Source organism: Carcharodon carcharias, chromosome 4, assembly GCF_017639515.1.
Source record: "Carcharodon carcharias isolate sCarCar2 chromosome 4, sCarCar2.pri, whole genome shotgun sequence".
In the NCBI taxonomy this organism is placed as follows: domain Eukaryota; kingdom Metazoa; phylum Chordata; class Chondrichthyes; order Lamniformes; family Lamnidae; genus Carcharodon; species Carcharodon carcharias.
The window spans coordinates 3,518,926-3,807,283 of NC_054470.1; the positions used below are offsets into that span (position 1 = coordinate 3,518,926).

The following is a 288,358-nucleotide window of genomic DNA, read 5'->3' on the forward strand; positions in this document are numbered from 1 at the left end:
GCTGAAGTCCTGAGGTGAGGCAAGAATGACTGCCCTTGATACGAGGCCGCATTTGACCGAATGTGGCATCAAGGAACCCGAGCAAAACTGGAGTCAATGGGGAAACTCTCCACTGGTTGGAGTCATACCTAGTACAAAGAAAGATGGTTATGGTTGTTGGAGGTCAGTCATGTCAGCTCCAGGACATCATTGCAGGAGTTCCCCAGGGTAGTGTCATTGGCCTAACCATCTTAAGCTGCTTCACCAATGACCCTCCTTCCAACATAAGGTCAGAAGTGGGGATGTTTGCTGATGATTGCACAATGCTCAGCACCATTTGTGACTCCTCAGATACTGAAGCAATCCATGTCCAAATGCAGCAAGACTTGGACAATATCCAGGCTTGGACTCAAAGTGGCAAGTAACATTCATGCCACACAAGTGCTAGACAATGCCCATCTCCAACAATAGAGAATCTAATCATCACCTCTTTACGTTCAATGGCATTACCATCATTGAATCCCCCACCATTGGCCAGAAACTGAACTGCACTAGCCATTTAAGTACTGTGGCTGCAAGAGCAGGTCAGAGGCTAGGAATCCTGCAGCACATAACTTAACTCCTGCCTCTCCAAAGCCTGTCCACCATCTACTAGGCACAAGTCAGGAGTGTGATGGAATACTCTCCAATAGCCTGGATGAGTACAGCTCCCACAACACCCAGGAAGCTTTATACAATCCAGGGCAAAGCAGCCTGCTTGATTGGCACCACATCCACAAACATTCAATCCCTCCACCACCCATGCACAATGGCAGCTGTGTGTACCATCTACAAGATGCAATGCAGGAACTCACCAAGGCTCCTTAGACAGCACACTCCAAACCCACGGCCACTACCATCTAGAATAACAAGGGCAGCAGAAACATGTGAACATCACCACCTGGAAGTTCCTCTCCAAGTCACTCAACATCCTGACTTGGAAATATATTGCCGTTCCTTCACTGTTGCTGGACCAAAATCCTGGAACTCCCTCCCTAACAGCAGTGTGGGTGTACCTACACAACATGGACTGCAGTGGTTCACAGAGACAGCTCACCACCACCTTCTCGAGGGTAATTAGGGATGGGCAATAAATGCTAGCTTACCTAGTGACGCTCATATCCGATGAATGAATAAAAAAAAAGAGCCTTGGCAAGTTGCTGCAGTGCATTATTAGATAGTACGCCCTGCAGATACATTGTCAGCAGTGAAGGGAGTGAATGCTTATGGTGGTGGATGGGGTGCCAATCAGGCAGGCTGCTTTGTCCTGGATGGTGTCAAGCTTCTTGAGTGTTGCTGGAGCTGCACTCATAAGGGCAAATGTAGAATATTTCATCACATTCCTGATTTAAGCCTTTTAGATGAGGAAAGACTTTGGGAAGTCAGGAATTGAATTTCTTACCATAGGATACCCAGCCTCTTACCTGCACTTGTGGCCACAGTATTTATGTGGTTGGTACAGTTGCATTCCTGTTCAAAGGTGACCCCTAGAATGTTGATGGAGGAGGATTCAATTATGGTAATGCTGTTATATGTCAAGGTTAGGCCGTCTCTTGCCAGTGATGGTTATTTGTGCCACACAAGTGCCAGGCAAAGTTACTTGCCATTTATCAGCCCAAAGTCTTGCCGCATGTAGATGCAGACCGCTTTATTATCTGAGGAGTTGCATATGGAACTGAACACTGTGGAATCATCAATTAATATCCCCACTTCTAACCTTCTGTTGAAGGAAAAATCATTGATGTAGCAGCTGAGAAACTCCTGCAGTGATGTCCTATGGTTGAAGTGACTGGCCTCCAACAACCACCCATCGTCCTTTATGCTAGATATTACCGCAGCCAGTGGAGAGATTTCACCCGATTTTCACTGACTTCAATTTTGCTCCATGATGCCACACTTGATCAAATGCTGCTTTGTACAGGGCCTTGGTGAGACCACACCTGGAATATTGTGTGTGGTTTTAGTCTCCTTATCTGAGGAAGGATGTACTTGCTATAGAGGGAGTGCAGCGAAGGTTTACCCGACTGATTCCTGGGATGGCGGGACTGACATATAAGGAGAGATTGAGGCGATTAGGATTATATTCATTGGAGTTCAGAAGAATGAGGGGGGATCGCATAGAAACCTATAAAATTCTAACAGGACTAGACAGGGTAGATACAGGAAAGATGTTCCCGATGGTGGGAGAGTCCAGAACCAAGGGTCACAGTCTGAGGATATGGGGTAGACCATTTAGGACTGAGATGAGGAGAAATTTCTTCACCCAGAGAGTGGTGAGCCTGTGGAATTCATTACCATAGAAAGTAGTTGAGATCAAAACATTGTATGTTTTTAAGAAGGAGTTAGATATAGCTCGTGGGGCGAAAGAGATCAAAGGGTATGGGGGAGAAAGCAGGAGCAGGCTATTGAGTTGAATGATCAGCCATGATCATAATGAATGGCGGAGCAGGCTCGAAGGGCCGAATGGCCTACTCCTGTTCCTAGTTTCTATGTTGATGTTAATTACTCTCAGTTCACCTCTTGAATTTAGGTCTTTTGTCTATGTTTGCACCAAGGCCGTAATGAGGTCTGGAGGTGATTGGTTGGCCCTTGTGGAACCCAAGCTGAGTTTTGAATAGCAGGTTATTGGTTAGTGCTGCTGGATAGCACTGTTGACACCTACCATCACTTTGCTGTTGGTTGAGCATAGGTAGATGGGGAGCCGGTGGGTGGGGTTGGGGATAATAGGCTGGACTGGATTTGTCCTGCTTCTTATGAACATATTTGGACAATTTTCTCCATTGTTGCACAGGTATGAGTGTTGTGGCTGTACTGGAACAATTTTGTTAGGGGTATGGCTAATGCTGGTGCACAAATCATTAGCAATACAGCCAGAATGTTGCTGGGCCCGTAGCATTTGCTATATCCAGTGAGCTTAGCATTTTCTTGATATCTTTTTTGAGTGAATTGAATTGGTTGAAGACTGGCTTCTGTGACGGTGTGGATCTCAGAAGGCGGCTAAAATGGATTATGCATTTCTGGCTGAAGGCTGTTGCATCTTATCTTTTGCACTCATGCTTGGCTCTGCCACAATTGAGATGGAGCTGTTCACACAGCCTTTTTCTTCTGTTAGTTGTTTAATTATAAACCATCATTCATGATCTGTTAGTTGTGTAATCACTTGGCTGTCTATAGCATGTGGATTCAGCTATTTAGCATGCATGTAGTCCTGTATTGTTTGTTCACCAGGCTGGCACCTCACTTTTAGGTGTATTTGGTGCAGCTCTAGGCAAACTCTCCTATACTCCTCATTGAATCGGGTACAATTCTAATGCTGAAGGTGGCACAGAGTGCCTCATGTATGCCCAGCTTTGAGCTGCTAGATAAGTTCTGATTCTACCCGATTTAGCACAGTTGTGGTGTCACTCAGCATGGAGTGTGTTTCAGAGCGAAGACTGGACTTTATCGCCACAAGGACTGTTCAGTGGTTGCGCCTACCAATAGTGCCATGCATAAATGTATCTGTGACAGATTGGTGAGGACAAGGTCAAATACATTTTTCCCTCATGTTGGTTCTCTCGACATCTGATGCAGGGCAAGTCTACCAGCTATGTCCTTCAAGACTCAATCAGCTCAGTCAGCATTGGTGCTACTGAGCCACTCAGTGATGGTCACTGAAGTCCCCCACCTGGAGTACGTTCCGTGCCTTTGCTACCCTCAGTGTTTCTCCCAAGAGGTGTTCAACATGGAGGGGTGTTGATTCATCAGCTGAGGGAAGGTGGTAGGCAGTAATCAAAGAGAAGTTTAAGTTTCCTTTACTATGTTTCACCTGATGGCAAGACACTTCATGGGATCTGGAGTTAATTTTGAGGATTTACAGTGTCATTCTTTTCTATTTCCCACTGTACTGCTACCTGTAGTGGGTCTTTCCTGCCCTCGAGAATAACTAGAAATAGTGATGTAGGAAGCTGAGACATTGCCTGAAAAGTATGATTCTGTGAGTACAATTGTATCAAACTGTTCATAGTCTTCTTAACACTTGGTACAAGTTCCCAGATAGCAAGGAGGAGTTTACAGGATTAAATGGGCTGGATGTGCCTTTGTCCTGTTCGGTGCATAGCTTGATGCCAGGTGGTTTTTATTCTTACTGTGGTTTTGCATAGCAGGTTGATACAACTGAGTGGTTTGCTTTGCTATTTCAAAGGATCCATTGTTGTGAGTCTGTAGACAAATATTGTCTGTATAAGGTAAGGTTGGCAGATTTCCTTTCCTAAATGACATTAGTTAAGCCGATGGGCTTTTATAACAAGCCGGTAGTTTCATGGTCAGCACTTTATTAACTGATTTTAAATTCCCTAGCTGCCATAGTAGGATTTTAATTCATGTCTTTGGATCAGTAGTTCAACACTCCAGATTGCTAACTCAGTAACATAGGCTCAGATCTTCCAATCAGCACTGCTGCTGTGCACATCGCCACTGCCCGCAAAGATCACTGTGCCCTGACATTTTTGCATGCTTCCAGGCAAATCCTGGCTGCAGCAGCGATGGATCATTAGGAACTAATAAGCGTGTTTTTTATTGAAAGAAGCCTGGTTAAAGTCTCCTTTATTCTGGGTAACAGTAGTAAATAATTGGCCATTTTGGTGAGTGAATTGAACATTTAAACTAATGTTGCGAACTGTGGAATACTTGGGCTAGATCAACTGTGTGCTCCTCCCATCCTGGTCACAACATAGTTTGGGGGCTTTTGTGGAATTTGCAAAGTGGACAGTGGGTGATTGGATACAGAATAATAATAATTGAAAAAAAGGATAAAAGGACGGAGACCATGTATACATTAGTAAACCAAAATGGTTATGGAAGTTGCTAAAACTTTTCTAAAGATGCCAGATTTATTCCTGACTGGATTACAGAAAGTAACCAAGACTAAGCTAATGGAATTGGTGGATAAATTGGAGTTAGATTTAACCGTAGAGGTGAGGAAAGCGGACATAGTTGCGGTAATAGCGCAGCATTTGAAATTGGAAGGGATACAAGGGAGACCACGTTCTCTAGGGGGCGAGTCAATTGAGTTAGCTAGGATTCAGTTGCAAATGAAGCAGCTTGAACATGAAAAGAACTGAAGACTTGAATTGGAGGTAAAAGAAAAAGAGAAATGAAAAACTTTGAATTAGGAAAAAAGAGAATTGGAAATGTGGAAACTTGACCTCCAGAGAGAGAAGTTAGCAAGGGAGAAAAGAGAGAAGCAACGTGAAAGGGAATACCAGCTTAAAAGAGTGGAATTTAAAAAAGATGCCTCAGATGCTGAGGAAGGTACTGATGACGAAAGAACCACCTCCAACCCAAAGCCCAATGTGGAGATGTTTAAATTTGTACAAGCACTCCCAAAGTTTGGGGAAAAGATGGAGAGGCATTCTTTATTTTGTTTGAGAAGGCAGCTGAGCAAATGGAGAGGCCAAAGAAATCGGGACATGGCTCCTATAGAGTTGGTGGGTAGAGCACATGAGGTTTATGCTTCACTTTCAGAAGAGCTTTCTGTGGATTATGATGCAGTAAAAAAGGTGATTCTTACGGCATATGAGTTGATCCCTGAGGCATAAAGGCAGAAATTTCGTTACATAACAAAACAGCCTGGGCAGTCCTAAATTGAATATGAGGGTAAAGCAATTTTGACCATTGGATATGGGCATTAAAGATAGAGACAACATATGAGGCTCTGAGGGAAGTAATTCTCCTGGAAGAATTTAAAAATTCACTCCCCACAGTAGCTGGAAGCCAAGTTGAGGGTTGCAACAGCTAGACAGGCAGCAGAAATGGCTGATGATTATGAAGTGGTTCATAAATCCAAATCTTTTTTCTGTCACCCCCACAAACCTGGAAAGGATAGAAAGTGGGAAGGTGAAAGGAAGGCAAGCAGCCAGGGGAGAGAAGGGACAGCTGGTAATTCCTCAGAAACCTCTCCTCAGACCAGAAAGGAAGGTGCTGAGGGTGGAAGTGATATTCGAAGGCCTAAGTGTTACCATTGTAACTAGGTGGGACACAGTCGTGCAGATTGCTGGAAGTTGAGCGGGAAGTCCATGGGACTTAATAGGGTACATAAGGGCCATTCAGGAAAAGGAGCCTGGACTAAAAACACAACAGAGCAAGTTGTAGCGTTAACTGCAGCTATGAAACAGAGCGTGAATGCTGCTGTGAGTTTAGTAGAGGTGCATGAGATACATGAAAGTTATAAAGAATTTTTGTCGAGGGGAAAAATAACCCCTTATCCCTCAAATGAGACAGCTAAATCTATAATTATTTTAAGAGATACAACAGCCACTCAAAACACTTTTGCTTGGGAAAGGCATAAATTTTCCCCCAGAAAGCACATTAAAATCCAAAGTTTTAATAAATGATATTGGGGAGGAGAACATACCTGTACCTTTGTACTGGGTACACTTGGAGTGTGACCTAATGTCTGGGCCATTGTCAGTAGGGGTTGTTCAGAAATTACCCGTAGATCGAGTTTACTTATTCCTGGGAAATGACTTAGGCCGAGTGAAGGTAGTAGCTTCTCCCATAATAACAGAAAGCCCAAGTAAGGTTAAAGAGATGGAGCAGTTACACAAAAAGGTTCCAGGAATTTTTCCTTCATGACCCAAGCAATAGCTAAGCAAAGTCCATCGTTGGAAGTCACAGTAATACCACAGGCAGATATTTGGCTAGCTGAAACTTTGTTTAAAGAGATAATTCAAAAGAGATGTTTAATAAATCTTCTCTTGTTGAGGCTCAACAAGCCAATTCAAAGTTAAGTAAGAAGGCAAAATCATCCCAAACTGAAGCTGAGGAAGTTCCAGAATGTTATGTTAAAAATGGGATGCTAATGAGGTAGTGGAGACCTCCTCACTGAAGTGCAGATGAAGAGTGGACAGTTGTTCTTCAGATAGTGGTACCACCCAACTATCATAAAGAGATATGAAGGATAGCACAAGGAATTCCAATGGCCAGTCATGTAGGGATGTAGAAAAGTCAAGTGCAGATAAACCAACCTTTTTACTGGCCGAGTCTTCACAAGGATGTGGTGGAGTTTTGTAAAACGTGCCCTACGTGCCACAAGGTGGGAAAATCACAAAATGCCATCAAACCTTTAATTCCCATGCCAGTTTTTGAGGAGCCTTTTAGGAGGGTTTATTGACAGTGTGGGCCCGTGACCAAAAACAAAAGCAGGACACCAGTATATCCTTACTGTTATGGATATGACAACTCGGTTTCCAGAGACCATCCCTTTAAGAACAATTACAGCTAAAGCAGTGGTAGAGAAGTTACCCAATTTTTTTTACTTGTTATGGATTACCGATAGAAATCCAGTCGGATCAAGGTTCCAATTTTATGTCTAAACTTTTACGAGGCATAATGAGTAGTTTGGGCATAAAACAGTTAAAGTGCACAGCTTATCATCCACAGACACAGCGAGTTTTAGAGGTACTATCCAATTCTCAAAACAATGATTAAAGCAAAAACAGAATTACCTGGAAAAACTCAGCAGGAGCAGCATCGGCGGAGAAGAAAAGAGTTGACGTTTCGAGTCCTCATGACCCTTCGACAGAACTTGAGTGAGTCCAAGAAAGAGTTGAAATATAAGCTGGTTTAAGGTGTGTGGGTGGGGGGGGTGGAGAGAGAGAGAGAGAGAGAGAGAGAGAAGTGGAGGGGGTTGGTGTGGTTGTAGGGACAAACAAGCAGTGAGAGAAGCAGATCATCAAAAGATGTCAACAACAATAGAACAAAAAAACACATAGGTGTTAAAGTTAAAGTTGGTGATATTATCTAAACGAATATGCTAATTAAGAATGGATGGTAGGGCACTCAAGGTATAGCTCTAGTGGGGGTGGGGGGAGCATAAAAGATTTAAAGATATTTAAAAATAATGGAAATAGGTGGGAAAAGAAAAATCTATATAATTTATTGGAAAAAAACAAAAGGAAGGGGGAAACAGAAAGGGGGTGGGGATGGAGGAGGGAGCTCAAGACCTAAAGTTGTTGAATTCAATATTCAGTCCGGAAGGCTGTAAAGTGCCTAGTCGGAAGATGAGGTATGGTTCCTCCAGTTTGCGTTGGGCTTCACTGGAACAATGCAGCAAGCCAAGGACAGACATGTGGGCAAGAGAGCAGGGTGGAGTGTTAAAATGGCAAGTGACAGGGAGGTTTGGGTCATTTTTGCGGACAGACCGCAGGTGTTCTGCAAAGCGGTCGCCCAGTTTACGTTTGGTCTCTCCAATGTAGAGGAGACCACATTGGGAGCAACGAATGCAGTAGACTAAGTTGGGGGAAATGCAAGTGAAATGCTGCTTCACTTGAAAGGAGTGTTTGGGCTCTTGGACGGTGAGGAGAGAGGAAGTGAAGGGGCAGGTATTGCATCTTTTGCGTGGGCATGGGGTGGTGCCATAGGAGGGGGTTGAGGAGTAGGGGGTGATGGAGGAGTGGACCAGGGTGTCCCGGAGGGAACGATCACTACGGAATGCCGACAGGGGGGGTGAAGAGAAGATGTGTTTGGTGGTGGCATCATGCTGGAGTTGGCGGAAATGGCGGAGGATGATCCTTTGAATGCGGAGGCTGGTGGGGTGATAAGTGAGGACAAGGGGGACCCTATCATGTTTCTGGGAGGGAGGAGAAGGCGTGAGGGCGGATGCACGGGAGATGGGCCGGACACGGTTGAGGGCCCTGTCAAAGACCGTGGGTGGAAAACCTCGGTTAAGGAAGAAGGAGGACATGTCAGAGGAACTGTTTTTGAAGGTAGCATCATCAGAACAGATGCGACGGAGGCGAAGAAACTGAGAGAATGGGATGGAGTACTTACAGGAAGCGGGGTGTGAGCTGTAGTCGAGGTAGCTGTGGGAGTCGGTGGGTTTGTAATGGATATTGGTGGACAGTCTATCACCAGAGATTGAGACAGAGAAGTCAAGGAAGGGAAGGGAAGTGTCAGAGATGGACCACGTGAAAATGATGGAGGGGTGGAGATTGGAAGCAAAATTAATAAATTTTTCCAAAAAAGAAAGCACGGTCCATATAAGGTAATTAGGAGGGTTAGTAAAGTAAATTATTTGATAGGTACTCCAGATTGTAGGAAAAAGAATTGCCTGTGTCATATCAATATTTTGAAACATCACCATTGTAGGGAGGAGGATAAGAAGGAGCAGGTATGTCAAGTAGCAAGCATAGTGAAGGATGGAAGAGACAGTGACAGTAAGGCAGAAGGTGATTTACTCCCAGATTGAACCTCCTACTATCCAGTTAGCTAACACTGAGATATTAGATTAGACACCATATTTTCATACCTAGAGGCAGGACAATCAGAGGATCTAGTGAGTTTACTTACAGAATTTAAAGGGATCTGTAGGGACAAACCAGGATGTACAACCTTAGCCATACATGATGTGGATGTAGCAGAATCCCCTCCTTAAAACAGCATCCTTATCACTTAGGGTCAGAGAATCAGGCTCAAGTAAAATCAGAGATCCAGTGCATATTAGAAAATCACCTCATTGAAACCAGCCAAAGCAACTGGAGTTTTCCTGTTGCGTTAGTACTTAAACCAGATGCTTTGACTAAATTCTGTATGGACTACAGAGAGGTCAATGCAGTAACGAAAGCAGATCCCTACCCAATTCCTCGCTTGGAAGACTGTATTGACAGAGTTGGCAGTGCTATGCTTCTACCAAAATAGATCTGTTAAAGGGATATTGGCAGTTTCCTTTAACACCACGAGCTAAAGAAATATCAGCCTTTGTCACACCAGATGGTGTTATCCAATTCTGAGTGATTCCATTCGGTCTAAAAACACTCCAACAATTTTTCAGAGGCAAATGAACCAAGTGGTGGCCAGTGTTCCTAACTGCATGGTTTATTTTGATGATGTACTGATATAGTGTGTCCCTGGCCAGAAGCCAGGAAGGAAAAAAAAATATATATATCTATATCATCCTGGCTACTTTATAAGCTTATTACTTTTATTTTAAACGGACAAATAGCTGGACTGATGAAAACATTCCAGCCAAGCCAACACAAAGAATTCAGATGATAAGTCTGCTCTAGCCCGCTATGGACAATGCTGCTTATGGCCCCACCGTTAACTGCTCCAAAACACAATTGGCTTCAACTAGGCTGAATTGCTGGACCCGAAACCACCTTGCCACATAACCGAGACTTGTGCTGTTTGAATTTCTTTAATTATACAGCTCTTGCATTTTATCTGCAGTTCGTGTTTGACCTCAGAAGAAAAGCAGGACTCCAGGCAAGCAGCCTGCCTCTGTCTACCATTTTACCATCAGTTTGTTATGGGGTTATTAATAGGAGGTTGGATAACTTCAAAACTGAAGGGTTTGGGAAAATATGCCACCGCTTGAAAAGGGGTAAAGCAAAGATCAAAACACCTTCTGTTTATGGATGGGTAGTGAGGGGGGAAATCAGGGCTGTTTAAATTAATCCCCCCTCCAGTCCGTAACAACTGATACTTGGAAATCCCACCTGAAACAGCTAGAAGCCCTGTTTAAAAGACTACAGTCAGCTGATTTGGTAATAAACCCTGCCAAAAATGATTTGCGAATGCACAAGTAATGCATCTAGGGCATATTGTAGGGCAAGGACTAGTGTTGCCAAGAACAGTGAAAGTACAGGCATTGTTGGAGTTCACTGCCCATAAAACTAAGTGGGAGACCATGAGGTTTTTGGGGATGTGTGGGTTTTACTGAAAATTTGTACCACATTTCATTACCATAGCTGCTCCCCTGATGGCCTTATTTCAAAAGAAAGCCAAGGTAATGTGGACAGGTGGGTGCCAAATATCTTTTGAAAGGCTGAAAGCAATTTTGATCAATGAACCAGTGTTGACTGCTGCAAAGTTCACTAAACCCTTCAAAGTAACAATTAATGCTGGTGATCTGGAGGTAGGTTCAGTCCTGTTACGAGATGATGAATTGGGCATAGAAAGGCCTGTGGGATACTTTTCCAAAAAGCTGAATCAACACCAAAAAAGATGTTCTCCAGTGAAGAAGGAAACCCTGGGCTTGCTATTAGCTCTTCAACATTTTGGCGTGTATGTCTGCCATGGATACAGGGAGACACTTGTATATACTGATCATAACTCCTTAGCCTTTGTGGACAAATTAAAAAATCAGAATGCCAGACTATTTTCATGGCATTTATAGTTACAGCCGTATCACTTAAAGATTGTCCACATTGCAGGAAAAATTGTAATTGCTGATGTTTTGTCTAAAATTTAACTTGCCTTAAATTTACTAAAGGCAAAATTATACAGAGAGTAACTGTATTAGTTTTGTATAAAAAGTGAATGAATGAGTATGGGGATGTTTTAATATTTTTGTTTATGTTTTATTACACTTTGTAATGAAATACATATAAATATGGCGTTTCATTTCTCCAAGGAGGGAAGTGTCCTGAACACTTTAATCACAAAAAATGGTTCATCTCCAAGAACTAAAGACATTCTGGAATAATTTGTGTTTTAAAAGATGCTGTTCCTTATAGGGTTAATACAGGACTCAGATTGCTATTTCTGAAAAAAGCATCCTTTTACAAGGGTAATTAAACAGTTGGAAATAAAGGCTGAAAACCTTGTGACCCTAGTGGACCCTACAAAGAGGAGGGGTCACATGGTTTTTATGGCTCTGAAAAACAAGCCATGCCCGGAAGACCGTGTTTTAAAAAGTGGGTTTTGGTTTTGCTTTGAGAAGAGAAGGATCAATTGCTTGAGAAAGAAGACAGCAGCCTTTTTGTAGTCCAGAGCCAGTCCACAGCCGGAAGTGAATGTAAGCTGCTCTACATGCTGGAATAGAATACTCTCAAGTATTCCTTGAGTCCACCTAAAAAGTAGTGCCAAAGTCATTGATTGTTTAGCAGATCTTTGCTGAAAGACCAACTGTATAACACAGATGCCATTTCAAGAACTCCACCGTTTATCCTTTGCCTTTGAACCACTAACTTTTAACTTTTGGCTGAATTCCTCATTTTCTATTTTTATTTCATTGGTGTGTGTGTGTGTTTGTTGGTCAAAAGAGTAATTAGTATATTTTCCATACTGTGTGTTGATAAGCTTTGCCTTTCTATTTAACATTGGTTTCATTAAAAACTAATAAGTTTGTTGTTTATTGAAAGAAGCCTAGTTAAAGTCTCTTTTATTCTGGATAACAGTAGTGGAGGTAAATAATTGACCATTTTGGTGAGTGAATTGAACATTTAAACTAACGTTGCGACCTGTGGAGTAGTGGGGCTAGATCAACTGCACACTCCTCCCAAGCCGGTCGTAACAATATTTCAATGTTAGGAGTATAGTGAAGAAGGCAGGTGAACTGAGGGGGCAGATATACTTGGAAGTGTTATATTGCTATTTCTGAAACATGAATTAGAGAAGGGCAGGAATTGCAGCTCAACATTTATGGTTACAAGGCGTTCAGGTGATATAGAGGGAGAAAACAAAGAAGGTTAATAAAATTGGTTAAAGAAACAATTACAACTTTGAGGAGAGATAATATGTGAGCAAGTTCATCACAACAGGCCAAATGGGTTGAACTAAAGAACAAAAAGGGGCAATCACAGTACTGGGAGTGTACTACAGGCCCCCAAACAGTCATATTAGGTCATTGGAAGAGCAAATATGTAGGCAAATTTCTGCATGTGAAACCAATAGGGGCAGTAGAAGTAGTGGATTTCAATTACAGTGCCCTAATATTAGCTGGGATAGAATCAGTGTAAAAGGTACAGAGACCACAGAATTCTAAAAATTCATTGTCATCGTCATCTAAGTGCCACGCTGAGTGGTGTGGATGACCATGGTCTTCCAAACTTTCCGATCATAGCAACAGTGGATGACCTCGTTGTTGTAGTTCTGGTTAAGCCAATCTTTAATGTTATCTAGCTGCTTCCTTTGCTGTCAGCCTCTTGCTCTTCTTCTGTTAGTCCTTCTGCTGTTTTAGAAATAATAATATCACATTTCCAAGTATATCTGCCCCTCAGGTTCACCTGCGTTCTTCACTATGCTCCTTGCCTTGAAGTGTGTACTGTTAGCCATTGCCATATTCTTTTGTCTATTTTTTGAGCCTTTGTTTTCTCTGCCCTCCACATTCATTTACTAATTTTCTGCCTTCATTTACATCTTTGTTTCTCTCCCTTCTGAATCTGTGTTCACGTTTTCATTCCTCTGCCAAGCTAATTTACACCCTCCCCAAAATTCAATACCAACATAATTGATCTGCTTCACCCCCACTTTCCCATTCGCTCCTTATGTGCCATGCTTCCTTGAGGGAGGGACCAAAAATTTATTTATCCCAGCCTTAAATATACTCAATTATGAAGCATCCATAACCCTCTGGGGTCGAGCAGTCCAACTTTTCTGCATAGATAATTTGTCTGAAGTACTCTCTTTGTCTTCTGATATTATTTATTATTTTGATATTGTTTTTACAGCATCATTCAGTACTTTTTCATTAGTTCTTTTCTCCACTCAGCTTACCCTTAGGATCTTTCTTAAGCACATTTCAAAGCTGGTGGTTTTCTTTTCTTCCTCTTTCCCAATGCTCCAAGCTTCACATTCATAATTCATTACTGAACAGATATAATATTTAAGTACGCAGATTCTCGTTTCACGACTCAAGCTTAAAATGTCTTGAAAAGTGTCTTGAGAAATGCATTCAGGGGAATTTTTTTTAGCTAGCATGTAGCAAGCCCAACAACACAAGGGACAGTTTTGATCTTAATTTTAGGGAATGAAAGTGGAAGGAGCATCAGTAAGACAGCACTTTGGTTGTATTCATAATTCAGTTAGATGAATTAATTATGGAAAAGGATAAACATAAACTAGAAGGAAAAGTTCTCAATTGGAGAAAGGCAAATTTTACTAAGCAGAGATGTGATTCAGCAAAAGTGGACTGGAAACAGCTACTTGAGGAACAGAGGCTATTCCAAACGAAGGTCTTGCAATGATTAGATAAGAGTGGAACCAGGTTTGTCACTCCCGGCCAGCTGGATGACAGTGGAGAGGCATTGGAGGAGGATGGCGTGGTGAACTGCGTCAAAGGCTGCAGACAGGTAGCGAAGTATGAAGAGGAAAAGTTTACCTTCATCACAGTCACATAGAAGGTCACATGACTTTGATAAGAGGTGTTGTGATACTATGGCGGGGTGAAAACCTGATCAGTGGGATGCAAACATGAACTTCCAGGTGAGAATTCCAGGTAGAGAAAAGGATAGGACTCCCAGATGCAGAATCCCTTGGCTTTAAAAGAACACACATGGTAAGAAAAGGCAAAAAAATGGAAGCTCATATCAGATACCAAGAGCTCAATACTGCATAAAGCCAACAGGAGTATAGAAAGTACCAGAGTGAATTTGAAAAGGAAATTAGGAAAGCAAAGAGAAGGGCATGGGAAAATACTGGCAAGTAAAGTCAAGGAAACCAAAAGATGTTTTATAAATTCAAAATGAGAAGAGAATAAATAAGAGTAGGCCCTATTAGATTAATCAAATGTAACTTGTGCATGGAGGCAGAACATGTGGGCATGGTCCTTATTTAATACTTTGTGTTTGTCTCTTCAATGGATTGTAGTTCAGGAGGAGTTTTAAATATTGGATTGCATAAGCATAGTGAGAGAGGAAATGTTACACGGTTTGACATTTTTGGAAGTAGGTAAGTTGCCAGGCCTGGCTGAAATGTATCCCAGGCTATTGAGGGAAGCAAAGGAGCAAATAGCGGAGGTGCTGACCATAATTTATCAGTTGTCTCTGGATACAAATATAATGCAACAGGACTGGAGGACCTCTAATGTTGTACCCTTGTTTAAGGGAAAAATGGATAGACTGAGTAATTGCAGACCACCCAGCCAAAACTCAGTGGTCAGCAAATTATTGGAAAAACTTCTGAGGGAGAGTATTAATTGTTTAGAAAAACACAGATTAATCAAGAACAATGAGTATGGGTTTGTTCAGGAAGGTTGACCTTGATCAACATAGTTGAATTTTTTTGAGGTGATAACAAGGAGGGTGGATGAGAGTAGTGCGTTTGATGTAGCCTACATGGGTTTTAGCAAGGTTTTTGACAAGGTCCTACATGACATGCTGGTTAGAATAGCAAAATCCCATCAGATCCAAGAGAAAATAACAAGTTGGATCCAAAATTAGCTTAGTGGCAGGAAGCATAGGGTAATGCCTGAAAGGTTTTCTTGTGACTGAAAGTTATTTACAGTGAAGTTTAGCAGTGCACAATACTAGGTGCCTTGCTTTTCATGGTTTATATCAATAAATTTTGACTTAAATGTAGGGGGCATGATTAAAAGGTTTGCAGTAGATCCAAAGAATTGGTCATATGTTTGGTGATGAAAAAGAAAGTTGTAGGCTGCAGAAAGATATCTGGTCACGTGGGCAGAAAAGTGGCAAGTGGAATTCAATTCATATAAGTGTGAGGAAATGCAATTGGGAGGGCAAACAAGGCAAGGGAATACACAAATAGTAGGAGACTTGGAGTTGGAGACTTACCTGGGAGTCTGAGAGGCAGCGGACTTGCGTAGAACCAGTCTGGAGCGGGAGGATATAAATTGAGGCCGAGGCTTGAGGCCTACACCTACCTGGGAGTCCGAGAGACACACCAGTCAGCTGCTTGGATCGACATGCAATGAGTTTGAAGGAAGAGTGAAAAAAACAAGGTGACATCACAGCAAAGTCATAAGTTGATTGGTTGGTAAGTATCTGCTGTAAGGGTGTGTGTGCAAATCGCTAGATTAATTCACTACTTTTAGGAAAGGCGTGTAAATAGCTGGATTATAGAAAAACATTAAAGTTTTACATAACCCTTAAGTACCTACCTTATAGATACAGGAGAAGGAACTGATTGGTTAGTAAAGTTGAGTAATTCTACTTTCTATTTTCTAGCGTCTGGTTTATAGTAAATAGTCCAAACACAAGCTTAAGGTAAGGCAGAGAAGCTCAGACATGTGGAATGTGCATCCTGTGGCATGTGAGGAGTCATGGATGTTTTGCATGGCCTAGACGAACAGGTGTGCAGAATGTGACACCAGCTACAGAAATATGAGCTCTGGGTTTCAGAACACGAGCAATAGCTGGAGTCACTGTGTTACATCCGCAAAGCTGAGAACTACATGGATAGCATGTTTAAGGAAGTGATCACACCACAGCTTGGGAGCATGCAGAGGGAATGGGTGACCACCAGACAATCTAGGAGTACAGTGTAGGAGACCCTATCTCGCTCAATAACTGGTTTTCTATTTTGGTGATGACAATGCACTCAGAAGAGTGCAGCAAAAACCAAGTTTGAGCGCCACGGGTTGTTCAGTTGCATAAGTGGGGTGGAAGAAGTGTGAGAGAGAAAAAGTGGTTGGAGATTCAATTCTTAGAGGAACAGATAAGCATTTCTGTAGCCATACATGTGACTCCAGGATGGCATCCCTGGTGCCAGGGTCAAGGATATCACTGAGTGGCTGCAGGACATTCTTTTGGGGCAGGGTGAACAGCCAGAGGTCATGGTCCACATTGGTGCCAACAACATAGTTAAAAAAATGGATGAGGTCCGGAGAGCAGATTTTAGGAAGCTAGGAGAGATTTAAAAGCAGGGCATCTAAGGCAGTATCACATGCTAGTGAGTATAGAAATAGCAGGATTGAGCGAATGAACACGAGGCTGGAGAAATGGTGTTGGAGGGAGGCTTCAGATTTCTGGGGCATAGGGACCTATACAAGGATTACACTTTAACAGGACCAGGACTAATTTCTCCACAGAGAGATTTGCTGGTGCTGTCGGGCCGATTCAAATTAGCTTGTCAGGAGAATGGGAACCTGAGAGGGAATTCAGATAGGGAAAAAAACTGATAAGGGGAAGTAGAAAGTAGTAAAAAAAAGTGGAAGGCAGCAGAAACAAATGCCAGCATCAAATAGAGTCAAAATACGGAATAATGTTAAAAAGGCACTCTATCTGAATGCAGGCAGCATTTTCAACAAGGAAGGTGAATTGATGGCAGAAATAGAAGTAAACAGGTATGATCTAATTACCATTATGGAGACGTGGCTGTGGAGTGACCAAGGCTGAGAACTATTCAAGGATATTTGACGTTTAGGAAGGACAGACAAAAAGGAAAAGGAGCTGGGGTAGTGCTGATAATGAGATGAGACCAGTATGTTAGTGATAAAGGATCTTAGATTGGAAGAACAAGATATGGAATCTGTTTGGATGGAGCTAAGAACAGCAAGGGGCAGCAAACATTGGTAGAGTTGTTTACAGGCCACCAAACAGTAGTGGTAATGTATGACATGATATAAATCAGGAAATTAGAGGTGCATGTAACAATGGTAAGTCAGCAATCGTGGGTGACTTCAATCTACTTATAGACGGGGTAAATCTAATAAGCATTAATACTGTGGAGGACAAATTCCTGGAATGTATACGAGTTGGTTTTGTCAAGCCGTATGTTGAGGGATGAATGAGGGAACAGGCTATTTTAGATCCAGTATTATGCAATGAGAAGGGACTAATTAATAATTTTGTAAAAGAACCTTTGGGGAAGAGTGACCATAATATGAAAGATTTCAAACTTCTATGTAGCTCAATCTGAAACTAGGGTCTTAAATCTAAACAAAGGAAACTATGAAGGTATGAGGGCAAGTTGGCTGTGGAAGATTGGGAAAATACATGACAAAGTATGATGGTAGACAGGCAATGTCTAGTATTTAAAGAATTAATACATGGTTTACAACAAATATACATTCCTTTAAGGCACAAAAACTTAATAGAAAGAATGGGTCAACTGTGGCTAACAAAGAAGCTAAAGATTATATTAGATCAAAGGAAGAGGCTTTTAAAGTTGCCAAAAATAGTAGTATGCCTGAGGATCAGGTGCATTTAGGAATTCTCTTCTGAGATGGGAGGAGTGCTGCACGGTTCGTTCTTGCCGAAAGGTCACTCGTTCCCAGGCAAGGCAGAAGCAGGGGTCAAGCTGAAATATAGTGAGTGAGAGCCTGGGGCAGCCCCAGGACTCCTCTTCACCAAGGACGTCCAATCCCTCTACACTTCCATCCCCCACCAGGATGGTCTGAGAGCTCTCAGCTTCTTCCTCGAACAGAGGCCCGAACAATCCCCATCCACCACTACTCTTCTCTGTCTGGCTGAACTTGTTCTCACACTGAACAATTTCTCCTTTAACTCCTCTCACTTCCTCCAAATAAAAGGTGTGGCTATGGGTACCCGCATGGGCCCCAGCTATGCCTGTCTCTTTCTGGGGTATGTGGAACATTCCTTGTTCCAGAATTACCTGGAAAAACTCAGCAGGTAATTCTGTTTTTGTTTTGGATTTCCAGCATCCTCAGTTTTTTAGTTTTTATTTCTTGTTCCAGTCCGACTCTGGCCCCCTCCCACAACTCTTTCTCCGGTACATCGATGATTACTTCGATGCTGCTTCATGTCGGGACCTGGAAAAATTTATTAATTTTGCTTCCAATCTCCACCCATCCATCATTTTCACATGGTCTATCTCTGACACTTCCCTTCCCTTCCTTGACCTCTCTGTCTCAATTTCTGGTGATAGACTGTCCACCAATATCCATTACAAGCCTAATGACTCCCACAGCTACCTAGACTACAGCTCCTCACACCCCGCTTCCTGTAAGGACTCCATCCCATTCTCTCAGTTCCTTCGCCTCCGTCGCATCTATTCTGATAATGCTACCTTCAAAAACAGTTCCTCTGACATGTCCTCCTTCTTCCTTAACCGAGGTTTTCCACCCACGGTCGTTGACAGGGCCCTCAACTGTGTCTGGCCCATCTCCCGCACATCCGCCCTCATGCCTTCTCCTCCCTCCCAGAAACATGATAGAGTCCCCCTTGTCCTCACTTATCACCCCACCAGCCTCTACATTCAAAGGATCATCCTCTGCCATTTCCGCCAATTCCAGCATGATGCCACCACCAAACACATCTTCCCTTGACCCCCACTGGCGGCATTCCGTAGGGATCATTCCCTCCGTGACACCCTGGTCCACTCCTCCATCACCCCCTACTCCTCAACCCCCACCTACGGCACCTCCCCATGCATACGCAAAATATGCAACACCTGCCCCTTCACTTCCTCTCTCCTCACCGTCCAAGGGCCCAAACACGCCTTTCAAGTGAAGCAGCATTTCACTTGCATTTCCCCCAACTTAGTCTACTGCATTCGTTGCTTCCAATGTGGTCTCCTCTACATTGGAGAGACCAAACGCAGACTGGGTGACTGCTTTGCAGAACACCATCGGTCTGTCCGCAAAAATGACCCAGACCTCCCTGTCGCTTGCCATTTTAACACCCCACCCTGCTCTCTTGCCGACATGTCTGTCCTTGGCTTGCTGCATTGTTCCAGTGAAGCCCAACGCAAACTGGAGGAACAGCACCTCATCTTCCGACTAGGCACTTTACAGCCTTCCGGACTGAATATTGAATTCAACAACTTTAGGTCTTGAGCTCCCTCCTCCGTCCCCACCCCCTTTCCGTTTCTTCCCCCTTCCTTTTGCTTTTTCCAATAATTTATATAGATTTTTCTTTTCCCACCTATTTCCATTATTTTTAAATCTATACCTTTTATGCCCTGTTAGTCTTATTTCACCCCACCCCCCACTAGCGCTGTCTGTACCTTGCGTGTCCTGCCATCCGTTCTTAATTAGCACATTCTTTTAGATAATATCACCACCTTCAACACCTCTTTGTTCTCTTGTCTGTGACATCTTTTGGTTATCTGCTCCTATCACTGCTCGCTTGTCCCTACAATCGCTCCCCACTCCCCCCCAACTTCCCCCCCCCCCCCCCCCCCCCCCCCACCTTAAACCAGCTTATATTTCACCCCTCTCCTATTTTTACTTAGTTCTGTCGAAGGGTCATGAGGACTCGAAACGTCAACTTTGTTCTTCTCCGCCGATGCTGCCAGACCTGCTGAGTTTTTCCAGGTAATTCTGTTTTTGTTTTGGTTTTGGATTTCCAGCCTCCGCAGTTTTTTTGTTTTTAATCACAGTTTTTTTTTTTCATCACCGTCGTTTCTAATCCCTGCTGCTCTGAGTGGCAGGAGTCTGGGGGGGGGGGGGACGGGCAGTTAAAGGGGCGGTAACATCTGTGCAGCATCTGTCCAGCCAGGGTTGGCAACCCCCCAGCCATCACAGGCCTTTTGTTCATCCCCAAACCCCTGTCACTTCACTTCAAAAACCCAACACATTCCCACCCTGACAGGCGGTCAACCTGAGAGACTTTAACTCACTCTCCACAGACGCTGCTTGTCCTCCTCCTCCTCCTCCCCGCCCCCCCCCCCCCCCCCCCCACTTCCCTGTATTTCTTACCCATTATCTTTCCTCAAACAGAAGTGAAGCTCGAAGGGAGGGGTTGAGAAAACAGCCAAGCTCGAGCCGGCAGCCAGTAAACTTCCTTCGATCACGTGAGTGGGCGGGGCGAGCTCGCGCAGGTCGGTGGGAGGGAGGGAGCGAGGGAGCGAGCGAGCGGGCGGGCGGGCCGCGGCCGTGCGACAGGTGAGCGGACGGAGACCCCCTGCACCTCCCCCACCCCGGCCTCCCTTCTCTTGGAACAAGACAAACGGGTTTATGTATTCGCGGCTGGTGCCGCGCCGGCCTGTCCGTCTTCAGTCGGTGATGCCGACGGTCGTCTCTCTGCACTCCGCCGAGGCACAGGCGAGTGGTGCGGCCTCCGGTGGTGGCGAGTCTTCTCCAGCCGCTTCTGGGGTTGGCTTTACCGGGTTTCTCACCTGCAAGGCTTTGACCCCTAACCTCTGACCTCCCCCTTACCCCTTAAGGGTAAAATGTTGGGGTGGGGTTGGGTTGGGGTGGGGTGGGGGGGGGGGGAGTGGCGGGAAGAATGGAGGTTGGAGAGGCAGGGTTTTTGTACTCTTGCACCTGGATATTGCAAGTGTGTTGGATATTGCATGATATTGTACGTGGGACGCCATGAAATGTGACACCTTTTCACATGACTGGCAATACCCAAAATCTCATACAGGTGGCTTTTGAATGCAGTAGTAACCTTTCTACTGGCTTCAGATTAGGTTTGACCTGTTCTAAGTGATCATCATTCGGGTTTGAAGTGATCTCATTTCAGTATAAATAGTTGAGAACATATATATATATATATTTGTTTCACCACATCAGAGCAGTTTCTGATGTGATGCCACAGTTAAGATATAATTGCATAACTAAGGTCAAAGTCCTTTAAGAGAAATCCCCCAACAGGGGGTGGGGGGGGGGGGTGCAGGTAGGTTCCTCACCAGATGTGTAAATTTCTTCTTTTGACGTTTCAAGTCTCCAGCTCCTATTACGTACGCAGCATCATGACTTCATCGTATTGACCAATGTGAATGGTGCAAAATACCAAACTAAGAATTCCAGATAGTAGGTGTTCTTGGAGTGCCAATACAAATTGGCGTCTTGTCCTTGCTTTTCTAATTAAGTGCATTGCTCTTGTTTCCTATGTACCCAAAGGTATTCTGGAGTTATTTCAAATATGTCAGTGGTTTAAGTAGCAGCTCCAAAATCATTAAGGTTTTGCTGCTGTGGTTTATGACTTTATCTGAACCATTTGAAGTGAAAGATTTGCGATTGGCCTCTGGTATCGCATTCTCTTTTGTGTTTTGCCAAATAACTTAGTGGTCCTTCCTTGCATGTGATAATTTGGCTCAGTATGCATGTCTTTTTATGGTTTATTAATGCCACCTGAAGTTGTTACCATGTGTAGCTCTGTGCAAATTAATTCCTGTCTGCTTGTAGAATATTGTAATAGGGTTTTTTAAAATTTATAGATAGTTCCAGCCTCTTTGGCAACGTCTCTTTCAAGATTCAAATCCCCTTGTTCTAAATCCTTCCATGGCCTCATCCTTCCCAATCTCTATAACTTCCTTCAGTTCTACAACCCTTCCAGAGTGCCACAATCCTCCAATGCATCATCCACTTCCTTCAACCCGCTATTGGCAGCTATGTCTTCAGCCATGTAGGCCCTGCGCTATGGAATTCTCCCTCCTAAATCTCCACCCTCTCCCTTGTTATCCATTCCTTAAAATCTACCCTGGATTAAGCACTTTGTCACTTGTCCTAAGAGCAGTAGATCTTTGCAGCTCTCATCATAGAACTGCCTGGGAAAGGAGTAAGTTTCTAACCCACTCAATGGCCTAAAGTGTTAATTGCTTAATTATCTTTAAAGGACGTAATTTGCAATCATAGAGTGCTTGTCAGAATTGGCCCACTTTGTTCCCAGAAGCATATTGTGACACCTTGTGAATATTGTTCTATTCTGTCCGGACTGGGGAAAGGTGTATAACGAGCTTTCCCAAGGGTTGGTGTTAGGACAACTGATTTTCTTGATATATGTTCATGACCTAGACTTGGATGTACAGGGCACAATTTCAAAATTTGTGGCTTACACAGAACATGGAATTATTGTGAGTAGGATAGTGATACACTTCAAAAGGACATAGTCTGGCAGGTGGAATGGTGAGCAAGTGGCAGATAAGATTTAATGCAGAGAAATGTGAAGCGATTCACTTTTGTAGGAAGAACAAGGAGAAGTAATATAAGGTAAGGGTTACAATTCCAAAGGGGTTGCAGGAGCAGAGGGACCTGGAGATATTTGTGTACAAATCATTGAAGCTGGCACGGCAGCATGAGAAAGCAGATAGTAAAGCATTTAGGATCCTTTATAATAAGGGCACAGAGTAAAAAAAACAAGGATGTTATGATGAATCTTTATAAAACACAGGTTCAGCCTCAGCTGGAATATTGTGTCCAGTTCTGGGCACCACACTTGAGGAAGGAAATGAAGGCATTAGAGAGGGTGCAGAAAAAATCATGAGTGTGGCTCTGAGGATGAGGAACTTCAATTGCATGGATAGATTACAAAAGCTGGGGCTGTTCTCCTTGAAGAGGAGAAGATTAGGAGATTTAACAAAGGTGTTTGAAATGAAATGGAATCCATGACTGTTCCTCTTGGCAGAGGATTGAGAACCAGGGTGTACTGATTCTAATTTGATTGGTAAAGGAAGCAATGCAACATGAGGGAAAACTGTTTTAGGCAGTGAGTGGTTAGGATCTAGAATGCCCATGACTGTGGTGGTAGAAACAATTGTGGCTTCATAAGGGAATTGGATAATTATCTGAAATAGAAAAATTGCAGGGCTACAGGTAAGAGACAGAAGAGTGGGAATTGTTGAGTTGCACTTGCAGGGAATCAGTGTGGACATGATGGGCTGAATGGCCTCCCTTCTAGGCTGTAACTGTTTCATGAATTCATCTAGTTTGGCAGGCCGTTGGTTAGACTTTTGAAAGCCCTTTCGGTTACGGTGCAGAGACTAGGCTCTAAACTGTGCTAAGGATATTTATTGAAAGTTGTTTGAAACCAAAGGGCAAAATGCTTCACATTTAGACATTTCTAAGCAGCAAAATGAGCAAGTGGATGTGTCTACAGTTTCAAAGGTAGGTTTTAAGGAGGCTTGTCTCCATAAGTGGAGAGACTAATATAAGTTAGCAGAGACCCATAGAAATATAGAAAATAGGAGCAGGAGTAGGCCATTCGGCCCTTTGAGTCTGCTCCATCATTCATAATGATCGTGGCTGATCATTCAACTCAATAGCCTGCTCCCACTTTTTCCCCATATCCTTTGATCCCTTTCGCCCCAAGAGCTGTATTTAACTCCTTTTTGAAAACATACAATGTTTTGGCCTCAACTACTTTCTGTGGCAGCGAATTCCACAGGCTCACCACTCTCTGGGTGAAGAAATTTCTCATCTCAGGCCTAAATGGCCCACCTTGTATTCTCAGCTGTGACCCCTAGTTCTGGACTCCCCCACCATCTGGAACGTCCTTCCTGTATCTAACCTGTCTAGTCTTGTTAGAATTTTATAGGTTTCTATGAGATCCCCCTCATTCTTCTGAATTCCAGTGAATATAAACCTAACCGATTCAATCTCTCCTCCTATGTCAGTCCTACCATCCCAAGAATCAGTCTGGTAAACCATAAAACATTTGCAGTGAATTAATATCTTTATTGCAACAGCACTATTTAAATACAGGATTTCTAGTGATTCTTTCACCTAAGGCTTCAACAAAACCAAAACCTTTACTCGGGATGGGGGGGAAGCTACATAAAGCTGTCCATGTGTAAAAACAGATCTGAGAATAGAAATTCAAATTTTGTCATGAGTCTGGCCTTGAATTGTTTATAGTCATAGAATTTGAAAATCCAATTGGAAACCGTTTACTCGTGAGTTGAAAGGGCAGGTTGACATCTCATGGGCTCAATATTATTCTGGGAATGAACATTCTATTTCTGTGAAATCTGCCTGTTATAACTTCAGCATTTGTCATGAAAGAAAACAGCTTCCTAACTGGCAATCTTGTGCCATGACAAAGTCCTTGTTTAGGATTCAAGTTTTGTAGCAACGTTATAACTGCTCCTTTCTTGAGCCTAGGTTTGTGTGGTGGCATGCCCTTTGGAGTAGACTGTATAGAAACTGGAGGTTTAGACTTTTATCATGTTCTTCCTCTATAGAATCAACGCTGATGTATTCTTTTGAATCACCTGACAGCTTTTCTAAAACTTTACATTCAAATCCAGTGAATCTTCACTTTTAGCGCCCAATAGCTTTCAAATAAATAATAACTTCAAATAGTTGTTCCTGCCATTTTGCCACACTTAATGAGTTCCATCATCTCATTCACCCCTCTCATGCCATCGCCATCCCATGTTATTCCAACCTTCCCATGCCATCCCCATCCCATTCCTTCCATCTTTCCCTTGCCTTCCCCATCCTTTCCGTCAATCCCAAAACAATCTCTCCAGCCAGGGTAACTTTGCAGTTGGGCCACCACCAAACATTGGCAGTCGCATTTGTGGTGCATGTTCCAGTACTCCACATGCCTGTGTGTGCACGAGGCAATGCCCACAAATAACCCCAACAACCCCTTGAACTGACAAATCAAAATAGTCTGGATAGACAAAAGTTGATATTATACATTTGCTATGGTGTTATCCACAATCAATTGATAGAATGATATTGAAAATGGCAACTGATTTGGGAGAGAGACTTTAGAAACTTACTCCAAAGTCATCAAATGGTCAGAGCTTGCAGTCACATTGTGATGGTTGACGTAGCAAAATTGAATGGGAAATAGTGACAAAAAAGCATGACCAAAAATTGTGACAACTGGTAGCATGGAGAAGTGTGTACCCTACACCTTTTTAAAAAAAATAATAATACTGATTGATTTACTGTGCTATTATGCAAGCCAGAGAATATGGTCACTCTGTTACCTGTTCTGATTGTATTTTTTTCTTTGCTCTTGTTCTTTGTTTTCTGTGTCTCAGTCTCTTTCTCCTCTCTCTTCAATTTTGTTTATCTCTTTCCTCCTTTTTTTTCATTTGGATGGTATCCATAGTCTGGCGGAAAAAATAGTCATCAACTGTTGAAGGCTTCATTTGGCGGTAAGGTTTGTAGGGAAAATGTTTGGCTTAGGAGCAAGGAGTCGGCCGTATGGGCCCTTGAACCTGTTCTGCCATTTAATAAGATTGATGGCAGATCCTCAAGCTGATTATACTTTCCTGCACTATCCCCATAATCCTTTGATTCCCTTAAGAGTTCAAAAATCTATTGATCTCTAACTTGAATATACTGAACAATTGAGCATCCAAAGCCCTCAGGTAGAGAATTTCAAAGATTCACCACCCCTGAGTGAAGAAATTTCTCTTCATTTGAATCCAAACTAGCCATCACTTTTTATCCTGAAACTATGCAAAGTATTACTGAAAAAGAGATGTATACTGTTGAAGCGTTTCATATTGCACTTATTAGCACAGATGCAAGAATGCCAAATTTCAAAGGGAGAAACAATTTAGACTGCATGAGAAAAGGGTGATATGTTGGCAAGACAATTCTCATTGTCAAGGCGTTGTGATGGAGAATGTGCCATGGCAGCCACTTGACCAGAGTTGACTTGCCAAATGAGCAGCACTTTTCTTAAGCAGTAGAAATTGTTGCTTCCTTTGAAATTTGACATTCTTGCGTTTGTCCTGATGAATGCAATATCAAAAGCTGTGACAGCATATGTCTCTATTCAGTAATAATCAAGTTCTGTACTAACTAGCGACTCTGGAAAGTCCTCCTTACTAACATCTGAGGGCTTGTGCCAAAATTGGGAGAGCTGTCCCACAGAACAGTCAAGCAATAGCTTGACTTAGTCATACCTTGCAACCAATGTCTCAGGCACCACCATCCCTGGCAGGACAGACCCACCAGAGGTGATAGCACATTAGTATGTGATAGGGAGGGAGTTACCCTGGAAGTCCTCAACATTGACTCCGGACCTCATGAAGTCTCACGGCATCAGGTCAAACGTGGGCAAGGGAACCTGTTTGTTGCCACCTCCTGCCTTCCCTCAGTTGATGAATCAGTACTCTTCCATATTGAACACCTCTTGGAAGAAGCACTGAGGGTAGCAAGGGCACATAATATACTCTGGGTGGGGGATTACAATGTCCAACAGGAAGAGTTACTTGGTAGTACCATTACTGACTAAGCTGGTGGAGTCCTGAAGGGCATATCTGCCTGTTTAGGCCTGTGGTAGGGGATGACGGAACGACCTAGTTGAAAAAAACCCACTAGACTGAGAACTCCCTTCCTAATAGCACTGTGAGTGTACCTGCACCAGATGGACTGCTGCGATTCAAGAAGGCAGGTCACCACCACCTTTTAAGGGCAATTAGGGATGGGAACAAATGCTGGCCTTGCTAGTGACACCCACATCCCATGAAAGAATAAAAAAAAAATGCCCTCTAGTTTTAGATTCTCCAGCCAGGGAAAACTGTGTCTGAGCATTTAAGGTAAGTTTTGCTTTGTGTACTGCTGAATATATTTAATGTGCTACTGGTGATTTATTTTTAATGTAAGAAATGTGAAATTAGGAAACATTGTTTATGCTAAAAATGATGAAACATGTTGGTCCAAAATTGTGAATTATCAATTAAATTTAAGTTTGAACAGTAAAACTCAGCCCAATTGCGCAGGTAGGATTCGTAGTTTTTAAATCGGTTGTGTTATTTCATATTGTGTAGAATTAAAGATACTTTTTTCTTGAGAAAATTTCAACATCATTCTTGTTTCCTTAGACCTAATATGTCAAGGCCTACAAGTGTATCCCCACGACCTGGGAGTGCCCAGTCAAGCCAAGCTGCATCTAAAGCCAAAGGATTTAAGGATATCCGGATTGATGAAGAAGTTAAAATTGCAGTGAACATTGCCCTAGAGAGGTTCCGTTACAGTGATCAAAAAGGTGGATGCAGTAACAGTGTATTTATTGCTGAAATTCTTTTTTTAACTTTCACTTGGACAAGTGTGGATTAATGAAGCAAAGACAGCATGGATTTGTTAAATGCAAATTGTGTTTAACTAACTTGATTGTGTTTTTTGATGAGGTAACAGAGAGGGTTGATGAGGGTAATGTGGTTATTGTGTTGTACATGGACTACCAAAAGGCATTTGATAAAGTGTCACATAATTTGCCAGCAAAGTTGAAGCCCATGGAATAAAAGGGACAGTGGCAGCATGGATACAAAGATGGGCTGAGTGATAGGAAACATAGGAGTGGTACATTACTTTTCAGACTGGAGTAAGTATACACTGAGGTTCCCTAGGTATCGGTAGTAGGGCCACTGCATTTCTTGATCTATATTAATGATCTAGACCTGGGTGTTTAAAGTTTCCAGATGGCACAAAACTTGGAAGTATTGTGAACTATGAGAAAGATTAGCAACTTCAAGAGGACATAGGCTGATGGAATAGGCATACGTGTAGCAGTGATAAAAACAAAAAAACTGCGGATGCTGGAAATCCAAAACAAAAACAGAATTACCTGGAAAAACTCAGCAGGTCTGGCAGCATCGGCGGAGAAGAAAAGAGTTGACGTTTCGAGTCCTCATGACCCTTCGACAGAACTTGAGTTCGAGTCCAAGAAAGAGTTGAAATATAAGCTGGTTTAAGGTGTGTGTGTGGGGGGGCGGAGAGAGAGAGAGGTGGAGGGGGTTGGTGTGGTTGTAGGGACAAACAAGCAGTGATAGAAGCAGATCATCAAAAGATGTCAACAACAATGGTACAGAAGAATGTGTTCTTCTGTACCATTGTTGTTGACATCTTTTGATGATCTGCTTCTATCACTGCTTGTTTGTCCCTACAACCACACCAACCCCCTCCACCTCTCTCTCTCTCCGCCCCCCACACACACACCTTAAACCAGCTTATATTTCAACTCTTTCTTGGACTCGAACTCAAGTTCTGTCGAAGGGTCATGAGGACTCGAAACGTCAACTCTTTTCTTCTCCGCCGATGCTGCCAGACCTGCTGAGTTTTTCCAGGTAATTCTGTTTTTGTTTTTGTTATACATGTAGCAGTGTTCTGAGGAAAGGATGGGGGAATGGGACTAGCTGAGTTCTTGCACAGAGCTGGCATGGAAATGACAGACATAATGACTGCCTTCTCCACTATAATTTCTGTACCATTGTTGTTGACATCTTTTGATGATCTGCTTCTATCACTGCTTGTTTGTCCCTACAACCACACCAACCCCCTCCACCTCTCTCTCTCTCCGCCCCCCCACACACACACCTTAAACCAGCTTATATTTCAACTCTTTCTTGGACTCGAACTCAAGTTCTGTCGAAGGGTCATGAGGACTCGAAACGTCAACTCTTTTCTTCTCCGCCGATGCTGCCAGACCTGCTGAGTTTTTCCAGGTAATTCTGTTTTTGTTTTTGTTATACATGTAGCAGTGTTCTGAGGAAAGGATGGGGGAATGGGACTAGCTGAGTTCTTGCACAGAGCTGGCATGGAAATGACAGACATAATGACTGCCTTCTCCACTATAATTTCTGTACCATTGTTGTTGACATCTTTTGATGATCTGCTTCTATCACTGCTTGTTTGTCCCTACAACCACACCAACCCCCTCCACCTCTCTCTCTCTCCGCCCCCCACACACACACCTTAAACCAGCTTATATTTCAACTCTTTCTTGGACTCGAACTCAAGTTCTGTCGAAGGGTCATGAGGACTCGAAACGTCAACTCTTTTCTTCTCCGCCGATGCTGCCAGACCTGCTGAGTTTTTCCAGGTAATTCTGTTTTTGTTTTTGTTATACATGTAGCAGTGTTCTGAGGAAAGGATGGGGGAATGGGACTAGCTGAGTTCTTGCACAGAGCTGGCATGGAAATGACAGACATAATGACTGCCTTCTCCACTATAACCATTCTTAAATTCTGATTTTCTTTGGTGTTAATATTTGTATAATGAAACTTGATAGGTTTGAAATAGCTGTTCAATAATGTTTTTAATTTCTTATTGTCTGATTAAAACAAAAGCAAATCATTTGTAAGCTAAGTCCTATATTTAAGTTACTGTCAAGTATTTTGCTTAAACCATGTGCGTCACAAAATAAATTTCCTTATTGCTTTCTGGGAACTATTATTAAAGGAAGGAGCTTGAATTTATTTAGTCCCTTAACACGACCTCAGGGCATCCCAAGTTTTTATTCATTCATGGGATGTGGGTGTTGCTGGCTAGGCTGGCACTTATTGCCCATCCGTAATTGCCCTTGAGAAAGTGGTGGTGAGTTGCCGCCTTGAACTCCTGCAGTCCATTTCGTGTAGATGTACCTACAGTGCTGTTTGGAGGGGAGTTCCAAGATTTTGACCCAGTGACAGTGAAGGAATGGCATTATGTTCCCAAGTCAAGATGGTGCTTTATAATCAATGGATTCATGATGCAGTTAGTGTTATTACATGGCAGCTAGTTTGTGCACTGCTAGGTCCCACAAACAATGTTAATGAATAACCATCTAATTTGTTCTTGTGTTGATTTGAGAGAGGAATGTTCGTCAGTGTACCAGGAAATTCCTTGCCTTTTGAATATTGCTGTAGGATCTCTTGTGTCTATCTTTGGTTCAGTTGCAGCACCCTTGCCTCTGAGTCTGAAAATTGTGGGTTCAAGTCCCACTCGAGACTAAAACACATAATGTAGACTAACATTTCAGTACAATACTGACAGAGTAATGCACTGTTGAAGGTGCTGTCTTTTGGATGAGGTGCTAAACAAGACCCTTTTCGCCCTGTCAAGTGGACTATTCAAAGCACAATGGAATTTTCCCTGATGACCAATATTTGTCTCAATCAACATCATTAGTGACCAGATAATCTGTTTTACTGATGTTTGTGGGGCCTTGCTGTGGGAAAATTCAAAATGGAGGACAGAGTTCATGGCCTTAAGTTGTTGAACTCAATGTTGAAGCCAGAAGGCTGTGAAGTGCCTAATCGGAAAATGAGGCGCTGTTCCTCCTGCTTGCGTTGGGATTCACTGGAACATTATAGCAGGCCAAGGACAGAAATGTGAGCATGAGAACAAGATGGCAAATTGAAATGGCTAGCAACCAGAAAGTTAGGGTCACACTTGCAGACTGAGTGAAGGTGTTCCTCAAAGCAGCCACCCAGTCTGCATTTGGGCTCCCCCAATGTAGAGAAGACCACACTGTGCGTAAAGTATGTAAGCATTGAGAGTTTCTTACACTGCAGTGATGACTACACTTTAGAAGTACTTTATTGGCTGTATAGCATTTTGGCAGTTAACAAACATGTAAATTTCAAGACATTTGATATTCAAAAGGGTTAATTTGTACCATTTCGTTTCAGTGATGTGTGACATTAGCAAAACATTATTAAAAAAGGTGTTATAATTATTAGCTTGCTCCACTCTGAGCTGGCAGTCAGTTCCTCAGTTTAAAATCTCACCTAAGGTATAAAACCACCTTCAATCCTGCACTGAAACATTCCTTCCATGCTACACTGAAGCATCAGCCTTAAATTATGTGTTCAAACCTTTTGGGCTTAAACACACACATTTGAGTTAGATGAGTGTTGCCAGCTGAGCCAAGCTTACATGTAAGCACGCAACCTTTTGGCCTGTGCTGCTTTTCTGAAAGAACTATCCACTTAGATCTATTCCTTATCTTTTTCCTTTTAAGATGTTTACAAAATATCAACTTTAGATTGGAAGTTATTATGAATTCTGCTTTCAGCACTAGTTTTATTTAAAAAAAAAACCAACCTGCCCTGCCACCTTTGCAAATACATATTTACTAAATTTTTCTTCCAGTACTGATACTGGTAGAACATTCCATGTCCTAAATCGTGCAAAAGAAATTCTTCTCACCATTTCTCCTTGTGATTACCTTAAACTTATGAATTCCAATTAATTGATCAGTTTTTGCAATAGACCATGCTCCCTATTTTTGAAATAAAACAGAAAATGCTAGAAACACTCAAGTCTGGCAGCATCAGAGAGAAAAACAGTTAATATTTCAGGTCATGATCTTTCATCAGAAACTCCCCACTTTTGTTCCGTCAACTTGTCACATGCCTTACCTTTTAAATATCAGCACTAGTTGTTCTTGATTAATCCATATTGTGAGTATCAATTTTAACCTGTATTATGCCTTTGGAAGCTTGCTTATTACTGATAGTAGGGGAGGTGATGGCATAGTGGTATTGTCATTGGACTAATATTCCAGAGACTCAGCGTAATGTTCTGGGGGCCTGGGTTTGAATCCCACCACAGCAGATGGTGAAATTTGAATCCAGTAAAAACCTGGAATTAGAAGCCTAATGATGACCACCAAACCAATGCTGATTGTCATTAAAAACCCACCTGGTTCACTAATGTCGTTCAGGAAATCTGCTGTCCTTACCTGGTCTGGCCTACACGTGACTCCAGAGCCACAGCCTCTGAACAAGGCCAATTAAGGGTGGGCAATACATGCTAGCCTAGCCAGTGACGTACACATCCAATGAATGAAATGACCAGTCTATAGCTACACATGACTTTGCTGGAGCGTACATTGCTCTGACACAATTTCAATATCTAGAGATGTTTGAAAGATCGTGGTCAGATGCACTGCCTTGGTTTCCCACTGTATTTTTTTGTTATTTATAATTATCTTTTCTAATTGCTACACATTCTCATCTTTTTATTCCTACCAGTCTGTGAAACCTGAGGGAGTTTTCGAAGTTTTTATTTTTAGTCTCTTGTCAAGTTTATATTTGACATTTGTACATGACTTATAGTACATTTGTACTATATCTTGCATACATTGGTTTGCCAGAAAATGTTGCTTTGTTTTTCTGATGCAGCAAGTTTTGATTGCAGCCGGGTCACTGGACAGGAGAACCACAAGTCTACAGGAAGAAATAGAAAATCGCTATGAATCCGTCTGGGGCATCTCATCTGCATGCATTATTGGAAGTGGAGGATGGGGGCCTGATACAGGGCAGTGTTGATATGCAACAGGTACAGGTTGGCAGCCAAAGTTCTTGACTGGAGAATGGTGCACAACAAAAGAACCTAAAAGTGAATACTAGAAAGGTGAAAAATCTTTGGAATGAGTGTAGAAAGGGAAATTGATGCTTGGGCAGTAATCTTATTTAATGGTTAAGATATCCTCAAGGTCTGGAAGGCCAAAGTTCTAGCAGTTCATCATCTGAATCTCAAGATAAGATTACCAACTTGGAATTGTTTTTAAGTTTTGCTTTACTTCCATTTCTTTTGTTGACAGCAGGTGTCCTGTTTGTGGAGGCTATTTCTCTTGTATAGTAAACTTTCTTTTTAGGGAAGGTCCTTTGCTACTTAAAAGCCAGGATGAATTAATGAAAAAGACTGAGGAAGGATTGTTTCACCATTAATTGAAAGTTTGGAGTTTTAATAATACGCAGTAGTGTCTCTTGCTGTGATTGTGTACTAAAAGAATTTCAAATTGTGAAAGGTAGATAAAATATTACATAACTGACCATTGCACCAGCTACAACTGATCAGTTTTTTTTCTTCTAGAAATGGAATTTCCATCTTCCTTGACAAGTACAGAAAGAGCATTTATCCATCGCCTTGCCCAGTCTCTTGGCCTGATCTCTAAAAGCAAAGGGTGAGTTGCAAAGAATTGGTACATGTTTGATGCTTACATGCTATCGTATATCTCTAGTAGTTTTACAGAATACTTGTACAGGGTAAATGATGCAGTCTTGAAACCTGAGCAGAGCACAGTTGAGGTGCTTTTATGTTTAAATGTTTTAATATTTTTGCATTCAAATTTACGCATTTAATCATTTTCAATCTTTTCCACTATTTTAGACCAAAAATGGAAAATACATGTGAAAATAGATCAATTACTGTTATTTAAAAAAATACTGTTTGATGTATAAAAGGAATGGAAATATTGTTGCAATTTAATAGCTCCAACAGGCTGAATAAATCCTCCAAAATTAACTCAAACAAAATGGCCAATTTCCAACTTGTAAATCAAACATCTGTCAGTAAAAAAAAATGGATTAGTTACTCCCCACTGAAGAGCTCACTACCATACTCCAGCATTCCACAACAAAACTGCAATTTTTGTGGGAGTTAGTCACCTTTGTCTCTGTGTGTAGGAAATAACTCTTCAGTTAAAGCAACCTTGGTGAAGATAGCAATGTTAGCCTGCCTTGGATTGTGACCTTTTCCAAGGCTTTCATTATGATTGATCATTCCATTCTCCTCTGCAATTTCTCTATTCACATTAATATACCACTGCCATATGGTTCTGTTCTACTTGCCACTATATATCATTAGTATTCTGCAGAGTTCTCCTGCCTGCCAGTCATTTTGGGTTTGCTGAGGCCTCCACCCTTGAGTGTCACTACTATTTTTTAGTTTGCCCCTTGTCAGTGTTATCTTTAAGCATGGAATCAGCTTCCATACTGGTCACATTTCACATTTCAACTGTACTTTGCTGTCATCCCTTCGATCTATCCAGCTGCTTGTCTGATATCAAGTTGTGGATGGATCAGAGGTTTCCTATCTCATTGGCTAGAACAAAGAGCAGGACATTTCTACAAGTATTACAGTACTGTGGTTTAGCTGCACAAAATGATTTGTTTCATGTTATGAGCAATTTTTACTTTTGGTTTAACATTTTTCCATTAATGACTATTTTAGTTCACATTTCATGAGAGCCATACTACAGTGAAAAAACTGCTTTTCATGCATCAAAGTTCCCTTTTCTTAGTGCTTTGCCTTTTAAAATTGTTTGAGAAATAGTCATTGATCCTTTCATTTCAGTAAAGGGGCACACAGGTTTCTTACAATAAAGAAGAAAGATGGCTCCGAGATGGCTCAGGCTGTCATGACCTGCACACTAACTCACAGTATGAAGCATGCCATACGCAATCTAATTCAGAGGTTTCCTGTGACTAATAAAGAGCGCACAGATCTTTTACCCAAAACTGAACGAGGGAATGCATTAACTGTTGAAGCAGGTATGTGTTACTATTCATTTTGGAGGGAGGAAATAAACATGTTTGGCAGCTTTATCTCAGGATTTTTAAAAATATTAAAACTAAAGTTAGGTTGGTCACGTTTTGCAGTGTCCAAAACTAGCAGGTGGAGATGGGGCTTACTTAGAGGGTTAGCATTCTGATGTTTATGTTGTTGAAAATTCATCAATGGCTATAACTTTTAATTACTTAGATTTTCTAATTGCCATTATTTAAAATAAATGGGTTACTGCTGTTACAAATATTCCTGATTGGAAATTAGGAAAACCCATTTCTATTTTAAAAAAAAAAGAATTTGGAATTTTGTTTATATTTTAGAAATTTACTGACAATCCATTCTCCGCTGCATTTAACTGTATTCAGGCAAGTTGCATTTTAAAAAAAAAGTGGAATGGACTTTGGAAGGGAGTGAAAATGTATTTTGTCAACTAGCATTTAAATAGGCATTTTGTAGATTGAAATTTAATAAACTATTAATGAAAGCTCTTTAAAATGGTAACAGTTCTATTATTATTGAAATCTAGCAACTAATACTAATCATTGGAAATGTAGCTCACCAAAGCCTGAAGAGAAGCTTGTGTGTAAGGCTCTAATAATTAGTAATTTCTACATTATTGGTCCAGGAATTAGAAATATATGCAAAAGCATAACTGTTTAGATGCTGAGCACCTGAAATAAAAAGTTAAAATGCTGCAAATATTCAGCTTGTCTGGCAGCATCTGTGGAGAAAGGAACAGGCCTAAGGTATTGACCTGAAATGTTAACACTTTCTCCCTCCAGATCTACTGAGTATTTCTATCATTTTCTGTTTTTATTACTTAATATGTATTTATCATTCTTTCAGGTTCATTTTGCACAAGTCTGTTATTTTGTGATGTGCTATTTTTGGTTTCTCATCTTGATTTTCAATCTGTGCTTTAGTTGGTTCCATATTTTTGCCTTCCTAGAAAACAACCGAGAGATGAATAAGACCAGTGGTAGACTCAACAATGGCATTCCTCAAGTTCCACCAAAGCGTGGAGATTCTGAGTTAGATGCCTTTCGACAGTCCCTGCCTGTTTTTGAAAAGCGAGATGAAATAGTGAAAATCATAAAAGAGAACAGAGTGATTTTAATAGTTGGAGAAACAGGATCTGGAAAAACTACACAGGTGTGTCCCTTAAATTAGTTAGTTCTTGTTTTTATGTTGGCTTGTTATTATCAGAATGCCTTCAAAGCAATTCACATAGAGAGTGCAATGACTATTATATAGAGAAAACATAAATCCGCCAATACTTGGTTTTATATACTAGCTTTATAAGTTGGGAAATTTTGTAGGTACTTGGGAATTTTTCAGGAGAAGGTTGTGCATTTTATGGCTTTAGGCTACTTGTGTTTATTTTTTGATGAAGTACAAATCCCCATTTTATGTTCACTGCTTCTTTGCAAATTGATAACTGGCTGACTTAAGCTACTGTGCTTTGGCTTTTCTAAAACTGTGCTTCAGTTCTCTAGATTTTGTACAGTGGCATTGTGCACTCTATTTTTGGCACACCAAAATTTCAGCTGTGTGGATTTCTTAATGGTTTATAAACTAAGCATTGCAGTTGTATCATTAATGGTTAATTTGAAAGAAATTGACCTTTGAAGTTCTTTTTGTGCATAAATGTGTCATCTTTGTATTTTAACAGAAGCATAGGAACATAGTAGCGCATTCAGCCCATTGAGCTTATACCACCATTCAATATGATCATGGCTGATCATCCACTTCAATACCTTCTCACACTATGCCCACGGCGTTTTACATCATTTGGTATTTAGAAATCTGTGAACCTTTGCTTTAAAGGTATTCGATGACTGAGCTTCCACTACCCTCTGGGGTAGAGAATTCCAAAGATTCACAACCCTCTGAGTAAAAAAAAAGTCTCCTCATCCTAAGTAACTTCACCCTTATTTTGAGTTATTGTGTCCTCTGGTTCTGGACTCCCCAACCAGGGGAAACATCTTACCTGCATCTACCTTATCAATCCCTTTTTAAGTTTCAGTGAGACCACCTTTCATTCTTTGAAACTGTAGAGAATACAGGCCCAGTTTCCCCCAATCTCTCTTCACAGGACAGTCCCACCAGCCCAGGAACAAGTCTGGTGAACCTTTATTGCACTCCCTCCATGGCAATAATACCCTTCCTAAGGGATGGGGACTAAAATTGCACACTACTCCAGGTGCGGCTGACCAATTCTATACAATTGAAGCAAGACTGTGCTACTCCTGTACTCAAATCCCCTTGCCATGAAAGCTAACATACCATTATCTTTCCTGTAGCTTTCAGTGACTACTTGATGAGGACACCTAGGTCTCTTTGTACATCTATGCTTTCTAGTCTCTGACCATTTAAGAAATACTCTGCACATCTGTTCCTCCTACCAAAGAGAAAGAAACAGTTAACGTTTCGCGTCCATATGACACTTCTTCAGAGTGGAAGCATTGAATGAGCACTTTGCATCTGTCTTTACAAAGGAAGAAGATGCTATCCAGGCTGAGGTGAGAGAGGGGGTAACTAGATGGATTTACAATTGAGAAAGACAAGGTGTTAGAAAAGCTATCTTTACTTAAACTAGGTGAGGTACCAGGACTGATGAAATTTATCCAAGGCTACTGAAGGAAGTGAGACTGAAAATTGCACAGGCACTAGTGATAATCTTCCAGTCTCCCTTCAACACAGGGGAGGTGCCAGAGGACTGGACAATTGTGAATGTTACACCCTTGTTCAAAAAGGATAAAGCTACCAACTACAGACCAGTCAATTTGACCTCAGTGGCAGGGAAATGTCTGGAAACCGTAGTTTGGGGTAAAATCAAGTTACTTAGACAAGTGCATGATAATTAAGGAAAGCCAGCATGGATTCATTAAGGGGAAACCTTGTTTAACTAACTTGCTGGAGCTTTTTGAATAGTTAACAGAGAAGGCTGATAAGGGAGATGCTGTTGATGTGGTGTATATGGATTTTCAAAAGGCATTTGATACAGTGCCACACAACAGACTTGAGAGCAAAATTCTAGGTCATTGAATAAAAGGGAAAGTGGGCACTTGGATAAGAAATTGGCTGAGTGACAGGAAACCGAGAATAGTGATAAATGGTTGTTTTTCAGATAGGAGGAAGGTTTATAGTGGAGTTCCCCGGGGTCAGTGTTTGGATCCTTGCTCTTCCTGATTATAATTAATGACCTAGACTGGTCTGCAGGGCATGATTTCAAAATTTGCAGAGGGGATACAGACTGGAAATGTTGTCAACTTTGATGAGGATAGTCTTGAACTTCAAAAGGACGTAGGCATGTTGGTGGATTGGGCAGACAAGTGGCAGATGAAATTCAGTGCAGACAAGTGAGATGATCCATTTTGGCAGGAAGAATATGGTGAGACAGCGTAAAATAAAGGGAGAGACTCTAAAAGAGGTGTAGGAACAGAGACCTTGGTGTACATGTACATAGGTCATTGAAGATGGCAGGGCATATTGAGAGAGCAGCTAATAAGCATATAGTATCTTGGGCTTTATTAATAGGGACATTGAATACAAGAGTAAGGAGGTCGTGTTGAACTTGTATAAGACATTAGTTAGGCTTCATCTGGAGTACTGCATCCAGTTCTGGGCGTTATGCTTGGGAAAGGATGTGAACTCATTGGGGAGAGCACAGAGGAGTTTCATAAGAATGATTCCCGGGATGAAGAACTGTAATTATGAGGATAGGTTGGAGAAGTTGGGACTCTTTTCCTTGGAGAAAAGGAGGCTGAGAGGGGACTTTATAGAGCTATTCAAGATCCTGAGGAGTATAGACAGGATAAGTAATGAAAAACTCTTCCCACTCGAGAGCATCAAGAACTAGAGGGCACAAATTCAAAATAATTTGCAAAAGGAGTAAATGTGATGAGAAGAAAAATGTTTTCACCCAGAGGGTGGTTGGAGTCTGGAATGAACTTCCTGAAAAGGTGGTGGAGGCATGTTCAATCGAGGTATTCAAAAGGGAAGTGGATTGCTATCTGAAAAGAGACAATGTGCAAGGTTACGGGGATAAGGCAGGGGAGTGGGACTAGGTGGAATGCTCTTTCAGAGAGCCAGTGCAGACTCGATGGACCGAAAGGCCTCCTGCACTGTAAGGATTCTGTGACTCGACCCTTCGAGCCTGCTTCGCTATTCAATTAGATCATGGCTGATCTGATTTTAATCTCAATTCCACACTCCTATCCACCCCCAAAAACCTTTCACCTCATGTTTATTGAGAATGTATTTACCTCTGCCTTAAAAATAATCAAAGATTCTGCCTCCACTGCCTTTTGAGCAAGAGAGTTCCAAAGACTCACTACCTTCTGAGAGAGAAATTTTCTCCTCTTCTCTCAAATGGGCGACCCATTATTTTTAAACAGTGACCTCCTAGCTCAAGATTCTCCCACAGGAGGAAACATCCTTTCTACATCCATCCTGTCAAGTCCCTTCAGGATCTTTTGTTTCAATCAAGTTGCCTCTTATTCTTTTAAACTCCAGCAGATACGAGGCTAATGTGTCCAATCTTTCCTCAAGACAAACTGCCCATTCCAGGTATTATTCTAGTAAACCTTCTCTGAACTGCTTCCAATGAGTTTACATTCTTGAATAAGAAGACCAAAGCTCTCTCCCATAAAAATGGAACATAACCTCCCTACTATTACATTCATTTCCCCTCGCAATAAATGATAACATTTGTTAGAATCATATCTCTCAAGACTGAAGTTTTCTTTTTCAAAATGGAAGGATTTGGGCATGTGGATGCTAACCTGGGATTTTTTAAAAAAATGTCATAAGTTCACTTTGGAACTGTCAACAAGCAGGCCTCTTCCAAGAAGTCACCTGACCTATATGGTACTTGAGAAGGAGCTATTTGTTTGTTTTGAACTGCAAAGCACTTTAATTAGTGAAAAGCTGGAAGTCAAAAAGGCAGTCACATGGCAGAGGCAAACCTTAAGTTTGAGCCTGTGGTTTTGCTTTCAGTCTTGAGGAAGGAAGACTATCCTAGCCCTCTCCCCCTCTCTACCTTGCCTAAAATTGTGTGTGGCTATGAACTTGTAGCCAGACAGCCCTCATCTGGGTGTTTACCAGTCTGCATTTGGACCTGCAAAGCAGAGACCAGTTGGTGAGAATTTCCACGCATCCACCAGGACCAGCGGCCACAAGAGGGAACTCCGACGACAGCGTTGAGACCTTGTGGATTTTATCTTTTATTTTATAATGCCATTCTCCAAAGCCCATCTCTACAGAGAGAGACTTTATTTGTTTGTCATTTGTTTGTCTGTGTCTTTAGGAAGTAAAAGATAGTTATACTTTCTGATTACAACTGTGTGTTAACCGGTACTTGCAACTTGTTAAAAGAAGTTTTGTTTTAAAATAAATTAATCGTTGAGTGTTATGAAAGAAGCATGGTCAGAGTCTCTTTTCTCCTGGGTACTATAAGTATACAATTGGCCATTTCGGTGTGAAAATTAAACATGTAAATTAATGGTACAGCCAGCAGAGTAGTGGGGCTTGATAATTTGTGCACTAATCCCATCCTGATTGTAACATAAATTGGGGCCTTTTGTGGGATTTGAAACGCGGACAGCAGGTGATTGTTCGTGCAATAATAATTGGTAAGGGCTAAAAGGATGGAGACCAGGTTTCTTATACATTGGTAAACTGAAATGGCGTTGGAAGTGGCTAAGACTTTTCTACAGATGGCAGATGTAACACTGACTGGTTTACAAAAAGTAACCACTGAGACTCAGCTAACGGAATTGGCAGATAGGTTGGAGATAGTATTACCTGTAGGGGTGAGGAAAGCAGACGTGGTTGAGATGATACTGTAGTATTTGAAATTGGAAAGGATACCAGAGAGGCCACGTTCTCCACGGGGCGAGTCAATTGAATTAGCTAAGATCCAGTTGCAAATTAAAAAACTTGAATTGGAGACAAAACAAAAAGAAATAGAATTGGAATTGAAAAGGCTAGATGCAAAAGAAAAGGAAGGAGAGTAATTCAAAAGGAGCAAGCAGAAAGGCAGGAGAGAGAAAGGTAAGATTCCCTTACTGATTAAAAATCTGTGTATCTCAGCCTTGAGTATACTTAACAACCCAGCCTCTACAGCCCTCTATGGTAAAGAATTCCACAGATTGACTACCCTCTGAGAGATGAAATTCTTCCTCATCTGTCTTAAATGGGCAACCCCTTACTCTGAGATTATGCCTTCTGGTCCTAAACTCTCCCACAAGGGGAAACAACCTCTCAATATCTACCCTGTCAAGCCCCCTAAGAGTCATCTAAACTTGAATGAGTATGGGCCCAACCTACTCAACCTCTCCTCAAAAGAAAACCCCTCCATACCTGGGAAAAACCTAGTGAACCTTCTCTGGACTACCTCCAATGTCAGTATACCTTACTTTGGATAAGGGGACCAAAATTGTTCATAGTATTCTAGATGTGGTCTAACAAGTGCCTTGTATAGTTTTAGCAAGACTCCCCTATTTTTATACTCCATTTCCTTTGAAATAAACGCCAGTATTCCAAATGCCTTCCCCATTACCTGTTGAACCTGTTAGCTTTTTGTGGTTCATGCACAAGAATTCCCAAATCCCTCTGTGCTGCAGCCTTTTGCAGTTTTTCTCTATTTAAATAATATTCAGCTTCTCTATTCTTCCTGCCTAAGTACATAACCTCACATTTTCTGATATTGTATTCCATCTCCCAAGTTTTTACCCACTCACTTAACCTGTCTATGTCCCTCTGTAGACTGTCATCCTCACCATTTGCCTTCCCACCTATTTTTGTCATCCGCAAACTTGCTAGTACATTCACTTCCCTCATCTAAGTCATTAATATATATTGTAAATAATTGAGGCCCCAGCACTGATCCCTGTAGCACTCCACTAGTTACAGGTTACCATCCTGAAAATGCCCCCCTTATCCCGACTTTGACTTCTGTTGGTTAGCCAATCCTCAATCCATGTTAATATACTACGCCCAACACCATGAGCTTTTATCTTATTAACTTCTGTGGTTAAAACCCATGTTGAATACCAGAGGGTTGCAACAGCCAGATAGGGAGCAGTGATAGCTGATGACTGAGCTAGTCCATAAATCCAAATCCTTTTTCCGTCACCCCCCCAGAAACCTGAGAAGGATAGAAGGTGGGAAGGTGAAAGAAAGTTAAGTAGCCAGTGAAGAGAAGGGACAGCTGGGAGTATCCTGGAAACTCCTCCTCAGGCCAGAAAGGAAGATGCTGAAGGTGAAGTGATATTCAAAGGTGGGACATGTTCATGCAGATTGCTAGAAGCTGAGTGGGAAATCCATGGGTACATGAGGGTGATTCAGGAAAAGGAACCCTGAAGTACAACAGATCAAGTTGTAGCATTCACTGCAGCTACATATCCGAGTGTGAACACTGCTGAGAGATCTGGAGAGGTGAATGACATACATGAGAGCTATAAAGAATTTTTGTCGAGGGGAAAAGTATCACCTATAATCATACTAAGAGAAATGGGAGCCACCCAAACATTTTTGCTGGGGAAAGGCATAACTTTTTCACCAGAGAACGTATTACCAGCCAAGGTTTTAGTCAGTGGTATTGACGGGGAGTATATACCTGTACCTTTATACTAGGTGACCCGGAGTGTGCGTTGTGTCTGGAAGAGTGACGGTAGGGGTTGTTCAGAAGTTACCTGTAGATGGAGTTGATTTGCTCCTGGGAAATTATCTAGCTGGAGTAAAGGTGGTAGCTTCTCCCATAATTAAGGAAAACCCAAATGAGGTTAAAGAGATGGGAAGTTACTGGGAAAGGTTCCAGGAATTTTTCCTTCGTGTGTGATGACCCGAGCAATGGCTAAGCTAAGTCTATCATCGTAGGTCAAAGTGATACCACAGACAGATATTTGGCTGGCTGAAGACTTAGATAATCTGAAAGAGATGTTTAACAAATCATCTTTAGTTGAGGCTCAACAAGTTGGTCCACAGTTAAGTAAGATAGCACAATCAGCCCAAGCTGAAGCTAAGGAAGTTCGAGGATGTCATTGTATTAAAAATGGAATTCTACTGAGGAAGTGTCCACTTCCTCGGAGACCTGCAGATGAGGAATGGACGGTTGTTTGTCAGGCACTGGTACTGCCCCAATATCGCAAAAAGATATTATAGATAGCATGAAATTCCTATGGCAGGACATGTACGGACATGGAAAACTCAGGTGTGGATAAACCAGTAGTTTTACTGTCCAGGTCTTCGTGAGGATGTAGTGCAGTTTTGTAAAATGTGACATACCTGCCAGATGGTAGGAAAGCCACAACATGTACTCAAACCGGCACCCTTAATTCCCATACCAATTTTTGAGGAACCATTCAGTAGAGTGTTAATGCACTATATGGGACCATTACCAAAAATGAAAGCAGGATACCAGTATCCTTACTATTATGGATATAACAACTTGATTTCCAAATGTCATTCCTTTAAGGACAATGACGGCTGTAGAGAAATAAACCCAATTTTTTACTTGATCGACATTACCAGTAGAGATCCAGTCGGATCAAGGTTCCAATTTTGTGAAAACCTTTCAGAACTTAGAGTAGTTTGGGTATAAAACAGTTAAAGTCCACAGCATATCATCCACAAACACAGGGATCTTTAGAGAGGCACCATCAAACTCTCAAAACAATGATTAAAGCATGTTGTCATAGATATCCCCATGATTGTGACAAAGGACTGGATTTACTTTTATTTGCTAGCTGAGATTCACCAAATTAATCTACTGATTTTAGTCCTTTTGAATTAATTTATGGACATGAGATAAAAGGTCCTATGAAATTAATCAAAGAAAAGTTTTAGGACAGAGGGATGAATCCCCTTTATTAGATTGTGTCCGTCTTCCAGGAACCGCTCATGGGAGCTTGCAAAATGGCTCAAGAACTCCTTAAAGTTTCTCACAATGATGAAAAAATGGGTAGATAAGCAAGCTATGACCCAAACATTACAACCAAAGGATGAAATGTTAGTGTCATTGCCATTACAGGGGGAACCTCTGAAAGCATGGTTCAGTGTCCCATGCAAAGTAATTAAGAGGGTTAGTAAAGTAAATTGTTTGAAAAGTACTCCAGATTGTAGGAAAAAGAATCAACTGTGCCCTATCAACATGTTAAAACGATACCATCGTAGGGAAGAAGATAGGAAAGAGCAGGTATGTCAGGTTGCATTTCTATTGACCTATCCCTTAATCTAAATTGCCAGTTCACTTTTGCTAGCTCTGCTTTCATGCCCTTAAAATTGCATTTAGTTAAGTTTAAAGCACTAGTCTTAGACCCACACTTCTCTCCCTCAAACTGAATGTAATATTCAATCACTGTTGCCGAGGGTCACCTTCCCTATGAGGTCATTAGTTAATCCTGCCTCCTCGGTCAATACATGGTCTAGTATAACCTGCTCTTTGGTTGGTGCCAGAGCATGCTGTTCTCAGAAACTATCCCGAAAACATTCTATGAACTCCTCATCCAGGTTACCTTTTGCCCATCTGATTTTTCCAGTCTATATGTAGATTAAAATCCTCCATGATACCCTTCTGACATGCTCCCATTATTTCTTCTTTGATACCCTGCCCTACTGTGTGGTTATTGTCGGGTGACCTGTACACCACTCCCGCGGATGACTTCTTGCCTTTATCAATCCTCATCTCTACCCAAATCTCTTCTATATCCTGGTTTCTTGAACTGAGGTCATCCATCTCTATTGTGCTAACTCCATCTTTAATTAACAGAGCCATCCTTCCACTTTTTCCTAGCTTCTTGTCCTTCCTAAATGTCACATACCCTTCAATATTCAGGTCCTAATCTATGTTGTCCTGCAGCCATGTCTCTGCATCTACAATGTATTTACCTAATTTGTACTATCAGTTCATCTGTTTTATTTCGCGTGCTATGTGCATTCAGATACAGTGCCTTAAGTTTCATCCCTTTTATTATTTAAGTAACCTCTAGCATTATCTGCTGATTTATTCCTACATTGGTACTCTCTGTCCCTTCCTATTATCATTTTACACATTGATACCTTCCTCTCTTCCCTGGTCTGTACTCTACCCCATCTTCCCAAATTTGATTTGTTGCCACCACAATTTAGTTTAAAATCCTCTCTACTTCCCTAGTTATGCGGCTCGCAAGGGCACTGGTCCCAGCATGGTATAGCCCCTGCTTTCTCCAGTACTGGTGCCAGTGCCCCACAAACCGGAACCCACTTCTTCCGTCTATACGCCACCTATTCATCTCTCTAATCTTATTTGCCCCATGTCAATTTGCACATGCGTCAGGTAATAATCCAGAGATTAAGACTGGGGTTCTGCTTCTTAATTTGGAGCCTAGCCCCTCATACTGACTATGCACTGCTTCTTTCCTTGTCCCACCTATGTTGCTGGTACATACATGGACCACAACAGCTGGATTCCCGCCCCCCCCCCCCCCCTTCTAGGTTCCTCTCCAGCCCTGAGCAAATGTACAGAACCCTAGCACCAGGTAGACAAAGCAGCCTTCTGGACCCTTGCTCTTTTCTGCAGAGAACAGTGTCAACCTCCCTTACTATATTGGCCCCTACCAGCACCAGATTTCTATTTGATCTCACCACCTGAATGGCTTCCTGTACTATGGTGCCATGTTCAGCCTGTTCAACCACCTTGCAGACCTCGCTTTCGTCCACACATTTTGCGAGCACTTCAAACCTGTTTGACAATTGTAAAGCCTGAGGTTCCTCCTCTACTGTCTGCTCAGTCCCATTATCTGCCTCACTCACAGTCACAGCCTCCTGTCCCTCACTGCTGACCAAAACAGACGACCCTTTTCTAAGGGGTGTGACTGTCTTCTGGAACAAGGCGTCCAGGTATTTCTCCCCCTCCCTTATGTTGCCCAGTGTCTGCAGTTCGGCTTCCAGATTAGTAATCCTGATCCGGAATTCCTCTAGCTGCTTACACTTTCTGCAAATGTGTTTGTCCTGGATAGCCTTGGCATCCAAAAGCGTCCACATTCCACAGCTGCAACAGAACACCTGTCCTGCCATTGTTAATTATGTTTTTTAGTCAACTTAAGTTAGTTACCTCCTTAATTAACTTAGATTAATTCCTATGTATGCTACACCTCTTTTTTTTCTCCCCATGCACCAAATCCCATGTGAGCCTAATTCCCTCCTCGCTCAGACTCTGTCTCACTCAGACATAGCCTCCAGTTTCCTTGTGTGCCCCTTTCTGAGCATGGATAAAGAATTGGTTAGCTAACAGGGAGCAGAGATAAATGGGCCTTTTTCAAGCTCCAGATTAAGAAGCAGAATCCCAAAGGTAATAATCTAAGAGTAAATCAGCAGATAATGCCAGAGGTTGGCAAGCTGTAACTAGCGGAATGCCACAGGGATCAGTGCTTAGACCTCAACTATTTGGATGAAGGGACTGATGCGTGGTAGCTAAATTTGCCAATGATAGCATTGAAAGGGAAATATCATATTTTCCCCTAATATTACTGTGGGAAACTGAAGCAGGTTTATTGGGGGGGGGGGGGGTGTGTGTGGGGGGTTGTGTGTGTGTGTGTGTGTGTGTGTGTGTGTGTGTGTGTGTGTGTGTGTGTGTGTGTGTGTGTGTGTGTGTGTGTGTGCAGTTTAATTAAATTGCAGACATTCCGACTATAATGTTTGAATCATCAAAAGGGGTTAGGTGTACAACAGGCATTTGAAATGGAGGTGGGTAAGCTAGGATGAAGTCACAGCTGATAAGGTGTGAATGGAATTTACATCAAAAGGGGTTAGGTGTACAACAGGCATTTGAAATGGAGGTGGGTAAGCTAGGATGAAGTCACAGCTGATAAGGTGTGAATGGAATTTATATTTTGAGATAACGTGAGCGATTGTTTCATTTTCAAAGGGACATGATAAGATGTTTACAACTGGCAAGATAAATAAGGCAAAGCTATTCAGTTTATTTTTCCCAGAATCGCTGGCCATAATGACAACAAGAAAGATGTTTATTTTCTGGGAAAATTAACTTCCAAAGCAAAGGTGAAACAATAGGATTTACATATCGAAAGGGAGAAAATATATTTAAAATAGGTGGAATGTTGTATGAGGTGTGGCCGTGTGAGAGCTTAAACGGTGCACTTTGTGAAACAAACTTGTGGGAAAAAGCCTCTGGTCACCCTGGAGAAGTTTGCTGTTCCAGTAAGCAAGGTTGTGTTAAAAGCCTTTGGAGATCTGTTGTTGAGGGAGAGAAAAGCTGTGTAATACATCCCTTCTAGCAACAGTGGGTGCTTGTGGTAATATTGATGGATGTTTTATAGATTAAGAATCTGTTTGGATTATTGTCTGAAAGGAGCGTGTAGTTGGGAATCTAGTTAAGTAGGAATCATGAGAACTATTATAAAACTAAATGTAACTGTAGCCTTGTGTGTTTAAGCTTTCTTTTCTTCTAATAAATGTTTTAACTTAATCTTTAAAATCTCTAAAAGATGGTAGTGGACTAATTACTTCTGACTTCAGTGCACAAACCTTCTCGTAATAAATACAAATTGCAAAATTGTTGTGATAGGATGGCCAAGTTTCCCTTTGGGCTTTGGTCAGCCTGACAAATACCACTTGCCGTATCATAACACCACGATAGGTAGAAAGTGTCAAAAAGAGGTGGAGAGTCTGCAAAGGGATATAGACAGGGTTAGTGAGTGGGCAAAAATTTAGCAGATGGAGCAAAATGTGGGAAAATGTGAACTTGTCCACTTTGACAGGAGGAATAGAAAAGCAGCCTACTATTTAATTAATGGGAGATTGCAGAACTTGCTGCTACAGAGGGACCTGGGTGTCCTGGTACATGAATCAGAAAATGTTAGTCAGCAGGTTCAACAAGTGTTCTGGAAGGCAAATTGGAATGTTGCCATTTATTGCAAGGGGAATGGAATTTAAAAGTAGGGAAGTTTTACTGTACTGTAGGGGCTTGGTGAGATTACATCGGAATACTGTGTACAGTTTTGATCTCCTCATTTGAAAAAAGATATAATTGCATTAGAATCAGTACAGAGAAGGTTTACCCAACTCATTCCTGGAATGAAGGCTGACTTATCTTATGAAGAAAGGTTGAAGGGATTGGGCCTAAACTCATTGGCGTTTAGAAGAATAAGAGGTTATCTTATTGAAACATTCAAGATCCTGAGGGGATTTGATAGGGTAAATACTGGGAGGACGTTTCCACTTTTGGAAGAGATGAGAACTAGGGGACACAGTTTAAGAATAAGAGGTCTACCATTTAAGACGGAGATGAGAATTTTTTTCTGAGGAATTCTCTTCCCCAGAAAGCAAATATATTGCCGTTCCTTCATTGTCGCTTGGTCAAATTCCTGGCACTCCCTTCCAAACAGCACTATGGGTGTACCTATACCACATGGACTGCAGCAGTTCAAGAAGGCAGATCGCTACCACCTTCTCAAGGGCAAGTAGCGATGGGCAATAAAAAGCCCACATCCTGTGAATGAATTTTTAAAAAAAAAACTGGGTTACTGAATTTATTCAAGGCAGAGTTATGCAGATTTTTGATAGATAAAGGAGTCAGGTGATGTGGCGGGCAGACAGCAAAGTGGAGTTTAGACCACAACCAGATCAGCCATAATCTTATTGAATGGTGGAGCAGGCTTGAAGGGCTGAAGGTCTGCTCCTGCTCCTAAGTCATATGTTCCTATTCACTCTTTCCAAAAAAATATAAATGTTACTCCTTGAGAGCTTTTTAAAACTTGCCTTTGCCTAAGATTCTGAAAACGGAATAAATAAGAAAATGTTCAAGTGATAGTGTTTTTAAATGTGCTGATTTCAGTAGATGAGATTATAGATGAGATTCTGCCAATAATTCATTTACTATTGTAAATCATTAACCTTTTAGTCACTTCTGTTGCACTTGCTTTCATGATTTTAAGACAAAAGTTTTGATAGTTGCTGTTAGGTAATGTGTTTGTTTTGCTTTTATCTGTTTGTTTTAATGTTGGTTTGATCTTTACCTTTTTGGAAAGTATGGTAGTAAATTGCTTATTGAAGAGCATGTGATCACACAATACAAAGCTGAGGGCGCAGTATTCTTGAAATTTCCAAGTACTTTTGCCGCAGTGCTGTTAATTTATTTTGATTCTGTCTATTATTACCCTTCATTGCACTATTTTTCAGATCCCCCAGTTCCTTCTGGATGACTGTTACAAGAATGGAATACCCTGCCGTATATTCTGTACTCAGCCCAGGCGACTTGCGGCTATTGCTGTGGCAGAAAGGGTTGCTGCAGAGAGGGGTGAAAAGATTGGGCAGACTATTGGTTATCAGATTCGACTGGAGAGCAGGTATAATGGAAGAAGCTGGTAAACAACAAGTCCTCTTGATGTTTATGTTTTCTAATGCAAAACTATTTTTGTTACAGGGTTTCACCAAAAACATTGCTGACATTTTGTACAAATGGAGTACTTCTTCGAACACTAATGGCAGGAGATGGCACCTTAGCAGCTGTCACACATGTGATAGTGGTAAGTTTTTCAGAACCGTTCATGTATTCTTTTTCTTAGTTTGGGCAGGAATTTGCCGTCACAGCGACGTGTGGTTTCAGGAACTCCAAAGCAGATGCCAGGCCTGCAAGCAGGACGCCAGCAGAGATCATCCTGCGCCCCTGGAAATTTCTGATGAATTTTTGATAGTGGTTTAAAGGATTAGTTATTTTTATGACAGTACCACTATATTTGCTGTGAGTGCCCTACTTCAGATAAATAGCACCAGTATAACTGCCAGTGGATGGCTTGCGTGGTTTGTAAAGTACATTAGCTCTCTCTATTGTTAGAGTACTGCAGTTGCAGTTGATTAAATAGTAGTAAGTTTGACCTAAGGAAGCTATCCTGAGCCACCTCAGCAAGTTTGGATTTAGCTATATTTTCAATTCATTTATTGCTCCCTTTTCCTATTGTTGTATCTGCAGCGTTTCTACTTTGAAACCTCCAGGGATGCCTGTTTTCTGGTACTTTGTGCTGCAGACAGCAGCAAGTGTTTTTTTTTTTTAGTGAGAACATTTCAAAGCTGGAGTTTAAATTTGTGATCCTTTGATTGATGATCCAGCACTGAATCATCACAATTTTTACTTTTTATTCGTTCATGGGATGTGGGCATCGCTGGCTAGACCCACATTTATTGCCCATTCCTAACTGCCCCTGGTCAGAGGGCATTGAAGAGTCAACCACATTGCTGTGGGCCTGGAATCATGTGTAGGCCAGACCAGGTAAGGACAGCTGATTTCCTTTCCTAAGGGACATTAGTGTACTAGATGGGTTTTTACAACAATCGGCAATGGTTTCATGGCCGTCATCAGACCTTTATAATTCCAGATTTTTTTTTTAATCGAATTTAATTTCACCACCTGCCATGGTGGTGAACCTGGGTCCCCAGAGCATTACCCTGGGTCTCTGGAATAATAGTGACAATGCCACTATGCCACGCCTCCCCTTTTTTTGTATATATGTGTCAGTACAGTACTGAACACACTAGGCAACAGAATTTGAAATGGCAATAGCCAATAATTTTTGGTAGGTGTATACTGCAGAGTCTTGGTTTATTCTGGCCTGTTGAGATGACTTCTTCTGTAATTAAATGCTTACTGCACAAGAAGTTGGTGGGAGAAGAAAGAACAATGAAAAAAGGAATACATGCCAATCTGGTAAATACTGTCCAGCATAACAGCCCAGAAAAGATGGCAATTATAAAATATCCCTGAATTTTCTCCCTGTGAAGATGAGGTGTGGTGTAAATGCAGGGGAATTTGAGCAGATAATTTGAGCTTCAGGCTCACGCAACATTTTATCACCTATAGTGGGGAAATATCCTATGCACACACAAGTGTAATTCAGGGCAGTAGTGAATTTTTGAATTTACTGAAGGTGTGAGTTTTTTGTTTAATGAGAACCTTGGACACGCCCCCAGAAAGGCATAAGTTTTGACACTTCATTTTTTGGTATTTTGCAGGCCCATATAATGTTATCTTTCAAGGCAAAAATAATTTCTCCTGGAGGGTTTAATAAACATGAAGAAAACCCTGTTGTATGGACTTCAATGTAAATTTATAGGATGAAGTCAAAATAAATGGATTAATATTTATATTAAACCAATAGATAACATTTGTCTACTATTATTGCCAACAGTAATCTTTGGCCTGTTATGCTATTTTGAGCGTGTCAACAAGAACCAATCTTTTCTGAAAACAAAAATAATCTTACATTGCGATCATTCATGATGTAAAATGCATAGAAACGCACTTTCCAGGAACAGGCATGAGGAACTGAATTGTGTGGTCTGAATGTCTCCAGTCCAGCGGAGCTATTATAGTCTAATTATTATTAATCCCTGATATTTCCTGTGCACGTTAACTACTTCAATATAAGTGGTATGGACTATTTTCTCCAGTTTCTTTATAGCAACTAAGGGATCTCAACCATTTGTTTATAAACTTAAAATAGCTAAATTATAGACCCTAAATGAACATTCACATACAAACAGGCCAACAGTTTGCATCATGCATCACATTATTAATTCCTAAATGTGAAAATTTCAGTATAATTTGTTTAAATGAAGATAATCATGGTTTTTCTGATACTGTTTCCAAACCAAGACAGGACAGTAGACTTTTGGGGTTTAAGGACATTAAATGATAAATGGGTAGTGTGGGAAGGGGAGTTGGCATAGAAAATTAGCCATGACCTTGTTAAATAGCATAGCCTTTTTTTTTATTCATTCATGGGATGTGGGCTTTGATGGCTAGGCCACCATTTATTGCCCATTCCTACTTGCTTTTGAGAAGGTGGTGGGTGTGCTGCTTTCTTGAACCTTTGCAGTCTATGAGGCGTAGGTACACCCACAGTGCTGTTAGGGAGGCAGTTCCAGGATTTTGACCCAGAGACAGTGAAGGAACGGCGATATATTTCCAAATCAGGATGGTGAGTGACTTGGAGGGGAACTTCCAGGTGGTGGTGTTCCCATCTATCTGCTGCCCTTGTCCTTCTAGATGGTAGTGATCATGGATTTGGAAGGTGCTGTCCAAGGAGCTTTGGTGAATCCCAGCAGTGCATCTTGTAGCTGGTACACACTGCTGCTACTCTGTGTTGGCGGTGGAGGGAGTGAATGTTTGTGGATGTGGTGCCAATCAAGCGGGCTGCTTTGTCCTGGATGGCGTCAAGCTTGAGTGTTGTGGGAACTGTACTAATCCAGGCAAGTGGGTAGCATTCCATCACACTCCTGACTTGTGCCTTGTAGATGGTGGACTTTGGGGAGTCAGGAGCTGAGTTACTTGGATTCCTAGCATCTGACCTGCTCTTGTAGTATTTATATGGCTAGACCAGTTCAGTTTCTGGTTAGTGGTAACCCCCAGGATGTTGATAGTGGGGGATTCGGTGATGGTAATGCCATTGAGCATCAAGGCGATGGTTGGATTTTCTCTTGTTGGAAATGGTCATTGCCTGACACTTGTGTGGGGTAAGTGTCACTTGCTACTTGTCAGCCTAAGCCTAGATATTGTCCAGGTCATGCTGCATTTGGACATGGACTACTTCGGTATCTGAGCAGTTGCAAATGGTGCTGAACTCCTGCTATTTCTTGCATACTTAAATTTGTCCAGTGGCAGGTATGATCAATAAAGTCAGATAATCCAGAAAATATTCTCCTTATCTCAAAAAAGTAGCTGCAACTAACCTTAAACAAGATAAGGGTAAGAAAGTGGATATTGTCAGAGGTTTGAAGCAGCTCTGTAGCCCAGACTGGAAGTAACTACATAGTGTTGCTAAACATCCTGAGAAAATATACATTCATTAAAAACAGAAGATGGGCATGCCCTAGAAGGTTTATTTGTGGAAATTAAAATAATTTAATAAAATAATTTAATAGCAATATTTTTAGCAGCTTATTTCTTCAATCTAAATTAGGGATAAATGCTAAATAAAAGCAATTGTCGAAACAATTCTCAGAACCAATACCTCATCTTGAAACTTTGCTACTCTAAGTTTGTACACGATCAACAGTGAGGTGAAAATTGTTTTTATCCGTTTTCCTTCCAGCTGATCTCATAACTTCTCAGAGCCTTCCAACTGATGTAGTTGGTTCATGTCGACTTTCTCCAATTGCAATGGGAGAAAATTTTTTCTTGTTAAATACTGGCACAATGGGTTGAAAATAAATGATAAATGAAAGCTATGGCTTACTGGCATGCTTAGATAATAAATGAAAGCTATGGTTTAGTTATTCAGGAACTTAACAGCTTAGCAAAATGCTTCTGTTTCCTTGAAACTCAGGTCGGACTTGTGGAGCAAGACTTGAAAACATTCCTAATAAGTACCACTGAACGTTAGAGCACTAATGTGCTGACCTTGATTGAATTCATCCCACAAATGCATTGGCAATTTACCGCATAAAGTGAATTAATTACATTGGTGATAAATGTATAGGGGTGGGTGGTGAGAAGGGCAGTACGGGTATATGCTATGCAGCTACTAACCAGCTAACTGAAAAGAGTACATGTTATGCAGATTAAAAATGGATATTGCATTATTCCTGTTTCACTAAGTGCACGATTAATGTTTAAAAATAGATGCACATTCTTTCATTTCCCTTTTTTGTGTGACAGGATGAAGTGCATGAGCGAGATCGGTTTAGTGATTTCTTACTAACTAAACTGAGGGATCTGATGCAAAAACATCCATCTCTAAGACTTATACTTTCTAGTGCAGCTCTGGATGTTAATCTCTTCATCAGATACTTTACTGGCTGTCCTGTAATTTACAGTAAGTAAAAGCTGGTGCATAACATTTTATGTTACTTAGTATTCTGAAATAAATTTGTGCTATTTGTTTGGCCGAGGCCTCAAAATGCTTTTGGCTTTTTTTTTTAAGTCTCAAATAGTTCAGTTAAACAATATTTGATGTTGCCACAAAATTAGACTTCTTTAAACTAAAGATAGTTTGTCAAATATTAACCTTTGCTCCTTCAGGTATGTGGTGAGGGAATCAACAGGGGGTAAAACCCTACTTGCTCTTGTTCTCACCAATCTACCTGTTGCAGATGCATCTGCCCATTACTGTATTGGTAGGAGTGTTCAGTGCACCGTCTTTGTGGGATGAAGTTTAGTGTTCACACTGAGGGTACTCTCCATGACAGATATTCAAAACAGAACTAGCAGCTCAAAACTCGGCAACCACAAGGCGGTGTAGGCTATCAAGCAGCAGCAGCAGACTTATATTCCATCACAATCTATAAACCTTGTAGCTTGGCATGTTCCTCATTCCACTTTTACCATCAAGCCTGGGAGCAACCTCAAATCAATGAGGAGTGTGTACAGTACCAGGCATAGTTAAAATTGAGGTGCCAACCTGGTGAAGATGCACCATGCTTGCATGTTAAATAGTGGAAACAGTGGGCTATAGACAGAGCTAAGCAATTTCACAACCAATGGTTCAGATCAAAGCTCTTCAGTTTCACCACACCTAGTTGTCACACTTGGAAGCAACAATGTACTCAGGCTGGGGGAAATCTCCGTGTCCATCACCAAGAGTGGCTCTGTTGCACTGCTGCTGACTGAGCAAGCTATGTCCTGAAGAACATAGTTACCAGATTGGGCTTGGGACCAGCACTTGGGAAGGAACTACTTGACCTCGTCCTTGCTCCTCTACCTGTCCAAGGCAATCTTGGTAGAAGTGACCACTGCATAGTCTATGGAGTTGACTTTCTGTCTTCACTGAGGATGCCCTTCATTGTATTATGTGGCACTACGCATGTGTTAAATGATTCAGATCGAGCAACAGAAGCAGAACTGTATTCCACTACAGTCTATAACCTCATGGCCTGCATATCCATTACTCCATCGTTACCATCGAGCCAGGTGACCAATCCTGGTTCACTGATTGTGGAACAGCAAGCTCGAAGCAGGATCAGAAAATAAAGATGAGGGCTTGGAATTTGTTAGCCCCCTGTAGATTGGCTGGGAGAAGAGAGGATTGGTAAAATGGCGAGGCAAGGCCGGAATGACAGTGGCTTGGCTGCTAACCAATCGGAGGCAATTGACCAACTAATCCAGCTATTAACGGCCGTTTTATTTGGCATTTTATCAGAAGGGACCCCTGCTCCATGGGAGGGCCACCAGCTAGACTGAGGTGACTTGCTGCAGTGGTGGGGGGGGGGGGTGGCTTTTTTCCCAGAGGCTCCACGTCCTGTGGAGGGACCCACTGATGGCAGTGACCACCCCTGTGTATCCATTGCTGCTGCTGGAGGGTTCACCACTTCAATTGCCAGGACCTACCGACCTGGCCCTGGTACATTTATAAAAAAAACTCTGACTTGCCCTTCAAGGGTGCCTCAACAAGAACAGGCCCTCTTATTCTGCCTGCAGCCTCAGCAACGACCACCTCTAACAATGGCACTGCAGAGCTGCCTGCCCTCTGTTTGGAAGACTCAGGCCCTTATCCTTAATTGGATGGTGGTGGCCTCTTATTTGGCTGTTGCTGGTAAAATCCCCTTCACTGTCCTGCCATTGGCCTGCTTGGCCTCAGGAGCTGCCATTGGCCTGCTTGGCCTCAGGAGCTGCCATTGGCCTGCTTGGCCTCAGGAGCTGCACTTGGACCCAGTGGCTGTTTCCATGGCATGGCAGTAAAATTCCAACTGAAGTGTCAACTTTTGCCGAAGTTTCTTGCAACTTTGGAGTTAGCCACCTGCTCTGTTGTTGGGAGAATAGTGAATGGTATAAAAGGGACTTGGAAGTGACAATAATTTTGAAATGTGTAATAGAATTAACAAATATTTGTTAAACTTGTGACCATAGTATACAATTTTCAATTTTATGAGATGAAGAGTGCAACGAGGCAGATTCAAGTTCAGATTTTAATCATTGGCTTTCTTTCAAGTTCAAGGGCGACCATTTGAAGTAAAAGAACTTTTCTTAGAAGACATCTTGCGTACGACTGGGTATACAAACAAAGAAATGTTGAAATATAAAAAGGAGAAACAGCGAGGTAAGTTCAAATGCATGTATATCAACATTACTACCTGACTGCTTGATTCCAACAAAAAGAACTGATATTGAACCAGCAGGTTTGAGCAACAGTCCCTGTTCTGGTAAGATTTTAACCTGATTGTATAATGTAATGTGACCTAGTAATACCTTGTTAACATTAAACACACTCATAATTAATTGTTAACTGCTGAGAATGCCAGGGAGCACAGATTTAAGGTGATTGGTAAAACAGGAGGAAAACTTTTTCACCCAGAGTGTAGTGGGCATCTGGAATTCACTGCCTAAATTGGTGGTTGAGGCTGAAATGCTCAACTCATTTAAAAGGTACCTGGATCAGAACCTGAAGCGCTGTAACCTGCAAGGCTATGGACCAGGTGCTGGAAAGTGGGATTAAAAATAAGCGGCTAGTTTCTTTTTTTCTCTTTCTTTTGGCGGGTGCAGGCACGATGGTCTGAAAGGCCTCTTACTGTGCCGTTTGTATGGTTCAATGGTTATAATAATTACATTTTATCTTCTCAGAGGAAAAACAACAAACAAACTTAAGTGAATGGTATAAAGCAAAGGAGACAAGTAATGCCAGCAGATCGGAGTATCAAAGACAAAGATTTATCCCAAGCCTGACAGCAGAAAATGATTTGCTCGATGATGGTGGAGACAGTGTATTCAGTCAATTGGTAATTTGTCAAAATTTTAAATGAGTGCCTTATGATTTTTCTTCCTATTTTCCTGCTGTTCTGTCCAAGTTGACCATTTTACGTTATTGGTTCCAAGGGCATACAGTTCAATCTATGGTCCAATTTTTATAGAGTTGCAGTCATAAAACAATGTATGCTCCTGTAGTAGGGGATGGCCAGCATATTTTTTTTCTTCCAAAGCTGCCATGGTTGAAACCAAACATCCAACACCTTGAATAGAGATTGTAATTTGCTCAGGCCTTCTAGTTGAGCATCCACTGCTTTTGCATCATAACAGTTGGTATGTACTTGGTCAGTTCTATTTTGACCATTTTAATCAAAACGGAAAGGATAAGTAAAACACACACAAAAAGGATGGAAATTGCTTTCTTTTCTCGTGGAATTTCCTTGTCAAGTTCACTATTAAAGAACTGAAAAGTAGTGCTGAAGGAAAAGGCAAATGATGCCGTAGCAAAACCATTTGTGTCAGAAATAGCTTTTATGCTATATAACCAAAACTATAAAAAGATCATTTTCATTTAAATTAGAACTTACTTGCTTTCACTTTGCTGGGATTCATCCTCTTCTATTTTTCTCTATTTCCCTTTACCCATTCTCTTTTTGCCTTTTACTGTTTTGTATCCAATTTTTCCTTTCTGTGCATAACATTTAGTTTTCTGCAACAATGGCTGGATTTAACAGGCTGCCGTGACCCTGGCTCCCCCAACTAAAATGTTGGGAGTGGAGCCCACCCATGCTCTGGATGGCCATCCTGCAGCTCCTAAGATTATAGATTTATGTAAGGCTGATTCCATAGCGATTAGGTAAGATTGATTTCAATGAGCTGAGACCGAGACTGCCTCTGTGGAGAAAAAAACAGAGTTAACGTTTCAAGTCTGTATGACTCTTCTTCAGAGCTTCCTCCAAATAAATCGTGTGACTATGTGTACCTGCATGTGTACCACTTATGCCTGTCTCTTTATGGGGTATGTGGAACATTCCTTGTTCCAGTCTTAATCAGGCCCCCTCCCATAACTCTTTTCTTTGTACATCGATGACTTGTTTCGGTGCTGCTTCATGCTCTCGTCTGGACCTGGAAAAATTTTATCAATTTTGTTTCCCATTTCCACCCCTCCATTATCTTCACATGGTCCATCTCCAACACTTCCCTTCCCTTCCCTTCCTTGACCTCTCTCTCTCTCAATTTCTGGTGATAGACTGTCCACCAATATTCATTACAAGCCCATCGACTCCCACAGCTACCTCGATTACAGCCCCTCACACCCTGCTTCCTGTAAGGACTCCACCCCATTCTCTCAGTTCCTTCGCCTCTGTTCAGATGATGCCACTTTCCAAAATGGCATTTCTGACATGTCTTCCTTGTTCCTTAGCCAAGGTTCCCTACCCCCTGTGGTTGGCAGGGCTCTCAACCGTGCCGACCCATCTCCCACGCTTTTATCCCATTTTTCAATATTCATTTTTATTTTTAAATTTTTTTTATCCACTTATTTTTATATTTATTTTCATTTTTATTCATTGTTTTATCCCCACCTTTTATCCTATTTTTGATCTTTTTCTCCCCACCATCGTCCCCTCCCCCATCCCACCCCCACAAGGGCCATCTGTCACTTGTTAATGTTGTTCTTTCCAGAGTGCTTACCTTTGTCCTGCTGTTATCACATCCTGCATTCTTACCTTAATGCCACCATCGGCATCTCCTTTAGCCAGTACCACTACCATTAATGCCCCCTTTGTCCTTTTGTTCATGACATCTTTGTCAATCTCTCCTTTGTCCCCAACTATCGCTGGTCTTCTATCCAGCTTCACTTGCTCCACTCCTCCTTAAACAGTATAAATTTCATCACAGTTTTACTTCTCTTTAGCTCTGAAGAAGAGTCATATGGACCCGAAATGTTAACTTTTTTTTCACTCCACAGATACTGTTAGATCTGATAATTTGTACTTGTAATGAGTTATGTTGCGCACCTATGACAAACTGATGATGCTGTTCAGACTTGATAATGAAGTGACTTTCTAAAAGGATAAAGATTGCCTATTATTTGAATTATTGCCCGAGATGTACAGTTGTGCTTCTCTTGTCTCAGTTTTCTTCCCCTTTTCTATTCTTCACAGAATGAAAAAGATTTTAATTCTCTTGAGCCTTGGCTTATAAAGGAAATGGATGCCTGCCTCTCAGATATTTGGCTGCACAAAGATGTTGATGCTTTTGCCCAACTCTTTCATCTTATTTTAAGTGAAAATGTCAGTGGTGAGTTTTCTTACAGGGTTAGTTTTCTGAGTCTATGCCAGTCGCAAGCTACCTCACCAATCTCCAATGTAGATTAGAAAATTGTGGGCAGTGCGCCCGTGAGCCTCCAATCCACATAGGTGATGGTGTAGTACCAAACCGTGGCCATTTGCTAAAACTTAGGCTCAGGTCTTAAACTATTACTCTTTAAGTTATATATTTTTTTACATTTCATTGATTTTTTTTTATTGCTGAGTTTTTGCTATGATTTATTTGTAAGATATGTTGTCATGTTTTCTATTTCATGTACTATTTTTCTAAAAGCACAAACTTAGCTCAGCTTTGTCTAAGGAATCACTAAAGAACAATCGGCGCAGAAAAATTTTCATATATATGTTTAAAATGGATGTAATAATGCATCAGGGTAACGTACAGAACATTTAGATGCACATTCCATCTGTACATAAAATTAAAGTGAAATAGATGTCCAGTTAAAATTTTAATTGAATTTTTTTATTAGCTTGATGAACAATTTCGATCTGGGTTTCTCTCTATCCACCCTGCCAAATCTCTTTATCATTTTATACATGACAATTAGATCTTATGAACTCAAAGGAATATGCGAACTGTTTTCATAATTAAACCCTTTAAGACCCAGTATCACTCTGGTGAACCTGTGCTGTACCTCTGTGAAGGCCAGTATACCTTTCCTGAGGTTCAGTGTCCAAAACAGAGAGAAATACGAATTTTTCCAGTGTCACCAACGTTAATTTTGTCCATCGTAGATTTCAGTTAATGAAGAAAATATAGCAGGTAAAATATTTTCTAAAGAATTTTGATTTCATTGGAGGAGCTTTCCTTAATTGGTAGACTTTTGTGACTGTTCTTTCAGGATTGATGTTATCATAAGTTCTTAGTTTGTCACAGTTTTCTAGCCACTTGCCTTTTATTTATACATGGCCTACATCTTAAGTTTTCATTTGCTGATGTTTCATTTTGATCCAAAACAAAAACAAAAATACCTGGAAAAACTCAGCAGGTCTGGCAACATCTGCAGAGAGGAACACAGTTAACGTTTCGAGTCCGAATGACCCTTCAACAGAACTAAGTAAAAATAGAAGAGAGGTGAAATATAAGCTGGTTTAAGGGGTGGGGGTGGGACAAGTAGAGCTGGATAGAGGGCCAGTGATAGGTGGAGATAAGCAAAAGATGTCACAGACAAAAGGACAAAGAGGTGTTGAAGGTGGTGATATTATCTAAAGGAATGTGCTAATTAAGGGTAGAAAGCAGGACAAGCAAGGTACAGATAGCCCTAATGGGGGTGGGGTGGGGTGAAGGAATCGAAAAAGGCTAAAAATTTGATCCAATGGATTTAATGTGACAGATGTATGATGGTGAAAAGGTGAATTTAAGAACCAAATGTGATTCAGGAAGTGTGTGCATATACAAGAATTTCAATAGTATGAGTAGATACACAATCCTGTCTTCACACTGAGAGCATCCTCTATTACCTTCTGGGGCAGTACCACCATAGTAAATGGGGTACATTTGGGACAGATCATGGAGCTCAAAATTAGGCATCCATTAGCCACTGAGGACCATCTGCAGTAGCAGAATTGTATTCCGCTACAACCTGTAACCTCATGGGCCAGTCTATATCTCACTCTACCGTAACTGTCAAGCCGGGGGTCAACTCTGGTTCAATGAGTTGTACAGGAGAGCATGCTGGGACCAGCACCAGGATTACCTAATATGAGGTGACAACCTGGTGATGCTGCATCACAGCTCTAAATACATGCTGAACAGTTGAAGCAGCATGTTGCAGACAGAGCTAAGCGATCCCACAACCAGTGGATCAGCTCAAAGCTCAGTGGTTAACATTGATGGATAATTGAATAACTAACTGGAGAAGGAGGCTCCAAAAATATCCTCATTCTCAGTGATGGTGAAGCGCAGCACGTCAGTATAAAAAACCATAAAACTATAAGACGTAGGAGCAGAAGCAGGCCATTCAGCACATCGCGTCTGCTCCGCCATTTGGTGAGATCATGGCTGATCTTATAATCCTCAACTCCGTTTTCCTGCCTTTTCCCCTTAACCCTTGATTCCCTTACTGATTAAAAATCTGTCCATCTCTGCCTTGAATATAATTAATGACCCAGCCTCTACAGCCCTCTGCAGTAAAGAATTCCTCAGATTGACTATCCTCTGAGAGAAGAAATTCTGCCTCATCTCTGTGTTAAGTAGGCACCCCCTTACTCTGAGATTATGCCCTCTGGTCCTAGACTCTCCCACAAGGGGAAACAACCTCTCAGCATCTACCCTGTCAAGCCTCCTAAGCACCTTCTATGTTTCAATAAGGTTGCCTCTCATTCTTCTAAACTCCAATGAGTATAGGCCAAGCCTACTCAACCTCTCCTCATAAGAAAATCCCTCCATACCTGAGATCAGGTTTCTGAATCTTCTCTGGAGTGTCTCCAATGCCAGTATATCTTTCCTTAGATAAGGGGACCAAAATCGTCTAACTACTGCCTTGTATCGTTTTTCAAGACTTCTCTTTTTATACTCCATTCCCTTTGAAATAAAGGCCAAAAATCCATTTGCCTTTCCTATTATTTTGAACTTGTATGCAAGCTTTTTGTGATTCATGCACGGCGACTCCCAAATCCCTCTGTGTTGCAGTTCTCTGCAGTCTTTCTCCATTTAAAAAATAATATTCAGCTCCTCTATTCTCCCTGTCAAAGTGCATAACCTCACATTTTCAGACATTATATTCCATCTCCCAAGCTTTTGCCCACTCACTTAACCTGTCTATATCCCTCTGTAGACTGTCATCCTCACCACTTGCCTTCCCCTCTATTTTTGTGTCAACCACAAACTTGGTGATAGAACATTCACTTCCCTCATATAAGTCAATATATATTGTAAATAATTGAAGCCCCAGTAATGTTCCCTATGGCAATCCACTTGTATGCCACAGTTTGCCATCTTGAAAATGCCCCCCTTATCCCAACTCAGTCTTCTATTAGTTAGCCAATCCTCTATCCATGCTAATATACTACCCCTAACACCATGGGCTCTTATCTTATTAAGTAGCCTTATGTGCAGTACATTATCAAATGCCTTTTGGAAAGCCAAATATATTACATCTACTGGTTCCCCTTTATCCATCCTGCTCAGATGAGCCTGAAGCACTGGCAACCATCTTCATCCAAAAGTGCCGAATGTCTGATCCATCTTTAGGCCCCCTCCTGAAGTCCCCGGCATCACAGACGCCAGTCTTCAGCCAATTTATTTCACTCCATGTGATACCAAAAATAAGCTGAAGGCGCTGGATACTGCAACGGCTATGGGTTCTGACAGCAACTGGCTGTAGACCTGAAAACCTGTCTCCCATAACTGGCTGCACTCCTAAGCAAGCAGTTCAGTTCAGCTACAACAGACTACAGCAGTTCAGCTACGACACCTGATGATGTGGAAAATCATCCAGCCTATGTCCTGTCTGCAAAAAGCAGGAGAATACCAATCCAGCCAATTATTGCCCCATCAGCCCACTCTCTCTGCTATCAAGTGGCACTTACTAAGCAATAACCTGCTTGAGATGCTCATTTTGGGTTCTGCCAGGGCCTCTCAGTTCCTGACCTCAGTATGGCATTGGTCCAAACTAAAGAGTGAACTCCAAAGGTGAGGTGAGCGCAACTGCCTTTTGACACCAAGGCAGTATTTGACTGAGTGTAGCATCAAGGAGCTCTAGCAAAATTGAAGTCTGTGGGAATCGGGGGAAAACTCTTCTAGCGTTGGAGTTATAATTATTGGAAGCCACATTAATGCAATATTTCGTCAGGATTGTGCCTTAGGCACAACCATCTTCAACTGGTTCATCAATGACCTTCGCTCCATAATATGGTCAAAAGTGAGAATGTTCGCTGATGACTGGCAGATTGTCATAGAGTCATTGAGAACTAGGGAGTTGAATGCATGACTTAAAGATTAGTGGGGAAAAATGGGTTTCAATTCATGGGGCACTGGCACTAGTACTGAGGAAAGAGGAAGCTGTTTGGTTGGGATGGGCTTCACTTGAACTGTGGTGGGTATTAGTGACCTGGCGAATTGCATGCCTAGGGCAGTAGATAGGACTATAAACTAAATAGTTAGGGGAAGGGTATAAGTAAGAAAAAATTTCAAAAGTTAGCGAACAGACCAGGCAATAATACAAGATAGAATGTGGGCAATGTGGTTGCAAAGCGACCAAGGCTGAGAGTATTGGTAGAAAGGAAAAGGAGATAGGGTAGCTCTGTTAATATACAATCAATACAATATTGTAAAATGATATTGGCTCAGAAGATTAAGATATGGAATCTGTATGAGTGCACGTAAGAAAGAGGAAGTCAGTCAAATTCCTAACAACAGCTACATTGTAGGATAAAGTATGAAGTGAGAAATGATGGGGATTCTAATGAAAGCTACAGCGATAATTGTACGCAACTTCAATCTTCATCGAGATTGGATAAATCAAATTGGCATAGGTAGCTTTGAGCACAAGTTCATAGTGCATTTGAGACAGTTTCCTAGAACATGTGGAGCCAACCAGTGAACAGGCTATTTTTGATCTGGTAATGTGACTAGATTAATTAATGATCATAGTAAAGAATCCTCTATGGAAGAATGATCTTAACATGATAGAATCTAACATCCTGTTTGAGGATGAGAAACTTGAGTTTGAAATTAGCGCCTTAATCTTGAGTAAGGCAGTTACTAAAGATATGAAGCAAGAGTTGGCTAAAGTGGACTGGGAAAATAGATTAAAAGGTAAGACATTTAAAGAGGTATTTCATAATTCTCAATAGATATATTCCATTGAGAAAGGATGACACAGTGAGGATGATGCAGCATGCATAGCTAACTAAGAAAGTTAAGGGTGGTATCAAATTGAAAGCAAAGGCATACATTGCTGTGAAATTTAGTGGTAGGCTAGAAGATTAGAAAAATTTTAGAAACCAGCAAAGGATGACTTCAAACAAAAGGGAGAAAATAGATTATGATAGCAAACTAGCAAGAAATATAAAAACAGACAATAAAAGCTTCTACACGTATATAAACAGAAAGAGAATAGCTAAAGTACAAATAATATAAGTCTCATCCTTAGAGGATGAGACTGGGGAATTAATCTTAGGAAATGAGGAAATGGCAAAGACTTTGCACAAATATTTTGTATCTGCCTTCACTATAGAAGACACAAAATGAATCCCAATGAAAGTAGAAAATCGGGGGGTGGGGCGAAGGATGAGGAACTTGAAGCAATCGTTATCACCAGAGAAAATATACCAGGCAAACCAATGGGATTAAAGACAAGTCCCCGGATCTGATGGTTTGCATCCGAGGATCTTAAAAGAAGTGGATGGGTTAGTTGTAATCTTCCAAAATTCTCTAAAATCTAGAGAAGTCCCAGTGGGTTATAAAACCACGTGTCATTGGCTCTACGCAAAAAAAAGTGGGAGACAAAGCAGGAAGCTATGGGCCAGTTAGCCTGTCATTGGAAAAATGCTGGAATCCATCATGATTAATGAAGTAGTAGCAGGACGTTTAGAAAATCATAATAAATGAAGTAGAGTCAATGTGGGAGAGCAAGTTGAGGAGGACGCAGAAAATCTGCATAGAGATAGACTAAGTGAGTAGGCTAAAATTTGGCAGATGGAGTATAATATGGGAAAATGTGAGCTTATCCACTTTGGTAGGAAAAGTATAAAAGCAAAATATCATTTAAATGGACAGAGACTGCAGAATATTGCGGTGCTGAGGGATCTGGGTTACCCTGAACATGAAACATAAAAAGTTAGTATCCAGGTATAGCAAGTAATTAGAAGAGCAAATGGAATGTTTGGCCTTTATTGCCAGGGTATTGGAGTACAAAAGTAGGGAAGACTGATGTTACGATCACAGCTGATGTCAAGCTGGACAAGTTAGATCCCATCGTTAAACCTGGCTTGATAGATCCTAACTCTTTATTTTATGAATGTGGAGGTGAGTTACTGAACAAGTTCGCAGGATGCTGATGAACTTTTAATACAAAGAATAAAATATTTATCAAAACAAGAAAAGTGAACTATTTTACATCAGTCAAAAAGGTTGGAAAGATCTCAATACCGCCACAAGACGATGATTCAAGTTCCTGCTACTCCTTTACTCCAGCAATATCTTTACAGTCGCAAGCCAGGGAAGAGTTATCACTAGCTTGACAAAGGCTTCTCGCTTGGGACTGGCACAGTTGCAAACGGTTTTCTTCCGGTGACTTCCTGTGCATTCACATGATGCTTCTCACCGAACTCGTACCTCTCCACAAGACACCTAAAAACCGCACTCTCAACTCACTGTGCCTTAACTGCAGAGCAAACAAATGAGCTCCCTAAACTCAGTCTTCCAGTAAACTGATCACTTTACTGAGTGTCATAACTGGTTATTCAATTAACTACTGTCCCAATAGCCTTGCAGTTTTTCTTCTCTGAGAGCTTCAGATCCCTCTCTCTCATACATACACACTGATCTCTCCCGCTCAACTCCTGTCTATTTTTTTTCCACTGGACCAGTGTTGCTGGGCTGTGTGTGTGTGTGTGTGTGTGTCTGTGTGTGTGTGTAAAACTGCAACCATTTTGTACCTTAACACACACATATATATATTCATTTTAAGTTGAAGTTGAATTGATAATACTCAGTACAGCTATACAGGATATTGGTGAGACCACACCAGAGTACTGAGTACGATTTTGGTTTCCCTACTTAAGGAGGGTTATACGTACTTTGGAAGTGGTTCAAAGATGTTTTGCCACGTTGATGAGTGGGATGAAGGCGTTGTCTTACTAAGTAAGTTTGAGAAGGTTGAGCCTCTACTCATTGGAGTTTAGAAGAATAGGAGGTGATCTTATGGAAGGTGATCTTATTGAAATATATATGATTCTGGAGGGGCTTAGTAGGGTTGATTCTGGGAGGATATTCCCCTCATGGATGGAATCTAGAACTAGGCATAGTTTCAGAAGAGGTCATTCATTTAAGACTGAGATAAGAAAGAATTTATCCTCTGAGGATCATGAATCTTTGGAATTCTTTATCCCAGAGAACTGTGGAGGCTAAACCATTGAACATATTCAAGGATGAAATAGACAGATACTTGCACAACAGGGGAGTCAAGGGTTATGGAGAACAGGCAGGAAAGTGGGGTTGAAGTCAAGATTAGATCAACCATAATCTTATTGAATGGTGGACCAGATTCGAGGGGCCATGTGGCTTATTGCTCCTCCTATTTTTTGTTTTTATTGCAAAGTGTTCAGTACCATTCGGAACTTCTCATATTGAAGCAGTCCATGCGTTCTTGCAACAAGACTTGGACAACATTCAGGCTTAGGCTGATAAGTGATGAGTAACGTTCGTGCCACACAAGTGCCAGGTAATGGTCACCTTCAACAAGAGAGAAACTAATCCACAGGCCCCAGGACATCACTACAGGAGTTACACAGTGTAATCTTCAGCTTCAGCTGCTTCATCAGTCACCTTCCCTCCATCATAAGGTCAGAAGTGGGATGAGCAACATCAGTGAACAATGTTCAGCACCATTCATGAATCCTTAGATACTGGTGCAGTCTATGTCCAAATGCAGCTACATCTGGACAACATTCAAACTTGCACTGATAAGTTTATGCAGAAGTGTTACTACTACTGGCACCTCCCCTTAGCCATCAACACATTAATTTTTTTTAAAACAAAGTCATGTCAAATGGAAGGCTGATGCAATGGAGAACCTCCTGCCCACAAGGATGCAAAATATGACCTTTTGTAACCACTCATCACCCCAAGTACAGAGGAGCAGAGGAAAAGAAACAGATCTACAGTGGTCAACTGACTTCTTGAACCACTGCAGTCCATGTTATGTAGGTACACCCACAGTGCTGTTAGCAGGAGTTTCAAGATTTTGACCCACCAACAGTGAAGAAAAAGCAACATAGTTTTAAATCAGCTTGCTGAAAGACTTGGAGGGGAACTTGCAGGTGGTTGTGTTCCTATGTGTCTCCTGCCCTTATTCTTGGTGGTAGACATCGCGAGTTTGTAAGGTGCTGTCAAAAGAGTTTAAGTTACTCCACGGCACATTGTAGATGGTACACATGGTAGCCACTGTGCACCAGTGGTGAAGGGGGTGAATGTTTAAGGTGGTGGATGAGATGCCAATGAACATTGAGTGGAGGATCACCATCACTGAATCCCATCTCATCAACACGCTGGGACTCATTATTGACCATAAACTTAACTGGACCAGGCTTATAAAAAGTGTGGCTACAAGAGCTATCAGAGGCTGGGAATTCTGCAGTGAGTGAATCATGTCTTGATTCTCAAAGTGTACCACCATTTACAAGGCACAAGTCAGGATTGTGATGAATACTATCTACTTGTCTGGATTGGTGTAGGCCCAACAAACTCAAGAAGCTTGATACCATCCAGGACAAAGCAGCTAACTTCATTGGCATCTCATCCACCACCTTAAACATTCACCCCCTTCACCACTGGTGCACAGTGGCTACCGTGTGTACCATCTACAAGGTGCAGTGGAGTAACTTAAACTCTTTTGACAGCACCTTACAAACTCGCAATGTCTACCACCAAGAAGAATAAGGGCAGGAGACACACAGGAACACAACCACCTGCAAGTTCCCCTCCAAGTCTTTCAGCAAGCTGATTTAAAACTATGTTGCCTTTTCTTCACTGTTGGTGGGTCAAAATCTTGAAACTCCTGCTAACAGCACTGTGGGTGTACCTACATAACATGGACTGCAGTGGTTCAAGAAGTCAGTTGACCACTGTAGATCTGTTTCTTTTCCTCTGCTCCTCTGTACTTGGGGTGATGAGTGGTTACAAAAGGTCATATTTTGCATCCTTGTGGGCAGGAGGTTCTCCATTGCATCAGCCTTCCATTTGACATGACTTTGTTTTAAAAAAAATTAATGTGTTGATGGCTAAGGGGAGGTGCCAGTAGTAGTAATACTTCTGCATAAACTTATCAGTGCAAGTTTGAATGTTGTCCAGATGTAGCTGCATTTGGACATAGACTGCACCAGTATCTAAGGATTCATGAATGGTGCTGAACATTGTTCACTGATGTTGCTCATCCCACTTCTGACCTTATGATGGAGGGAAGGTGACTGATGAAGCAGCTGAAGCTGAAGATTACACTGTGTAACTCCTGTAGTGATGTCCTGGGACCTGTGGATAGCTTTGCCCCTGATTCCCATTGACTTCAGTTTTGCTGGAACTCCTTGATGCCACACTCGGTCAAATGCGGCCTTGATGTCAAGGGCAGTCATACTTACCTCTGGTGTTAAGCTCTTTTGTCCATGTCTGGTCCAAGGCTGTAATGAGATCAGGAGCTGAGTGGCCTTGTGCTTAATGCATTTTATTAGAGCACAAAGATATATTTCATGGCTGGCATTTGGATTGTTTGTTCTATAATCCATTATATATCAATCACTCTCTAAACAAGTTACTATTTTTAGTTGACTACAGGCATAGTGAAACCAGTGCTACTCCATTAATGATAGCTGCAGGCCGGGGCTTTCTCAGTCAAGTGGAACAGCTACTCAGCATGGGAGCAAATGTCAGTGTTAAGGCTTCTAATGGCTGGTAAGGAAATTAGTTTCTTCCTTTACAATTGTATATTTGATTAAAAATGTGTGACTTATTCAATTAAATTAAGCAAACATTGTTTTTGTTAATAGATTAATTTGATTGTTCCTGAATTAGAGATGATTTGAATATGGATTCTGTTTGCGCACACTTTTTCTAGACTGGTGGAGATAATTATACTGTGGTTAGCATTTTAATAAACTGAAAGCTGACAGCTAAGCAGAAAACAAATGCTTCTGGTTATAATCGGGAGATTGCACGATTAAGTATTGGGCACATAGAAAACTCTACCAGCCTAATGTGACAGGTTTATCAGTTGGTTGAAAGATCATTTGGTTGGGGAGACCAAACCTACACTGGGTGACTGCTTTGCAGAACACCTTCATTCAGTCCACAAGATGATCCCAAGTTCCTGATTGCTTGTCATTTTAATTCTCCACCTTGTTCCCACTGATTGCTTGTCATTTTAATTCTCCACCTTGCTCCCACTCTGACCTTTCTGTCCATAGCTTGCTACAGTGTTCCAGTGAAGCCTAATGCAAGCTCGTGGAACAGCACCTTATCTTTCGATGTGGCACTCTGCAGCCTTCTGGACTCAACATTGAGTTCAGCAACTTTAGGTCATTACCTCTGCCTTCATCTTGTTCTGTGTTTTTTTTTTTCTCTTTTTCTGTTTTGCTGGCTCAGTCTTTGTCCTGTTTCCTTCTTTATCCCTTCATGTTGCATTCAGATGTGTTTTATTAGGAATTCATACCCTATTTGGCTACAATCTTTGTTTCATTACTAGGTCCATTACCACTCTGGCTGAAATCATGAAATCTTGCCCAATTACAGATCTCCTTTGTTCTTCCTACCACCACCCCCCACCTCCAACCAGCAACCCACCTGCTGCCCCTATCTGCTGGCTTAAGAGTTCTTACATTTCTTTCTATCTTCAGTTCTGATGAAAGATCATTGACCTGAAACGTTAACTCTGTTTCTGCCCACAGATGTCGCCTGACCTGATTTTTTTCCAGCTTTTTTTTTTGTCCTTATTTTAGGTTCCAGCATCAGAGGCATTTTACTTTCCTTTTAAATGTTTTACTCATCTCAGGAACGAGATGAGAGCGGACCTTGAAGCTGTCTCTATGGTGTGCTATCGCACTTCAGAATTATAATTTTTTTTTCATTATTTCCAGGATAGCTTTGGACTGGGCTAAACGATTTGGTCAAACTGACATTGTAGATCTTCTAGAATCTTTCAAGTAGGTACATAAATGATATTTAGCATTATTTGCCGCATAATACTGAATCTATTAATCACACATTAAAAGTAGGAGAAATCAATTCAATAAAAAAAAGTGTTGCATTAAAGTAACCCATTTTCAGTCTTAGAGGATGTGCACATGCAAAAAGGTAATAACTTATTGTGCTGGAATGAAACAGCTCTGTTTCCTATACTGAAGGTTAATAATACGTCTGCCTTGATTCTTGGGGTCGTGATTTGTACCATGCAAGCGCCCAATCAGATCGAGGTGGATCACACAAAATTCAGGTTCCCATCTCATCTAAGTTATTGTGGCACTAGTTGATGTGCCTGCAACACTGACCTTTGCTTGTTAATGCTGCCGGTGAGCTTCACACACAGTAGGAAGCCCTGGCAGTGTTATTTGCTGATACTGTAGTACAGGCCTGCTTTTCCTAAAGGCAGGCTGCCTTTTAGAGGGAAGCTACACAAAATGATTGCTGCAATGGAAATTCTACCAGAGCGGACAAAGGGACTCACTGTGACATATGTGACGCTGAAAGCCTTAGTGGTGCAGTTGGGCATGAGGAGAGACATCATGATCCTATGGGGACCTAGGAGGCCCTCAATGGCTATTCTTAGCAGGGAGTGGGAGCAGGTGGCCGGGAAGGTCGCCTCCTGGACAGGAGGATCTAGCAGTAGGGCAACAAGAGGTCTAATGACCTCATGCCAATATCATATTAGGTCCAATTCTGTGCTGGTTCATTATCCATTACTCAGTCAATAGCTTAGTATTTAAATAAAGCTCATGTATTTTTAATGTATTTCTGACGTTGTGTGAAATCATAATTGTACTGGAGTTCAAACTACAGATGGTGAAACTGTTCTTAAGTAGCTTAATATTTATGCAAATTGCTAATATTGAATAGTGCTAACATTTCTCTTTTTGTGCACAAGTTCTTCAATGGAATTAGGAAATTTGGATGAATGTGTCCTGGTGCAATCAAACGGTGGAGAGCTAAGTCAAGAAGATAAAGAAATTTTAAGCGTCTACCACCACAGCTTTGACGATGAAAAAGTTGACCTGGATCTAATTATGCATCTTCTTTATAACATCTTTCAGAGTTCTGATGAGGGTAAGACATTTGTTTGAGCATTGCTTAGAGTCCTTTTCAAACTGACTATGTTCACCATGCTGAAGTTCTGTTCACATTTAATTTCAGATACTACATGCATTACATCTCATTTTCTATGTTCATTTGGGATGGAGAAAATTTAGAAATATCTGAACATCGCATAGAATTTATAGCTCAGAAACAGACCATTTGGCCCAACAGGCAAATTTTGATTTTTATGCTCCAGACAAGCCTTCTCTATCTCTCTTTTAACTCATTTGGCATAGCCTTATATTAATTTCTCTGTAATGTGTTTACCTGGATTTCCCTTAAATGCATCAATGCTATTTACGCCAATGACATAGTGTGGTAACAATTACTAAATTCTAACTACTTTCTGTGTAAAGAAATTCCTCAATTTTTTGTTGTATTTATTAGTGACTATCTTGTATTTATAGCCCCTTGTTTTGGAATATATCTGATATCTATTTGCCTATTCTGTTCACATTTAAGTATAAAATTTGCTCAGAATCACATGTTGTCTTTTAAAAGGTATGCAGAGTTTTGAGTTAGCATTAAAATGTTCCACATCTCCGATCCATCTCACAGCATTTACTACTTCAGAGGGTGGGAAGGTGAACCATTCCTAGGCCTTTGGTAATCCAGGCCATGAGGTGGTTTATTAAACTGTTGCAAGTTGACGTGGCCTCATTTTATTAAAAAAAATGCAAGGTATACACTTTTATGATCTGCTTAATCTCCCTTTTTCTATAAAACCCGCTTCCCTCAATTATTCAGGTAAAATGAAGAGATCATAGACTTCTTTTAAATAAAAATCATGTTTTGGATATGTAGGTTGGAAATGCATTAAACTATAGTAAATGTATAAGAGCACAGAGAAATTTTTCCAGTGAGACTTCATTCTCAAAAGTTTGCAGGCTGTAGTTGAGTGGTCTTCAGGTGTGGCTGGATGAACAAGCTCCATCAGAATACAAGAAACAGGAGCAGGAATCGACCAGAAGCCTCTTGTGCCTGCTCTACCACAAAATATGATCATAGCTCATCTTTTGCCTGAACTCCACTCTGCTGCTTGCATCTAATTTCTCTTGATTTCCTGAGAAACCAAAAGTCTATATCAACCTTGAATGTACTCAATGATGGTGCATCGATATTCCAAGGATTCATAGCCTTCAGTGAAGAAATTTCTCCTCATCTATCCTAAATAATCATCCCCTTATCCTGAGATTGTGCACCCATGTTCTAGATTCCTCAGCCAGAGGAAAACAGCCTTTTGGGCCTTCTCTATCAATTCCTTTCAGGATCTTGTATGTTTCAAGAACACAAGAATTGGAGCAGGAGTAAACCATAATGGCCTGTCAAGCCTGCTCTGCCATTCGATATGATCATAGCTGTCATTGGGCTTCAACTCCATTTTCCCACCTATTCCCCATATCCCTTTATTCTCTGAGATTAAAAATATGTCTACCCCAGTTTTAAATGTATTCAATGACAGAGCATCCAAAGCCCCCTTGGGTGGAAAATTCCAAAGATTCACAGCCTTTTGAGTGAAGTAATTTCTCCTCATCTCAGTCTTAAATGATTGGCCTCCTATCCTGATACAGTGTCCCTATGTTTTAGAATCCTCCACCAGCAGAAACAATCTGTGTTTACCCTAACAAGCCCCTTCAGAATTTTGTAGGTTTCAATGAGATTGCCTCTCATTCTTCTAAACTCCAGAGAATATAAGCCCAATCTACTTAGCCTCTTATCATAAGACAACCCCTCATCTGAGGGATCAATTTAGTGAACTTTTGTTGTATTGCCTGCAATGCAAGTATATCCTTGTTAAATGTGGAGACCAAAACGGCACGCAGTATTCTAGATGTGGTCTCACCAAAACCCTTAGTTCTTTTATTCTAATCTCCTTGCAATAAAGGCCAACATGCCATTTCCCTTCCTAATTGCCTGCTGCACCTGCATGCTAACTTTGTGTTCCTTATATGAACACATCCAAGTCTCTTTGAATGTCAGCACTTGCAAGTTTCTCACCTTTTAAAACATATTCTGCTTTTCTTACGAACAAAGTGAATAACCTCAGATTTCCTACATCATACTCCATCTGCCATCTTCTTGGCACTTCACCTGTCTATATCTCTTTGCAGCCTCTGTGTCCTCCCTACGGCTTACTTTCCACATAACTTGGTATCATCAGCAAACCTTGATATATTACTCTCAGAATCTTCATCTAAGTCATTAATATACATTGTAAATAGCTGAGGCCCCAGCGCTGATCCTTGCGGCACTCCTCCATTCCCTGCCTACCAACATGAAAAAGCCCTATTTATGCCCACGTTCTGCTTTCTATCCATTAACCAATCCCCTTCCATGCTAATATATTACCCCCAGCTCTATGAGCCCCTATCTTGCCAATTAACCTTTTGTGTGGCACCTTACCGATTTTGGGAATACAGGTATACTACATCTGGTTCCCTTTGTCTACTGTATTAGTTACATCCTCAAAAACTAGTAAATTTATCAAACAGGGTTCCCCTTTAGTAAAACCATGTTGACTTGTTCTAATCATGCCATGCTTTTCCAAGTGCATTCTTAAGACTTCCTTAATAGTTTCCAGCATTTTCCCAACAACTGATGTTCGTTCGGCTAACTGGCCTGCAGTTATTGTTTTCTCTCTCCCTCCTCTCTTGAACAGCAGTGTAACATTTGCCAACTTCCAATCTGATGGGACTGTATCCGAATCTAAGGAACTTTGGAAAATCATAGTCAGCACATCCACTATCTCTGTAGCAATTTCTTCTAGAACACAAGGGTGTAAGTCATCAGGTCCCAGGGTTTTGTCGGATTTTAATCCCTTAAGTTTATCCAATACGTTTTCTCTGCTGATAGTAATTATCTAATTCCCTCACTTTTTAGCACCTGGTGGTATGATCCCAGCTGATGTTATTACTGGGCAAGTCAGATCCCAGAAGTGAACCTGGCTTGACGGACTATAATATTTATTTATTTTTTAAAACAGTGGAGGGTACTTACTGAAACAGACTTACAGAAGCCTGCTGTTGACTTTTTAACAAAAAGATAAAACATTTATTAAACAAGAAACATTGACCATATTACGCTAGACAACAAAAAGGTTGGAAAGATTTCAGCACAGACACCAAGGAGGAAATTATTCAAACTTGCACTATTCCTTTTATCTCAGCAATACCCTTACAGACCCAACACTCCAGTGAAGAGGTACCACTATTTCCACACCAAGATTAGAACTGGCTCAGTTGCAAAGAGATTTCTTTTCCAGTAGACTTCTGAACATTCACTAGAAATCCTTCCACAATTGGTATTTCTGTTGATATCCAGAAAACTCTCATTCACTATTACTTTAACTTCAGAGCAATAGGTATGAGTTCCTTAAACTCGTTTCCTCAGCAGTCTGATGGCATTTTCAGCTGAAGAGAGCCTTAGACCTTTTTCATCTTCACTCAGTGATATGCACATTTCAATTGAACTAAAATCTGCCTTCCTGTCTCTGTGGATCTCTCTCTGGTCCCCTATTGCTAGGCAACAGCACAGTTTTTCCCCCCACTTTTTTGTTTGTTTTAACTTCCCTAACTTAGTAATCCCTTGAAACCCATCTCTTCACTTTAAGAGTTGTAAAACCTGATTAAGGATGCATGTACGCAAACAGGACCTGGAAATTTCCTTCTTCATCAAAAAAGCCCGGTAAAATGAAACCAAACCCAGGTTTCACATTTCTTAACATACACAAATAAAGTATAAATTAAACTTAAAGCTATCTTGTTCCTAACACCCATAATTACAAATATAACTTGCTTAAAACTATATCTAGTTCCTAACGCTAGGTTATCATCTATTTCTGGTATGAAACTTGTTTTGTCTTCTGTGAAGGCAGACACAAAATGTTTGTTCGATGCCTCTGCCATTTCCTCATTCCTGATAAGTTCTCCTGTCACTACTTCTAAGAGACCAATGTTTAATTCAGTTACTCTTTTTTTAATATACTTACAATCTGTTTTTTTAATATACTTACAATCTTTTTATAAGTATATATGAGCTGTTATATTTCTGGCTGGTTTGCTCTCAAATTCTCTTCTTTCCCCTTTTTAGCAACCTTTTGTTGTCCTCTGTATTCTAAAACACTCCCAATCCTCAGACTTGCTACTGTTTTTTTTACAACATTGTAAGCTGCTTTTAATCTAATACTACCCTTTAAGCCCTGTGTAAAGCACGGATTGGTCTGCCTTGCTGAATTTTGTTTTTCAATGGAATGTATGTTTGCTGAACATTTTAAATTGTTTCTTTAAATGTTTCCCACTGTTCATTTACCCTCCTTACCTTTAAGTCTATTTGCACAATTAACCTTAGGCAGTTCTCCCCTCATACCCCTGTAATTAGCTTTGTTTAACTTTAACATTCTTGTTTGTGATTGGAGTATGTCACTTTCAAACTTAACATGGAATTCAATGGTATTATGATCACTATTTCCCAGCGTATCTTTTACTATGACATTATTAATCAACTCTGATTCATTACACTACTAGACCTAAGATAGCTTTATCCTTAGATGTTCCCTAATGTATTGCTCCAGAAAACCACCATGAAAACATTCTATGAACTCATCTTCGAGACAACTCTTGCCAATTTGAATGTCCCAGTCTATATGAAGATTAAAGTCCCCCTCAATTATTACATTTCCTTTTTACAAGCACCATTTTTTTTGTTTAATGCTGTGCCCAATGATATAGCCACTGTTAGGGGGCCTATAAACTACTCCCACCAGTGTTTTCTGACTCTTGATATTCCTAATTTCCACCAGTACTGATTCTACTACATGCTCTTCTGAGGCTAGATCCTTTCTCATTAACATCCTATGTCATCCTTTACTATCGGACGTTTGAAGGCATATTTCAGAATACACACAATAGATACATTCCAATGAGAGAGAATTTCCAAGGGGAGGAGAACTGTCCATCCATGGTTAACTGAAAAAGTTAAAGTATTATACTCAAAGAAAAAGCATATAATTGCGCAAGGCTGGGTAGTACGTCAGAAGATCCAGCAAGGAAGAACTAAAAGAATAAGGAGGGAGAATTAGAGTATGAGAGAAAGCAAGCTAGAAATGTAAAGACAGATAGTAAGAGTTTCGATTTTTAAAAAAGAATTAACAAAGTGAGCATTGGTCTTATAGAAATTGAGTCTGGGGAATTAATAATGGAAAATAATGAGATGGCAGTTGAATTTAACAGATGTTTTACATCAGTCTTAACTATAGAGGATACAAGTAACTTCCCAGAAATAGCTGTAAATCAGGAAATGGAAGGGAGTGGATAACATGAGAAAATTGTAATCATCAGGGAAGTAGTAATTAGCATATTGTTGGAGCTGTGGGCTGCTAATCCCCTGGGTCCTAATGAATTTCATCCTAGGGTCTTAAAAGAAGTGGCTAGTGAGATATTCGATGCATTGGTTTTAATTATCCGAAATTCCCTAGATTTGGGAAAAGTTCCATTAGATTGGAAAACAGCGAATGTACCTCCTTTATTCAAAAGGGAAGGAGACAGAAAACAGGAAACTACAGGCCAGTTAGCTTAACATCTGTCATAGGGAAAATGTTAGAAACTATTATTAAAGATGCTCTAGCAGAGCATTTAGATAAATTGACAGTCATCAGGCAGAGTCAACGTGGTTTTGCGGGAGGGAAATCAAGTTTAAACAATTTATTGACGTTCTTTGAAGAAGCAACGTGCTGTGCATAAAGGGAAACCGACAAATGTACTGTACTTAGATTTCCAGATGGCATTTGATAAGGTGCCACACCAAAGGCTATTGCAGGAAAATAAAAGCTCATGGTATAGGGGGTAACATACTGCCATGGATAGAAGATTGGCTAGCTAACAGGAAACAGTTGGCATAAATGGGTCATTTTCTGGTTGGCTGGATGTGTGCCACAGGGGTCAGTGTTGGGACCTCGACATTTTACAATTTATATCAGTGACTTGGATGAAGGGACCAAAGGAATGTTTGCTGAATTTTCTGATCTCACAAGGATACGTAGGAAAATAAATAGTGAAGAGGACATAAGGAAGCTACAAACGGCTATGAATAGGTTAAGTGAATGGGCAAAGACCTAGCAAATGGAGTATAACATTGGAAAATGTGAAATTGTCCATTTTGGCAGGAAGAATAAAAAAGAAGCATGTTATCTGAATGGTGAGAGATTGCAGAGCTCTTGGATGCAGAGGGATCTGAGTGTCCTATTGGATGAATCACAAAAGGTTAGTATGCAGGTACAGCAAGTAATTAGGAAAGCTAATAGAATGTTATCATTTATTGCAAGGTGAATTGAATACAAGAATGGAGGTTATGCTTCAGTTATACAGGGCATGGGTAAGACCACTTCTAGAGTACTGTGTACAGTATTGGTGGTCTTATTTAAGGAAGGATGTAAATGCATTAGAAGCAGTTCAGGGAAGGTTTACTAGACTAATGTCTGGAATGGGCGGGTTGTCTTATGAGGAAAGGCTGGACAGGCTAAGCTTGTATCTGCTGGAGTTTAGAAGAGTAAGGGGCGACTTGGTGAAACATATAAGATCTGAGGGGTCTTGATAGGTTGGTTGTGGAAAGAATGTTTCCTGTTATGGGGGAATCTAGAACCAGGGATCACTGTTTAAAAATATGGGCTCGCCCATTTAATACTGAGATGAGAATCTTTTTCGCTTCCTCAAAAGGTGGTGGAAGCAGATCCTTTGAATATTTTCAAGGGCTAGATAGATCCTTGATGAGCAAGGGAGTGAAGGGTTATTGGTGTAGGCAGGAATGTGGAGTTGATGTTACAATCCGATCAGCCGTGATCTTATTGAAGGGCAGAGCAGGCTTAAGGGGCCAAGTGGCCTACTCCTCTTAATTCATATGTTCATACCAGGGCTATCCCTCCTTTGCCATTCTGTCTGTCTTTCTGAAATATTGTTTACCCTGGAATATTTATTTCCCAACCTTGTAACCATATCTCTGTATTGGTGGTTAGATCCAAATCATTTACCTCTATTTGTGCCACTAGTTCATTTGCCTTATTGCAGATGCATCGTGCATTCAGATAAAAAAACTCTTTAATTTAATTTTTTTCTACTTCTATTTTCTGCAATGACCTTATTTGCTGATGTACAATTTTTATTGAACCTCTGTCCCTTCCCTGCCCCACTCTGCTTGTCTTTACCCAAGTTGCTATACTGTTCTGATGCCTCAAAGTTTCTCTTGGATTTCTATATCACGCTTCACCCAAACCCTCCCCCACCCCCTCTGTTATTGTCATGCCCTGTGCACAGTCCAGCTATACATTGGTCAGTACACTGGTCCTAGTGCTGTTCAAGTGGAGCCCTTCCTAATGTAATAGCTCACTCTTCCCTGAGTACTGGTGCCAGTGCCCCATGAATTGAAACCCCTTCTTCCCACACCACTCTTTGAGCCACATGTTTAATTTTCTAATCTGCTGGACCACATGCCAGTTGGCACATGGCTCAGGTAACAATCCAGAGAAGGTTACCTTTGATGGTCAGTGTTTTAGTTTGGACCATAGCTCCTCATATTCTCTTGGGCAGAACCAGGAATGGTGTGCTGCTATGTCGTTGATTCCCACATGCATCATGACAACTGGATTCTCCCTCTCCCATTCCAAGCTCCTCTCCAGTCACGAGGAAATGTTCTTGACCCCTGGTACTGGACAGGCAACCTACGGAGCTTCCGGTCATGGCTGCAGAGAACAGTACCTATCCCCCTAACTATACTGTCTCTTATCACTACCATATTCCTCTTCACTCTCTTCGCCCCCGCCGCCCCCCCCCCCACTTGAACAGCATCCTTCACCATGGTGCCATGGCCTGTCCTCTCATCCACCTTGCAGTCATTCTCCTCATCCACAGAGGTAGCAAGGACCTCATACCTGTTGGACAAAGTCAGGAACTGAGGCTCCTCCATCACTCCAGCAGTGGCATAGTGGTATTGTCACTGACTAGTATTCCAGAGACCCCGGGTAATGCTCTGGGGAACCTGGGTTTGAATCCCACCATGGCAGATGGTGAAATTTGAATTCAGTAAGAATCTGGAATTAAGCCTGATGATGACCATGAAACCACTGCTGATTGTTGTAAAAATCTGCCATCTTTACCTGGTCTACATGTTGACTCTAGTCCTACAACAAGGGCAATTAGGGATAAGCAATAAATGTTGGCCGAGCCAGCCACACCCACATCCCATTCCATAACTTCCTGACTTGCAATCATACCTTGCTGTCCCTAACCATTGACTAACTCTATAAAGTTCTGACTAACCAAAGGGGTGTGACAGTTTCAAGGTAACTCTTCCCCTCCATAACTCAGACTCAGCAACTGTAAACTGAAGTTGCCTAAGGAAATATCTTCTGCAGATATGGTTTTCCAGAGTTGTCGTGCATTCCACAGAATCCCACATGCTGCAGTCACAGCATACCACCAGCCCTGCCCTTTCTATCTTCAACTGTATTTATTTAATTAGTCAATTAGTTAATAATATACACTGATAAAATAATAGAAAGTTTCACTCACCTAGCTTGGAGACAAAGGAAGAAATCTCACCAACTACTGAAGACTTGAAAAAAAAGAATGAAAAGGAGAGCTTCATTGTCCCTCAGCAACAATGTCCAACTACACGCTCTGTCTGTCACACTCCAGTGTAGCCTCTGTGCATCCCTATACTGTTTCAATGAGATCATCTCTCATTCTTGTAAACTTCAGAGAGAATGGGAACAATGTACACAACCTCTCGTCATAGGACTACCCTCTCATCCCGGAAACCAATCTAGTGAACCTTTGCTGTACCATCTTTAGGGCAAGTATATCCTATGGCGAACAAAACTGCACACAGTATTCCAGGTGTGGTCTTACCAAGCCCTGTACAGTCAGAGCCTAGGAATCCTGTGATGAGTAATTCACCTTCTGATTCCCCAAAGCCTGCTCTCTATCTACAAGCCACAAGCCAGGTGTGATGGAGCACTCCTACTTGCCTGGATGAGTGCAGCCCCCACAACACTCAAGAAGCTTGACACCAACCAGGACAAAGCAGCCCACTTGATTGGCACCACATCCACAAACATTCACCCACTCCACCACCAACTCGCAGTAGCAGCAGTGTGTATCATCTACAAAGATGCACTGCAGGAATTCACCAAGCCTCGCTCGACAGCACCTTCCAAACCCACGACCACTCCATCTAGAAGGACGACGGCAGCAGATGGATGGGAACACCACTACCTGCAAATTCCCCTCCAAGCCACTCATCATCATGACTTGGAAATACATCGCTGCTCCTTCACTGTTGCTGGGTCAAAATCCTAGAACTCCCTAACAGCAGTGGATGTACCCTGCACCACATGGCCTGCAGCAGTTCAAGAAGGCAGCTCACCACTAGCTTCTCAGAGGCAAATAGGGATGGGCAAAAAATGCTGGCCCAGCCAGTGAAGCCCACATCCCCTGAATGAATAAAAAAAGACTTTCTAATCTTCTTGCAATAAAGGCTGACATGCCATTTAAATTCCCAATTGCTTTCTATACCTGCAGACTAACATTTTTACTTGCATGAGTATATGCAAGACTTTATATATCAGTATTCAAAAATTTCATGACTTAAAATAAAAGTTCTGCTTTTCTACTCTTCCTGCCACAGTGAATCACCTCACTCTTTCCCAAATTATACTCTGTCTGCCACCTTATTGCCCACACATTGAACCTGCTGATATCTCTTTGCAGGCTCTTTGTGTTCTTGCAGCTTACATTCCCACTTACCCTTGTACCTTCAGCAAACTTGCCATTAATATAGATTGTAAATAAACGAGGCCTCAGCACTGATTCTTGCGATGCTCCACTAGCTACAACCTGCCAATTGAAGAATGCTCAATTATCCCCATTCTTTGCTTCCGATCCATTAATCAACCTCCCCCTATCCGTTCTAATATATTACTCCCTATTCTATGTGCCCTTGTCTTGTGTACCTTTGACCTGTGTATTGATTTTAAGGCGTGAGATGTGACTGCTAATGATTTGTCGTGGCATATTTGGGAGGTACCATGGTGGAAATGGAGGCAAGACCTATCAAGGAGACAGTGGCCGAATAAAAAGAAAAACCGATACATTTTGATCTATACTTGATCCTGAACAGACTGAACCCACTGTCGTGCCCCAGTTTATGATGAACCTTCAATCAATACTTTTAAAAATGGACACACACAGACTTAAAATTGCCACTGCAAATCATGTGACCTTTTGTCATTTTGAGTTTCAGACAGCCCTAAGTCTTAAGCAAATGCTTAATTAAATGTGGACATTCACAGCTGTTAGGGGAATTCACACATCCCTTTGTTTAAGGGTTGATCTACACAAAAGGACTATAGAATTCCAACTGACCTGACTCTGTTTCACCTTGGACAAAAGGGACATCATAACTGTGTGTAAGGCGGATGTGAATGGATTCTGTCACCCTTCAATTGTATTTGAATAGTTTCCCTCATTGAAACTAAACTGGGTGAATCCTAAGATATCAAATGACAACACAGGATGATTGGAAAAAGGACTGAACTTGTGGAAAACATATGATGAGGAAACCATTTCATAGTCTGCTTTTGAATCAGCAAGAAGTTGCTTGCAGACAGAGTTCCACCAAAAACCATTGAATTAGCTGCAAGTCATCAAGTATCCAAGGTAATTAACAGTAATACATTGAAAGTGGAAGACCCCATGCAAGTGAAGGATTCCCCAACATGTTCTGGTTAAAGTTCACCAGAGAACCAACCTCCTAGAAATTCAGCTATCAGAAACCTCTCAGCCAGCTGAAAATCTTTTGCTTTACAGGATGTTCACTTCAACTTGAGCATCAACTTTATCTAAAGAAACTACAGGTCTGCCACGAAAGAGGCTGAAATAATTATAAACCGTAACAGTATATTACCTTCATCTGTATTTAACCTTGGTGTCTGTGAACTTTTGTGTGAGACGAGTAAGTGTGTGATAATAAGTAACCTTCTTTATTTTTAAACTCGCAAAAAGCTTGCTGCTGATGTACTTAATTAGGTGGTGGGGGGGACAGGGTAAGAAAACACACACCTCTCACATACAAACATACTGATCACAGGCAAGTAAAGGAAACACAAATCTGCTCTTGACAAAACTGGGAGCTGCAATCTGGAATAAAATTCATTGCAAATAAGCCAAATTTGACTTTCAAAAGGAAATTGGAGGTAGAAGGGGAAAGTGACATTGCCAAAATTGTGAAAGCAGAATGGATTACAGCAGTAAGCTTTGTGAATACTAACAATAGAAAGTAAGATGGGTGCTTTCAATGTAAAAGCAATTATGCAAGAGGAGGACTTGGCAAAATTTTGAGTTCTTAAATATAGAACAGCTAAAAGCCATAGCTGAGTAGGCAGAATTGAATATATGTAATAACGCACAGAAGCCTGCGGTACTAGAGATGCTAGCTAAGCATCTTGGCCTCACCACAGATTTGGAACAAATAGAAGATACAGAACCTGAAACAGGCCAGGCCATCTTAGCCAAAATTTTCCTAGGAGACTGGAGGCTGGAGTTAGATTTTCAGGTAAGAAAAGAGGAATGAGAAGACCAGAAAGGAAAGGAGGAGAGCAAACTCCGCTAAAAGAGAGGAAATTCCAAGAGAGAAAGAAAGACCGTGCTTTCCAGCTAGAATAACCTGAGAGAATTAAATGTGCAGAAAGATTGGGAACCGAGACAGATTGAAGCAGCTAGGGAGAACTTGACTTTACCTAGTGGTAATTTAAATACCCTTAACACAGAGAAAAGATTTGATTTTCTAAAGTATTCCAGATTCATTGCCAAATTTAAAAAGGAGGATGTGGAAACTTTCTTCACAGCCTTTAAGAAACTGACAGCTCAATTACAATGGCCAACAGAGCTTTGGACATCCCTACTACAAGGTCAGCTCATAGGAAAGGCTGGTGAGATTTATTCTATGCTGTCTGCTGAAAGCTGTGCCAGTTATAAACAGACAAAGGCTACTATTCTCAGTGACTCTGAACCCATACCAAGGCATACCACCAATAATTCCAGAATTCCTGTAAAAAGCCCACACAGACTTTGTTGGAATTTGAGCAAACTAAACAGTTAGCATTTGACAGGTGGGTCCAAGCCCTACAAATTGACTGCACCTACAAAGGGTTAAGAGAAATATTATTGCTGGAGGAGTTCAAAAACTGCCTCTCATACAGCCTTAAAACTCTCATACAGGAACAAAGTGTTTCAAATGCTAGTGACGGAGCCATCATGTCTGATAACTATGACTTATCCCATAAACCTTTAAATATAAACAAATCTGGATCTAGTAACTCCTAGCACCTAATGAGACAAGAAGGAGGTAGATGAAACAGAAATAGACTCCAGAGGAAAGGACAGTAGAGAAGGCAGGCCAGATTAGTCCCCAACCTTTAAAAAGAAAGAACTTGGAAAGTAAACTTGCCAGAACCTGCCTGGTTGCTTCCATTGCAGAAACCCTGGACACATCAAAGAAAACTGTTGGTTCACCTAAAGGCCAATGGGGGAGCTGCAGTTGGAACCATGTCCATAGCCTGGAAGTTACCGAGCCCAGACTTAAATGGAGCAGTCTAGGACAGAATACTTGCTAAGGCTTCTTGCACAAAGGGACAGTGGCTCCTTTTGTATCACAAGCTCCAAGAAGAGAAATAACCATTTTTTAGAGATGCAGAATGTTTTCAAACACCGCTTGCAGTGAAGGTTGCTGAGATGCTGCCCAAAAGCAGGACAAAGACTACAATGTGAGGAAAAGGGCTTATTGGCACATGTTTAAAGGCACCCCTAGTTAAAATTCACCTGCAGTGGATCACTGGTGTAGTGATGGCCAGGATTGTTATGATCTTGCCCATACAGGGAATGAATGTATTGGCGGTGTACCATGTACTGTGCCCAGTGGGTTAAAAGTAGTCCATGGAGGGAGGGGAACCAGAAAAATTATGCTAAATTGCAGAGCTGAGGAAGTCCCTAACATCCTACAGGGGGTGACAGAGCCAATAAGGATTAGGGAAATTGTAAGAAAGCCAGAGGACTTTCCAGAGGCCAGGAGAGGGCCTACCAATGTAAAAGGGGTGAGAATGGAACCATATAAGTTCAAGACGCCAAAACCAGGCTAGTAGAGTTTAAAGAGGCCAAGGTAAAGCCCATAGAAATTTAAAAGAATGAAGGTGCTGAACCAGAAGTCTGGTTGGCGGGCAACTTCTTCCCAGATTTAAATAGGGACAGACGAAGTTCCCAAACTGGCAGGCAGTGAGGGTGACGCCTCATTCAGATGAAGTGCCACAGGGCAGTGTAGCAGAAGCTGGTGGGAAATAGTGTCCCAAAGGACTTGGGGCAGATTGGGGCAAACCCAACCCCCAAGTAACAAAAAAAGACAAGTCAATGCACCATAAGGTGAACTGCACTTGTAAAAGCCACAAGTACAAGTGCAGCTAACATAAAATAAAAGCAAAATACCTTGGATGCTGGAAATCTGAAACAAAAGCAATATGCTGGAAAAACTCAGCAGATCTAGCAGCATCTGTTGGGAGAGAAACAGAGTTAACGTTTTGAGTCTGTATGCTCTGAAGAAAGGTCATAAGGGTCAGAAACTCTGTTTCTCTCCCAACAGATGCTGTTAGACCTGGTGAGCTTTTCCAGCATTTTCTGTCTTTGTTGCAGCTGATGTAAAATTGTCTGTTAAAACCATCGGGTTCAAAAACTTAAATCCAACTTAGCAGTTCAACTCCCAAGCTTACTAAGGATAAGGTGCAGGGGGAGAGCCCAGGCACCTCGTGTGTTTAAAACCAATACACTCCACTATTCATCTTAGAAATATGAGTAGACCAAAACCTGAATCATCACAATTGTGCTCTGGAAGCAGCCATGAAAAGGTTGAGGTTTGCAGACACCACAATAAAACAGGGATATTTGCATGCAAGACACTTTGAAATGGACCACAGGTCTGTGAAATCTGACTCTTCCCCCCCCGCCAAGAAATCAGCATGGAGCTTGAACTCCCAGCAACTGCTAAATCATTGAGAATCATATACCAGTTGATGTTAAAGTACTCAAAACCTCGCATACAGACATTAATGAACATTCACCAGACAACAAGTAGCTGGAGATTTATAAGGAAAACAGGGATACAACAAACAGAACTGTAGCAGTGCTAGGTTCCTATATGAATGTCCAAATCTGTGACGATTAATGTGTGTGTTCCCTTATGCTTCACAGAGAAGCCATGTTTAAAAAAAGTTAGCCAAGATTCAATTTTTTGGGGAATAAAGTGGAAACTTGATGACTTTCTTCCCATGAGGTAGAGGCGTGTTATGTCCCAGTATATTATGAACTTCCAGTCAATGCTTTTAAAACTGGGCGCATACTATTAAAATTGCCACTGAAAATCATGTGACCTTTGGCGTTTTGAGTTTCAGACAGCCTGATGCCTCAAGCGAATGCCTAATTAAATATGGACATTCATAGCCACCAGGGGAATTCACATATCCCTTTGTTTAAGATGGATCAACATAAAAGGACAGTAGAATTCCAGCCAACCTGACTCTGTTTCACCTTGGGTAAAAGGGGATATCATAACTCAGTGTGTAAGATGGATATGAATGGATTCTATCAACCTTCCATTGTATTATGATTGTTTCCCTCACCCAAATTAAAATGGATGAATTTAAAGATGTCAGATGACAACACAGGATGATTGGAATCAACATACACACCACCCTTTTATTTGGAAAAAGGGCTTTGAACTTGTGGAAGTCACATGATGTGAGAACAAATTTTGCAGGCTGCTTTTAAATCATTCCAGACAAAGAGTTCACCAAAAGCCATTCAATTAGCTGCAAGTCACCAAGCAGCCAGCAGCCATACATTGAAAGTGGGAGACCCCATGCACGAGAAGGACTCTCCAACATGTTCTGGTTGAAGTTCACTTCAGAACCAACCCCCTAGAAATTTGACTACCAGAAATCTCTCAGCCTGCTGAGAACCCTTCGCTTTACAAGAACTTCAACTTAAGCATCAACTTCATCTAAGAAACTACAGGCCTGCCATGAAAGAGACTGAGATAATTATAGGCTGTAACAGTGTATTATCTTCACACCTGTGTGTGAGATGAGTGAGTGAAATGTTGCATTAATTCAGGTAATTCTGTGATATTCGCCCGTGTCTTCCACGAAATGTCAATCACTGTGGGATTGCCATCCCAACCATACTTTTTGCGTTCACACTGCTTTGCATTTCTGGCTGGGTCTTCTGAGCCTGGCTTCTTCATAAGTATGGAGTGTGCAGTCCATTGGAGAACTCCATCGAAGCAGAGTAGCATCAGCGAATGAGTGGACATGCCCCCTTTTTTATGGCACTAACTGCTGTAAAAATGTCCAGTGTGAATGTTAGTGAATGAATGAGTTGATCCATGAGTGAATGGGTAGGGTGTGTAGGTGCGTGTGGTAAGTGGGTAGGGTGGGTAAAAGTAGCTGAGTGAAGAGTAGATGGCTAAGATGGCAGGTGGACCAGGGATGGTGGTGTCAGGAAGGGTAGTCGAGTTGACGGTGTTCAGGTTGTGTTGGGAAGGTTAATCAGATCAGAGGAATAGTCAGCTTGAGGGTTAGTGTGGTCGGAAGGGGTAGTCAGTTCAGGGGTTGGTTGGTTGGGCTGGGTGCTGGGTGGTAGTCTGGGTGTAGTTGGGCTGAGTCAGGGAGGGGTGGTTGAAGGGGGAGTCGGGGGGGTTACTTCTGTAGTTACTAAGGAGTTAGTCTAGGTTTTTCTGTCTAGCATTTCCTAGGTAATTATTCAGCTAAGTACCGCGGAACAGTGCGAAGCCTCAGACTCTAACTCAGAGCCGGAGACTTTTGTGGAACGTCCCGGGAGCAGGGAATTGCCCATGGAAATGCCTTCTGGAAATCAAAATACACTACATCTACCAGTTCTCCTTTATCAACTCTGCTTGTTATATCCTCAAAGAACTCCAACAAATTTGTCAAACATGATATCTTTCACAAAACTATGTTGACTTTGTTTGATTGCGTTAAGCTTTTCTAATTGTCCTGTTATTTCTTCCTTAATAATGGACTCTTAACATTTTCCCAATGATAGATGTTAGGCTCACTGTCCTATAGCTTCCTGCTTTTTGTCTCCCTCCCTTCTTGAACAGGGGCATCACGTTAGTGGCTTTCCAATTCGCTGGGACCCTCCCGGATTCTAGTGAGTTCTGGAATATTTCGACCAATGCCTCCACTGTCTCTGCAGCCACTTCCTTTAAAACCCTTGGATGTAGGCCATCAGGTCCTGGCGACTTGTCTGCATCTAGTCCATTAGTTTGTCAAATACTTTGTTCCTCATGATAGAGACTGTTCCAAGATTTTTCCTTTCATTAGTTCCTTTCTTAAATGATATCTTTGGAATGTTTAAAGTGTCCTCCACAGTGAAGACCGATGCAAAATATTGGTTTAAATTATCTGTCATTTCCCTGTTCCCATTATCAGCTCTCCAGTCGCATCCTCCAAGTGGAGCAAATATGTCCACAATTTGTGGAGGTGTGTAAAAACAATAACAGTAGGGTAATTATATTAGGTGATTCTAACTTTCTCAACATTAATTGGGATAGACATAGTGTTAAGGGCTTGAATAGAGTGGATTTCTTGAAATGTGTACAGGAGAACTTTTTAGGTCAATATGTAGAGGGTCCAACAAGGGACGGCACAGTGCTGGACCTAATTCTGGGGAATGAAGCCGGACAGGTGGCTGAGGTGGTGGTGGGGGAGCATTTTATTGACAGTGACCACAACATGGTACAATTTAATCTTGTTATGGACATAGATAGACAAGTTGTAAAAAAACTGTTTTGGATTGGGGGAGAGCGGATTTTAGTAAAATAAGGCAGGATCTGGCCAAGGTAGACTGGGAACAGCTACTTGTGGGAAAATCTACTGAGGAGCGGTGGGGGGGTGGGGGGGGGGGGAGGTGGTTCTAAAAGGAAATGGGGAGGGTACAGGCTCAACATGCCCCTGTAGGGTGATAGGAAGGTGTGACAAGCCTAGAGAACCATGGATGACCAGAGATATTCAGGATACGATGAGAAGGAAAAGAGGCTTTTAGAAGCTACAAAGGAAGCAAATCAGTGGAGTACAGAAAGTGCAGGGTGAAGCTTAAGGAAGCAATTGGGAGAGCAAAGAGGGGATATGAGAAAGCTCTGGCTGGTAAACGTAGGGAAAATCCCAAGATATTCTATAAGTATGTCAATGGGAAGAGGATAACCAGGAAAAGAGTAGGGCCCATTAGGGAACAAGGGGGCAATCTATGGGTGGAGCCAAAGGACATCAGTAGAGTGTTGAACGAATACTTCACGTCCATCTTTACCCAAGAGAATGAGGATGAAGGTATGGAACTCGGGGAGAGAGTCTGCGAGGTTCTTGAGCAAATTGATTTAGGGAGTGACAAGGTATTGGAGGTGTTGGCAGGTTAGAAGTGGACAAATCTCCAGGTCCGGATGATTTGTGTCCCAGACTGCTGAGGGAGGCAAGGGAGGAGATCGCAGGGCCTCTGACCCAAATTTTTAATTCCTCTCTGGCCACGGGGGAGGTGCCAGAGGACTGGAGAACAGCTAATGTGGTTCCGCTATTTAAGAAGGATTGTAGAGATAAGCCAGGGAACTACAGGCCAGTGAGTCTCAAGTCAGTGGTAGGGAAGCTATTGGAGAAAATTCTGAAGGAGAGAATCTATCTCCACTTGGAGAGGCAAGGTTTGATCAGGGATAGTCAGCATCGCTTTGTCAGAGGGAGTTCATGCCTAACAAATTTGATTGAATTTTTTGAGGAGCTGACCAGTTGTGTAGATGAGGGTAGTGCAGTTGATGTAGTTTATATGGATTTCAGCAAAGCCTTTGACAAGGTCCCACATGGGAGACTTATAAAGAAGACAAATGCACATGGGATACAGGGTAATTTGATAAGGTGGATTCAAAATTGGCTTAGTTGTGAGAGACAGAGGGTGATGACAGAAGGATGCTTTAGTGACTGGAAGCCAGTGTCCAGTGGCGTACCACAGGTAGTGCTCGGTCCCTTATTTTTGATTATTTATATAAATGACATAGATGACTATGTGGGGGGTAGGATTAGTAAGTTTGCGGATGACACAAAGATTGGCCAGGTGGTTAACAGTGAGGTTGGGTGTCTTGGGCTACAGGAAGATATAGACGGAATGGTCAAATGGGCAGACAAGTGGCAGATGGAAATTAACCTTGAAAAGTGTGAGGTGATATATTTTGGAAAGAGTAATTTGACAAGGAAGTATTCAATGAACGGCATGACACTAGGAAGTTCTGAAGAACAAAGGGACCTTGGCGTGTGTGTCCATAGATCTCTGAAGGCGGAAGGGCACGTTAGTGGGGTGGTAAAAAAGGCATATGGGACACTTGCCTTTGTCAATCGAGGCATAGATTACAAAAGTAGGGAGGTCATGCTGGAGTTGCATAGAACCTTGGTGAGGCCACAGCTGGAGTACTGTGTGCAGTTTTGGTCGCCACATTATAGGAAGGATGTGATTGCACTGGAGGGGGTGCAGAGGAGATTCACTAGGATGTTGCCTGGGGTGAAACATTTAAGTTATGAAGAGAGGTTGGATAGACTTGGATTGTTTTCGTTGGAGCAGAGAAGACTGAGGGGCGATCTGATCGAGGTGTGCAAGATTATGAGGGGCAAGGACAGGGTGGATAGTGGATAGTTCCCCTTAGTTGAAGGGTCAGTCACGAGGGGACATAAGTTCAAGGTGAGGGGCAGGATGTTTAGGGGGGATGTGAGGAAAACCTTTTTTACCCAGAGGGTGGTGACGGTCTGGAATGCACTGCCTGGGAGGGTGATGGAGGTGGATTGCCTCAGATCCTTTAAAAAGTACCTGGATGAGCACTTAGCATATCATAAACATTAAAGGCTATGGACCAAGTACTGGTAAATGGGATTAGGTAGGGAGGTCAGGTGTTTCTCATGGACTTGATGGGCCGAAGTGTCTCTTCTGCACTGTGATTGTGTGAAGTGTCCCACGCTCTCGCTCTCTTTTTATATGCCCAACGAAGCTCTTGCTGTTTGTTTTTATATTTCTTGCCAATTTACTTTCGTAATTAATTTTCTCCGTCTTTATTAGCTTCTTAGTCACTTGCTGCTGGTTCGTAAAAAAAATAAAAATTCCCAATCCTCTGGCTTATTGCTAGTTTTCGCTGCTTTGTATGCCTTAGTTTTTGATTGGATGCTCTCTTTGACCACCTTTTGTTAACCACGGGTGGTTCCTCCTTCTCATTGTGTCCTTTTTGACTGGGATAAATTTTTGCTGAGCATTATGAAATATCTGATCAACTGTCTGCCACTGCTCATCCACTGACCTTCCCTTTAGTCTATTTTCCCAGCCCACTTTTTTATACCTCTGTAATTGCCCTTGTTTAAGTTGAGGACACTTGTTTGAGACCCGAATTGCTCGCCCTCAAACTGAATTTGAAATTCTACCATGTGATCACTACTCCCTTGAGGATCCTTACCTATGAGATTTCTTATTAATCCTACCTCATTACACATCACTAGGTCTAAAATAGCCTACTCCCAGGTAGGTTCTGCAATGTATTGCTCTAAGAAACAATCGCTGATGCACTCCACAAATTTGCCTTCCATGTTACCCCTGCCAATCTGATTTGTCCAGTCAATATGCAGATTAAAATTACCCATGACAATTGTAGCACCCTCTTACACATCTCCATTATTTCCCGATTAATAAGCTGTCCGACAGTGAGGCAGCTCTTTGGGGGCCTGTGGACGACTACTACCTACGACTTCTTCCTCTTGCTATTTCATATTTCCATCCAAAATGATTCCACATCACGATCTATTGCACCTACATCACTACTCACCACCGCACTGATAATTTCCTTTATTAACAAAGCTACCCCACCTCCTTTTCCTTTTTGCCTATTTTTCTGGAACATGGAATACCCTTGAACATTGTGTTCCCAGTCTCAGTTACCCTGCATCCACGTCTCTGTATTAGCTCTCAGGTCATAGCTATTTATATTTATTTGTGCCGTCAATTCATCCATCTTGTTACAAATCCACACAATTTCACACAGTTTCATGAACTTAATTTCCATGTATCATGCAATAGGATTTAGTAGTACAATAGTACATCATTCTATATCTTAAAAAATATCCATTGCTTAAAAAAATACTTTTAATGTCTTTATGTTTATATTTCCAGGTGCTGTTTTAATTTTTTTACCAGGATATGATGAAATTGTAGGGCTCAGAGATCGCATACTCTATGATGACAAAAGATTTGCAGATAATTCTCACAAGTAAGTTTTCAAAACTGATATCACGTAAAACTTCTAGAATCGGAAATTAAATGAATGTTGATATAATTTATAAGAATTGATTTCCTTATATTCCAAATAGTTTATTTACATAGACTGTATGTTGGAATGTGTTGTCTTTCACATACAGTAGGTACGAATCAATCAGTGCTAGATCATAGAACCTTAGAAGTTTATGGCATAGAAGGAGGCCATTTGACCCAACAGGATGAATTTTCTGTGTTAGTTTGCCATCCCAATGTTTTCCTCATTTCTAGGTCAGGATCTGTAAGTGGGTGCGGTAGGACGTTGGTCGTGATCTTCCTGGAGGAGCCAGTTGAGAAGCTTCTCTGGGAGCCTGTCCAATTAACGACAGTGGGTGGCAGACTAGAGAACCGGGAGGTCCAGTCAGAGGGCCTGTAGTGATGTTCAGCTGGTAGCCCCTTCGTACAGCTGGCAGTTTTGAGGTACCCTCTGCAGAATAATAAAATGGTAAAACATAATTTTGGCTACAGCTGCAAAGGTATAATTGAGGAGGGCAGAATCCCTCCACCTGATGACTAGGGCCACAACTCTGGCCCTCTGATATCTACAGCATTGGAAGGTAGGATTTTGAAGGAGATACCCACAGTCTTGTGGCCTGTTACTGGAAGGCTGCCACCATCCAGCAGCTGGGCTTTAGTCTCAGTGGTGGGATTGGGGGGTCATTTGCTATTGAGAAGATCCCAACGTGTCACTGATTTCTTCCCAAGTGGGCATTTAATTACCTGTAGCTTTCAGGAGAGTAGCCGGTGCTGGTCAGACCTTGCCTTCAGCAAGATCACTCAGAGGTGGATTGCGTTGGGGTCCACACCAATGTGAGATTGTCTAATTTTGGTTCCAGTTCTGCCACTAAACCCATCTCCAAGGGCCAGAAACATTCAGCCCTTTGTGCCTGCGCTAGGCGAAAAAGAGCAATCCCACTTTTGCTACTTGGTCCATAGCCTTCTATGGTAATATAAGTACTATTTAAGTTTGTTGAAGGTTTCTGCCTCTACAAGCTTTTCTGGCAGTGAGTTCCAGACCCCACCACACTCTAAATGAAATATTTTCTCCTCAACATTTCTAATCCTTCTACCAATTACTTTAAATCTATGTTCCCAGGTTATCGACCTTTGTTCCAATGGAAATAGGCCCTTCCTATCCAATTGATCTTGATAATTTTATACACTTCAGTTAAGTTTCCCCTCAACCTCCTCCATTCCAATGAAAATAACCCTAGTCTATCCTACCTTTCCTCCTAGCTAAAAAATTTCCAGTCCTAGCAACATTCTTGTAAATCTCCTAAGTACTCCCTCTAGCGCAATCCAATCTTGTCATAATGTGGCGACCAGAACTGTATGCATTCTGCTAGCTGTGGCCTAACTAATGTTCTTACATAGCCTCCCTGTTTCTACATTCTGTGCCTTGGCTAATAAAGGAATTTGCCACCTTAACCATCTTATCTCCCTGTCCTGCTACCTTCAGTGGTCCATGAACGTGCACTCCAAGGCCCTTCTACTCCTCTCACTTCTCAGCATCTGACCATTTTTGGTGTATTCTCTCCCCAAATGCATTACTGTACCTCACTGCTCTGGATTGAATTCCATTTACCAATTTTCTGATCAGATTATTGGTATATTTGAAGTCTACAGCTTTCTTCCTCACTGTTGATCTCGCAGCCAATTTTTGTATCATCTGCAAACTTACTAATCATGCCCCTTATACTTAAGTTTAGCCATAAGACATAAGACATAAGAGCAGAAATTAGACCATTCAGCCCATCGAGTCTGCTCCACCATTCAATCATGGCTGATAAGTTTCTCAACCCCATTTTCCTGCCTTCTCCCTGTAACCTTTGATCCCCTTACCAATCAAGAACCTATCTATCTGTCTTAAATACACTCAATGACCTGGCCTCCACAGCCTTCTGTGGCAAAGAATTCCATAGATTCACCACTCTCTGGCTAAAGAAGTTTCTCCTCACCTCTGTTCTAAAAGGTCTTCCCTTTACTCTGAGGCTGTGCCTAGTCTCTCCTACTAATGGAAACATCTTCCCCAAGTCCACTCTATCCAGGCCTTTCAGTATTCTGTAAGCTTCAATCAGATCCCCCCTCATCCTTCTAAACTCCATCGAGTATAGACCCAGAGTCCTCAAATGTTCCTCATATGTTAAGCCTTTCATTCCTGGGATCATTCTCGTGAACCTCCTCTGGACCCTCTCGGGGGCCAGCACATCCTTCCTGAGATACAGGGCCCAAAATTGCTCACAATATTCCAAATGTGGTCTTACCAGAGCTTTATAAAGCCTCAGCAGCACATCCCTGCTTTTATATTCTAGTCCTCTCGAAATAAATGCCAACATTGCATTTGCCTTCCTAACTACCGACTCAACCTGCAAGTTAACCTTAAGAGAATCCTGGACTAGGACTCCCAAGTCCCTTTGCACTCCAGATTTCTGAATTCTCTCCCCATTTAGAAAATAGTCTATGCCTCTATTCTTCCTACCAAAGTGCATGACCTCACACTTCCCCACATTGTATTCCATCTGCCACCTCTTTGCCCATTCTCCTAACCTGTCTATATCCTTCTGCAGCCTCCCCGCCTCCTCAATACTACCTGTCCCTCCACCTATCTTTGTATCATCTGCAAACTTAGCCAGGATGCCCTCAGTTCCTTCATCTAGATCATTAAGGTATAAAGTGAAAAGTTGTGATCCCAACACTGACCCCTGCGGAACTCCACTAGTCACCGGCCACCATCCTGAGAAGGACCCCCTTATCCCCACTCTCTGCCTCCTGCCAGACAGCCAATCTTCTATCCATGCTAGTACCTTGCCTCTAACACCATGGACTCTTATCTTACTGAGCAGCCTCCTGTGTGGCACCTTGTCAAATGCCTTCTGGAAGTCCAAGTAGCTAACATCCATTGGCTCTCCTTTGTCTAACCTACTCGTTACCTCCTCAAACAATTCTAACAGATTTGTCAGGCATGACCTCTCCTTGATGAAGCCTTTTGCCCAATTTTACCATGCACTTTTAAGTATTCTGAAATCTCATCCTTAATAATGGACTCTAAAATCTTACCAACGACTGAGGTCAGGCTAATCGGCCTGTAATTTCCTGTCTTTTGCCTCACTCTCTTCTTAAACGGTGGGTTACATTAGCGATTTTCCAGTCCTCTGGGACCCTCCCTGACTCCAGTGATTCCTGAAAGATTGCCACTAACGCCTCCACTATCTCTTCAGCTATCTCCTTCAGAACTCTGGGTTGTAATCCATCTGGTCCAGGTGATTTATCCACCTTCAGACCTTTCAGTTTTCTAAGCACCTTCTCCTTGGTAATGGCCACCATAGTCATCTCTGCTCCCTGACTCTCTTGAACTTTAGGGATGTCACTCGTGTCTTCCACCATGAAGACTGATGCAAAGTACCTATTCAGTTCCTCCGCCGTTTCTTTGTTCCCCACTACTTCTTGTCCAGTGTCATTTAAATCATTGATATGTACCATGAAAGGCAAGCAACCAAGTACTGAATCCTGCATAACCCCACTGGAAACAGCTTTCCGGTCACAAAAATGCCACTGAGCCAATTTTGAATCCAACTTGTCATGTCCCCTTGGATGACATGAGCTTCTACTTCTCTGACCAGCCTGCGGTGTATGACCTAGTCAAAAGCCTGCTAAAGTCCATGTACACTACATCAAATGTGCCACACTGATCAAACCTGAAAAAAATTCAATCAAGTTAGCCTGACATGACCTTTCCTTCACAAACCCATGCTGACTGCGCTTGATTAATCTGTGCCTTTTCAAATTATGATTAATAGCCCCAGAATTTTTAAAAATAATTTGTTCACCAATGAAGTTATGCAAAATGGCCTGTAATTATTTGAGCTATCCCTTTCTCCCTTTTTAAACAAATGTACAACATTGGCAGTCCACTGATCCTCAAGTACTGCCGGTAGTCAGAGAGGATTGGAAAATGATGGTCAGAGCATCTGCTATTTCCACCCTTGCTGCTGCTTAACATTTTATCTGGGCCTGGTGAGTTATCTACTTGCGAATTTGCTAAACCCCATGTTGTTTTCTCTCTCCATCCTTTTTGCATTTCACACTTCTCTTTAACTACAATGTCTAAATTGTTCCTCTGTTTTGTGATGACAGATTCATTAAGAACTATGCCCGCATCTTTCATCTCCACACAATTTTTTAACCAAAACTATATATTTATGAAAAATACGTTTTCGCATATTCAAAGGAAATAAATTTGCAAGAAAATATTTTCTTCAATTATTTATTTTTCTCAACATGAAGAGCTGAATTTTCCCAGGATTGCACTAAGCGCAGTGGCAGGCGGGTAAAATGGGGTCCTGCCCGTCGATGAAAATGACAGGTTTTCACACCATATCTTCCAGAGCCCGCCTCGGTATATATTCACTCCCGCGAAACACGCCATTTCCATGGTGGACGGGCTCTCATTCGCCTGCTCACCATCACCCCGCTGTTGCATCACACCTGCACCATCTTTAAAATGCAGCTGTCAGCAAAGTGCTCATCGCCACCAGCTCACCACTGCTGCCTGGGAGACATGGCCAGCAAAAGCAAAAAGACTGCAGACCCCGCTGCAACTACGGGTCCCTCAAGCGATTGCTGGATGCCATGGAGGCCCGCCAAGTTGTCCTCTACCCCTCCCCTGGCCACAGGATGGATAGCAATGTCACCAACCCGGCTTGGGAGCCAGTGGCAGTGGTAGTCAGTGCCAGCGCCCTTCAGAAGAGGACAGTCACCCAGTGCCACAAAAGGATGAATGATCTCTTCTGTTCCACCAGGGTAAGTCAGTCTTTTCATCACTCCCAACTCTCTGACACTCAGCCCCATCACACACCCACAGGGCCTTCACTCGCTGCTGGCGCAAGGGACATCACCATTCACTCTTTCATATACACCATCATTGTCCTTATCCCGTCCATGGGACCACTCACCACCCACACAAGCCAGGCGTACATATCATCTGGCCCGGCAGGCGTCCTGATACACTCTCCCCATCTCTATCCATGCAGGACGGACAAACTGGCTCACAACAGGAGGGAAAGGTTGCAGATGGGTGGAGGGATGCAGGAATTCAAAGTTCTCTCAGAATTTGAAAACACCGCCATCCAGCTGGCCGGCAAGCATCTGGACTGGTCCAGTGCTGACAGTGAGGTCGGCGCTGCTCTACCAAGTGAGGACCCAGCAGGGCAACATCCATCAGACAACCATACAGTGAATGATGTGTCCTCTTTCACAGGCCACTGCCAGGCATTAATTATCTCCCCTTGCTTTTGGAGGCACATCTGGGAAGCAGCAGACGGAGTCCATGACCCAGAGCCTCCAAGCAAGCTCCGAAGGAACCTCTGAAGAGGAATCTGAAGGCACCCTCCCTGAAGAACTATCACAGCGCTCACCCACACCCTCCACCAGTGCACACACTTGGTGGGACCTATCTTTAGAGTAGCCTTGGGACCACAATCTTGTGAGCACATTGCACTTTCTGATCCACAGCAGGCAGAGACAGTGTCCCTGGTAGTCGGAGGACTGCTGGAGGCCAGAACGTGCTGAGTCCGAGTCAGATGACGAGCCTCTGGACTCGGCCATGGCACAGCTGCTGGATCTGCAAATGCAAGCCGGGAACATCAGGAAGGGATGGCTACTGCCTCCTCAGATTGCAAGGCACGATGGAGGAGTCTGTCTGTCTTCAGGCTGAGGTGATAGCGCCTTCTTTGCAATGCACTGAGGTCAGCACTGGCAGGATGGTGGCTGCCATGGAGACCTTGGCCCAGGACGTCATTCCTGCACTGCTGCGCAGGCTTAATTCCATCATTGATGCCATAGTTGGCCTCCAACAATGTGTACCTGAGAGGGGTGCTAGGCAGCTCGATTTCACTCCAGCTACCGCTTCCTCTCTCAGAGTCAGCCAGGGGCCCTTGGGAGCCCATAGAGAGGAGGATCAGCAGCTGCAAGCTCCGGGGCCATCCACCCAGGTGACCTTGGGAGTGACCGACCCACCTGATTTCCCCCCCACCTTCCTGTGACCTCTGCAGATCCAGCTTTACAGTCCGAGGAGGATACCACTGCCACACAACAGGACCCCAAAAGCTGGCCGGGGCCCTCCAAGCCTTGGTCCTCCAGAGGACGCCCGCCAAAGTCATCACAGACAGGGCGTCACAGTCAGCAAGCTGCCTCCACCTCCGCTGTGGATGTCCAGGAAGCACCAAGACAGTAGTGGCAGAGTTAGGACAGTTCAGGGGAATTACTCTTTCAGAGTCAACCAAATAAACTAAATTAACTAAATGAAGGAAAGAATAAACACGGCGCCTAAATTAGGGTAACTGTAAAACCAAAGACAGACTTTAAAGGAAACTTACAAACATCAAATCAAAATGTGATTAAGAGGGTCAATAAAGCACCCCAGTCCTCGCAGTGCCCACCGGTCACGGAAGGCCTTGACGGTCCCGACAGACACCGCGTGCTCCTTCTCCAGGGACACCCAGCTGCGAACATAGCTGCAGAAGAGGGGCAAACAGTTGGGTGGGACAACCCCCTCGATCGCCCGCTAATGGCTAACTTGGCCAAGCCCAGGAGCAGGTTCATGAGGAGGCCCTCCTCCTTCCCGGCCCCCCTCCGCACCGGGTGCCTGTAGATCAGGAGTGTGGGACTGAAGTGCAAACAAAACTTTAATAAAAGGTTTTTTAAATAACTGAAAAGGGAGTGCAGCCTACAACATCCTACGTAAAGTTAAGGAGAATTAGTTGCATAGCTTGAGCACAGATGTTAGTCACTTGTACATAATGTTTACTTCTGTCAATAAACTCCCAAGAATGTCTCCCTGCCTGTGGCTCCTTATTCTGATGAGCAGTGTTCTTGTCACTCAGATGTGAAACTTTTCTGCGCAAGATTAAAGGGAGGTGTCTCAGTCCAGGGCCTCTTCCCTGTGCTCTGTTGCAGATTTCAGACCACAGTGATGGTCTAGCCTCACACTCACTGGAAATATTACTGATGCCTGAACCTCGACAGTGCTGGCCTTGCTGCCAGAATGTAGTGGGCAGGCGCCACAGAGTTCTCTCATACTCTGTGTCCTCTTAGCACCTTTAAGGTGGGGCTGGCCCCCGTCACACCAGCACCCGCGACCAGTGATGCTGTGCACCAGCTCCCAAAGGGCTGAGGTGCTGAAGGCGGACACAGCATTAGATGCATCTAAAGTTTCATGGCTGCATCTCTGATATGGCCCTGATCATGGAGTGCAAGCGAGCTGCACTCGGCCAGACAGGAGTCAGACATTCTCAGAAGCTATGTGAAGATCAACGGAGTCTTATCACTGCATGTTGTTGTCATTCTCCTGCGTTTGGGCGAATATTAGGGCCTCCCCTGCATCTCCATAACAGGCGCATTCCCTCAGAGGGTGTTGGCGCCGAGATAAGGCAGACTGGAGTCAAACGTTCACAACTGCGAAGTGAGAATCTACGGGTACACCTCACTGCATGCCGTCAGCATCCTCCACAAATCTGGCAGCTATGAGGGCCTCCCGAGTGTGCTGCCTTGTCTAGCCAGTGCGAGAGCCTCATCCCTGTTGTCGCCATCACTGAGGACCCCCTCACCCTCATCTCCATCAGTGTCATTCTCATCGGAGGAGACATTGCAGCTCCTCCATCTCCTCAGCCAACTCCTCGCCCCGTTGCAGCACCAGGTTGTAAAGGGCACAGCAGACGACGACGATGTGTGACACCCTCTGCAGGCTCCACCAGACTGGTCCAGGCACCGGAACCGCATCTTCAGCATCCCGATGGTCTGCTCCACCAAGTTGGGAGCTGCAGCATGAGCCTCATTATACCGTCGCTCTGCTGCAGTCTGAGGCCGCCACATGGGTGTCATCACCCACAGCCTCCCTTGTCCCCAAGGAGTCAACCCTGCAGCCTCTGTGGACCCTGGAAGACTGCAGGGATCTGCGAGCGACTCAAGATGTAGGCATCATGCACACTCCCTGGAAGCAGTGCGCACACCTGCAGGATGCGTTTCTGGTGGTCACACATCTGCCTGCACATTCAATAAGTGGCAGCCCTTGCGGATGATGAAGTCCACTGAGTGTAGCAATGGAGACCTGAGTGCCACGTGAGTACAGTCAATCACACTCTGCACCTGTGGGAATCCCGAGATCAGGGCGAATCCAATGGCCCTTGTATCCTGGGGCGAAATGCACAAAGTTGTGTGTCATGGAGAAGATGGCATCCGTGACCTCATGGATGCATTTGTGGGTGGCGAATTGTAAAATCCCACAGGGGTCACCTGTGGAGCCCTGAAAGGAGCCACTAGCCTAGGAATTGAGCACCACAGTCACTTTCACAGCCACACTGGTTCTCAGTCATCTGCAGGAATGGCAGGCAGCGTCTTAGACCCTGGATGTCGCTAGGCGCTGACCAGCCACAGCTCGCTGTCACTCTTGGGCAGCGTATGCTGGAGCCCTTGCTGCCCCTTCTTCATGAGGTTGCTGTTCCTGCCTTTTGTGCAGCTAGGAGCCTCAGTCACTCTCTCCTCCATCTTCTACGGTCTCTGTAGGCCATCAGGCACACAGCTAGGTCACCAGGATCCATGATCCTGACGTGGTCCTCCTGCAGCATGAAAGAGAGAGGGAGACGTGGTTATCATGGTTGCACTTAGCACCTTCCCTGGCCCTGTGTGACCACCCTTAATGCTTCCTGGAGGGTGCTGGTCACCCCTCGGATGGCCAGAGATGAGTGCGCTGCATGGCTGCCCTGTCAGCATGTGACATGGGGGACACTGGTCCAAACCAGGATGCTGAGATTGCAAAGGACTGTGAGCGCCTCCAGCAGTGACTCCTACATGGCCAGCATTGGTGAGGAGATTGTACAATGTGTACAATCCAACTGCTTTGCGGCCCAATAAATTGGTGGTGGACTTGAAGTCTGTGCCTGGGGTGTGGGAGGGTTGGGGGCTAAGGTTTGGAGCACTTGGTTGCCCTTTGGTGCTCCTGCAATGCTTGCATGGGTGGGCAGGCTAGGAGCCTGACCCCAATCATATCACTGTGGCTGGGCTTGTGCCTGATCTGTCTTAGTTGCAGAGGCATGGCCAATTTATACAGTTATCCTAAATGCGTGGCCATTTCCCTTGCTTACCCTGCCCCCCACCTTGATTGCCTGTGTGCAGGGTGCAGTGCCAGGGCAGCACTTGACCACCTCCCCCTTCACCTTTGCAGTCACTTCCGAGGCTGGCCAGCACATCAGTCAGCCCCCAACCCTCAGCAGTCACCTCCATGGCTGGCCAGCACTTACCCCCAGACACCCCCCCCACCTCTCAGCATTCGCCTCCGAGGCTGGCCAGCACTTGCCACCGGACAACCCCCCGCCCCCCCCTCCGTAGCTGCCTGCGGAGCTGGGCATCAGTTTCCCCCACCCCCCAGCACCCGAGGCCTGTGAACAATGGGCGAGCTGTGGAGAACACTGCTGCTCATTCACCTCACTTCCCCCAGAGTGAAGGCCGCCAAGTGCATGCCACCTACGTGCTGTTGTGAAACACATCAGTGTGCTTTCCCGCCAACGTGGATGGACGATACGGCAGGGTTCCAAGAGTCTGGTGGGATGGCCTGTGTGCTAATGTATTACAATTAACTCCCCGCCGACCGATTGGTATGAACTGCAGCGCACTGTCGGTGGGCTGAGCAGTGGATCGCGACCTACTTTCATGCTGTCGTGAAATGGGTCCCGCTGTGTTTTCCATGCACGCCACCCATCACACCCACCACCAGCGGGCTCGCAAAATTCCAACCGAAGTTTTTGTATTGCTGAATCAGAAAAACAACAATTAGATTCTTACCTTAACGCAATTTACCATTTACTAGAGCTACAGTTGCTGGGTATCAGTCATAATTTCTGTTCCCAGTAAATGGGGCTCTGATGTTACCTAGGCAGACAGTTAATAGACAGCATTGCCTCTATGATCCTGTGTTAAGAGACGCTTCTCCTCTGTCTCCATTTTGACTTCTCCAACTAGAAAGCCCCTTTTATATCCTGGATTCTTGGGATTTGGGGGCCCTCGCATCTGATCCCAGGTTACTTAATTCAGTTAACTGCTGGGCACTTGTAAGTTGTTACCTTGGTTGCTCCCTCTTACATATATTGTAAGTCAAAGTCTTGTTTCCAACGCTGCAGACTTGGGTGTGATAATACAGATTTACTCTGAATCTTATCCTGGTTTGGTGACCTTTTGACAAATAAAACAATTTTCTTTGCTCCCTGCAGGAACCCTGGCTGATTCTCCTGGGCTAGGGAAAAGTACTGAACCTAATTGTAATGTTTCTACTGCCACCCTCAATGAGATCAGCTAACTCAACTTGGGTGGGATTCCCTGCACCTTCCTGCCACTGGGATCTTCCAGCCCCGCTGCAAGTCAGTGGACTTCTGGCTGGGGCGCCGCCACGCCCATGGTGGGTCCCACCCACAACAGGGCAGGAAAATCCCGGCGCTTATGTCAGAATGGCTAAGTATTGCAGGAAGTAATACATTTTACCCACTGAACTACCAAAGGAGGTGTCATCAAAACTGTGTTGAATAAATGTAACTTCATTCTTGACCCTTCACGAGGTTCAGTATGAAAGAATTACATGGGAGAACACTCTGGCTTTGTGATTTAACTTTACAGTATGTTTATTGGTATTGAATGTTTGGTTGATATTTTCAAAATATTGCCAACAATGGAATATAGGATCTATTTGAGCTCCTAAATATAAATTTAAACATTATAAACCAAACAACTAAATTGAGAATCATCTTAAAACTAATCATAAGCTTACTTTTGGAATTGTTCACAAAATGTATTGCATATGTAACGACAGCATCTCCATGTTTATAATGTTGTTTTTGAATATACAGAAAATAATCAGACACATTCAGCTGCTTTGGCAAGATTGAAGCCAGATATATGTCTAGAAGGATAACAGTGGAGAACATAGTAGAATTAGTCACATACAGCATCTGTGGTGTGTAGACAAATAATCTCTTAAATACAAGTGAAGCTGATATAATGAATTATTTTCACAGATGTGCAATCATAATATATACCTTTATAGAATTATTGTTTTTTAACTCATTCATGGGATGTGGGCTTCGCTGGCTGGGCTAGTATTTATTGCCCATCTCTAATTGCCCTTGAGAAGGTAGTTGTGAGCTGCTGCCTTGAACTGCTTCAGTCCATGTGGGGTAAGTACACCCACAGTGCTGTTAGGAAGCGAGTTCCAGGATTTTGACCCTGCGACAGTGAAGGAATGGCGATGTATTTCCAAGTCAGGATGGTGAGTGACTTGGAGGGCAACTTCCAGGTGGCAGTGTTCCCATCTATCTGCTGCCTTTGTACTTCTAGATGGTATTGGTCGTGAGTTTGGAAGGTGCTGTTGGAGGAGCCTTGGTGAGCCAGTGCATCTTGTAGATGGTGCACAATTCCGCTACTGTGCATCGTTGGTGGAGGGAGTGAATGTTTGTGGATGTGGTGCTAATCAAGTGGGTTGCTTTGTCCTGGACGGTGTTAGGCTTCTTGAGTATTGTGGGAGCTGCACTCATCCAGGCAAGTGGAGAGTATTCCATCACACTCCTGGCTTGTGCCTTGTAGATGGTGCACAGGCTTTGAGGAGTCAGGAGATGGGTTACTCATAGCGCGATTCCTAGCCTCTAACCTGCTTTTGTAGCCACATTATTTATATGGTTAGTCCAGTTCAGTTTCTGGTCAATGGTAAGCCCCAGGATGTTGATGGTGGGGGATTCAGTGATAGTAATGTCATTGAACACCAGGGGGCAATGGTTGGATTCTCTCTTGTTGGAGATGGTCAATGCCTGACACTTGTGTGGTGCAAATGTTACTTGCCACTTGTCAGCCCAAGCCTGGATATTGTCCATGTCTTGCTGCATTTGAACATGGACTGTATCAGGATCTGTGGAGTCACGAATGGCGCTGAATGTCGTACAATCATCAATTAGTATGCTCTCTTGGTATATTGAAAAAAATGTTTAAATTTATTTCATGCAAGCGAATATCTAAACAATACAATACTTTTTTCTGTCTCAGGTTACAAGTTTTTATGCTTCATTCAAACATGCAGACATCTGACCAAAAGAAAGTGTTAAAAAACCTACCTGGTGGAATTCGTAAAATTGTGAGTTTAAAATAAAACCCCAGAATTAAGCTTTATTCTTTCATTCACTTAAAGCACAATTGATCCTTCTGTCTTATTTCAGATTCTTTCCACAAATATTGCAGAGACAAGTATCACTGTCAATGATGTGGTATTTGTCATTGATTCTGGGAAAGTGAAAGAGGTAATTTTAATTGACGAACATCAAAATATATCTATAATACTATGAAATTAGGAACATTTAATTATTTCAATTATGTTTTTGTTTCAGAAATCGTTTGATGCGCTGAATTCTGTCACAATGTTAAAAATGGTATGGATTTCTAAAGCGAGTGCTGTCCAGAGGAAGGGAAGGTATTATGGCTACTTTTACCATTTTAAACATAGTTGTAAGAATGTAAGGAGTTAATTGCCTTAGCCAAGCTATCCATCTATGACATTGACATCTATCTGCTAATCAGGTAAGTCTTAGCCTCAAAAAATAAGATGAATCTAAACCAATTGCTGCCCTATAAATATCCCCCAATCATCATAAAAGTCATGAAATGAGTGACATCAAGCAAAATGTATTCACCCATAATGTATTAATGCTTAGTTTGGGTTCCACATGTAACACTCATCTCTCAATGTCAATGTAGCCTTGATCCTGATGTGGATGAAAGAGCTGAGAGTAAAAACACAAAGTGCTGGAAAAACTCAGCAGGTCTGACAGCACCTGTGAAGAGACAAAAAAGTTAACTTTTCGAGTCCAATATGACACTACTTCGAAACCCAAAGGAGAGTCTTATTGGACTCAAAACGCTCACTCTGTTTTTCTCCATAGATGCTGCCAGACCTACTGAGTTTTTCCAACACTTTGTTTTTATTTCTGATCTCCAGCATCTGCAGTATTTTGCTTTTATTTTCTTCTTAGGCAATTGCTTGGGGTCAGAGATGACTTGCTTCCACACTAAAAATGACTTCTCAGGTGACTGAAGAGTCCAAAGCGTGACCTACAGTCTCTCTCACAGGTGGGGCCATTGGTGGTAGGGAGAACAGGTAGGTGAGGTGTCTGGGTTGGCCACGCACTCCTTTCGCTGTCGACGCTTGGCTTCAGCCAGCCATTGTGAAGAGACTCGAGGTGTTCAGCTCCTTCCTGGATGCTTCTCCTCCGCTTCGGGCGGGCTTGGGCCAGGGATTCCCAGATGTCAGTGGGGATGTTGCACTTTTTCAAGGAGGCTTTGACGGTGTCCTTGAAGTGTTTCCTCTGCCCTCCTGGGGCCCGCTTGCCATGTTGAAGCTGCGGGTAGAGCACTTGTTTCAGAAGCCTCGTGTCAGGTATGCATGAACACTGACATTGGTGTGCTTATCCTGCCAGTGGATTTGCACGATCTTGTGGAGGCAGTGCTGGTGGTACCTCTACAGAGATTTGAGGTGTTTGCTGTACACAGTCCACGTCTCTGAGCCACATAGGAAGGCAGGTATCACTACTGCTCTTTAGACTATGTGCTTGATGCCGGGTTTGAGGCCTTGGCCTTCAAACACTCTTTTCTTCAGGCGACCAAAGACAGAGCTGGTACACCTGAAGTCGGTGTTGAACCTCGTCGTCAGTGGTCCCGGTCCTTGTTGACAGTGGGCTCCCAAGGTATGCAAAGTGGTCCACGTTGTCCAAGGCCTCGTCGTGGATTTTGATAATCTGGGGACAGTGCTTTATGGAGGGAGAGGGGGCAGATTGGTAGAGGACCTTTGTCTTATGGATGTTTAGTTTAAGGCCCATGCTCTCGTACCCCTTGGTGAAGGTGTTGATGATGGCTTGGCGGTCGGTCTCCGAGTGTGCGCATACACAAGCATCGCCTGCATACTGTATTTCGATGATGGTGGATCTTGGACCTGGCCCTCAGGTGATAGAGTTTGAACAGATTCCTGCTTGTTCTATAGTTTAGCTCCACTCCAGCAGGGAGCTTGCAGAGGGTGAGATGAAGCATTGCGGCAAGGAAGATCGAGAAGAGCATTGGTGCAATGACACAGCCTTGCTTGACCCCGGTCCGAACGTGCGTTGGATGTGTGGTGAATCTATTGGTCAGGATCACAGCTTGTACGTCATCGTGGAGCAGGCACCCCTTGTGGGATAAACGAGCGCCTCATGACCCTTCGGCTCACCCTAGCCCAGAACCAATGCACTACAGTCCTCAGCGCATATGCCCCAACACTGGACGTTTCAGATGAGTGCAGGGAAGAATTTTACTCCAACCTCGAACAATCCCTGGCCTGAGTCCCAGCAGATGATAAACTGATCCTCCTTGGCGACTTCAACGCCAGGTTTGGGAAGGACACAGACCTCTGGGGAGATGTAATCGGCAGAGAGGGGGGTGGGGAAATCGAACACCAATGGTATCATGCTGCTGACAAAATGCTAGAACACGGCCTTGTCATAACCGACACCTTGTGCCGTCAGAGAGACAAATACAAGGCCTCGTGGCAATACCCACGCTCCAAGCACTGGCACCTGCTCGACTATGTCATTGTCCGAGCGAGGGACCGCAAGGATACCTGTATCACCCGTGCCATGATAGGAGCCAACGACTTCTGGATAGACCACTGCCTAATTCACTCTGTCATCAACATCAATGTAACCCCAAAGCAGCGACAACAACAGAAACAATGCCGCAGGAAAATCAACACTGAGGCACTCTAGGACCCTGATAAGAGAGCCTTATTCAGCCAGTGCCTCACTGCCAACCTTGTGACTCCCAGTGTCCCAGAAACAGAGTGTCCAAAGCGTTTGGTCTGCTCTCAAGGTTTCCATAATCAGCACCTGCGTAGAGACGCTTGGTCACTCGGCCAGGAAACACCAAGACTGGTTTGATGAGAACGATCAGGAGATCCAAGAGCTGATAAGTCTCAAGCGCAAGGCATTTCTGAACCTGAAACAGCAACCCAACTCGAGAGCAAGTAAGCAGCTCTACAGGCGGCTGAAGGCTGAGGTACAGCAAAAAACCCACGACCTAAAGATCAGGTGGGTGGAGAAAGCGCAGGAGATCCAACAGTTAGCGGACAACCATGACATGTGAGATTTCTTTAGCGCAGTCAAGACCAACCATGGCCCAAGATCAAAGCCCCCTCTCCACTCCTGGCCAAGAACGGAGAGGTGCTTATCAAGGACTGAGAGGCAGTCAGTGCCTGCAGGAAGGAGCACTTCGAAGATGATCTTAATAGAGACTCTGTCTTCAACGCGAGTGCCCTTGACTCCGTGCCACAACATGCTATCTGCCACCGTCTCAACACAACCCCAACTAGGCACAAGGTAGAAAAGGGCCATTCGACAGCTAAAGAACAACAGGGCACAGGAACAGATGGAATTTAGTTGAGACACTAAAGCATGGCGGGGAAGCACTATTGGCACAAATACCTGGCCTCATCTCCCTTATCTGGATGGAGGGGAACATGCCAGGAGACCTCAGCGACACCGTAATCATGACCATCTTCAAGAAAGGTGGGAAGTCTGACTGTAGTAACTATAGAGGAATCTCCCTCCTATCGACCACAGGGAAGATCATCGCAAGAATCCTCCTCAGTCACCTTCTCCCTGTGGCTGAAGAGCTCCTCCCAAAGTTGCAATGCTGATTCTGCCCACTAACGGGCACAATGGACATGATCTTCACCACCCGGCAGCTGCAAGAGAAATGCAGGGAACTTACAGCACCAACCCATGTACGTGGCCTTCTTAGACCTCAAAAGCCTATGACACTGTCAACCGCGAAAGATTATGGAGCATCCTCCTCCATTTCGGTTGCCCCCAAAAGTTTGCTTTTATTTTAATGCTGACACAAAGGATATTTGTTGCGGTTATCGTCGGTACAAGTGTTCTTTGCTGCGCTGAGGCCGGTTCTCCAGTCTTTAGCTCCTTCATCAATGCCCATTCCTTCATCAAAAGGTTAGGATTGGGGATATTTATTGATAATTCCACAGTGTTGAGATCTATTCACAACTCCTCCAATAATGAAGCAGAAAATTCTGGAAACGCTTAACAGATTAGGCAGCATCTGTGGAGAGAGACACTGAGCCATAGATGCTGTTGCAGATGTGTCCTGATGAAAAGCCATTAGCCTGAAACACTAACTGTTTCTTTCTCCACAGATGCTGAATATTTCCAGCAATTTCTGTGTTAGTTACCAGAGATGCTACCTGACAGGCTGTGCATTTCCACCATTTTTCTATTCGTACTTCAGATTTCCAATATCCGCAGTATTTTTCTTTTCCTTTGACAATAGGATGTATGGATGAGATGAACATTAGTTTCTGATCACGAAGGGGCTACTGTTGCTCTCAAGGTGGTATTGTCAAATATTGGCCAATAATGCCATGTCCCTAGACGCAATATGCTGATACTGCTTAAGGAAGTGATTAGCATTCGGAGAATATCAAAGCAAGACTTCAACTTATAGCACTGCCCTGAAGAATATCAGTTAAACATTGCTTTTCCTTTGAACAACCAGGTGTTGACTGATTTGAATGATTTCCAAAAAACTTGCTGGATGTCTTTTATAAGTTGAGGTTTTGTGGAGTATTAAATTGTTCAAAACAAAAACAAGGATAGTTTGGCTCTTCTCGCTTGTTTAACCACACTGCGTTCCTATTTGTTTATAACAGGGCAGGTCGCTGCCGACCAGGAATTTGTTTTCACCTGTTTAGTAGGTTACGATTCCAAAACCTGTTAGAATTCCAGACTCCAGAGTTGCTACGGATGCCACTGCAGGTGTGTGGTTGCTTTATTGTTCATGTAATTTTTTTTCTAATGTATAACTGTAAATGTCCTTTTTTGTTGTACCCGAAGAGTTAAATGGAGTGAATTTTGAGTTAAGTCACCAGCATTACTTACAAATGTTTTTTTGCCAGAAAAAATGGGCACTGAAAATTGTTCTTTTTCTCATGCAATTACTGTGTATTATATTGGATGAGCCTGTGAAAGTATTGGAGCATTATTCTCACTCTGTTGAATTAACTATCTGTAAACAGACATCATAAAACTGACCATTCCAAACTTTGGTTAAATTTATGCATTTGCATGTTTGTATATCCTTAGGAACTTTGCCTACATACCAAACTGCTCGCTCCAATCAATTGTCCAATTGCAGACTTCCTTGCAAAAGCACCAGAGCCTCCCCCTTCACTTATTGTTAGAAATGCTGTTCAGATGCTCAAGGTATGAGACATTTATCATCTTATGAATGAGGAATAAATTTTAAAATAAAGGAATATCAGGAACACATTTGTTGTACACCATTTACTTTCTAGACTATAGATGCCATGGACAGCTGGGAAGATCTAACAGAACTCGGTTACCACTTAGCAGATCTTCCTGTGGAGCCTCATCTGGGCAAGATGGTTCTTTGTGCTGTAGTTTTGAAGTGCCTTGACCCTATTCTCACTATTGCCTGCACGCTGGCCTATCGAGATCCATTTGTTCTACCAGCACAACCTTCACAAAAGCGTGCTTCCATGTTGTGTAGAAAGCGCTTTGCTGCAGGAACATTCAGTGATCACATGGCTCTTTTAAGAGCTTTCCAGGTGAGCTTTTGGAATCTTTATGGCCCCTGAATATCTTGCGTTCACAATCAGGAGTTCAGAACCTCATTGTAATGCTAATTGTTTTTTAAATATGAAATTAATATTTATTTACGTCAATCCCTTCTGAAATTCCTGCCTTACATATCTGAGGAAATGTACACCTAACAGGTGTACTACTTTGTTAATTAAATGTAACTAGCATGCTTATTATGAACTGTACGCTGACAACAGAGGAAATAGCTGTATCTCCATGTGTTTGGTGTCATATTGTGAAAATTTGGCATTCCTAGATTAATTTTACAAAAGTTAATTGTTATCATAATTCAATTTACATTTACCTGTTTTGCCTTGATGTTCAAGTGTTGGGTGCACTTTTAATTTCCTATCAGAAATTTGTGTTTGAATGTCAGTGTTGTAAGTTAACAGTTTTCATATCAGGAGCAGGATTTTCCCCTTTGAGTTGGGAAGCGAGAGTTAGTTCACTCGCTGGGTTCTCGACTTCCAAAAGTCAGCCCATTCATTTGGACTTCCCATCTTCCAGAGTTGGGAGCAGGCTGGAATAGTGGCTACTGCCTCCCAGTGCAGGCCCGAGGCAGGAAGATGCTGAAGCTGGCAGATTAGATGGTCCACCTCCATTCAGTGGGACATCGGCCCAGTTTTCTGCATGATTATTTCACCTCCCAGCCCCCACACCCGTACATCCTCCATGCCTCAGTCCCCATCCACACCCTGCATGCATCCTCCATATCCATTCAGCCATTATCTTGTGGTAACCTTTATCTTGTGCGAAGGTTTCACATCTGAGTGACACGAACACTGCTCGTCACAACAAGGAGCCATAGGCAAGGAGACATTCTTGGGAGTTTATTTACTATAATGAACATTAAATACAAGTGATTAACACCCATGTCCAAGCTGTGCAGCTACATCTTTTTAACCTTCCTAACCCTGCTGCTACACCTTGGTGCCCCCCTGACATCCACAGCTGAAGTGGTTGCAGCCCTGTCTGTGATGACCTTGGTGGACATCCTCTGGAGGACCTCTGCCTGCTTTCGGGGTCCTGCTGTATGGCAGTGGCACCCTCCTCGATCTGTGGAGCTGGAGCTGCTGGGGTCATAGGAAGACATGATTCGGATGGGCCAGATGCTCTGAGTCACCTGGATATATGGCCCCGGGGTCTGCATCTACAGATCCTCCACCCAATGGGTGCCCGAGGAACCCTAGCTGACTCCTTGAGGAGAAGGGGAAGCTGGAGTGAGATGGAGCTTCCCCGAACCCCTCTTGTGTTGATACTGCTGGAGACCAACTATGGCGTCAGCAGTGGCGTTGAAGCCACAAAGCAGTGGAGGACTGATATCCTGGACCAAGGTCTCCAAGGCAGCCGCGATCCTACCAGTGTTGACCTCAGCGCGTTGGCATGCTGGCGCTATCACCTCAGCCTGAAGGCGAACGGGATCCTCCATCGTACGTTGCAATCTGAGGAGTGCAGTGGACGTCCCTTCCTGACATTCACGAGCTTGCCTTTGCAACTCCAGCAACTGAGGTATGACCGAATCCAGAGGCTCCTCATATGACTTGGACTCGGCAGATTTCTGGCCTCCAGTAGCCCTTTGAGTGCTGGACAACAGGGAAGTCCCTGCCAACGCCTGCTGTGGATCAGACAGTGCGACGTGCTCACCGGATTGTGACCCCAAGGCTACTGTAGAACTAGGTCCCACCAAGTTGTGTGTCTTTGCATTGGTGGAAAGTGTGGGTGAGCGCAGTGATGGGTTTCAATTAGGGTGTCATCAGATCCTTCTTCTGCAGTATCTTCAGGGCTTGAGTGGAGGACTTGAATTATGGATCACTCGGCTGCTTCACAGATGTGCCTGTGAAAGCATGGAGAGAAAAATTATTGCACAGTGGGGGGCTGTGGAACACAGAATTTGGCCACAGCATGGTTGTCTGATGGATGTTGCACTGCTGGACCCTCGGTTCCTTGAGCACTGTTGACCTCTGTCAGCACAGGAACGGCCCAGATTGTTGCCGGCCAGCTGAATGACTCTATTTTCAAAATCTGAGAGGACCTTGATGTTGGGCATTCCTCCGCTCGTCTACGATGTCTCCCTTTTTATTGTGTGCCAGCCTGTCCTACATGAAGACAGATGGAGGGATTGTAAGCAGGGCGCCTGCCAGGCCAGATGAAAAGAATGTCTGGTATGTGTGGGTGCTGAGTGTTGCCAATGGCAGGATGAGGACATTATCTGCAGGGAAGTTGAAGGTGTGTTTGAGAGAATGAGCAGTGATGTCCCTTGAACTGTCAGTGTGTGAGATCCCCATGGATGTGTGATGGGTTTGAGAGTGTGAAAGTTGAGAGTGACGAGAAGAGTGACTTACCCTGGCAGAATAGAGGAGATCATTTGTCCTCTTTCCGCACTGGGTGGCTATCCTCTTTCGCAGGGCGTTGGCGCTGACCACCGCTGCCTCTGCCTCCCATCCTGGATTGGTGACCTTGCTTGCTGGTCTTCGCTCAGAATGGGGGTAGAGCACTTACGGCACTCCACAGTGTTCAGTAGACCCCTGAGGGAGGGGGTTGCTAAATTTGGGGCAGCATGTTTCCTCCTTTTGGTAGCCATGACTTTGCAGCAGCTTCCAATCCCTTAGAGAGTGCTAGCTCTGTGCAGGGACACCCTTTAAATATGGCACCTGGATTACTGAGAGCCTGAGCTGTCAGTGGGACAAGTGAATCAGAGGTCAGTGATCCAGCATTTTTCCCGGGAATGAATTATTAATATGATGGGACACGCCAGGAATGGGACGATACGGTGCAAAAACCAGCCATTGTGGCCAGCAGGTAAAACATCCTTTCTTCTGCCTGTTACTGCACTTTGTGCAAATCTGGTACGATTCCTCCCAATGTTCTGAGTTTTGCAAGTATGGGCTGGTTGAGTACGGTCAGTACTTTGTCTGTTGTGAACAGTTGAAGGGACTGCTTGATATGATCTGCCAGCTGTTGGGACGTACAACCTATGTACCCAGCATCACACCGGCACTGAAATTCTTATAGCGCATTACTGATTTGTGTGGTTCACAGAACCTCTTTTTGGCTTCTACGGCAGCATCCTGTTAAGTGGAGAATAGCACCCGTGTTGCAACTGCATAATAGCATCGTGAAATGGCTAGCTTCACCTGTTGCTCAAATTTTTGAGATACCTTACCCTTCCAGGGTAATCAAAGGTAACTGGATACTTCTCAGCTCTGAAAGTGGCGGCCTTGGGCCCATTCATGAGTTTGTGTGATATACAGTGGGCAATGATCTGATCAAGGTAGCCATTATCCTGCAGGATAGCTTTGATGTGTCCTATTTTGGCATCAAGCTTGGGGGATGATGAACAAATGGTTAGGGCCCTATATATGACTTGTGGGCATCGCTGGCTGGGCCAGCACTTATTGCCCATCCCTAATTACCCACGAGAAGGTGGCAGGGAGCTGCCTTCTTGAACCGCTGCAGTCCATGTGGTGTAGGTAAAACCGCAGTGCTGCTGGGAAGAGAGTTCAGGATTTTGACCGAGCGACAGTGAAGGAACAGCATTGAAGGAGCCTTGGTGAGTTTCTGCAATGCATCTTGTAAATGATGCACACTGTTGCCACTGTTCGTTGGTAGTGGAGAGAGTGAATCTTGGTGGATGGGATGCGAATCAAGCGAGCTGCTTTGTCCTAGATTGTGTCGAGCTTCTTCAGTGTTGTGGGAGCTGCATTCATCCAGGCAAGTGGAGAGTATTCTATCACAGTCCTGACTTGTGCCTTGGAGATGGGAAGTCAGGAGGTGAGTTACTTGCCGCAGAATTCCTAGCCTCTTGTAGCCACAGCATTTATACGGCTAGTCCGGTTCAGTTTCTGGTCAATAGTAACCCTCAGGATGTTGATAGATCATGATGCAGAAATGTAGCCGGAAGCTCATCATGGGGTCAAGTAGGACAGCAAGGTTGTGAATGACCTGATTTAGCTTCGGGCAAGAGCCAGGAAGAGAAATGGAGTCAGTGGCTAGCGAACAAAGTTTGCAATGGGGACTGAAGACAATGGCTTTGGTCTTGCTGATATTTAGTTGAAGGAAATTTCTGCTTGTCCAATACTGGATATTGGGCAAGCAATTTGACAAATCAGGGGTAGTGAAGATGGCGATGAGGTGGCGGAGAGGCACAGCTGGGTGCTGTTGGCATACATGTGGAACCTGATATGCTTTTGGATGATGTCACTGAGGGGCAGCACTTGGTTGAGAAATAAGAGAGAGGCCAGGATTTTCCAGAAAGCCAGAAAGTGAAGGATATCACTGAAGCTCATCTTTACACACTTATGTAAGCTTTTATTTACAAAGATACACATTACAAACATGCACTGCTTAACCCAGCAGCCACAGTTTCAGTCTTCTTATTTATAGGACCACAAGTGAATCCTCCAGTTAATGCCCACCACCTGCATATCACAATTGATATATGACTAACACTTGGAAACTCTTGAGGTTATAGCCTACGACTTAGGTACGTCTGAGAGAGGATGCGCAGGATGGATTAAAGAGTGGAGTTCCACAGCATGGAAGGAGGCCATTTAGCATGTCATGCTGCATTGACTTGATTCTAGAATAATCAAAAACTAATCCCACTGACCCACTCATTGCTTGTAGCCATCTTTATTTTCTGCTTCAAATATTCATTCGATTTTCCTTTTGAAGATGGCTGTGCCACTCCCTGTGGCCATGCTTTCAGTGCTTCAACAGTTGAACAGAGAAATTTCTTCTGCTCCCTCTGATCATTCTGAGGGACAAGTTTAAAGTGATTCCCCTCAACCATATCAAAACCCTTCATAATTGCAGGTAAACCTCAATTCAATCTTGTCTTGCCCTTCACTCGTCATGGAAATTGACCCAGTATCTCGAGTTTCTCCTCAGTGTGTATATATAATATTCTTACCAGTAGCAACACAAATAAAAATGCTTGAATTATGAAAACCGGCTGACCTGAAATGTAAATGAATACCAAAACTCAATACAGTAACTTTGTTAATCCCATGCCCAACATATAATCAAGGTATTACTGTAGTTCAGTGTACTCTGTCAGGTGTCGTTCCAGAGTTGAAAATCAGCTTGATAATTTCCCACCCATGCTGTCATCCTGGTAAATTTATGCTACATTCTCTTTCTGACTTTAATGTCTGTGCAGAGTCGTCTTAAATGTGGTGCATTTATTGCCTTGTTCCTGTTGGTTTTCTGCCCTATTTTCCCCTGCCACCCCTAATTTATGAAATCCAAAATGCCACCTCTTGGCATACCTAACTGCACTAGTGCATTCAGGGAAGTGATATATTTGAATCCCTATGTCTCCTTGCATCCATTCCATTCTATTGTATGTATATTCTCCTTATTTGTTTTTTCTCCTAAAATGCATTAACATCACACCTTACGACATTAAGTTGCATCTGTGACCTGTTTAAGTTTTTCTGATGTCTTTACAATCCAAATCACATTTACACACTAAGATGAAAAGTGGGGCCAACATCAATTTGTTCTAACCTTGTTTCCTAACCAAAATCATCTTTCTACTACACTATTGCATTTTCCTTTAAAAGGCATATATTATTGTTATAAGCCTTCTGAATTGTATGCATTCTCATTATCCAGTCAGTTGTGGTTATATTTTTTCTGATCATCCTACTGTGACTAAGGTTAACCTCGATGACTCAGATCTAAAGCAGTCCATGTCCAAATGCATCAAGACCTGGACAATATCCAAGCTTAGGTTGACAAGTGGAAAGTAACATTCATGCCACACAAGTGACAGGCAATAACCATCTCCATCAAGAGAGAATCTAACCATTGACCCTTGACGTTCAATAGAATTAACATCGCTGAATCCCCCACTATCAACATCCCGGGGATTACCATTGACCAGAAACTGAGCTGGACTAGTCATGTAAATATTGTGGCTGCAAGAGCAGATCAGAGGCTAGGAATCCTGCAATGGGTAACTCAGCCCCTGACTCCCCAAAGTCTGTCCACCATCTACAAGGCACAAGCCAGTGTGATGGAATACTGTCTACTTGCCTAGATGAGTGATGCTCCAGCAAAGCTCAAGAAGCTTGACACCACCCAGGACAAAGCAGCCTACTTGACTGGCACCCATTCACAAATGTTCAATCCCTCCATCACCGAAGCAAAGTGGTAGCAGTGTGCACCATCTACAAGACACACTGCAGAAACTCACCACAGCTCCTTTGGCAGCACCTTCCAAACCCAAGACCTCTACCATCTAGAAGGACAAGGGCAGCTGATACATGGGAATGCCACCATCTGGAAGTCCCCTCCAAGCCATTCACCAACCTGATTTGGAAATATATTGCTGTTCCTTCAGTGTCACTGGGTTCTTCTGCTCAAATCCTCATCCATGCCTTTGTTACCTCCAGTTCCTGGCTAGCTTCCCACATTTGACTCCCTGTAAACTTGAAGTTATTCAAAACTCTGCTGCCCTTGTTTATTTTTTTGCATCAAATTTCGTTCATCCCTCACCTTTGTGCTCGCTGACCTACATTGCCTCACAGTTAAGCAACATGTTAATTTTAAGATAAAAAGATGCCTCCGTCGCATCTGTTCCGATGATGCTACCTTCAAAAACAGTTCCTCTGACATGTCCTCCTTCTTCCTTAACCGAGGTTTTCCACCCACGGTCGTTGACAGGGCCCTCAACCGTGTCCGGCCCATCTCCCGCGCATCCGCCCTCACGCCTTCTCCTCCCTCCCAGAAACATGATAGGGTCCCCCTTGTCCTCACTTATCACCCCACCAGCCTCTGCATTCAAAGGATCATCCTCCGCCATTTCCGCCAACTCCAGCATGATGCCACCACCAAACACATCTTCCCTTCACCCCCCCTTATCGGCATTCCGTAGGGATCGCTCCCTCCGGGACACCCTGGTCCACTCCTCCATCACCCCCTACTCCTCAACCCCCTCCTATGGCACCACCCCATGCCCACGCAAAAGATGCAACACCTGCCCCTTCACTTCCTCTCTCCTCACCGTCCAAGGACCCAAACACTCCTTTCAAGTGAAGCAGCATTTCACTTGCATTTCCCCCAACTTAGTCTACTGCATTCGTTGCTCCTGATGTGGTCTCCTCTACATTGGAGAGACCAAACGTAAACTGGGCGACCGCTTTGCAGAACACCTGCAGTCTGTCCGCAAGAATGACCCAAACCTCCCTGTCGCTTGCCATTTTAACACTCCACCCTGCTCTCTTGCCCACATGTCTGTCCTTGGCTTGCTGCATTGTTCCAGTGAAGCCCAACGCAAACTGGAGGAACAACACCTCATCTTCCGACTAGGCACTTTACAGCCTTCCGGACTGAATATTGAATTCAACAACTTTAGGTCGTGAGCTCCCTCCCCCATCCCCACCCCCTTTCTGTTTCCCCCTTCCTTTTTTTTCCAATAAATTATAAAGATTTTCCTTTTCCCACCTATTTCCATTATTAAAAAAAAATTTTAAAAAACCCCCACTAGAGCTATACCTTGAGTGCCCTACCATCCATTCTTAATTAGCACATTCGTTTAGATAATATCACCAACTTTAACTTTAACACCTATGTGTTCTATTGTACTATTGTCATTGACATCTTTTGATGATCTGCTTCTATCACTGCTTGTTTGTCCCTACAACCACACCCCCCCCTCCACCTCTCTCTCTCTCTATCTCTCCGCCCCCCCACACACACACCTTAAACCAGCTTATATTTCAACTCTTTCTTGGACTCGAACTCAAGTTCTGTCGAAGGGTCACGAGGACTCGAAACGTCAACTCTTTTCTTCTCCGCCGATGCTGCCAGACCTGCTGAGTTTTTCCAGGTAATTCTGTTTTTGTTATGTTAATTTTAAGTTTGTTAGGAAATAGAGTTTAAGTGAGTTATTTTGGTATTTGTAGGTGTTAAGAATGAGTTTTAGCTTTAAAGTTTAAGTTTGGCTTGTATATTTGTGTTTGTGTTAGGAAAGGTCAAATGGAGTTTTAGTTTCACTTTAAAAGGCCCTTGCATTTCTAATGAGATTTTTTACGACTATTGTAGTTAAGTTAAACAAACAAGGGTAGAAGAATTGAACTATTGCCTAGCAACAGGGGATCATAGTGGCAGGTCCCTCCCATAGTGACACACACACACACACACAAAAGAAGAAAACCGCAGTTTTGGTTTGGAAGCTGTGGAGTTCAGTTGGATTTTTTGAAAGTTACTGACAGGAGAAACTGGAGCAAAGGGGACAGATAGCCAGTCCCTGGCTAAGAAAAACCCCAAAAATCCAGGGGAGTGGAAAAGGGGCAAGTCCAAAGAAGACCTTCTAGTCAAAGGAATGACAGGAACCTGGATTAAGTGAAGTTAGGAGTGAGGGGCAGACATAAAGTCCCCAAGCTTCAGATTTAAAGAGGAAAGCTGCAGAAAGCGTATTTAAAGTGAGAACAGTTTGCAAGAGGCAAGAAAGTCCAAAGAGATGGCTGAAGGCCTGTGACTCTTTGCTGTGGGCATGTGAAACAGTGGTACTGTTGAATGCTGGGTCGGTGGGAGAGTGTGTGTGCTTGAATGCATGTGGTGACCTAGGGAAGTGGAACATTGGAAGGTGAGTTCGAAACCCTGGAAGTGAACCCTTGCGGAAAGCATTCTGAGAGAAGGCGTTGGTTTGGGTGAAGATTTCAAAGTGAGTTCTTGGAGAGTGGAGATTGGAAACCCTTGTGTGAAAGACTGAGTTCAGTGAATCTAGTTGGCTCACGGTGTGACAAGCGTCTGGGGGTAGCTGAGAAAAAATCCATAGCATCTGGTTGAGGTGGCATCTGTCACTTGGTTTCAGGGTGTGGTTTGTCTGACCACAGGGTGCCAAAAATTTACATGGACTGCGTACTTACTGTGGACATGAGAGTATAAGACAGCTTTTGTAACTTATGTTACCCTTACAAATCTGTATATAACTATAAAGGTATAGTTGGGGTGAAGGAGTATTGTAAAAAAGTTAATCTTTTCTTGTGGAATAAATGTTTTTTTGTTTAACAACGCATTAGTTGACTTCAGTGATTCTGTTCAGTAGCCACGCTCCATGTATCTAAACAAACAAATAAAAGTTAGGATCTACCAAGCTGGGTTCCACATGGGATCAGGCTTGTCCAGTGGTAATCTCAGCTGGGGATCGTAACAGAGTGGAGGCTCTTGCAGGATTTTGAAACACGGACAGCAGTTGTTTGGACGTGGAATAATAATTGACCTGGGATTGGAAATATTTGAGCATTGGTGGGATCTGTAAATCCTGTTAACGAGTACGTGGAGGTAAAGAGGTATTGGGAGTTGGGGTGAGGTATTATAGATGTTGGAATTTGAAATGGTGTTGGAGGTTACTCAGTCTTTTTTACAGATGGAAAATATAACTCTGACTGGCTTGCAGAAGTTAACCAAGAGTAAGCTGATGGAATTGGCGGATAAGCTGGAGTTATAATTACCCGAAGGGGCAAGGAAAGTAGACATAGTTGAGATAATCGCACATCATTTAAAGTTGGATGTGATACCTGACACTAGTGAGTCACAGCTGGAGGTAGTGAGACTTCAGTTAGAAATGAAGAGGTTTGAATTTGAACAAGCAAAGGAACTGAGAAAACTTGAAATGGAGGCAAACGAAAAGAAAAAAGAATTGGAAATGAAAAACTGGAACTCGAGGTAGCAGAAAAAGAAAGGGAAAAAAAAGAGACTATTTCAAAAAGAAATGGAAATGCAAAAACTTTGGTCTCCTGAGGGAAAAGTAAGCAATGGAAGAGAGAATGAAGGAACGAGAAAGGGAGCACCAGCTTAGAAGGCTGGAAGTTGAAAAAGCGATCTCAGGTGTTCAAAGGCATTGCCATCGTTGAATCCCCCACAGTCAACGTCCTGGGGGTTATCATTGACCAGAAACTGAACTGGACTAGCCATATAAATACTGTGGCTACACAAGCAGGTCAGTGGCTAGGAATCATGCGACGAGTAACCCACCTCCTGACTCCCCAAAGCCAGTCCACCATCTACAAGGCACAAGTCAGGAATGTAATGGAATACTCCCCACTTCCCTGGAAGAGTGCAGCTCCCACAACACTCAAGAAGCTTGACATCGTCCAGGGCAAAGCAGGCCGCTTGATTGGCACCACATCCACAAACATCCACTTCCTCCACCATCGATGCACAGTAGCAGCAGTGTGTACCATCTACACGATGCACTGCAGGAACTCACCAAGGCTTCTTCAACAACATCTTCCAAACCCACGACCACTACTATCTAAAAGGACAAGGGCAGCAGATAGATGGGAACAACACCTCCTGGAAGTTCCCCTCCAAGTCACTCACCATCCTGACTTGGAAATATATTGCCATTTCTTCACTGCTGCTGGGACAAAATCCTGGAACTCCCTTCCTAACAGCATTTCGGGTGTACCTACACTAAACGGACTGCAGCGTTCAAGAAGGCAGCTCGCTGCCACCTTCTCGAGGGTACCTGGGGATGTGCAATGAATGCTAGCCCAGCCAGCGAAGCCCCCATCCTGTGAATGAATAAAAAAAATACTGCTTTGGAAAATTCTCCTGTACGCACTCTAGAAACTCTTGGACCTCTCTGATTATCTGAATATAGACTGGGATAGTAGTAGTGGAAAGGGCAAAGTACCCCATTATACTCTCCATAATTCTTGCACCTCTCTGTAATTTACTTGCAAATTTGTTCTTTAACATCATTTGCACTAATTATTGGCCTATAGACTGTACCGAACAATGTAATTGCACCTCCTTTGTTCCCTAGCTCCACCAAATAGATTCTGTCCTCAACTGCTCTAGGAAATTGTATCTACACTACAATGTTCTCCTTAATCAATACTGCCACTCCTCACCTTTCCTTCCTTTCCTATCTTTCCTCAACATTTTCTATCCAAGAACATTTAATACCCAGTCCTGCTCTTCTTTGAGCCAAGTCTTTGTTATAGCCACAACAACATATTTCCATGTGGTTATTTGCACATACAACTCACCAATTTTATTTGCCACACTCAGCGTATTCACATGTATGCACTGTAACTCTAATTTAGACTTTATTACTTTCTCTTTTGGAGAACACTATGAACACACCTAATAACTTACCATTTCCTACTCTATTGCTAAATGTCTCTCCCAGTATTTTGTGCACCTTGGTATTCCTCTGTACTTTATCTTTTGGTTCCACACTCCAACCAAGTTGGTTTAAACATTGCCCAATAGCACCAGTAAATTGCTGCACAAATAAATTTGTCCCAATGTCCCAGGAATCTAAAGCCCTCCATCCTAAATCATCTTTACAATCAGGCATGCAAATGCTTTATCCTCCTATTTCTATACTTGTGTGTGGTACCCAGTGTAATCTGGAAATTACTACTTTTGAGGTCCTGTTTGTGAATTTCCTACCAGCTCCCTGAACTCTGACTATAGGGCCACATCCCTCTTTCTGCCTAGGCTGTTGTACCATCGTGGGCCATGACTGTTGGTTGTTCATCCTGCCCCCTCGGTGTTCTACAACCATTCAGTGACATCCTTGAACCTGGCACCAGGGAGGCAAATTTCCATCCTGGATTCGTGCCTGCAGCTGCAGAAATGTCTGTTTGTTCCCTTAACTATTGAATCTGTAAACACTATTGCTCTTCCAGTCCTCTTCCCTTTTGTATAACTGTGGTCCTGTGGACTTGGCTATGACTGCACTCCCCAGATGAACCATCACTTCAATCAGAATTCAGAACTGAATACTGGTTGGAGAGTGAGATCCATTGAGGGCACTCCTGCACGGAAACTCCTGCCTGTTTCTTCTCGATTGCCTAGTTGCCACCCATTTCCTCCTCTCCCTGAATGCTCTTAATCTGTGGTAACCACAAAGCTCTCAATCTCACAGATGCGCTGCGGTGACATCAGCTGCTGCCCAAGCTCTGAAACCCAGAGCTTGAACTGCTGCAGCTGACAACACTTACAGCACGTGGTTATCCAGGACACCGGCAGCATCCCAGAGTTCCCACATATGAGTGAACATCCTACTCTAAGGTTGCAGCTGTCCTGCCATTCGCCTATCTTTTCAATAATAAACCTTATGAATTACCAGATATTCACTTCCCTTCTGTTGATGTAACTTCAATATAGGAAAGTTAACTGAATGTTTTACTTATTTAAAAAAACCCCAAAATCTTTAATTTCCCAGCTCCTTAGACTAGCTCCATAATTTTGGAGATAGGGAAGCACAGCTATAAGACTCAGCAGCCAATCAACTTGCAACCTTGCTGTGATGTGAGTTTGACCTTTTTTTGTGCTTACTTTTTCAAACTTGAGCGAACCCCTGTCCACTTCTGCTGCCAAGTCTCTCCTCTGGTAAGTGATAGAGCCTGGGTCTAGGCCTCAATTTATCCTCTCCCAGGTGCTCCTGATCCCTTCAAGGTCCATTCCAGTCACCAAGTTGCTCCTCAGGTAAATCAGAAGGAGAGGAAGAAAATGCTGTCATCTTCACATAGCTTTAGAACTGAGAGTCTCCACCATGTTGACAGTATTAATTTTGGTGGCATTTTGACTTTGTAGCTCCCAACAGTAAATCCTTCCATCACGATTCCTCTTGATCCGAATGCTGTTAGATTCCCTCTCACCTTCGATCTTGTTCTGGTTTCCTTCGACTGTGCTCTCATTCACGAGAGTTCTTTGAGGATATAAGAACATAAGAAACAGGAACAGTAGACCATTCGGCCCCTCGAGCATGCTCCGTCATTCAATAAGATCTTGACTGATCATCTTGTGTTTCGATTTCCACATTCCCATCTAACCCTGATAACCTTTGATTCCCTTGCTTAACAAGAAACTATCTACTTTTACCTTAAAAATATTCAGTGACTCCACCTCCGCCACTTCTGAGGCAGACAATTCCAAAGTCTCACTACCCTCTGAGAGAAAAAAATTCTCATATTTGTCCTAAAAGGGCAACCCCTAATTTTAAAATAGTACCCCCTAGCTCTGGACTCACCCACAAGTGGAAACATCCTTTCAACCTTGTCAAGGCTGTTCAGGACCTTGTATACTTCAATCAAATCACCCCTCACTCTTCTGAACTCCAGTGGAAACAAGCCCAGTCTGTCCAACCTTTACTCATAAGACACCCCACTCATTCCATGTATCAATCTAGTAAAAACCCCCTTTGAACTGCCTCCAATGCATTTACATCCTTCCTGAAAAAAAGGAGACAAACTGCACACAGTATTTGAGGTGCGGTCTCACTAATGCCCTGTATAACTGAAGCAAAACATCCTTACTTTTATGTTCAACCTCTCTCATAATAAAGGATAGCATTCCATTAGCCGCCTTAATTACTTGTACCTGCATACTAACTTTTTGTGACTCGTACTAGAACACCTAGATCCCTCTACACTTCAGAATGATGCAGCCGTTCTCCATTTAAGTAACACTGCTTTTTTGTTCTTCCTGCCAAAGTGAACAACTTCACATTTTCTCACATTAAATTCTATTTGCCCGATTTATGCCCACTCACTCAACCTATCTATATCCATCCACAGCCTTCTCATGTCCTCTTCAAAACATACTTTCCTACCTATCTTTGTGTCATCTGCAAATTTAGCTACCATGTCTTCACTCCCCTCATCTATGTCATTGATGTAAATCATAAAAAGTTGAGCCTCCAGTACAGATCCCTGTAGGATGCCACTTTCCACATCCTGCCAATCAGAAAAAGACCCGTTTATGCATACTCTCTGCTTTCTGCCAGCCAGCCAATCTTCTCTCCATGCTAATATGTTACCCACTACACCATGCACTTTTATTTTCTGTAATAATCTTTGATGTGGCACCTTATCAGATGCTTTCTGGAAACCCAAGTACAGTACGTCTGCAGGCTCCCCTTTATCCACTGTGCATGTTACTCCTTCAAAAATATTCCAATAAATTATTTAAACATGATTTTCCTTTCACTAAATGCTGAGTCTTCCCAATTGCCTTGAGCTCTTCTAAGTGCCCAGCTATAACCTCCTTAATGATAGATTCTAATAACTTCAAGCTAACTGGCCTATAGTTTCCTGTTTTCTGCCTCCTTCCCTTCTTGAACAGAGGGGTTATATTAGCTACTTACTTTCCAATCTGATGGAACTTTTCAAGATTCTAGCAAATTTTGGAAAATTAACACCAGTGCATCAACTGCCTCATTAGCCACCTCTTTTAAGACCCATCAGGACCCGGACACTTGCCAGCCTGCAGCTCCATCAATTTGCTCAGTATCGTTTCTCTAGTGATTTCAATTTCACCAAGTTCCTTTCTGTCGTTCACCTCTTGATTTGCAGCTTTACTGGAATGTTTTTGTATCCTCTAAAGTGAACAGAGAAGCAAAATATTTGTTCATTTTTCCACCATTTCCTTAATATCTACTATTAACTCCCCACTGTCACTCTAGAGTAATGATACTCACTTCACTTATTCTTTTCCTTTTTAAGTACCTGTAGAAACTCTTGCTATCCGTTTTTACATTTCTAGCTAGCTTCCTCTCATACTCTTAATTTCTATCTCCTGAATAATCTTTAAGTCATTCTCTGTCGTTCTTTATCACAGGGTAGATGCTGAGCCTCATTCAGGTAGGCAGTTTAAAAATAAGGAATCTCCTGTTTAAGACTGAGATGAGGAGCAATTTCTCATCTGAATGTCGTTACGCTTTGGGATTTTCTATCCCGGAGACCAGTGTAGGCTGAGTCATTGAAAATATACATGGCCGAGTTAGATTCCTATCGACAAGGAAGTTGAGAATGATGCGGGAGCAGGCAAGAAAGTGGAGCTGAGGCCATAATGAGATCAAGTATCATCTTATTGAATGGTGGAACTGGCTGGAGGGGCCAAATGGCATACTAATGCTCCTGTTTCTTATATTCTAGGTGTGCCTGGTACTTCAAAGAGAGGTTCAAAGTTTTTTTCTATCCTTTCATGGGACCTGGGTGAGGCAGGCTAGGCCAGCATTTGTAGTGCCCATTCCTAATGGCCCTTGAAGGTGGTGGAGGGCTGCCATCTTGAACCACTGCATTGATGGAAGGGGTCATTAATAGTGCTATCAAGCGGCACCCGTTTAGCAATACCCTGCTCACTGAAATTCAGTTTGGGTTCCGCCAGGGTCACTGAGCTCCTGACCTCATTACAGCCTTGGTTACAACATGGACGAAAGAGCTGAACTCCCAAGGTGAAATGAGAATGACTGCCATTGACATCAAGGCAGCATTTGACGGAGTGTGGCATCAAGGAGCCCTAGCAAAACTGGAGTCAGTGGAAATAAAGGAGAAAACTCTCTGCTGGTTGGAGTCACGCCTAGCACAAAGGAAGGTGGTTGTGGTTGTTGGAGGTCAGTCATTTCAGCTCCAGGACATCACTGCAGGAGTTCTCAGGGTAATGTCCTAGGCCTAGCCATCTTCAACTGCTTCATCAATGACCTTCCTTCCATCATAAGGTCAGAAGTGGGACGTTCTCTGATTGAACAATGTTCAGCACCATTCGCAACTCCTCAAACACTGAAATAGCCCATGCCCAAATGCAGCAAGACCTGGACAATATCCTGGCTTGGGCTGACAAGTGGCAAGTAACATTCGTGGCACAGAGGTGCTAGGCAATGATCATATCCAACAAGAGAGAATCTGACTATTTCCCCTTGACATTCAGTGGCTTTACTGTTGCTGAATCCCCCACTATGAACATCCTGGGGGTTACCATTGACCAGAAACTGAACTGGGCTAGCCACATAAATACTGTGGCTACAAGAGCAGATCAGATGCTAGGAATCCTGTGACAAGTAACTCACCTCCTGACTCCCCAAAGCCTATCCACCATCTACAAGGCACAATCAGGAGTGTGATGGAATATGTGATGGAATCCACTCACCTAGATGAATGCAGTTCCAACAATACTCGAGAAGCTTGACTCCATCCAAGACAAAGCAGCCTGCTTGATTTGCACCTCATCCACAAATATTCACTCCCTCCACCGCTGACGCACAGTGGCAGCAGTGTGCGCCATCTACAAGATGCACTGCAGGAACTCACCAAGGCTCCTTAGACGGCACCTTCCAAACCCACAAGCACTACCATCTAGAAAGACAAGGGCAGCAGATACATGGGAACATCACCACCTGGAATTTCCCCTCCAAATCACTCACCATCCTGACTTGGAAATATATCGCCTTTTCTTTACTGTTGGGTCAAAATCCTGGAGCTCACTTCCTAACAGCATTGTGGGTGTACCTCCACCACGTGGACTGCAGCAGTTCAAGAAAGCAGCTCGCCACCACCTTCTCAAGGGAACTTAGGGATGGGCAATAAATGCTGGCCTAGGCAACGAAGCCCACATCCTGTGAATGAATGAAAAGAATGTCCATGTGGTGTAGAACACCCAAGTGCTGTTAGGGAAGGAGTTCCAGGATTTTGATCTAACCACATTGCTGTGGGACTGGTCACATATTGCTCATACCTTGTAAGGGCAATAGGTTTCTTACCCTTTGGGATATTGATGAATCAGTTGTGTTTCTACCACAATCTGAATTCTCTGTGGTCACTTTTTAAAAAATCTGATACTGGGTCTTTATTTCCAGATTTTTCTTTTAGACAAATTCAAATTTTCAAATTGTCATGGGATTTGAATTCAAGTTTCCTGGATTAATAGCCTCTGCTGCTGGATTACTACTGTACCTCATATTTTGTGTCACTTAAATTGCTATAAGGAACGTTTCTATACTAAGCACCATGCCAAGGATGATAGCAATGAGAAATGAACTATTTTTTGGCTGTATTGTGTTTGTGCTCAATGTGCACACGTGCAGCAGCAATATTGGGTGATACTCAGGAAGTCCATCAAAAGTTGCTGCTGAATTGAGAAACAATAGGTTTAACTTTGCATTAAAACACGTGACAGTTTGATCTATGTTATTTGTGATTTTAGATATTCGATTTGTTTTGAACTATTTTCTTTTCTTTCAGGCTTGGCAAAAGGCTCGCAGTGATGGTTGGGAGAGAGCATTCTGTGAAAAAAATTTTCTTTCTCAAGCTACAATGGAAATCATTATCGGCATGAGGACGCAATTGTTGGGACAGCTCAGAGCTTCAGGTATGTCAGAGAGAACATAATGCAAACTGAAATTTATTAACTGGTATTATGATCCTGGACCAGACCCCAAGTTCTTGGTACAATCTGGTTTGGGACCGGTAACTATTTGTTTAAAGTGGACACAGTTTGAGATTTGATGCACTGGCTAAGAGAATAAAGTCTAATGATGACCATGAAACATTGTCGATTGTTGTAAAAACCCATCTGGTTCACTAATGCCCTTTAGGGAAGGAATTCTACTGTCCTTACCTGGTTTGGCCTACATGTGATTCCAGACCCACCAGCAATGTGGCTAACTTTAATTGCCCTCTGAGCAAGGGCAATTAGGGATGGACAGTAAATGCTGGCCTAGCCAGTGATACCCACATCCCGTGAACGAATAAGAAATAAAGGCAGTTGCGATCAAGACAGATTCCACGGATTTCTCAGCAACCCACCCAGATGTCAATAAACATTGAGTCAGCCAGTGTCGTTGAAACTTTGTCTTTCTCACGAGGGATTCCAAACTTCTCCTTCGAAGAATCAGCCTTGAAATTCTCTCCAGAAGTCGCTTTGACTGGGACTACCTCAATGACAGTGCATCTTGCAGGGTTTTGATCTGGTCTCCTGGATTCCCAAGTCTGCACACTAGCAGCAACTCAGAACAACAACTTGAACTCATCGGCCACTCCAATCAGAATACTACCACTCCCAAGGTTACCTTCAGCCAATGGCCCACAGCACGGAGTCACCAGCCTTAGACCATAAGACATAGGAGCAGAAGTAGGCCATTGGACCCATCAAGTCTGCATTCCAGACCGTCACCATCTCTGGGTAAAAAAAGTTTTTCCTCACATCCCCCCAAACCTCCTGCCCCTCACCTTGAACTTATGCCCCCTTGTGACTGACCCTTCAACTAAGGGGAACAGCTGCTCCCTATCCACCCTGTCCATGCCCCTCATAATCTTGTACACCTCGATCAGGTCGCCCCTCAGTCTTCTCTGCTCCAACAAAAACAACCCAGATCTATCCAACCTCTCTTCGTAACTTAAATGTTTCATCCCAGGCAACATCCTGGTGAGTCTCGTCTGCACCCCCTCCAGTGCAATCACATCCTTCCTATAATGTGGTGACCAGAACTGCACACACTACTCCAGCTGTGGCCTCACCAAGGTTCTATACAACTCCAACATGACCTCCCTACTTTTGTAATCTATGCCTTGATTGATAAAGGCAAGTGTCCCATATGCCTTTTTCACCACCCCACTAACATGCCCCTCTGCCTTCAGAGATCTATGGACACACATGCCAAGGTCCCTTTGTTCCTCAGAACTTCCTGGTGTCATGCCGTTCATTGACTACTTCCTTGTCAAATGACTCCTTCCAAAGTGTATCACCTCACACCTTTCAGGGTTAAATTCCATCTGCCACTTATCTGCCCATTTGACCATCCCGTCTTTATCTTCCTGCAGCCCAAGACACTCAACCTCACTATTAACCACCTGGCTAATCTTTGTGTCATCCGCAAACTTACTAATCCTATCCCCCACATAGTCATCTATTTCATTTATATAAATGACAAATAGTAGGGGACTGTGCTGTGGAATTCCTGTTATAAGTGGTGGGGATTTTAGAATTAAGGTACAAGAATTTTAAATGTGCCTGCTATTTGTGGCTCAGGATCAGATGTAGCAGGCTGGAACGAGTATCCTGTTTACCAGCATCACTTGCTTACTGCTGCTTTTACAAGTGGGGGTTTCTTGAAGGCAGACTCGGGATATATTTATCATGTCTCATTATCTAGTTTCAGCTAAAGATTTGTTGTTCATTCATTAGTTCATAAGCATTAAGCAAGTTATAAATGCTTTCAACTTACAAATAGTTTATAAAAAAAACTACATCTGAATTTTTTTCTGTAAGTTGACACTTGGGGAACAAGACCTTTCAGTATTCCATAAGAGCTGATTAGCTTTAAGTGAGCATTATAAGACACTCATAATATAACTGTAGTTAATTTTATCTGTAATTTTCTTTGATTTATTTTTATTTGTGTAAGTATATTGAAGACCAGTTTGACTTGATTGCTTTGCATCCTTATTGTTTTCCTTTGTTTAAAATTGCCTCACAGGTTTTGTGAGGGCACGAGGTGGAGGTGATATTCGAGATGTGAACACAAACTCTGAGAATTGGGCTGTGGTGAAAGCTGCATTAGTTGCAGGCATGTATCCAAATCTTATCCACGTTGACCGAGAGAATTTAATGTTGACTGGGTCTAAAGAAAAGAAAGTCAGATTTCACCCTACCTCAGTTCTCAGCCAACCACAGTATAAGAAGGTAGGACTTGTGCTTTCTGCCATTAGAAGATTAGGCTGGAATCCTTTTCAGCATCTGATAAACTTTCATAGCTAGGTTAGTTTTTGTGAAAGTGTGTATTAATCTCTAATGTACAATCTTAATTTTGTATTAGATACCCCCAGCAAATGGACAAGTTGTGGCTGTTCAAGCATTGCCCACTGACTGGCTTATTTATGATGAAATGACAAGAGCACACCGAATTGCTAATATATGCTGCTGTTCTGCCGTAACCCCCATCTCCGTGGCCTTATTTGGTGGTCCAGCTAGACTATCAAGCAGTGCATTACAGGAGCCCTCTTCTCCTCGAGGTAACACATACAGTGAGTCAAAATTATTTCTTCATAAACTATAATATGTTTTTGTTGACAAAAGCATTCAATCGTGTTTATCACCAAAAGCTAATAGACGTGTAACTGAAATGCGACATTGGCAGTAAATATTAGAGATTTATCCGGCTCTGGAATATTTTGGGATTAAATAGTGAGCATCAGGCCAGAATCAGATTTGCTCAAGAGAAGAGAGGAGTACGACAAAGTTGTGTACTGTCGCAAAAATTATTCAATCTGTCCCCAGAACAAATATTCAGAAAATTACATGTGCTTCCAGGGGTAAAAATTGGAGGCAAGAATGTAACAAGCTTGCAGTACGCTGACGATACAGTGCTACTTGCAGAATCAGAGAGAGGCCTTACAAAATATCATAGATAAAGTAAAATTAGAAGTTTAGAATACGATTACATATGAACACCAAAAATGCAAAAAAAAATGATAGAAGGAATGCATTAGAAGAAATTATAGTGAAGGTTGAAGTGGATGGTGTCACAATGGAACAAATAGATATGTTTGTTTATTTAGGACAAATGATAATAGAAGGTGGAAGATGTGATGCCAAGGTCAGAAGAAGTGTTATGACGTGGCAGATGATGTTTGCCAGGTGGACCAAATCTACTAGGGAAACTTGGCCATGCTATCACAATGATTTTGCAATTTGTATTTATTACGAGAAGATTTGTGCATTGAATTCAGAAGTAATGAGTCCACAAAATGCTCATTAATAAAATAAAAGATTTCAAGCACATACATAAAACTACGATTAGTTAATACTGAATAACTCTTAAAATTCCTAATTAACCTGACTCCCAGTTACATACCCGCTTAAGGCAACAGCCCAAAATAGATTTTAGATTTACAAAAACAATTCAGCAAGTTAACATAATACCCACTTGACAGTGGAATTCCATATAGTTTTCTCCATCTTCAGTTACTGGACATAGCAGACATACGCACAAATGGCTGGAGGCTTCTTCAAGGCTGTTTTCTCACACTTCTGTTAGATTTTATATGGGCTTCAACATAGCCTTCCATTCTCCTTCATATATGTTTCTCTCCCTTTAATATGTAAATCCCATTGTTCCATATACCTTTTGGAACCATACCATGCCCATAATATAAAAACTTTCATGTTGTCAATATTGTCAGTAACCTTTGGGAAAAATAAACTCACTCCTTAGCCTTGTTTATCTGGCTGGTTGAAAACAGACTACCATCCCTTTGAAATCCAGACAATCCCTTCACTTATCTACAAATTCAAATTCGCTTCACACCTTACATGGTAAGACAGCATCCCTGTTTACTCATTAGCATTTCAAGTACATTTCTACAGTCATCTGCTTTTAATAATTTCAAGCTTGCAGTCTATCTGACTCCAAGGTATTAAATCACACAGACAGAATCATACGCACTCACACCCTTAAACCTACTTTACAATAAACCAGAAAAATATAATGAAAATTATTATACTTTCGTAACAGAAGCTTAGAGATAGCCAGAAATACTTTTGTGAAAGTGAAGAATGTGTTAATAACAAAACTCAAACTTGTAACAAGGAAGAAACTCACAAGATGCTACATTCTATCCAGTTTCCTGTATGCTTCAGAAACCTAGACAAATCTGTGGAAACTAAGACATATGCTTAAGGTTCCACATACAGACCACAGGATTAATAAAGACGTGTTTGAAATTGCAAGGGCAAAACAAAACTAAAAAGTGACACCCAGAAAAGAAAACATCAGTATTTTTGGCCATTTGATCAGAGCTGAAAAGCTGCATAGATCTATTCTCGAGGGTAGTAGAAAGAGCTGTCGACCTGGGTGTAGTTGGATGATGGATGTCACAGAGCGGTTGCAGATGAGCTACAGTGGATTTGTGCGGAATGGCGCAAGACAGCCGAGTGTGACTTACCATAACAAGCAGATCTCCTGGTAGGAGTACCTACTGAAAGCAGCAACAGCAGTGTGTTGTTTAGTTAAATTTCACTCATTTCAGAATCTAAATAAATATTTTTTGTGCTAATAAGTATAAGTTAGAGATCAAAGAAAAATAGTTTGAAGCCAGCTTTAAGTTGCCTTTGAAATGTATTCCGTAGATTAAAAATTGCATTTGCATGATCATTTTCCATTTCCCAAAAATAATTAAAACATTAATGTTTTCATTGTTCTTAAGTTTTATCAAATGACCAAACAAATTAAAAGCTGCTCAATAAACGTTAGATGTACATTACTCTTTTACCCAGCCCAAAGAAGTGTTTTATTTTTTCCTTGTTTCTGAATCCACATTCCCAAATCCATTGTCGATCTGCTGGGGTTCAGAAGTGGTAAAATTTGATTATGGTGCTGAACTATGAGGTAGTGGAATCAAGAAAGCAGTACACAAGTTTCAATGAGTTGGATTAAACATGAATATGGGCTGATCAATGGTGGACGAAATCTAATGTGCATACCACTGCACATAGGATGGGGAAAAAAAGCAACAAAATTATTCAAAGAATTGCATTGAAATGACTATAGATGAACTGGAAAGAGACCTGCCAGTCTTGGTGGACTCAACATTTAACATGTACAACCAGATGTCAACAAAGCCAGTAGCATGTTAAATGTTACAGACAAAAGAATAGAAATATAACTTGGCAGAAATTGTGCTCAACCTTTGTAGTTCTCTGGTTAGATTACGCAGAGTACTGCATCAAGTTCTGTTTTCTGGTAGCAGGCATTCAAGTACTGCAGACAGTGCAGGGAAGAACCATAGGCTGATCTCTAGTGTTAGAAGACTGAGTTGTGATGAATGATTGGAGAGGCTTGGGCTATGCAGCCTGAGAAAGTGGCATTTTCGAGGTGATCTTATAGAGATGTATAGAAAAATAGAAAATAGGAGCAGGAATAGATCATTTGGCCCTTCGAGCCTGGTCCTCCATTCAATATGATCATAGCTGATGCTCTATCTCAACACCACACTCCTGCTCTCTCCCCATACCCCTTGACGCCTTTAGAATCTAAAAATCGATCTATTTCCTTTTAAATATAATCAGTGACTTGGCCTCCACAGCCATTGGTGGTAGAGAATTCTACAGATTCACCACATGTGACCCCTTGTTCTCGAACCAAACCCCCCCCCCCCCCCAAGCCAGAGGAAACATCATCCCTGCATCTAGTCTGTCCAGCCCTGTCAGAATTTTCTATGTTTCATTGAGATCCCCTTTCATTCTTCTGAACTCCAGTGAATGCAGGCTTAGTCAACCCAGTCTCTCCTCATATGACAATACTGCCATCCCAGGAATCAGTCTAGTGAACCTTCACTGCACTCCCTCTTTGACAAGTATATCCTTCCTTAGGTGAGGAGACCAAAACTGCACATACTACTGCTGGCATGGTCTCACCAAGACTCTGTCCAGCTGCTGTAAGACTTCCTTGCTCTTGTACTCAAGTCCCCTTGCAATGAAAGCCAACATATCATTTGCCTTCTTAACTGCTTGCTGCATCTGCATGCTAGCTTTCAGTGACTCATGTACAAGGCTCCTTTGTGCATCAACATTCCCCAATCTATCACCATTTAAATAATGCTCTGTCATTCTGTTTTTCCTACCGATGTCGATAACTTCACATTTATCCACATTATACTGCATCTGCCATGTATTTGCCCACTCATTCAACTTGTCTAAATCACCTTGAGCCTCTTAACATCTTCCTCACCACTCACATTCCCACCCAAGTTTTATGTTGTCAGCAAACTTGGAAATATTACTTTTGGTTCCCTCATCCAAATCATTGATATATATTGTGAATAGCTGGACCCAAGCACTGATTGTGTGGTACCCTACGAGTTGCTGCCTGCCACTCCAAAAAATACCCATTTATTCCTACTTCCTGTTTTTTGTCTGATAACCAATTCTCAGCCCATGCCAATAGATTACCCTCAATCCCATGTGCTTTAATTTTGCGCACTAACCTCTTATGTGGGACTTTATCAAAAGCTTTCTGAAAATCCAAATGCGCCATATCCATTTGTTCGCCCTTATTTATTCTGCAAGTTACACCCTCAAAAAACCTCCAGTAGGTTTGTCAAACATGATTTCCCCTTCATAAATCCATGTTGACTTTGTCTAATCCCATTGCTATTTTCTAAATGTCCTGTTATCACATCCTTTATAATAGACTCTAGCATTTTCCTGACTACTGATGTTAGGCCAACTGGTCTGAAAGCCCATGTTTTCTCCCTCCGTTTTTTTAAATAGTGGGGTTACAATTGCCATCTTCCAATTTGCTGGGACTGTTCCAGAATCTACAGAAGCTTGGAAGGTGATAACCAGTGCATCCGGTATTTCCATGGTCACCTCCTTTAGTACGTTGGGATGTAGATTTTCAGGCCCTGGGGATTTATCAGCTTTCACTCCCATTAATTTCTCCAGCACTATTGTTTTTGCAATACTGATTTCCTTCAATTCCTCTTCCTCACTAGACCCTTGGTCCTGGAAAGCATTTCTGGCAAGTTATTTGTGTCTTCCTCCATGAAGACAGAACTAAAGTAGTTGTTTAATTAGTCTGCCACTTTGTTTTCTATTATGAATTCTCCCATTTCGGACTGTAAGGGACCTATATTTGTTTTCACTAATCTTTTTCTTTTTACATACTTATGGAGCCTTTTACAGCCTGCTTTTATGTTCCTCATACTCTATTTTTCCCCTCTTAATCAATCTGTCAGCCTTCCTTTGACAAATTCGAAACTGATCCCCATCCTCAGGCTTTTGACTTTTTCTAGCAACTTTATATGACTCCGCTTTGAATCTAATACTATCCTTAATTTCTTTTGTGAGCCATGGTTGGGCTGCTTTACCTGTCGTGTTTTTGTGCCAGAAAAGAATGAATAACTGTTGCAATGCATACATTCGTTCCTTAAATATCAGCCATTGCCCTTCCATTGCCATGCCTTTTAATGAACTCTCTAATCTATCTTAGCCAACTCACGCCTCATAGCTTCCTTTGTTTAGATTTAGGATCTTCGTTTCAGACTGGATGACTTCACTTTCCATCCTAATGAAGAATTCTATCCTGTTATGGTCACTGTTCCCTAAAGGACCCCATGCAACAAGATTATTAATTAACCCCTTCTCATTACGCAATTCCAAATTTAGGAAAGCCTGTTCTCTAAATGGTTCCTCGATGTACTGGTCTAAGAAACTATCTCGTATATACTCCAGGAATTCATCCGCCACAATATTATTGCTAATTTGGTTTGCCCAATCTATACGTAGATTAAAGTCACCCATGAGTACTGTAGAACCCTTATGACACGCATCTCTAATTTCTTGTTTACTGCCGTACCCTACCTTACCACTACTGTTTAGAGGCCTATAGACAACTCCCACTAATGTTTTCCACCCCTTGTTGCTTCTTAGCTCCACCCAGACTGATTCTACATCTAGATTTTCTTAGCCAATATTTTCTCTCACCATTGTACTGATTTCACCCTTAACTAACAACATCACCCCACTTCCTTTTCCTTTTTGTCTGTTCTTCCTAAATATCGAGTACCCTTGGATATTCAGTTCCCAGCCTCGGTTATCCTGCAGCTATGTCTCCGTAATCGCAATCATATCATACCCATTTACATCTATTTGCGCTACTAATTCATCTACCTTATTGCGAATGCTCTGTGCATTCAGGTACAGTGCCTTTAGACTTGTCTTTTTAACCCTTTTACACATCTTTGGTTGCACTATGGCCCTATTTGCTGCTAACCCTTGTTTCCTCTGCTTTCCACTTTTGCTTTCTACTTTTCTGTCTTTCATTCCTATCTTTGTTTCCCTGTCTTGAGCCTCCCCACTCAGGTTCCCATCCCCCTGCCTTTAATTTAAGCCCTCCTTTACAGTACTAGCGAATACCCCTGTGAGGGTATTGGTCCCGGTCCTGCTGGGGCGCAACCTGTCCAGCTTGTACAGGCCCCATCTTCCCCAGAATTGATCCCAATGCCTCAAGAATCTAAATCCCTCCGTCCTACACGATCTCTCCAATCACGCGTTCATCTGGCCTATTCTTCTATTCCTGATCTCGCTAGCATGTGGCACTGGGAGTAATCCTGAGATTACGACCTTTTGAGGTCCTGCTTTTTAATTTATTTCCTGGCTGCCACATTCTGCTTTCAGGACATCATCCCTCTTTTTACCTATGTCATTGGTACCGATATGGACCACGACCTCTGGCTGTTCACCCTCCCCCTCCAGAATGTCCTGCAGCCACTCAGTGACATTCTTGACCCTGGCAGCAGGAGGCAACAGACCAAGCTGGTGCCACATCTGCAACTACAGAAACGTCTATCTATTCCCGTATTTTGGAACCCCCTATCAATATTGCTCTCCCACTCATTTTTTATGTCCATTCCCCCACCCCCCCCCCAACCCCGACTTGGAGCTGAGGCACTTGTGGTGTCACAGACTTGTCTCTTGCTGCTTTCCCCTGAGTAACCATCTCCCCAGCAGTATCCAAAACAGAAAATCTGTTAGAGAGGGAAGTGGATCCAGGGAACTCCTGCACTACCTGCCTAGTGCTTTTACTCTGTCTGGCAGTCACCCATTCCCTTCCTGCCTGTGCACTCTTTATCTGCAGCATGACCACCTCATTGTACGTGCTATCCACGAAGATCTCACCCTTGCTGATGCTTCACAGTGACTGCAGCTGCAACTCCAGCTCCAAAACATGGATTTTGAGTAGCTGCAGCTGGAGACACTTGCTGCACACGTGCTTGTCTTGAACACTGGGAGTGTCCCTGACTTCCCACATCAAACAGGAGGAGCATTCCATGTGGTCGAGCTGCCCAGGCATGACTTACCCTTAAATTACTCTATTTTTACTTCCTCTAGTTTAGGGAATATTATGGACAGTAGAAATACTCACTAGGTCATACTTACCAAGGCCACCATTCTTCTTACTGAGGAAAGGTAGAAAATGAAAAGATTACCACCTTCCCTCATCACAGAGCCCCTTCATTCACCAAACTCCAACTGGAGCACTCGAATGCAGCCCAAAGCAGCACTCCAGTGCAGCAAGGCAGCACTGTAGGTGGCCTGCTTTTATGCTCTGAATCTAGCTTCTGAAATCCTACTTGAGCCAGTTATCTAATTAACTAGCTGCAGAATTTGGTGTATTCTATAGCTTTAGAATAATGAATTGTATGGAAAAGGTATATCTGAAATATTACTATAAATTGAGTTGAGAGTTGTGCAAGGATGTATGGTTCAAGCGCTTGAAAAGTAGCAATGACTGACACCATAAAATTCTTCTTGCAGAGATTGATGAATACTTGATGTTGTGCTTTTCAGTAGAATGGTTGAACTAAAAATCCTGCAGGCATTAAACAAACAATAGGATGCTGCAAGGAGAGCTCCTATAGAAAACTTCTGGTTGGATTAAGCTAATATGGGTTGAATGTTCTTCTTTGTCCATAATTACCTTGTCACTTTTGTTCCTACCCTTGCTATTTTTTTAAAAAAAGTGAAAGGCCTATATTTGCTTAATGGCACAGCTGAGAGTAGGAGTGCATTATATAGGAATTCAAAAGTACAAACCCACTTTGTGGCATGGTACGGACTTCAGTTTGCTACAATACTGGATAATACAATAGCCTATGGAAATAGATGTGTTTTAGCTGAATTGCTCTTGTAGAGAACTGGCAGAGAAACAATGGGCTGAATGATCACCTATGCTGTAACCATTCTATGATTCCATTGTAACTCTCCTGAATCATATCCAACTCATATTCAGTAAAGTGTCAGACATTTGCTGTGGATCTTTGCATATTTAGTTTGCTTGCTGTAATTGATATGTTTGTATTATAGCAATAAATATACAGAATGAAAATTATTATTGCCCAAGTAGATAGATTTTGTTTTTTAAGCATTTTATGAATTACATGTTTCCCTCTTCATAATTCCACAACTACGTGTTATATTTTAAAACTGTTTTTTAGCCAAGTTGACTCTTGCTTATCCATTAATATAAAGATATTGTGCATCTTTCTGAAATCCACTTGATCTAGAATGGGAATAAAAAATTGCTTTATTGGGAGGCATTGAATAAGCTGTTCCTAATTTTGCATTTCACAATTTTAAAAGAAAAGTACTAAAGTCATTGCATGATTATATTTAAATAACACTTTTCACAGCTCGTGAGAAGTGGTGGTGTAGTGGTATTGTCACTGGACGAGGAATTGAGAGACTCAGGGTAATGCTCTGGGGACCTGGGTCAAATCCCACCATGGCAGATGATGAAATTTGAAGTCAATAAAAGAAACTGGAATTAAAAGTATAGTGATGACCATTAAACTATTGCCAATTGTCATAAAAACCCTTCAGGTTCACTAATGCCCTTTAGGAAAGGACATTTGCTGGCTTACATGTGACTCCAGACCTGCAGCAATGTGGTTGACTCTTAGCAAGCCACTCAGTTCTCAAGGGCAAATAGGGATGGGCAATAAATGCTGGCCTAGCCAGCGATGCCGCCATCCCATGATCAAAAGCTTCAGGATGTGCCAAAATGTTTGACAGCAATGAAGTAGCCTGGAAATGAGATTACCATTGTAATAGAAAAAGTGGAAGCCAATTTGTGTACTGCTAGGTTTCACAAAAAGCAATGACCAGAACATCAATTTTTGTAATGCCAGTTGGGGATATTGGCCAGGACACTGGGAGAAACTCCATAGCTTTGCTTCGAATAATGCCAACCATCTGAGAGAACAGATGGAGCCAACAGTTTAATGTGTGATCTGAAAGACGGTACTGCCAATAATGCAGCAGTTTCTCAGTACACTATACTGAAATGTCAGCCTAGATTATAACATTTAAATAGAAATATAAACACTTCATTTTAACCAAGAGAACTATGGCACAGGATTTCACATTTTTTAGAACAAAACACAAACTTGATTGTATATAAAACAAATTAAACAGAGCAAATGCGAGTAAGTTAACACTATTTTACGCACTGTGTTAAACCCCAAAAAGAAAGGAAAAGAAAATAAAACTTACCTTTTAAAATCAGAGCTACAATTCCCATTGGGCCCCAGCGGTCTCTGTGCATGCACCGGCCCTAGAATGGCCACACACGCGTAGATTGTTCTTTTTTATGTTTTTCGGCTTCTGTGCATGTGCTGGCAGAAGAAGAGCTGTACATGCATGATTTGTGCATATTCACATCTTCAAGCCAGTAAACAGCCCTGTGCACATGTGCAGTTTTGAAATTTTTTTTGAGGTTTGGAAGCCAGGTCTGCTCTTGCGCAAAAGAGGAGGGAAAAAAAAGTGAAACAGTGTGAAAAAAGAGCGTCAGGTGACCCAGAAGAAAACGCTACAGCGTTGCCAGAAGAGGCAACATGGGAGTTACAGGGAGCAGTTCCCAAAGAAAAGAAAGTCCCAAAAACCAGGGAGTGAAACAGAAAACAATCCCAGGAAGACAGTTAAGTCAAGGAACAAGGACAGGAATCGGAAACTGGTCCTGTTAAGTGAAGTTAGGAGCAGAGGAAAAGGTCTGAATTAAAGAGGCAGAGCTGCAGGGAGCAGCCTTGAAATAAAGCAGGCTTATGAGAAGCCAGAAGATCTGAGGAGACAGCCGAAAGTTAGTTACTCCTTGCTATGGGCTTTGGAGCAGTGGTGTCCTGGTTGACACTGGAAAATATCTGAGTGTGTGCTTGGAAGGCAAAGCCTGAATGCAGGTGGAAATCCAGGAAAAAGGAACATCGGACGGAGAGTTTTTAAGTCTTGGAGTTGGATCCTTGTGGAAGATGTCCGAATGGAAGCATCTTTTGGGAGAGAATCCCAAAGCGAGTTCTTTGAGCGTGGAGGTTGGAAACCCTCATGAGAAAGACAGAGTTTCAGTGAGACCAGCTGGCTTATAATGTGACAAGTGTCTGGGTGAGGGGAGTTGGGTGCCAGGGGAGTTGATGAGAAATCCATAGAAACCTGGTTTTGGTGTGTAGTGTCTGGCTGCAGTTCGCCTATTAGTTCACATTGAACAATAGGGTATAAGATAGATTCTGTAACTTGTGTTATCTTTACAAATTTGTATATATCTGTAAAGGTATAGTTAAGGTGAAGAAGTAGTTTTTTTAATTCATTCACGGGATGTGGGCTTTGCTGGCTGGGCCAGCACTTATTGCCCATCCCTATTTGCAATTGAGAAGGTGGTGGTGAGCTGCTGCCTTGAACCGCAGCAGTCCGTGTAGTGTAGGTGCCCCCACAGTGCTGTTAGGGAGGGAATTGCGGGATTTTGACCCAGTGACAGTGAAGGAATGGTGATATGAGTAGCTTGGAGGAGAACCTCCAGGTGGTGATGTTCCCACCTATCTGCTACCCTTATCCTGCTGGATGGTAATGGTCATGGATTTGGAAAGTGCTGTCTAAGGAGCCTTGGTGAATTCCTGGGGTGCCTCTTTTAGATGGTACACACTGCTGCTACTGTGCGACGGTGGTGGATGGAGTGAATGATTGTGGATGGGGTGCCAATCAAGTGGGCTGCTTTGTCCTGGACGGTGTCAAGCTTCTTGAGTGTTTTGGGAGCTGCACTCATCCAGGCAAATGGGGAGTATTCCATTACATTCCTGACTTGTGCCTTGTAGATGGTGGACAGGCTTTGGGGAGTCAGGAGGTGAGTTACTCATTGCAGAATTCCCAGCCTCTGACCTGCTTTTGCAGCCACAGTATTTATATGACTAGTCCAGTCCAGTTTCTGGTCAATGGTGACTCCCAGGATGTTGATCGTGGGGGATTCAGTGATGGCCATTGAATGTCAAGGGGCGATGTTGAGATTCTCTCTTGTTGGAGATGGTCATTGCCTGTCACTTGTGTGGCACGAATGCTACTTGCCACTTGTCAGCCCAAGCCTGGACATTGTCCAGGTCTTGCTGCATTTGAACATGGACTGCTTCAGTATCTGAGGAGTCATGAATAGTGCTGAATATTGTGCAATCGTCAGCGAACATCCCGCTTCTGAACTTATAATGGAAGGAAGGTCATTGATGAAGCAGCTGAAGATGGTTGGGCTGAGGCTAATCTTTTCTTATTTAATAAATGTTTTATTCTGTTGTTAAAAGTTCATCCAACTCCTGTGACTCTGTTCAGTAGCTGCCCTCCATGCTTCTAAACAAAAAAAAGTTAGAATCTATCAAGCCAGGTTCCACCCAGGTATCAGACTTGTCCAGCCATAACACCAACAGCATAACAGCACTCAGGTTTACTTATTACTTCCCCCAAGAAATCTCTTGTAAGACACATTGATCTTAAAGTTATTTACTTCTGTAGGGACCACCCATAAGTATGCCGCAGTCCTCTGGAGAATTTTCCTTAGCTGCAGCTATCCTCAGAGGTAAAACTTTCATTTACTCCCATCTTGACTGTCGAGGCCTCGGTCCCTTGGTTACTTTTCAATATTTCCAAATTAATCAGGTAGGGACCACTGTAGATTCTCCCACTAGTTTCAAACCAGGCGATCTTCAAGCTTCTGTCACCTCACAAACTTCAAACTGAGGTTAAGTCTCACCTGTGTCCCATGCAGTCAATGGTGAAGTTAGTGTTTTACTTTGCTTATGGTCTGTTTAACTGTCATTTACTTTAGTTATTTTATCTCTGTTAGCTGCAAGTCACATGAGGTCCAGCCTGCAACCAACACCCTCTCCGAGCAAATACCCAGATAAATTCAGACCAGAGGACCTTCCTAAGCTCCGCCCATCTCCATGATGACATGGGCTGACCTCAAAGCTAATTTTAAGTTAATTATCCCTCATTTACAATGTCCTTTTTGATCTGCTGAAGTAAATGGATTTTCTAAACTTTCAGGATTTGCTGCATGCTTTTAAACTAATGTGGCTTTAATTCCCACAACAAAAACATCTCTCTGAACTGCACTTGTTTGCTAGCAGTGTAGACATCACATCTCTAGTTCTCCAACTAAGTAAGCCCATCTGCTGTTTTGTGATCTAGCGTTTCCAGTTGTTAACCTCTTAAATTAACATGGCCCTTATCTTTTATGTGCCATAGACTCCAAGCTGATTTAATTGCATTATCCATTTTTTATCATTAAACTTTAATTCCTAAGACTAAAAACTATATACTAAAACACATGAACCATGAACTAGATATTCACAACAAGATGTTTCTCAGAAAATCTAATTAAAGACATGCTTGTCACTTCTTCTGTTCTGTGTTTTGTACAGTAGACGGTGTCACCAATGACAGCAGCGATAGTGAAATGGAGGACAAATCCACTTCTAAGATGGCAACTTTGAAGCTAGAAGAATGGCTGAATTTTAGAATTGACCCTGAAGTAAGCAATTTTTGAATATATGTCCTTGTTCTATTTTAGACTGATAACTGGCATGTAAGCAAGCTAACCTTTAAACAAACCTACTACAGCTCCAACAGTAATATTTAAAATGGTCGGCTTTTCAAGATGTGATGCTAATTTCACAATTTCAATGAAAAATATTTAATCTCAAAATCTATATTTGCTGAAATTTTTGAAAATAAAACAAAGATTTTATAGATTTGGCATTTCATTACAAAACCAATATTATCTGCAAACTCTCATTTTAATGGTTTTTATTCCAATTGAAATACTCTAACTCCTTGAAAAATTGCATTCTGCTGAAGTTTGTTTCTTTCAAGACTAGATGGCTCCAGTCCAAGGGTTAAAATATTTATTTTCCTGAGAGCTCTTTTTGAAATTTTCTCAAGGGCTACCTTTTGAGTTTTGTATGTGTGGGTGTGTATCTGCTACCTTGTGCCAAGTAGTTAAATTGTTATTTTGGAAACAAAGTATACACAGATACACACATCTGCAGCCTTTTAAAAAAAATTATTTCCAACAATTAACACACTCCTACATTCTACGGTTTTGTTCTGGGAATTTCAGCCTTCTTTCCATAGAACCATAGAAAGGTTACAGCACAGAAAGAGGCCATTCGGCCCATCTTGTCCATACCAGCCTGAGGACACCCAGGTGCCCTTTCTAATCCCACCTTCCTGCACCTGGCCTATAGACCTGCAGCTTACAACACGTAAGGTGCAGATCCAGGTACTTTTTAAAAGTTTAAAGTTTCTGCCTCTACCACCAACTTGGGCAGCGAATTCCAGACACCCACTACCCTCTGTGTAAAAAAAATTCTTCCTCATGTCCCCCCTACACCTTCTGCCACTTATCTTGAATCTATGTCCCCTGGTTCTAGAAGTCTCCACCAGGGGAAACAATTTTATCCTGTCCACTCTATCTATTCCCCTCATAATTTTGTACACCTTAATCAAGTCATCTCTCAGCCTTCTTTGTTCCAAGGAAAATAACCCCAACCTATCCAATCTCTCCTTGTAGCTACACTTTTCCAACCCTGGCCACATTCCCCTCAGTACTTCTGTTTAAGGTGAGTACTGATGAACGTGTCAGGATACTGACTTCCAAGGGTCCAACCGTGCAACGACTACACACAAATTAATTCTGTAGTGCCAAGTTAACCATCAGATAATGAATGGCAGCAGACCCTGACCTGATACCTCAACCCTCTCATTTTGTGTGCATGTGGATACATAAATTTCTCACCTGCCTTCAAAGCAACATCCTGAAAGCTCATTCAGACTGTCACTTCGAAAAGGTGAAAGATCAGCTAAGAGCCCTGTGTGAATGACAGCCAGGTCCAGGATGGTGCAAAGCTGAGTGGCGGCTCCTCAAGCCCTGCTTCTAGTCTCTTTACTGGGCTTCCCCACCCAACCCCCTTCAGTACACCTGAAAATCTTCTGCATGGCAGCAGCAGGACTGACCAGAATAACAGCTCCAGGTCCTACGATCACAAGTTCCCTCCCTCTTGACCTTGCTGCTCTCCCAATTGTAGATTCTGTCTCTGGCAGAGCAGCAAAAGCTGGAGGGTGGGAACCTGTGGTTGGAGGAGCTGGAGCCACCAGCATGGGAGAGACAGAACCTGAGATTGCAAGAGCAGCTCCTCACAGATTCTGTCTCCCCTATGCTCACTAATCTTCCAAACAGAACTGCACATTATTTTCCTGCTCCCAGGGATACTTGCGCTTTCAAGTGTGCAGCCCCTTTTCGACAACAGAGGAACCAAAATACAAAATAATACGTACAGGGATGATTTTTCTCTCATTTTTCATTTCCATCTTTGATTTTTCAAGGGCCCCTTTGGGGCTTTCGAGGGTGAATTTGCCTGCCACCCCTTTGTATTTTGAACCCTGCTCCAATCATCAGGTGGCAGAATTGGAGCTGTATTTCAAATCAAGAATTAAACAGTTGAAAGCTGCATTTATATAACAGCTGTCATGTTGCTAAATGAGGCAGATTTATCTGTGTTCCTTCAGATTCAGGTTCATCCCTGGCTCTGCATTTACACGGAGCATGGGGATTCAGGGGTAATGGTCAAAGACATATTTTGTATTGTACCATGTGATCATGCTGTTTATCTGGCAGTTTTTTTCCAGCTTGGCTGTGAAACATCTTTGTCAACTGGAACTTTTGGTGCTTCATGATGTTGAACAATTACTCAAAACCACTTCTGGCAAGGATGAAGATGGTGTCCCATCTCCAACCCAACTCACCCCACCCCGCTCCCCAGTCATGTTTTGACCAGCCTTACACTGCTGGCACATGGTATCTGGCTGCGAAACATGTATTTACTGATCCAAGCATACATTTAGATCATGTCAATTTAATGACATGATTGATGTACATGTGCAAGAAGTACCATTGGAGATTGTATGGATGATCTGAAGCTTGTTGTGACTGAACAGCATCTTGACTGAAGTGCCAGTCAATTCAAGGTTCCTGCATAATCTAATGTTAGTTTTAATTCTAGAAAAATTGCTCAAGGGCCTTCCTGCGTGCATGAACTCTGTTATGGACGGATTTAACTTGATGTCAACAGCTATGAAGAGGATTTGACATACTACACAGCTGGTTTGACCTGGCAAGACCGCCGACCACGCCCGCATGCCAAGGTCAAACTCCTGCCCCTAGCCTCTGACCTGTTCTTGTAGCCAATTCAAACATTGCTTACTTCAGGGTCAATTCTAAAATTCAGCCATTCTTCTAGCTTCAATGTTGCCATCTTAGAAGTTGATTTATCTTTCATTTCACTATCGCTACTGTCATTGGTGACACCATCTACTGTACAAAACACACAACAGACAAAGTAACAACTATGCCTTTAATTAGATTTCTTGAGAAACATCTTGTTGTGAATATCTAGTTCATGGCTCATGTATTTATATGATTACTTCAGTTCAGTTTCTGGTCAATCGTAACCCCGCCAGGATGTTGATAGTGAGGGATTCAGCAATGGTAATGCCATTGAATGTCAAGGGAAGATGGTTAAATTCGTCTTGTTGGAGATGGTCATTGCCTGGCACCTGTGTGGCGTGAATGTTACTCGCCACTTGTCAGCCCAAGCCTGGATATTGTCCAGTTCTTGCTGCGTTTAGACATAGACTGTTTTAGTATCTGAGGAGTCGCGAATGGTGCTGAACGTTGTGCAATCGTCAGTGAACATCCCCACTTCTGAACTTATGAAGGGGGGAAGGTCATTGAAGGAGCTGAAGCTGGTTGGGCTGAGGACATACCCTGATGAATTCCTGTAGTGATGTCCTGGAACTGAGATGATTGATGTCCAACAACCACAACCATCTTCTTTTGTGCTAAGTATAACTCTAACCACTGAAGAGGCTTCCCTCTGATTCCCATTGACTCCAGTTTTGCTAGGGCTTCTTGATCAAATACTGCCTTGATGTGAGGGCAGCCACTCTCACCTCACCTCTGGAGTTCAGCTCTTTTGCCCATGTTTGAGAAAAGGCTGTAATGAAGTCAGGAGACGAGTGACTCTGGCAGAACCCAAACTGAGCATCAGTGAGCAGGTCATTGTTAGCAAGTGCCGCTTTACTACTGATTGAATGTAGCCAGTAATTGGCCAGGTTGGATTTGCCCTCCTTTTTGTGGACAGGACATGCCTAGACAATTACCCACATTGCTGAGGAAGATGTCAGCTTTGCAGCTGTAGAAGAACAGCTTGGCTAGGGCCATGGCAAGTTCTGGAGCACAAGTCAGAATAATGTAAGGGTACATTATCCAGTGCCTTCAGCCGTTTCTTGATATCACATGGAGTGAATTGAATTGGTTGGAGACTGGCATCTGTAATGCATGGGACCTCCGAAAGAGGCCAAGATGGATCACCCACTTGGCACTGCTGGCTGAAGATTGTTGCAAATGCTTCAGCCTTATCTTTTGTACTGATGTTCTGGGCTCTTTCATCATTGAGGATGGGGATATTTGTGGCACCACCCCCTCTAGCGAGTTGCTTAATTATCCACCACCATTCATGACTGGGTGTAACTATTGCATTCCCACACTCCTCCTGGGGAGGAGTAGGAAGTGTGGGAATGCAACAGTTATAGGGGATTCAATTGTAAGGGGAATAGATAGGCATTTCTTTGGCCTCAAATGAGACACCAGGATGGTATGTTGCCTCCCTGGTGCTAGGGTCAAGGATGTCTCAGAGCGGCTACAGGACATTCTGAAGGGGGTGGGTGAACAGCCAGTGGCAGTGGTACATATTGGTACAAACAACATAGGTAAAAAAAAAAAAGGATGAGGCTCTAAAAGCAGAATATAGGGAGTTAGGAAGTAAGTTGAAAAGAAGGACCTCAAAGATAGTGATCTCAGGATTACTACCACTGCCACGTGCTAGTCAGAGTAGAAATAGCAGGATATAATGGATGAATACGTGGCTGAAGAGATGGTGTGAGGGGGAGGGTTTCAGATTCCTGGGACATTGGGATCGGTTCTGGGGGAGGTGGGACCCGTACAAACTGGACGGGTTACACCTGGGCAGGACTGGGACTGATGTCCTCGGGGGAACATTTGCTAGAGTGGTTGGGAAGGGTTTAAACTAAAATGGCAGGGGGATGGAAACCTATGTGAGGAGTCAGAAAGGGGAATCAAGGACGAGAACAAAAGACAAAGGGGAATAAGAAAAGTGATAGGCAGAGAAATCGAGGGCAAGAATCACACAGGGCCTCAATGAAAAATAGTGGGAACGTGACAAGTAATATTATAAAGACAAGCCTTAAAGCTTTGTGCCTTAACGCGAGGGACATTCGCAATAAAGTGGATGAATTAACCACACAAATAGATGTAAACAGTTATGATATAGTCAGGATTATGGAGACATGGCTGCAGGGTGACCAGGGATGGGAACTGAACATCCAGGGGTATTCAATATTTAGGAAGGATAGACAAAAAGGAAAAGGCTGTGGAGTTGCATTGGTGGTTAAAGAGGAAATTTACGCAATAGTGAGGAAAGATATTAGCTCCGACGATGTGGACTCTGTATGGGAAGAGCTGAGAAACAGTAAGGGGCAAAAAACGTTAGTGGGGGTTGTATATAGAACCCCACACTGTAGTGGTGATGTTGGGAATGGCATTAAACAGGAAATTGGAGACGCATGTAATAAAGGAACATCTGTAATTATGGGTGACTTTAATCTGCATATGGATTGGGCAAATCAAATTAGTAACAATACCATAGAGGAGGAATTCCTGGAGTGTATACGGGATGGTTTTCTGGACCAATACGTTAAGGAACCAACTAGAGAACAGGCCATCCTCGACTAGGTATTGTGTAATGAGAAAGGAATAATTGGCAATCTAGTTGTGTGAGGCCCCTTGGGGATGAGCGATCATAATATGATAGAATTCTTCATCAAGATGGAGAGTGACGTAGTTGATTCTGAGACTAGGGTCCTGAATCTTAATAAAGGAAACTACGATGGTAAGAGATGTGAGTTGGCTATGATAGAATGGGAAATGTACTTAAAAGGATGATGGTGGATAGGCAATGGCAAACGTTCAAAGGGTGCATGGGTGAACTGCAACAATTGTTTATTCCTGTCTGGTGCAAAGTAAAATAGGAAAGGTGACCAAACCATGGCTTACAAAGGACATTAGATCCAAAGAAAAGGCATACAAATTGGCTAGAAAAAACAACAGACCTGAGGATTGGGAGCACTTTAGAATTCAGCAAAGAAGGACCAAGGGATTGATTAAGAAGGGGAAAATAGAGTATAAGAGTAAGTTTTCGGGGAACATAAAAACTGACTGTAAAAGTTTCTATAGGTATGTAAAGAGATAAAGATTGGTGAAGACAAATGTAGGTCCCTTACAGTCAGAAACAGGGGAATTTATAATGGGGAACAAAGAAATGGCTGACCAACTAAATACACACTTTGGTTCTGTCTTCACAAAGGAGGACACAAATAACATACCAGAAATGTTGGGGATACCAACATGTATGTGAGAGGGAGGAACTGAAAGAAATCAGTATTAGTAGGGAAATGGTATTGGGGAAATTGATGGCCGATAAATCCCCGGGGCCTGATAATCTACATCCCAGAGTACTTAAGGAAGTGGCCCTAGAAATACTGAATGTACTGGTGGTCATCTTCTGAGATTCTATAGACTCTGGCACAGTTCCTACAGATTGGAGGGTAGCTAATGTAGCCCCGCTATTTAAAAAGGGAATTAGAGAGAAAACAGAATTATAGACCAATCAGCCTGACATCAGTAGTGGGGAAAATTCTAGAGTCCATTATAAAAGATTTAATAGCTGAGCACTTGGAAAACGGTGGCAGAATCGGACAGAGTCAGCATGGATTTACGAAAGGGAATTTATGATTGACAAATCTACTGGAATTTTTCGAGAATGTAACTAGTTGAGTTGATGAAGGGGAGCCAGTTTATGTAGTTTATTTGGACTTTCAGAAGGCTTTCGACAAAGTCCCACATAAGAGATTAGTGTGTAAAATTAAAGCACATGGGACTGGGGGTAGTGTATTGAGATGGACAGAAAACTGGTTGGCAGGCAGGAAACTAGAGTTGGAATAAACGGGTCATTTTCCGAATGGCAGGCAGTGACCACAGGGGTACCACAAGGATCGATACTGAGACCCCAGTTATTCACAATATATGTTAATGATTTAGATGTAATATCTCCAAAGGGAGGGTGAGCTGTGAGGAGGATGCAGAGGTGCTTCAGTGTGATTTGGACAAGCTGAGTGAGTGAGTAAATGCATGGCAGATGCAGTATAATGTGGATAAATGTGAGGTTATCCACTTTTGTAGCAAAAGCAGGAAGGCAGATTATTATCTGAATAGCTATAAATTGAGAGAGGGGAATGTGCAACGAGACCTGGGTGTCCTTGTATACCTGTCATTGAAGGTAAGCATGCAGGTGCAGCAGGCGGTAAAGAAGGCAAAAGGTATGTTGGCCTTCAGAGCCAGAGGATTCAAGGAAAGGAGCAGGGATGTACAGGGCCTTGGTGAGACCATAGTTGGAATATTGTGTGCAGTTTTCGTCTCCTTATCTGAGGAAGGATGTTCTTGCTATAGAGGGAGTGCAGCAAAGGTTTACCCGACTGGTTCCTGGGATGGCAGGACTGACATATGAAGAGAGATTGAGTTGGTTAGGATTATATTTGCTGGAGTTCAGAAGAATGGGAGGGGATCTTATAGAAATCTATACAATTCTAACAAGACTAGACAGGGTAGATGCAGGAAGGATGTTCCCGATGGTGGGGGAGTCCAAAACCAGGGGCCACAGTCTGAGGATATGGGGTAGACCATTTAGGACTGAGATGAGGAGAAATTTCTTCACCCAGAGAGTGGTGAGCCCGTGGAATTTGCTACCACAGAAAGTAGTTGAGACCAAAACATTGTATGTTTTGAAGAAGGAGTTAGATGTAGCTCTTGGGGCGAAAGGGATCATAGGATATGGGGAGAAAGCGGGAGCAGGCTATTGAGTTGGATGATCAGCCATGATCATAATGAATGGCGGAGCAGGCTTGAAGGGCCGAATGGCCTACTCCTCCTAATTTTCTATGTTTCTATGATGTGGCAGGACTGCAGAGCTTAGATCTGATCTGTTAGGTGTGGAATTGCTTAGCTCTGTCTATCGCTTGTTGTTTGGCATGCAAGTAGTCCTGTGTTGTAGCTTCACCAGGTTGACACCTCATTTTTACATGTGCCTGGTACTGCTTCTGACATGCCCTCCTGCACTCTTCATTGAACCGTGTTTGATCCCCTGGCTTGGTGGTAATGGTGGAGTGGGGGTTATGCTGTGCCATGAAGTTACTGATTGTGGCTGAGTACAATTCTGCTGCTGCTGCTGCTGATGGCCCACAGCACCACATGGATGCCCAGCACTCCAGGACTCCTGAGTCCTAATTGCCTTGAGCCTGCTAACAGCTCCCAGGACTTCTCTGTGAGCTGCAAACCACATGAGGTCCGAGTTGCATCCAACACCCTCTCCCAGCAAACACACTGACGAATTGCAACCGGAGAACCTTCTGAAGCTCCATCCATCTCTAGGATGATGTAGCATTTCAGGATTTAAACTAATTTAGCTCTAACTCCCAAAACAAAACATCTCTCTGGACTGAGACAAGCACAGAAAATGTTTGAAGAACTCAGCAGGTCTGACAGCATCTGTGCAGAGAGACCCTCTGCCATTTCACCCAACTCTCACATGATGCCACCGCCAAACATATCTTCCCCCTCATCCTACTCTGTCAGCATTCTGTAGGAACCATTCCCTTCGGGACACCCTGGTCCATTCCTCCACCACCCCCAACACCTCATCCCCCTCCCACGGCACCTTCCCATGCAATTGCAGAAGGTGCAACACCTGTCCTTATACCTCCTCCCTCCTCAGCGTCCAAGGGAACAAACACTCCTTTCAGGTGAAGCATTTTCTGTGTTTGTTTCAGATTTCCAGCATCCGCAGTATTTTGCTTTTGTTTTTGAACTTCTTTGCAGGCAGTGTAGACATCACTTCTCCATTTCTCCAGCTAACTAAGCCCACCTGCTGTTTTATGGCTCTAGCTCTTCTATCCTGACTCTATTAAACATACTGCGATAACTTTCTGAACTGATATTTTCTTTTAGGTGCTCTGGCAATCTCTAATGCCCATCATTTTAATTACCTTAACTTCACAACAATAATCTTTTCAGAACTTGTAGCTCACCACCACCTTCTCAAGGACAGTTAGGGATGGGCAATAAATGCTGGTCCAGCCAACGAAGCCCACATCCCGTGAATGAATAAAAAAAAACTAAACATTACCTCTAAAACATTAGCATGAACCGTGAACTAGATGTTTGTCACAGAACCTAATCCTCTTTCTCAGATTAAAGTATAGAATTACATTTTTCATAAATTATTGTAATAAATAAGTGTTAGAAAAAACTAGAATTTTAATTATTAAGATAACAATTAAACGACTCAATCCTAGGTTTATCGGAGATGCCCACCCAACAAGTTTTCCCGATTTCATCTTTGACAAGACCATTAGGACAGAATAATTGGCCATTCATTCATTTGCTGTTAGCTGTCATTTATGCCTACATAAGTAACACATTGGTTGTAAAGTGCTTTGAATGATCTGAGGACATAACGAAGATCTATAAAAATGCAAGTTCATTAATTTGTGCCTGCTTGTTTTCTTCTTTACTAATAAATTTTCATAACCTGCCTCGTTACAGGCAGCTAGTCTTATCTTACAGTTGCGACAGAAATGGCATAGTCTGTTCCTGAGACGTATGCGCGCTCCATCAAAACCTTGGACTCAGGTAGATGAAGCAACCATCAGAGCAATCATTGGAGTCCTTAGCAGTGAGGAGCAAGCAGCAGGGCTACAACAACCTTCTGGAATTGGACAAAGACCGAGGCCTATGTCTTCGGAAGAGCTTCCAGTCTCCTCATCTTGGAGGTCGAACAGTAGGAAGAGCTCGGCAGAAACAGAGTTTTCAGATGATTCTTCCAGTACGGAATATAGGGAAAGGTAGAGCTACAATAATACTACAAATTGAACAGTAATTGATTTGCAAAATATCTCCAAATGTGAAGAAGCTATACTTTTAACATCTAATCTTAGGTGTTACTAAAACAAAATTTACATGGAATAACACTATATCCTATGTCATGTATTGTCTGATGACCTCTGGATCATTGCATTAAATTACTAGGGTGATCTCTAGAATATGTAATGATCTTTGTGTACCTAGCACGTTTAATAGAACAAATGAAGGAAGAACAGTGACATAAATGAAAATAAATCACCAGCTGTTAGTGGAATTTTGAACCCTTGTGAATGCACTTCTTAATAACAGTAATTAAATAATCCATTACATCATCTTTCTGAAAGACACTGTTCCTTTTCAAGCTAAGGGCCCAGATTTACCTGCAACAGTAAGGTCGGTGATGCATGTTGTAAGTTTAAAAATCTTATGTGCCAATCTCACCAGTGATAACTTCCTCTGTATTTTCCTGCATTTCTAATTATAATTCACTGAAGCAAACAGAACAGTGAATCATTTGTGGCACAAGCAATGGCCAATACAGCTATCCTGCTGTTATTTGTCATGGTGGTAAAATGCAACATTTTAACTTGGTTGCGATTGTTAAAGATTCCTTTGATATAACATGGGAATTGGCTTTGGTGTATTTTGCTAAAGTTTTAAAAGTTCTGTTTCTGTAAAACAAATAAAACATAGAAGCGCCCATAAAATGTGTCAGTAGAATGGAACCCACTTCTTCTTTAGCCTTATTTTAGTTGACTGTGACCTGGTTGAGAAGATTCTTTAATCATGTCAAATATTCACAAACCTTACAGCAACGTGCATGGAAGTTTCGCATACCTGATCTTTTCCGCTATTTTGAACACATGGAAATTCAGATTTTAAAAAGAAGGGAAGGTGGATGACCAGACTCCTCCTCTTGTACCTGACTAGTGAGGCAGTGATGTTAATTCTCAGCAAGGATTCATTAAAGGAACCAGATTTAAGTGTAATTTTACATGCACTGCCGACAAACATCAGTTGATTTAGACTGCCCAATTTATGGATTTTAAGTTATATATTACCTTAAAACGTAGCTACCAACTAATTAACTGTGTGTCTATGGGGAACCCTTCCTGTCCTGGATATTAACATCAGCCAGTTGCTCTTTTTTGGACAGATCAAATGAGGTTTTTCTCTACAGATGTAATTAAATAGACAAAATCATTTGCATAAGCTATATGCTGCATACATTTGCTGTTAACATAGGACCAGGATTAGGCCTCGCAGCCCCTCGAGCCTGTTCGGCCATTTGATTAGATCATGGATGGTCTGTACCTCAATGCCATTTACTGATTATTGTTCCATATCTCTTCATTAAGCCCCAGTTTCATTCTCATGGTGGCGCAAACCTTTCTGATAAGATGTTAAAGGAGGCCATGTGTCCCTCTCATGTAGATGTAAAATATCTGACGAGACTATTTCATAAAACGGCAGGGGAATTCTTCTCCTGGCCGATACTTATCTTTCATCCAACATCACTAAAACTGATTATCTGGATATTATCTCAGTGCTATTTGTGGGACCTTGCTTTGCACAATTTGGCTGCTGCGTTTCCTATGTTACAGTAGTGACTACACTTGAAAAAATACATGTTAGCATGTCACAAGGCCATGAAAGGTGCTGTATAAATGCAAGGTCTTAGTTTCTTCCTTTCTTGCTTTCTTTTTCTTCATCTAAGTCATTAATACATATGGTGAAAAGTTGCTGTCCAAGTACAGATCACTGTGGAAATATCACTTCTCACATCATGCCAAACAAAGAATGTGAATCCTTTAACACTACTTCCTGCCAAATGGCCAAATACTGACCCATGTCACAAGGTTACCTACAATTCGGCGCATTCTCTGTGCTCATCTCTTGTGTGGCATCTCATCAAATGCCTTCTGAAAGTCCATATGGAAGCATCCATAGACACTCCCCCAGATGCCTCTTTAAAAAATCCAATTAGTTTAGTCAAGAGGAACCCATGCAGACTCAACTTTCAGCTGCAGCCTTTGGTGCAGGAGAGGAAAGGGAAAGGGAAACTACAAGGCTAATACAGGGTCAGGCAAAGAGTTACATCAAGGAGTAATAGAACTATTTCCCTATTCCACATGTGTCCTCGCGTCGATGTTTGTTTTCCTGCTTTAATAGTGTAGCATGTGTTGCCACTTTTTCTGGGATCTCTGGAAGCATAGGGAAGAATTTTGCGACAGCAGGATTTTACTTTCCCGCTGTCGTCAATGTGATTTATAACGGCCCACCCTGCCGCGTTTTACGGCCCCGTCCCCGCCAAAACGCTCATAGAGTGTGCCTCCAAAATTCCACTGCTGAGTTTGAGCTAACTGGTGGTCTTTAAGAGGGTCTGCAGTACAGTAAGAAAGTCTGAGTGATGTGCTCCAAATCTAAACTTCCTATGGTTTAGAGTTGAACAGATTGACCATTTAAACATATTAACATTATTAAGTAAGATGAGTTTCTATCCACATACGATGACATTTAAGTCACACATGGCTTCAGTTTGATCTGAGGGGTGAAAATTAGCTAGATTGTAATGTTTACCTGTATAATTTGCAGAAGCCGTGATCTTAACCCTGCATATACTGCATTCAGCAAGAAAAGAATCTGATAATTTAATGTATACTAAAAGGCTTTCTTTTTGTCTCACCATCTAACATGTCAATCCAAGTATTTGGCATATCACTGAATCAAGCCATCCAATCATTTTCAGATATCCAATGTGATTCATGTTCTTGGGTTCTTGTGTTGGTAGTCTTTATTGACAGCTGCATTGTGGTGAAGATGTGTGTTGTGCCTCAGGAAGAGAGAACCAGTGACTTTATATTTCTCTTGACAAAAGGTTCTGTGGCCAAGTGTTTCCAATTTCTTTTGCTTATTTGGCTACTTACACTCAAATCAATGATTAATTTGCAGATGGCAGAATCTGTACTAAATCAATGGCTTTGTGAAGCAGTTTACCATGGAAAAAGTGAGCAAACCTGTTTAAAAGATCAGTTTTATGTTGGGAAAAAGCAAAGGAGAATTGTGAAGATTGTAATTAAATTTGATTTATTGCCTGGGCAATAATAATGTATTTTTGTCCACCTACTGAATGAGTTCATATGGCGTCACATATTTTCTAGCAAGTCAGAATACAGTGGTAAGGGTTCTCTGTTATACTCCAGATCATGATACCTTTACCTAGATATTGGGCTGGTAGCACACTGATCTGTAGGGGCTGCACCTTGAATACAAATATATTTATTTTTATGATGGTATTTCTAGGGATGTGAGTGTGTCGAAATCTACTATTCAAAACCTCAGAATGCAACAGAATTTACCTCTTACAGGAAAGATTTTTTTAAGTTGGAATTGGTGTTTGTTAAATGGATAGCTTACTATCTGTGGTGAAAAATCATCAACCTGATACATTAACTCTGTTTCTCTCTGCACAGATGCTTCCTGACCTGCTGAATATTTCCAGCATTTAGCATTAAGGGGAGGCAGTGGCATGGTGGTAATGTTACTGGACTAGTAATCCAGAGACTAAAACTCTGGGGGCATTGGTTCAGATCCCACCTATGCAACTGGTGGAATTTAAATTCAATTACAAATCTGGAATGTAATGGTGACAGTTAAACTATCGTTGATTGTCGTAAAGAAATCTGCCATCTTTATCTGGTCAGGCCTACATGTGAACCAGACCCACCCATGTGGTTGATTCTTAACTGCCCTCTGAAATGGCTTAGCAAGCTGCTCAGTTCAAGGACAGTTAAGGATGGGACATAAATGCTGGCCATTGGCGACACTCACATCCAATGAAAGAAATTTTGAAAAGCAATTTCTGTTTTTATATCTGATTTCCAGCATCTGCAATATTTTGCTTTTGTATTACTATCCCTGTGCTGGTTTAGATGAACCACATTCCAAACCCATGATCACTACCAGAAGGATATGGGCAGCAGTTACATGGGAACATGCTGCCTGGAAGTTCCCTTCCAAGCCACTCATCATTCTGACTTGGAAATGTATCACCGTTCCTTCACTGTCACTGGGTCAAAATCCTGGTACTCCCTCCCCTAACAGCACGTTGGGTGTACCTACACCACATGGACAGCAGCGGTTCAAGAAGGCAGCTCACCACTACCTTCTCAAGGGCCATTAGGGATGGGCAATAAATGCTGGCCCAGTCAGAGATGCCCACACCCCATGAATGAATTTATAAAAAATGAAAAGCACTAACCACCATGATGTCAATGTATGAATGTAAGGTGATGGTAACTGAGCTATAAAATATAAAAAATAAATGAATGTTGCCTCGAAAGACGATGGTGTTAGAATTTTGCGGCACAGGGGTAGATCATTGGCCCATTACTATTGGGTTGTGTCTCTCAAAGAGCTTTCCACTTGTACTCCTTTACCCTGCCTTTAATGGTATAAACCAGCATTTTTCTTTTTATAGGGTTCAGTTAAAGTCGCAGCAGCAGCAGCAGCAGCAAAGGTACAAGGAGAGGGGCTTCCTCCATCCTAAGAGGAGTTCTGATGACCGGTCAGATCAGTCATCTGTAAAATCGACAGACAGCAGCAACTATCCCAGCCCCTGTGCCAGCCCATCTCCACCACCTTCAGGCAAAGTAAGTATGTCTTTTGAAATGCTCTCCCAGAATCATTGAATGTGGTGGTGCAGAAATAAGCTATACAACATATCGGGCAGAATGTTCCCAGCTGCATGGAGGTGGCTTTGAAGGCAGGGTACCAGGAAATTTAGGGGAAAAGGCATTGGGATGCCCCTGTAAGGTTTTTCTCACAATTTCTCTGGAGGCAGATTCAAGAAAATGACTGCTACTTGCCCTGCAACCGAAATAGGAAGCCAATGGAAGTGTTAATGAGCCAATTAGTGACCATTTTTAGAAGGGATTTGAATTTTCCTGGTGGTGCATGGCTTTACTTCTCTCCCACTCAGGAGTCAAGAGTACAGTGAGAAATTGGAGCCATAAGGTGCATATGCAACGTTCACTTTGAAGGTCCAAAATGGCAAACCTCAGGCCATCCACCTAGGAAGGCTCGCAAGTCTGTGTTTCACCTGTAGACAGATCCAGCAGATAGTGCTGGGCATGAGGGGTTGGTTGCCAGCCCCACCTTCAATATCGCACCTCCACCTCGTGTTGCCCTATCCTGCTCTATGCAGTTCAGCATCACACAACCTTCAGAGCCCTGCCAGCAGCCCTTCACTTCGGGTACTCAGGCTCTCCCATGTCCCTTGGCTGCCCACCATCCCTAATTGGATGGCAAATGTGGAGGCATCCTGCTAATTGGCCACCTCCTGTAAAGTTAAGAGGATGAATGCACTGTGGCAGTGAGCAGAGATGGGACCCAGAAATTGTCCCAAATATTTTCAAAGTAGGGAAAATTCACTCCATCGTGTCAGTGCTGGTATTTTTTTATTGCAAACTTTGCTCCCTTTATGATTTAACATTTATCTCTTTCAATGAATTTCTTATTAAAATAAATTTTTTTTATAGTCCTCCCCTTTAATTATTTTTATAAATATCTTAAATCTGTGTCCTTCCATTGTCTCAACATTGTTTAAGTAATTAATCATTTGCTCACTTTATAATCCTTGATAATCTTCAAGACTTTTGTCAAGATATCGTTTCATTTTAACTTTTAATTGTCATTCTACGTTTAAAATTTCACTGCTGTTGACTGGCAGCTTCATCAAGGCTAGGACTTGGTGAATTCAGGAGATGAGTGCCTTTATACCTGCCTCTTCTATTCAGGTGTCTGCCTGACAAACTTGAGATTGGGCAGTGTCCCATTCCCAGGCCCTCCCTAAGGCTTCTAGTTCCGTTACAGGATTTCCAACCTCACCCGCCACCACTAGGCCCCCAATTTCCCCCGAGGCCTCGTTGTCCCTCCTTGTTAATTGTATATTAATTGTTTTTAACTGTAGGCAGGCAGTGAGCATTAACTGGGGTTCCCTTGTGCCCCTATAAACGCTGACTTAAACAATGCCGTTGAGTTAGAGGGTGCTTGATTGTAATCTGTAAATAAATACCTATAAAAGTGCATAAAGTTAGGGCCTCCAATCAACCCCTCCATCCCACACCCAATTGACCATTCCCTCTGATTGACTTTCCCCACCCTTCAGCTTGGACTTACCTGTTCCTGCAACCTTCTCTGGCTCCCCCACTTAGCTGGAATCCAGTTTGTCAGTCAGGCCGACATCTGGGCAGAAAACCAATCGGTGATTTCATGCACACGCTGAGGGGTTGAAACTCCACAGCATGAGGCAAAATCCCCAACTGCGGGTCCCCATGACCTTCTGATCGACCTGCTGCCTATGGGTAAAGTAAGTAAATCTCCCCCTGTTGTCATAGCAATGTACAAGAAATGGCAGTCAATTTTTTTCTGAAATAAGGTCCCACAAACAGAAAAACCTCTTGATGTTGATACATCATTTCATTAATTGAAGATCAGAGATCTAAGTTTCTGATAAAACATTTCTCACTTTGCTGAAGAGCCCGATTTCTAAATAGTAGGCTTGAACTTGATTCCCAGTATTAACGTTCACATTTCTGACTCTCATGGAGTCTTCAATCTTTGTTGGCCATGTGGAATGATGAAGAACCATCAGGATCCATCTGGCTTTAAACCTGCTGCCAAATCACTAAGGAGTAGGTTAGATTGCATTTTTTGTGGAGATTATGTCTTATGGCCCTGCCACTTAGGCACATGGAATGTTCTCTCTCTTCAGGTGTTGTCCCCTTCTCCTGTTAAACCTGCTATCATCATCCCTGTCTTTAAAAAGAAAACCAACCCTTGGTTCCACCATTCTTCCAAACTACTGTCCCATGTCCAACTTCTCTTTCTTCTTTCTTGTACTTGTCACCTCCCAAATCATTCACATCTTTCTTGGAGCTCCATATTTGAATCCCACAGCCACAGGACCAAAACAGCTCTTATCAAAGTCAAAAATGGCATCATATGTGACAAAGGTAAACTTTCCCTCATTCTCCTCAACCTGCAGCCTTTGACACATCCTACCCCAGTGCTTTTCCAGTGTCGTCCAGCTGGGTGGCTATTTGGAGTGAGGGGTATTTGCTAGCACTGTGGGAGAGGGTTTAAGCTCGAGTGGCAGGGACATGGGAACCTGAATGGGGAGACACAAGAGGGAAACAAAGATGGAAATGAAAGATAAAAATTTAAAAAGCAAAAGTGGAAGGCACAGAAAACAAGGACAAACAGCAAATAGGGCCATAGTACAAAAAAATGTGTAAAAATGTTAAAAAGACAAGACTAAAGGCACCATATCTGAATGCATGGAGCATTCAAAATAAGGTAGACGAATTAGCAGTGCAAATAGATGTAAACGAGTACAAAACGATTGTGATTACGGAGACATGGCTGAAGGATGACCAAGGCTGGAAACTGAATATTCAAGGGTATTCAATATCTGGGAGGAGCAGGCAAAAGGAAAGGGAGGTGGAGGTGGCGTTGTTGGTAAAGGATGACATCAGTGCAATAGGGCGAGAAGATATTGGCTCAGAAAATCAAGATGTGGAATCAGTCTGGGTGGAGTTGAGGAGCAACAAGGGGCAGAAAATATTGGTGGGGGTTGTCTGTAGGCCTCTAAACAGTAGTGGTAAGGTGGAGGATGGCATTAAACGGGAAATTAGAGATGCATATAACAAGGGTGCCACAGTAGTCGTGGGCAACTTTAGTCTACATATAGACTGGGTCAACCAAATTAGCAATAATACTGTGACGGATGAATTCCTGGAGTGTGTACGAGATGGTTTTTTGGACCAGTACTTCAAAGAACCAACTAGGGAACAGGTATCCTGGATTTGGCGTTGTGCAATGAAAAGGGATTAATTAATAATCATGCTATGCAAGGTCCTTTAAGGAACAGTGACTATGATATAATAGAATTCTTCATTAGGATGGAAAGTGAAGTAGTCCAATCCGAAACTAGGGTCCTAAATTTAAACAAAGGAAACTGCAAAGGCATGGCTACAATAGATTGGGGAACTTCATTAAAAGGCATGACGGTGGATAGGCAATGGCTAATATTTTAAGAAATGAATGCAGGCAGTTGCAACAGTTATACATTATACGTACCTTTCTGGCACAAAAGTACAACAGGAAAAATGGCCCAATCATGGCTAACAAAAGAAATTAAAGATAGCATTAGATCCAAAAAGGAGGCATATAAAGTTGCTACATAAGGTAACAAACCTGAGGATTGGGAGCAGCTGAGTATTCAGCAAAGGAGGACCAAGAGATTGAGCAAGAGGGGGAAAAAGAGAGTATGAAAGTAAACTTGCAAGGAATATAGAAGTAGACTGTAAAAACTTTTATATGTATGCAAAAAGAGAAAAGATTAGTGAAGACAAATGTAGGTCCCTTACTGTCTGCAATGGGATAATTTATAATGCCGAACAAGGAAGTGGCAGAGCAATTAAACAACTACTTTAGTTCTGTCTTCGCGAAAGAAGAGACAGCTAACTTCCCAGAAATACTAGGGAACCAAGGATCTCGTGAGAAGGAGATTGAAAGAAATTAGTATTTCTAAAAAATTGTGCTGGAGAAATTAATGGGACTGAAAGCCGATAAATTCTCGGCCTGATAATATACATCCCAGGGTACTAAAGGAGATGGCCATAGAAATAGTGGATACGTTGGTTGTCATCTTCCAAACTTCTGTAGCTTCTGGAACAGTCCCGACGGATTGGAGGTGGCAAATGTAACTCCACTATTTATAAAAGGAGGGAGGGAGAAAACAGGGAATCACAGATGGAATAGCCTAACCTCAGTAGTCGGGAAAATGCTAGGGTCTATTATAAAGGATGTGATGACAGGACATTTAGAAAAAGCAAAGGGATTAGACAAAGTCAACATGGATTTATAGAAAGGAAGTCATGTTTGACAAAGCTACTGAAGTTTTTTGAGGACGTAACTGGCAGAATAGATAAGGGTGAACTGGTGGATGTGGTGTATTTGGATTTTCAGAAAGCTTTTGATAAAGTCCCACATAAAATTAAAGCACGTGGGATTAGGGGTAATATATTTGGCATGGATTGAGAATTGGTTATCCAACAGCGAACGGAGAGTAGGAATAAATGGGTCTTTTTTGGAGTGGTGGGCAGTGACTAGTGGGGTACTGCACTATCAGTGCTTGGGCCCCAGCTATTCACAATATATATCAATGATTTGGATGAGGGAACCAAATGTAATATTTCCATGTTTGCTGAAGACATGAAACTTGGTGGGAATGAGAGTGGTGAGGAGGATGTTAAGGGGCTTCAAGGTAATTTAGACAAGTTGAATGGGTGGACAAATACATGACAGATGTGGTATAACATGGATAAATGTGAAGTTATCCACTTCAGTAGGAATAACAGAATAACAGAGCATTATTTAAATGGTGATAGATTGGGGAATGTTGATGTACAAAGGGATCTTGGTGTTCTTGTACACCAATCACTGAAAGCAAGCATGCAGATGCAACAAGCAGTTAGGGAGGCAATTGTTATGTTGGCAGTCATTGCAAGAGGACTTGAGTACAGGAGCATAGGATGTCTTACTGCAGCTGCACAGGCCTTAGTGAGACTACACCTGGAGTATTAGGTGCAGTTTCGGCCTCCTTGCCTAAGGAAGGATATGCTTGCCATGAGAAGTAGTGCAGTGAAAGTTCAGCAGACTGATCCCTGGGATGGCAGGAGTGTTGTATGAGGAGAGATTAGGTTGACCATGCCTGTATTCACTGGAGTTTGGAAGAATGAGGGGATCTCATTGAAACGTATAAAATCTTGACAAGGCTGGATAGTCTAGATGCGGGGATGATGTTTCTACTGGCTGGGGGGGGATCTAGAATAAGGGGTCACAGTCTCAGGATATGAGGTAGGCCATTTAGGACTGAGATGAGAGAAATTTCTTCACTCAGTGGATGGTGAATCTGTGGAATTCTCTACCATATAAGGCTGTGGAGGCTAAGTCACTGAATATATTTATGAAGGAAATAGATTTCTAGACACTAAGGGCATCAAGGGGTATGGGGAAAGCTCGGGAGTACGGCATTGAGTTAGAGGATCAGCCATGATCATTGAATGGCTGACTAGGGTCAAGGGGCCAAATGGTGGCCTCCTCTTATTTTCTATATGTGTTCCTCTAATTCTGACCTCTTGTGCATTTTTAATTTTAATTGCTCCGCCATTGATGGGCATGCCTTTAGGGGCCTATTCCCCAACCTCTAGAATTCCCCCCCTACATCTCTCCATCTCGCTACCTCAATCTGCTCCTTTTAAGACACTCCTTAAAACCTACCCCACCTGGTCACCTGACTTAATATCTCCTTATGTGACTTGGTGTTACATTTTGTTTTATAATGTTCCTCTGAAGTGCCTTTGGACATTTCATAACGTTAAACATGCTATATAAGTATAAGTTGTCATTAATCTGCTTTATTGAAGTGGATTTCATTAGAGTGAATTACGGTCCTAGTTATACTTGATTTAAATTATCTTCAGATTACAAAATAGCATAGTTTTTGATTGTAGGTTGTAATTCTTTTTTAGGAACACTATTTTTTGCATATTTAATATACTCAAAGTACAATTCTCATTATTTAATGGTACATCTCAAATATCAACTTGTGTTGCAGCCTAGTTTCAGACAGCTTTGCAGCTAAAGTAGTTGAATACTAACTGGCAACTAGTATAAAAAATCTTGAGTCTTGGGATCAAAATTGCCTGGGGTGAAGAAATTTTGTCTGTTGTCCGCCATGCTTGTTAGGTGATGTGCATTAGCAACATCGAAGGAAAATTCTGAAATGTGATTCAGGCCATCTCCTGCCACACGATATAAAGAGACTTTGGAACAAGATGAAAAAGAATTTAAAAAATAACAGAATCATCTAATTTGTCTTTAGGGCTCTAAATCTCCGTCACCGAGGCCAAATGTACCAGTTCGCTTTTTCATTTTGAAGAGCAGCAACCTTCGTAATCTTGAGATTTCGCAACAAAAGGGAATCTGGTCCACTACACCCAGCAATGAACGAAAACTAAATCGTGCATTTTGGGAAAGCAGCATTGTGTATCTAGTATTTTCTGTGCAAGGATCAGGGCACTTCCAGGTGAAAAATTATATTATAAAAAAGTATTTATTCCTGTGTATTTATTCTCTTTAATTAGATTGCTAATGAATGAACGTTATGAATTATCCATAATATTTTTTCAAAAGTTTTCTTTAAACTTAATTTCTTAAGTAGCTTCTCATTTGGTACTTGATTTAACAAATAAGCAAATTGGGAGTTATCTGTGTCTCATTCATTATTCCTTGGGTTGAATTTTCAATAGATTAAATGAATTGCTTCTTCAGCTTCTGAGAAACAACACTTTATTTCATAGCACCTGTAAAAAGACCGTTTTGTGCAATAATTTGTTGCATTAAAGCTCCATCAGTCTACTCTCAAAGTTGTGAAAGGTGTCGTTGACAGTCCTATTAAGCAGAATATGCTCACCAATACTCAGTTTGGGTTTTGCCAGGACAACTTGACTCCAAAACTAAAACAAAAATACCTGGAAAATCTCAGCAGGTCTGGCAGCATCTGCGGAGAGGAACACAGTTAACGTTTCAAGTCCAAATGACCCATCAACAGAACTAAGTAAAAATAGAAGAGAGGTGAAATATAAGCTGGTTTGGGGGTTGGGGGGGTGGGTGGGTGGGGGGGTGGCGGTGGGATAAGTAAAGCTGGATAGGGGAGCAGTGATAGGTGGAGATAACCAAAAGATGTCACAGACAGAAGGATAAAGAGGTGTTGAAGGTGGTGACATTATCTGAGGAATGTGCTAATTAAGGGTAGAAAGCAGGACAAGCAAGATACAGATAGCCCTAGTGGGGTGAAGGAATCAAAAAAGGCTAAAAGGTAGAGATAAAACAATGGATGGAAATACATTTAAAAATAATGGAAGTAGGTGGGAAAAGAAAAATCTACATAAGTTATTGGAAAAAAAAGGGGGGAAATCGGAAAGGGGGTGGGGATAGAGGAGAGAGTTCATGATCTCAAATTGTTGAACTCAATATTCATTCCAGAAGGCTGTAAAGTGCCTAGTCGGAAGATGAGGTGCTGTTCCTCCAGTTTGCGTTGAGCTTCACTGGAACAATGCAGCAAGCCAAGGACTGACATGTGGGCAAGAGAGCAGGGTGGAGTGTTGAAATGGCAAGGACAGGGAGGTCTGGGTAATGCTTGACTTTAGAACTCTTTGCAGTCTTGGTCCGAACATGGTAAAAAGAGCTGAATTCCGGAGGTGAGGTGGAATTCAGCTGACATTAAGGCGGCATTTGATCGAAAGTGGTATCAAGGTGCCCTTGTTTTACAGATCTCAGTGGGAATCAGGAGATAATCCTCCACCAGCTGGAGTCATACATATCTCTCACAAAAGGTGGGTGTGGTTGTTGAAGGCCAATCACCTTCGACACAGGACATCACTGTAGGAGTTCCACAGGGCAGTGCCCTAGGCCAACGATCTTCAGATGCTTCATCAATGGCCTTCCATTCATCATAGGGTCAAAATTAGAACATAAGAAATAGGAGCAGGAGTAAACCATTTGGCCCCTCAAGCCTGCCCTGCCATTCAATAAGATCATCGCTGATTTGCCCAAGCCTCAACTCCCCTTTTGTGCCAGCTCCTCATAGCCCTGAACTCCCCAATATTTCAAAAATCTGTCTACCTCCTTTTTAAATACTTTCAATGATCTACCCTCCACAACACTCTGGGGTAGAGAATTCCTGACATTCACTACTCTCTGAGAGAAGAAATTACTTCCCATCTAGTTTTAAATAAGTGTCTCTTTATACTGTAACTATGGACAGAATTTTGCCCTCGGTGGGGGTGGGCAGGGGTGGTTGGGAAGCCGACCACCATCCGCGATCAGGGCCGGAAGGCGATTTCACGCTGGCGGGCCAATTAAGGCATGAAAGGCGGCTGGGGATGCTCCAAAAAAAATAGGCGGGGGTGGCGGTATGTTCTCCACCGGGTCCAATGGCAACCAGACGGGCGATTCAAAAGCGGTGTAGGCAGCCCCAGGGAGGCTATCTTATCCTCACCCACTATGGGCAGGAGGCCTTGGAGCTCAAGAGGCGGCATGCACCTCGATCAGCCAGCCGTGGTTAACCTGCCGCCATCCAGAATGCCCTGAGAGGAACCTGCAGCGACGACAGGCAGCTCGTGTGCCAATATGAGGTCACTCTGGACCTCCTTGCTCACCATTAATGGACGGGCATGTGGCTGGAATACTGGGTTCCCAATTCATCTCCCATAAGGAAACTGACCGCCTGAGGTCATTGCCAGTGTGTGCCCTTACAGGTCTGAGTGCATCCCCAGGGACCCCTGATTCTTTTCTTGGAGCAGCCTCTCCATGAGAGTCGCCTTTCTCTCCATGGAGGAGGCATTGTGCTCGGCCATGACAGTCAACGCAGTGGTCATGCTCCACAGGGACTCCTCCAAAATGGAAACAATGGCATGCATACCCTCATGTATCTCCGGCAGATCCTCCCACATACCCTGCTGGACTTCCAGCATCTGCTGCCTAATGGACAACTCCAGAGGCCCATCATCAGCCTTTAACTGAGCATTGTCCTGGTCTCCAGCAGGCCTCTGACTGACCGTGCCCGGGCCACATTCTGGCTCCATCTGCATCTCAAGCAAGTGTGAAGTGCTCTCACCAATGTGCATCGATATACTAGACAGCTATCTAATGCTCACTGAAGTGCTGGTATCTGCGCTGTTGTCTGCTTGACAGAGAGGGTGTGATGCAGTTGCATGCTGAGCTTGGTGGTCCTCTGGGGTCAGGGGTAGCCCTTCAGGGTCCTCAGTACGAACGCCTGCTGGTGAACCTTAAAGGAGAAGGAGAACATGTCATTAGTGAAAGCCATTACACTGTCACAGTGCATGCCAGGCACCCTGGTGAGACAACGGAGATCTGCATCATGGTGCCCTCGTCTTTCGATTATCAATGGGGACTCCAGGTTCAAGGCTCACATCAATGAAGAGACTACACTAGGATGGTTGCACTATCCGAAAGTCTCATCTCTGTGCATTGCACTCTTACCTTCGTCTGACACCCCAACCTCACCGTGGTTCTGCTGGCCTTGTCCCCGCTGTGCCTGCGCCTCTCCTCCCTCAGGTTGCTCCCCTGGAATCTGCATTGGGACACCTAACCTGATCTCCCTTCTGCCCCTCTCTTCCTCTTCAAAGGAGATGCCTCCAGCAAAGACCACAATCCCATTACCAAAGGCTAGGAAGGCTGTCTGACACCTAGAAGGGTCCACACCGTCTGAATCCTCCAGGGACCTGGAAGACAACAATGAGTTCTGAAGTGAAGCTTAGAAATGCTCAAAGCAGCTCTGAAGCAAGATGAAGCTGTCCAGTTAAACAACCAGCAGCACACGATCTCTAAAACTCCTCATTGCTAACATTGACAATGCTGTCAACCCTCCTTATCCCACCCGTGGATGAGCTTTTGCAAATTGTTGCCTGCCCGCCTGTCTCTTAGACGTGCGATGGCCAAAAAATCGCATGGGCTACGTAAAATCAGTGACAATTGGTGTGTCAAGGGCCTTAACTGGCCTCTTAAATAATGGCGGGCGTGCCTCTGTCTCCTGCGTGCGCCTGCTGTGTGAAACATTGCGAGAATGCGCCTTGACATTGGGACGCTTAGCCGACGTCAACATATGTTATTTCATGCTCAAGCGGGTCAGGCGCATGCTCGCCTGCCGAACGAAAAATCCTGCCCTATGGTCCCTTAATTCAAGATTCCCCTACTAGTAGAAACATTTTATCAACATCTACCCTGTCAAGTTCCTCAGAATCTTGTGCGTTTCAATAACATCACCCCCCATTCTTCTAAACTCTAATGAATAAAGGTCTAACCTGTTTAGCTGTTCTTGATAAGTCAACCCCTTCATCCCAGGACTCAGTCTAGTGAATCTCTTTTGAACTGCCTCCAATGCCAGTGTATCCTTTCTTAAATACAGGGACCAAAACTGTACACAGTACACCAGATGGGGCCTCACCAACAGTTGTAACAAGACTTCCTTATTTTTAAAATCCAACCCCCCAGCAATACAGGCCAAAATTCCATTTCCCTCCGTAACTTCTTGCTGCACCTGCATGCTAACTTTTTGTGTTTCATGCGCAAGAACACCCAGATCCCTCTGTGCTACACTTTTTTGGAGTCTCTCCATTTAAATAATAGTCTGCCCTTTGATTCTTCCAACCAACGTGCATGACCTCACACTTTCCTACGTTAAACTCCATCAGCCCAGTTTTTGCCCACTCACTCAACCTATCTATACCCCCTTGCAGATTCCTTATGCCCTCATCACAACATGCCGTCCCACCTATTTTTGCATCGCCAGCAATTTTTTTTTTTATTCTTCATTCATGGGATGTGGGCTTCGCTGGCTGGGCCAGCATTTATTGCCCACCCCTAGTTGCCCTTGCGATGGTGGTGATGTGCTTCCTTTTTGAACCACTGCAGTCTATGTTGTATAGGTATATACCCACAGTGTTGTAAGGAAGGGAATTCCAGGATTATGACCCAGTGGAGGTGAAGGAATGGCGATATATTTCCAAGTCAGGATGGTGAGTGACTTGGAGGGGAACTTCCAGGTGATGGTGTTCCCATCTACCTGTTGCCCTTGTCCTTCTAGGTGGTAGTGGTCATGGGTTTAGAAGGTCCTGTCGACGGAGCCCTGGTGAATTCCTACAGTGCATCTTGTAGATGGTGCACACTGCTGCTACTGTACGTTGGTGGTGGAGAGTGTGAATGTTTGTGGATTTGGTGCCAGTCAAATGGACTGCTTTGTCCTGGACAGTGTCCAGCTTCTTGAGTGTTGTGGGAGCTGCACTCATCCAGGCAAGTGGGGAGTATTCCATTACATTCCCTGACTTGTGCCTTGTAGATGACAGACAGGTTTTGGGGAGTCAGGAGGTGAGTTACTCGTTGCACGGTTCCGAGCCTTTGATCTGCACTTGTAGCCATAGTATTTATATGGCTAGTCCAGTTCAGTTTCTGGTCCATGGTAATCCCCAGGATGTTGATAGTGGGGGATTCAGTGATGGTAATGCCATTGAACATCAAGGGAAGGTGGTTGGATTCTCTCTTGTTGGAGATGGTCATTGCCTGACACTTGTGCTGCGTGAATGTTACTTGCCACTTGTCAGCCCAAGCCTGGATATTGTCCATGTCTTGCTGCATTTGGAATGGTGCTGAACATTGCGCAATCATCAGCGAACATCCCCACTTCTGACCTTATGATGGAAGAAAAGTCATTGATGAAGCAGCTGAATTTGATTGGGCTGAGGACACTACCCTGAGGAACTCCTGCAGTGATGTCCTGGAGCTGAGATGACTGACCTCCGACAACCGCAACCATCTTCCTTTGCACTAGGTATGACTCCAACCAGCGGAGAGTTTTCCTCTTATTCCTATTGACTCTAGTTTTACTCGATTTCCTTGATGCCACACTCAGTCAAATGCGGCCTTGATGTCAAAGGCAATCACTCTCATCTCATCTCTGGAGTTCAGCGCTTCTGTTCATGTTTGAGACAAGGTCAGGAGCTGAGTGGCCCTGGTGGTACCCAAACTGGGCATCAGTGAGCAGGTTATTGCTAAGCAAGTGCCACTTGATAGCACTGTTGATGACCCCTTCCATTATTTTACTGAAGACCGGAAGTGGACTGATGGGACGGTAGTTGGCCAGGTTGGATTTGTCCTGCTTTTTGTGTACAGGACATACCTGGGCAATTTTCCACATAGCCGGGTAGATGCCAATGTTGTAGCTGTGCTGGAACAGCTTGGCTAGGGGCACGGCAAGTTCTGGAGCACAAGTCTTCACCACTATTGCCAGAATATTGTCAGGGTCCATAGCCTTTGCAGTATCCAGTGCCGTCAGCCATTTCTTGATATCACATTGAGTGAATCGAATGTGCTGAAGACTGGCATCTGTAATGCTGGGGACCTCCAGAGGAGGCCGAGATGGGCCATCCATCTGGCTAAAGATTGTTGCAAATGCTTCAGCCTTATCTTTTGCACTGCTGTGCTGGGCTCCAACTTCTTCTTTGAAGATGGGAATATTTGTGGAGCCTTCTCCTCCAGTGAGTTGTTTAATTGTCCACCACCATTCATGACTGGATGTGGCAGGACGGCAAAGCTTAGATCTGACCTGTTGGTTGTGGGATTGCTTGGCTCTGTCTATCACTTGCTGTTTATGCTGTTTGGCACACACGTAATCCTGTGTTGTAGCTTCACCAGGTTGACACCTCATTTTCAGGTATGCCTGGTGCTGCTCCTGGCATGCCCTCCTGCACTCTTCATTGAACCAGGGTTGATCCCCTGGCTAGATGGTAATGGTAGAGTGGGTGATTTGCTGGGCCATGAGGTTACAGATCGGGTTCGAGTACAAATCTGCTGCTGCTGATGGCCCAAGGAGCCTAATAGATACCCAGTTTTGAGTTGCTAGATCTGTTCAACATGATGGAGTGTATCCTCAGTGTGAAGGTAGGACTTCATCTCCACAATGACTGTGTGGAGGCCACTCCTACTGTCTTGGACAGATGCATCTGCGGCAGGCAGGTTGGTGAGGATGAAGTCAAGTATGTTTTCCCCTCTTATTGGTTCCCTCATCACCTGCTGCAGACCCAGTCTAGCAGCTGTGATATTTAGGACTCGGCCTGCTTGGTCAGTAGTGGTGCTACCAAGCCACTCTTGGTGATGGACATTGAAGTCCCCCACCCAGAGTACATTCTGTGCCCTTGCCAACCTCTGCTTCCTCCAAGTGATATTCAACATGGAGGAGCCCTGATTCATCAGATGAGGGAGGGTGGTACACGGTAATCAATAGGAGGTTTCCTTACCCATGTTTGACCTGATCCGTGAGACTTCATGGGGTCTGGAGTGGATGTTGAGGACTCCCAGGGCAACTCACTCCCGATTGTATACCACTGTGCGGCTACCTCTGCTGGGTCTGTCCTGTCAGTGAGACAGGACATACCTAGGGATGTTGATGGTGGTGTCTGGGACATTATCTGTAAGGTATGGTTCAGTGAGGATGACTATGTCATGCTGTTGCCTGACTACCCTGTGAAACAGCTCTCCTAATTTTGGCACTAGCCCCCAGAGGACTTTGCAGGGTCAACAGGGCTGCTATTGCTGTTGTCGTTTCCGGTGCCTAGGTCGATGCCAGGTGGTGCGTCCAGTTTCATTTTTTTTGTGACTTTGTAGCGGTTTGTTACAACTGAGTGGCTTTTCAGAGTCACGTGTAGGCCAGACTAGGTAAGGGCAACAGATTTCCTTCCTAAAGAACATTCGTGAACCAGATGGGTTCTTACAACAATCGACAATGGTTTCATGGTCATCATTAGACTTTTAATTCCAGATTTTTATTGAATTCAAATTCCACCATCTGCCATGGTGGGATTTGAACCCAGAGCATTACCCTGGGTGTCTGGATTACTAGTCCAGCGACAGTATCACTACGCCATCGTCTCTATGCCATTATACTCTGTCCCCTCCTCCAAGCCATTAATATAGATAGTAAATAATTGAGACCCTAGGACTGATCCTCGTGGCACTCCACTAGTTACACCTTTCCTCCCTGAAAAAGACCCATTAATCCCGACTTTCTGTCTTCTGTGTGTTAATCAATCCTCTTTCCATGCGAATACATTACCTCCAATACCATGAGCTCCTATTTTGTGCAATAACCTTTTATGTGGCACCTTATCAAATGCCTTCTGGAAATCCAAATATACTACATCTACCGGTTCCCCTTTATTAACTCTGCTTGTTATATCCTTAAAGAACTCTAGCAAATTTGTCAAACATGATTTCCCTTTCACAAAACCATGTTGACTCTGATTGCATTAAGATTTTCTAAATGTCCTGTTATTTCTTCCTTAACAATGGACTCTAGCATTTTCCCAGTGACAGATGTTAGGCTCACTGGCCTATAGCTTCCTGCTTTTTGTCTCTCTGCCTTCTTGAACAGGGGCGTCATGTTAGCGGTTTTTCAATCCACTGGGACCCTTCAGGAATCCAGTGAGTTCTGGAATATTTTGACCAATGCCCCCACTATCTCTGCTGCCACCTCCTTTAAAACTCTTGGATGCAGGCCATCAGGTTGTGATGACTTGTCTGCCTTTAGTTCCATTGGTTTGTCAAATACTTTGTCCCTTGTGATAGCAACTGTTACAAGATCTTTCCTCCCATTAGCTCTTTGCTTTTCTGATATCTTTGGGATGTTTATAGTGTCTTCGACCGTGAAGACCGATGCAAAATATTGGTTTAAGTAATCTGCCATTTCCCGGTTCCCCGTTATCAATTCTCCATTCGCATCCTCCAAGGGTCTCAAGCTCACTTTAGCTACGCTTTTTCTCTTTATATAGCTGAAGAAGCTCTTGCTGTTTTTGTATTTCTTGCCAATTTACTTTCATAATTAATTTGCCCCCTCTTTATTAGCTTTTTAGTCATACGCTGCTGGTTCTTAAAAAAAAAAATCCCAATCCTCTGGTCTACCACTAGCTTTCACTGTTTTGTATGAATTAGTTTATGACTGGATACTCTCCTTGACCGCCTTTGTTCACCACGGGTGGTTCATCCTTCTAATTGAGTCCTTTTTGACCAGGATAAATTTTTGCTGAGTGTTATGAAATATCTGCTTAAATGTCTGCCACTGTCCATCCACTGACCTTCCCCTTAGTCTATTTCCCCAGCCTGCTTTAGACAACTCTCTCTTCATAGCTCTGTAATTGCCCTTATTTAAGCTGAGGACACTGGTTTGAGATCCGAGTTGCTCGCTCTCAGACTGAGTTTGAAATTCTAGCATGTTGTGATCGCCTCCCCCTAGATGATCCTTAACGGTGTCTCTTATTAATCCCATCTCATTACGCACTACTAGATCTAAAATAGCTTGTTCCCAGGTAGGTTCTACAACGTATTGCTCTAAGAAACGATCCCTGATGCACTCTACAAATTAGTCTTCCATGTTACCCCTGCCAATCTGATTTGTCTAGTCAGTATACAGATTGAAATCACCCATGGCAATTGTAGTGCTCTTCTTACACGCTTCCATTATTTCTCAATTTATACTTTGTCCTATGGTGAGGAACTCTTCAGAGGCCAATAGATGACTCCCACCTCTTGCTGTTCCTTATTTCCAGCCAAACTGATTCCACATCGCAATCTATTGCACCTATATCACTATTCACTGCCACACTGATACCTTCCTTTATTAACAATGCTACCCCACCTCCTTTTCCTTTTTGCCCATTTTTCTGGAACGTCGAATACCCTTGAATATTGAGTTCCCAGATTTAGTCACCCTGCAACCAAGTCTCTGTAATAGCTATCAAGTCATATTCATTTATTTCTACTTGTGCCATCAACTCATCTTGTTACAAATGCTGCGTGCATTCAGAAAAAGAGCCCTAAGCTTTGACTTTTTACAATTATTATTCATTCTGGTTCTAATTTCGGCTGCACTCTTCTGCTTATATTTTCTGCCCCTTCCTGTCACACTTTGATTATCGTTCGCCTCTTCACTATCCTGCACCTCTGCTCTCTCATTTTTCTTTGATTTTTTAAACTTCCCTTCAATTGAACCCTCCCCCCACACTGATTAGTTTAAAGTCCCATCTACAACCCTAGTTATACAATTTGCCAGGACACTGGTCCCATGATTGTTCAAATGAAGCCCTTATCAATGGAACAGCTCACTCCTTCCCCAGTACTGGTGCCAGTGCCCTATGAACTGGAACCCATTTCTCCCACACCAACTTTGAGCCACACATTTATCTCTCTAATCTTATTTATCCTATGCCAATTTGCACATGGCTCAGGTAGTAATCCGGAGATTATTACCTATGTGGCTCTGCTTTTTATTGAGCCCCGAGCCACTCATAGTCCCTCAGCAGAACTTGTTTCCTAGTCCTATCTATGTTGTTGGTACCTCCATGGACCACAACAACTAGACCCTTCCCCTCCCACTCCAAGTTCCTCTCCAGCCCAGAAGAGATCTCCTTAACCTTGGCACCAGCTAGACAACACAGCCTTCGAGCTCTTTGTCTTTGTTCCAGAGAACAGTATCTATTCCCCTAGCTATGCTATCCCCTATTACAACCACATTTCTCTTTTCTCCTCCCACTTGAATGGCACTCTATACCATTGTGCTGTGCTCAGTTCGCTATCCTCCCTGCAGACTGTGCCCTCGTCCACACCGGGAACATGAACCTCTTATCTATTGGACAAAGGCACTGGCTGAGGCTCCTCCAAAGCTAAATTCTGGATCCCCATACCTGCCGCACTTGCAGTCACACCCTCCTGTCCCTGACCATGGTCCAAATTTAATGTAACTAATATAAGGGTTGTGACTGTCTCCTGAAACAGTGTCCAGGTAACTCTCCCCCTCCCTGATGTGTTGCAATGCCTGCAGCTTGGACTCCAACATGTCAACTCTAAGCTGAAGTTCCTTAAGCAGCCAACACTTGCTGCAGATGTGGTCACCGTGGATCGCACCGGCATCCACCAGGTCCCATATACTACAGCTGCAACACATGGCCTGCCCAGCCATCTCTTTTCTATTCTAATTAATTAATTTGGATGTTAAATATTTTGTGAATTTCTTAACTGTACTCTTCAGCTGTAATAATGTCTTCTGTTTTAAACCACTTGGTCAACCAAAAGAGACACGGAAGCGATACTTACCAATCACTCTACTTGTTTTCCTGTGATGTCACACTTCGGCTCTGACAGGTAGAAACAGGTTGAAAGGGCTCTCTGCCGCTGGTTTTTATCTCCTGCTGCTGCTGCCCTTCTCATGCAGGTCTGCTCTCTGCTCAAGTCCCAGGGTGTTCCACTCACACTCTCCTCTAGGTGCTGCTGGCTGCCTGGCTGGGATCCTCCTCTCACACTCTCCTCTTGGTGCTGCTGACTGTCTGTCCCAGGGCCCTTCTCTCGCATGCTCCTCACGCTGCTGCTGACTGCTTGTCTCAGGGTGGTCCTTTTGCACTCTCCAAATTGGGGCTCTCCCCTGATGATTGCAATGTTCAGTTCCATTCGCAACTCCTCAAGAAATAAAGCAGTTTGTTCACTCATGTAGCAAGACCTAAACAGTACTAGGCTTGGACTGATAAGTGGCAAGTAACGTTTTCACCACACAAGTGCCAGGTGATGACCTTCTAAACACCTCCCCTTGATGTTCAGCGTTGTTGAATCCCCCACCATTAACACCTTGGAGGGCCACCATTGATCAGAATCTTAACTGGACCAACCAAATAAATACTGTGCCTATAAGACTAAGTCAGAGGTTGGATATTCTGTGGCAAGTAACTACTGACATCCTAAAACCTTTCCATAATCTGCAAGTCAGGAGTTTGATGGAACATCCTCAAATTACCTGGATGACAACAGCTCCAACGACACTCAAGAAGCACATCATTATCCAAGACAAAACAGCCTACTTGATCCACCACCTTTTACATTTATTCACTCAACCACTGGTGCACCGTGGCTGCAGTATGCACCATCTACAAGATGTTCTGCATGAGCTCAACAAGGCATCTTCTACAGCACCTTCCAAACATGTGATCTCTACCATCTTAGAAGAACAAGATCCAGTATGATTTCTCCTCAACTAAAACTTGCTTTTTAGATGAAATTCTCTCACTTTTGCTTCCACTGCTATATGTGCTATTTTAATTTCTGCTCCTTGATCTAGTTAACTTTTTAATTGTTGCGGCTTTAATTCTTGAGAAATTTAAATGTTTTGAATTTTTTTTTTGCTTCTCTCACTACTACAGGTAACAAGCTACCAGCAATTATTAAGAATTCTGGTCAGCTACAAATATCTATTTAGTTTAAGTGGCTTCGCCAGCCCTCTTAAGTCGTCCAGTCACTCGCTTCTTGCAGAGGTTGTGATCCACTGCCATATATTTGGTAAATGCATTAGCAGGCCCTATCTCTCATTTGCATTTTGACCCACAATTCAACATGGAGTCATTTTGGGAAGCTAATCTTTTTTCAGCAAACTGAACAAACTTAACATAATTAATGTCCATGTTTATTCTTTGATAAAAATAACCAGAAAAACTTAAATTGTTATATATTGCACGTTACTTTAAAAACCTATGCAATATAAGCTGCATTGTTATTCGTTCCTCCTGCATCACAATGAAAACATAAAATAATGTTAGTTAGCAAAGCATCCTTGCAGTTTCATTTTTGATACAGTTTAAGCAGAACATTTTTACCATTTTTATTTACATTTCATTTACACTGTTTCTGATTTAATGGGCAGAATCTTAACTGCAAAGGGTGTTCTAATTCGGATGACCAGTCAGTGAAGGCTAGAACTGGAGCCTAATCTTTACACACTTTATAAGCTATTATTTACAGAGAGACACATTGCAAACATGCACCTCCAAGCCAATGACTGGTTTTAGTATGATAGATAGATATATAGCCCACCACCTGAATACAATTAAACACTCAATGAATAGTGAGTTAATATAGAAGAAAGGGGTTCGGGTGCATGCAGGGAGTTAAAGCTTCTAAAAGTGACTTTGGGTCAGAATTCCAATATCACCCTGCCCATTCTATGTTTCACCCAGATGGGTTGGAGGCAACCAGGGAACTCCCTTTAGACTATCAATAAATAATTGTCATATGCAAATAGGTAATTAATTGCTGGTTTAACCAACTATTCTGGCTTTAACACTTACTTCCCTAAGCTGTCAATAACTCGCCAGGGTCAACCAGGCGAGTGCACAGTTGGGAGTGTTTCTTCAGGGAAACTGACAGTCCTGGTAAGCTTTCAACGGGGATATTGAAGCCATGCCCAAAGTGAGAGGCTGGTCCTAACAGTACTATTTCTGAGTGAGTGCTTTCTCTGCTTGACAGGAGATTGCCAACTTTTTGGAAGTCGTGTCACCTGTCTTGCATTTAGCCACCTTAAGCTGCGCTTCCCTTCACAATGGCATGGGAGCAGCTTGTATAACTCTACCTTCTCTGGTGATAAACAAAAGGAGCAGGAGCAACATCAGTAGCAGAAGCTGCCTTCCCCTCAGCCACATGCCACTCCACAATTGGACACAGACACAGCTCAAATTAAGTAAGATTCCCAACTAGATGTACAGGCAGAGGATCAACTCTCTTGACACATCTGAATGCCACTGCCTCAGGAGACTCAGGCTTTTACAGCAGGTTGCTGCTGACATCTGCAGTCTTGTGGAACAAGATAACCTTCTCAGTGGACCAGGTGGACATGCATTGCCAATGACCGTGTCTGTGCATTTCCACAAGATTGTGCACTCTTTTCTCCTTCAAGGAGAGAAAGCGAGGTTATGAGTGTTAGAAGTGGCTTGTGTGGAGAGGAGGGAAGGTTAATATTTGTGGAGGGTTACTGTGAAGCATGGGTGGAAGAGGACAATAGGATCGGTATGAGCTTTGACTCTCCAGGCTCGAGGTACCACATTTCTTCTACTATCTTCCTCAGCCCATGTGCATCTATACCTAAAATAAATAAAACAGAAAATGCTGGTAAAACTCAGCAGGTCTGGCAGCATCTGTGGAGAGAGAAACAAAGTTAGTGTTTTGAGTCTATATGACTTCTTCAGAGCTAAAGAGATGTAGAATGATGTGACGGATTTTATACTGTTTAAGGGATTAGAGTAGTCAGAGCAAGATAGATGGTCAGGGATAAATGACAGCTAAGGAGAGATTGACAAAGGTGTCATGGGAATGGCCTGAAATTCATTGAGATGAGGACGTAAGGGGATGAAACAACTTGCTGAGTACAGAACTTCACTTTTCACCCCACCGGCCTCACATTCAAGGATTCACCCCGTGCCATTTCCACCAACTCAGGCATGACGCAACCACCAAACACATCTTTCCCTCACCCACCCCCCCACCGTCTATCTACATTCCCTAGGGTCCGTTCCCTCTGTGATACCGTGGCCCACTCCTCCATCACCCCCAACTTCTCATCCCCTTCCTACGGCACCTTCCCATGCAATTGCAGAAGGTGTAACAGCTGTCCCTTTGCCTCCTCCCTCCTCACTGTCTAAGGCCCCAAACACTCCTTTCAGGTGAAGCAGCGCTTTACTTGCACCTCCTTCAGTTTGGTCTACTGTATTCGCTGCTCCCAATGCAGTCTCCTCTACATTGGGGAGACAGAAATGCAGACTGGCTGACTGCTTTGCAGAACACCTTTGCTCAGTCCACAAGCATGACCCTTGAAGCACACCATTCTGCTCTCATGCCCTCATGTCCGTCCTTGACCTGGTGCAATGTTCTAGTGAAGCCCAGTGCAAACTGGAGGAACAGCACCTCATCTGCCGATTAGGCACTTTAGAGCCTCCCAGATTTAACATTGAATTCAACAACTTCAAACCATGAATTCTCTCCTCCATCGTGACCCCTTTTCGAATCCAATGTTTAAAAATTTATTTATTTTAATTATTTTATTTTATTTACTTATTCATTTTTTAATCCTTTTTACTCCAACCCCCCTCTCCCCAGAGGCCATCTGTCACTTGTTTCTATATTGTGCTTTCACAGACCACTGACCCTTGTTCTCCTATTAACACCTTCTGCTATCTTAATTTTATGCCACTATCAGCACCTTCTTTAATCTTTATCGCTGCCATTAACACTCCCTTTGTCTTGTGTCCATGACATCTTTTTCAGTCTCTCCTTAGCTGTCACCAATCCCTGACCTCCTATCCTGCTCCACCCACCTTAAACAGTATAAACATCACATTTCTGGTTCTCTTTAGCTCTGAAGAAGAGTCATATGGGCTTGAAACGTTAACTCTGTTTCTCTCTCCACAAATGCTGCTAGACCTGCTGAGTTTTACCAGCATGTTCTGTTCTTCTTTCAGATTTCCAACATATGCAGTATTTTGCTTTTAGCTTGTTTCTATGCCTACTTGGTTTCAGAGGCTGACCTCTTTTTCCTGTTTTTGGGAAAGCTTACCTCACTGTAGTCCTTCAGATCCCACAGCAGAACATCCAGGTAAGGGTGAGAGACACAGAGAAAACCACCTTCTCATACCTCTTCTCCATTTCTGTGGTTGTTTCAGCTTCAGGAATCCATGTACAGTTGAGCCTTTCTGACCCCTACCGAGGCCCCTTAAATTAGAGATTCTTCCTTTGACAGATTCAGCAGGTTATTCTCTCTGGTTGGTCAGGAAATCCAGAATTGGGATGCCAATACCATGGCTCAGTTAAGAGCCATGGCAAAGCCCTTTGCATCAGCATTTGGGTTCCCAACCCACCCACCAGTCCTGCTTTGCCTGGGACAAACAATTCAAAGTTCTGCCTAATAAGTTCAAATATTATTTTGGTTTAGTTGCCCAAGAAACAGACTTAAATAAATCATTGGCTGCAGCAGAGTTCACTGACCTGCAGTGATCCAGGAGTTGTTATTTATTCATTTACGGGATATGGGCATCACTGGCTAGGCTGGGGTTTATTGCCCATCTCTAATTGCCTGTGAAAAGGTGGTGGTGAGCTGCCTTTTTGAACTGCTGCAGTCCCTGAGGTATTGATAAACCTACAGTACTGTTAGGGAGGGAGTTCCAATGACAGTGAAGAAATGGTGAAATATTTCCAAGTCAGGATGATGAGTGGTTTGGAGGGGAACTTCCAGGTGGTGGTGTTCCCATGTGTCTGCTGGCCTTGCCCTTCCAGATTGCAGCAGTCATGGGTTTGGTAGTTGCTGCCTAAGGATTGAGGGATATGCTTGCCCATGTCTTATCTGTGACTTAAAGAAACAAAGATAAAAAAGAGAGATTCATAGCCCAAGGTTAAAAAAGAATTGGAAAGAAGATAAAATATTGTTGGGGTCATAGGAAACTACACTTTAAAACCTATAGACTTTAATGCAAGGAGGAAGATGATACAGGACAGTACTTGGAACAACAATAATAGTTACATGAACAAAATTGCATTGCAGAGTGCAAAAGAGCTGGAGGCTAGATAGTCTATAAAACGACCCTTTGCCTGTCAGAAATATGTTACTGATGTTAAAAAAAAAATCAGTATTCAAGTTGTACATTTGGGCATTACAGAAAGTTGAGCTATTGAGGGTGAAAGTTACTTGGCTGGAAATTAAGTCCCTTGGAGACAACTTTAGCAATGATAAGGTGGATTCAAAATTGGCTTAGTTATAGGAGACAGAGGGTGATGACAGAAGGCTGCTTTAGTGACTGAAAGCCAGTGTCCAGTGGCATACCACAGGGATCTGTGCTGGGTCCTCTATTATTCGTCATTTATATAAACAACATAGATAACTATGTGGGGGTAGGATTAGTAAGTTTGCGGATGACACAAAGATTGGCCGAGTGGTTAACAGTGAGGTTGAGTATCTTGGGCTACAGGAAGATATAGACGGGATGGTCAAATGGGCAGATAAGTGGCAGATGGACTTAACCCTGAAAAGTGTGAAGTGATACACTTTGGAAGGAGTAATTGGACAAGGAAGTATTCAATGAACGGCATGACACTGGGAAGTTCTGAGGACCAAAGGGACCTTGGCCTGGGTGTCCATAGTTCTGAAGGCAGAGGGGCATGTTAGTGGGGTGGTGAAAAAGGCATATGGGACACTTGCCTTTATCAAATGAGGCATAGATTACAAAAGTAGGGAGGTCATGTTGGAGTTGTATAGAACCTTGGTGAGGCCACAGCTGGAGTACTGTGTGCAGTTCTGGTCGCCATTATAGGAAGGATGTGATTGCATTGGAGGGGGTTGCAGAGGAGATTCACCAGGATGTTGCTTGGGATGAAACATTTAAGTTATGAAGAGAGGTTGGATAGACTTGGCTTGTTTTCATTGGAGCAGAGTAGACTGAGGGGTGACCTGATCGAGGTATACAAGATTGAGGGGCATGGACATGTTGGATAGGGAAGAGCTGTTCCCCTTAGTTAAAGGGTCAGTCACGAGGGGACGCAAGTTCAAGGTGAGGGGCAGGAAGGTTAGGAGGGATGTGAGTAAAAACCTTTTTACCCAGAGGGCTGTGATGGTCTAGAATGTGCTGACTGGGAAGGTGGTGGAGGCAGGTTGCCTCACATCCTTTTAAAAAGTACCTGGATGAGCTCTTGGCACGTCATAACATTGAAGGCTATGGGTCAAGTGCCGGTAAATGGGATTAAGAGTTTCTCATGTGTTGGTGCAGACTCGATGGGCCGAAGGGCCTCTTTTGCACTGTGTGATTCTGTGATCTGAGAGTTCATTCTGAGATCATAGGAGATGGTGAGGCCATTAAGTAGATTGATGAAGAAGAACTAAGACTGAAGGAATGAAAGGTAAGAAATGGTCATTAGATATTCGCTGAATGCAGCCCAAGTGCTTACTCCACGAGGAGTGAGAGAAAATTCATCAACTAAAACATTCTAAGCATCACTCAACTGCTAGTTAATGAATGAGATGGATCAACTAAAAAGGGGAATAATTTGTCAATTTAAAATAATTTGTATATAATTAAAAATCACTCTGTTTTCTTTAGGGCTTTGCCAGAATGATCTCCGAGATAGGGCGGGAGAGAAGCCAGGAGTGGGGTTCTGCTGGGCTAGGAGGAGTCTTCCGAGTGGAATGGATTAGAAAGGAAAGCCTTCCTTTCCAATATGCCCACCATCTGTTAAACCCATGGAATGATAATAAGAAAGTGCAGATAAGTAGAGATGGACAGGTATGATTTAACATTCAGTATACGTACGATATTTTTTCCTACAGAAAACAGTAGTACTTCTGTCTCACTTTAATTTTGTGCATTAGGATGATTTTTTGATTTATAAGATATTTATTTAAAATTTTTTACATATAAACCTTCATATCTGTCAGTTATCTATGAGGGCAAATAGTTTAATTTGATCAGTTATTTGGGCTTGAAGTCTACATAAGAACTTTAAGAACTGAGCTGGTTGTAATTACTCAGCTGTTCATGCATTTCATTTTTGAGCACCTTTATAGTGTAATATGATGCAGGCTGATTTGAGTTACGTTTCAAGATGTAGTGATAACCACAACCTGCAAACATCGGTAAAAAGCATTGGTGTTTATGGGAGTATTGTCATAGCCCTCTGTGTGATACCACAATAATGGCCAAATTATTTACACTCATTTGTTAACTGTTGGTGGTCGGGTCAGCTAGTCTGTGACGATGCACATTTTTGTTGCTAATATTGTTGGGTTCTCCGTGTCTTGTGCTGTGCTGAAGGATAGATTTCCAGATTGCACAATCTTTGGCTGCATTTCTTAATGAATGGGTATCACATTGCTTTAGTGTGCTTCAGATTATCCTTGAAACACTTCCTCTGATCTGTGCTATCTTGTTTTTTGTTTTCAGCTGGCTGCACAATATAGTGGCTTTGAGAAGTTGCTTAACTCATTTCTAAACAAAATATCTTATTCACTGGCGTTGCACATTAATAAGCATGACCTGAATGCCTGTCATGTTGGTGCACTGCAGTATTTTCCTTTAGCTTGCTTGTTCCTTGCATTTCATAAGATTAGATTTGCCTTTAATTTTCATGTACTGGAGCATTGCCATTTTGCAGTTGTATAAATGAGCAGAGCTGAACTGCACACTTCAATTTCAGGTTGGCTTCATTCTAAATATGATGCTGTATTACCCTTTCTGAAGTGGCTGTCAATATTTTGGTCCAACTGCACAGCATGATTGAGTATGCTGCTATGGTTTAGGTAGCTATTCGTAGCATTTAGTTTGCATTTCATAACATGATCTTAAACGTTTTTTAAGATTGTTGTGTAACTTCAATCTTTTTTGAAGTGACATTTTATAAAATAGATCTGGACTTAAAGTGTAAAATGCCTGCAGGGATTCTAATCATTGAAGTATTTCTTCTATAATATATTCCAATATGATGAAATTTTGATAACTAGATTTTTATATTTTACTATGTGATGTGCTGGAACCTTTACTGGATTATAGTACTGAGGGGAGGATTACTTCTAATCTAAACCTCTCTATAAAAGTTACAGTAAAAGACTTGTTTTCTGCAGAAAATTTTTATCTTTTAATTGTTTGGAAATCGTGAAAGCATGTATAACTATAGCATATAGTATAAAGCACTGTTGGATCACAGATGACTTTGCCTAAACAGTTAAGTTCTTTTGAATACAGTTGGCAAAAGTTCATGCTAACTAAACTTGTCACTAACCTTAACCTAAAGAATAAAAATATTTTCACTTTAATTGCACATTGGGAAGCTAATTATCTAGTTGCTACATACTTAAATTGACTAGCAAAACAAGATAGATTGCCAATAAACAGTCACTTGGTAGTACAGAACTTGAGTATTGCTGGAAAGAGAGACATGTTGCAAGTTTTTCGTCTTGCACTCATCAGGATAAATGTAAGAATGCCAAATTTCAAATGATCGCAAAAATTTATACGGTAGGAGAAAAGGGTGCCAATTGGCTGACTCTGGTTGGCCGAGGCATCGCCATGGCGAAAGCAACAGGGAACAATAGGCTCCCCTGGCTCCTGAGTAATTCAAAAAAGAGCTAGGGCTTGAACATAGTCTGAATGGATTTGATAGCCATTACAGAGACATGGCTAAAGGATGAAATAGATTGGGACCTGAATATGGAAGGGTATGTTACATTTGGGAAGGAAAGAAAGTTAGGAAAAGGTGGAGGGGTGGCTCTGTTAATTAATGGTGAGAAACAAATGTGTCCAAGACTAGTATTTTAAACTTAAATAAGGGCAATTATGAGGGCATGAAATCAGAGCTAGCTAAAGTGAACTGGCAAATGAGGTTAAGGGATATGTTAGTAGAAGTTTAGTGGCAGACATTTAAAGGGATATTTCACAATATACAGAATATATGCTTTCCATTGATAAAGAAAAATTCCTAGGGGAGGGCCCACCATCCGTCGTTCACTAAAAAGGTTTCAGACTTTTAAAAAAAAAAAGCATAGAATTACACAAAGACAGGTGGCAGGCCAGAAGATTGGAAAGAACATAAAGAACAGCAAAGAATGACAAAAAGATTAGTAAGGAGGGAAAAATTAGAGTATGAGAGAAAGCCAGCTAGAAATATAAAGACGGACAGTAAGAGTTTCTATAGACTTTTAAATAAGAAAAGAGTTAACAAAGTGAGCGTTGGTCCTATTGAGTGCGTGTTTGGGGAATTGATACTGGAAAGTAGTGAGATGGCAGGCGAACTAAACAGGTATTTTGCTTCTGTCTTCACAATAGAGGACACAGTTAACATCCTGGAAATAGCTGTAAATCAGGAAATGAAAGGGAGGGAGGAACTTGGGAAAATTACAATCACCAGGGAAGTGGTATTAAGCAAATTGTTGGGGCTGTGGGCTGAGATTGAGGGACCTGGGTGTCCTAGTACATGATTCACAAAAGGTTAGTATGCAGGTACACTAGGTAATTAGGAAAGCTAATAGAATGTTATGATTTATTGTGAGGGGAATTAATTACAAATTTAGGGAGGTTATACTTATACAGGGCACTGGTGAGACCACATCTGGAGTATTGTGTACAGTACTGGTCTCCTTATTTAAAGAAAGATGTAAATGCATTAGAAGCAGCTCAGAGAAGGTTTACTAGACAAATACCAGCAATGGGCGGGTTATCTTATGAAGAAAGGCTGGACAGGCTAGGCTTGTACTCACTGGAATTGAGAAAAGTAAGTGGTGACTTAATTGAAACCTTTAAGTTCCTTAGGGGTTTTGACAAGGTGGATGGGGATAGAATGTTTCCTTTTGTGGTAGAACCTAGAACTAGGTCTCTGTTTAAAAATCAGGGATCGCTCATTTATGACAGATGAGGAGAATTTTTTTCTCTGAGGGTTGAAAGACTTTGGAACTCTCTTCCTCAAAAAACAGTGGAAGCAGAGTCTTTCAATATTTTTAAGACAGGGCTAGATAGATTCTTGATTAACGGGGTGGGTGGTGAAAGGTTATTGGGGATGTGGCAGGAATGTGGGGTTGAGGTTACATTCAGATCAGCCACGATCTTATTGAGTGGCTAAGGAGGCTGAAGGGGCCAAGTGGCCTACTCCTGTACTTAATTCGTGTGTTCATATAGTCCTTTTGCTTGCAGAGAACTTATCCCTGTGTATGAATGTATGCCGCTTCTAGTAAGTATAAATGAGCCACGTTACAAGTTCAACTGATCATCTTAAAGTAGATAGTGTCACTATTAGCTTACTGTTCAGCAGGTGCTGCCCAGCCTCGGAATAAGACCTAACAGTAGATGTTTAGGGTTTTGCAAGCGCAAACTGATTGAGGTTATGGTCTGTACTCTGCCTAAAGGAACATTGCTTCAATCAGCCAATTGTTGGGACATCTGACCTACATAACTGGCATCGTACTGGCTCTGAAATTCATGCACAAAGTTGCTCAATTTTGTAGTGGGCAGAAAGTCTTTTGGACTGAAGGCAGCATCCTGTTGTGGAAAGTAACCCTCGTATACCCTGTTAGATGTTAGATCTAATTGTTGGATGTGATTCCGTGACTTGGCAGCACTCGCTGAACAATCCTGAGTGCATGAATAGCTACACTGACAACCAAGTTTGTAAAATGACTTATTTATGCTTGTTAGAAGTGACACATTTTCTGCAAACAAAGGAATATGTTCAGGCCTTTTTTGAATTAACTGGGAGCTTTCTCCATGGCAATGTCTCGGCCAATCAGAGTCAACTTACCAATTCAGTGCCCTTTTCTCCTGTCATATAAATTTTTGTGATCATTTAGAATTTGGCATTCTTGCATTTATTCTGATGAGTGCAAGACAAAAAGCTTCAGCAATGTGTCTCTCTCTTCAGCAATATGATATGATCATCTATTAAATGTGGAAATATTCCATTACAATATACATAAACCTTTGATGTTGCCATGCTGGATTTGAATGTAACCAGTTATCCAATTAACTAAACTGGGATATTTCTCGAACTTCACGGAGAAATGTCATGTGATTATGTTAAACCTCATGTTATGTTAACTCCAGAACAGTTAACTCACTTTGGAAGCAAAATACTGTGGATGCTGGAGACAAAATACTGAAAATTTGACATAAAAACAGAAAATGCTGGAATATTCAGATTAGGCAACATCTGGAGACAAAGAAACAGTTAACATTTCAGTTCAAAAACGTTTCATCAAAAGTGGGAAAAGTTAGAAATGCGATAGATTTTAACCAAGTGAAATGGGGAAGGGTGAAGAAAGAGCAACAGAGGTCTGTGACTGAATGGAAGTTGGGAGATTAACAAAAGAGTTGGAGGTGTAGAGCTAAGGGGGTGGTAATGGGACCAGTAAAGATACAAAAGATGTGTCTAGTGGAGGTGTGAATGGCAGAATGATGGACAGCTGATATCCAAAAGCAAAAAGAAGAGTAAAACGATAGTAAGGCCAAAACACGCAAAGCAAATGAAACAAATGGGAGCAGAGATTACAGTCTGAAATTATTGAACTCAGTGTTGAGTCCAGAAAGCTGTAAAATGCCTGATCAAGAAATGAGGTGCTGTTCCTCAAGCTTATGTTGAGTTTCATTGGAACACTGCAGTAGCCCAAGAGCAGAGAGGTTAGCTTGAGAGCAAGGTGGAGAATTAAAATGACAGGAAGCTCAGAAGCTTAGGTTCATACTTGCTGATTGAACACAGGTCTTCCACAAAGCACTCTCCCAATCTGCATTTGGGCTTCCTGATGTAGAGCAGACCATATTGTGAGCAGCAGATACAGTATATACTAAATTGAAAGAAGTACACGTAAATCACTGTTTCACCTGGAAGGAGTGTTTGGGGCTTTGGACCATGAGGAGAGAAGAAGTAAAAGGACAGGTTTGCATCTGCTGTGCTTACATAGAAAGGTGCTGTGGAAAACCGACGAGCTGTTGGGATGGTAGAGGAGCTGACCAGGCTGTCCTGGACAGACCAGTCCCTTTAGGATGCTGGGAGGGGAAGGAAGGATGTATTTAGTGGTGGCATCACACTGAAGATGATGGAAATGGAGGATGGTCCATTGAATACAGAGGCTGGTGAGAAGGTGAAGAACAGGGGAACCCCATTGTTGCCCTTCAAGGGAGGGGGGGCGGGTATGAGAGCAGAAGTGCAGGAAATGGGACTGACATAGCAGAGGGCCCTGTTAACCGTGGAAAAAGAAAGGCATATCAGAAATGGTGGTATGGAACAGATGCAATGAAGATAGAGAAACTGGGCAAATGCTTCAACCTTATCTTTTGCACTGATGTGCTGTCCTTGTGGATGGGGGTATTTGGGGAGCCACCTCTTCCAGTTGAGTTGTTTAATTTTCCACCACCATTCACGACTGGATTTGGCATGACTGCAGAGCTTAGATCTGATCCTTTGGTTGTGGAATCACTTAGCTCTGTCTATCACTTGTTGCTTATGAGGTTTGGCACGCAAGTAGTGCTGTGTTGTAGCTTTACCAGATTGACACTTTATGTCTGGTGCTGCTCCTGGCATGCACTCCTTCACTGGTAATGGTAGACTAGGGGATATGCCAGGCCATGAGTTCAATTCTGCTGCTGCTGATGGCCCACACTGTTGGGTTTCATGGTCCAGGTTAGACTTTTAAATCCAGATTTTTATTGAATTCAAATTCCATTATCTGCCGTGGTGGGATTCAAACCCAGGCCCCAGAGCATTGGGTTATCCCTGGGTTACCAGTCCATTGACAATGCCACCACCATCTTTTGATGAAAGATTTTTGACCTGAAATGTAAATTCTGTTTTTGAACTCAGTTCACAGCCTATTAGCTACGTTTGCACACTTAGAAAGTCCCCAAGCATGAGAATAACCTGTTTCTCAACATACTAGTACACCGTGTAACTCGGGCAGGTCAGTGTTTACAGGGTTTGGGATGGTTGTGGTGGTGGTGCTGATCATACTACCTAAGTGTTCTTTTTATCTTTCCTATGGTACTTTTTTCAAATTACTTTATCTGCTGCTTAAGATAACTGCTTAAGTTTGAAAATATCAAAAGAACAGACTTGCTTTTGCTTTATGTACATGTACAGGAGCTGGAGCCACAGGTTGGAGAACAGTTGCTGCAGCTTTGGGAGCGAATTCCAGTAGGAGGGAAGCTACCACAGACTGATAGCAGACTTGGCATATTTGGGGAGGTAATGTTGTTAGTTGATCAAAAATTATGTTCTTATTCTACTGGAATAGATGATGTATCTTAATACAATCACTGATTCTGTAACATCCGGTATATGGATATCTCTCTCTGTGTTACAACCGGTCCGCAGGCAAGGTACCCAAAATTGTTATACATCCGGGTGAGGAGGGATGAAGTGGCTCCCTTTCTTTATTCAGCCCCCTCGGTTGGTCGCAACAAGATTAATTAAAAAAGTACTCCTTCCGTTGTGGATGCCTTTTCCCAGTCCAAATGTATCTATGTTTTAAAAGGAGCCAATTTAACCAGGCTGCCTTGAGTCAAAGGAAGAGTGAGTTTATTAGTTACTAAACATGAAAAAAAAATGCAACACACATACACACAGATTAGAAGTGAAAAATTGAGTCCAAAAATAAATGTTAAAAAGATGTTCGAATCAGTCCTTTGGCTTGTCCGTGAGGAGCAGATGGTGAAATGTTGCAGCCGTTAAGTTGGGGTGATTCCGGTAGCGCTGACTAGTTGAGCAGTTGTTTTGGAGATTCTTGGGGCATAGTTTTTAAGTTGACGTGGAGGGGGTGTTGCCGACACACCGATGCGTAAAATGATGCACGATGACATCGGGCGTGCATCCCAAAGTCATCGCACTGAGCTACAATATTTTGTTCGGCTGGCACGCGCTGGAGTCAGCTGCACGCCTGCCGATATGTAAATGGCCTATTAAGGCCATTAAGAAATTAATTGAAGTATTTGTTAACGCTGCCTGTCCAACCTTATGGTTGGCGGGCAGGACAAAGGGCCAAGTGGCCTTCGTGTTTCTTAGGAAACCTCCTCCAAGAGGGGGATAAGGTTTCCGAAAGCTTTTATTCAATAAATTAAAAATTTCTCATATAAATAAAAATACGTCCCATCTCATGTGACATGTTTAAATAAATTTTTAAACCTTTTATTTAATTATTTGAACATCAATTCAATCTTCCTAAGGCAGCCCTGTGTCTCAGGGAGATTGAAGTGCTCGCGGTGGCCCCGACTCTCCTTCCTTGCCCCGCCTGCACAGGTAGCGATGAGTGCTACCGGGTGCATCTTACACCGAGTGGGCCTTAATTGGCCTGTCCGCGTAAAATGGCAATGCAGAGCTGATTGCAGGTGGCGATTGGCTCCAGGACTGCCCTCGCCCACTCCCAACAAGCCCACCCACCAACTGAAAAATTCTGCCCTTGGTTCTGCAGGTTGGCAGAAAGGAGTTGCCCTGTTTTCTTTTTAACTGTGGCTTTGCTGACTTGTGACTTCCAGCAATCAGAGAGAGGGATTCATTTTACCTGCAAGTGCATGGATAACTAGCTAATATTCTTCAGTTGTGACCTTTACAGCACACACACACACCAGAACAGAAATAGCACATACAACTAGGGTTGCAGTTGGCTTTTTTAAGCCCCTTTCTTTGTGTACACCTGGAAGGGAAAAAAACAAACTGACTTTCGCCTAGATCTGTTTTTATTTCAACTCAGTTCATGTTCACAGCCTGGGATATAACTCAACAGGAGGTAGTTTCGGCTGAGATGGTAATCATTTTTCATTATTGCCACAACTAGGGAAGACTACAGTTCAGTTTGCATTGTATCTTTTCCTTTGAAGTGCCTGTCTGAAGTAGACCGTGAGGCACCTTTAAGATGTAACATTCCGTTTTCTCTGAACTAGTTGGTCAAGTAATTCACATAGGAATTTTACAGCGAGTGGTTACCTTACAGTCTCTGCCAGCTTTTGCTTCTATGTCTTTTTTTAAAAAACATGTCTTACTTAAAAATTCAATATGACCATAAGTAATTCAGGGATAGGATCCGTGGTCATGACAGCAATAATGAAGTTTTTTTGCAAAATTTAAAATATATTTTAAACTACATGATGCGTTCCACAACGATTAAAAATTCCTGTTAAAAATAACATATTGCATTCGGCAATCTGTCTCAATTATTTCCTGTGAAAAATGCCTTCATAATTCACTTGTAAAAGAATAGAAACACCATTTGTGGTGAGATATCAGTTATTTCACTTAAAATCCACACTTTCCTGCCGTTCCTGATTTTAAATTTCCATTTGGAACACAACATATAGCCAAGCAATATTGTAACAATATTTTCCAATACAGCTCATGTATCACCTGTAGGTACTATGTGCTGATGTGAAATCAGCAACAGTTAAAGTAATTGGAAAACTGTCACTTGTAAAATGCAATACACCACAACAGTTTTGTAAACAAAATACTTTTCCCCATCTCTCTCAAAGGTGTTGACCTTTGGGAGATTTGGATTATGACAACCTTTCACTGTCTTCCTCAAGTGATCATTTTTCATGAGAATCAGCAGGTGATTTGAATGATAGACTGTTTCCTTGCCAAACCTGACCCTGAACTTAATTGTTATCCACACATGGATTCACACACTGTGGATGCTGGAAATCTGAAATAAAAACAGAAAATGTTGGAAAAACTCAGCAGGTCTGGCAGCATCTGTGGAGAGAGAAAAAAAATTCTGTTTCTCTCTCCACAGATGTTGCAAGACCTGCTGAGTTTTTCCAGCATTTTCTATTTTTATTGTCCATACATAGCTTGTACCAGGAGTCTCTGGATAGTGATCAGCTACAGGAACCTTGGCCCTGGCTAATTTTTCACTTCCCTCTCCTAGGTACTCCCAGGTCAATTGTGGTGGAGCATAACATGTCCAGACACTGAGGAACAGCAATCAGCAAAGAAAATATAAAGCTAAGCTGTATAAAATGGCAGTATACAAATTAGTGAAAGTTGTGCTCTATGTACAATGCCCTGGTCAGACCACACCTTGATTTCTGATCACTGACACACAAAGGACACGTTCCAATAAGGTAGTCCTCTGACACTAGTGATCTCTCCTGTGGCTCTTCTGTGAACTAAGTTGTGAAGAAAAATTTGAAGAAATTTGGGCTTCTAAGCTATTCAGTTAAGCAACAGAGAAGGAGTTTGATAGAGGTGAATAAAAAGGGTTTAATCAGGGCACCAATTCACATTAAATTGCCCTGCTAGGATTTGCAAAAGGCAGATTTAAGCTTGCTTTTGCTTTATGGTCAATATAGGATAAGTATTGTGGTGACCCTGCAATTGCATTGATTGAAATCTGTAACCTCTTCACCTAGTGGAGATTGAATTTAAGATAATTCCACTACCCACGAAGAAACTTGACGAGCCACCAGGAAAGCTTAATAGCTACCTTTCCATGTCAAGGTCTTTCTTACTTCATCTGCTTAGTTTGCCCATCTCTGCCATTAATTTCCCATTCTTGTTGCTTGATCACATAGCTTGCTGACATTAGCAAATGTATTGATAGAAGCATTTTCTTCCATGCTCATGAATAGTGTGATTGGTGTGACACCCACAACGAAATCCCTATAGAATTTTGCGGTTTTTTGTTTCCCATGTATAATCCCCACTTGATTCTTGTTGCCAAGCCCTTTTTCAATCTTGCTAACTAAGTTGCCATTATTTACAATTGGCTTGACTATTTTAGATAAAAATTTCCACAGGGAACACCTTCTGCAAACCACAAATCAGTTTTTGGCAACTTACGAAGGATTTCTGAGGTGCTAACATTTTGCTTCTAAACCCTTACGCATTTTCTCTTATGTGAACATTGAAATGCATATTATATTTTTGTGCACTGCCCCCATGCCAACTGATTTTTAGCACAATATTCAATGGGCTGGATTTTATGGTCAGCAGAGAAGCAATGGCACTCATGGTTGTCCACAAAGAAAGCTGCCCATAAAGATCTAGCACTCTCCATGACATGGATTTCTCTTTTCCTGATGTTGGCTTGAATCTGCTGCCAAGTCAAGGACATATTCAGGGATCCAGCAACAGTGATACCATCAAGCAGAGTAAACAGCATTGAAGTATTCTCACAGGCAGCAAACTAGGAATTAAAAACCCATCTTGTTATTCTAAATTACACAAATGGCAAAATAAATAATTGAGACGTACACATGAGATTAAGATGCAAGCTAAAATACTAAAAACAAACTTAAAAAATTATTCTTAAAATGTATAATTTCTTATAATGGAGAAATTTAACAATGAACAAATATAAAATTATTCTTTCAGGGCCAGTGAGACTGTTTAATGGTAATTATGAACTTAGTACTCCATTAAAAACCCAGTTACACCTCATTCAACAAGTTCTAATCTTTTCAAGGGTTTTTAGAGTGAGACTAAGTGTAAGAGAAGTTCTCATCAGTACACTGATTTTTAATTGATTGCATTCTGGGATTCTCTACAGCACAGCCTCTGCAGAATTACTGACAGCAACTTCTGAAGTTTTGCACATATGCAGACTTTAAAATTGCTGACAGGCTCAGAGCAGTACTGATGATGAGTGCGGACACTTTTGCCATCATTACTACTTGAAATCTGACCATTATTTTATTGTCTTCAGGCAATAATACAGTATTTTGCTTCAGTATTTATGGAGCTTATAAAACATTAAACAAAGTTTTACCAATTTTCTCACTCATTTAATTGAGAATTTTTGAGTATGTCCCAACTGAGTTAAATGAATTATAGATACTCTTTGTATTTTCTGATGAGCTGCTTTATTGATTGCGGTAGGCTGCAATTCAAATTGACTGGATTTAGATAGTGTTCACATTTTTTATTTGTGAATGTAAGAACTGAAAAATCTATTTAACGTTTCACAGTCATAGTGTATTTTTGAAAAAAAGCACTGCGGTGTAGTTTTAAACCATGCAGATCAGGAGATCGCTATGCTCTTAGCTGACTTCAGCCAAGCAGTAGTAGAGTTGACCTCAGTGTCCCTAGTTGAAAAATATTAGGCTTCCATTCCAAATTCTCCAATTTCCAAGGCAAGAAAGTTCACTTTGTGGATGCATCATGAAGTCAGCATCAGGTTTGCTGTAATACCTGATGACATTAATTGTCAAGGCTACGTGCATCCTGAGTATCGTGCTTCATTCTTGTCACCAAGGCAAAAGGGAGACATTTAAGCAATGGAAGCAGCACAGAGAAAAGCCAGAAGTCTTGTGTCAAAGGCCTGATTTGTTAGGAAAGATTTCAATGTGGAAATGAGCTATCTGAGAAGTGCTCTTATAGAGGTACAGAGAGATGGAAAAGGTAAATCTTATTATTTAAAATGAGTAGGACATGGGGAATATGGATTCTGATTAATAAATGTAAATTTGAGACAGCCAGGAAATTAGTATTTGCACAAGACCAATTGACTCATGGATGGAGTAATAAGGTGAAAATTATGGAATTGTAACAGTTCAATGCAGCAGTGGGATATAACTTTAGGGTCTTTCTGAATGGTTGTGTTAAGACGGACCAAATGCTTTCCTTATCGTTAATCATCTTGTGAAGAATGTGCACATGAGCGATGGGGTTGGAAATACTAAAATAAATCATAATTTGATTTTACTTTTAGAATATTTCTACCCAGCTTGGCTCTTACCACAAGTGTTCAAGTTGTTTACATGTGGGCCACTTAGGTTTATTCCATATAGCCTCGTTGACATATGTAAAGTTTAAATTCATGATCTTATTTGTTCACTTTTATCACAAGTTTGCTAATACTAACACACCTTGGATATTCTGATTTAGCATTTATCCAATAATAAGACAAGATTGCTAATAATACAAATTACTGGCCCACAAAATCATACCAAACAAGCAAACATGAACTGTAAGTACAGACAGGAATGAATGTGTGGGTTTTGAGTGCTGAATTGATCTAAATATGCAACTTATTACTTGTGTAAATTATTTTTTGATCTCACTGTGGCTTGCAATCTAGCCCTAACTTCCAGTACCTATTACCCTCAACTGACACATGAATTGAAGCCCTCACAACATTTTATTAAAATCTGTGTATTATATAATAAACCTTGCATGGTTCACAATTGAATCCTAGTCATAATAATTATTTCCTTTTGATGCTCTGAAATTAGCCCTTTTTACTTAAAAAATGGAAGCAGTTCAAGATTTTTGTAATCAAGTGTACTGTACATTATGTTCACTCATTTTAAATTTTTTTACTGCAGCAAGGGGATTAATGAGATCTGAAAAATAATTGAACTTGAGTTTAAAAAGAAACATCTTTCCTGGTAATATTTCTCCTGAGATTGAATTTTTGTCCCTGACCTGCTGTAGCTAACCACTAAGAGTGAATTTGGATTATCTTTGCCAATGTGAACTGCAATGACTAATGTATTTTTTCTTCCTTCAGTCCTAGAGTTCAAGCCTGGAAACTGCATTTTCAGACTACTTTTATCTTGCAAAAGTGAAAGATGCACAGGAGTGCAAAACCAGCTTACTCTCATAGAACTTTGTAAACCTAGTGAACTCATTAGGACCAAGTTATGCTTAAAAACTGACGAAGGATTGATTCTTGATATGAAAGGGAGATGGAAAGGGAATGTGTTTAATGTTTGTGAACTTGTCCGATAAGAAAAGCAGTTATGTCTTGTTCAACTCTGTTATGTTGCTGTTTCTGAATTGTGAAGAAATAGTTTCCACAGCATTAAATTTAAGAGTATATAAAAGAGATTGTTTATTTTTCATTGGACTGCCTTAAGCTTACATTTGTAAGTAATCTTCCCTCTACCAGAAGTATTTTGTTAGAGGGTTTAAAGATTAGACGTAAGATTCTTTGCAGTTCTACTGGTTTTCTTTTCAATGTGGGGATCAAGCTTATTTTAATTTTACATTTGACCTCATATTTAAAATGCAACTCAATGTATTTGGGGAAAAAAATCAAACATATCTATACTATAGTAATCAAATTGAATATTTTGACAAGTTTGAATTTTCTGTTATGTTGCCTTTACATTATTGCAACTTACCTTCACCTTCCCAATTGAGGGTTCACCTTATTGTGACTAGATTTTCCAGTAAAAATTGTACCAAGTAGAAAGTATTGTTTAATTAGATAAATATTGTTTAATCTGATTGTAATACATTCACAGTTCATAGCTGTTTGGGAAGATTCTGTCTGTGAATAAAATATTTAAAGTTATATTACAAACAGAAAATACTTTCAAACAATTGTGCCAAGATGGTACATCACTTGTTTTACTGGTTTACTATGACCCAAGGAGCCAACAATAAGTGGATGAGAATTTTTAGTTATCAGTTCAAAAGTATAAGAGCATTATTGGTTCAAATGGTGGCCAAACTGAAACTTGTATAGCTGTTAAATAGATTGAGTTTAATCTTTGAAAATTTAAGCTTTGCACAGAAAGAAACTTGCTCTTCAGTCTCAAAAGCTTTGATAAACTTGCGAGAAACTGTAAAAACGGCAGTAGTGTTGATCCATTATGTTGTCTGAAGTTTATTGTTGGTTATAATGCAATTTAGTTTAATGGTTTTTAGCCTCATTTTAAACCTTTAAGTTTGCATCTACATCTGGTAGACTGTGAACTACTCAGCACTTTGAGGCATATAGTCAAAATTCAAATATAAACTACTGTAGTAACCTATTTATTATGTTGCACACAATGCAATGTATTTTTTGGTGGGAAATGAATTAGATGGCTTTTCGCATATCAATGTTAATAGAAACATCTTTCATTGCTTTGTGGCAAATCCCTGCAAGTCAAATCTTTTCACTAAAATATTTCTTATAATGGGTTAATTGCATGATCTCACCTAAAATTTCATCATAATCAATAGATGTACTCAAGCCGTAGCCAAGCCCTCGTGAAGAACCAAAGTCAACATGAGTTTAATTGTAGACAAACAACCATTCTAAGAATGAGCTGCTTTGATTTGATGTACCTCATTTGTATAATCATAATTGTGGATAAGAATTATACTTTTGACTCTTGATACTAGAACTTGAGTCTAAGCAACAAAGAAGGCAGCCTGGTGATGCTTTGGGTTGATTTACTAACCCTAGAGTTCGATTCACCAATAGTGGCTTCACCATTGACTTGTAGAATATAACTTTGCATCAAGAAATGCAGCAACAAGTTCTCAACTTCATTAGTTGTTGCTGAATGGAGGTACATGCCACACAGGGAAGGAGCAAATATCTACTCTCAGCTCATAGTTACTCTCATAGCTGTAATCGTGGCTGGGTGGTTAAGTCGATGGATCCAAAATCCACCGAGGTCTCCATACGCAGGTTCGACTCCTGCCGACTGCGCTGCTCCACTGCTCCTTCCTTGGGGACTGTTAACTCAGATGGCTAGATGGCTGGTTTGTGATGCAAAGTGACGCCAACAGCACAGATTTAATTCTCATACCAGTTGAGGTCATCCGTGAATGCCCCGCCTTCTCAACCTCACCCCTGGCCTGAGGTATGGTGACCCTCGGGTTAAACTCACTGTCTGTAATGATAGAGCAGCCTCTGGTTCTCTGGGACTATGGCAACTTTCATTTTTCATAGCTAGCACACCTAATTATTTTGTTTGGCGTTGACAAACTTTAAAAGCCGTTCATCAGTCTGACATTGCAGAATTAAACAATATGGTTTATACAAACAGAAAATTCATCTCTTTTGTGATGGCTATTAAAGATCATGAAGCCAAATGAGATTGGGCAGTCTTAATCCAATGAATTGAAGACAGATGCATCATCAGCACTGTTCATTTACAGGTGGAATGGGGAATAGAAATGTCAATTGCAGTAGAAAACGCACTTAAACTCAGGCATGCTTCATCGTTGATATTAGGATTGCATTTAATCAGAGTACTTGACGCTCTCACTTTGTTCAGAGGAACATTCTATTGGTATGTGTGAAAATTGCAAAGTAATTTCTGTAAAAATGCTGTGATTCTTGATCCACCTGTTTGCAATGTTGTTCTTGTCTACCAAATGACAATTTTTAAAAAATTCTAAAACAAAGTTCCCACCAGTAGTTGACCTTACAGAGTGTATGTAACATTATAAATGATTTATGCCCAAAGATATAGCTGCACAGCATGCCTTCTAACTTCAGCTAATTGACATTTACAATGGGGGTAGTAAAAGAAAACGGATGTTGTTTCCAGTACAAAATGTACCTTTGCAGTGTGCAGTTAAGTTTTTATTTTTGAAGTTTGACGATGATTTTTTTTAAATGAAGGAGTATAATTCAAAGAATAAACTAATTTGTTCATACATAATGGCTGATCTGTTTTGTTGAAATTTCTAATCAGACGCGTTTTATTCTTTCATGGGATGTGGGCATCAATGACCAGGCCTGCATTTGTTGTCCATCCCTAATTGCTCTTGATCTGAGTGGCTTGTGAGGCCATTTCAGAGGGCAGTTCAGAGTCAATCATATTGCTGTGGGTCTAGAATCACATGTAGGCCAGACCTGGTAAGGATGGCTGATTTCCTTCCCTCAAGGGCCTTAGTGAGCTGATGGTCGTTTCATGGTTACCATTATTAATTGAATTCAAATTCCACCAGCAGCTGTGGTGGAACTTGAACCCATGTCCCCAGAACATTAGCTTGGGCCACTGAACTGCTGTTCCAGTGACATTACCACTACGCCATCTAATGAAATGAACTTCTTGTATAAATTCCCACAAAACACTAGATTCCTTTTTAAACGGGTTTAATCAGAATCATTTGTATGCCCATTTATATTTATAACCAATGAACTACCACCTCAAAAATTTTGGAAACAATTTCATATTTTTCTTAAAAAAATATGCATTTCTCACATATACCTCAGCCACTGTTATCTGTTTAATTTGTTGATAATCTTGCACCTGTACGTACCTCTTTCCTATAAAACCTTTATTCCTTTGTTGCATCTGCAGATTTTCTTATTATAAATTCTTTTGTCTAGATTGATAATGGGATCTTGTCCACATAATCCAGACAAGTTGTAATTAAACCTAGCCTCCAGCGGGGCTCAGTATTGGCTCCCAGCTCCTCTGCCTGCACTGCACTAGCCCAGATTTTGCAATAAGAATAATGGAGAGACTGTCAGCGCTCACATTATAATGGAGTAAATTGAACAGCAGCTTCTGCACGTGCGCAGCTAAGTTGTTGAAATCCAAAATTATCTGTCAGAGATCACAGGGTATATTCAGCATTGAAATCAATGCAATAGTGTGAATTTGAGGTACTTGCCTACTCGCTCACAACTAAAGATGCCAGAAGAATTTGGGGCTTGTGCATTCAGAAGTAAGTTCATTTTTAATGGCATGATCAGTTGCCATTCCTGCTAAAGAACCTCTCTTGCCTTAAAAATGTAATGTTCCAAGTCTGGAGTCTCAGTACGTCAGAAGTTAATTAGCGTTGGAGACTTTGTTTGTCTCTTATTGTTTAATTCAATCTTTCTCAATCTTTATTACACTTTCTGTACATGATACACACCTAACATTTTCTGCTTTACACTTCTTGCTTTAGACATTGTGTGGCTCAGTGAGGATTCTTCAACCTGATTGGTTGAAGAGCTCACGGTTTCTTGCCTGACTCATGGACATCATTGATGTCCTATGCTAAGTGCCATCTTCGACACCAGATTTGATTCAGTCTATCCTCAAAAGCCCACAAAATCTTTGTAAGCAACTTTGTCAGTAAAGTGAATGGTGATTGTCCCTTCACCGCTGACCACAAAATCTGTGCCATTTTCCTTAGGACTAATGACCTCCTGCCCTCTCACCATGCTTGACCTTTGCTCTTGACTCCCAAGATGCAATACCATGGACTGGATTTTCAATTGCCAGTGGGGACAGGTGCAGTTTGAAAATTGCATTCCCAGAGGGTGGCACACACACCCACAGCCTTCCAAACACTGATTTTCAAACAAAAGGCATCCTGAAGGCTGCACACCTTCAATTAACTGCTTGTTGAGCTCAGGAACAGGCCTCAGATGAGCAGTCTCAAATTTTCAACTCTTAAAAAATGGGAATATGCAGTGTCTGGGACACTTCAGGACGCAGCAGGGATGAACACAGTGGGGAACCATCAGGCTTAATGATAAACAAAGACAGAATTACCTGGAAAAACTCAGCAGGTCTGGCAGCATCGGCAGAGAAGAAAAGAGTTGACATTTCGAGTCCTCAACTCTCAAACATCAACTTTTTTCTTCTCCGCCGATGCTGCCAGACCTGCTGTGTTTTTCCAGGTAATTCTGTTTTTGTTTTGGATTTCCAGCATCCGTAGTTTTTTTGTTTTTATCTCGGCTTAATGATACACTGGTTGAGTCATTTAAAAGGGGGACAATAACACTCAGCTACACAACCAGTGATACAGAGTTGCCACCGCTGAGGCTGATAGGCTTGTATTTGTCAACAGTAAGAGGTGGGACTTCTGAGGTTGCTGACATTACTTCGGCAACAAATATTGGTGCCTTAGTGAACAAACAAATGCCAGCTGAGGGATTTGAGATGGGAGCACACTACTCTGATGTTGAACAGAGTAATGAGGAATTTCAGCAGTTGTAAGGAGGCCAGAGGGGAACAGAGGGAGGCTGCGAGGGGAACAGAGGGAGGCTGCAAGGGGCAGAAGGTGCCATCGAAGACATCAGGCGTACCACCCAACAGGTAGCTACTTGCAAATGACAGCACCAGTGTGTAGAAGATTGCATCTATCCAGGCAGTTGAACTCGGACATTGGAAGCCAGGTCCACAATGACCTGAGGTGTCTCAGGCCCCATGGGAGTCCCCTACCTACAGCCATCTCTGTCACCATCACCCTGATTTTTTAATGTACCTGTGTTGTCCCAGGAATCAGCTGCAGATGGCAGCTCATCACACCAACAGGCAGGGGATGAATGCCCTATTCTTGACATGGGTCTAAACACATTTTGAGAATCAAGACCCAACCGCCACCATTGCCTCAATGGGGGCCCAAGTTTATGAAGCTAGTGCCACTTAAAGCTGGGAAGGTGCATTCTGGTTGGAGTAGGGACTGGAACTGATATTGGAGAATGAATTGTGGCACAATAGTGGAGAGGGCATGCTGCAAGGTTCTATGATGCTGCACTGGACACCTTGGCTGGGGAGGAGAAGCGATGCCTCTATCCATTGGAGTCCAGGTGGCCCACCGGACATCAGTGCAAAACTCTGGAGCAGATAGCCATGGCAGTGAATGTCAGCAGTCAAGCCAGTCAAGGGTCTGGATGCAGTGTAGCAAAAAGTTTAATGACCACATGAATGGTCAAGGTCAATGAGTTCATCTTCAAATGCCACATACCACCATCTGCACGATCAGCCTCACACACTGCTCAATGCACCACACCCTCATCTCACACCTACCATTCCATCGTCTACTCTCCCAGACAATTCCATGGCTGGCAAATGTGGAAATGTGGGTTGATATAATGTGTGCATGAGTTGCTTCCCAATGGATTGCAAGACAGGAGGATAGCAATTGTCAGGGTGAAATTCAAAAGTAAATTAGGAAAGTAAAGAGGACTTGTAAAACAATATTGTCTCTTGTGGCTCAGTTTGGTCCTGAGTTTTGCTCCTGATTTAGAAGGCTGCAGGTTCAAGTCACATTCCAGCGCTTGAGCACAAAAACCTAGGCTGACACTCCAGTGTTGCCTTGAGGGAGTGCTGCACTGGCAGAGGTGCTGTCTTTCAGATGTGATATTAAACCAAGGCGCTGTCTGCCCTGACAGGTAGATATAAAATAACCTATGACACTATTTTGAAGAAGAGCAGTGGTGTTATCCCTGGTCTCCTGTCCAATATTTATCCTTCAAGCAACATTACAAAAATAAACAAATGATCTGATCATTATCACATTGCTGCTTGTAGGAGCTTGCTGTATGCATATTGGCTGCCACACTTCAGAAGTACTTCTTTGGCTGTAAAGTGCATTGAGGTGTCTGGTGGTCATGGACAATGTTATATAAATGCAAGTCTCTTTCTTTCAGGCTTGATAGGTGAACCTAGAACTCCTTGGATGTTAGGGAATATATAGAGTAGCATAAGGCAAAAAAGGGAAGCCTAGTCAGATTCTAGAAGTCAGATATTAGGCAGAAAGCCTATAGAAGTATAGAAAATGCAAGAGTGAAGTTAATAAGGAAATTATAAAAGTAAAGGGATTACATGAAAAATATTGGCATGTAAAATCAAGGAAAACCCAAACATGTTTTGTAAACACATACAGAGGCTAACTAAGGAAAGAGTAGGGCCTATTAGAGACCAAAAAGGTAACCAGTGTGTGGAGATTGAAGGCATAGCATGGTTTATATGGTGCATGGTGCCTATCTTCACAAAAGAGGGGGTCAATGCAGATATTGTAATTAAGGAGGAAGGGTGTGAAATATTGAATGGGATAAACCTAGAGAAGAAATAATGTGGTTTAGCATCTTTGAAAATAGATAAATCCCCAGATCCAGATGAAATAGATCCCAGATTCTTACATCAGCAAGTGAGAAAATAACAAAAATCTGAGCATCACTTTGCAACCCTCTCTGGCCACAGGCATAGTGTCAGAGGACTGGAGGCCTGCTAACATTGACCATGTTTAAAAATGGAGAAAGAGATTGACTGATGAATTACAGGTCTAAGTCAGTTCCAGCCTCAGAGGTGGGCAAAATATCAGAAAAAAATTCTGACGGACAATATTAATCACCATGAAGAGAGGAATGGATTAATCAAGAATAGTCAGCATGGATTTGTTAAGGGAAATGTGCCTGACTAAAATAATTGACTTTTTTGTGGAGGGCTGATGTAGACAACGCCTTTGACTAGGCCCCTTGATAGACTGGTCAAAAAAACTAAAAGCCCATGGGATCCAGGGGCAAGCAGCAAGTTAAATCCAGCATCAATTCAGTGGCAGGAAGTGAAGGGTGATGGTTAACAGGTGTTTTTGTAACTGGAAGGTTGTTTCCAGTGGGGTTCTGTAGGGCTCTGGGTTCCTTGCTTTTCATTGTATATACCAATGATTTAGACTTAAGTTTAGGGGGCATTATTAAAAAGTTTGCAAATGATACAACAATTAGCTCCACCCTTGATAGTGAGTTAGAAAGCTATTGAATGCAGGAAGGTATCAATGGACTGCTCAGTTGGGCAGAAAAGCACATAGTAGAGTTCAGTCCAGAGAAGTGTGAAGTAATGCATTTGGGGAGGGCAAGCAAGGCAAGGGAATACACAATAAATGGTAGGATACTGAGAGGCGTAGAGGAACAGCGGGACCTTGGAGTGTATGTAGATAAAGTGGTTAAGGCGGCATTGGGATACTTTCTTTTGTTGGCCGAGGTACAGAATATAAGAGCAAGGAGGTTACATTAGAACTATATAAAACACTAGTTAGGTTACAATTACAATACTGTATACAGTTCTGGTCATAGCATAACAGGAAGGATGTGAAGGCTCTAGAGTGCATACAGATTTACAAAGATGTTACTAGAAGTGGAAAATTTTGGCTATGAGCAAAGATTGAATAGACTTGGGTTGCTTCTTAGGAACAGATGAAGTTAAATAGAGATTTAATTGAGGTGCATAAAATAAGGAGTCTAGATCATGAGGATAGGAAGGACCTATTTCTCTTAACAGAGAGGTCAACAACCAGGGGCATAGATTTAATGTAAATGGTAGAAGGATTAAAGGATAGCTCTGGAGAGAGTGCAGAGGAGGTTTACAAGAATGTTGCCAGGGTTGGAAAAGTGTAGCTACGAGGAGAGATTGGAAAGGTTGGGGTTATTTTCCTTAGAACAAAGAAGGCTGAGAGATGACTTGATTTAGGTGTACAAAATTATGAGGGGAATAGATAGAGTGGACAGGATAAAATTGTTTCCCTTGGGGGAGAATTCTAGAACCAGGGGACATAGATTCAAGATAAGTGGCAGAAGGTTTAGGGGGGATATGAGGAAGAACATTTTTGTGCAGAGGGTAGTGGGTGTCTGGAATTCACTGCCCTAGTTGGTGGTAGAGCAGAAACTCTAAACTCTTTTAAAAAGTACCTGGATCTGCAGCTTAAGTGCTGTGAACTACAGGGTTATGGGCCGGGTGCAGGAAGGTGGGATTAGAAAGGGCACCTGGAAGTCCTCGGGCTGGCATGGACAAGATGGGCCGAATGGCCTCTTTCTGTGCTGTAACCTTTCTATGGTTCTATGGATAGTTGAAGCAAAACTTTCACCCAGAGAGTGGTGTGGTCTGAACTCAGTGCCTGATGGGGGTGGTTAAGGCAAAAGTTCTCATTGTATTTAAAAATTAGTTAACCTACAGCCAAAGAGGAGGAATGTAGTATTAGGCTTGATAGCTTTTTTACAGCTGGCACAGGCACAATGCATAATGGGTGGGTAGTTTGTTAGGCCATTTCAGAGGGCAGCTAAGAGTCAACCACATTGCTGTGGATCTGGAGCAGACTTCATTAGTGAACCAGATGTTCTTTTTTTTACAAAAATAAATGGTCTTAGTCACCATTATTGAGATATTCTAGGTTTTTTTATGAAATGAATTTAAATTCCACCAGCTGTCATTGTGGGTTCTGAATCAATGTCCCCAGAACATTAGCTTAGGCCTCTAGATTACTAGTTCAGTAACATTACCGATACTCCACTGTTTACCCCTTTTGCCAGTGAGGATGGAAAGCTAGACGAAGCACAAGAAAGCCAAGGACCCAGGAGAAGTCTGATTTGTGAGGGGCTGCCCAACAACAGCAAGGGCAGATAAGCTTGGCAAGAGGCAAGAGGTCAACCCTGATGGTATGGATCTAGCAACTTGAGTCCAGTGGTCCTGTGATGTCCAAAGGAATCAGGTGGGAACAGGAAAACTCTGTTTGGCAACAAGAGTATCAATCAATTTAAAATAAAACTAAATTTAAGATGTGATTTACCAGATGGCAGTGGGAAGTATAAGTTACAGAAATGTGAAGTATTTAATAAGTTTAAACTTAAAACCTGTCCGTGTTTGTGTTCCTCATTACTATATTAAAATAAGTACTTTAGACATAAAACTAACATCCATTGCTACTTAAAGGAACAGTCTTGTGTTATGACCAATGGAGTTAGTAAGGCGGAATTATTTTTTAAAAAATCCCAGAGGGAAGCAACTGTCATAACCAATAATTTCTAGTGTTATGTTTGAGATGCGAATCTAAACTCAGGAGTCAGACCACTAGTTTTCGAGGTTTTACATTAAACTAAATGAAACATTTTATTAATTTACACAAATTAAAATATCTGTACACATGGCTACAAATTACTACCATCCTAACTTTTAACAAATTCCCACACTAATCTCCATTAAGGCAACAGTAACCCACAGGCTTAACACCAGGCAAAGCATTTTCACCTTATGAATTCAAAATGAGGTTCTTTTCACTGTGGAGCCATTTGGAGGCTGGTAGCTGCCTTTTGATCTTACATTGTCACTGCCTGCACACCCGAAAACTACTGAAGTTATACCTACCAGCCCCATTGAATGTTAATTCTCATTGTGTCAATAACCTCTTTGAACTTCACCTTTTAACAATGAAATCCCTTTCATAATACCAATTTTATTAGTAATATATTCATATTGCTTGGTAGTTGCTAGAAAGGCGTCAATTTTCACCCCACTTCTTGAATGCTCTATTCAAAAAATGTAAATGTACACTATCTCCCTTACATATCAAAAAAGTACCCATCAAAGCATCCAGACTAGCTGTCTTTAATCCAATTAAGACACACCCACAGACTAAACCTCCATTTTAAAAGAAAAATGTTTTCCAAAATATTACGAACATTAATAGCTGCATGACACTTAGGAGATGATATTCAGAGAAGTAGTATTATCAAGCACAGGGAGGACTGAAAGTTAAGTGTATATTTGCCCTGCAGTCTGTGGTTGATTAAACTTATACCCAGGTGTGTCAACTAGGCAACATAGAAGTGGTAGGTGGTAGCTGGGTAGGGTGGTAGGTGGGTGAGATGGCAGGTGGGTAGGGTGACACATGGGTGAGCTGGTGGGTGGGTAGGATGGGTAGGGTGGTAGGTGGGTGAGATGGCAGGTGGCTAGGATGGCAGGTGGGTAACTTGGAATGTGGGTGAGGTGTTAGGTGGGTGAGGTGTTAGGTGGGTGAAGTGGTAGGTGGGTGAGGTGTTAGGTGAGTGAGGTGGCAGGTGAGTGAGGTGTTAGGTGGGTGAAGTGGTAGGTGGGTGAGGTATTAGGTGAGTGAGGTGTTAGGTGGGTGAGGTGTTAGGTGAGTGAGGTGTTAGGTGAGTGAGGTGTTAGGTGGGTGAGGTGTTAGGTGAGTGAAGTGGGAGGTGGGTGAGGTGTTAGTTGGGTGAGGTGTTAGGTGAGTGAGGTGTTAGGTGAGTGAGGTGGCAGGTGGGTGAGGTGGGAGGTGGGTGAGGTGTTAGGTGAGTGAGGTGGCAGGTGGGTGAGGTGTTAGGTGAGTGAGGTGGCAGGTGGGTGAGGTGTTAGGTGAGTGAGGTGGCAGGTGGGTGAGGTGGCAAGTGGGTAAGGTGGTAGGTGAGTGAAGTGGGAGGTGGGTGAGGTGGTAGTTGGTTCTGGGAAGTGATTGGGGGTAAGGGTGTTAGTTGGAAGATCAGGGGGATAGTCAGGCCATTAAAAGACAAGAAAGGCAATTCAATGGATGAATTTAATTTGTTCATTCTTTATTCCTAAGTTATGATTTGCTGAACTAATTAAGAAAATATGATTGTGAAAAGTGTGACTGAAAAGTTATGATGAGATAAAGTGACTGTGTACAGGAAGTACATGAGTAATGTATCACTTTTAAAATGTTAAAACCAAATAGAATTTTATTACATCATGATTATTCCCACCTTTCATATTCAAAATAAAAACTTTATATGCCAGTCAGTTCATCACTCAGTCTATGACTTGGGCTTACACCGATTGGGACAACTTGGGACAATTTTAAAAATGGCAGAAGCTGAATTCCCGTGTCCATTTCTGGTAGATCTATTTTGGTCAGAAGGGGCAAGGGTCAGAGCATCAACCAGACAGCTAGGAAACCTGACCTCAGTAAAACCATTCGATTTGTCTGCTGAGCACAAACACACTCAATTTTTCTTGCTCCTGCAGTGTGGGAACCACAACTTTATGAAGGAGACATAAACGCTTGTGAAGGGCGGATTTAAGGTCTATTAAAGTTTCAAGATTCGAAGTGATTTAAATCACCAGGCCTTTAAAATTAAAAAAAAAATCTGCAGATTTCATTTAGAATAAGAAAGACATTGGCTGCTGGGGTGCATTGATCAATGGGCCATCTGGTGTAGCTTTCAAATACAATTAGCCACCTGGTTCTGCAAATTCAATGAACATCATTGTTTGGATTTTCCAAGGCTTGTAGTAAAGCTGAGGCCATTGTGAAAACTTGGCTGAGTTTCAAAAAGTCCAGAACCACTTATCCCAGCAAGGGGCTGTCTAGACATTTTGATTGACAGTTTTAAAAGGTTATTGAAGGATCGACTGTCTTTGGTATGGTTAGTGAAATAGATGTTTGGTTGTTTTTGCAATAGATTGACTACTTGTTAAGATTTACATTTCTGGATGGGTTTCATGAATGCAAGTTTTATAGCATCAAGTGTGCATGAGTCGGAACTCCTGAAATCTGAGATGGCATGGGGGTAGAGGGCATGGGGAATATAAGTCGGCATGGAGTGTATGGAGGCATAGAGGGTTTTAAGGGACACAGAGGTGGCATGGGGTATGAAGGTGCATGGGTTATGAAGAGGCATGGAGAGGTATGGGCAGAAAGAGGGTGCATGGAGGGAACATGAGAGATATGAGTAGGCATGCAAGGCATGATGGGGCATGGATGAGTATGGGCAGTGTGATGGGGCATGGACGGAGCAAGGGGTATATGAGGGCCTATGGAGGAGCATTTGAGGGGCATTTTCCCAGCTACTGATGTTAGAACAACTGGTCTGTAATTCCCTGTTTTCTCCCTCCCTCCTTTTTTATATAGTGGGGCTACATGTGCCACCCTCCAATCTGCTGGGACTACTCCAGAACCTATAGAATTTTGGAAGATGACAACCAACACATCCATTATTTCTATGGCCACCTCCTTTAGTACCCTGGGCTGTAGATGATCAAGCCCTAGGGATATGCTCTTGTAGCCACAGTATTTATATGGCTGGTCCAGTTTAGTTCCTGGTCAATGGCAACCCCTAGGATATTAATTGTATGAAGGGTCATGGAGGGGACATGGGGCATGAAAGGGCACAGAACGGTATGGGTAGCGTGAGGGCATGGAGGGAGCATGGGGCAATGGAGGGGGCATGGAGGTGTCATGAGAATATGAGGGGGCATGGGGTATGATGTAGCATGGAGGGGACATGGGTGCATGATGGGGCATGGGAGGATGAGTGGGGACGATGGGGTGTGACAGGTGAGAGCTGAAGTGTCTAACAGCCTTTAATATGATTCAACTGAATTCCCAGAGTATGGAGGGGACCTTCTAACCAGTCCGCGTCAGTACTCACCGCCCTCCCACATTGCCACCTCTGACATTGTTATTGCTGCCTCCAGAGGTGGTAGGTTTGACTCTATCCCGCCGCCAGGATGAAAATATGGCCAACAGAGACCCTTTTAAAGGAGACAGGTGTTTCCCGATTTCATCTTTCCACCTCCTCCAGGATATTGGTCCTTATGTGACCATAGGCCACACCAGGAAATACAGTGGCACAGCACAAATTCCTTCACTTCCTTTGGTTTAATTTATCCTAACTAGCAAGAGCTATCTATTTCAGAGAATTACTTTCCAAGAATCCAGGTTGTACTTATTAAATAAAAAGTCAATTTACTGCAGGCATATTGCGGTTTCACAAATTTCAGAGATATAACTAAAATGTGAAAAGGTCAGGATCACTTTTCTCAATGGCAAAACCATTGCACTGTGATCTGCTGTGCTTCCTGTTATTGCTGATTTTATTCACAGGATGTCACTGTGAGATCAATAGTTCTTTTTCACATTGGCTGACTACTTTGCTAAATAATTTCAGCTTATCCAACTATTGTACTGAAACGAGAAATGTCAGCCTTAGCTTATTGATAACACTTTTGATTCTGAGTATGAAGTGGGTTCAAGTCCTACTCCAGAGACCTGAGTCCATCTCACTGGGAAGAAGTAGAGGCAAAGGCCAATGCCAGGTGTGTTACTCCAAGAGGATGAGTATAGTGTAGGAACAACTTTAATGAACTGGCAAGTCACCGACAAGACCAGCATTTGTCGCCCATCACTAATTACCCTTGCTAGGTTTGCTGGGCCATTTCAGATCGCAGTTAAGAGTCTATCACATTACTGTGAACCTGGAGTCACATGTAGGCCAGACCAGGTAAGTGTGGCAGATTTCCTTCCCTAAAGGACATTAGTGAACCAGTTGGGTTTTTATGACATTTGATGATAGTTTCATGCTCAGCATTGTTGAGCCTAATTTTCAATTCCAGATTTTATTAATTGAATTGAAATTCGACCAGCTGTCATGGTGGGATGGCATCTCCTGTCAGCTGCACCACTTGTCTCATCCAATAATCAATTCACTACACCCTCATTTCCACTAATCTATCAACCCTTTCATACATTTGGTTCACCTTACCTTCACACACTTAGCAATAATGCCAGCCTCAGGTTCACAATTCGCAGCTTCCACACATTAGCAACTAATACACCACCATGACATATCTGTCTTTTTTGCATGAGAACATGGAACATAGCAGGAGGCAGCAGTAAAGAACTGGGGGCAAGACAATTGTGTCTGGATGATTTAACTCTCATGGAGGAGACACTACTAGTGTTCATGGGAAAGGAATATACTGAGGGTATGAGAAAATGGCTACTGGCAGCTCTGGAGGGATCAATAATGAGAGTTCCAATGCCAAATCCTCCTCCCCACTGTCCACTCCCCCACTGCTCCCAAAATCTCTTCTGATGAGTTACAGATGTTATAAGCTTGCACCCCTTACCTTCTCCTTTTCCCTCACCACAGTTAGCTCTTAGCCCTTTTTAATTTCAAATACCGTTAAGTTCCTTCCATTGGGTTGCTTAGCTCAGCGAACATGGTTGCACGCCTATGGTGAGTGAGTTGGTAAACAAGATACTGCAGATGCAGAGACTAATGTAAAATGAAGCACAAGCTGTTTATTAACACAAGTTACAGAGCACTAACACGATGTGTGCTTCTCCAACCAGACCCTGTTCTAAACTACCGATTAATGTTGTAGCCCACACTACACAGTCACATGGTTAATCTGCTCACATTCTCTTAAAGGTGTATTACACCTCAGATTATCACATCCCTCCCCCTTTACTCGAAGGTACAGTTTACAATCTTTACAATATATCAATTATTTACACAAATAAACTACTTACAAATTTAGTCTCTCTGGCGGTTTCTTCAAATGTGTCGAACATCATAGTTCCAGGACTTTGAATGGTTTATCCAAGGCCTCCCTCTCAGGATTAATCTGTCCACTGGGCTCTCCAGCAGGAACCTGTAAGTTTGTCTCTTCAACTCTCTCAGGCTCTACGGATCCTACAGGTACTTCCAAGCCAAGTGGAGCTCCTTCTACACGTGGTGTAGACTCAAAACGGGAATGCTTTCACCCTCTTTCAGGCCCGATCACATGCAGTCCTGCTGCCCCTCCCCTCTTAGTTCAACAATATGAAAAGCAACTGCAAGGAAGATTCTCAAAATCAGGATGTTGGTCAAGGCCAAATTCAACACGGTATGATCAGCCACCTGTTGTGTGAAAAAAAATTCAGGGCCTTGTTAGTAATTCTGCTTTTTCTTCCTACGTATCTTCTTTCGATGGGTTTTCTCCTTGCCAACGCTGACTTTAACCTTGGCCTTCTTTTCAATTTCCCAACGGCCAGACTAGGCTCAGGTGTAAGCTCAACTTGAACAAACTCAGTGATTGAGTCTTCCAGCATTTCCTCATCTGTCAGCAACTTTGAAAACTCAGGGTCTCTATTTTTAAAGCTTCTTGGCTTCCCTGTAGCTGATTCTTCAGCTCCTCCAATTATTTTTTATATCTGTTTGTTGTTTCCTGGATTGTTGTCTTTTCTCGGCTAATTTATTCTTCATCTCGGCCAGAGATATGCTGATTTTTTTTCTGTTCTTCCTTGTACCTTTTTCGTGGTACAAATTGGGATCTGATGGAATATTGTAATATGAGAAAGTCTTTCTGCAGGTTTCCTTTTTCTTTTTGGAGGTTACTGACTTCAGCTCAAACTCTGTCCTGAAGCGTCAGCTCTACGAGTTCCTTTTGTTGAGTCTTTACATGCTCCTTTTTCCAAACAGTAACATTTCTTGCTTCTGATTGAGATCTCAGTAATCTCTCAAGATTAATCTCTCTTAACCAGTTTCTTCCAAGGAGACTCGATCCTCTGTCTGCCGTCACTATTAGGGGCAGATTAACAGACTGATTTCCATACTGTACTGGAACATTGCATATACCTCTTACTCATATGTCTTCGCCAGTATATGTCTTTAATTTAACATCTGAATTTTCCATATTTAACAAGTGGTCTCCTTCATTCAGATATTTGAACATATTTTCCCCTATAACCATTGTGGATGCCCCTGTATCCACCTCCATTTGGATGGGTTTCCCATTGACTCCCACTGTCACGTAGACTGGCTCTGTTTTACCCATTTTTAAGTTGTAACTATCTGACTCTGTTTCTTCTGGTTCCTCTATTATGTGGACTTCATGATTTCTACCTTTCTGGTTAAAGTTTTGTCTTAATCCGTCTTTACAATATCGTATAATGTGCCCATTACGATGGCAGTAGAAACACTCAGTTCTTTTAAATTGTCATTCGCTTGCAGGCTGTCTGGTTCCATTTCTGTCGTTTTTATTGTTGGTTTTCTCTGTTAAACCATTGCTTTTTGCTGGTCTGTTAATGGTGGCTGTTTCCAGCCTTTCTGCAGAGCCCTGTACTTCCGCACCATCTCGAACCGGTGCTTCCCCTCTGATGTGAAGAATGGCACCATTTTGTTCTCCCTTGATTGCTTCTGAATCCCTGACTGTGCTCTCCATTGCGAGCGCCAACTCCAGAGCCTTGCTAAAGTCTAATGAATGGCCTCTTCCCACATACTAATCAGTCCCTTAGCATGTCATTAATCGACATCCCGAGCTCTCAGTGCTGTCAGTTGTTTTAAGGCTGCTACATAGCAAGCGGCTGTCTCTCCAGGGGCACGACACCTCAAATTAAATTTAAAACGCTATGTAGTTACCGAGGGTTTCAGCTGACAGTGGCTTTTCGCAAGATTTATCAACTCATCAAAGCTCTTGGAATCTGGGGCATTGGGTGCCGTTAGACTACGAATTAGGCCGTATGTTTTACTGCCACATCTCAATAAGAGAATCGCCCGCCTCTTCTCCTCCCCTAATATGTCATTGGCCAAAAAGAAGAACTCAAGTCATTCAATATAATGTGACCAGTCATCGATGGTCTGATCAAACGGTTCGATATGGCCAAACTGTGGTATACTGGAGGGAGATAACTTCAATGACTATGATGATGGCTGTACTTACAATCACCTTACAAGGTATGGCTGATTTACTTCTGTTGAATTTTTGCGGCTTTCTTTGGTGTTGTTGACTGGTTATGTTTTGCCTCATCGCCAGTTTTTATGTTCCTTCTGATGGGTCACTTTGCTCAGCAAACATGGTTGCATGTCTAATCTACTGGTGAGTCAATTGGTAAACAAGATACTGCAGATGCAGAGACCAATGTAAGATGAAGCACGTGCTGTTTATTTACACAAGTAGCAGTGCTTCTCCAACCAGACGCTATTCAAAAAACTGATTAACATTGTAGCCTGTGCTACACAGCAATTGGGTAATATAGTCACATTCTCTTAAAGGTGTATTGCACCTCAGATTACCACAAAAACCAAAAGCTGGGATCTTCTCAGTCAGAGGAGGAAGAGGGAGAAGACAATAAAGCTGAAGAAATATCATCACTCAATCTTATACCTGCAGTCACCAGCTTGGATAATACTGTGCACTTTAGAGGCAGGGTAGAGGAGGGGTCTGCAGGTGGCATGACACCAGACACAAATGTGCAGGAGACAGGGCAGGAAATCATAAAGCAGATGCCAGCTTATGGATGAGCAATGACCAACACTAGTTCTGCTGCAGTGGAGTCAGATGAAAACTCTAATGAGCCAGGTTACAGAAGAAGATTGATAGAGCTACACATCCAAATGCTTAGTGCACTGGAAAGTCTCTGCACAGTGCATGGAGGAGTCTAGCATACACAGTACAAGGCTGCATGCAGAACTTGGAGTGCACCCTTTCAAACATGGGCTGGATGGTCACCTCCATCTACAGACCTGGGGAAGCCACTATGTTGCTGTGTCTGATAGCTGATATCAGTTTGCATTGCAACCCAAGCAGCTTCCACAAGGCTCAGTCTACTGTATTGGAAACTCAGACTCTTGCCTTACAAACTTCGACTGCTGCCACTGTGGTCCTGGATATCATTATTCAGAGGGAGTTCCAGAGCACCTCCAACAGATTATTCAGAGGGAGTTCCAGAACACCTCCAACAGATTATTCAGAGGGAGTTCCAGAACACCTCCAACAGATTATTCAGAGGGAGTTCCAGAACACCTCCAACAGATTATTCAGAGGGAGTTCCAGAGCACCTCCAACAGATTATTCAGAGGGAGTTCCAGAGCACCTCCAACAGATTATTCAGAGGGAGTTCCAGAACACCTCCAACAGATTATTCAGAGGGAGTTCCAGAACACCTCCAACAGATTATTCAGAGGGAGTTCCAGAGCACCTCCAACAGATTATTCAGAGGGAGTTCCAGAGCACCTCCAACAGATTATTCAGAGGGAGTTCCAGAGCACCTCCAACAGATTATTCAGAGGGAGTTCCAGAGCACCTCCAACAGATTATTCAGAGGGAGTTCCAGAGCACCTCCAACAGATTATTCAGAGGGAGTTCCAGAGCACCTCCAACAGATTATTCAGAGGGAGTTCCAGAGCACCTCCAACAGATTATTCAGAGGGAGTTCCAGAGCACCTCCAACAGATTATTCAGAGGGAGTTCCAGAGCACCTCCAACAGATTATTCAGAGGGAGTTCCAGAGCACCTCCAACAGATTATTCAGAGGGAGTTCCAGAGCACCTCCAACAGATTATTCAGAGGGAGTTCCAGAGCACCTCCAACAGATTACTGAGATTGCTGAGGGGCCAACCTGGGAGAGTGGCAGCGGCTTCTATGAAACAGGAGCCTTCAATCCATGAAAAACCTCATGTTCACTGCTCTTCCTGCTTGTGTCTGGCATGAGGGAATGTGTTTCTCTTCGTATAGAGAGTCTCAGCGACCTCCCTTATACAGCAATGCCATTTCAGTTGTTGCTTATATCTCCAGCAGCAGTCTAAAAGAAGCCAGATGGATAAAAATTAAGAATCACAGTCACCTTGCTTTGAGGTTGTGGCTGTGCCTATAGTAGTCAGATTTCAGTCACCATCTCTTGTGGAGTGAAGGCATGCCAAGCATTGACCCTCACTGGAGTTGAGCTAAGAGAGTTGCTCTTTGCAGACCCTTGTGGCCTTTATGAAAGCCAATTCCCCCTCTTCCTCTTTCCTCACCTAAGAATGTATCCTGCGTTGCTTGATCTCTCTTCATTCTCTCAGTAATATTCAATTCTCAGAGGTAGTCCCACTAGGCCACCCATACCTGGAAGTAACTTCTTTCAGCACAATATTTATGATAAAAATATACTTGAAAACCAACCAGACCACTCTTTAGAGGTTACACAAACTTTAGCCAAGTGTAGGAAACCTCCAAAAATGCGTACGCTTGCACTAGAAACCAGAAGAAATAATCCTTTAAATACTTCATGATCCCTTTAAATAGTGCTGGAGGGGGAATCCTTCACTTTATTTAATGTTATCTTCAGCTGTGTGAGGGTAAGACACAGGGCACTGGCTGAAGTACGGAGCTGGAAAATGGCAACTGTGATTTCAAATCAGAATTGCACATTAATTTTGGTCATTATTTTGCTGCACTGCATTTTACCAGGAGCTATTAGCGCATGCAAACCCCTTTACTTAAACAGAACACATTTTCAAGGCTTAGTTGGCCGCGTAGAGCCAGAAAACTGGGTGGTACACATTCCAATTCAGCACACCCCCATCCCACCCCTCCCGCCCCCCACCCCCCCACCTCCTTGTAAATAAATAAGCATTTATGCTCTATAATGACTATCTGAATTTAAAAAAAGAAAAGAAATGAATTGAAGAAGTGGGAATTAGCACAATTAATTCTAAATTAGAGTCTAAGGCTGAGATTTTGTCAACAGTGTGTTGTTCCTGATCTCGAAACCAGAATTGTGCACTATTTATGCTTCTTTTTCCCATTTCCCTGACCTTAGAGTTTGTTCCAACACTAAAATGGCTTTGGTTAAAGTAATAAGAACAAAAAAATTGCGGATGCTGGAAATCCAAAACAAAAACAGAATTACCTGGAAAAACCCAGCAGGTCTGGCAGCATCGGCGGAGAAGAAAAGAGTTGACGTTTCGAGTCCTCATGACCCTTCAACAGAACTGGTTGAGGCCCTAGCGCTGGTCCTGGAGACACTCCATTAGTTACAGCCTGCAAACCCGTTTATCCCTAGGGAAGAATTTTCTGGTTGGCAAATGGGAGCAGGGCCCGTCACTGACGCGTCAAATGACATGTGGTGATGTCAGGCGGGTGTCCCGGTGTTACCGTGCGTCATTTAGATTTTCAGTTCGGTGGGTGAGTGGCTGAGTTGGCTGTGTGCCCGCCGAACTGTCAAAGGCCTATTATGGCCTGTTAAAAACAAATTAAAACTGTTAAATGTGCTGCTTGTCCAACCTTAAGGTTGGGGGGCAGGTGAAGAGCCTAGGTGGCCTTTGCATTTTTCATGAAACCTCATCCAAAAGCGGGATGATGTTTCATGAAGTGTTTGAAAATTCAATAAAATTTAAAAAAAAATTTCATTGACATGTCCCAGCTCATGTGACACTGTCACATGAGGGGACATGTTTTATAATATTTTCTTTTCTGTACTTAGCTTTTAGAAACTTTAACAAATCTCCCTAAGGCACCTCTGTGCCTCAGGGAGATTTCTGCATCCTTTCGTGTGCATGCATGATAGAGCGCAGGTCCAAACCCAGGGAACTCCCCCCTGCCCACACAGGGAGCGCTCAGTGCTTCCAAGCGAGTGTCACGCTGGGCGGGCCTTAATTGACCTACCCACGTAAAATGGCGGCGCGCACCAAATCAGGGGTTCTAATTGGGTTCACGCTAGCTCCCGCCTGTTCCCGCACAACCACCCCCCCCAGCCGATGTAGGGAAAATTCAACCCCTAACTTCTGTTTCCTGTTAGCCAACCAATCCTTCATCCATAACATGTTAACCCCTTTGCCATGAGCTCTTATTTTGCATAGTAACCCTTGATGTGGCACCTTATCAAACACCTTTTGGAAACCTAAGTACAACACATCAACAGGTTCCGCTTTGTCCATGTTACTTGTTAATTCCTCAAATAATTCTAATAAGTTAGTCAAACATGATTTCCCTTTCACAAAAACCATGTTGACTTTAACTAATTGCATTGAGATTTTCCAAGTGCCTTGCTATAATCTCCTTAAGAATAAATTCTATTATTTTTCCTATGACAGATGTTAGACCAACTGACCTGTGGTTACCTGCTTTCTGTCTCTTTCCTTTCTTGAGTAGAGGAGTTACATTTGCTATTTTCCAATCTGATGTGAACTTTCCAAAGTCAAAGGAATTTTGGAAAGTTAAAAGCAATGCATCCATTATCTCAGCAGCCACTCTCAGGTCCATAAGATGAAGTCCATCAGATCCTAATAACTTGTCAGCCTTTAATTCAGATAGTTTTATTTCAATACCCTTTCCCTGATGATAGTAATTTTTTAAGTTCCTCCCTCCCTTTCACCTCTTGATTTAAAAGTATTTCTGGGATGTTACTTGTGCCTTTCACAGCGAAAACTGACACAACATATCTAGATAAAATCAAAATACCGTGGATGCTGGAAATCTGAAACAAAAACAGAAAATGCTGGAAAAACTTAGCAGATCTGGCAGCATCTGTCGAGAGAGAAATAGAGTTAACATTTCGAGTCCATATGACCCTACTTCAGAGCTGGAGAGAAGTGGAAACGTGATGAAATTGATACTGTTTAAGTGGGGGTGGGGCAGGTGAAGCTGGATAGAAGGCCAGTGATAGTTGGGGACAAAGGAGAGATTGACAAAGATGTCATGAACTAAAGGACAAAAGGGAGTGTTAATTGTCGTGGTGAGAGCTAAAAAAGGTGCTGAGGGTGGGGTAAAGGTAAGAAAGCAGAATGTGATAATAGCAGAACAAGGGTAGCATTGTGTGAATCTCTAAAGCGGCCATCTGTTCATGATAGTATTGGTAGGAGTGACCATTGCACAGTCTTTGTGGAGACAGAGCCCTCTCTTCATATCGAGGCTACCTTCCATCGTGTTGTGTGGCACTACTACCACGCTAAATGGGATTGATTTTGAACAGATCTAGCAACTTAAGATTGGGCATCCATGAGGCACTGTGGGCCATCAACAGCAGCAGAATTGTACTGAACCACAATCTGTAACCTCATGGCCCTGCATATCCCCCACTCTACCATTACCATCAAGCCAGGGGATCAACCCTAGTTCAATGAAGAGTGCAGGAAGGCATGCAAGAAGCAGCACCAGGCATATCTAAAAATGAGATGTCAACCTGATGAAGCTACAAGACAGGACTACCTGTGTGCCAAACAGCATAAGCAGCAAGCGATAGACAGATCTAAGTGATTCCACAACAAACGGATCAGATCTAAACTCTGCAGTCCTGCCACATCCACTTGTGAATGGTGCTGGACAATGAAACAACTCACTGGAGGAGGAGTCTCCACAAATATCCCCATCCTCAAAGATGGGGGAGCCCAGCACATCAGTGTAAAAGATAAGGCTGATGCATTTGCAACAATCTTCACCCAGAAGTGCCGAGTGGATGATCCACCTCAGCCTTCTCCGGAAGTTCCCAGCTTCACAGATGCCAGTCTTCAGCCAATTCGACTCACTCCAGGTGGCATCAAGAAACGGCTGAAGGCATTGGATATGGCAAAGGCTATGGGCCTTGACAGTATTCCGGCAATCGTGCTGAAGACTTGTGCTCCAGAACTTGCCGCGCCCCTAGCCAAGCTGTTCCAGTACAGCTGCAATACTGGCATCTACCCGCAATGTAAAAAATTGCCTGGGCATGTCCTGTACACAAAAAGCAGGACAAATCCAACACAATCAATTCACGCCCCATCAGTCTACTCTTGATCATCAATAAAGTGATGGAAGGGGTCATCAACAGTGCTATCAAGCAGCACCTCCTTAGCAATAAACTGCTTACTGATGGCCAGTTTGGGTTCCGCCAGGGCCCCTCAGCTCCTGACCTCATTACAACCTTGGTTCAAACATGGACAAAAGAGCTGAGCTCCCGAGGTGAGGTGAAAGTGATCGCCCTTGACATCAAGGCAGCATTTAACTGAGTGTGACATCAAGGAGCCTTAGCAAAACTGGAGTCAATGGGAATCAAGGGGAAAAAACTCTTCTTGTTGGAGTCATACCTAGCACAAAGGAAAGTGGTTGTGGTTGTTGGAGGTCAGTCATCTCAGCTCCAGGACATCACTGCAGGAGTTCCTCAGGGTAGTGTCCTAGGCCCAACCATCTTCAGCTGCTTCATCAATATCCTTCGCCCATATCCCTCCATGTCTCTTCATGCTATCAAAATCCTGGGGTTACCATTGACCAGAAACTGAACTGGACTAGCCATATCAATACTGTGGCTACAAAAGCAGGTCAGAGGCTAGGAATCCTGTGGAGAGTAATTCACCTCTGGACTTTCTAAAGCCCGTCCACCATTAGCAAGGCACAAGTCAGGAGTGTGATGGAATACTCTCCGATTGCCTGGATGAGTGCAGCTCCCAAAACACGCAAGAAGATCAACAGCATCCAGAACAAAGCAGCCCTCTTGATTGACACCCCATCCACAAACATTCACTCCCTCCACCACTACCTTTACACAGTAGCATCAGTGTGTACCATCTACAATGTGCAATGCAGGAACTCACCAAGGTTAGTTAGGCAGCACCTTCCAAACCCACAGCTGCTACCATCTAGAAGGGCAAAGGCAGCAGACATATGGGAACACCACCACATGGAAGCACCCTTCCAAGCCGCTCACCATCCTAACTTGGCAATATATCGTCGTTCCTTCACTGCCACTGGGCCAAAATCCTGGAACTACCTTTCTAACAGCATTGTGGGTGTACCTACACCACATAGACTGCAGAGGTATAAGAAGGCAGCTCACCACCACCTTCTTGAGGGCAACTAGCGATGGCCAATGAATGCTAGCCTAGTCAGCAATACCCACATCCCATGAATGAATGAAAAAAAGTGGATTCTATGGTTAGAGGGACAGACACATGTTTCTGCAGCCACAGACGTGAATCCAGGATGGTACGTGGCTTTCCTAATTCCAGGGTCAAGGATGTCACTGAGCAGCTGCAGAGTACCCTGAGGCCAGAAGGTGAACAGCTAGAAGTTGTGGTCCATATTTGTAACAATGACATTGGTAGAGAGTGAGGCGAGGTCCTGCAGGTAGATCTTAGGGAGCTAGGAAGAAGACCAATAAGTAGGTCTCTGGATTATTCCCAGTGCCTTGTGCTAGTGAGTATAGAAATAGGAGGATAGTGCCAGTGAGTGTGTGGCTGGTGAGATGGTGCAGGAGGGCGGGCTTTAAATTCCTGTGATATTGGACTGGTTCTGAGGGAGATGGAACTTGTACAGGCCAGACATGTCACATCTCAACAGAGCTGGGACCAATGTCCTTGCAGGGTAGTTTGCTAGTTCTGTGAGAGAGGGAATAGACTAACTTGGCAGGGGGTTGGGTACCAGGATGCAGCATTAGGAAAGAGAAAAAAAAGGTACACAAAGAATTGGGAGAGACAGATAGTGTTAGAGTAGGAAATAGTAAGGGATTAGATAAGGTCAGAGTAAGAGGGAATGCAAAGTCTAAATTAGGCTTACAGTGCATGTATGTAATTGCACAAAGTGTGGTAAATAAGGTTGGTGAGCTGTATGCATAGATAACCACATGGGTGTATGATGTTATGATAGCAGAGATCCGGTTCAGACAAGGGCAGGTTGGGTATGAAATATTTCTATGTTCAAGTTATTCAGGAAAGATTGAAAAGAAAACAAGAGGGATGGCAGCTTTGATTAAGAAGAATATTATTATACTGGAGAGAGAAGGATAGGATGTCCTAATGGGATCAATGTTTTATTGGTTAGGGTTAAGAATCAACAGAGGTACCATCAAACAACTGGGCGTTTTCTATAGGCCACAAACTAATGGGAAAGATATAGAGGAACTAGTTTTCAGGGAACTTACAGAGAGGGGTATAAACTATAGAGAAGTGATAATAAAGAACTTAATTATCATAATACCGAGTGGGATATTAATAGTTTACAGAAGGGGAAGAGTTTCTGAAGTGTCTTCAGGAGAATTTTCTTGCTCAGTATATGTCCAGTCTAACAAGGAAGGGCATATAGCTGGATCTGCTTCTGGGGAATAAGGAGTCAAATGACAGTTGGAGAACTTTTGGGGACCATTGATCATAGTATCATAAGGTTTAGATTAGCCACGAAAAGGACAAGGGCAATCTGGAGTTTCTCCTAATTTCAATGGGGTCTGGCCAGGTAAATTGGAATCAACTGAGTTCCAAAGAAGAATCATATTGGACTCGAAACATTAACTCTCTCCATTGTTTCTCTCTCCACAGATGCTGCCAGACCTGCTGAGTTTTTCCAACAGCTTCTCTTTTTATTTCAGATCTCCTGCATTCACAGTATTATATTTTTTTATTAAATTGGAATCAACAATTGGCAGGCAAAAGTGCAACAGGACAATGAATGGGCTTTAAAGAGGTGATGGTGCAGATACAGATGAAGTGTATTCCCAAAAGGGCAAAGATAGGACAAAAAAAGCCTGAGCTCACTGGACACAAAAGTGAGAGAGAATAAGATGAAGCAGATAAATGGTGCCTATGACAGATGTCAGGAGGATAGTACAACTGAGGACCAGACTGAATATAGAAAGATTAGAGGAACAGTGAAAAAGGACATAAGGGGGACAAAAGAGAGAGTATGAGAAGAGATTAGCAGCTAACATAAAAGCGAATCCAACAATAGTCTATAAACATATAAATAGTAAAAGAGTCGCAAGAGGGTAGGTGGGACCAATTAAGGATCAAAAGACCATCTTTGCACAGAGGCAGAGGGCATGGCTCAGGTTTTAAAAAAGTATCTTTACCATGGAATAAGATGCTGCCAAAGTCATAGTGAAAGAAGAGCTAATTGAAACACTTGGACTAAAAATTAATAAAAAGGAGATAATGGAAAGGCTGCTCCACTCAAAGTTGGCAAGTCATCACATTCTGATGGGATGCAAGTGAAGATACTGAGGTAATTAAGGGAGGAAATTGCAGAGGCCTTGGTACAGGGGGAAGTGGTATTGTCCAGCTGGACTAGTAATCCAGAGATCCAGGGTAATGCTCTGGGGACCTGAATTTGAATCCCGTCATGGCAGATTGTGGAATTTGAATTCAATAAAAATCTGGAATTGAAAGTCTAATGATGACCATGGAATGATTGTTTAATGTCCTTTAGGGAAGGAAATCTGCTGTCCTTACCTGGTCTGGCCTACATGTGACTCCAGGCCCACAGCAACGTGGTTGACTCTCAAATGCACACTGAACAAGGGCAATTAGATTTGGGCAATAAATGCTGGCCTAGCCATGTCCCATGAATGAATAAAAAAAATTCTTCCAATTCTCCTTAGATAGAGTGGTGACACCAGAGGACTGAAGAATTGTTTCATCCTTGTTCAAAAAAGGATATAAAGATAAACCTTAACAATTTTTGTTTTATTTTTTCACAGAATGTGGACTTTGCTGGCAAGTCCAGTATTTGTTGCTCATCCCTAATTGCCCTTGACAAGGTGGTAGTGAGCCACCTTCTTGAATCCATGTGGTGTAGGTACACCCACAGTGCTGTTAGGGAGGAAGTTCCAGGACGTTGACCAAGCCATTGTGAAGGAATGTCAATAAAGTTCCAAGTTAGGATGGTGTGTGGCTTGGAACTTGCAGGTGGTGGTGTGTTCCCATGCATCTGCTGCCCCTGTCCTTCAATGTAGTAGAAATCATGGGTTTGGAAGGTGTTATCGAAGGAGCTTTGGTCAGTTGCTGCAGTGCATCTTGTTTATGGTGCATACTGCTGCCACAGTGTATCAATGGTGGATTGAGTGAATGTTGAAGGTGGTGGATGGGGTGCCAGTCAAGTAGGCTGCTTTGTCCTGGATTGTGTCGAGTGCCTTGAGTGTAGTTGGAGCCTCATTCAACCAGGCAGGTGGAGAGTATTCCATCACGCTCCTAACTTGTGCCTTTCAGATGGTGAACAGACTTTGGGGACTTAGAATGTGACCTACGTGCTGCAAAATTCCCGGCCTCTGACCTATTCTTGTAGTCACAGCATTTATATGAATGGTCCAGTTAAGGTTGTGCTGTTTAAGTGTTGCTTATTAGCACTGTCGATGACACCTTCCATCCCTTTGCTAATGATCGAGAGTAGACTAAAGGGGTGGTAATTGGCTTTTTGTGGACAGGGCATACCTGTAGCAGCTTGGCTAGGACCATGGTTAATAGACCACAGCCTTCAGTACTCCTCCTCCAGTTCTGCTGTCACCCATTCCTCCCAGAGCTGCAATAGAGTTGGGTTCCCCTTGTCCTTGCTTTCCACCCCACCAGCCTCCACATTCAGAAGGTCATCCTCGTCATTTTCACCACCTCCAACATGATGCCACCACAAAACATATCTTCCCCTCCCCTGTCAGCACTCCTAAGATCCCCCCGTGACACCCTACTCCACTCCTCAGTCACCCCCAATACCTCATTCCCTTCTCATGGCACCTTCCCATGCAAACACAGAGGGTATAACACCTGGCCTTTTACATCCTCTCTCCTCATCATTCAAGGTCCCAAACACTTCTTCCAGGTGAAGCAGTGATTTATTTGTATGTCTTTCAATTAGCATACTGTATTCACTACTCACAACCCCGTCTCTATGTTGGGGAGATCAAATGCATATTGGATGACCACTTTGCTGAACACCTCTGCTCAGTCCACAAGCATGACTCTGAGCTTCCGGTTGCTTGCTGTTTTAATTCACCACCTTGCTCTCACACTCACATTCCTCTCCTTGGCCTGCTGAGGTGTTCTACTGAAGCTCAACGCAAGCTTGAGGAACAGCACCTTAACTTCTGCTTAGGCACTTAACAGCCTTCTAGACTCAACATTGAATTCAATAGTTTCAGACCATGAACTCTATCTCCCACTTTGATTCTGCTTTTCTTGCCATGTGCTGATCTGAATCTTGTTTTTCATGTTTTTGCTTTCAGTCAGAGCTGTTCATTATTTTGCCTTCCATACTCACTCTGCATGGACAAATGCTTTGTTTCTTTACTGCAATATTACGTCTCCCTTTGCCTTTTGTTCCTTGACAACTTTGTCATTTAATCTTTCCTGCCCTCTATTCTATCCCAGAGTTTCCCTTTTGTTCTTCCTCCCTTTTCCCCCTTTCAATGGCACAAATCCCGTCACATCCCTACCTTCATCCAGTTCTGAAGAAGAGTTGTATTTGATTTGAAACATTAACTCTGTTTCCCTCGCTGCAGATGCTGCCAGAACTGCTGAGTATTTCTAGCACTTTCTGTTTTTATTTGTGTTGAACTAACTTGATTGAGTTTTTTGATGTGGGTAACATGGTTGATGTAGTCTATATGTGGACTTCCAAAATGCTTTTGATAAAGTGTCACATTTTGCAAATTTTGCAAGCAAATTTGAAGCTCATGGAATGAAAGGGACAGCAACAGCATTGATATGAAGCTGGCTGAATGACAGGAAACAGAGAGTAGCGATGAATAGTTGTTTTTTGGACTGGAGGAAGAGTAGAGTTCCTCAAGGGCCAATACTAGGATCACTGCTTTCCTTGGTATATATTAATGCCCTATATTTGTGTGTGCAGGGCACAATATCAACATTTGTAGATTCCATAAAACTTAGAAGCATTGTGAATTGTGAGGAGGATATTGTTAGACTTCAAGAGGACATTGACAGGTCGGTGCAATGGATGGACACATGGTAGATGCAATTTAATGTAGAGAAATGTGAAATGATACATTTTGGTTGGAGGAAAGTGGAGAGACAATATAAAATAAAAGGTAGAATTCTAAAATGGTGCAGGAACAAAGACACCTGGGGGCACATGTGCACAAATTGTTGAAGGTGGTTGAGAAAGAGGTTAAAAAGGCATGCAGGATCTTGGGCTTTAGGCATAAAGTACAAAAGCAAGGAGGTTATGTTAAACATTTATAAAACATTGGTTTGGCCTCAACTGGTGTATTGTGTCCAAATCTGGACACCTCACTTGAGGAGGGATGTGATGGCTTTAGAGAGGGTGTAGAAACGATTTACAAAAATGGTTCCAGGGATGAGGGACTTCTGTTTTGTGGATAGATTGGAGAAGAGGAGGTTGAAAGGAGATTTGATAGTAGTGCTCAAAATGATGAGGGGTCTGGATAGGATAAATAAAGAGAAACTATCCCCATTGGCAGAAGAGAACCAGAGGGTACTGATATATGGTCCAAGGCAAAAGAACCAACGGTGGCATAAGGAAAAGCTTTTTTATGCAGTGAGTGGTTAGGACCTGGGATGCACTGCCTGAGACTGTGGAAGAAGCAGATTTCACTAAGGCTTTCAAAAGGTTGGGATATTCACCGGAAGAGAAAAAATTGCTATGGGGAAAGAATGGGAGAGTGGGACAAAATCAGCTGCTCTTGCGGGGAGGTAGTATGGATATCACTGGTCAAATGGCCTCCTTCTGTTTTGTAATTATTCTATGGTTCTAAACCAGTACATTGACCATGTTGTGTAATTGGTTTAGTGGTAAAGCAAAGGTTAGAAGTTCTTATTAACATGGCAAAAAAGCCATGATTGTCTTTAACAGAAAAATCAAAAAGCAAAGCCACAACACAAGGCGAAGCAGCAGTGGGGGAGTTATAGACAATTAATTAGAGTATTGGTGGTTGGTATTAAGTTAGTGTAAGTATTTAATTTATTGGTTAAGTTTTTATTGAGTGAAGTTTTAGTTGTGGAGTCATTTATGCCACAGAAGGAGGCCATTCAGCCCATCAAGTCTATGCCAGCTCCCCAAGGAGCAATGCAGCCAGTCCCACCCCCTCCCCCTGCTCAATCCGCAGAGCCCTGCAAGTTAATTTCCTTCAAGTGCCCATCTAATTAGTGTTAGCTAAACAGTTAAATAGCTATTAAAGCTAAAAAAAAAACACTGTTAGCTAAATGGCAGGACAGCTGGGGCCTGTCACATGAATATCCTGTACCATGTGGGAACTCCAGAACATTGTGTGTCCAGGAAAACGACATATGCAAGAAATGCCACCAAATGCTTGAGCTTAGAGTCTCAGAGCTGAAGGGCCAGCTGGCATTACTGTGCATCTAGGAGTATCACGGATGGCATGTTTCAGGAGGTGGTCACCCTGCTGCCAATGTTCCTGCTAAGCTGTGTGGGCGCACAGCAGCCTGAAAGTTACCATGCAGGCTTTATTTTGTGATAAATAATGCATTTTGTGGCCATGTAAATAAATTCATATGGATTGTGCAATAAGAAAATATTGGCCTTGCACAACAACATTTTAAAGGGAACATTACCTGCAGTTACAGAGAGTTGAAGAGGAGAGTCACTGACCACCAGAGGCAGATTAGGAAGAATAGGCATCAGTGCGGGAATACCTTGGTAGTGTGGAATACCAATGAGGCTGATAACACCTGAGTGGAGGGCAGTTGGAAGCAAATCCATGGCACCATGAGAGACTTGGCTTCACTGGGGTTGGAGGGAGGGCATGAGAAAGTTTAGAAATGCTCTTCTCTTAGAAGACAGATATTTTTACAACCGTAGAGCTGGGTCCCAAATAATATGTTGTCTTCCTGCTGTTAAGGTAAAGGGTTTTGCTGCATAGGTGCAGGATAATCTGTGAGGGAAAGGGAATAGACAGAATTCATGGTCCATGTTGGAACCAATGACATAGAGAGGAAAAGGGTTAGGCTTGCGCAGGCAGAATTTCATGAGCTAGGATAAAGATTAATGAACAGGACTTGACAGGTGCTAATCTCTGAATTACTCAGTTAGTGGATACAGCAACAGGAAGATAGTGCAGGTGAACATGTGCCTTGAGACCTGGTGCAGCAGGGAAGGATTCAGATTCCTGAGGCACTTGGACCAGCTCTGGGACAGGTGGGACCTGTACAAGCTGGACAGATTGCACCTGAATTGGACTGGGACCAATGTCCTCGCTGAGAAGTTAACTAGTGCTGTGGTGAAGGGGCACCAAGATGCAGTTGCAGAAATGAGGGACAAGTGGAAAGAAAACTAAGAGGGACAAACAACATGAGAACAAATAATAGTATAAAAGAACAGGAATTTGATGTATGTGTATGTTTTTTTTATTATTCATTCATAGGATGTAGGCTTCGCTGGCTGGGCCAGCATTTATTGCCCATTCCTAGTTGCCCTTGAGAAGGCGATATTTCCAAGTCAGGATGGTGAGTGACTTGAAGGGGAATATCCAGGTGATGGTATTCCCATGTATCTGCTGTCCTTGTCCTTCTAGATAGTAGTGGTCATGGGTTTGGAAGGTGCTGTCAAAGAAGCCTTGGTGAATCCTTGCAGTGCATCTTGTAGATGGTACACACTGTTGCTACTGTGCATCAGTGGTGGAGGGAATGAATGTTTGTGGATGTGGTGCCAATCAAGCAGACTGCTTTGTCCTGGATGGTGTCAAGCTACTTGAGTGTTGTGGGAGCTGCCTCATCCAGGCAAGTGGGGAGTATTCCATCACACTCCTGGCTTGTGCCTTGTAGATGGCGGACAGTCTTTGGGGAGTCAGGAGATAGGTTAATCATCACACGATTCCTAGCCACTGACCTGCTCTTGTTGCCACAGTATTTATATGACTAGTCCAGTTTAATTTTTGGTCATATGTAACCCCCAGGAAGTTGATAGTGGGGATTCAATGATGGTAATGCCATTGAACATCATGGGGCAAAGGTTGGATTTTCTCTTGTTGGAGATGATCATTGCCTGACACTTGTGTGGTGCGAATCTTACTTGCCACTTGTCAGCCCAAGTTGACTTGTCACTTGTTAGCCCATATCAATGAACTACAGGCTGGGTTGCCATATTGGATTGATATCACATCTTTGTATCCTCATTGGCTATGGGTGAGGTCCCAGAGGACTGGAGAATGGCCAATGTTGTTCCATTGTTTAAGAAGGGTAGCAGGGATAATCCAGGAAATTTCAGGCCGGTGAGCCTTACTCAGTGGTTGGGAAATTATTGGAGAAGATTCTTCGTGACAGGATTTACTACCATTTGGAAGCAAATGGGCGTATTGGTGAGAGGCAGCATGGTTTTGTGAATGGGAGATCGTGTCTCACTAACTTGATCGAGTTTTTCAAGGAAGTGACAAAGATGATCAACGATGGAAGGGCAGTGGATGTTATATACATGGATTTCAGTAAGGCCTTTGACAAGGTCCCTCGTGGCAGATTGGTACAGAAGGTAAAGTCGCATGGGATCAGTGGTGAGCTGGCAGGATAGATACAGAATTGGCTTGGTCATAGGATACAGAATTGGCTTGGTCATAGAAGACAGAGGGTAGCAGTGGAAGGGTGCTTTTCTGAATGGAGAGCTGTGACTAGTGGAGTTCCGCAGGGATCAGTGCTGGGACCTTTGCTGTTTGTAGTATACATAAACGATTTGGAGGAAAATGTAACTGGGCTAATTAGTAAGTTTGCGGATGACACCAAGGTTGAAGGAGTTGGAGGAGTTGCAGATAGTGAAGAGGATTGTCAAAGGATACAACGGGATATAGATCGGTTGGAGACTTGGGCAGAGAAATGGCAGATGGAGTTTAATCCGGACAAATGCGAGGTAATGCATTTTGGAAGGTCTAATACAGGCAAGAATTATACAGTAAATGGCAGAACCCTTAAGTGCACTGGCGGGCAGAGGGATCTGGGTGTACAGGTCCACAGGTCACTGAAAGTGGCAACGCAGGTGGATAAGGTAGTCAGGAGGGCATATGACATGCTTGCCTTCATTGGCAGGGGTATTGAGTATAAAAGCTGGGAAGTCATGCTGCAGCTGTATAGAACCTTGGTTAGGCCACACTTGGAATATTGCGTGCAATTCTGGTCACCACATTACCAGAAGGATATAGAGGCATTGGAGAGGGTACAGAGGAGGTTTACCAGGATGCTGCCTGGTCTGGAGGTTATTAACTATGAGGAGAGGTTGGAGAAACTCAGATTGTTCTCACTAGAGACTTGATAGAAGTTTACAAAATTATGAGTGGCATGGACAGAGTAGATAGTCAGAAGCTTTTCCCAGGGTGGAAGAGTCAATTACGAGGGGACATAGATTTAAGTTGAGAGGAGAAAACTATAGAGGAGATGTGCGGGGCAAGTTTTTTACGCAGAGGGTAGTGACTGTCTGGAATTCACTGCCAGAGGAGGTGGTGGAAGCAGGTACGATAGTGGTGTTTAAGAGGCAGCTTGACAAATACATAAATAGGATGGGAAGAGAGGGATACGGACCCCGGAAGTGCAAAATGTTTTAGTTTGACAGGCAATATGATCGGCGCAGGCTTGGAGGGCCGAAGGTCCTGTTCCTGTGCTGTATTTTTCTTTGTTCTTTGTTCTTTGTTCTATCACCCTGGCAAACCACCTCTGCACCCCCTCTAAAGCCCTAAAGCTTTTCTTAAAGTGTGGTTTATTTTTCAAAATAGTCCAGCTGAGGCTTTACCAGTGATTTGTAAAGGTTTGGCATGACTTCCTTGTTTTTGTATTTGTGCTCAAATTTACAAAGCCAAATATCCAATATGCTTTCATAGACGCTCCAAAAACTTGTCCTGCCACCTTCAAGGATTTGTGAAGAAATGTAAAAGTAATAAAGCATTAATAGTCGGGGACTTCAAATACCCTAAAATAGATTGACTAAAAAACACAGTGAATGATGAAGAATTCCTAAAATATGTTTCGGAGAACTTTCTTTCTCAGTGTGTTTCTAATCCAATGAGGAAGAAAGCAGTGTTAGTTCTGAGAAATGAGCTGGGCAAATTGAGTAATTAGTGTTCAGTTTTTTGTTGTTTGATTATGTGTGTCTGTTGACTGTTCATTGCTCACTGTGTGATTAAGTTAAGCCTGGGAATGGTGATTGAGAAAGAGAGTCTCTCTTGCAGGCAAGAAGCTGGAAGCATGAGTGCAGATATTTTAAAGCAATGAATAAAACTCCTGTTCAGACATAGAATGTGAAATGTATAATCTCTACCCATCTCCAAGACAACTGGCAATGAGGATGATGCAGGATAGTTAAATTCACTGGCTCCTGCATCTTTCCTTTCCTCCACCAGGAGATCCACCAATGCCGTGGGATCAATGGATTTTAGAGTTTAAGACCTTCTTTGTTGCAATGGGAATAGAAGATTTGCAAGTAACAGAGACCCACAAGAAGACAATATTCGTCCATTGCCTCAGAGCTGAAGACCAGCAAGTATTAGAGCAACTCACAGAAGACACGCCTAACATTTGATATAGTAACAAGTACACTTGAAAATAATTTGGGCCAAAGAAACGTGTAATGATCAAACAATATACATTCTGCCAGAGGTGCCAGGGAGATGGTGTGAGCTCATAAAACAAGACTTGGCAGCATTGCAGCAGTTTGCTTCTACACGTAAATTTGGCACACTAACCTATGAACTAAGTCAGTGACCAATTAATTGAAAATAATTCAATTCCACAAAAGAGGGAACACCTCCACTTGGGGGAGGATGATTTAATCCTGGAAAAAGTCATGACCTTGACAGTCCAAATCGAATCTGCCATGTTAGATTCAAAGAGGTTGCACAGAAATGCACCCTTAGACTCAGGGTTGCATACACAGCTAGCCCAACCTGCTTAGGTGCAAAGTTTATGGACAAACAGACTGCAGTGGTCTCATCAACATGTGCTCCATCATGGTCAGATAGCCTCAAACATTTTCCTGAGTTGTGGAAGTGCTCATCGATTCACAATACCACATGCTCGAGGGGAAAAGTGTAACTCATGCTTAAAGTGGAGTCACTTCACAAAAGTGTGCAGCTTGTCAAAAACGAGGTTTTGTCTGTTGGACACGTGGAGGAGTCTCTTCCTAAGAGCGAGGTACTGCATGTGTATATCATCATGGATAGTAAAGCACCAGATCATTTTAAGGAATGTTCACTTGGGATCATTTCGGTGTCATTTCTCATCGATGTTGGTGCTAAAGAATCTAAATTGAGCAATTAATTATTTTTTGCAACTTTCTCTCACTCCTGTGACAGATAATCTTCAAGCTTATGATGACTTGATTATTCTGGTTTTGGGAACAATCACATTTCTAGTGCACTACAAAAACACCACCCTAGACAGGTTCATGGTCAACATAGCCAAAGGGAAAAGCCTTATAGGAGTAAACCTTTTTGATAACTTGCCTTTAAACTTGCAGATCCCACTAGAGCACATATTAATGTGATCAATGACATAGACTATATACAATGGTATCCTTCCTTATTTATTGGATTTAGGGAGATAATGGGTACACTCATGTTCCTCACATCGACACAGCAATTTTTCCAGTTTTGCAAAATTTGAAATGGTTGCTGTTTGCGATCTGTGCCAAAGTGTCACAGGAGCTGAAATGACTTGAAGCAATTGGTACGATAGAGCGATGCCATGGATATCGAACCTAGTCATTGTGTGATACAAAATTGGTGAACGTAGACAATGCGTTGACTTTAAAGGCAGTCAACAAAGTTAACAGTCCAGGCAAGTAGCAACTTCCTATGATCTAAGAACTATCGGTATCATTTCATGACTCCAAAGTCTTCACGAAGCTTGACATGTGGTGGAGCTATCTCCAGATACATTAGCAGAGTAAAGCCACTGTCTTACAGCTTTTGTTACTCATGAAGGCATGTTTCAGTACCACAGAATGCCTTATGGATTAAGTTCAATACAAAAGATAATTTCATCAGGTTGCTCAACCTACTTGATGATGTTATTGTTTATGGAAGGGACAAAGCAGAACATGATCAGTGGTTATCAGTGGTGCTCAAGCGACTAGCTCAACAAGGACAAATGAACATTCACAGCACCTAAGATTGATTTTCTAAGGTACAGAGTGACAGTAGCTAGAGTAAAGCCTTCACACAACAATGTCAAAGCCATTCATGCTCTTCTGACCCCATCTAATGTGAAAGAGTTGGCAACATTCTTTGGAACTATCAACTTTTATCACAAATTCATTCCTAAGTATGCAGAGATCACGGAGCCTCTTCAGAAGCCACTGTGCAAAGATGCACAATGGGAATGGATAATCACACAGCAAACAGCATTTGGAATGTTAAAGGCAAAGATAGCACCTTCACCAGTCCTCGCGTATTTCAACCCACATGCAGAAACGTATGTCACAACAGAAACATTGGGAAATGCAATTGGTGCTGTTCTCACAGTAAATTGAAGGCAGTGAACAACCAATTGTTTATGGAGGAACTGAATGCAAATACTCTACTGAAAAGGGGAGTTTCTGGCCTGTATCTACATTTGTGAATATTGACATATGTATCTCTATGGTAGAAAGTCCACTCTCTACATCAATCACGAAATGCTGATTACATTGTTAGCCACATTAGGATTTGATCATCGACCTCTACGCATCCACAAATGGTCAGATTACCTTTAATAGTACAACTTCAATGTTGAGTATCTCACATGTTCATGCAATCGCTGACTTGCTTAGCCCTACTACTATTGCAGGCAGCGTGAGTGATGGTGAACTGACTTGCAACATTGAAGACCACATAATTATGGTGATTTTGCATGCAACAAGGAATCTTGCTATGTGAGAGGAATTGAAGGCAGAATTGGCAATAGATAGCATACTGCAGAAATTAGGCCAGTACCTAAGAACCAATTGTTGATTGCTCATTGTGTGTGATTAGTTAAGCCTTAGTTAAGAGTGTGCTGACTGGATCAGAGAAATTAAACGGTTAGACAAGCAGCTAGAAGCATGAGATCAGATATTTTAAAGCATTGAATAAAACTTCTGTTCAGGCATATAAGCTGGCATGTATCATCTTGGCTTATCTCCAAGGCATAAACCACAATAGGGTATATTGAAGTGGAAGAGCACCTGGGTAATAGTGATCATCATATAACTAGGTTTAATGTAGTTACCCAGTGTGTAAAAGGACCAAGATAAAAATATTCAACTACAAGAGAGGTAACTTGAATAATTTCAGAAGAGATCTAACACAGGTGGACAGGAAACAAAGATTGTCCAAGGAAGCAATAGATGAGCAAAGGCAGGCTTCAAGTAGGAGATCATCCTGGTAGAATCCAAGCATATCGCCATAAGGAGCAGAGATGGAGCATCTAAGGCTAATGCTACATAGATGACAAAGGAAGTAGAATATAAATATAATAAAACAGAAAGAAGGTGTGGCAGCCTTCCATCTCATAATACAATGGTTTTTGCCATAGTGTTCAACTCTGTGTTAAGCATTACTTGGTGTGGCTCAGGAGCTCACTCTGACATGGCAGTCTCTGCTGCATGTGCTGCCAAGTTGCAGGATTCAATAGCCTCTGTTTTTTTCTGCACACTCTTCTTAGCCAACTGAGCTTTTCGTTTCTGCTCACCTCTTCCAATATCCTTCCAAAAAGTCAGCCTTCAGAGGTCACAGCTAGAAGCAACTGTCTCCCAGGTGTCAGTGTCGATGTCTACCTCTTCATATCTCACTTGCAGGTGTCCTTGTAGTGCAGGTATGGGCGCCTGGTAGGTCATCACCCAGTGGCCAGTTCATTGTACAGAAGGCCTTCATGTATACACCTATTATCCATCCAATGAATGTGACCAAGTCAGCGCAGACATTGTTGGTGTAGCAATGAGTGTATGCTGAGAGAATTAGCATGTTCCAGGACCTCTGAATTAGTGACCTTGTCCTGCCAAGAAATGCAAAGTACATGCCTGAGACAGCAAGGGTGGAAACTGTTTAGCCTTTCTCCTCTATCATGCCCAGTAAAGGCATATAATATTCATAACTTTAAACATGGACTGTATTTAGTATGGAATTTTCTGGAACTGCCATTTATTTTATAAATGCACACTAAAAGGCTGCTTAGATGGCTTCTGAGGGTCAGGTGGCTTTTGCAATTTCTGCATTGACTCAGAAGTATCTCAAATCTCTGGAAAGTTCCTAATTGAATAACCGAGGGTAGAATGTCACTCTTGAATTAACATACCAAGATGAAACCATTTGTAGAATTCATATCTCCCATTGTTTGTGGACTTACCCCAAGCTCAAAATTTATGGACTCTAAACCCATTGTCTCTTAACTGATACTTAACAAAAGAAAGCTGTAGAAATCAGTTAATCACAAGTAGGTGTGAATGGCTACCATCCATCTCACATTGTGTAACAATGTCTTTGAATTTAAAATTGTTCTGGGTGGACAAAAGAATGTTGACCAGGTGGCCACCCAATTGAAAATGTCTTTAGATAACCAATCTTACTCACTCCAAGCACCAGGGAGAAACCAAGCAGTATGTAAAAGAGCAGAAAGAAACAGTAGCAGCAAAGGCAGCAACATCAATGCCTTAAAGTTGGAGATTGTAACATTGTAAGGTCTCCTGCTTGTTCCTTTTCAAGCCCACCAGAGCAAAAACCTGACTACCTGGTAAAAAGGCGACAGGTAACTAACTTTGTGACCTGTTGAAAATCCAACTCTTTGGGGGAATCCTGCAATAATGCTAATATATGACAACTTGCAAAAGTGACTGTATTGTGTGTAGATGTGTGTGTGTGGGTGTGTGTACTGAGTGGATGCCAAGTGAATGACTACCTTTGGACTGTTGGGGTAAATGAGTGCATAAATAATTCTCTTTATTTAAATCCACAAAAGCTTGCAGCTAGCTATTCAAATTGACCACACACTCAGGGGATAATGAACACACCCATCTTACTTTTCAAAATCACACTGATTATGGAAAGTAAGGAAAGGGAGTTAGTTTTCAGTTCTCTCCCATCCCTGTCCAGAACACCTGCCTAACATATTTTGTCTAGGTTCACCATTGTAAAGGAGTGCACTGAGGATGCAGTCTTGGTAGACTTGCAGTTTGGTGTTCTCAGTCAGGTTGCTGATCGTTACTCTTTTAATCAGCTTGGATATAACTGTTGCAGCTTGTGCGATGCATTTGTTAATTTCAGTATCGTGTGACAGATTGCTGGTGAATGTGGAGCTGTCAACAACCTTAAGCATCACATCAATGCTCATAGATGGTGGTATGGCAAAATCCTGGACCATGACATTTGTTCCCCAATATTGATGGTCAAACCAAACTCTTAACAGGCTTGAGAGAGTTTGTCCATTTGTCACTGAAGGTATTCCTCAGTATGGAATATGGGTGCAGCATCATGAGCATAGCGCAACTCTCTGAGGAGGACTTGGTGTATCTTTGTCTTGGATCTCAGGTCAGCAAGGCTGAACAGCTTTCTGTCAGTTCTGGTATGGATGTAGATGCCTTCTGTTGATGACCTGAAGGTCATTACCTTGAGTTGTACTCGAGACAGAACACTTGTTACTTAGGAAGCTCAAGACATCAAGTCTGATGATAGCAGCAAAGAAAAGGATGTGCCAAAATGTGTTGTTGCCAGAACACAACCCCATTTGACCCACTGCAGATCTCAAAGGGTCCCAATGTTGCACCGCCATAGTTGACCTTACCCATCATGTTGTCATGGAAAGAGAAGATAACATTAAATAGGCAGCCTCTGCTCACATGGTCGAAAGCCTTGGTGAGATCGATGAAGGCAATAAATAGCGGTCTCCTTTGTTCATGGCATTTCTCTTGCAGTTGTTGGATTGAGAAGATCATGCCAATTGAAGATTTTCCAGTTCTGAAACCATACTGGGATTCTGGGTAGATGCATTCAGCCAGGATTTGCATTCTGACAAGAGCAACATGGCAAATATTTTTTCCTTGATGCTCAGCAGGGAGATGCATTAATTATTGTTGCAATTGTTGCAGTCACCCTTGTCCTTATTGAGGGTCACAATCTTTGCATCATGTATATCCTGGGCATTGCCCACCCCATCCAGCAGAGACAGCGGAGATCATGCAGATGCTGCAGGAGTGCCAGTTTTCTGAGCTTGATGACTTCAGGTGGTATAGCATCAGCTCCTGGAGCTTTGCTCATGGCAGCCAGGTCACTAACTTTGCTAAGCTTCTCCGCTGTGGGTTTGACATCCAGCTCTGCCATGACTGGCAGGCTTTTTATGGTGTCTTGAGCTTCATGGGTGACAGTGCTCTGTCACCCAGGAAGTGTTCTGTTCAAGGTAGTGTTCCACCCATCTCTCCAACTGTTTATTGCAGTCAGTGATGATCTCCCCTGCCTTTCTTTTCAATGTTGCCATTTCCTTGCTAATGGACCTGTTGCCTTTTTGATCTCTTTATACTTGTCCCTAGCATTCCCTATGTCAAAGGATATCTGGATATTCTGGCAGATTTGTAACCAATAGTCATTGGTGCATCGCCTAGCAGTATATTGGACTTTACTTTCAACGGCTCTTGGTCTTTTTGCTCGGATCTCTCTTGTAATTAGTGAGAGTGGATCACTTGGTTTCAGTGGCAGATTGCTTCACACTGGTCAGCATTTTTCCACTCTTGCTTCCCATGTGTTGAGATGTAGGATTGTGGATGATGTCTTAAAGTATAGTCCATTTTGCTCCAGCACTCTTTGTGGGAATGCCAGAGAGTGACTGTTCTATCAAGTTGAGGAACTGTTGGTTTTTATGGTAGGCAGCATGGCTGATGCTGATACTAAGATGTCATTTCTGCTTTGAATGGGAAACTTCAAGGGTTGCATCCTAACCTTGGTGCATGCTAGGGAGTGATCTGTATCACACTCAGCTCGTGATAGCTGATTATGTTGAGAATGCTGTTCAGAGACTCACAGAAGATATAGACGGGATGGACAAATGGGCAGATAAGTGGCGGATGGAATTTAACCCTGAAAAGTGTGAGGTGATACACTTTGGAAGGAGTCATTTGACAAGGAAGTATTCAATGAACGGCATGACACTAGGAAGTTCTGAGGAACAAAGGGACCTTGGCATGTGTTTCCATAAATCTCTGAAGGCAGAGGGGCATGTTAGTGGGGTGGTGAAAAAGGCATATGGGACACTTGCCTTTATCAGTTGAGGCATAGATTACAAAAGTAGGGAGGTCATGTTGGAGTTGTGTAGAACCTTGATGAGGCCACAGCTGGAGTACTGTGTGCAGTTCTGGTCGCCACATTATAGGAAGGATGTGATTGCACTGGAGGGGGTGCAGAGGAGAATCACCAGGATGTTGCCTGGGATGAAACATTTAAGTTAAGAAGAGAGGTTGGATAGACTTGGGTTGTTTTCTTTGGAGCAGAGAAGACTGAGAGGTGACCTGATCGAGGTGTACAAGATTATGAGGGGCATGGACAGGGTGGATAGGGAGCAGCTGTTCCCCTTAGTTGAAGGGTCAGTCACAAGGGGGCATAAGTTCAAGATGAGGGGCAGGAAGTTTAGGGGGGATGTGAGGAAAAACCTTTTTACCCAGAGGGTGGTGACGGTCTGGAATGCGCTGCCTGGGAGGGTGGTGGAGGCGGGTTGCCTCACATCCTTTAAAAAGTACCTGGATGAGCACTTGGCACATCATAACATTCAAAGCTATGGGCCAAGTGTTGGTAAATGGGATTAGGTAGGTAGGTCAGGTGTTTTTCATTTGTCGGTGCAGACTTGATTGGCCGAAGGGCCTCCTCTGCCTGTGATCCTGTGATTCTGTGATTCTCTCTGATGATGATCAGATCCAGCTGGTGCCAATGCCCTGATCTTGGATGTCCCCAGGTCATCTTGTGACATGGTTTGTTTGGAAAGAGAATGTTCATTACAAAAAGCTCGTGGTGGTAGCAAAGCTCAAATAATCTCTATTTGTTGTCATTTATCTTTCCCAAGTCACGATGTCTGAGGCAGAAGGGCCATGCCTCGTGGTTCATACCCACTCTTGGGTTGAAATTCCCCAGTAGGTAAAGATGTTGTAACTTAGCAATTCTGCTGATAGCATTTCAAGCTCCTCATAGAACTGGTCTTTTGCCTGTGTAGTGGAGCACAGCATTGGAACATAAATACTCATGAAGTTAACTGGCCCTCTTTGATTGAGAGCTGGATGGAGAGAACACATTAGGAACTATTTGTGGGAGATTCTATCAGTGAGAATTATGAACTATTTATATTGAAGCCTGCATTTGCTCAGGTGTTTTCCCTGAACTGTTCCCTTGCTGGATGAACATGAAATATTTCTTTTTTTATGATCCAATCTTGGCGAGCCTGGTCTCTTGTAGGAAGCTATGATAATATTCAGCCTATCAAGCTCCATGTCAATCACAGCTGTTTTGCAAGCATTATAGCTTGCAAATGTCAGTCCCATGCACATGGTTCTCATGTTCTTGCTTGTCAATGGAAGAGTTGGCATCTTCTTTAATTTGATTTGATTTGTTTGTTTGCCTGGTGTGATGGATTCCATCCATTTGTTGAGCAGAGACCCTAAGTTCCAAGCATCCATTGAAGCAGATGGACTATGATGGGTCAGCACTTTACTAGTTGGGAAATTCCCAACTTGAGGTGATCAATAGGACACAATGGTTCCTTCCACCACTTTAGATAGCTCACAACATCCGTTCTGTATGACAATTGTGTTGGGCTTATTGCTCATAACTGCTGTCTTTGTGTTGTGTTCACACTTTGCAGCAAAACTCGAGTGTCTGCCAGTTTATGGAGACCCTGGGCTACTCAAGTATCAGTATCAGTGTCTCCCTCTTAACCTGTCTGGTTGAGTCCAAACGAATGCAAAGCACTATGTTTTGCACCAACGTGGGTTGCAGGAGTTGCCGCAAAGATGACATATTTAGATATTGTCGTTTGGTAGTACAGAACTTGAGTATTGCTGAAAAAGAGACATGTGAAAGCTTTTTGTCTTGCACTCATTAGGACACTTCACGGGAATACGAATATAAGGGTAAAACAACAATTTATACTGTATGTGAAGAGAGTGCTGATTGATTGGGAAAGGCATTGCTATGAAAAATGCACCAGTGATGGTGACTAACGGTTAACTGACAAGTATTCTTTGCAATTTAAACTAGGCAGCTTGACTCTGACTGGTCAAAGCATTGCCCTGAGGAATGAATCAGTGTATGGCTGTCACTAATTTTGTTTAGCTGAAACAGGTGCAATGTGTGTACATGTTCTTTCTGTCTGCAAAGAACAGGGCCCTGTGTATTAATATATGTAGCTTCCAGTACATACAAATGTGCCACACTGTGAGCCCAGCTGACAAGGTTGCCAATAAGACCAATTGTATAGCGTGTGGAAATGTAAGAATCCCAGCCCATAAATTGACCAGTGAAGGTAGGCTTGCAGTAGGCCGTAGTAGAGAACCCCCTGGCAGATTTCTCAACTAGGACGTCAAGGAAGGGAGTTTATTTGACTGCTCCATTTCAAAGGTGAGTTTCGGTGCAGGATGGAGCCCATTATGACAGGTAAAGAAATTATTACTCACAGCTGTGGATTTAAATATAGCAAACGTATCATCCACCTATTGGAAATATGCAAGGGGTAGGAGGTTAGGTGTCATTCCATCAAAGACGTATTTCTTGTGGAACCCAACAAAGGTGTTTGTGAGAGCTGGGCCTAGAGGGGATCCCATGTCAAAACCATCTATATGGGCATGTGTAGTGTCATTAAAACTTAACTCAACTGTGTGAGTTGCCAAGTTCATATGTTCAATGAATACTGATTCATGCAATGGTGGCGAGTTTAGGATGCCACGATATAATGCTGTAGCGCAAATATTTATGGCTTCCTTAAATGGAACATTGGTGAATAGGCTAGCAATGTCAAATGAGCACATGGGCTCAGCATTGCTATCAATATGCAAGTCCTGTATGGTCTTCACAAATGTGAAGGAGTCCTTCAATGTGTATGTGGAAAACTTGGTCAAAACTGGTTGTAACAATTTGCCTAACCATTTGACCAATTCAGAACTGGTCATAGATAAGATAAGACATAAATGGACATCACTTTTGTGTGTCTTGCGCAGCCCATGGTTACAAAAATATTATAATTTTCATAATATTTTTCTGGTTTGTTGTAAAGTAGGTTAATGGTTGTGAGTGTATTGGTTCTGTCCATGTGATTTAACTATATTTGGAGCCAGGTAGACTGCAAGTTTAAAATCATCAAAAGAAGCTAGGTATAGAAATGTACTTGAAATGCTAATGAGTAAATCTGGATGCTGCCTTACCATGTAAGGTGTGAAAGGAGTTTGCATTTTTCGATAAGTGAAAAGGTGGTTTGGATTTCAAAATGTTGTTAGTCTGTTTAAAATTAGCCAGATAAGCAAGACTAAGGAGTGTGTTTCTTTTGCCCAATGGTTACTAACAATATTGGCAACATGAAAGTTTTTATATTATGGGAAAAGTACAGTTCCAAAGATATATGGAGCAATGTAATTTACATATTAAAGAAAGAGAAACGTGTATAAAAGAGAATGAAAGGCTATGTTGGGGGGCATGTAAGATCTAACAGGAGAGTGTGAAACAGCCTTGAAGAAGTGGAGGTTCGCTGTGATGTCACCTATCTCTGCTCTGGCTGCAGAATGGGCAGTAACCTCACTAATCTGGCTTGAGGGGCAGTGGCAGCAGTGGTCAGCACCAAAGTCCTGCAAAAGAGGACAGCCACTCAGTGCCGCAACAGGATGAATGGTCTCATCTGTTCCACCAGGATAAGTCACTCCTCTCATCACTCACACTCAAACACTCACAAACCCACCACGCATCCACAGGGATCTCACACCCCAAGGGACAACAGCACTAACTCTCACACACACCCTCACATCTCCATCAGGCTAATACCCTCTTGAGCTCATGTCCTCATGCTGTCCATGGCTCTGCTCACCACACAAATATTCCACACAGTGCCACGTGTCCTGCTCACGCTCCTTCCATCTGGAAAAGCTGGCTCACGTCAGCAGGAAGACATCCCAGACCGGGGGTGAAGTGGCCCACATTAGGCCCCTCACTCACTTTGAGGATTGTACCATCCCACTGAACGCTGAGGACATGGTCTGTGCCTGCAGTGATGGTGATGTCGGCAGCGAACACCCTCGTAAAGATCCTGCACCACATCGTCCCTCTCTCAACACAACTGTGAGTGCTCTCTCTCCCCTGCTTTTGACTCTGCTGCCAGGCACTAATTATCTCTACTTTGCTTCACAGGGAGCTCTGCCAAGTGACTGACACCCTTAGCCAGCCAGTCCCTCAGCTTCATCCAGGTCCTCACCTCCAGCCAAGAGGACACCTCCTCCATTGAAGAGCTGGAAATAAGCAGCCTGGAAGACCCGTCACAATGCTTACCCACACCCTCCACCAGCGTAGAGACACGCACCTTGGTGGGACCTCGATCTAGAACAGGCTTAGGTGCACAATCTGGTGGTCGCTACATGTCTGCATCAGCAGGAAACAGATTCAGTCAAGCTCCCCGGCACTCGGAGGACTGCTAGAGATCAGGTATCTGTGAGGTCCGAGTCAGATGACGAGCCTCTAGATTTGGCCTTCCAACTCATCCTGGAGAATGAGCAGAAGGTGGGGAACATTATGCTGAGCTGTTGCAAGCCCTCAGCAGAGTGGCACGCGAGTCAGAGGCGTGCGTCCACCTGCTCTCTGATGAAGTGGTGCCCACATGTGGGCGTATGGAGGTCTCCATGGAAAGAATGGCAGACACCATGGGAGATCCTGGTCCAGCAGAACGCGGAGATGTGTGCAGACCTGCACTCCATCGCGGCAGGAGCCATGGGTGAGTTCCTGCATTGGCAACGTGAGGGGGAAATGGGACACCTTGACCCCTCCAGGTACACTCTCCCCTCAAGGAGTTAGGCCAGGGCCCCCCCCCCGGGCACCCGAAGGGAGCAGGAGCGTCAGTTGGACACCCTTGGGTCTTCCACTCAGGAATCTCAGAGGCTGTCCTCTTCATCTTAGTCCCCTTTGCCTGTGACCCCCCGAACCTCATCCTCTGTCACTGCAGAAGGAGCATTTGGCCAATGAGTGACCCTATAGGGAGAAGTGTGTTTGTAGCAGGACCTATCAGAGTCTCGTGCAAGCATTTTTTCATGCATGTAGATCCTTCATGTAACATATTCACTTTATTGTCCTGAGCATTTTGAATGCTGCCTGCTGGGGTTCTCTTTCAGTTGTCTATTTGGGATGACCTGCATCTCCCACCATTCTATGATCACACTCCCATTCAGCATCTGATCTCACCAACCACGACTGTCATTTCACTTTTGATTTGGACATCATGGTCTGAACTCAGTCTTTCTTGCACTCCCCGTCTTTTCCTCTCCCCCAGGCACCCATTTCCTCTCCCCCATCACAGTTGACCCCCTTCACCCAGCATCAACTTCCACCTCCCGTCTGTGACCTACCAGCCACAATCCTTTTCCTCCGGGGATGTCTAGGTGAACGTGCACGTTCCTTTCCTTCCCAAAAATCTCACCGCCATCCACATTCACCTCCCCGACCTCCTCCTTCCCACCCCAGGGTCCGCATCTGCCTCCGAGTCCCCACCAACCACCCTTGCCATTCCTTCGACCATGACCATCAAATTCTCACCCTCCCACCCTACTGTCTCACTCTGCCCTCGGTCATTCTCACCATTCCCTCAAACCATACCCACCCTCAGTTTGCCCCAGGAGGTAGTCATGGACCCATCAGACCCCTCCCTTGCACATCCACCTGGACATCTCCCTTCCGGACCCCTCCCAGAATCCCTTCCCCCCGGAACCCCTTTCCTCCTCTGGACCCCTTCTCTCCTGGAACACCTTCCCCACGGGAACCACTTCCCCCCACTTAGACCTCCCACCCCCCCCCCCGGACACCCCTCCCACTTAGTCCCTCCCCCTTCATGAATCCCTCAGACACCCTTACTTCTTCAGCCACCTTTAGTCCCTCTACACCCCAACTCCTTCTCCCAGCCTTTTCCCTTCCTCTAGCATCACTTCTTCCCCCTTCCTGAGTCCCTCAGACACACTCACTTCTCCTTCCAGCTTTACTTCTTCCCCCTTCCCGAACCATTCCTCCACCCTTACTCCCTCCCCTCTCCACTGTCCTTCCTACCCCCTAACCCCCTCCCCTCTCTGCACTCCTTCCTCCCCTGGACTCCCTCCCCTCCCTGCACTCCTTCCTCCCCTGGACTCCCTCCCCTCTCCACGCTACTTCCTCCCCCTGTTCTCCTTCCCCTCTCTGCACTCCTTCTCCCTCTGAATCCCTTCCACCCCCCTTACACCTACCTCCCCAGTTGCCATCTTCTCCCCCATTACCCTCTCCTCCTCCTTACTCACTCCCCCTTCCTAGACTCATCCCCATGACACTATTCCCCCCTCCCAACCTCAAATCCCAACACTTTCATTCCCCACTCTCAATCTCAACCCCAAACATCTCATCCTCTCCCAGTCGATCCTGGACCTTCCTCTCCCACCCCCTCGACCATCATCCGTTGTGAGCATTACCGGTGACTTTCCAACTTCCGTGAGCTGCTTTCCAGCAGAGCCATGTCCATGAGAATCCACCCAGGATCCTCCAGGATCCCCTTGCTGTCAGCCTCCAGCATCCTCTGCTCCTTGGATGTCCACGATGTGAGTAAGGCCTTGGCAGTAAGTCTGACTTTTGCAGGCCAAAGTTGTCAAGACGCGTTCTGCTCCGACGTGTTTTTCTGCCAATGTGGGTGGACAATCCAGCGGTGGGGGCTGGGGAGGGTTGGAGGGCTGGCCTTATAATGGTATGCTGATGTATTACAATGAGATCCGTCATCGACAGGCTGAGCTGTCGATCGCAGATGGTTTCATGACGTATGAAACCAGTTTTTGGCCTTCTCGCCATATTGCCTGCTCTAGACCAATGCCAGTGGGCATGGAAAATCCCGGTCAGTAAACCTGCCCATGACCATTCTAACTGCTTCTGCCTTTGTGTTCAGGTGTGAATATTGTCACTTGGGTTTCAACAGAAAACTCAGCTTGGGCCCCCATGGTAAGCAAGTCACATAGTCTTGTCACCAGGCAGAACTAACAGGAGGTCACATGTTCACTTTTTACTTTGAATTAAAGGAGACAGTTTAAAACATTACCACCCTATAAATCTTTGAATTCTTAATGCCTCCCCCCTACAAAATGAATAATTATTACTTTAGTGATGATTTTTCTACAACACTACCAAAATATAACATTGCAAACAATTTATCATTCATTTACTATATACAGTAGAAATGTATTCACTCCCCTCCTGTCATATTTCACCATGAAACAGTCAGTCTTTGCAGCATTATAAGGCTTTTCCTGTCGCACCCAATCTCATGTGTCAGTTAGGATTTGTATAAGTTTTTAGAATTCCAACTCTTTTGCGAAAGAGAGTTCACTTTGTTATTGGTGGCTTCACTTTTTAATCACCTGTCACAGCAAATATCCTTTCTCATTTCACAGCTTTCCCATGTTCTGGGTTGGGAAATTGTATATTTGGTTTGGTCTGGTTAACTTACTGATTTTTAATACCACTTGGGTTTTCTGGTACTGGCCGCTGTTATGATGTGGCAGATGATGTGCGCCAGGCAGATCAAATCCACAAGGGAAACTTTGTATTTTATTTCGTGCCTTGAATTCAGAAGTAATAAGACTACCACGATTTCAGAGGTTTTTAGAAAACTAAACTAAACATTTATTAACAAATGAAAAGATTGCAAGCACATACATAAGTCAGGAAGTTACTACTATAATAACTCCTAAAACCCCTAATTAATCTGACTTCCAGCTACACCTCCGTTAAGGCAACAGTAAAAACAAATAGGTTTAAACAGACCCAGGCAAAGCACCATGATACCCTGGACAATGAGTTTCAAAGTGAGTTTCCTCAGCTTCGGTTCCTGTGGACAGCAACTTGGTGCACAGAGGCTGGAGGCTTTCCACACTTGTGTTGGATCTTAGAATGCTTTTTTTTTTCTTGACCCATAGCCTCATCTCCTTTATACATGTTTCTCCCTTTTAATGCAAATTCCATTGTTCCCATATGTTTTTGAAACTTTACTTTTCTCATAATATAAATCTTTCATAGTACTGATTTTATCAGTAACCTTTGGGGAAAACAAACAGACTATTTGGCGTGGCTTCTTCTGGCTAGGTGAAATTCAAACTACCCTAATTTATCTATAAATGCAAATGTTCCTCACACCTCACATTCTAAAACTTTAGCTGTGTTTATGTATTTAGTATTTCAAACCTAGCTTCTTATTGATAACGCAAAGCCTCCAGACCAGCTGTCTCCCATTCAATTAAATTCCACATACACACGCACACACACGCACACACACACACACACACACACACACAGATAAGCTAATCTAAATCCCACTATTAACCCACTTTTACAACAAATCACAATAGTATTATGAAAATTATTTTTCGTGACACAGGTGTGAATCATAAACCCGGAAGAAATTTTCTGTCATTATGCTTCTTACCCTCTGGACTCACTAATTCCCTTTGTTTATCTTTAAACAATGACAAGACATTAACATCATGGGGTTGACCCATTAACACAGCCTTTGTTTTAATTTCTGAGCACCGTTCTCTTCCATGGTTGCAGGATTTAAAAAAAAACTTTCCAAGTCTATAAAGGAAGCCTCAACTAGCCAAACATCTGATTTGTCCTCTCCCTGTTTAAATGCAGGATTACTTTCATCTTTAATATGACTTAAACTTTCAGTGTTATTTTCCAGGAGACACAAGTTTAACACTGTCTCCTGTGCAAGCAGTTTGTTCTTCTGTTAAGTAAAATCCTCCTTATCACTTTAAGACCTTCAGCTAAGGTTCAATGATCAAAGAAAACGATCTTGATACTTTTTAAAATTTAGTTCACAAGTTATTTTTTTTTTCCCATTTGTCTACACAGTAGGAGCTTTGGCCGATTCTTATCTCGCAAGAGCTACTGCTTCATCATTTTGAAGTTTTAATTTACCTTCAAGAACATGCATCCTTCCTTGTACCTCCCATGCTTTTTGGTTTCAAAACAATGTTTTCCTTTGTTCTATATGAGCTTTGATCAGTACTTTTATCTACAGACCTGCTGAGTTTTTCCAGGTAATTCTGTTTTTGTTTTGGATTGCCAGCATTCGCAGATTTTTGTTTTTATTACTTTTATCTGCCTTGAGACCCAAATATTCGGGTTCTGCCTGTGGTTTAATTCGGATAGCTTCAATTCTTCTCCAGGTGTTCTTAACCCTTTGTTGTCAGTCTGATATTACAATGTTCCTTTAAGATCAGCAGTCAAAGCTTTTGACTCTTTGACAAATCTTTAGTTAAAACAATAGTTTTCACAGCAGGATTTCAGAAAGTCATGGATTTCTGTGCATCATTGGATTTCTCTTATAGATTTTCAGTTTGAACAACTTCACTGGTCTTTTCTGGAGCCATTGGTGATGGTGACGCCTTATCTCCTGCCAGGTCATTTTCTAACATAAAATCAACATCTTTAATAAGTAACTTAGACATAATTCCCATAACTACAATCTGCAAATTAAACCACATTTGAAATTAACTTTATGCAATGGAGTGGTTAAGCAATCTCCATTACTACCCTGCACCTATACATTTCCATTCCATTCCAGAGGGAAATCCCCTTCACCTGTCATCATCAATGATCGAGCTGTTCCCAATTCTCAAAGAATATTAATTTGTTTGCCTGTTTAACTGGACAAAAATTAGGATATTGCACTTTGAACACAAAATTTTTATAATCTTCTATACTCTGATATATTCCAACAGTAAATACATTCAAAGCCACTGGTTTTGCACAAGCTCCACCTACTGGTTTCTTGAAGTGACACTATGCACTCCAGCAAATGCTACAGTTTTGCCTTTAATTTTCAACAGTCTGCCTTCACATGTCCTCACTTATTACAAAAATAACATGTTGGTTCCCTTGAAATATACTTGTCCTCCATACTGCCTTCTTTTACTAATCTGTGGAGTTTCTCTCTTTTAATTTCTGCTCTCTTCCTCACTGTAACCTGTTAATTATCAGATCTCATATTTCTCCATTTTCTATGTGGCTTAGCAAACAAATGTGCTACTCACAAGCTTGTGAGACAATGCATAATCATTGGCCATTACAGCAACTGCCATTATCTTAGAAACTTTATGGTTTTCTCAATGGGACCTTATTCTTAAAGGAACACTACTTTTAAATTCTTCCATTATCATTATCTCTCTAAGGTTTTCAGAATCTAGTTCAACCTTTACAACCCCAATCCACCTATCAAAAATCATTTATTTTTCTCGAGAAAATTCTGTAAAAGCCTGATTCTATTTCTTCCTCAAATTTCTAAACTTATGTCTGTAAGCTTCTGGAACTAACTCAGGCATTGAGAACTGCAGAGTTCACTGTATCATAATCAATAAATTATATATCTGAAAGAGATGAGTATAATTCTAATGCTTTCCCCACAAACATGCTTTGCAATAAAACTGTCCAACTTTCCATTACAATTTAATGGTAATTTCTCAAACAATGCAAAGTAAATTTTAACTCCTTCCTCAATGAACTTAGACATTAGGCCTAAATTCCTAAACAAAAACAAAAATACCTGGAAAAACTCAGCAGGTCTGACAGCATCTGTGGAGAAGAATACAGCTAATGTTTCGAGTCCGTATGACTCTTCACCAGAACTAAGGAAAAATAGAAAAGGGGTGAAATATAAGCTGGTTTAAGGAGGGGTGGGGGTGGGCGGTCGGGGGGGCGGTGTTGGGACAAGAAGAGCTGGATAAAGGGCCAGTGATAGGTGGAGATAACCAGAAGATGTCACAGACAAAAGGACAAAGAGATGTTGAAGGTGGTGATATTATCTGAAGAATGTGCTAATTAAGGGTAGAAAGCAGGACGAGCAAGGTACAGATAGCCCTAGTGGGGGTGGGGTGGGGGGAAGGGATCAAATAGGCTAAAAGGTAGAGATAAAACAATGGATGGAAATACATTTAAAAATAATGGAAATAGGTGGGAAAAGAAAAATCTATATAAATTATTGGAAAAAATAGAAAGGAGAGGGAAAATTGGAAAGGGGGTGGGGATGGAGGAGAGAGTTCATGATCTAAAATTATTGAACTCATTATTCAGTCTGGAAGGCTGTAAAGTGCCTAGTCGGAAGATGAGGTGCTGTTCCTCCAGTTTGCGTTGAGCTTCACTGGAACAATGCAGCAGGCCAAGGACAGACACTTGGGCAAGAGAGCAGGGTGGAGTGTTAAAATGGCAAGTGACAGGGAGGTCTGGGTAATGCTTGCGGACAGACCGAAGGTGTTCTGCAAAGTGATCACCCAGTCTGCGTTTGGTCTCTCCAGTGTAGAGGAAACCGCATTGGGAGCAACGACTGCAGTAGACGAAATTGAGGGAAGTGCAAATGAAATGCTGCTTCACTTGAAATGAGTGTTTCCTTGCTATATGAAAACCACGAGCTAAATCTGAGTCATCCTCAAGTTTTCCTGCTTTTTTTTTGCAAAATTAAAGCTTTTCTTTGTCAAGATTAAATTTCCTTGCTTCTTTTTCTCTCTGGAATTCAAGGTTTTCCTTTCTAGATTTTCTTTGTCCTTCTCTTTGTCTTTGAAACTTGGAACAAAGTTTTCACATTCCCCTTTTTCCTTTCATTCCAGCTCAAGTTTTTAATTCCTCTCTCTTTCTCAAATTAAAGTTACTTCATTTGTAATTGAAGTCTGTGCTATTGGGATTACTCTTTTCTTCCTCAATGTTCAGGCATAAAGCTAACACTGCAACAATCACTGCCTTTTTGGCCTCTACTTTTCATTCTACTCCTAACTCCTTTGCCACCACCTTCAAATTAACCTCTGTTAGCTGTGACCAGGCATTCACAGATGGGTCATCTATTTCCAGAAATGCTTGAGCAATAGACGTAGCCATGTTAACTGTTAAATGAATACAGCAAAAGCAAAGTGAAACCTTGTTCCTTTAAACTCTGGCAAATTCCATTGCACATGATCCCAATCTCTGGATTGACATCCCACAAGAGCCCACAATTTGTTATGATACCCACAGAGACTAATAACTTTTAAAAAAGATATTTGAATTCCCAGTGACTGACTTAAAGGAATCACACAGCAGGATTTCAAATTTTTAGACTTTTACTGAAATAAACAAACTAAAATGAATAAACATTACTTAGTAGGCAACTAATACACTAAACTACAAGGTAATTCTGTTTTTGTTTTACAAAAAAGACATCCTTTTGTTTGAAAACCCCACCTGCAGATTTGCTGGCTTTACAGGATAAAGCTACTAACACATACACACACAAATATTAGTTAAAAATGAGGATAAAACAATATTCATAAATGTAAATAAGATTAGTTCATATTCTGTGCAGACTTGATATGTTTTGTAGGCGAGGTGTTGCGTTGTCTGAATTGAAGGTCTTGAAATTGTAGAGTTGTCCCTGTAACTGTGATGGCTTCCACTGTTGAACTGCTGGAGGTTACTTAAACAGGTGAACTTAGTAGGTAGCATCAGGGTTTGCAGGGAGGAGGAAAGGTTCCTTCTGCTCTGCAGGTGTGGCATTTTTAGCATTAATCAAAAATCACAAATAAAAATCACCAGTGTGAACCAACTGTGTCTAATGTGATTTCTTGACTTGTTTCCAGGTGCTACACCTCACTGCTAGCTGTGCCGGAGACAGGCTGCTGATCCTTATGACTTTGGTGCATATCCTCTAGTCGCCTGAAGCTATAAGGGGTCCTACATGGTGGGTGCCTCCTTCACAGTGGCAGGAGGCTCACCTGTTGCCACGGCAATTGGAGGCATCTGTGTCAATGAGAGATGGGCGGAGGAGAGGCTGACCCCATCAGAAGTGCCCCCGAATGTAGCAGCAGCTGCTCATCCATCACCGTGAGGTGCTTTTGGCTCTCCCGGCTTTCCTGAGAGGAACCAGGACCTGCATATGACTCCAGGGTCCTCCTCCCTTTCTTGCCCTAGTCCTGGGCATCAGAGCTCAGAGACAAGGCAATGGAGTGCAGCTCAGAACACATACCCAGCATCGCATCAGTGAGCTGCTGGGTTTGGCCTCCATGACAGTCACCAGTCTCTCAATGGAGGAAGCCATGCATTCTGAAGAGTGGGTGATTGCAGCGCTCATGGGCTGGATTGGTTCCTCCACTGTCTGTGCCAGGTGTGCAACCCCCCTGGAAGACCTGCCACATCTCCACGCACCACACGCTGTACGTCCAGCATCTGCTGTCTGATGGACGATTCCGGAGGCTCTTCATCAGACTGGGGCTCAGCATTTTGGTCACTCCCAGCACTCCTCCGAGTGTCAGAGACCTGCTCTATCTCAGTCTCCGACAGCTGGTCCTGTGACTGTGATGTGTTCTCACCATTGTGTGGATCCCCTACAGCCAAGTTCCAAGGTATATGTATCTGCATAAGGATGTGACATTGCACCATCTGAGGCTCCAGCCTCCTCCCCAGAGGTTAGTGAGGGTCCTTGCATTTGGCTTCTGCTGCTGACATTCATCCCGTGGGAGAAACAACAAAAAGGGAAAATGAGCGACACCATCATCATTGGGGTGAGTTCAGAGAGACACTGACACCATTAGGAGATGGTAGACAGTGTTTGAACCTTAGCCCCTTCAACATTGAGACACATTATCCTCTCCAAATTCTGCAAGCTTCCACAGTCAAAAGCCATCAATGCCACCTTCCCAACAGCCTCCCCTACCCAAGACAGTTGCCCCCACCATTCCCTGATCACCATTTGCAGGAGAGAGCTATGCACCCTTGGAATCTCACTACACTGGGGCCTTCCTGCAACATCACCTCAGCCAATGGATTGGCTCCAACGATGGACCTTTAGCTCCAGGACCACCCGCTATAGTGGACCGAGGATAGTTGGGCTGTGTTGACTATCTCCAGTTTCTGGCCTTTTCCCTATCTTCCCCTATGCGTTTCATTTCCTGGAAATGAAAAGAGACATTGTAATGACAATGTTGTGCTGCAATATGCCTTCAAATGTATGGCCAGAATATAACTAGTTAGGGACCAATATTTCTCAATGCTTCTTGCCAGCTGACAGGTGCAACAGTACAACCCCCTTCCCCACCCTCTAAATGCCCATCGTCATGCAGCACGGTTGTGTCATGCTGTGTTCTACACTTGGGCAATGCAGTAGGCAACCCCTGATTCAAGCCATTTCACACCCTCACACCCTTCTTTATAGGTCCATCATCAAAATGGTTTTGCACTCACCCTTGCAGATCTAAAGAGGTTATTGAGCCTTTTCTGGCACTGCAACCAGGTTCTCTGAATGACCCCATGGCTTCTGCTGTGACCTCTGTCCAGGCTGCTTCCATCTGTCTGTGAGGTCTCCTCTTCCCATCTTCCGGCATGAGGACCTCCCACCTATTACAATCAGCCTGGAGGTGGATTTGGGAGGAGACATCATCTTACTGTGGGGCTGTCCTGGGTCTGGAGCCCCGACCAGCTGGTTGCTCTATTTTGTCCTCCATCTGTGGAGAGACAGATAATTAAAGGGTTGAATGTGAATCTTCTCACAAACACTTCATATTCAAATTTGGAATGGATCACATTTAATCAAATGTCCTATCCTCCCTGCCAAGGGTCCTGAATGATTCACTACTAGCACGAAAGTCACCTACATGTGAAACCAAGCTCTTATCTGCTGCAATACCTCAAAAGATTAAAAAGCCTTCTTGTCTGCCTCCAAAGTATGATTTGTGGTGCAGCTGTGCCACAGTCCCATGCCAGGGATGCCAGCTCACAGCCTGCCCCTTCTGACCCTAGCACGTCCCTCTTTCCATTCCCGAATGGGTGGCTGCCCACCATTGCTTGCTGCTGTTGGCCAGTGTCCCACTGTGTGGTTGTTAATTGGATGAAAGTTGCCGTAATGGACACTTTCAAAGGTGGGGGAGGGAGTCAGGGATCCACCCGCTTCCCGGCCAGACTCGAGTCAACCTGCTGAGCAGCATAAAATTCACTCTAGTAAGTCTGCCCAAAACCACCTTGGTGTTCAGGTGTGAGAATTGACACTTGGGACTCAACAGAACTTGACCTGGGCACCCAATCCCCATGGTAACCAGGTCACATGAACCTAATCACTGAGCAGAACGAGCAGGAGGCTACCTGCTCCCTTTTTACCTTGAACAAAAAGAGGCAGTTTAAAACATAACTACCTTATAAACCTTGAATTCTTAACATCATTAGTGGACCCAAAAATATTTTAGAAACATGAAAGATAATATGATAGTTAAAGAAATGGTTGGGCCAATCCCTTCCGTACCCTCTCCAACACCTTCTTGGTGCCCAGGATTGGACACAATACTCCAGCTGAGGCTGAATTGATATAGATTTAGCATAACTTCCTGATTTTTGTATTCTATGCCTCTCTTTATAAAGCTCAGGATCCCATATGCATTATTAACTGCTTTGTCAACCTGTCCTGCCATTTTCAAAGATTTGTGCACAAACACTAGGTCTCTTTTTTTCTTGCACCCTCTTTAAAATTGCATCATTTCGCATGTAGTTTTTCTCCTAATTTTTCCCACTTAAATCCAACACCTCATACTTTTCTGAATTAAATTTCATCTGCTATCTGTCCATCCATTCCACCAGCCTATCTATGCTCTCTTGAAGTCTATTACTGTCTTGCTCACTTTTTAGTACACTCTTTAGTACACTTTATGTCATCTCTAATTCAAAATTGTGCCTTGTATCCCCATATCCAAGTCATTGATGTATATCAACAACAGCATTGGTTCTAGTACTGAACATTGAGGAACTCCACTGTATACCTCCTTATAGTCTGAAAACCAGCCATTCACCACAACTCTGTTTTCTATTCCTCAGCCATTTTGTATCCATGCTGCCAGTGCCTCTTTTGTCCCATGGGATTCAATTTTGCTAATAGGTCAAATATGCGGCACTTCATTAATACGTGTTGAAAGTTCATACGCACAACTCAACTACACTGCCCTCATCCACCCGCTCTGTTACTGCACCAAAAGACACATGTCTTTGTTACGTTCTTTCACTAATATCAAGATGAAGTAGACTATAAGTGACTGCAAAGACATTTTCTCATATACAACACTTCCCTCTCTCTTATTGCACCCACTTTAAAATTGTACCATTTAGTATATAATTTCTCTCCTCATTCTTCCGACCAAAACATATACCCTCGTACTTTTCGGCATTGAATTTCATCTGCCACGTATTGTCCCATTTCACCATTTCCCATAGTTGTTTTCCAGATTGTTCACAGTTACAACAATCGGGTCAGATTATATTCTTTCAAGTGCACAGTATTATTAACATGTGTGTCAGTAGATCTATATTTTGACTTTTTACTCAATACTGTATTCTTGCTTAATGGTGGTAAAGCTTTCTGGCTTTTTCAAGAGGAGGGCTTCTATCAGTAAAGTTTTTTTTAAGTTTGTAGAATTTCTGAGACTTGATCATTATGAACAAGGTTTATTTAAGTATGTTAAGCCCTGGAAAATCTTCACCTCAATAATTTTCCTTACTTTCATTAGGTACTTAGCATAATAGCTTATGTGAACATAAAGTTTATATAAACAGATAGTGTTAGAAATGTATCATTTTTTTTAAATGGTTTTATTTTATGCTTGAAGTAAAATTAAATTTAAATTTATTATGAATTTATTAGGATAGTTAGAAACTGCTGCAGAGTACCTGATGTTTGATACACTGGACCAGACCCAAACAGAGGATAAGAAAGAAACTATTAACAAAAAATTAAAACTGTCTACCTTTCCAAAGGTATTTATGTCTGTATTATATAAAGTTGGATGACTTTGCAAAATTCTAATTAGTCTGTCAAAATGTCGAAATAATTCTAGGCAAATGATTCTCTAGTATGTCTAGAATGTATACTCATCAATAATTATTTATGCAATACAGTCAGAGTTTTCCTCTTTTGCATTTGACAGCCTTAAATTTTCCAACCATTCATTTTAATGATGGAAAATTAAGCACTAGCAAAGGAAGAACCATATGTCTAGCCTTTAGATAGATAATTTATGTCCAGTTGGCCTATGCTTTCTGAATTGGCCGCTGCTATTTTTTTGTTATACAGTAACATCCCATTACAGTGCATAAGATTTAAGATTAGCCTCTGATAGTGGAACATACAGGCCTGTGGACTAACAGTCATCTGAAATTGGAAAATTGGAGAGTTTGGCTTAAAATGCATGGATGAAATTTTACAGCTCCCTGCTGATGGGTTTGAAGGCAGAGGACTTGTAAAATGCAGTGCATAGTCTGTTCGCCACCTACCCACCTCCCTCTGACCTGTTTCCCATTTTATAGGAGGCCAATTAATGGATAAAGGGGAGCCTGTATATGTATCGTGCTTGGATTTCGAGAAGGCATTTGATAAAGTGCCACATCAAAGGTTATTGCAGAAAATAAAAGCTCGTGGTGTTGGGGGTACCTTTTTGGCATGGATAGAAGATGGGCAAGCTGGGAGAAAACAGAAGGTATGCATAAATGGGTAATTTTCTGATTGACAGGATGTAACGAGCTGAGTCCTGCAGGGGTGTATGCTGGGGCCTCAACTTTTTCCAATTTATATCAATGACTTATGTGAGGGGAGTGAAGACGTGAAGCTAAATTTGCAGATGACACAAAGGTAGGTAGGAAAGTATGTTGTGAAGAGGACATGAGGAGGTTGTAGACGGATATAGAAAGGTTGAGTGAGTGGGCAAAAATCTGGAAGATGGAGTACCCCTTTTTACCCCAGCAAATAATTAAGAAGGCTAATGGAATGCGATTCTTTATTATGAGAGAAATTGAACACAAAAGTAAAGGTGTTATGCTTCAGTTATACAGAGCATTGGTGAGACCACATCTCAAATACTGTGTGCAGTCTTGGTCTCCTTATTTAAGGAAAGATGTAAATGCGTAAGAGGTGGTTCAGAGGAGGTTTACTAGATCGATACCTGGAATGAGTGGGTTGCCATATGAGGAAAGGTTGGACAGAATGGGCTTGTTTCCATTGGAGTTTCGAAGAATGAGGGGTGACTTGATTGAAGTATGTAAGATCCTGAACGCTCTCAACAGGGTGGACATGGAAAGAATGTTTTTCTCTTGTGGGTAAGTCCAGAACAAGAGGAGCTCTAGGTTTGTTTGTTCTTCTCATTGATTGTATAATTGACAAATTTCACTTCTGAAGATACTATGTGACATTGATTGGGAAGATGTGAGTTGGAATGATATATAGCTAGGTACTCACTTTCAAATAGACGATGTCAGCTAGATACTCTGGGGATTCACTCTCAATAGTTGAGTTTGAATGGTAGTCAGTTTCTTTGTCATCCTGTAGCTTGCGTATCAACAGATGACAGATCATCTGCCAGTAGAGTAGTTAGGGCAACAGATAGGAGTCAAGGCCAAATAACAGAAACAATGTGATACTATTGAATTGTAGCAAATGAATTTGAGCCTTAATGAAAGATAACTCATTGTCAATGGCAGGTAAACTCACATGACAAACAGCCCAGCGATTTACTCTCAATGGTAACAGGTAAACTTATTGCAAATAGATAAGTTTGAGTGACAGGAAGCTTGGAGATTCCATCCCCAACAAAAAGAAATCACAGATAGGAGATACATTCAGCAATAGCATAGTTAACTATGAATTTAAATCTCTAACAAACTTGAAGCCCTGAAATTAAAGGCAGAATGGCAGCATGGAAACAAAATTGTCTAAGAGACAGAAAGTAGAAAGTAATGGTGAATGACTGATTGTTTTTCAGACTGGATGAAAGTATATAGTGGCATCCCCTAGAGTGTGATATTAGGATCACTGCTACTAATGATCAGGACTTAGGGGGGATACTTTCAAAGTTTGCAAATGCCACAAAACTTGGATGTATTTTGGAAGAATGAATGAGTGAGGAGAAACAACATAATAAAACCCTCATTCATGCTTTTGTTACCTCTATACTATTCCAGCTCCACATTCTACCCTCCATAAACTTGAGGTCATCCAAAACTCAGCTGTCTGCGTCTTAACCTGCACCAAGTCCTGTTCACCTATCACTGCTCGGTGACTCGCATTGGCTCCTGATAAAGCAATGTCTCAATTTTAAAATTCCCATTCTTGTTTTCAACTCCCTCCATGGCCTCTCCCCTTCCCATCTCAGCAATCTCTTCCAGACCCACAACCCTCCAGGATTTCGGTGCTCCTTCAATTCAGGCCTTCTTGAGCATCCCTGATGTTAATCGCTCCATCTCTGATGGTCATGTCTTCAGCTGACTAGGTCCTAAGCTCTGGAATACCCTCCCTACATCTGTTCACCTTCCTACCTCATTTGCCTCCTTTAAGATGCACCTTAAAACTCTTTGACCAAGTTTTTGGTCACCTGATCTAAAATCTCCTTCTGTTGTGTGTGTCTTGGTGTGAAATGTTCTTTTATAATGCTCCTGTGAATTGCCTTGAGACATTTTGTTATGTTAAATATAAGTTGTTGTTGTAGTAAACTAAATGCTAGAATTTTTAAAGGAGTGCAGGAGCAGAGGGACCTGGGGCTGGATATTATGGGCTGCAATATTCCCCCACCCTACCCCACCCACTGAAATGTCAGTCGTCAGCATGCCCACCCAAAAGCCGACTGTGCTGGAGCCACTTTATGTTGGGAGTGGCCTTAATTGTTTCAGGGAGAGACTCCCACCCCCTACCCAGGAGGAATTCACACCTTAGAGAGCTTCTGGCCAATCTGATTAGCAGTTCTGTAGTCCCAGCAGCACCAGGTTTGAGCAGTGGCCAGGCTGGCACTTTAGGCAGGCCCCAAGAAGAACTGGTGATGGAGCCCAGACTTCACGGTAAGTCCAGGGTTTCAGACGGGGTCGGCAGGCAGCAAGGGGGGGAGGGTGTGGTGGGGGGGAGGGTGTGGTGGGGGGTGGTGTAGGTGTGGGGGGCTGAGTTTGAGAGGCCAGGGATGGAGGGTTAAAGGATAGGGAATGGACTTGTGAGGGCAGGGGTCTGCCTCAATTGGGGTATCAGAGACCCCTTTTTTACCCGACAGCAACCCCAACAGTGAAAATTATCACCTGGCTCTGCCCTGGCTTGCCAAGGGTGAAATAGAGGTGGAGACAGAATGAGGCCTATAAGTGGCTATTAATTGGCTAATTAAGGGCCTCGATAAACCCAAGGGTGGGCTAGCTGCCTGACCCTAACCCGCCCAGCATAATATGAGGGACAGGTTGGGGGTGGACAGGTAGGAGGTGGGAAGGCGAGTGCTTTATTTTATCCCTGGGTTGTTACATAAACACACAACAGGATAAGTTGACAAATCTGTTAAAAAATATATGTGATCCTTGGCTTTATAAATAGATGCAGAGAGTACAAAAGCAAGGAAGTTGTGCTAAAAATTTTTTAAAAATCAATTGTTAGGCCTCAGCTGGAGTATTGCAAACAATTCTTGGCACCACAATTTCCATCCCCCTGTTTCAGTGTACTTGCAGAGTATCAGTGGTTCAGGAAAATTGGGTGGAAGTCATTTCCTGCAATTTGCATCATGAACACCCACCCCTGTGTTCCCTCCTATTTGTTGAGCTTTCTCACAATTCATCCACTGAGTCCCCACTGACCTCATTTGCATATGTCCAAGTGTGAGCCATGGATTTGCACAGCCAATGGACTATGAGTTAGACTGAGATTTATGAAGTACAGCAACTGACAGGATCAACTGATCAAGGTACAAGTGAGGAGTTTTTCAAATTTTCAATTCAATTCGGTTCACTTCAATGCACTCTATCGTCCTTATGGAAATTTGCTGGGGGTACAACTGCTTTATGCATATCTAACAAGAAAAGAAGAAAGAGTTACATATCAATCTAACAACCCATGTTGCTACAGTCCAGTGACAACATCAATGCCAAAGAGAAGAAAAAGATAAAGATAGAAGAAAGAGTCTTAGGCCTTCATGCTCCTTCCCCGGCACAGATACACCCTAGAACTACATCCAAATTGGTGATATGACTGCGACCTCTAGACTGTCTTCTGTACCAGGAACTAATGGGGTAGAATGGAGATGAGTTTTAGGAGGCTCTCTGACCCTGGGTAGCCACAGTCCTTCGGCAGACACTCAGCCACCCTTACTATCCAGCTCCGCGGATCTATCTCCGCTGCCAAAAAGCTCCAGGCCAAGGAAACCACCTTTCGCTGGTCCAATCTACTCCTGTACAGAGGAATTCTGGCCCAAAAACCCCCTGCTGAGCCGCACCAGTTTCAACACAGTGACTTCATCTCCTAGGCCCAATGCTCGCAGGTCCAGTGTTAGCTGAAGGGCTGATCCAGAAAAATGGGTATTTGGAGATGAGTGATGCATTCGTCAGCTGATGTAGCCAAGCCAAACTGGGCCACTACAGTAAGACTGACCTTGTATCAGGGTTCCATTCCCTGTCCACACAGATTTATCATTACAAATACCTGTAGTTGTTCCTGACAGTGTCATCTGACTGTTATATTTTCAGACCTTTCCCCCTCTCCTCCCACAATATGGGCTTTACAGAAGGAGCATGGCACTCCCTATGGCTATACTATTGTATAGTATTATCAAAGGGAAGGAGGAGTCGGAGCACAGGATGGACTGAAAGAGAGTTTGGCACTATTAAGTGAAAATACTATTCACCAGGTATTATCCTATAGGTACAAGTCAGGAGTGTGATGGAATACTCCCCACCTGCCTGGGTGAGTGCAGCTCCCACAACACTCAAGAAGCTTCACACCATCTAGGACAAAGCAGCCGCTTGATTGGCATCACATCCACAAATATTCACTCCCTCCTCCATCGAAGCACAGTGGCAGCAGTGTGTACCATCTACAAGATGCACTGCAGGAATTCACCAAGGCCCCTTAGACAGCATCTTCCAAACCCACGAACAATATCATCCAGAAGGACAAGGGCAGCAGACACATGGGAACACGACCACCTGGAAGTTCCCCACCAAGCCACTCACCATCCTGACTTGGAAATATATCACCGTTCCTTCAATGTCGCTGGGTCAAAACCCTGGAACTCCCTCCCTAGATGCACTGGGGGTGTACCTACACCACATGGACTGCAGCGGTTCAAGAAAGCAGCTCACCATCACCTTCTAAAGGGCAGTTAGGGATGGGAAATAAATGCTGGCCCAGCCAGCAATACCCACATCCCATGATTGAATAAAAAAAGTCTCTCTCACAGCCCACCATAAAATATATAAAGGATTGTCTTGTGTTTTATGCCCACGAAATATGTAGAGATAACACAGTTCAGATTATATGTGTGGAACAGGAGTTTTATTTCAATATTTTAAAATGTCTGCTTCCATGTTTACAGCAGCTAGCCTCAGTTCAGCCTTTCTCTCTCTCATCGCCCCCCATCTCGCTAAGTAACCACACCCAGGCTTAACTAGTCTCACACAGTGAGAAGTCAACAGAGACACATGGTCAAACACCAAACAATTGAACCCTACAAACTGCTCTGAGGAGTTGTACAAGCGTCTGTGTTTCAGGGCAATAGGCCAGTCCTGTGACCGGCAGCCATGTCTTTTTTAATTCATTCGTGGAATGTGGCCAGTGATGGCTGGGCCAGCACTTATTGCCCATCCTTAATTGTCTTTGAGAAGTTGGTAGTGAGCTGCCTTCTTGAACTGCTGCAGTCCATGAGGTGTAGGTAAACCTATAGTGCTGTTAGGTAGAGGGTTCCAGGATTTTGACCCAGAGACAGTGAAGGAACAAAGATATATTCCCAAGTCAGGATGGTGGTGTTCCCATTTGTTTGCTGCACTTGTCCTTCTAGATGGCCATGGTTGTGAGTATGGAAGTTGCTGTCTGAAGTGCCTTGGTGAGTTCCTGCAGTGCATCTTGTAGATGGTGCACACTGCTGCTACTGTGTGTTGGTGGTGGATGGAGTGAATGTTTGTGGAAGGTGTCCCGATCCAGCGGGCTGCATTGTCCTGGAAGATGTCAAGCTTCTTGAGTGTTGTTGGAGCTGCACTCATCCAGGCAAGTGGAGAGTATTTCATTACACTCCTGACTTGTGCCTTGTAGATGGTGGACAGGCTTTGGGGAGTCAGGAGGTGAGTTACTTGCTGAAGGATTCCTAACCTCTGATCTGCTCATCTGCCTGCATTGCTCTCTGCGGCCATTCTCAAATTCGATGACAAGGAGTTGGTTCAGGTACCCACATCTACAAGATGGTCCGTAGAAACTCACCAAGGGTCCTTCGACAGCACCTTCCAAACCCTTGACAACTACCATCTAGAAGGACAAGGGCAGCAGATAGATGGGAACATCACCACCTGGAAGTTCCTCTCCAAGTCACTTACCATCCTGACTTGGGAACATATCATCGTTCCTTCACTATCACTGGATCAAAATCCTGGAACTTCCTTCCTAACAGCACTGTGGATGTATCTACACCACATGGACTGCAGCAGTTCAAGAAGGCAGCTCACCACCACCTTCTCAAGGGCAAGTAGGGATGGGTAATAAACGCTGGCCCAGCCAGCGAAGCCCACATCCTGTGAATGAATAAAAAAAAAACGATCAAAGTCACATTAACCAAGGTACAGTACAAACATGTCTTTGTCAGGTCACTGACACTCTTCACAGAAGAGCAGACCAGTTTGTCACCTTTAACAATACAACGGGGCAGCTGGAAGAGATGCACATTCAGTTTTATAACATTGCTATTTTCCCTAATGTTCAGTGTGCAGTCGAAGGCACCCAGATTACTTTGAGGACACGCACTAAACAGGAAGAGCTTCCACTCTCCCTATGTTTAGATGGCATGTGACAATCAGAGGGTCCTGCACCATGTGCATGATTCCTTCATCCTTTGTAATTCTTCCTTCCTTACCTCTTCATGATACAAAATCCAATCAAATGGCTGCCCTTTGCATGCTTCATTTCAATGCCAAGGTGACAGTCTAGGTGTTCTGCCAGTTAGCTGCTTGCTGACAACATTTTGTCAAACTTGCCTTTTCTCATAACTAGAGCTGAGTGTCTCCTAATGAGATCCAAGGACTTGCCTTGAAGGGGCGAGATATTTAAGATTGGGAATCCTTCAGCCTTCAGCATGGGATGGATATTCTGCATTTATTTCACCATCATGAAGATAAATTAATAAATGAGAGTAAGACTAGCGGCTGTGGAGTGTGTACCAAGTGGCATGGGAGAAACAAAAAAAAACTTGGGTGGGTGGGGGTGTCAAGTTTGTGCCTTTTAAGTGGGGGAAGGTATTTTAGGGTTGTTCAAGGCAAGTAATTGCTGTGCAGGGAGTAGTTGACATAGTGCAAAATGTCAAGATGAAGAACCCTTTATCAGAGAACAATGTGAAGAGTTAGCTTGACAGGTGATCAGTTGAAGAGGATGAAAAGTTTTCTGGTGTCCAAGATCGACAAGAAAGGAAAGGGAGAGAATGTCCGATGTTATTTTGCCAGTCATTTGTGGCACTGTTCTACCATCTCGGGGTGAGGAATTTGGCAGTCAGCACCAGTGCTATATCCCTCCAGATTGTGAAGCAGGTTTGGTGGCATTCACGGCCAAGAGACTGTGCTTCCTCTTTCTATATAATTCAGGATGGCTTGGAGCTATGGATCTGTGAAGTTCTGTGGTCTTTCTCCCTGACTTGGTGCCATGCCCTGCTGCCTTCATGCTGATGTTATCTTTTATGAAAAGTATGATAAAATAAATATTCGATTAGTTCTTATTGAAGCAGGCTTGTCCAACCTTTTGCAAGCTGGCCGGGGCCGGGTGGTGGTGGTGAGGTAGGGGGAGGACATTTCAATTTTTTTCTCATTCAAGGGGCAAGGTACAAGATTTAGTGTAACATTAAACATGAATTTCAAACAAAAACTTCAACGTCAAAGCAAAACATTGATAATTTTAAGAAGGATAATTAATAAAAATGATCATCAAGAAGTGCCAGGCTGCAGAGTTAAAGGGCAATTGTGGTATAACTCATTCTTAGACTAAACTCAAACACCATTTGCACTTGAGCACCGCATGTACTAAAGTTGATTAAATTGTGTTCATTTTAAATATACTTTGCAGTGGCTTTATATTTTGAAGAAAAGGAATTGTCAGTTGGTCACTTGGCAGTACAGAGAGTTTGAGCATTGTTGATAAAAAGAGACATGCTGTCAAAGATTTTCAACTTGTACTCATCAGGACCAACACAGGAATGCCAAAGTTCAAAGAGAAAAGGGCTGCTGATTGGTTGGCAAGTCGCCTCTGATTAGTTGAGAGGCTGTCATGGTGAATGCACTAGGGAGTTATTGTCCCCCTTGCTTTTGTTTATTCAAAAAAGGTGCAGTGTCTAGATATATTCCTTTTGTCTGCAGAGGATAGGTCCCTGCATATAAACATATCTAACTTCTAGTGGGCATAAGTAAGCTACATTGTGAGCTCAACTGATAATCTTAAATTGGTTGTTAGTGTAATTTTTAGTATACTCAGTGTTGTTCTGCAAATGCTACCCAATCACTATCTCAGCTATCCCACTACAAACCAGTGTCCAATGAAAATTCTGAGTCCTTGAAAGCTCACCTAGCTGACCTATTGCGGGACACCCAATGACTTTTCTGATTTTCACATGCAGCGTGAATGCCCGGTGGTGGTATGAGGCTTCAAGGCCAACCCAGACATATATAGTTATAACAAAAACAAAAACAGAATTACCTGGAAAAACTCAGCAGGTCTGTCGAAGGGTCATGAGGACTCGAAACGTCAACTCTTTTCTTCTCCGCCGATGCTGCCAGACCTGCTGAGTTTTTCCAGGTAATTCTGTTTTTGTTTTTGTTTTGGATTTCCAGCATCCGCAGTTTTTTTGTTTTTATATATATTTATAAGCTGGGCAGAAGGACTGGAATAGCCATCCTTAACAAACATGACTATATTGACAAAATGCACACTGTTCTTAATAATGGATCCAAATTCATATCCATTTGACCCTCCGCCATGCATGACTGCATAGCCCTGCTTGAAGTAAGTTCCAAAATTGTTTGTTAGACTTCTGTAAGAGTAACAAGCTACCATGTGGTGTACATGGCTTAATCCTCATGGTTCATTACATTGATGTGTGTGCGGGCTGCTCAAAGTGCTGCCCCATTATACCCTATCTTACCTCTGACTGGCTCTGCACAACATGAATTTTCAAAAATTCTTTCAGGGGATGTGGGCATTGCTGGTCAGGCCAGCATTTATTGCCCATGCCTAATTGCCCTTGAGAAGGTGGTGGTGAGCTGCCTTCTTGAACCACTGTAGTCCATGTGGTGTAGGTACAACCGCAGTGCTGTTAGGGAAGGAGTTCCAGGTTTTTGACCCAGTGACAGTGAAGAAATGGCGATACATTTCCAAGTCAGGATGGTGAGTGGCTTGGAGAGGAACTTAAGCGAGTTGCTGATCAGTTCTGAGTGAGAATTCCACATATACGTTGAAGGGCCCCATCACTTGTGTGAAGACTATACATGACCTTCATATTGACAGCTATGCTGTGTGTTATGATTAGGTGAGGAAGGATCAAATAGATCCCCTCTTTGCCCTCTCCTTGTTTGATTGCAAAAAGTCTTTTTGTTTGAAAAGGATATGCTTGCCAGTTCAGTGAGTGCTTAACTATTTACATGCTGTGATCATAAAATAACCAATAGTACAGGTTTTCTTGAACTTAACAAAGAAAGAGGTTGGCTTTATTATACTTAAACCATTCCAAATAAATAATAAACGATGCACCAAAAATCATTATTTGGCATAAAGCACATCTTCATGACATGTGAATATGTGCCCATTCGACATTGCGAGCCTATTCACTAATGTGTTGCTAAAGGAAACTAAAAAGGCACCATATCAAGGCAATCTAGACATGCTGCCAGATTCTGAATCTGGATTCATTGAACTTATGAATTTATCAACTTGCCCAGTTGAATTCAACTTTAATAACATATGTATACCCAAATAGATGATGTTACCATGGCTTCCCCTCTAGGGCCATGTCTCACTAACATTTTTGTCGGTTTCCATGAGAAACTTGTTTTCGATGGAATGACCCCTAACCTCCTTCCCTTTGTATAGTTCCGATCCATAGTTGACACATTTGCTATATTTGAATCTACAGCTGCATGTAAGAATTTCCTTACACGCTTTAGTGTTCTCTATCCAGCACATAAATTCATCTTTGAAATGGAGCAGTCTAACAACCAACCTTGATGCGCTAGTTGAGAAATCCGCTAATGTATTCTCTCCTACTGTCTATCACAAGCCTTCACTGGTCAATATATGTGTTGGAATTCCTACAGCTACATGCTACAAGGTTGGCCTTATCAGCAATCTCATAAATAGAGCTGGAGCCATTTGGTCACCATGAAAGCTTGAAGCCTAAATAAGGCTCATAAAAGCTATCCTGCAGGATAATGACTACCCTGATCAGATCATTGCTCCCTCTGTATTGCGCATATTCATGAATGGGCCAAAAGACATCACCTTTGGATCTGAAAAGTGCCCAGTTTGTTTCAAGTTACCTTGGAAAGATAAAGTATCTCAAAAATTTGAGCAACAGTGAAGCTAATGTTTCACACTTCTATTATGCAGTGGTAACAAGGTGGGGTTTTCCACTAACAGGATGCCTCCATCAAGCTAAAAGGACGTTCTGCTTACTACACAATTCAGTAGTGTGGCATATGAATTTCAGTGTCAGTGTGATGCCAGGTATGTAGACTGTATGTCCCAATGACTGGTGGATCATAGTAAACAGCACATGCCTTCAGTTGTTCGCAAAGGGCAGAGTACCGACCGTACTCAACCAAACTGTGCTTACAGAACTCAGAACATAATGTCTAATGTTAGATATGATTCTGTGATTGGGCAGCACTTGCTGAACAATCCCAAGTGTACTAAGAATTACACTAACAACCAATTTAAGGCTCACAATGTAGCTCAATCATGCTTGCTAGAAGCTCATATATTCATATGTAGGAACCTGTCCTCTGCAGACAAAAGGAATATGTCCAGAAATTGCACCTTTTTTGAATGAAGAAAAGCATGGGGGACAATAGCTCCCTGGTGCATTCACAATGCAATGTCTGAACCAATCTGAGCTGACTTGCCAACCAATCAGCACCCTATTTCTCATGCAGTATAAATTGTTGTTTCCCCTTTGTTAGGAATGTATAATTATGATATTACAGATTTTGAGGATAACTGTTTTAAAGGTACTTTTCTGTTTTCAAACCTTTATGTTGAGTGGAAGCCCTTTCCAAAATGGAAGTATGGGCAGACATCATGACACCTTTTTGTGTTTATTTAAACCTTGCCAGTCCCACATCTGAGGTGGCTATGCAGAAACATTAGGATGCAAAAGACTCCTCCAGGAATGTCCCTTGTATCCTCTAAAAAAGCTTCTGAGAGAACAGGAGACAGGAAGGTAAAAGGAAAATACTATGGATGCTGAGAATCTGAAACAAAATAGAAAGTGCTGGAAAAATGCAGCAGGCCTTTCAACATCTGTGGACAGAGAAACAGAGTTAACGTTTTGAATCCATTATAACTCTTATTTGGAAGTTGGGAGTAGGATCAGTGTCAGCCACCTGGGAAGATTGCGGAAAAAGATATCTTTCCCTTTCCCTCCAGATTTCCCAGGATTGAGTTGACCGTGTGATCAGGAACTCCCATGGGTAAAACACGCAGCTAATTATGTCAATTAAAAAAAGATAAAGAGCCATTTTACACATGCAATGGTTCCTTCCCAATGGTGCACAGGTCACATGTCGTGTCGGCAATGCGGAAAATTAAGAATGGCAATTACACAAGAAAATGTCATTGAGGACTCAAAACAGCCATCATTGTAGCAGTACTTTTACTCTTTCATGGGATGTGGGCATCACTGGCAAGGCCAGAATTTGTTGCCCATCCCGAATTGCCTTTGAACTGGGTAGCTTACTAGGCCATTTTAGAAAGCAATTAAGAGTCAACCACATTGCTGTGAGTCAGGAGTCAGACTGAGTAAGGATGGTAGATTTCCTTCTCTAAAGGCCAGATGGGTTTTTGTAAAAATCAATGATTGTAGTCATGGCCACCAATACCGAGAATAGCTTTATTTTCTAGATTTATTAATTGAATTCAAATTCCACCAGCTGCCATGGTGGGATTTGAGCCAGAGTATTAGATTCAGTCTCTGGATTACTAGCCTAGTAAATTACAACTGCACCACCATCTCCCCTATAAAGGGTGAAATTATAAAGGGTGAAACAGCATTCAATGGGCCAACCATAGTGTAAGGCTAGTGCTAATGGGATCCACTCTTGAAGCATGTACTTTGGAGAGTTGGCAGCAAGAGGAAATTGGCATCATAGTACTGAGGCCAGTTGGAGAGATAAAGGGGCAACATTGACCATTAATGTTGTGCCCTTACACAAGGACATGGGTTCTCCATAGCCAAAGGGCAGCAGCCAGAAGAAGTCCGATGTGCACAGGATCTACATGCCAAGGGTCGGCTTCCTCCACCTGTCAGAGCAGTAGTGCATCTGAAGGCTGCACTTGCCTTCACCTGGTTGCTGACCCATGGCCCTGATGGAGGACTACCTAATGCCCCATTAGGAGCAGGATGCCACCCGGCACTTGTGGTGATCAAGGTGACCACGGCTTTGAACTGTAGTGAGTCCAGCTCATTTCAGGGCGCAGTCACAGACCTCTGCAGAATTTCACAGTCTGACGCTCACAAATATGTTAAGCAGGTGATGACTGCTTTGTATCAGAGGGCATCGCAGTACATAAAGTTTGAAAATGATGCACCAGTCGAGCCCAAAGGGCTATAAGATTTGGCTCAATGGCAGGCTTTCCTCAGCTTTGGGGCATAATAGGCTGCCCGATGTGGCTATCGAGGCTCCATTGGACCAGCCAGGTGCAGCTGGTAATTGTAAGGCCTTCCCCTCATTCAATATGCAACTGGTATGTGACCACTGCAAAAGGATCCTGCAGATATGTGCAAAGCTTCTGGGCAGTACCATGATGCCTTTATTATCTGACAGTCTCAGGTGCAGCAGTTCTTCACATCTCCACACAGACTCATGGATGACGAGGGATACCCACTGAAGACATTGCTGCTGACACTGGTGCATCACCCCAACACAGAGGCACATGAGAGTTTGAAGAGGTGCCTTTTGTCTACTTGGGCTATGATGGACAAAGCCACTGGATTGCTCAAAGTGCAGTTCAGATGCCTTGACCGCTCTGGAGATGCCCTTCAAAATGTTCCAACAAGGGTCTCATGCATAATGGTGAAGTGCTGCACCCAGCACACCCTGGCACTTCAACAAGGAGTCAAACTAGCATCAGTAGAACTTGGGGACAGGCAGGCTTCTTCTTCAGAGGATGACCATTCAGAGTTGTCTGTGAAGCCTCATGGTGTAAACCTGCATGCCAGCGAAGCCTGTGCTGCCCTCATCCAGGCACACTTCAACTGAGGGCCTGCACCCTCCCTACTAACCATATGGGTGGGCACTTGCATGGATATGAATGTAATGTCCAGCCATCAAGATGATTGTTTGCTCAATGTAGCCAGCATTGTATGGAGGCCATTGTTGTGAGCCAGCATCCACTCATTGATCTTTCATGCCTGATGAGGTTAGTTGCCCTTTCAATGGAGGTTGTCATGTGCTCATATGCCTGAGACATAACAGCACTCATCGCCATGATGGAATTCTCCGCCTTCTGCACTGCCCCTGGGAACTCTGAGAGATGACCACACATTTCCCTATGCTTTTCTATAAGTATCTGCTTAGTATATGATCTCCCAGGCTCAGTATGTGCATCTATTTGAGCATGTTTCCTCAGGCATTTTTTAAATTTGTTCATGGGATGTGGGCGTCACTGACTAGGCCAGCATTTATTGCCCATCCCTAATTGCCCTATTCAGGGGGCATTTAAAAGTCAACCACGTTGCCGTGGGTCTGGAGTCACGTGTAGGCCAGACCAGGTAAGAGGGACAGATCTCCTTCCCTATATGACAATAATGAACCAGATGGGTTTTTATGAGAATCGACAATGGTTTCGTGGTCATCATCAGACTTTTAATTCCAGATTTTTATTGAATTAAAGTTTTACTATCTGCTGTGGTGGGATTTGAACCCTGTACCCCTGAGAACTGCCCTGGGTCTTCTGGAATACGAGTTTAGTGACAATACCACCACCTCCAATAGACAGGGTGTATAAGAGACCCATGAGAATGATTCCAGGCATGAGGAACTTCAGCCAAAAAGATAGATCGAAGTTGGGACTGTTTTCCTTAAAGAGAAGAAGGCTGAAAGAAGATTTGATAGAGGTATTCAAAACTGAGAGGGGTCTGGACAGAGTAGATAGGGAGAAAATGTCCCACTCATGAAAGGATTGAGAATGAGAGGGCACGGAATTAAAATAATTGGTGAAAGAAACAGAAGTGATATGAGGAAAAACTTTTTTACACAGCGAGTGGTTAGGGTTTGGAACGCATTGCCTGTGAGTGTGGTGGAGGCAGGTTCAACTGAAGCCTTATAAAGGGAATTAGATTGTTATCTGAAAGGGAAGAATGTGCAGGATTATGGGGAGAAGGTGGGTGAATGGTACTAGGTGAGTTGTTCATTCAGGGAGCTGGTGCAGATACAATGGGCCGAATGGCCTCCTTCTGCATCATAACAATTCTGCAATATCTCACTGCACCTTACGGATGCACCTATGGGAGATAAAAGACAATTGTTAATGCAGCACATAGTTGTCAGGAAGATGAGGGCCTTGCAATTCGCTGGTCATAATATTTCTATTGACTAATAAGATTTCACATAAGTCACATGTCAGAGGCAGCTACAAGTATCATAAGTAATGCTTTTACCCGCTCATTGCAGCACCCCCATCTCTCCATCGGAGACAGCTTGCAGTGATGCCAACTTGCCAATTTCCAGAGCACCCTTCTCCATTGCTGTAACTATGGTCAAGGATGTCACTCCACTGCCATTTCTGCACTTCTCCTAAGAGCTTTATGTCTGATCTCCTTCAAGGAGCAAAGACACAGAGTTAGGAGTCCTATCAGACCAATCTTTGCTTGGGATGTGGGTCAGATATTTGAGGGGACTCACCGTGGGGTTAGGAGTGCTAAGCCTGTACATTGAGGGAGAATGTTATTGTATCTATGGAGATATAGAGTTAAGCTGCAGCTTTGACATTCTTATGTGTGGTTGCAAAGCGAGAACCTCAAAGGATATGTGTGCTGGAGAAGTCAGCAGAGGTGAGAATGTAATGGCTGCTGTCTGACACTTGAATTCCACTCACCTTGCCAGACCTCAAGAAGTCATTGAAGCTTTTCCTGCATTGGATGCATGTCCTCTTTATCCCCTTTTAGCACCTCCTCTGCCATCTCCAGCCATGCCTACTCTTTTAGGCTGGCTGATCTCCCCCGCCACCCTTCAGAAAGAGAACCTGTCTCCGTGTCCTCACAGTTTCCAACTTCCCCTTCTGGCAACCATCTTGCTCCACCATTTGCTTCTGCAGCTTTTCCGTGCAAAATTGGATGCCAATCCTGGAGAAGCCCTCAAAATTGGTTGACTCCCAGAGCATTCACCCAGAAGGCCTGTTACTCATAGGGTTGAATTGCTGACCCAGATATGGTCCTAATGCTCTGTCAGAAACTAAGTGCATATGATTCCACTCAAAGTTAAGGACTGACAGCCTTTTGCCTTGTAGCTGTCAATACCAACAAGTCATTTTGTTTTTGAGAATAAGCACAGATTGTAGGTTAATCAGAGACCTGCAATATAGAATTTGTATTGGCTCAACATCATACCTTTAAGAGACAAGTAGTATTTTAGATTAAGGAACTGATGAACTTTGGTTCCAAATGGATATTGTTTTAATCACCCCATGTGACTCAAAAAAAAAATCATCAACCCACCTCTTGCTGCATTGAAACAGTCCTAGCTAAAATCATAAATGACAACCTCTATGATTGCGAATGAGGTACATCACCCCTTCTCCGCCTCCTCCACCTTTCCACAGCATTTGACACAAATGACTAACCCCTTCAGTGGGGCCACCCTTATACACTTCTATTCTTAACCCAATATTGCCAATGTATCTCCAGCAATGTTGTCTGTCTCCCTCCATCAACCAAACCATCACTTCAGGACCCTTTAGCCACCTCCTGTTCTTTATCTACACCATGTCCCAGGGTGCATCAGCTGCAATCATGGGATTGCCTTTCACAAGTACATTGTTGATACCCAATTCTACTTTTCCATCACCCCTCCTGATCCCTTGTCTACCTCCATGATGTAAGTTTTCTTGTCCAACATCAAGTTTGCATAAATCACAATTTCCTTCAACTCAACATCAGGAAGACTGCAGCCATTATCTTTGAACTCCACTAAATGCTCTAATCTCTTATGACTGACTCCATCCCCCTTTCCAGCCACTCTCTTAGGCTGAATCAGATTGTTTGCAGCTTTGACATTTTGTTTGGCCCTGAGCTGACATTTAAACCCCATAATGTATCCAACACCAAGATTACTTACTTCCTATCCACAGATTTTCCCATCTCAGCTCCTTCACTACTGAAATCTTTAAGCTTGCTTCACCTCCAGATTCAAATACACAAACGTTCCCCTTCATAGATTCCTATCCTCCACTTTTCATCAAGGTAAAACTTATTCAAAACTGTTACATGTATCCTACTGAATGCTAAATCTTATATTAAATTTAATTAAATGTAATGTAAGTTGACATGACCTTATTGTCCAATAGCAGAGTGGAATGGGCTACCTCAATGTGAGAGAGTCTTGAGTTAGTCACTGATGAGTGAAGACAGAGGTTTATGTCGTGAGCACAAGTAGAGTTGTAGGGTTAGTTTGTAAATGAACAGCATGTATTTATTCTAACAACATGTATTTATTCTAATAACGACCTCCTGATTTTCTCTGTCTGTGTGCCAACTCAGTCACCCTGAACAAAGTGTGTAACCTGGATCCCAATAAACCAAGGGCGCTGGATCCAACAACCTGCAACGAGAGTAAAAGCACGAAAAACCACAGTAAAAAAGAGTAAAAAGTGAGAAAAATGAAAGAAACCAGAAGAACCAAAATCGGGCCATACCTCGCACGGTCGTTGTAAGTTAAAGAAAATTTCCTTCTAAGGGTTGAATTAAAGCCCTAAGAGATGCTGCAATTTGGAAGAGTAGAGCCATTCAATCCAATCTTGGACGACTGGTCTCACTATGTTGAACACCTCGCGTTCTTCTTCCAGGCAAATGACATTGTGGGGGAAGAGAAGAGGCGCACGATCCTTCTGTCTATGTGTGGGAGTAAGACATATGGATTAATCCGAAATCTGTTGGCACCCAGTGCCCCAGACTCCAAAAGTTGTGATGATTTAGTGAACCTCGTAAAGAATCATTACCAGCCCAAGCAGTTGGTGACGATGCAAACGGTTTAAATTCAACTCAAGCATTAGAGCTGCAGGGGAGACAGTTGCTTGTTATGTAGTGAGTCTGAAGCAATTAACTGAATATTGCAAGTTCAGTCAATCACTTCAATCAGTGATATGCTTAGAGATCAGTTGGTGTGCGGTATAAATGAAAATGCTATTCAGAGGAGATTGTTGGCTGAAACAAATCTAGATTTTCCAAAGGTGTTGGAAATGGCTCTTGCAATAGAAGGTGCAGGGCGAGACTCTGCAACCATTCAAGAAGCGCAAAATGGCCCCGTCCTCCGTGTCGGGGGTGGGGGGGGGAACTTCAGCCAAAAAGAATGCAAAAGTGCAGAGGGCTTTGTTCTGAAACGGGAAGCAGCCACTGCTAGCAGACAAGTTAAAAAGGAAAACTCAGCAGCAGAAGCTTGGCACCATAATAACAGAGATGGAAGTAGACAGCCCTGTAATGGAACACAATTTAAAAAGACTGAATGTCGCTTCTGCCATTGATATGGACACCTCATGAAGTTTGAATCAGGCAGACTTTCAGACAAAGGCAAAAACCCAATGAGATAAACAGCATTGAAAAGCCTGAAGTAATAGATCCTGATATCTATCCACGATATAATTTAAAGATAGGAAGAACAGAACTTATCTATGTAACCATGAGAGTGAATGAGAAGCTTGTTGGACTAGAGATGGATACTGGTGCAGCTACTATGGTGATCGGAGAGCATACTTTTCAATACTTGAATGATGGAGAACGTAAGCTGAATTTAGAAGAAACTTGAAAAATTAAAGACTTACACAGGAGAAAACATTCAGGTCAAGGGCGTATGTAAAGCCACAGTAAACTACGAAGGTCAAACAGTGAGATTATCCTTGATGGTAATAGCATATGGGAGGTCTAGTCTCCTAAGACGAAACCAGCTGAAAGAAATTAAATTGGTACGGAATGAAATCTTCCAACTAAGACCTAGTGGACTTTCACAGCTACTACAGAAATAGGCCTCAGTTTTCAGAGAATTTGGAAAAATTGAAGGACCACAAGCAAAAATTCACATAGATCCCAGGCAACACCAAGATTCATGAAGGCAAGGCCAGTACCTTATGCAATGTGGGATAGGGTGGGCGCAGAACTAGACGGAGTAGAAAAGCTGGGGGTGATACAACCAGTGCAATTTTCAGAGTGGGCAGCACCAATTGTAACTGCTCTCAAACCTGAACAAAGCATTAGAACATGTGGGGACTACAAATTAACAGTTAACAAAGTGGCAAATTTGGATAGACAGCCCATACCTAAAATTGAAGATTTATACACTAACTTGGCAGGTGAAAAGGCTTACGTGAAGTTAGATTTGAGTCATGCCTACTGACAATTTGAATTGGAGTAGGCTTCCTGAAAATTTGTCACCGTAAATACACATAGACCAGTATATTGCGCTCATTGGGCGGGCACAGGCCCGACTCAAACAAACATAAAATCATGCGCGATGATGTTGGGCGAGTGTTCTGATGTCATCACGCACACACGCGATAATTCGGTCGGTGGGCGCCTGTGGGAGTTGGCAATGCAACCGCCGACAATTAACAGGCCTATTAAGGCCATCAGAGTACCAAGTAAATGAAATTCTTTGCTGCCTGTCTAACCTTACAGTTGGTGGGCAGGCAAAAAGGCCATAGTGGTCTTTGCATTTTTTAGGAAACTTCATCCACATTTGGTATGAAGTTTCCGACAGCAATTAAAATAAAAATTAAAATTTTAACATTTCATTAATAACATGTGACAGAGTCACATGAGCAGGGACATGTTTTTTTAACATTTTAAAATTCTTTATTTTTAATTTTCAAAGCTCTTTGTCTCCCTGAGGCAGCTCTGGACCTCAGGAGGCTTTTCCTGTGTGTACCTGCACGCATGTGCGAAGTTCTCTACTCGCCTTCCTCCCCCCCCAACACAGGCAGCGCTGCCGTGCGCGTTTCAGGCTGGACAGGCCTCAATTGTCCCACCAACGCGAGACCACGGTTGTGGCCCAATCGCAGGCAGTCGTCGGCTTCCCGAGCGCTCCCGCTCCCTCAGGCCCAGCCGCTCCCGCTCACTCAGGCCCAGCCCGCCCGACGAGGGCAAACCCATTAGGGTTTATATCAATACGCCTGTTTACCATTTGGTGTATCTTCTGCTTGCGCCATATTCCAAAGATGCATGGAAAGTTTGTAACAAGGGATTGCCCCATGTTGTAGTTTATTTGGATGATGTTCTTGTGACCGGACTCATGGTAAAGGAACATTTGATGAACCTGGAAGAAGTTCTGAAACATTTCCCGCAAGTTTGGGTGAGATTAAGAAAGGAAAAATGTACATTCCAGGCAGAAGAGGTAACTTACCTAAGTCACGAAGTAGATTCACAAGGCCTACACCCAGTTGAAGAAAAAGTGAAAGCCATTAGAGAAGCCCCAGAACCAAAGAATACATTCGTTTGAAATCATTTTGAGGATGATTAACCACTATGGACACTTCTTGCCCAGTTTATTGATAGAACTGTCACCATTATATTGTTTGTTCAAGAAAAATCTGAGATGGTCATGGCAAACACCACAAGGAGAAGCTTTCACAGTTACAGTGATCTACACTTCTAGTACATTTTGATCCAAAGGAAGAGTTGATATTAATGTGTGATGCATCAGCTTATGGTGTTGGAGCAGCACTTTCTCATCAAATGCATGATGGCTCAGAACGACCCTATAGGTTATGTGTCGAGAACACTCAGTACTGCAGAGAAAAAGTACTCACAAATTGAAAAAGAAAGCCTGGCAATCATTTTCGGTGTTAAGAAATTTCGTCAATATGTACACGGTCATCATTTTACTATCATAACGAATCACAAGCCATTAATAGGATTATTCGGTGAAGACAAGGCTGTACCCACTATAGCCTCAGCAAGAGTACAAAGATGGGCATTGACCTTAGCAGTGTGTGAGTACATTTTTATTCATAGGCCTGGAAGTCAAATTGCAAATGCAGATATACTCAGTCATTTACATAACAAGTAAAAGATGAGGATGTTCCAATTCCTCAGGAATTCCTTTTGTTATTGAACTTCTTGGACTCATCACTGATCTGTGCTAAGCAAGTTAAAGATTGGACGAATCAAGACCCAATCTTATCCAAAGTGAAAAATCAAGTTCTCTCTGTGGTCAAAAACACAAGAATCCGATGAAATGAGACGGTATTTCCAGGGAAGATATGAGATAACCAGCCAAGGAGGTATATTATTGTGTGGAGCTTGGTGTAATTGTTGATGAAAGCCATTGTTATCTGAACTTCACAGTGCACATCCTGGAATTTCCAAAATGAAGGCAATAGCACGTAGCTATGTGTGGTGGCCAGGAATGGATGGAGAAATAGAAAACCTAGTGCCCCTAGCCAAGCTACAACACTTGCATTGACCTGGATATGTGGGAAATTGCCCAGGTATCTCCTGCACACAAAAAGCAGGACAAATCCAACCCAGCCAATTCCCGCCCCTTTAGTCTACTCTTCATCATTAGTACAGTAATGGAAGGGATCATCAACAGTGGCACTTGCTTAGCAATAACCTGCTCACTGACGCCCAGTTTGGGTTCCAACAGGGCCACTCAGCTCCTGACCTCATTACAGCCTTGGTTCAAACATGGACAAAAGAGCTGAACTCTTTAGGTGAGGGCAGAGTGACTGCCCTTGACATCAATTTGACAGAGTGTGACATCAAGGAGCAAAACTGGAGTCAATGGGAATCAAGGGGAAAACTCTCTGCTGGTTGGAGTCATACCTAGCACAAAGGAAGATGGTTATGGTTGTTGGAGGTCAGTTATTTCTGCGCCAGGAGCAGGAGCTCCTCAAGGTAGTGTTCTCGATCCAACCATCTTCAGCTGCTTCATCAATGACCTTCCTTCCGTCATAAAGTTAGAAGTGGGGATGTTCATTGATGACTGCACAATGTTCAGCACCATTCATGACTCCTCAGATACTGAAGCAGTCTATGTCCAAATGCAGCAAGACCTGGACAATATCCAGGCTTGGGCTGACAAGTGGCAAGTAACATTTGCACCACACAAGTGTCAGGCAATGACCATCTCCAACAAGAGAGAATCCAACCATCACCCCTTGATGTTCAATGGCATTACCAACACTGAATCCCTGACTATCAACATCCTGTGGGTTTCTATTGACCAGAAACTAAACTGGACTAGCCATAAAAATACTGTGGCTACAACAGCAGGTCAGAGGCTAGGAATCTTGCGATGAGTAACTCATCTCCCTGACCCCCCAAAGCCTGTCCACCATCTACAAGGCACAAGTCAGGAATGTGATGGAATACTCCCCACTTGCTTGGATTTGGGCAGTTTTCATAACACTCAAGAAGCTTGACACTGTCCAGGACAAAGCAGCCCGCTTGATTGGCACCACATCCACAAACGTTCACTCCCTCTGCCACCGAAGCACAGTAGCAGCAGTGTGTACCATCTACAAGATGCACTGCAGGAATTCACCAAGGCTCCTTCAACAGCATCTTCCAAACCCATGACCACTACCATCTAGAAGGACAAGGGTAGCAGTTAGATGGCAACACCATCACCTGGAAGTTCCCCTCCAAGTCACTCACCATCCTGACTTGGAAACATTCACTGTCACTCAGTCAAATTCTTGGAACTCCCTTTCTAACAGCACTGTGGGTGTACCTACACCACATGCACCGCGGCGGTACAAGAGGGCAGCTCACCACCACCTTCTCAAGGGCAAATAGGGATGGGCAATAAATGCTGGCCCAGCCAGTGAAGCCCACCTCCCATTGTTAGGGGAAAATTAAAAATGCTAAAATAGAACACTGTAAGTATTTACTGAAGAACACTTAAAATCTCCAGACAGCTATTGACAGCTGAGGGTAAGCAGATGTATATTGTGCATAAAGGGGCCTTGAGTTTGTGTGATTTACACAGTTTCAAGAGATGAGCTAATGTCCAGTCACAGGCAGAACCATCCAAGTGGTGCAATGGTGTGTTGAAGCCTTGAGAGCTGGACTGGAGATAAAAGGTAACATAAAGTTAGATTAGGTATACTCCTCTCTCAGATAGGGACAGGGTAGATGGTTTACCTTAGACATGGGAGGACGTACAAGGACCAAGAGGGGGCTTTGATGGAACACAAACAGAACTGAGTTATGACAATCAAGGTCTTTGCATACATGTTTTAATTTTGATTGGATAATATAATTATGTATACACCCTTTAGAATAATTGTTTAGCAAAATCACATGTTTATGTACTCAATCAAATAGTTTTAACATGATACCTGTGTGTGGGTTACCGATTGAATGTATTCAAATGTACTCAAATGTATTGTGATAAGAAAAAGTACAAAAGTAATGAAATGTAATCAACCTGGGAGCTGGGTCATTTTCAGGAATGATTGCGGCTCCCTTGCATATGCTTGAATAAACCGGTTAAAGGAAGCCTGAGTCTCTCTGGTCGCTGTGTGTTCGGGAATTGTAGTTTCTCCTCTTCAACTGGCCTATGTGGTAGTTGCTGGGTAGGAGGAAATACCCTCTTCACCATGAATGAATAAAAAAGTTGTATTTAGTGTCAACAAGTACAAAAATTACTTGCAACAGCAACATTACACCCCTGGGAGTGGCCAGGAAGGCCATGGGTACGAGTACACATCAACTATGTGGGACCTTTTATGGGAACAATGTTTCTCCTTATCATAAACGTGCATTCAAAATGGATGGATATTTACGAAGTATTGTCACCCACATCTTCAGCAACATTGGACAAGCTGCGACAAATCTTTGCTATAAATGAATTACCTGAATTTCTAGTATCAGATAATGGAATAGTTTTTAACTGAATTTAACCGATTTACAAGCCTCAATGATATTGTTCATGCAAAAACATCCATCCATCCTTCTTCAAATGGACTAGCTGAGAGAGCAGTTCAAACATTCAAATCTGGTATAAAGAAATTGTCTGGAGATTCTATAGCGACTAAATTAGCATGTTTTCTTATCCATTGTAGAACCACCCCTCATTCAACAACAGGTGCCACAATTGTTGAAGTGTCTCCTCCGATCTAGACTGAGCCTAATTACGCCGAACTTGGGGGGAAGGTAGAAAGAAGGCAGGAAAATCAGAAAATGGGACATGATTGTCAGAGTCAGGACAGAACATTTAATGTAGGAGAGAAGGTATTTGTGAAAAGTTTTAGAGAAGGACCAGCATGGTTGTTTGGTGAAATAAGTGCTGTATCGGGATCTCTTTCCTACCATGTGAAAGCTGAAGATCAAATAATAAGAAGACATGTGGTTCACATAGGAATTGGAGAAGCCATATATCCAGAAGTGATTCCACCGGTGCTCGAGACTGAATCAACATTCCCTGTTGGAAGAACTCAACCAAGTACAAATGTATTTGAAGGGTCAACTGAAAAAGTCGAAGAAACAAATTTACAGGTACCTAGTGTAGAAAATGATGCTTGGATGATTTCGATAAGGGAGACTCCAAAGCAAACTTCAGAAGCTGTAGAGCTGAGATGTTCTACATGCATAAGGAAACCCCCAGAGAGACTGACTTTGTAAATACGTGAGCTGTGTAAGTAACTTGATGTATTGAAAAATTGTAAAATGTATTTTTCATTAAAGGGGGTTAGATGTAGTAAACTGAGATGTAATATGCCTTTAAGGCTAGTATGCTAATGTAAGGTCACATGATCTTATTGTCCAATAGCAGAATAGCGCAGGATACCTTTATATGAGAAAGTCTTGAGTTGGCCACTGAGGAGTGAAGACAGAGTTTTATGCTGTGAACACACAAGTGTAGTTGTAGAGTTAGTTTGTAAGTAAACAGCATGTGTTTATTCTAACAACGACCTCCTGATGTTCTCTGTCTCTGTACCAACTTGGTCACCCCAAACAAAGCATGTGACCCGGATCCTTTAGTTCCAACAAAGCAAAGGCACTGGGTTCAATAGGCACAAAGGCTATGCAATGGAACGTAGGTTATAGAAGTAGGGGGAGACTAAACCATGGGCAGGGATTTATAAATGAAGATGAAGATTTTAAATGAAATGCATTAGAGGATAGGAAGGGGGAGATGGTGGCATAGTGGTGTTGTCACTGAAGTAGTTTTCCAGAGACCCAGGGTAATGTTCTGGGGTCCTAGGTTTGAATCCCATCATGGTGGATGGTGAAATCTGAATCCAATAAAAATCTGGATTTAAAAGTCTAATGATGACCATGAAAGCATTGCTGACTATTGTAAAAATCCATCTGGTTCGCTAATGTCCTTTAGGGATGGAAACCTGTTGGTCCGGCCTATGACTCCAGATCCATAGCAATGTGGTTGACTCTTAAATGCCCTCTGAACAAGAGAGGTGCAATATAAACTTATGTTTCACCTCTTTTCTATTTTTACTTAGTTCTGTTGAAGAGTCATTCGGACTGGAAACGTTAACTGTGTTCCTCTCCGCAGATGCTGTTAGACCTACTGAGTTTTTCCAGGTATTTTTATTTTTGTTTTAGAGTTTTGGATATGTTGCACTTTGTGTAGGATGGATTATGAAAAGTCAATGAGTTGAAGTCAAGTTTTGGAATAGCTGAGTGAGTGTAAGAGATTGACAACATTCAAAATGATCTGAATTGATTGAATAGATGAGCGTAGGAATGGGTTATGGGCTTTACACAAGTTATGTCATACACAATGGGACTGAAAACATGAAGCGTTTGCACAGTGACAGCATATCCCTTAGCAAAGGGGGAAAAGGATTTGAATGATATTGACTGCATGCATCCTGTCAAAGTGAAGTTGTTATCATGTCTCATCATGTACTATGAAATCTTCTTTAACTTTAGCCCCATTAAGGAGAGCATTTAATGTTTCCCAGATAGCTTCTAGAAAAGCTCTGTTTTCTAGTGAGGTTCACAGCTCTGAACTTCTTTTTCTATAAGGAGAAAGGTTTCAGAAGGGTGTTGATCCAAATTTTATAATGTTCAAAAGCGCAGTATAGGGCCAAATCTTATGGTTTCCGGACGCACAGCTGAGAGGTGCAACGGGGATCTGTGGAAGTCCTGACACATGGAATTACATGGGAAATGCTGGGAAGTTTCAACCTCCAATAGGCAATTCCCTTGCTCCTGGGCACCCTCCGTGAATGTCTCTGACTCTGAGACTCTCTGTGGTGCTTACCTGAATAGTTACCCAGGAAATGTTAGACATATTAAAACATAGTCTAACATCTGGTAACTACAAAACTGACCCCCAATCACCCCTTGACCTCCTGACTACCCTCCCGACCACCCAGCTACCCAAAAGTCAAACTGACAACTGCCCGACCCAACCAGGTCCCCAGACCACACGACCACCCGCCCGACCACCTGACTACCCTCCCGACCCAACTATCCCCTGACCACCCAGCTACCACCTAACCCAGCCTGACTACCATCCTGACCATCCCTCGCTTTGGTCAGCTGAGCTTTTTGTTTCTTCTTGCTTCTTCCAATGTCCTTCCAAAAGGCCAGCCTCCAGGGGTCACAGCTGTCAGCAAGTGTCTCCCAGTTGCCAGTGTCAATGTCCACCATCTTCATATCTTACTCGCAGTGCCTTATAGCAGAGATATGGACACCCAGGAGGTCGCGAGCCAGTGGCCGGTTCACCGTACAGAATATCTTCGGGTATCCAGCCATCACCCATCTGATGAAGGTGGCTGAGCCAGTGCAGATATTGATGGTTTAGCGATGAATCTAAGCTGATGGAATTAGCATGGTCCGGGACCTCTGAGTTGGTAACTTTGTTCTGCCAAGAGCTGCTGAGGATTTCTCTAAGACAGAGAAGGTGGAAATGTTCAGCCTTATCCCTTGCCGAGCATATGCTGTCCAGGTCTCACCACTATAGAGGAGTGCAGTGAGGGTGCAGGTTTGGTAGGCTTGCAGCTTGATGTCTCAGTCAGGTTGCTGTTGTAACTCTCTTACTCAGCTTGGACATAATCACTGCAGCTTTTGTGATGTAGGTGTTGATTTTAGCATCAGGTGACAGATTTCTGGTGAGTGTGGAGCTGTCAACAACCTCCAGCATCACGATGTTAATGCTGATAGATAGCGCATTGGCAACACCCCGGATCATGACATTTGTCCTCCTGATGCTAATCGTCAAACCAAACTCCTTACAGGTGTGAGAGTGTTTGTCCATTTGTCGCTGCAAGTGCTCCTCAGTATGGAATGTTAGTGCGGCATTGTGAGCGTACAGCAACTCTCTGCTGAGGCCTTGGCACACCTCTGTGTTGGATCACAGGCAAGCAAGGCTGAACAGTTTCTGTCAGTTCTGGTAGGTACGTAGACACGTTCTGTACGTGACCTGAACACATCTGACAGCAGCAAAGAGAAAAATATACCAAAGAGTGTCAGTGCCAGAACACAACCTTGTTTGACCCTCAGAGGATTCCGAAGTTGCCCTGTGATAGTTGACCTTACCTATCATGTTCTTGTAGAAAAAGGAGATCATATTGAGTAGCTTCGACAGGCAGACAATTTTCTCCAGATGTTTAAAAACCTCCTTTGCTCACATGGTTGAATGTCTTGGTGAGACAACTGCCTCCTTTGTTCATGGAATTTCTCTTGCAGCTGCCGGACTGAGCAGATCATGTCAATTGTAGATCTTCCAGTTCTGTACCCACACTGGGATTCTGGATAGATGCGTCCAACCAAGATCTGCAGTCTGACAAGGGCAACATGGGCAAGACTCAGCAGGGAGATACCTCGATAGGTGTTGCAATTGCTATGGTCGCCCTTGTACTTGTACAGAGTCACAATCCTTGTGTCAGGCTTATCCCGGAGCATTGCTCCATCCCGGCAGCAGAGAGAGAAAAGTTCAAGCAGATACTGCAGGGACGCCGGTTCCCATGTCTTTAAAAGCAGAGATTCCACCTCCAAGATCTGCTGGCCAATCGGTGAAGCAGTAGCTCTTCAGTTCCAGCAGTGCCGCCAAGACTGGTGGCCATTGCTGGAACTGCACCCATTCAGGATCAGCAAGAATGAGCTGGCCCCGGAACACAGGTAAATGGAGCCACTGGGCCCAGTCAGGCAGATGGTGGTGGGTAGGGCAGGGGAGTGGTGTGGGCACATTAATGAAGGGGTTGTGTTTCAGTCGAGGCAGCCCTTGCTGCCAGGTGTGCCCTCCATGGGCTTCAGGGTGCCTGCTCAGGAATTACCCCTCAGAGCCTGCAGGGAGGGAGGCTGGGAGGCTGCCAGCTTTTATTATGCGGTTTTGCCACATGGCAGAGGGATCCCCATCGCTAGTATTCTACCAGCAGTGGTAAGGAGAGAGCCTTATGTGCCATCTATGGACGTCAATTGATCTCTGAGCAGGAAGGCAGCCCTCAACCTTCACTGCCCCTGATTAAGGCGCCATTCATCTGGTTTTATACTGTAGAGTCCTGTTTTCAGCTAGCCTGCCCCCTATCCAGTACCAGAGGAGGCTGTGTCATTGTGGTATTGTCACTAGACTAGTATTCCAGTGACTCAAGGTAATGCTTTGGGGACCTGGATTCAAATCTCACCATGGCAGATGGTGAAATTTGAATTCAATAAAATTCTGGAATTAAGAGTCTGATTATGAAATCAGGGAACCATTGCTTATTGTTGCATCTGGTCCACTCATGACCTTTAGGGAAGGAAATCTGCCACCCTTACCTGGTGTGGCCTACATGTCATTGTGGCTGACTCTTAAATGCCCTGTGAACAAGGCCAGTTAGGGGCAGGCAATAAATGCTGGCCCAGCCAGTGACACCCACATCCCATAAATGAATATAAAAAAAACATGCCTTTATGTCTGGTATTTTTAATTTGCCTCTAATCTTCATTGACTAATATTAATATCATCTATTTAAAATCACAATTATATTGGTCCTGTGAGTGCCTGCATGGACTCCTTCAGTATCTGAAGAGTCATGCATAGTGCTGAACATTGTGAAATCATCAGTGAACATCACCACTTCTGACTTTATGATGGAAGGAAGGTAATTGATGAAGCAGCTGGAGATGGTTGGGCCGAGGACACTACCCTGAGGAACTCCTGCAGTGATGTCCTGGAGCTGAGATGACTGACCTCCAACAACCGCAACCATCTTCCTTTGTCCTAGCTATGAATGCACGGAAAGTTTCTCTAGGCTGAGATCAAAGGCACAGAGTTGGGATAACAGTGCCTGTAAAGATCCTATTGGACCTATCTGTGTTTGCATCCTTATGATGTCTGTGCTTGTGTCTTGATGAAGGTAGAACCAGTGTCACCTTCATCACCAATTCAAAAAGCCCAGGTGAAAGATATGGTTCAATTCAGAATGATCAAAAGAATATGATTTCATAGCAAAACACAGAAAGGGAGAGCATAATGCACTCTGCAGCTTGTGCTGATGTGATATCGATGTCAGTCACTGAGGAAATGGAGATCTGAATCAGCAAGTTTTGTCTGAAAAGCACAAATTGAACACTTGAAGTGCAGGTACATTATCATTGTGCACTTTTTGTAAAGTGCCTGAGTTGCCTCAAAACGATAAAGTAACTGCTGAACTATGTAAGGGCTACCATCAGCTTCATAGGAGTTTCAACTGCAGTGTGAAAGCTGATAAAGTAATCTCCAGTGACTGCTCTGTGGCGAGGATCTACTGTGTAGGAAGACAGGTGAAAACACTGAGCGAGAATGTTCTAGCGCCATATTCTGTACAGAAGCATTTAAAGCAAATGATCTTTTTTTCCTCATTGACAATCGATGCCTCAAACAAGAGTGCAGCAAAATGTTTCCCTTTAGTTTCGAGATATTTTAATTTTGAAAAGGGGATCCTTCTACATTTTTTGATTTCTATAGTGATAGCCAGGAATCCTCATAAACATTCGCAACAGAAATATTATCCCAACTCTGTGCCTTTGACCTCAGCCGAGAGAAACTTTTTGTGCGTTCATACCTAACACAAGGGAAGATGTTTGTGGTTGTTGGAGGTCAGTCATCTCAGTTCCAGGACATCACTGCAGGAGTTCCTCAGGGTGGTGTCCTTGGCCCAACCATCTTCAGCTGCTTCACCAATGACATTCCCTCCATCATAAGGTCAGAAGTGGGGATGTTTGCTGATGATTACACAATATTCAGCACCATTCGCGACTCCTCAGACACTGAAACAGTCCATGTCCAAATGCAGCAAGATATGGACAGGTTTGGGCTGGCAAGTGACAAGTAACATTCATGCCACCCATGTGCCAGGCAATGACCATCTCCAGTAAGAGAGAATCCAACCATTGCTCCTTGACATTCAATGGCATTACCATCGTGAATTCCCCACTAACAACATCCTGGAGTTACCATTGTCCTGAAACTGAACTGGACTAGCCATATAAATACTGTGGCTACAAGAGCAGGTCAGAGGCTAGGAATCCTGTGGTGATAACTAACCTCCTGACTCCCCAAAGCCTGTCAACCATCTGCAAGACGTAAGTCAAGAGTGTGATTGAATACTCTCCAATTGCCTGGATGGGTGCAGCTCTGACAACACTCAAGAAGCTTGATACCATCCAGTACACTTCACTGGCACACCATCCACAAGCATTCACTCCCTCCAGTACTGATGCATATGGGCAGCAGTGTGTACAATCTATAAGATGCACTGCAGGATCTCCTAAGGCTCCTTAGATGGCACCTTCCAAAATGACTGCTACCATCTAGCAAACAAGGGCATCATACAGATTGGAGCACCACCATCTGGAAGTTCCCCTCCAAGCCATTCACCATCTTGCTGTTCCTTCACTGTCGCTGGGTCAAAATCCTTGAACTCCCTTCCTAGCAGCACTGTGGGTGTACCGACACCACATGGACCGCAGCAGTTCAAGAAGGCAGCTCACCACCACCTTCTCAAGGGTAATTACACCCACATCCCATGAACGAAGACAAAAAAAAAGCTGACAACGGAAGTGTTAATTATGATGACACAAAACTGTTTCCCCAAAAACTGAAAGACACTCAAAGCTCATTGTTGTAGCCAACTGTTTGGTTCAAATTTTGCACAACACAAGGTAAGCTGCTGGAAACCTTGATGATGGTGCAGAAAATACCATTCTCAAGGGATATGCTCACTCTAGCATTTCTGTGAGCAGAACAGCACATTTGAGGGAGTTTTGTGATCTTGATGAAATGGAGGAGTGCAGTCTATTATGGCACATTGTGACCAGGTGACTTTCTCTATTGCTGCCAATTGACAGATTGTTGAAATATTGGTAACTTACAACAAACTACTTTCGGAGTCTAGGTGAGGAAGAGTGCTCCAAAATATTATGGAGATGCTTTGGGTATGAGGGGTTTTCAGTGATGTGGCTGAACTTTATGTTCTTTATCTCAGCAGTGCTCTTAAACTCTGCATGGATTGTATTGAAACTTTAGAACCCAAGTAGTTCAGAGTCCTCTCGGTGAATGAGCTGATGGGTGACATGAATAGGAAACTGGAGAGAAAGTTGTGGGATTAGTTTCTTGTGCTTGCAGTGAATAACAAACTGAAGCAATTAACACCAGGCATGGCAGGAAAATATGAGAGAGACTTTTCATATTTGTCTGTGTGCTTGGGAGTTAGCAGCAAAGTGTCTGGTATTCTTGAGCACTGTCTATGGCCACCTGATCTTTGATTGAATTGAATGGCGTCAGGATGGCGATGAGCACTCTATCCATGGCTTTCCCTCTTGATTCTACAGTACCCACCACACGTCCCACCCGGCACTGCAGCCTCACTCCCCACTCCTGTGGGCTGGATTAGATTCTGCCATTGTTTTTGGTATAGAGCCAACGTTTCTCTTCATGGTTTCTGATATACCTTCTGAATAATTGCTGTATTTCTATTCATATTACTCAGAAGAAATTGATGTTTTTGAGTGGGGAGCAGTGAGAAGCTTGGCAGAACGTTCCCATGAGGTTAAATGGTACGGTTGGGGTTTATATTTCAGTGAAGGCTGCCGGTGATTTTTGTAAGAAAAGGGTTTGAGCTTTCTTTTTGTGTTCCACATTTTTTGAAGTGTTAATGTTGACAGGTAAGATTGCAGAGGATCATCATTAATGGAGGGGGAAGACAGCTGTCATTAGTGCATCCTAACTCAATGGCAATTGGGAAGACCATTCCAGTTGCTTATGGCAGGATTTTCCCCATGGGTTGGGATTTTTACATCGGGATTAAACCATGCAGAACCATGCACCATGTGGGGAACAGACGCCTGGCAGTGATTATCCCCAAATTGGCCAATTAGCCACCAGAGGGCAGGCTTACCATCCAATTAGGATGGCGAGCAGGCTCTCAAAGCTAGAGGACCAATAGGAAGCCCTCCAGCTCGGAACAAGAAACAGGCTGACTTTTCAGGTAAGGATGCCTCAAGCTGAAAAAGTTAGAGAGAGAACTTTTTCAGCTTTTAACTAAAAATGCCCTCAGCAGCTGGGCCACCATTGAGAAGGAGCATACTTTACACAGGAGGCTTCCAGTTGCAGCTGTGGCCCAGCTGTTATGATCCCAGCTGATGTTACTACTGGACAAGCCCAATCTCAGGTTGGAACCTGGCTGGATAGATCCTAACTTACATTTTTTTGTTTAGGTACATGGAGAGTGGCTACTGAACAGTCACAGAAGGACTTTTAACAAAAGAGTAAAGCATTTATTCTACAAGAAAAGATGAACTATATTACAGTACTTCTTCACCCACAACTATACCTTAACAGATATATACAGCTTTGTAAGGATAACACAAGTTACAAAACCTATTTTATACTCTAATATTCACAGTAAGTACATTGTCCATATAAACCAATAGGTGACCTGTGGTCAGGCACACCACACTCTGAAACCAAGTGACAGATGCCACCCCAGACAGATGCTATGGATCTCTCCTCAACTCCCCCCAGATGTTTGTTACACTGTGAGCCAACCAGTCTCACTGAAATCTGTCTTTCACATGAAGTTTTCCAATCTCAGCTTCCCAAGAACTCACCTTGGAATCTTCTCTAAAAACAATGCTTTCTCTCAGACACCTTCCACAAGGGTTCACCTCCAGGGTTTTGAACTCTCCTTCTGATATTCCTCTCTCCTGGTTCACCACATGCATTCAAGCTTTCCTCCACACACTCTCTCTCACTGGCTCAGCTGTCAACGGTACATCACTGCTTCACATGCCCATAGCAAAGAGTTATAGACCTTCAGTTGTCTCTTTGGACCTTTTGACTTCTCAGGAGCCTCGACTTCTGGCAGCTTTCATCTCTTTAAGCTTGAAGCATAGAGTCTTTCTTTGTTCCTCACTCTTAACTTCACATAATAGAACCTTTTCCAGGTTCCTGTCCTTCCTTTGACTAGAAGTTCTGCTTGGGACATTCTCCTGTTCCACTCCACTGGACTTGGGGACTTTATTCTTTAGCTTGGGACTGGCTATCTGTCCCCTTTGCTCGGGTCTCTCCCTGGCAACTACTTTCAACCAACTTTAGCCTGGAACTGGTTATCTGAGCCTTCTAGGCTGCTTCTGCCTGGCAGCTGCCTTCAAAACTGAATTCAAAAACTGCTGTTTCTCATTTCTTCTGTGTGTCTGTGGGAGGGACCCACATCTCTGGACCCCTGTTGCTAAGCAACAGCCCTGTTTTCTTCTACTCTTGTGTTTGCTTAAACTTCTCTCACAGTTGTAAACTCTCATTAGAAATGCAGGCACCTTTTAAAGTGAAACTAAAAGTCAACTTGACATTTTCTTAACACACAGATACAGAAATACAAATCAAACTGAAACTTTAAAGCTAAAACTCATTCCTGGCACCCACAGATGCCAATATAACTTACTTAAATTATCTCTATTTCCTAACACAGGAGGCCTCAAAACCTGCCTGGAATTCTGCCCCCAAGCCACCTGGAGGCTGCCCCATTAGGCAGCTTGCCTAGTTCCTAACACCTCCGCCGTGTTTTCCACTTTTATATCAAAGCTTAAAGCTCCATAGAATACCTCATTGAACAGTTTTGTGGGTGAGTCCAGAACTATGGGGCACTGTTTTAAAATTAAGGGTCACCCTTATAGGATAGAGATGAGGAGAAATGTTTCTCTGAGAGGATTGTGTGGCTTTGGAACTCTCTGCCTCAGAGGGCAGTGGAAGCGGAGTCATTGAATATTGTTAAGGCAGAGGTAAATAGATTCTTGTTAGGCAAGGGAATAAAAGGTTATTGGGGGTAGATGGAAACATGGAACTCGAAACACAAACAGATCAGCCATGATCTTATTGAATGGTGGAGCAGGCTCGAGGGGCCAAATGGCCTACTCTGCTCCTATTCCGTATGTTCATATGTTCACTCCCAATAAACCTTAATTACAGTAATTTTCTTATTTATCACAAAGATCCCCAGCTTCTCTGGAGTTAGCTTTAACAAATACTAAAATGTTATCGCCACGTAAGACTTCTGACGAATCAGCTTTTAATAAACGATCATCAATTTTGGTTCAAGCACCAGGTTCTGAGTTCCAGCTATTCCTGGTAAAGCTTCACTGTAAGGTTCAAAGTGCAGAAGATTTTACTTTATTTTATTTCACCACCTACACAGTAGCAGAGGGAAAGAGATGAAATAACAAGGGAAATCTGAATCAGCAATGAAAGGTAGGATATTCATATTCCGAGGCAAGACACTCAATAAATTCCACGTGACTAGAATTAAGATGAATAAAGAGGTTTCATATTTAAAATGGATTCAAGCTTCAAGGATAAATCACAAAAACCCAAACTGCAGCAGAAACCTCCTGATGATTCTCATCCACCCACACATTTGGTATTGTCATGATCTGCAGCCTTGCATTGGACAGGTTTTAGGGAAAAGCTGTCTATGGATCATTATTGTTTTAACTTTATTTAATTCAAAACTCAATGGTTCATTTTAATTTGCTCCCACAACATGTTAAAAGTGACATGCATCACTGAAGTGCATAAGGGAAAGTGTTGTATTTTCCTTCCCGATTCAGCTTTGTCCATATTACATGAGGTTGCCACTCGCTGGTTGATCGACCTTCATATCAACTATCTATTTTATTTTTGATTTGGCAAGTGGTTTTACATCCAGATCCCTTCCTGCCACTAACAGTCCCCAGGCTGGGATACGGCACCAATACTGGCTTGCTTGCACCAGTATCTGATTTCTTCCATGGCAAGCAAATCCTAGAGTGTAACTTGAACCCAAGCCCATCTGTCTCAGAGGCAGCCACTGTGTTATGATTATGTAATTTAATGATTCATATGTTTTAGGAATATAACTTCTCCTTTTGGGAATTGAAGTGTTAAATATAAGATAAATCGGAAAAACCTGAGTTTGAGAGGTCGGTCAATAGACCTAAAGAGATTGCAAATCAAAGGGTGGCCTGTGTTTATTCAATATGTTCAGAGTTAGAAGTGGGAAAAGGTTAAACAATGGATGGCCTCTATTTGAGATACTGTCTTCAAATTTAGACTGAGTTCCCCTGGTCCCATATGGGACAAAAGGAAGCAAGAGTCTGTCACCAGCCCCGGACCATCGCAATCTCTTTCCCTACAGCCCAGGTGGTGTACCACTCTTGAAGGTTGTCCTTAAATGTACTTCACCAGGTCTTCTTTGGCTGGCTCCATCATCTTCTTCCATCTGTTGATGCCTATTTTACTGCCACTCTGGTGCAGCATACATCTGGTGGCGAAATACAGATCCTGCTAGTCCCAGTCATCTCTCCATCGCAATGGCCCTCAGGTGCCCCTGACCAGTCCTCTGTAGAATTTATTTGTTTTTGATGCTGTTGCTCCATGTGATGCCCAAGATATTATGTAGGCAATATTGGTGAAAAGCATCAACTATGTGACACCTTTGCTGTTCTCTTCCATGTCTCATTGGCATAGATTGCAGTTGGTACTACCATGGACATGTAGAATCACAGCTTCATGACCATATTGATGGTGTTGGATGTCTAGACCTTGTGGGGCCACTGGAAGACGGAAGTTGCTTTGCCAATTCTTGTGTGGACTTCGATCGCTACATCACCCTCCCTGGAGATATTTTTTCTTAGGTAGGGGAAATGGTTAATGACCTTGATAACCTGTTGCCCGATGGTGATGGGAGGGCCTTGTTACTGTCCAGTTGTTATTCTCTCGATCTTCTCGCAGCTGATACATAGACCAACCTTGGCACCGCTAATCTCAAGACTGGTGGTCATGTCTAGGACCACGTGTAATTTTTCGGCCAGCCAAAAGGTGATGTCATCTGTGAAATTCAGGTCCATCAAATGGCAGTGTTGCCATGGGTTGCTAAAGTCTGCACCCCCAACATCTCCTTCCTCATGATGACGTCAGTAATCAAGAGGAAAAGGAATGGGGAGAGTATGCAGCCTTGCCGTACTCCTGTAATGATGTTGAAGGAATCTGTGGTGTCCGTATTGGTCTTGACACAGCAGCTGGAGTCACGGTATAAGATTTTGAAGATGTTAATATACAACTCCGGGTTGCCATACTATCTTGCGATGTAACAGTGACTGCTAATGGATGCTAATCAATGAAGATGCAATCAATGAAGTTGATAACAAGTGTCTTCTGATACTCTCGTCTCAGTCCTATGATGCTCCTGAGTGTAAAGATCTGCTTGCAGCATGATCTATCACCCTGGAAATCTGTCTGTTCTTTGCAAAGGCTATCATCTACTTCTGCATTCAATCTGTTGAGAAGCACCATGCTGAAGACCTTTCCAGGTACTGACAGCAGTGTTATGCCCCCAGTTGTTGCAGTGGCTGAGGTTCCCTTTCTTTGGAAGCTTGACAATTGCCCCTCACCTTCAGTCACCCAGGATGTCCTCCAAAGTCCAGGTTTTGTTGAACAGGTCTGTCAGCTTTGTTGTGGAGGTGCTCTTGTCATGTTTCAACAGCTTTGCTGGTACCTTGTCAATCCTCAGTGCCTTGTTGTTTTTCAGGCTCTTGCTGTGGATCTGTGATGTGGCAATTTCTCCCTGGTTTACATTCAGCTGCCCAGGGGCACTGTGTCATTAAACTCAAATATGGAGCTGAGGTTAGGCTGGTTGAGGTGTCTTCATAAGGGGTTTAAATTATTCATGTAATTCCCCAGGTCAAAGAAATGTTGGAAAGAAATTGATAAACAACAGAAATTCTTGAAATATCCATATCCTTTTCAGATCAAAGGACATGTTTAGGAATTGGAGTTAATCAGTTGTAATCTCTATCTGGGACATCCCAGCTGTACCATATTGATATGGGGGTAGGTAGCAGGAGGTAATTCCTTTTGTTTTGGGTTTAACTGTGTGTTTTTCTCACAGAAACATTCAGCTTGGAAGACTGTGCGAAGGCAGTTGTGCATCTGCTGGCTGGAGCATAGAAGACATTAGGAACTGGGGTGTCCCTGGTTTGGAATCACTAAACAGGAATTTCGAGTGGGGCCCATGCTTGGAATGAAAAGCCCAAATGCATGAGGAATTAAAATTTGTCAGATCTTCCTGGTAAAGCTAATGGAAGAGATCAGCAGTGGAATCCTTCCAGAGGGAGAGAGAACTCTGGTCTAAGTGTCAGAATGTGAAACTGAAGAGAGTCAAAGTGAATGTCTAAAATGTGTCGCATAGCTTGGTTTGATCCCAGGAGAAGTGAGGGAACCCTCAAGATCCTGTAACGTATAGGGAAACTCTGGAAGGAATTAAAAACAGAACTGGATGCAGTCTGTTGAGATTTTTAGCTTTAACATTTAAGTGTTTACAAAATATATCGCGTTAAGTTAATGGTACTTGCTTTGTTGCCTTGTACACTAAAAGTCTTGTCTTAATCTTGTGGCATGATTATTTTATTTAAAAACTAGGCATTTAAATTAATTTTTAAAAAGTTAATGGTCTCCACTGAGATCATAACAACTGAGCCACTCCAGCTCCCTAGATCACATTGCACCTATCTCACATTTATTGTCAAGTTTAATACCCTTTCTGTTATGGAACACAGTTTGTAGGTTTGCATGAGGACATGTGGACAGGATAATCAGTTAAAGGGAACTTTCTGTCCTCAATTACATCATCTTCCTTCAAGATCACCATGGAAATAGTCTGATTATGCACAATCTGAATTTTGAGGTTGAAGTGGAGGTTTCAATGCCATTTTCCAGCTGATGGTCACTACTTGTAACGTAAGCAATGTTTTAGCTGATTCTCAACATCATTTAGCTATTCATATTTTCAACTTAAAAACACAAATGAGATTCATGACAAATGTACTTGTGTGCACCCAAAATAAAATATTAAAGACATGGGCTGTGAAAAATAAAAATTGTTTGAGTGTTTTAATGAAGGTATAATTTCTGTCTGGAGACAAACATCTTGTATGCATTTGAGGAGTTCACACAGTTGAATTGTTGATGGTCCAGCATATTGTGCCGCAGAGCAGCTTTACACCCACAGTTCCTGAGACAGCAAGCTCTCAATCTTGGCTATATCAAGAGGGTGCAGGTGCCAAATCGACATTACTGCTTCCTCAGTGTGAGGAAGTTAAAAATCACAGCATAGGTCATTTAGAGGTACCGCTGATACTTGATTAAAGAACAAGGTTGACAGAAAGCTTCTTGACAGGGTGGTGAACTTAAAAGAGGAGAGGAAATGGATTTAAAAGTAGGGTAAGGTTGCTGGAAAGAAATAAAATGGGAAGTGACACCTCTGTAAAACAATAACGTAATGATAATGAATCTTCTGGATTAGAGATAAAATCATGTTGGGCAACGAATGCATGACTGACCCCACTGTGTTCCTATTCCAGCAAGGAAGGATTTACTATTATTCTGGGAAGAGGAATAAGCCGGCAACCTAAACCAGGAGGAACGTTTGGGAAAGGGTGACTATTACAGAATTAGGCTTAGTACAAAAACAAAACAGGGAAAAAATTGAGAAAATGCTGCGAAATCTGTGAAATTTTTAAAAGTATTTGATCAGGCATTCGTACAATACTCAGGACAAAGATGAAATAAGAAATGAAATAAGAGGAATGTGTCCACATCGTTAGGGGTCATTGGAGGGCACAAAGCAAATGGAAAAGGTAAAAGGGAGTTTCTCAGTGGGCCTGACAACATCTATAGAGAGAGAAACAGAGTTAATAGGTGGGT

At 42.7% G+C, this 288,358-nt stretch overlaps 1 protein-coding gene and 1 long non-coding RNA gene across 10 annotated transcripts; one reads left to right on the forward strand and one right to left on the reverse strand.

The window, feature by feature from the left end:
* Positions 1 to 11,464: 11,464 nt before the first annotated feature.
* Positions 11,465 to 20,408, reverse strand: LOC121277118. Its single transcript, XR_005942811.1, has 3 exons — positions 20,345 to 20,408; positions 15,516 to 15,635; positions 11,465 to 11,851 (listed from the first exon to the last, which is right to left on the reverse strand). It is a non-coding gene; the product is annotated as an uncharacterized LOC121277118 (long non-coding RNA).
* Positions 20,409 to 20,489: 81 nt separating this feature from the next.
* On the forward strand, positions 20,490 to 194,587 carry LOC121277432 (3'-5' RNA helicase YTHDC2). 9 transcript variants are annotated; one of them, XM_041186886.1, is made up of 32 exons: positions 20,490 to 20,530; positions 27,166 to 27,329; positions 32,924 to 33,014; positions 34,187 to 34,383; positions 35,349 to 35,551; positions 48,584 to 48,750; positions 48,828 to 48,930; positions 53,058 to 53,214; positions 55,327 to 55,434; positions 55,956 to 56,110; positions 58,244 to 58,379; positions 67,892 to 68,018; positions 69,200 to 69,265; positions 70,204 to 70,382; positions 90,707 to 90,803; positions 102,923 to 103,010; positions 103,093 to 103,173; positions 103,261 to 103,343; positions 107,619 to 107,724; positions 108,052 to 108,171; positions 108,264 to 108,536; positions 125,562 to 125,688; positions 127,796 to 128,001; positions 128,135 to 128,342; positions 140,550 to 140,659; positions 149,924 to 150,222; positions 154,722 to 154,893; positions 161,193 to 161,396; positions 178,834 to 179,016; positions 185,348 to 185,452; positions 188,127 to 188,446; positions 191,712 to 194,587. In XM_041186886.1, the coding sequence occupies exons 2-31, from the start codon at positions 27,173 to 27,175 to the stop codon at positions 188,199 to 188,201; spliced, it is 4,383 nt and encodes a 1,460-aa protein (XP_041042820.1). In that variant the 5' UTR covers positions 20,490 to 20,530; positions 27,166 to 27,172; the 3' UTR covers positions 188,202 to 188,446; positions 191,712 to 194,587. The 9 variants fall into 9 exon arrangements, with proteins under 9 accessions (XP_041042820.1, XP_041042819.1, XP_041042821.1 ...); XM_041186885.1 differs by lacking the exon at positions 20,490 to 20,530 and adding an exon at positions 20,537 to 20,689; XM_041186887.1 differs by lacking the exon at positions 20,490 to 20,530 and adding an exon at positions 20,537 to 20,689 and having other exon boundaries at positions 140,553 to 140,659.
* Positions 194,588 to 288,358: the final 93,771 nt, after the last annotated feature.

What these genes read in the sequence shown, in the direction of transcription:
- LOC121277432 (XM_041186886.1), top strand. Translation starts at nt 27,173, where the DNA reads ATGTCAAGGCCTACAAGTGTATCCCCACGACCTGGGAGTGCCCAGTCA. An exon ending in ATGCTGTTCAGATGCTCAAG is followed by an intron (nt 108,172 to 108,263) that starts GTATGAGACATT and finishes TTTACTTTCTAG; the next exon opens with ACTATAGATGCCATGGACAG. An exon ending in CTCTTTTAAGAGCTTTCCAG is followed by an intron (nt 108,537 to 125,561) that starts GTGAGCTTTTGG and finishes CTTTTCTTTCAG; the next exon opens with GCTTGGCAAAAGGCTCGCAG.